Here is a 251,423-nt window from a genome sequence, read left to right as displayed (position 1 = left end):
GAGAAAAGGAGTGAGTGAAAAGTGAGGAAGAGATAAAGATGGATAGAGAGACAGACAAAGAAAACGCAAGGTAAGCTAATCAAGAGCAAGAGTGCTGAGAGGGCACTGCCCCAATACAGTGGGACTCCTGACCTTGACTTGTTGGAGACAGAGACAGAGAAGGAGCCGGGTGGGAGGCTGGCAGCCTGAGGGGATATTAGGAAGAATTGATGAAATTAAAGAGAGGAGGAGAATACTGCAGAGAAGGGCAAATCTAGACATATAAACTGTTATGACAAAATTAGGTCAGCTGGGATCAGATTTTTAAGCACTTTTATTTGTTTTTTATTTGAAGAGTAACAAGTTCTTGCTACACAACTGCTGTGTCATCATAATCAATAATGCTTGCAATTTTAGACTACTTTTATTTTCTAGTTGTTTTTTTAATTTTTTTTTATTGTGATCTGATGACTCCATGGGATTCATTGTCCATTAAACATTGCAGAGGCTTTTTATGAAGATGAATTAGAATAAAAGCCCATACCATTCACCCAAAGCATTAAAAATGCCTACCTCATATTGGGTAGCCACGCCTGCTGCTAACAAAAACATCTCCGATCCATCTTTGGGGGTACACTTATACCTTTAGGTAATATCTGTAATGTGTGGGGGCCTCTGTGAATTAAGTTTTTTATGTAGAGGATCAATATGCCGAGTTTGGAGGCCCAGTCTTGAATTGCATTGTGACAAACATAGTCAGTGTTATTTATTTAACCTCAAGGCTGATCTCTGTATATGCAAATACTGATTAAACCATTGAAAGTTAGAGATTTTGGGGGGGGGGGGGGGGGAATATCTTCATTCAAGACCTCTGAATGAATCAACCACATCAGTGATTCGAAATCAGATCCAGTCTATCATCATCTTGTACTAAAACCAGTGATTAACTTTGCATTCATCCCATGTTGCATAAACCAGACAGCATTGCTCTGGGAGTCACTGTTGATTGGTTAGGTAAATACTAAAGTATCCAAACCAGTTCAAAACAGGTTTATTTATAAATCACATTCACAAAAACAGTCAATCCAAGCCATTAATGTAAGGTAAAGATCCTACAGTATTAGGCATAAAGCACAAACAATAAATTGATCACCCATATGAGCAATCACTTTGGAATGGTGGGAAGGAAAAACTCCCTCTTAACAGGAAGAGTCCTCCGGCAGAATGAGAGTCAGGGAGAGGCAGCCATCAGCCTCAACTGGTTTTAGGAGGTGGTGGGGGGTGAGGAGTTTGAAAGAACAAAGGGAGACAGGATAAAACACAGACTAAGGAAGAAATAAGACAAGAATTTAATGAGATATATGGGGAGTACCAAGAGGTGAGTGGAGAGGAAGTGCTGAGTGTATTGCATGAAGTCCCGCAGCAGTCTGAGCCTAAAGCAGCATAACTAATAGATGGATCCTGGTCACCTGATCAAGCCCCAGCTATAAGCCTTATCAAAGAGTATGTTTTATTCTGATCCTAAACGTAGATAGGGTGTCTGTCTCTTGAGGTGGTTCCACAGGAGCTGAAATCTGCTTTTAGAAATTCTAGAAACCACAAGTAAGTCTGCAGTCAGCGAGCAAAGTGCTCTGTTGGGATAATATAATACTATGCCATCATTAAGATATGATGGGGCTCAATCTGCGGAGTTTGGAGGCCCAGACGAAAATAGTCAGTGTTATTTATTTAATGCGTGGCCAATGGAAGTCTCATTGCACCGTTTTGGATTAACTGGAGATTCTTTTTCAACATCTTTATGATAATGAGTTGCAAAAATCCAGCCAACAGGACTACAGGACAGTGAATGAGTCTCTGTGTCATGATGAGGAGACATAGAAGGTATAGTGTATTTTAACTACAATACACTCAATGCACTTCTTTTTCATTGATTTAGTTTTGTGATGGCATACCATCTCCAGCCTTGTTTTGATAGAAATGGTGCAGAACCATTTAGAAAGGGTCTCTTTTTTTACAGGAATGCCATTGCCATTTATCTGAGCTTGATCTCAACTTGGTCTCACCTGCAGCGCCACATGACTGAAGACAGAAACAGAGCAACATGACAATGACTGAAAGACTGAGGAAGTGTAAGGAGCCAGTGGGCAATAAATTCAGGGTAAAGTTTAAATTGGCAGGGGGAAAAAAAGAGTTTAACCTACAAGGAAGGGAGTTTAAACTACAAGCATGTTTGGATGTAGCAGAGGGAAGCAGGAGGTGGGTTGTGTGGCAAGATGAAGAATGAAAGAGACAGGGGGCAAGTGTTCGGTCACACAGCAAGTGCCTGATTAATTAAATCCACTGTTTGTTTCTGCACAATAAGCGGGCAGCTCAGAGACCGCTTCTGGCACCTTGCCTAATACACTCTCCTATCTGTGAGCCTCTACAACAACTCAACATGATCCTTCTCTTCTTATCTTCTCCCCTGTCATCCACACTGGAGTTCAAGCTTCATAGCTTAAAATGTGTGATGAGTTTTTGCTCTTATATATTTGAAACCTCTGGTGCTCTGAAGCTTGGGATTGGGTTTTTTTTTATATTTAGTGTTTCATCCAGAACTTCAATTTCATTGAGTCAGTTCACCTGCGGTTAAACAAACTGCACACACTGCCATGCCACATGTCACAAACACACATATCAGCTAAAGCATGTTCTTTATCAAATCACATAAATCTGTGATTGCATAAAGTAAGCAGGAGCAAGTTTAAAAGTCAAGGGTATTGCAGCAGTGTATATACAGAAAGTTCCATGTAAGCACACCAGGTGACTGTAACCCCCCGTTCAGCTATTAGTAAAACACAGCAGGTACCAGAGGGAATTGTGGTGTTACTGATGTAGTTGCCGATGCACCTGTCTCCTGACACAAACCCAGAATAGCTGGCAGGGATGCTGCAAGGCAGCACACATGTCTCCTCCTCACTTAAAGAGAGCTGGAAGAAGCCACCTAAGGTCAGAGTTGGATCAGCTCCCGTTAACCACTGCTGCTCAATATGGGGCCATGTCTTTGTATAATAAATGTTCTCTCGTCTGATTCTTATCAAGGCATCTAATGAGCACACAAAACTAATATTGTAACCACTGGTGCTTGCAGAATTGGCTTCTTTTTATAGCTTCTAGTACCATTTATTAGTTATAATATAGTTTTGTATAAAAAATTCTAATAAAATCAGATAGTATTGCTTTTTAAATCCCTTTCAGTTAGACATGCAACATTTTGGGGTGCCCGTATATAAAGAAAAATCCCTCTGACTTGAGTAAATCCTTCTGTAAACCCTCCTAAAGTGATGCACATTACAATCGAATTCCTCTTTTTCTTTCACAGTAGCACAAGTAAGCAGATTTTATTGTCTTATACATGTTTATGGAGTTTTTTGACAGAAGCTGGCCCTTCTTTTACCTCACACCTCATAAACTCATTCACAACTGGGAGCGTCATGTCCGCTCAGATTCCAATAATGTGACACAACAATTCTGAACGGCACCTGCTTCGCACAAAAAGGTGAATTGCATTTCTTTCCGAGGCGGAGTAAATTACTGTTTAAGTGTTTTAGTGAGGGAAAGGTGTGTGCGTGAGCCAGCCGGTAATTTCGCAGGGTGTTGTTTAAACACCGCAAAGCGGCCTCACCCACCGCAAAGCAGCCTCGGCAGCTGCAGCAGCTCTTAATCTCCAGCTTGCCTAGCTGGTCTCCCTGTCTGCACGGGTGGAGGTTAATGGAGCACTTTGCAGTAAAGCTGCTCTCACGCTGTGTGAGAACAAGTTTTGGGGAGTTTTGTAAGTAGAAATGAAACATGAAGGGGTCTAAAGGCTAAAATGGGAGAGTTAATGCACATCTGGAGACCCATAGAGGCCCTCCGTCTGATCATCTCTCCAAAGTGAAGTCTTGAAAAGATATAATGACTTTGTAAATCAAAAAATGTTCAGTGAACACATTTAAGAGTTTGTGCAACAGCTTCGCAAGCTCTCAGCGCTACAAGTGGACAGAGAACACTTGTTATCTGAAATAAACTGGTGCCATGTTGCATGAATTCAGTCAAGATGCCAAAATCCTCATCAAAATCATGTATGCAGGCAATTAATTTGCATTTTCATGTGTTGATTAGCTGTGGTTGTTACTCGGAGTAGGTATGTGTTGAATAACAAGCTGTTCAGAGGCCTCACATAACACTTCAGCTGCTGCTGAAAGTGTCAGATTAGCTCTGAAGTAGGACTGAAGTTATATAAATACACACAAGTTATGTTTCTGCATCCCAGACTAGATTAATTCATTTTGAAATTAAAAAAAACAAAACAACAACAGTCAGTACTCTCAACAGATTATCCTGACACATTGTGGTTGTTCATGTTTTTGGCCCACAGCCTGGAAGTTGCGGAACACTCCAAGGAGTCAGCTGTCTGCCGATCTGGAGCTCCTCGCTCAGTAACCTCATCACGGCTTGATGATGCGGCACACCTTTCATCACTCTGGTGTGATAATCTTGAGTTGAAAGGAGAACATAAAGAGATGATTGGGAATCTCACCTGATGTGTCCCACATGTTGAGCTCGATCCTCTGCTTCTCAATCTCGAAGCTAGCCGTGTAATTCTCAAACACCGTGGGAACGTAATTCTGAAACGAGAGGCGTGTGGTGGCTAAAATTAGATCAAAGCTTGGAGGAGATGATATGCCCACTGTAAAAAAGAAAGACGGTGTGATTTTCATGACAAAACAGTCAGATTCCTAATTAATTCAAATAGCTGCTGTGGGGATGGTAAGTGCAGTTGTGAATGTCAAGAGGCGAAAGATGGTGTGTGTGTGTGTGTGTGTGTGTGTGTGTGTGTGTGTGTGTGTGTGTGTGTGTGTGTGTGTGTGTGTGTGTGTGTGGAAAGTAGATGAGTCCAATGCTTTGCTTTGACCTATTTGCAAGTTCTGAACTTTAGTTCAAAAAGCTTTGGTTTGATTAATCCCAACAGTTCAAGAGTCTGACAGAATGCATTTCCTGCATCACATAAAAATTCTCCTCCTTTGGAACACAAGTTCTTCCTTCTTCACTAAACACATTTCCTGTTGTTAGTGAGTTTAGTCGGCATTCCTCTCTAGTTTTGCTGAAAAAGTATGCTTTGGGGTTTATCCATTCACAATCTGTAAGTTTTTTGTCATAAACTAGTTCTTAAAAAGCTATATATATATATATATATATATATATATATATATATATATTACTTATATATATTTACTTACTTCAGATGTCTTATTGGTGTAATTAAAATTATGTAATCAAGTAAAGAAGACAGAGTACTACTTCTGAGAGACAAAGTATTACTTGTGCGAACTTTTTGCCTCTATTCGGTTTTCGGTCACCACTATAAAACATTACACACTCCCGGGTTTAATATCTCGCGTCTCACAGCACACAATCTAGCTCCCAGGCGGTTATTCTGTTGTTCTGGTCAAACCTGCAAAGTCCCACATCAACAGACGGACACGGTGCGCAAAAGCGCACGTAGGCAAAAAAAATTCAGTGATAACTGGCCACTGAATTCTAATTATGTTATTAATTTACATGATGCTGTTGCATCACTTTAGATGAGGCTTAACACAAACCCCGGTAAAATCCTGACGTGATGAAATAATACACAATGAGAACACCATAATGTTTCTTTAAAAAGAAAAGAAAAAAGAGAACATCCATTTACAGTTTCGAGTTTTAACTTCCATGATATTTTTGGCGGCACAAATACATTATAATAAATGTTTACAGGCCACACATTTAACTAGGTATCAATCAGTTCCCACAATGATCCACAATGTCAAGCCTTCTTGTAGCGATCTCACTCTACGTGAAAACACTGCCGCGTGGTTTCGGGGACTTTACGCACCTGTGCCGTCGCACCATTCAGGGCTGCTGTGCGTATTTCTATTTCTAATAAATGCTGCCTTACCTCTGGGTACGAGTCTTTGGCAAAAACGTGAAGGAGAGCCGTCTTGCCACACTTGCTGTCCCCGACAACCACAATCTTACAGCGAAGTAATCCCTTGCTCTCCATGATTTCCCCTGTTTAAATCACTGAGTGCTTCTGTGTCGCTACCTCCTTGTCATTTAGCTCCAAGCAAATAATAATGTCGAAGAGCAGCTTTAAATGTTTATTTTTTTCCCACAGATGGAATAAAACACTCCGGGTAAAGAAAAAAACAAAAGAAAACAAAAGAAAACTTCAACTCCACAATCTGGTGTAGTTTCGGCTACATGCTCTGCGCGCTGCTGCGCTCCACTGCTTCTTCCAGTCAAGTGAGGCGCACAGCTGACGCTTTCGGTCAAAGTCACGTCCTTAAAATGCAGATTCCTGTTTGGCTTTTCACATTTAAAGCCTACGTGGTGCTGGCCATGTAAACAACATTAACGCTCAGTGTATTCCATCCGCGTCATGCTAGAAAAGCAGCTTAACCCTGCGAGCAGCTGCTGTTATTGCGCTAATACAGCCGGGCTAACAGTCTATTATTTTGAATGAAAACTTGCAACTGTTCACGTCTTTCTATAACAGACTCTGCCCAGCTTGACACCGCGCCACCCCCCGCGTCGTATATCCACCCAGGTGGGTTTATATATCTCTGTTCAAAACAACTGAATATCTGCTGAATGAAAAAAGCCAGATTAATCACGTCTACTTTGTATAGATTTATGAACTGTCACTTTGAGTTACTGATATAAAGTCACAGAGCAGAATCAGGACAAATATACAGAATATACTCCATGGTAGCAAAATCATTATCTTTATGATTACAGATTTACTTTGCAAGTCTTCACAGTTTAGTGACAGTCAGGTTTTTAACACTGCTGCTGATAGAAGGATTCTGGTGTGACACCCCCACATCACTAATCTGCTCTTTTGTATATAAACACAAGATGCCAGCTTCATTCTGAACTTTGTTACCAGGGATAAGATCTGTGTGATCTGCCTCAGCGCATTAGAACTTCTAAAGAACATTTGCAGCCTGTTAGCTCCATCTTCTGGTCAAAAAAGAGAGAAGAGAAAGAGAAAAAATAGCTTGTTTTCCAGTATTTTACTAAATCCCACAGCCATTGTGCGCTTGTCTGCTTTTGCTAAAACATCAGAAAGAAAGTAAACTGTCAAATTGTCCTTGGAAAACTAAAAATGTTGCCTCGTCAAGAGTTTAATGTGACATGTAAAAGGAAACCATATGTTCTGAATTTATTAACAGTATGTTTGATAGTCTCAGCAGATACAAGTTTATTTTGTGCAAAGACAATGTGAAGAGAGTAAAAAGACACTTAAAGCGGGCGTCCTCTGCCAAGGAAACATCCTAATATTTGATTTTGAGGAAAAAGATATGCATCAGCTCTTCTTTTAACTTGTCTGTCTTCACAAAAATGATCAAATGGACATGTAAACATGATCAATAGGTGAACGACAGGGGAAAGAAAGAAAACATTAACTTACCTGGATGATTGAGCATGCATCAAGATGAAAACATTAAGTTGTTATGGGGATCTGACTTGTTTTATGCAGGTACTCATGATGGGTTTTGGATTCACTACAGAACAGTGAACTGTTAACTGAGATGGTTTGGACATGTGCAGAGGAGACATGGTGGATATACTTTACAAAGCATGTTGACCATGGAGATCCCAGGCAGGAGGAAAAGAGAAAGACCTCAGAGAAGATTCATGGATCTAGTGAAAGAGGTCATGCAGAGGATTGGTGTGACAGAGGAGGATGCTCCAGATAGGATGAGATGGATGCAAATAATCTGCTGTGACAAGGGAGCAGCTGGAAGATGGAGAAGAGACTGATTACTTTAGCTTCAGCAAAGCTGAAAAGGCAGTTAAACTATAGTAGTCAATAGCTTTTAAGCAGTGAGGGGGTGTAAAACCGAAGTCTAAGCACAGAACATCTGAGAGTGCTTACTTCCCCTCACATCAAAGTTAGCAACCACAGTTCTTTGTGTTTTCAGTTAACATCGTATTTGCACCAGTCGTGTGGTGTGAGGCTATGTACAAGGCCAGAGTTCTCAGCTAGAAAAGACCCAGTGTGAAAGCTGCAGTGAAGTCATTAAGTACTTTGCTTTTTCACAAAATACACTATAACACACAGCCTGCTGATGCCAGTATTAACCTTGTGCACAGGAGTGTAAATAGTGAGGCGTTGAGATAAAATACTTTCACTGTTTTGTTAAAGAAACTGTACATGTGAGGGTTTTATGCCTAATCTGTAAACTGTAATCCCAGCATCCCCAGTGAGATTAAGGGTTGTAATTTTAATCACTTTCTTCAAGATATCTCATCTGTTTTCATCTATTGCCTTAAGAAGTTGCTCAAAAATACTTTAACAAGAACTTGTCCCTGAACTTGATGCCTTTTATTTGTCTGACCCACTGGAGATCAAACTGGGATGTATGTGGCCCATTGAGTGAAATGAATCTGACTCAGTCGCCCCAGATTTTTTTTTTTACTGGATGTCTATGGTATGAAGGCTGTACCCTACCTTATGTCTATATAGATATATAATGCAAAGTCTCCAAAAGTTGATTCTGTTCATCTGGACGTAGCGTTTTGTGGAAGAAATGATTAAGATTGGGGAAAACTACAGTCAGCTGAGACTGAAGAAGTCACTTGGATGAGTGACGAAACGTTTCTCTCACAAAACGCTACGTCCAGATGAACAGAATCAACTTTTGGAGATTTACTTTCCTGGATGATTGAGAAGGCATCAAGACATATATTGCAAAGTGTTTGGTTTGACTTTTCTGCCCCTTTAAAAGGCAACTCTTATCTTTCTCACCATGTCCCCACTTCCTGTCTGTACCAACCACAGGAGTGTGAGTGTGTGAGTGTGCACAAAGTGTGTGTGGAGGGGAGAGCTGTGGCTTTAAATACATTAGAATGATGTTTATTCTACAGTAAGGCTTTTTGTTTTTCATGTATAACCTCAAATGTTACCAGCTTCCGGGGCATATTGGTTCCTATAGCTTTCAAATTCCGCTAAATAATCATTTTAAAAGTAATTTGTATTGCAAAAACATTTGACTTATATTTGAGAACATAATTTATTCACATTTATTAACTCCTGACTATTATGTGATCTTAATAATCCCACTTCTCTTTCCAGGGCTCCAGTGTCCGGGCTTTGACGCTCTCCACGGCTCTTTGGCTCTTGTCTCTGAGCTTTTTGCCAACGACACATATCGGTCACGTTTTGAGCTCTGTCAAGTAAGCCACCTGGAAGCAGAAGTGAACCGGAAGTTACTTTGATGATGGACTATAAAAATAAACTCCAGAGAGAAGAAAAGAAAAAAACACCCCATGATCATGTCCACAGCGAATATTTAGCACATTTGAAATTTGACACATTGCAGAAACATGATTATAAAGATCGCTTTTATACTTATCTCTGCCAATTTTTGGGTTAGAAATATAAAAATGGTTAAATGTGGAGCTCAGTGGATGCAAAGAGCAGCAGTTTTGTCTATTAACGCCTCTGAGTACCCGAAAAAGTGTTGTGTAGATCCAATGTTGTTATGCTTGTGTGTTTAAAGTCCTCATGCAGGAAAACGCGGATATTATTAGAAATGAATTGTTTATTTTTATGTTACTTAGTCGGAAAATCTTCGTGTTCAGCATTTTCATCCCCTGAAAAATATTGGACATGAATGCATTGCCTGAGGAAGTTGGTTTTTTTTTAGACTTTTTAAAATCAGTTCTCGACAGGTCTTCATGGGTGCCATAATTTTTCTTCTTTTTTTAACCTGCACAACCTGAAACAAACTCATCTAAATCTTGCGGGATTGGTGAATTCAATTTTAGCTGCCACATCAAAAATGAGAAAGAACAGAAAAGAAAAGAAACGTTTTGGTAAATTGGCATCCGTATTTTATTGTGAAAATCACTCTGGGAACTTGTATAAAATACGCCGCTCTTGACTCTGGGCACTTGTTGATCTAGGCGCATACACAGGAAACCGCGCACATCTTACTGAGGACTCGACTCTGCAGGAAACACCCTCTTATTTCACATTTTTATACTAGAAAATTTGCACTAAACGTTCTTGGAGTGTTTGGAAAGAAACGCTCAAACAGGCGCAACTGTCAAACTGAAAAGCTTTAAAAGCGCACTTAGAACGTGGTTATCATGTCTAGCGAAGAGGGTCCAACTCAGCAGCAACAGCCTGAGCAGGAGAAAAAGCCTGATGAGCCTCCCTCAGCTGCTTCGGATGCACCTCAGCAGGAGTCAGGCAGCAGCAGCCCTGCAGCAGAACCACCAGCAGCTGTAGCAGAACCACCACCAGCAGCTGTAGCAGAACCACCAGCTGCAGCACCAGCCGCTGAGGAGAAGCCGCTCTCCTTCCGCGCTCTGGTACTCACGGGACATGGGGGCTACGACAAAGTCAAGCTGCAGGTGAAGACGATGGCCAAGCCGAAGCTGAAGGCAGGAGAGGTCCTGGTGCGCGTCAAGGCATGCGGGCTGAACTTCGCCGAGCTGCTGGCCAGGCAGGGGCTGTACGAGCTGCTGCCTTCCCCGCCCGTCACGATGGGAATGGAGGGCTCCGGGGTCATTGAAGCGGTCGGGGAGGATGTGAATGACAGGAAAGTGAGTAAAGGCCTGCTAAATGCTTTCCCCACACCCACAAAATTCTACTGTGGTCATGAAAGAGCGTCAGATCAGCGGCTCCGTAGCTGCCAAGCAAAGTATCCGAGCCTTTAATTTTTCTGCATTTCTTGCCAGTGCGTGACGCGTGTAATCTTTTCCAAACGCCAACCCAGAGCGCTGCTGTCATCACTTTCCACGTTTCTTTAGTGAAAACCGTGAACTGAAATCTCTTTTAATAGCTGTTAATTTTAGTTCCTCTCAAATCTCAGAAGGCACAATCAGATTTCTAGCTGACGTGAGTTTGGACTGGCTGTTTCCTTTCTGTGTACCACAGACTCGTCTTTGGCACTCAAGCAGCGACATTTCAATAAACAACCTTAATCGTAGTGTGTTCGTTTGAGCAGCTGCTAGAAAGTGTGACACTTAAGAAAACTGACGGTGTTTGAGTGACAGTCTGGCCTTGACGCGTTTTTAACATTTTTTCCCCTGCACAAAAGAAGCTACGTGTATTTTCTTCTCTGATGAAAAGGCGCATTTCTAAACCAAGTGAGTGTGTGCCTCCTTTTAAATTCTTGAAACTAATGGAAACTCGTAGGCTGTAACACCTGATGTTGGCAATTATACTCGATTATATTTAGAGAGCTGCTGATTTTAGCCTCTTTGAACCTTGCATGCGCCTCACAGCTACATTATGGCACAGTTTAAACACATACTCAAGTAACAAAGCTCTTTCAGTGGCCGAAGGTCATTGCTTTTATGCACTGCGTTTGGTTTTACAGTGGTATGTGTAAGATAACGTCTAAGTGACTCATCGCAAGTAACCTTCATGGATTTATATGCTAATGCCTTTTGCAGAAGTTCTGTAACTTTTCACTTGTTGGTTCAGATTTGTTTGCACAGAAATTAAAAGAGGAAGGGTTTTGTTTTTTTGTTTTTTTTGTTTTTTTTCCCCCCCATCTAACAAGAGTTTCTTATGTTCTGTGTGCACTAATGGAAGGTGGAAAACACTCACACATGACCAAGGGCACTATTTAGCCAGCCTACTGGGTTCAGTAGGTGCATTATTTGGTTTGTATGCAAGTCTTGGCAATGGATGACTTCCAGGCAGCAGTTGTGGATGAATGTTGATCTTAACCTTTAAAAAAAAATTTTAATGTTGACATCAGAAACAAAGAAACTGCTTGTTTTAAGATCTGCATGAGTCGAAGGAAAATGAGACCTTTCTGGGAGTTTTGCACAGTAAATCGGTGCCCCAGTTTATGCTTGTTATGTACTGACATCATGTTGGAGTCATAAAGCTTGTGTCATACAGGGAGGTCTCATAGCTCAGATTCTTGTCTAACAAGAATGATCACTGCATTTGCAGGCTCTTTGAACACAAAGTAAGATGGTAGATTAGGTTTCTATGGATTCCAGCACCACTATCCAGTCTGTTTAAAGGTCAGATGCCTTATTGATTCTATCATTAGGGTCCCGATACCTGCTGTGTGACAGAAAAGGCAGCTCTGCACACGTTTTTAATCTTCAGTCTTGCATGTATCTGGCTCAGGTGCAGATTTACTGCTGTGTGTTTGACTTGATTGTTTAGCAGTGCACAAAAAACACGACACTGCCAATGAAAGGTAATCATAAACTTGGATGAAATCTATTCTAGTGGTTTAAACAATTTGGAACTCATCCCTGTAAATTAGCAGCGCAATATTGCAAAGGGACCTTGATTATGTAAAATCCACTTTCATTATTGTTTCTGTATCTGGGGCGCATCTGTATTCTGTATCATCCTCATTTGAATAAGATGTTAAGATAGGAGTGTGTGTGAACTAGAGAAGGCCTAACAGTGAGGTTACTTCTGTTTGTTTGCAAAGGACTTGAATATTCTTCCACCAGATCCAGCTTTTCTTTCTTTATCCATGCAGTTAATTGCATGATGGCTTCATTATGTGTATTTTCTAAGAATCACTGAAAGTCCTCCCAATCCTGAAGTGTCAGCATGGAATTTCCCTCCTCCTCCTCTTTCTCCCCCTTCTTCTTCACCATTTACTGCTCTCCTCCTCTCTTTCCATTCCCTCCATTTTTGTGGATCATATTCATTCCAACACTTCCTTTTTGGAAGGAAGCATCAAAACACAAGACACCACAAAGCACCAGCCGCAGCAGTGCAGGAAGCAGTGAGAAATCCCAACAGGAATTTAAAGGTTAACATGTGAGATAGTTGGTTAAGGTTAGTGTAAGGATGTGGGTGGGACTGCAGTGCAGACAATAACATTTAGGGATGCCAGAGTGTTTTCAGAGACTGATACTGAGAGGCTGGAGCGAGGCTCCAGATGAGAGCGCTTCAGGGTGTGGCTGTTTCATAAGAAGACTGTTTAGATTTGTTATGCAGCTTCTCTTGTCTTTCCAGTTTCCATTTGTTAGTGATGCTAAAATAAAAGCACAATATATACGATTGTAGCCCACACCTTTACTGCTATTTCAGGAAGATGGGAGCAGCAGTTTTTGTTCCAGCGTTCCAGCTGACTGCCTGAGAAAGGATGCAAGATGCCACCTGTTTGACAAATATGGTCTTTAATTGACTTGATGTGCGAAGCGATGATGTGTTTAGGTCAGCACAGCGCATGCTTTCTGGTCTGGTGCATGTGGTGCAAATGTTAAGCTATCGATGCACTTAACTGCATTTTCTTTTCCAAGGCATTTAATCTGTCCTAGGAGTATTTACATGCTATACTATAAACATTTAATTACGTAAATACTGGAGGGAGTTGGGAACCATTTCGCTAAACTTTCTTAGTGTAAGGCACACATTTTCCATTTTCAAGTAGATTTTGCAGATTTTTGGTTTAGAGCATGTGTTAGTCTTGAATGTAAAAACAAAACAATCTGTATGATTGGCTGCTGTAAAATGCACAAACGGTCAGAATGGTATGCAGTCGTTTGAAAAACTAGCTACACCTTTACTGCTTCCATAGAATTACAGGCTCAGCAGCAGCCAGGTGCTGCTAATCACATTCACTTCATTAACTGAGCTCTGCATGTTTAAAAGTATACAAAAACGGTCTTTGGCAATTTGCTGGTCTGAGCATTCAGGTGCATGTTAGCACAATGCCACAATTCTTCTCAAAAGTGGAGGTCCCAGCAAACTCACCAAGGTCACGCTTTACCGTTGCTTGGAGAAACTGGGAGTGGGATGCATCTCAGACTCTACCAGCCTCAGTTAGCATGGTAATTGTTAAACTTGATGACAGTATAATTATGAAAAAGACTGAGCAAGTGTGGCTTGTTCAGCACAGCTGAGATTTGCAAAGACTTCTGGGATAATGCCTTTTGTACAGACAAGACCAAGGTTGGGTGTAATATACAGCGACACATTTGGTGACCAACAATCACAGCATATCACCATAAACACCTCATACAACTGTCAAGCATGGTGGTAGAGGTGATAATTTGGGCTTGTTGCTTGCAGTCATTTAGGTGACCACAAATTTTTCTGTATACCAAAATATTCTAGTCGAATGTGAAGCTACCTGTCTGAGAGTAAAAGCTTGGCCCAAATCGAGTCATGCAACATGACGATCTCAAGACTGGCAGCAAATCTGCAACAAACTGTCTGAAAGAGGAAAAGAGTCGAGGTTTTACAATGACAAAGTCAAAGTTCAGACTGCAACCTGACTGAAATGCTGTGATGACTGAAAGTCATACAGCAAATGACTGTCAAGCTACAGCTGCTAGCTTTGGTTCCAGTGGGGTTGGGTTTGCTTCTCCCCTGTTATGAAAAGTTTAGAATTAAGAGGATGTGCTTTTGTTTTCACACGACTCTGAATTATGGATGAAGATCTGCTCTTTCTCTCGGCTACTGAGATGCTTTAGTGGCAAAGACAGATTTCGATGCACTAAAATGAGCTGCAGAAAACCAGGCGTGGCGCTAGTTTTTGTCACGACTGACTCAAATGAGCAGCAGGTTTTCACTGTCCTATTTGCACTCTGTAGTCTCTGCAGTGACTTCACTTTATGTCAACCTTCCAAGAAATGAACTCAGCCCTTCTTTAAGAAAGGGGAAAAACAGGCTATTATGAATTTTTGAGTTGATCCTGCAAGTTTTTAATGTTTCACAAGTGCAGGGGTTGAGAAATCGAGCGTGTCATCTGAGGTGGAAGTTGAGGCTTTTACAATAACTCGCCAAAAATTGGGGCACACACGCATACCGTGTGTGTGTGTGTGTGTGTGTTTACTGTGTTTGCGAGTGTAAATATTTGTGTGTGTCATCTGTCTATTGTCATGGGCTGTGTGCAGCAGGAAGTGGGTGTGACTCAGCTCTTGAAGCTGTTTTAGCAGGAAACTGCAGCATTCATGATCAGATCAGGCTGCTTTCCTGCACCCCTCACATTTTTGGAACTTTTCGTAACATTGGTCATATGACTCTTTGAATTTGGGAAGGCTGTTAAACATGAACGGCATTTCCCATAAGCCCCCATATCTGATGTCCCCATTACCAGAGAATGAATGTTAAAATGTCGTCTTGTTTAATGGTTTTAGTTTGTTTGAGAGGGTGCTGTGAGTTTCACTGAGGCACAGAAGTTTGTGGACTCAAAGACAATGTAGTGAGAATGTATTTTGGAAAGAATGCATGAAATATAAATCTCTAATAATCACAAGACTGACTTGGGGGTTTTTTTCCCGTTAGAACTGGAGGGGAAAAAACCCAATGTCCAAAGAAAAACATGGAAAGACCTCCAGAAACCCTGGAGAACTATTGCTCGAGACCACAAAATAATAAAGTCCTTGAGAGCAAAAATGTAAAGAAATAAAGGGTGGCTGAAGATTTTTGCACAGCACTGTATGAGAAATGGAGCAAATGCGATTCTTTTCACCGTTTATCTTTTTAGAAACGATGCCTATTCAAGTTACAGGCGCTCAGTTTCCCTACTTTTGGTTCTACAGACTTTGCCTGTTATTGTTCAGCCTTTGAGATATTAGTCTGAGGTTTCTTCCCCCACAGTGGAAATATGCAGTTGTTTTGTACTTTCTACAAAGATCAATAGAACGCCAGGTTTCAAAATGTGGGGCACTGAGCTGCTGAAAGTGGGGCATAGATGACCACAGGAGGAAAACTAATCAGAGTGAAACTAAGCTGAATGACAGGAAAGTTTAAAAAGCACTAATTTAACTTCCCCACTTTTGTTTTTTACTTTCAGATTAGCATCAGGTGTAATTTGTGTTTACTGATTTATAATTTTGTTAAATCAAACTTTTAAGCTTCCCGTATTAAGTTGATATGAAGAAATGCATCATTCCACAGCTGTGAACGTCTGTGTTTTAGTTTGACTTCACAACACCTTCTCCCTGTCCCCCTCTTTCCTTCCCTCAGGTTGGCGATCGTGTCATCGCATTGGCCCGCAGCGGCATGTGGCAGGAAGTAGCTGTCGTGAGCGCTGACCGCACCTTCCTTATGCCCGAGGAGATGAGTTTTGAGGAAGGTGCTGCTTTAACTATTAACTACATGACCGCCTACATGATGCTGTTTGAGATGGCCAATCTTAGGCCGGGCAAAAGCGTTCTTATACACATGGCAGCAGGTAAGACTCGTGGAGACGCCTGAAAATAATTTCCAAATAAAATTAGTGAGGAGTTCTTGTTTTTATTCTTCTTCGTTTCTCACATGTGAGATTGCACAGCAACAGAGGCTCTATAAATGAGTATAAATGCTGAGAATAGTGACGTCCACTCGTGTAGGCGACACCATAGAGTCCACACAGTGCAGAAGTATAAATTGCACATTACGTGGCGAGGAGCTGAAACAGCGGTTGCACCCTGGTGTAAGATGATAAACACTGTTTTGATGTGTATCCTAAAATTATCAAATGACCCAGTTTTTGTTTGTTACATCAAATCATTACTCAGTTAATTGATTATTTTTATAATCGTACGCATAGCCTTAGTGTGAAAATTAGTTTGACGAATAGATAATGAAGGATCTCCTCAGACTAGCTCAGTGGCATCCCCAATGTTGTGTGACAAGACTACTCTCGTTATCAGTTAATTAGAAGGTGTAACAAACCTTCTGTCAGTCTCCTGGGTAACGTGTAAAGAGTCGCACAGCACGCTCCCTCCTGCTAATCAGCTCTTTGAATGCAGCTGCATTTCTGTGCTCAAGGATTATCAGTTAAAAGACTTAAAATCAGCAGTGAAGAGGTGTGTTATGTCAAAACATCTTCATGCAAAACTGGATTATTATCACAAATGGTTGCTTGGGCAACACTTCTCAAATGCAAATTTCTTACACAAAACCATCTGTAATGAGTGTGCATGTCCAGGAGTTATAAACCAAGGCCTTTCTTAGCTGTATGTCACAGTTATAGGGTCAGCTAGTGTGACATTTCACTTCTGCCTTTGATCAAATAGAGATCACCACACTCTTATTAGGAAAACTAAAAGTTTGCAGTGCATGTGCAGTTGACACCTTCAGCTATGAGGCTGTGATGACATTTTTCACATTGTTACTGAAAATATCTTGAACTTGTGAAACAGCTGCACAGCATATAATATAGCTGTGATAGTTATGAGCATGTGGTATAATCCAGTTAGAGCTGAGAGAATTGAGGAAGTGTGTGTGTGTTTAGCTTTGCACTTTATTCAGTTTGAATTCAAAGATTTTACGTTGTGTTGTCACAGCAGCACAAATATCTGCGTGTTTGATCCCCCTACACTGAGTCGAAGAATAGAGGACAGTTACTGTGATGCTCAGTTGCTCTTCTGCTCCTCTGCATCCTCCCTCTCAAAGGCTGCTCATCACTGTTGAGTGGGTGAATGGGTGTCAGCTGACCTGTGTGAATCATGAGGGCAGAAAGGATTACTGGTGAACCTGCAGGCCCAGGCGGTCATCATCTTCAAAAGCCTTTCACTGTTAAGTGGAAATGGGCCACAGAGATCAGAAAGCACTGCTTTCTATGTCGCCTTTTGTTCACCTGTCTTCTGAGGTTTCCACCCTCTAAGGCTACGTACACGGGTATTTTTGAAAACGGAGATTTTCCGTTTTCGTTTTAAAAAATAATCCCATCCACACGTAAAGGCAGAAATGAAGGAAAACGCTGCTATGAACATGCCAAAGCAGCAGGTGGCGATATATTCCTAACCGTGCAGAAATGTTGGCCAATCAGAAGTCTAGAAGCCTCGGTGGGGAAAAAGTAAACAAAGCTGGGGCATAGAAGCAGAACCATGTGTGGAGGGACAGTAACTGTGTGTATATGTAAGCATTTAAACACTGCAGAGTAGAAGTAACAGTATTGTAGAAATTCATTTCACCGAAACGATAACGTGGCGCACAGTGTGACGTCAAAAAATGCGCACACCTTTGACGCTGCGTTTTCTCCGTTTTTTTTCTAGTCCACACCTAAATGCAAAAACGGAGTTTTCAAAAATATCCACCCTGGACGGAGTTTTTAAAAATCTTCGTTTTCAGTGACCAAACACGCCGTTTACGTGTGGACGAAAGGTGCAAACGCATAGAAAAATCTGCGTTTTCAAAAATACCCGGGTACGTGTGGACGTAGCCTAAGTCGCATCTCTAAATTACGCTCTCCGTGGAATTGGGTGTGATGTGGAGAGCGAGAGGACATTAGGGGGAAAAGGTGAGGCGATGACGCAGTAATAATCTGACCAGCTCCGATTTAATACCGGCCCATGCTGGTGTATTTCCTACAAAATCTTAAATAATGTTGCTCCAAAACAATCGCTGGCTAATCAGTGTTGTGATGACTCCACATGATGACTCCACCTTAAAGCATTAATTTATTGCCAATTTAAATCTAATGAGGATCATAATTTAATTAAGAAGTAAATGTGACTTCAGTGGTAATATTTTGATAAGAAACTAACTCGACTAACATTTTTACTTGGATAATTTTCCCATAGACCTTTTTATTCATTTCTCATCACCTTTTTGCTCAAGAGTTGTCCTCAGTATGATGTGATTCAATCACCAGTTACTAGGGGAAAAATGCATTTCCCAACTGGTTGAAAACCAGTCTGAGGGGTCACTGACCAGTCTGTAGGCCTGTGCAACTGGGGTTTAAATAATAATTTTCCCATTAACTTCATCAACGTCTAGCAACCACTTGGGAAATGCTTTTTAACTAAAGCAGTGATTTTACTTTAGAAACGTGACCCAGTAGAGATGCACGCTGCAGCCTGACTGCTTGGTGAAGTTCAGGGTCTGGCTGCTGGGCTGGGGTCAGCATCCAGTCAACCCAACTTCACTCTGGGTTCTTGGCTAGCTTAGCGTTACCATGCTCTCATTGTGCTGAAGTTGTTGTCATAATAGCATAATACAGTCGTTTCACTGTGCAGTAAAAAATTAAAGTTATATCCACGCTGCAGACTGCGTCACTATTTTCCTCCTCTACGAACTGAAATCAACTGATTTTAGCACAAGTGGAAGCAGAACCGATGAGCGTAATTGACAGGCAATAGAGTAGAATACAACGGAATAATTAAAAGGAATTGAGCTATCGGGTCTTGATTCCCATTCCTACTCTTGACCTATTGTTGTGGCTTGGTCTGTAGGCCTTTATTCCTTGATCCTACAATGTCACTATGATTTTTAGGCCCAAAATGGTGCACAAGTTAACATTAAGGTCACATCTCTGGCTGCAAGGAGTGAGACTGTACTGAGATTTTCGAGTACCGCTCCCTCCTGACCATTTAAAAGAATGACTATTTAAAGCACTTGTGCTTTGACTTCAGACTCTGAAGCTCCATTCAACATTTGTTCAAAGCTCTTCTGGTAGAGAGAAGTCTTATGAAGAGGATCAAGGCCTGGAAAAGGTTGTGATGAATGAGAGGGCCTAATGCAAAACAGACACCCAGGAGACTCTGGTGTCCTGTGTGAGACGGTCTGTAATTTTTGAAGTGTAACTTTTTTCTTTCTTGTGTGTGTGTGTGTGTGTGTGTGTGGTTAGTTTTAAGGACAACATAATAATTCGAGTCAAAATGGACAAAACATTAAACAGGTGTTAGAAAGACAAATGTCTCCCATTCGTGACCTTTACCCTTAGATTGCAAAGCCATGACATCATTTATCAGCTGCAGTCATGGTCCTGGAGCAGCATTACTTATGCTGCTGTAGAAACAACACCTACATATTGATGTACGGTCTGGCTCTTAACCACTTAGCATTTTATTTACAGCGCATACAGGACGTTTAAGCCAAAACGTGTAAAAGGTCAAAACGAGTTAAACAACAGATGCAGAACTTTCCACATGTGAAGAATGGAATCTACCGGTCTTCTCATGCTTTATCTTTTTATCAAATGCAAATATTAACTGATTACACAAATTCAGATGGGCAAAGTTGATATCTTGTAAAGTGTTTTGTCTCAATCATTAGTCATTAGATTTGTAAAAGCTCACTACAGTTGCTTGGTAACAACAGTATCGTCATTTAAATTTCCCCTTAAAATGTATTTACTAGGAGCCCGGTTGAGTACTAACTCAACATTCAAAGCAAGCATAGTTTGAATGTTTGAGAAAATTGCTGAGTGGTTCAGAGAGAGATCGCACATAACCTCTTTTGCTGAAAGTGAAACACCTGCTCCTCCTGTTCTCATGCCGGTCTTTGCTGCTGTCTGCACATCTGTAGGTGGTGTGGGTATTGCTGCTACCCAGCTGTGTCAAACTGTGCAGGATGTGACTGTTTTTGGCACGGCATCGGCTTCCAAACATGAGACTATTACCCAAGGCGGGGTAACTCACCCCATCGACTACCGCACCAAAGACTACGTGGAGGAAATCCGCAAAATCAGCCCGAAGGGTAAAAAAAAAAAATACTCTTGTTTTACTACTGCACAAATGGAAATCCTTGCCTCATGTTTTCGTTGTGTTGAACATTGTCATGTTCTGTTATCTAGAAATTTACAAAGCTTTGCCCTTTTATTTCTGTCTCTGCAGGTGTGGACATCGTTCTCGACCCCCTTGGTGGCTCTGACACCCAAAAAGGCTATAGTTTGTTGAAGCCCCTGGGCATGATTATAGTCTTTGGTAAGACGCACAAACAAAAAATGCATTGTGTAGACATCCTTTGGGGGGGGGGGATCTTTGGTGTTTCTACTAAAGCTTTATTTCACTTGGTTTATTTAACCTGTCATGGTGTTTTAAATTTATTTATTTTTAAAATGAGACCTGATTAGATTGGCGAAGTAGCATTTTATTTTAAATGAGTGTATAATTTGTTTTCCTCCTACACACGCTGTCATTGTAATGTCGGCCTCATTTTTTTTTCTTTCCCTTTTTATGCAATGAATACCGAGCTGTTCAAGGCTAAAGCTGTATCCAAGTTCCATAACATGCAGCAGCTTCAAAAGCAGGAAGATGGAAACTGTTGCTCTTCGATACAGTGCTAAAAGGCAATGGATCGTCTCTCTAAAAGAACTTTAAGATGCAGTATGATGGGGCATGATCATACAGGACTCTAAATAAATTTCAGATTTAATAGGGAGCCAGTGAAGCTAATATCTTAAAGGGAGTCTTGCATGTCCTTCCTGAGCCAGGTTATGCTGGAGGTCTTTTCTTTTTTTTTAAAAAAAAAAAAAGAATTCTTCCTCCTCACTGTTGCCAAGTGCCTCCTGATTGGAGATCATCTGATTGTTGGGGTTTTCTCTCTAATATTGCACTTTCCTTAAATTATAAACGGTGCCTCTTGTGAATTAGTGCAGTATAAATAAAATTGAGGTGAACAGCCTTGTTGGTAGTAGTCTAAAATGCAGCCACACCTGTGGCTTCTCTGACATGGATCAACAGGTTTGGAGCCAGCTCTGAGTTGATGCTCGGCAGATGTAAACATTAATTAAGGTAGCAGACACCGTAGGCGTGGGGTGAGTCCAGTTGTGAAAACATGAGGATGTTTTGCACGTGTAATCTGCTCCTCTAACTGCCGGAATAAATGGCTCAATCTTGAAAGGTCGATGTGCCGCTTTTCTCCTTATGAATGGAACATCAGAGGTTCAGGATTTGGGATTACAGTCCTAGGTTAAAATGCTCTCATCTGACCATGTTTTCAAAGCAAGTCTGTGCTGATTCACCACTGTTGTTAAGCAAGTCGGTAGCTTTGCACAGCAGAATTCCCTGTACTTAGCATGCTTCAGTGTTAGTTGACCCATCTGAAAGCATAGAAAATTATAACCTGATAACAGTTTTAAATAATGACTTTAAGATTTGTTTTAATTAAACTGAACTGAAAACCTTGGCTTTGACATATTTTCGAGATATGACCAAACTGGGGACAAAATGAAGCTGGGTTCAAACTCACAAAGACATGGGGCATTAAACTGTTTACCTTCTCTTGTGGGGTAGTTTGGCCCTGATGCATCTTCTCCACTGACATCATGCACGTGATTAATGGCGAGTCTGTCTCATGCAATTTACAAGAAGAATTCAAGAATTCCATTTCTCCTGTACTGGCTTCCCTTCATTGGCTTCCTGTTAAATCCAGAATTAAATTCAAAATCCTGCTCCTCACATACAAGGTCTTAAATAATCAGGCCCCATCTTATCTTAATGACCTGGTACCAGATCACCCAATTAGCGCGCTTCACTCTCGCACTGCAGGCTTGCTTGTTTTTCCTAGAGTATTTAAAAGTAGAATGGGAGCCAGAGCCTTCAGTTTTCAGGCCGCTCATCTGTGGAACCAGCTTCCAGTTTCGATTCGAGAGACAGACACTATCTCTACTTTTAAGATTAGGCTTAAAACTTTCCTTTTTGCTAAAGCATATAGTTAGGGCTGGACCAGGTGACCCTGAATCCTCACTTAGTTATGCTGCAATAGATGTAGGCTGGTGGGGGATTCCCATGATGCATTGAATAGTTCTTCTTCAGTCACCTTTCTCACTCACTATGTGTTAATAGACCTCTCTGCATTGAGTCATACGTGCTATTAATCGCTGTCTCTCTTCCAAAGCATTTTTTTTTTTTGTCCTGTCTTCCTTCTCTCACCTCAACCAGTTGCAGCAGATGGCCCCGCCCCTCCCTGAGCCCGGTTCTGCCGGAGGTTTCTTCCTGTTAAAAGGGAGATTTTCCTTCCCACTGTCGCCAAAGTGCTTGCTCACAGGGGGTCATATGATTGTTGGGTTTTTCTCTGTATGTATTATTGTAGGGTCTACCTTACAATATAAAGCACCTTGAGGTGACTGATGTTGTGATTTGGCCTTGCATAAATAAAACTGAATTGAAATCAGAGTTGATGCTCAAACATTTATTTGCAACGCAGTAAAGTTAAAGGAGGTTGTGATAAGGTAGTGAGACGATTATTGTGAAGTTTGGGGGTTTTTCTGCCTTTTTTCAATGTTCCCTTAATCACTGTTTGACATTGCAGGTGCAGCCAATTGTGTGACGGGCCAGAGGAAGAACCTGCTGGCCATGGCAAAGACCTGGTATAACCAGCTCTCTCTGAACACCATGAAACTGATGCAGTCCAACAAAGCTGTCAGCGGCTTCCACCTGGGATACATCACTGATGAGCAGCTCTTCGGCAGGACTATGTCTACGCTGCTTGAGCTCTACAAGCAGGGAAAGATCAAGCCCCGCATTGACTCCAGCTATCACTTTGAGGAGGTAAGTCTGATCGGGTTTGCAGTGTAAAAAAATAAATAAAACAATTCCTTGTTTTTGAAGATGCTTGTTGGAACTGCTTCTGTATTTACTTTACTGCATATTGAAGTATACATTGACATTTATCTTGCTCTCGAATGGGTAAGAGCCTTCCTCTGGATAATTATCGTAGTCATTGATGCATTTCAGCTGGTAGGAAGTTATTTATTCATCAGTGATGCCATACGCAGCTTCTCATTTCTTAAAGAATCAGGGTCGGGTTTTAGACAAATCCTTGGGTTGTGTAAAAGGCATTGCTCCAGTTTTAGATGGGTAATGGATAATGGCCCAAAACAATATTAATATCTAGAAGAATAGTGAAACTTTATCTTTGAGGAAGAAATGTTGGTGGGGATGGGTGGAGTGCAGGCAAAGAATCTTGAATGGTTGTGATCAGAGATTGCAACCTGAAAGCTTTGTTTGCTAGTCAAGATAAGAGCACCTTCCACATGCACAAGACAACAAGGGATTGGGACTAAGCATGTAGCCTTAAGAAAAGTCAGGTAGGCTAGCTAGGGATAGAAGCTTTAGTTTGCTAGAGAGCATAATGAGGATACTGGAACAACTGAAAGGGTTTGTAGTCTGATTCTGATTCACCCTGTTCCCCAGTGTCAGGGTAAGAAGATGGGTGAATGAAGTGATGCTTAGTGCCTACCATATGAGCCTGCAGGGTCAGTGCTGTGAACTGGTGGTACTTCAGTTAGTCTGGTCTGCATTCAGTGATGTTATTCAAAAAAAATAAAAATTGTCTGAGTGCTTGAATTCACTGAATGGCCAGGTTTTCCCATCAATCCCATCTTTTTCTCCCTTGATGATACAGACGTGTTCCGAGATGACAATGAGAGAGCAGTTTGGGGAACATTACATGTCAATTTCACCACAGTCCAGAATTTCACCCCACTGGGAATCTTTGGGATGTGTTGGCGAAGACTCTGCTCATCAAATCAAGATCTTGGCAAAAAATGAATGCCACCCTGGATAGAAATAAATGTGACTTTGATTAGCCTCATCAAATGATGCTGTCTAAGCATGCGCCATCATCAAGCCTAAAGGCAGGTGAATTAAATATTAGCCTGTGACTTATTTGGCTGGGCAGTGGCTAATTCAGCATGGGGCAGACTTTGTTCACCTTTCAATTAAAGCTGCTCAAATCAAGTGGGGGACTTAGATCTTCCACAGTGATCAGTCTTTTGCTGCTATGTACAGTCAGGTTTTTTTTTTTTTGCTTTTTATTGCCTTTTCACTCATCAGCTGCACTTCCTTCCTGCAGTTCTCTAATATATAGGTTAGGTTTCCAGTACCAAATTTAGCAAGCAGGAAATGAATGTAGGGAAACGGATGGTTGTAAAAGCCGATGGTTTCCTTCTAGAAATAGTGGACACAAAACAGGGCCGAAGCAAAGCACCCTATACATGTTGTGGTGTGTATGTGTGTGGGGCTCCATGTCTGCTTGATGTGTAAATATGCATCCATTAGCTGAAAATAAGACTTTTGTAAGGTAACTGCAAGTCATTGTTGTGCCATATGTGGCCAAGTTGGTATGACTCTCTCTCTCTCTTCCCCCCCCCCCCCCCCCCCCCCCCCAATCCCTTAAACATTCAAACAAGAACTTTGTTATTGCCCAGAGAGGAACTTTACAGCAGATTGTGTTTATCGGGGTTTTAGTGACTCGCAAATAGTTTTTGGCTGCATTTAAATGGCTGATGCGCTCAGTTACTGCCCAATGTGAACATCTGCTCTGCTCCCCTGTCTCTTCTCAGGTGACTGAAGCCATGAAGCGCATGCACGAACGCCAAAATATTGGAAAAGTCATCCTTCTTCCTGAACCCAAGAAGGAGGAAGAGAAGCCAAAGTCCAATGCTGAGGCTGGGGAAAATGTGGAAAAAAATGATGCTGCCATCAGCGAGAAGAAAGAAGAGGAAGTTGAAGCAGAAAAGGATTGAGTAAGAGTGTTTATTTCGAGGGTTTCCTTTTTTGCTCTGCTGTTTAAGGAAAAAAAAAAAGGCGGGGTGAAGGAAAAAAGCAAGATGTCATGAATTCTTTGTCAGTATTTTTTTTGGAAATGTTGATGGATTTTTGTTGTGCAATATGGTTATACTGTGGTGTCTTTGTCTGGAACACTTTGTAACTTTTAAATAAAATGTCACTGCATTCTGATACATCACCTGAAGAAAATGCATTCTGATTACGGACTGTTGTTAAAATTCACAATTGGTAAAAGACGACGGCATTTGTTTGTTTTTTGGTTTCCTATGACAACAGCTTGATCGCAGCTCTAACATAACACTGGTGATAACAACATACCAGGGCTGGTGCTTATAAAACTGAACACTGACTAATCACTTTGAAAAGTAGGACTGACGAGCTTTGCTTAAAAACAGAAAATTGCACTTTTACCAGTGTTTAAATGGGACTGTGCTGCCTTCAGACTACAATCGTGTCTACCACAGCATCTAATCTGCCAACAGCGCCTCTTCAAAATTGGCACACCAATGAACCAACATCACAACGTGCATTATAAAGATTGTCCAGCTGCATATACAGTTAAGATCATTTGGGCAAGATGTTAATAAAAAATTATTATTATTATTTTTTTTTTTTCCTGCACATCACCATGGTGGACTTTAAATCAAACAATCAACACTCGACTGAAGTGCAAACTTGCAGCATAAATTTAAGGGGTTTAACAAAAATTTACATTAACATTTTTGGACCTTTGGGTTGTTTTGTTTTTTTTGTTTTTGTTTTTTGTTTTTTTAAATACACTAGTGGGACAAAGTTGTCTCATGTTTGACATTATTATTATTTATTTATTTTTTGGATCATGAGCCGTTCCTTCCCCATATTTCTCAGTTTTCAGAACCGTGCAGGCTATTAGATGCTTTCTGGCAAAGTCTATGGCTGCCTTGAGTGTAACTAGAGGTTTGCACTTTGTAAGACCCTCTGCATTTCCATTAATGAAGCCATCCCTTGATTGTAGTCCTTGATTGCCTCAAGGGTGTTATTGACTTCAGTAGTTCAAAGTAGGTTTTTTTTTGGGGGGGGGGGGTTAAATCATTGGGGGGGGGAAATCTTCAGCGGGCTTTTGGTGTTCTTTACCTGGTCAGCACGTATTTTTAGAAATTATCAGATTGTTGATCTGACCATTCCTAAGGGTTTTGCTACCTCACTGGTGGGTTTTGTTTTTCTAGCCTAATCTCTCTGAGGTTCATATTTAACATTACAATGAAAAGTTATACAATACAAATTCAACACTTCAGATATTCTGTCCACTTCATTTGTCATTAATGACAAGTGAACAGCTCTCACCTTGGCTATGTTGTCAAATTAATTTTGAGGCTCTGAAAATGTCTAATTTCTAAACAATTCATCCAAAATATTTGTCAAATCCCTTTAATCAAAGCGGAAAGTTTGCACCTCAGTTGTTTGGTTTTTACAATCTCCTGTCTTTACACAGGCAAAAATTACATATCTAACTCCACACAGGCTGGATTATGCATGAAAATGATCTTCAATCATACAGTGTCAGCGTATGTCATTTTGGGTATTATTCAGGGTAAAAACTCAACTTAAATAAGGACAGTGTTTCAATTTAAAGTAAGTGGGGTGCTTGCATGTTCTGAGAATTTTGTGATCACCCTAAAAGAAGAATTTCCATTAAGATTGGCAAGTTTATTTAACAAAAGAATTTTGTATTTGTAATTTATGATTTTGATCATTCACTTTTACACTTTCCTCCAAATTTTCAACATTTGTTATTAATTTTGGGAAAAAAAAGACCATAATTATGTTATCTGGATGCATTTGAGGGTTCAAACAGCTCATGTGTTCTGCAGAAAGACCTTCCACCTAAATATAGTTTTTTTTAAGTATATTAATCCTGATAATTATGTGAATTAATAACAATAATCAATTATTTCCTGTTTAATACGAATAACACTTGTGATTATTGCCCTACTAATGTGTGTAATGATGAGATGCCTTTTTTTCTTCTCCCACTTACTCTGCAGTGACAAATGTTGTTACACAGATCTTTGTTTAAGGAAAGCCTGTGTCGGTGTGTTATTGTGTCGCTTTTGCAGTTTCCTCACTTATTTGTGCCAAATCTGAAACCAGCTTTCACCACTGCTGTCAAGCCAACTGTGAATAACAATTAGAGGGACTTCCGTGCCTTGGCAGTCACTCTTGTGTTTTCTTCCAAAGAATGTCCCACTGAAACGGTTTGGCGAACCGTTTCAAGGCAGGTTTCTTTCCTCAGTTTTCTTCTGTGCTTTAGATGCGTTCTTAAATCCTTCACTGCCATCGTTACAATCAAAGTTTACAGGATTACAGCGCGTGTTACTTAGCAATTCCTTGTCTCCGCATTGATGCATTTTATACTTTTTTTCTGTTGTTGCTGATGTTGTCTTTTGGTCATTGCTTGCATATCTGCTCCTTTGAATGGATGACCTATATAAGTGGCGTTGGGGCTCAGTAGTGCAGATGTTTTGTCCAGATGTGGGTGTAATTCAATGCTCGAAGCGGAGGATCCGGAGCACAAGAGGAAGAGTTTTCCCTCCGTCCACACCATCCCAGCGCCTCACATTCCTCTCTCCACCCTCTCAGTGCTGCTTTGTGTCTTTCTGTCTATAGAGCTTAACTCTCAAACTGCACCTCCCTTTCCAGCAGAGCCGGTTTCTGTAGAGCACTTGTAACAAAGTTTCACAGACAGTGTTTTATGTTATTTACATTTGTGACATTTCTTTAGGCGACTTGGACTAGTATTGTTAAGTTTGGCCAGCATTCCTTCTCCTAGTTTGAAATAAGATGTGATGTGGATTTTTGAGTGGGATCTGGAGTCTTTGTGATTCGTGATGTTTCCAGCGGAAGTTCACGTAGAAGTCTTTCAGGCTTTGTTCACTTGTATCATTTTTGAACCCACAAGCCCATGACGGATGAATGTTAACCACCTAGCGATATAGCAACATTGAATAAACAAATTAGTCAAGTTTAGTGATTTCTTTTAGCCCTCTAATTCCTCTCTGCAAGCAGCTTTGCTAAAATGAATGTGATTGGAGACACAAACGGGTTTGAGCCAGTGTTTAGGCTTTGCTCAATAGTAACTGTCCGCTCATGTTCTCTGTGATTGTTGGTTATGCATAAACTGATGCAGAATTAAAAATGGTAAATGGCCTGTATTTGTATAGCGCCTTACTAGTACCTAAGGACCCCAAAGCGCTTTACACATCCAGTCATCCACCCATTCACACACACTGGTGCATGCAGTGAACGACACCTATAGTGCTCACTGAGAGTTGCAGCTCTCCACTATGTTGCCTATTCAGAAGCTGTACTGTAGCGTTTGTTATCAAATGTTTCATATTAAGAAATAAACAGGAATTCATCCACAAAAATGCTAATTTGCACAGACTGCTCTAATTAAAGTGTATTTGCGTTAGTTTGACAGATGCTTCATACATCAACATCCAAAGAGGTCCTGTCTGTTTAAAATAAATAAATAAATAAAAGCTCTTTGTAAATTCTGGCTTCATTAAAAATCTCAGTTCAACAATTGAAAGTCATTATTATCATTATTATCCTAAACCATGTTTCATATCTATCAGCATCTAATTTGCAGTGTAATTACTTCCATTGCTTGTGTGACAGTGTTGTTCCAAAACTATTTAATGTGTTACTGTTTCTTTTTTCTTTGTATACACAGTTCAAACAAACGTCTTCTATGTTCATATGGCACTAACATGTCTGTATTATTAAAGCATTATCACATCTTGTGACTGAGTTGACTCCATAATGACCTGTAGACTGCTGTTGAATCACTAGGTTTGACGATGAAACCGCCCTGCACGACAGTTGATCACAGCTTCCGTACTGTGCTGCTGTTTTTATTTTATTTCCATCAATTGACCGCAAAGATGAATTTTGATTTTTAAGTATATATGGCAACCAGCAGGGGTCGCTGTATGTACATGTTTAAGAGCAGCGTTTCAGAGGCTGATCGCTGTTTCCAGCTCGCTAATGGTAAGAGATCATAGTGTTGTTTTTACAGATCATTGCTCATTTATGACACATCATACATTAATACAGAGCAGAAAGAAATTTATTTGCAGTAATGTTTTGATCCCTGGTAGGTTTAACATGAAACTGATGGACAGTATATGAAGAAACATATTTGCTTCTCTTCATCCTGCATACTGTTGTAACCTTTGATTTAGCTTCATTTACTCACCACGAAGCCAGTGGATATGCCTATGACCATCCACCATGGATGACACTGACAGATTATTTATTGGCAACTTTATTTTTGTGTTGCTGAAAAAATATATTCAAAGAGCTCCCTTCTTTGGGCATTAGCCTATATGACACTTACAGGAAACTCACGTATTCTTATGGAAATGTGCATAAATTAAAACTTTTTTTTTTTTAAAAACTGAAGTAAGCAGTAATATACAGTCTAATTTGATAAACCTATGAAAATTAATCAAATTATTTCACAGAAAAATTTCTCAGATAAATGGTACTTATATAAACCTCAAATACTAAAATTGCATTAATGATATTCTACAGTAGGACAGAAAATAACATCAACAGGATTGAGAAAGTAAGTAGCAGTCAGCGCTGCTATTAACCGATCACCACCTTGTCTGTAAAAGCAGACGTTTTGACAGTTTGTTGTTCTGCAGCATTCAGCTGTGTTAACGCCACAAAAATGTCACAACCTTCCCAGGAGTGGGGGTTCCAGCAAATTTGTCTCTACAAAACCATATTTGGTAAAAACCACACCTCCAACACCTCATACCAAATGTCAAGCACAGGGAACACCTAATCTATAGTAGGCAAGGCAAGTTTATTTATATAGCACAATTCAAGGTGTTCAGCAAGGTGATTCAAAGTGCTTTACAGAGACATTTAAAAAATAAAAACAAATAAAAAGCATGATTTAAAATGGGGGGGAAAGAAAGGAACAGTAGATAAAATCAGTAGTTAAAATGTAAGTTTTGAAATGTAAGCTTAAAAGTAAAACAGTGCGGATTTGGTGCTTTATTCAAATACAGCTGAGAATAGGTGAGTCTTCAACCTGGATTTAAATAAACTGAGTGTTTCAGCTGATCTGAGGCTTTCTGGGAGTTTGTTCCAGATATATGGAGCATAAAAGCTGAATGCAGCTTCTCCGTGTCTGGTTCTGACTCTGGGAACTGATAAAAAACCGGATCCAGGAGGTGTATTTTGGTCCTAAACCATTCAGAGCTTTATAGGCCAGCATCAGAACTTTAAAGTCTATCCTCTGACGGACAGGCAGCCAGTGTAAAGACCTCAGAGCTGGACTGATGTGGTCCACTTTTTTGGTCTTAGTAAGGACTCGAGCAGCAGAGTTCTGAATGAGCTGTAGTTGTCTGACTGGTTTTTTAGGTAGACCTGTAAAGATGCTGTTACAGTAATCAAGCCTACTAAAGATGAATGCATGGACTAGTTTTTCCAGGTCCTGTTGAGACATCAGATCTTTTATCCTTGAAATATTCTTGAGGTGATAGTAAGCTGATTTTGTTATTGTCTTGATGTGTTTTTATAAGTTTAGGCCTGCATCCATCACTACACCCACATTTCTCGCCTGGTTGGTGGTTTTTAGGTGTGTAGATTGAAGTTCTCTGGTGACCTGTAATCATTTTTCTTTGGCTCCAAAGACTATTACTTCTGTTTTGTTTTTGTTTAGCTGGAGAAAATTGCGACACAACCAGTCATTAATTTCCTCTATGCATTTACCAAGAGCCTGTACAGGGCCTCGGTCTCCTGGTGACATTGTGATATATTTGTGTGTCATCTTCATAGCTGTGATAGTTTATTTTGTTGTTCTTTATAATCTGTGCCAGTGGGAGCATGTAAATGTTAAACAGAAGGGGTCCCAAGATGGAACCTTGGGGGACTACACATGTGATTAGGGATGGGTATTGATAAGATTTTAACGATTCCGATTCCATTTTCGATTCTGTTTAACGATTCGATTCCTTATCGATTCTCTTATCGATTCTCTTATCGATTCTTTTTTTTTTAAAAAGGAGAACACTAAGTTCGATTAGCTTAGAACTTTGTTTTATATCTTCTCTTTGAACAAGATAGAAATTTAGGAGTAACATGGCCTTACAAACCCAACAGTGAGATCTTAAGAGATCCACAGCCTACGGCTCTTCAATGGGGTGTCACAGGGTCCCCAGGAAAAAAAATGTATATGTAAAATAATAAAATTAATATTCTCCTGTAGCAATAACAAAGTTTAACATAAATTATTCTGTAGCAATTACACAAGAATATCCAGTAATGTCCTGCCTACAATTAAACACATTCACTTACCAAAGTGAAATCGGGGGCATCTGCTGTGGCAAATGGGTGCAAGCCTTTGACCACAAACTTAGACACTGCTGGGTGACATTCGTCTATCCTGGCCTGAAAGGAGACGCTACAGTGAGAACTGCAGCGAGAACTGCCAGCATCTGAGCCAGCCAGACTCTGTCTCTCTCATCATGGTTATCTAAATGCAACGCACAGTAATAGCAGGTTTTGTAATAAGGTAAATCGCGCTAACATAATATGCAATGCTAATTGATTAGTTACCTGCAGTATTAACGGGAGAGGACGTGGAAACGCTACCGCTGCTGCTGGGTTGAGCTTCGCTAGTCCGGAGCGGATCAAAAACACGACATTCGTTGAAAGCAATCGCGTGTTTTTTGAGCAAATGCTTTTGCATATTCGTAGTGTTTCCTCCCTTTGATGAAATCTCTACTTTGCAAGTATTGCACGTTGCCCTGTTGTCATCCTTTCTCATAAAGTGTAACCAAACTTTTGAGCGTTTGCGCCGCTCAGGCGCCATGTTTCCTACTGGGTAAAAGACGCTACTCAACGTGATGACGTCATTCGGGGCGACTGGAATCGATAAGGGAATCGTTTTTAAAAGTGGCAAACGATTCCAAGGAATTGAAACAGTGGGAACCGGTTCTCAACAAGAACCGGTTTTCGATACCCATCCCTACATGTGATACTTGTCTGCTCAGATGTGAAGTTACCCATTGATACAAAGTATTTCCTGTTTTCTAAGTATGTTTTGAACCAGTTTAGTACAGTTCCTGAAAGACCTGCCCAGTTCTCCAGTCGTTTGAGTAATATGTTGTGGTCAACTGTATCAAATGCTGCACTGAAATCCAGTAAAACTAAAACAGACATTTTTCCACTGTCTGTATTCAGACATATGTCATTAAACACTTTGGTCAGAGCAGTCTCAGTGCTGTGGTTCTGTCTAAAACCTTACTGGAAGGCATCATAGCAGTTATTCTGTGTTAAGAAGTAATTAAGGTGTTGAGAAACTGCTGAGTAATCTAGTGTCAAATGTGAGGCAACCTCACAGCTAAAGCTTGGCCTAAAATAGGGCATGCATATGTCAATGAGTCCAAGCACAGAAGCAAATTTGCAATGGAATGGCCCATTAAAGTCTAGATCTCAGCCCATCTGAAATCTTGTGAAGGGTCGTTAAAAGACCCTTAACAAGTGTGTGAAAATCTCAATGACCTAAAGCAATGCTGTAAAACGGGGCAAGTCATATAGAAAATGCTTATAACAAGCTACTGCTGCCAAAGACACAAGTTAATCTTTTTTTTCATAAAGTCCTATTAAAACTTTCTTTTTCATATGACTGTATGTACATAGTTTTAAACTACAAGTTATTCTAGTAGCCATACGACAAATTGGATGTAGGCAAAAATTTATCTAGGCTTATAGAAGAAGCATTCACACACATGCAGAGGAATAAAATGACTGTATCTTTTAGGATTTATGAACGTCAAACCTCTTAACCCTTAGCTGTTAGCTGTATATAACAATCTCATACTCGTGACTGCTGCTGATACAAGAATGCCTCTGTATATTTTTAGAGGGATATTTCCACCATCAGGCGAAGGGACAGCTTGAGTTTTTTCCGACCTGCAACACGTCACCTGCAAAGTAAAAGGAAAAAAAGCAGTTTATTTATCAGTTTACTTGTCAGTTATTAGTAGGTCAGCTAATAGTACTGTTGTATAAACTGAAATGTACTTTAAACCCGGTAGGCCAGCTCTGTAAATTACGACACCGAGGTACAGAGTCCAGTTACAGGGTGTGCCAAGGCCAGACCCAGAAACAGCATGGGGACAGCTGCTATACTGTTAAGAATGCCTCAATCATAGGGGATCGTATGATTGAGTTTTTCTCTGTATGTATTATTGTAGGGTCTACCTTACAACATAAAGTGCCTTGAGGCGACTGTTGTTTTGATTTGGCGCTATATAAATAAAACTGAATTGAAAATTGAATTGAATTTTAAAGCAAAAGGACCCCTAAAAGCTTCTTAAGCTCAGATAACTCCATGTGCTGAACTTGTCATTAACCCACTATTGATCATGTGTGTCGCCACATGAGCCAAGGTGTGAAAAATGATCATTAACATCATCACAGCTGAGGGGTGAAACCTCTGAGATATTGCTCTATCCCATCATATGTTTTAAGAGATTTCTTTACATGTGTATTCCTTTTATTTCCTTTCAGCCTCATAGGGAACGTTTATGCTCCAGTGGGTGGTAGGTCTCTGACCTACCCTTTGACCTACAATACCCACTCCAATGGGAATCAAATAGGTATCTATTTTTTGGTGAACTTGATGTTTTCATCCACTCAGCTCATGTGTTCATGAAACCTCTACCTCTTGTGTTTTGATTTTTAACCAAGTGTCATCTTGAATAAACCAGTAGGTGTTTCTTTATTTGAGCTTCTTCTTTAAAGATGTTGACCTTTGAGTGACACAACCCTTATTGTATTTCAAATATGTGATGGTAAGGCAGAGGTCTAACAGGGAGTAAATCGGATTGGGATGAGGCTCTTACAACTACTATGACCTGGATTACTGAGAACCTACACAGACATTTCACAATTTTATATAATGTCCTGTCTGTTTAAAGGTTGCGTTTCATGTTTTAAAGTAAGAATGTATTATGAAGTACTTGGATGAGATAAAATGGGACAATTTTCAGTAGATTCACCACACATGAGATTTAAGCTACTACTACGTTTATAATAACTGTTGTATTTGCAAAAATGTACAATTTTAGTTCATCTTAAACTTTGTAGAGGACAAAAAAGTAATACCTGGGCACATTCGGCATGGTATCACTTTCTGTCGTATTTGTTTACATAACCGTAACAGTGTACCATACATTTAATATAGGTTCACCAAGTACACTTAAGCTACTCGCTGAAGCTTTTACTTTGGAAGGTCATGGCGGAAATCACGTGTTTACGTCGGCTTGCTTGACGCAACGGCTTTAAATGGGAATACCCTCGATCCGCTGTGGAGTCTCCTTTAAAAAATCTTACCGCGTCACTGGGATGCGGATCTGGGAGCCGGACACCTAGCCGACCATCCCCGCTTATATATGCCCTCCACCGGTAGGCCGTTTTCCTCTCTGTGTTATTTTTCTTCTTCTTTTATTTTTAACGTGTGTCACATTTAAATAGTTACATCAGCCTTTTATTCTGCTCCGTTCATGCAATGACCGGCTTATGACTTTCAGAGGTAACCTCTCATACAGAAATAGTTCGCCGCCGGGGTTAAAATTAGATAGCTTAGTGTGTAAATGTGTGCTATTAATAACGCAGTGGCTGCTGGGGAGATCAGGCTTGTGCTCACTTGGCACATGTGTGCACCAAAGCTGTAGGTTGCATGTCATTTTTAGTTCCTGGAGGCAGCCTGCATAACATGTTACGAATGTTATGCAAATATTAACAATCGATCAAGTCAGGTCTTGTTGTTTTACTTTCTGTATGCACCCAATGCCCTCTGTCGCAGTCACAGGTACAGCTAGATTGCAGTACTGGGTTAATAACATGCTTGTAAAATCAGCCTGGCCTTCTAGGGCGTATTCGTTATGCATCACACTCCTGTTATGTTGGTTTCCAGGAACACCAATTATGTTCCTGGGTCAATGTTTACTCATCCAAAAGTGTCAGAAACACTGGCATTGATTATTTTACAATTTTCTTTTATAATTTTGATTTTGTTTTGTTTTGTTTTCTGTAGTGATGCAGATGACATGTGACATCTCTTATCAAATCATTTCTTTTCTCTGATCTGCCACTTTTAATGTTTCCTACCTTGGCGGGAAAATGCTCACGTGAATTTAATAATGGCTCATTTCACACACACACGCCCGACAAGTGGAATGCATCCCACTGTTAACACCTTTGCTTTTCGTTTCTGCTATGAGGTGTCTAAAGATTAATTGCCATATCTGCAAATATGACATATTTATGTCAAGTTTTAAAACTTGGCATGAAAACTAAAAGGTTGTTACAGGGGAAAAAATTGTTAAAGCTTTACATTTTTCAAAATATACACTCCTGTTCATCTTCAATTCAGAGGAATCATAGCTCTTTTCATAAAAACGTCTACATTTCACAGTAACTACTCCAGTAGATTTAACATCCCACCAAACGTCTGTGACATAATCAGCCCTCTCTTCGCTGGAGTTACAACAGGCCTATAAAAGGGGAAGCCTTGTGCTATATATCAGCTATGTAAACAAGAGACTGGCACTGCTGGAAGATGTGGCCTCTAAGTTTAAATAAATGATTTTAAAAAGGACTGAAGGCATGTTTGTGTGGAAAGAGATTTAGATAAAGAGTTTAACAATTTGCCCTTCTTTGGGGTTGTTGTTGTTGTTGTTGTTTTTTTCATTTCTTTCATTAATTGTAATGAACATCCTGTTTATGAGGTACTTTTGTTTCATTTAAACTCCCTTCCTTTACTCTTGTAAACACACATTTCCCCTTCAGCTCATAGCCTCATTAAGAGTCTTAATGCATGTTGTTGTTTTCCTCTGGTGCTTCAGTTTAATTTAACCCTGAACTCTCTGTGATTTAAACTCTGATTGATGGCTTTTTTAGCTTCTCGCCATTAAAGTTTTACACCAGGATGCTATAAAACAGTGTGCTTCAGAGTCTGCTGTTCTTGACGGTGAGAAAAAAAGGGCTCTCTGTTTCATTCCTTCCACCTCTGCTTTTTTCCCCCCCCCAGAAAGAAATCACTCACCAAAGATGACAGCTCCTTTAACGCCTGCCGCACCACAGGATCAACGCTTTTTGGTGTTGTTTGACTTCGACGAGACCATCATTTGCGAAAGCAGCGACGATGCTTTGGTGCGTACTCTGCCAGACAAAGAGCTCCCTGCTTGGCTGAAAAACAGTTACAGGGAGGGGCAGTATAATGAAAATACGCAGAAGATTTTGGCCTACATGGCTGAGCAGGGCGTCTCTAAAGACTCCATCCATTCAGCAGTGGAGAAGATCCCACCAAATCAAGGCCTCATGAATCTCTTCCAGTATCTGCAGAGCCACCAGCAGGACTTTGAGCTTGTGGTGGTCTCCGATGCCAACATGTATTTTATTGAAACCTGGCTTAGGCATGCTGGGGTGCGTGACCTTTTCAGAAAGATTTTCACAAACCCATCCAGTTTTAATGCGGCTGGTCAGCTTGTGCTCCTCTCTTTCCACTCGCACTCATGCCCCCGTTGTCCTGATAACATGTGCAAGCAGGTGATCCTTCGGGAGTATTTGGCGGAGCGGCAGAAGGAGCGTGGCGGCGTTCCCTTTCAAAGGGTCTTCTATATTGGAGATGGGGCCAATGACGCCTGCCCTTGTCTGGCTTTGGGGCCCCGGGACACGGCTTTCCCCAGGAAAGACTTTCCAATGCACAGGCTGCTAAAGGAGTTTCAGCAGTCTGCCAAGTTCAAAACAAACATTGAACCTTGGGTCAGTGGCAAAGACATAGTAGACTGCCTGAAGAAAATAGTGGAGGAGAAATGAGAACTGCATGCCTGTACTTGTGAAAGAAGGTCTGTAAGAGGGGAACAAGTGCAATAAAGGTGCGCCAACACTAGTCCACTTGGCAGGCAGGTTATGCATGATTTTAGCCGAGCAACAACCAGACCATCCTACAGATGTAGGATTTATTTTATTTTTATTCTTCAACTTTGTGAAATCTTAATTGAAAATGATCAAATGTGGTAGTAAGAGGTTCTAAATAGAAGATTCCTTTTTGTACCAGGCCAGGTGTTTCCCCTTGTTTCCACTCTCTATGCTACGATAAGCTAGCCAGTAAATGGTTAACTCATAGTGCTAATGGTTTTTAAATATAATGTTTGACAAGACACTTAAACTGCTGTAATTTTAGCCTCATGCAAAAGGCTATTTCATCCCAATGACTCTGGTATTAAACATGTATGCCGCATTGTAAATCGCGTGGTATTAAAATTCAGTTAGCTAGCAATAGCAAGGATATTTGATCAATAATAGATATGCAGTATTCATTATGCACTTTGTTCTCCTTATCAAGTCTGATAAATGGGAGAGAACATCGTAACCAAATTGTCATGCGTGCTCTGAAGTTGCCGTTTATGAAGCAACCATCCCCTTCAGTACACGTGTAGTTTACATTTTTGAGCAATGCGAACTCTGATGGTTTGCTTCTCCTCTTAACTGTATGAGATTTCATTCATGGGGAGATTTAAACTTTTTCTCTTTTGTCACGCTTCCTTTAAAAAAACTCCATCTACGTCCACATAAGTAGGGCCAGGTGTTATGAAACTTTCTGGGACATATGACCATGTTGGCCAAGGACAAGGTCAGAAAAGATAAGAGATAAGATGACATACGCCAGTACCTGTGCACTCCCCACCTCCCATTACTGATACTTAATCTGGGCTTGATTGCACAACAGTAATTTACACCAGGCATGCCATAGACACACAGCTGCCGGTCGGTCTAACGTTATTCCCTGTCCCTCTGAAACAATGGAAAAAAGCCAAATGCACACTACCAATTTTAGAAGGGTTAATGTAATGGAATCATACCATATTAAAAACTTCTAGTGATTATTTTTACTGATAAGATGTTTTCATTTTGGGTCAGGATAAAGAAGTTCTTCTTTCTATTTGAATGCTTTCCCAGTTGATGATTTTCAGTATATCTGCATAAATCAGCATGTAAATTCATTTCTTCCTCACTAAACTTGCAACAGGGGAAAAATATATACTTAGTATTGTTTGGTATTGATTATGAAGAGTTAATTAATGCATTGAAGGGTATTCTTTTCTTCATTTTTTGTTTGAAGCAATACTTTACATCTGTTAAGTCTTGAATCCCTTGTGAGACTGGTTTCAGCTTTAGAAAAGCTAATATTGAACTATGTTAGGTTAATGCTGTCTGTCTTTACCAAGATGAATTTGATACTCAAGAGTTCTGTTTCCTGGTTGAATAAAGTCCATGTTTGTAAAGGGAAAAGTGGGTGCTAATGAAAAGAAGTAAAACGGTAAAGTAGTGTGTAAAACTGGTGACATTTTTTTAGCCTTAACAAATGACAAATTGTTGTGTAAGTGCTGGAAATTTACTTTAAGGGGTGTTTTTTTAATTTCTCAGGGAAGGGAGACTTAAACGAGCAACATCATATAGCAGCATTTGTTTATTTTGTACTGTTGAATTTCAACCAAACTAATTTTACTTGTGAACTTTTATAGATGTCATGAGTCTGACTCTGAAATTCACTGAGCTCTAAACCTAATTCTTATCCAATGCTGTGTTACAAATATGCTGTGGGTGTTCCTCTGTATCGTACTGTAATTGTAGAGATCATGGTTTAAGACTGTAAAAACATTAGTTTACTTTAAATCTGTGTACCTGTAAAACTAAAATAGATTTGGTGCAATAACTAAATGCTCTATACAGAGAGGTTATACTGGATGAAAAACTTGACTTGTGATATTTTTATGTGTGTTACTCAACCACAGATCACTTCAATATTGCGATTTTTAGACAACCATGCTTATATTACAACAATGGGGGGGAAAGAAAAGGTCTTGTTTTTCGATTTTGCGGTTTGTTGTATATTCATTACATCAAAAGTTCTATTATGCGTGTAATGTATCATATTAACAGGAATATAAAGCCATTACCTGACAATGTGTTTTTGTTGTCTGGTTTATATCTGTGACACAAAATCAACACCCCGTAAAGATGAGTTCTAATTTATAACAGCACATGCAAAAACACCACAGAGCTTGAGCACAGCAAATCTTTTTACAGTATAAAAAATATACTGGAGAAAATAACACAGTTATAATTCATCTTAAGCTGAAATGGCCTTTGAGAAGAAGTATAGTTTCAGTTGGGGTTTCTATACCAGTCAGCAACTGCAATCATGATATCAGTGTTAGTGTTTTTCTTAGTTCAACAAATTGCCTTTTCCTAGTCAGGATGTGATGAAACCATGAACGATCTCCTCAAGGTCATTGATAGAAACCCATGCTTTAAATTTAGGTAGAAGTCTTGACTGACAAGATGAATTTAACGACTGGTTTGATTTTTAAGTTAAGTTCAAGAAAAGAATCAAAACCAAGCTGAAGTTTAAGGCTTTTGAGGAAAGGCTTGTCAAACAAACCGGTTAGGGATTAAAGTGAAATATGGGTATTGAAACCCGGTTCTTGTTGAGAAACAGGGCAACTTGCAATACTTGAAAAGTAGATATTTCATTTAAGGGAGGAAACACTACGAATATGCAAAAGCATTTGCTCACAAAACACGCGATGACCTTAAATGAATGTCATGTTTTTAATTCCGCTCCGGACTCGTGAATCTCAACCCAGCAGCAGCGGTGACGTTTGTACGTCCTCTGCCGTTAATGCGGCAGGTAAATAATCAACTAACAGTGCATATTATGTTAGCGCGATCTGCCTTATTACAAAACCTGCCATTACTGTGCATTTAGGTGACCATGATGAGACAGACAGACAGAGTCTGGCTGGCTCAGATGCTGGCAGTTCTCACTGCAGTCTACCGGTAGCGTCTCCTTTCAGGCCAGGATAGACGAATGTCACCGAGCAGTGACTACGTTTATGGTAAAAGGCTTGCACCTATTTGCCACAGCAGATGCCCCCGATTTTCAGGAAGTGAATGTGTTTAATTGTAGGCAGGGACATTACTGGATATTCTTATGTAATTGCTACAGAATAATTTATGTTATACTTTGTTATTGCTACAGAAGAATATTTATTTTATTATTTTACATTTACAATGTTTTTTCCTGGGGACCCTGTGACGCCCCATTGAAGAGCCGTAGGCTGTGGATCTCTTAAGATCTCACTGTTGGGTTTGTAAGGCCATGTTACTCCTAAATTTCTATCTTGTTCAAAGAGAAGATATAAAACAAAGTTCTAAGCTATTCGACCTTAGTGTTCACCTTTTTTTTAAAAAAGAATAGATAAGAGAATCGATAAAGAATCAAATCGTTAAACAGAATCGAAATTGGAATCGGAATCGTGAAAATCTTATCAATACCCATCCCTAGCCCTAACCAAAAACAGGAGGAGGGAGGTTAAGTACACAAGTGTTTGTACTAAAGATTATTAGACTCCAGTTCCTCTAAAGAACCATTCCTATTTAATACGTAGATGTAAAAATGAAAATGATTTAAACATTATAATCAGCTGACCACTGATATTCAAAATTATTAACTAAAATATTAATAAAATTCTAAACTAAAATCTAAACCTAAAAGTTTATTTTATAGCTGCTAATAGTTGTAGCAGTCTCTGAAGCCTCTTCCAGTTAAAAGGGATTTTTCCTCCCCACTGTCACCAACTGCTTGCTTATAGAGGATGATCAGATTCGTGTTTATCTCTAATTATGTAGGATCTTTATGTTACAGTTTATAAAGGGGAAAATTTGTGACTTGGCACTATACAAATTTAAAGGAACTGAACCGGATAGTGTTTTATGGAGAAAAAAGGAACATCTTGTTGCCACATGTAAGTTAAAATTTCTGATTATATAGAGCATCTTCAAAACCAAAGCTTTTGTGTGTTGTTCCCGGTCTGCAGTGGTGAGAATCTATTAAAAGTTGTCTCACTCAACAGACAGGAAAACCAGAATGCACTACGGGAAGAAGGCAAGATGCTTTGTTGGGAAGCCTTGGATCCTTGCATCCATGTGGATGTTACTTTGACACGCACCACCTACCTAACCTCTGTGTTGCAGACCATGTACACCCTTTCATGGAAATGGTATTCTCTGATGGCTGTGGCCTCTTTCAACAGGATAATGCAAAATAAGCACATGGTCGTAAGGTTGTGCCTGATCAGTTGAACTTGGACTTTATAATTTGGATCCTCGTTGGAAGAGAGCATCAAGCCAAGAAAAATACTTTAACAAAAGACTGTTTTGTCCACAGCTGTTCCCAAATAAGGATACATTTCAAAATTAAATTATGCTGTGAGAAAAACTCAATTTCTTGAAAATAGTGAATTTAGATTAAGTCAAGATTGCATTTACTAAGAGAAGATTTTATTTTCCTTTTCCTTTTTTTTTAGCAACCAAAACAGTAAAGTCTGGTTTTACTTTGGGGTGGTACGAGTCTGTAATTGTTACTTGTTGATGTTGTTGGTTTGAAGTTTATGTTTAGGGAGAGATGACGTCAAAGCTGTGTTGACGAAATTAAAAGATGAGGGAGTGATGTGGGGGAGGAAACGGTGAGCATCTCAGAGGCACAGGAGATCTAATCTTCCTTCTCAAAGGAGATGATATGTTTATTTATCATGACGCGCAAGAGGAGGAAAGAATAATACCACTTTTGTAGCAGAAGCACAAGACACAGAGATGAAATGCTAAAAAATTATTTGATTCGTTGTTGTGTGTGAAAATGAGAAAAAGAAAACAGTTAAACAGCAAAGTTGCTGGGACATCTTTATAATAAAAGCACTATTTGGATAACATGTTTATCCAGTTTAAAGGCTGTTGGGTTAATTAGTGTTTAGAAACTTTCTGAATCAAAAGAAACTCCTGTAAACCCAAGTGTGTGTTTGTGGCACATTCACTCAGCTTTTTACAGACAACATCAAACAATACTGTTGTATTGGATTTAACTCGTAGCGCATTAAATCCTTACTGAGGTTGTTACTGTATGCTACTATACTATGAACTACACATCTTTTACAGTCAATTTGAGAAATACTGTACAGACAATGAAAATCCATGAGTCATTTTTTGCCTGCAAAACTAAAAGAAATGATTAAGAATTTTTGAAATGAAACTTTTAGAAGTTTAAATAGTATAATTTAAATGATGTGTCCCAGCCTAAAGAAATTTTTACTTCTTCAGAAACAAGCAAGGGCTAAATGCTAACACCTCGGCTCTGTGAAAAAGGGGTGATTTGACTTTTTCTTGTCAAGGGCAGGTTCCCAGGATCACATATGAAAAGGCACCTTTTCACCAGAAGATGGCGCCAAGTTATTGTGTCGCTGTTAAATCAGCTCAGGAGTGCCCTCCAGTGTGAATGTGACTTTGGCAAGTCCTTACATTATCCCAATTATTTAAGCCAACACAGATTAATAAGAAAACAAAGTGACATCAATGGAAGCAGGGTTCCTCTGGCACAAACAGCAGTGCTGATGTGAATTCATGAAACATGGCTCACAGGATATGACAGTAAAGGCTCTAGGCTGCAGTGATGGAGATGGCGTATGAGGCGCTCCATGTCACCACGTTAGTTTAAGATGATGCTGAAGTCTGCCAAGTAATTCGTTGATTCAGCTCTCTTGCTTGTATGGCCTGTTTTGTTCATATTTAATCTGCTGTAACCTTGTTGCTGCCTTTTAACCAGTGCTTCTTCTCTTGTCTCTCTACGCTCCATTCTTCTTCTGTGGATTGACTTCTGTCAGATTACATAAAGATGAGTCTGTGTGATCAATCTTTTTACCCACTCTCTTGGACATTGTTCTCCCCACATCTGATTTCTTCTCTCTGATTTATCCTGTCACTCCGTGCCTCGGGTGATTCCGTGTCATTGTTGTTGTCTACCGTCATATTTTCTGTTGTCAGTCCAGGACCCCGATGATAATGACACAACAAAAAGCTGACTGTACAGGACACTTGTAGCCCTCACTATCACTGCCTATATGTTGTTCTGCAGTTCCTTTTTCTGTATGATCTATCCATCACACTTTGAAAAACATGTCTGCCAGCTCTGGGCTTTTCCAACTCTCAGCACAAATGATCCTACCAGAATTGATTCTTCAATAGAGGTCATATTGAGCTGGTATTAAGGAGAGACGACATGTATTGTCTGTATAGTCAAATTAACAAAAGACAGCCTGTAGTCCAAGCCCATTTTGGTTGACCTCCAGAGGTAAATAAATGGATAGAAAACACAATTAGCATCAGTTTGAGGAGAATGATGACAAATCGTATTTGAGGATCTCAAACTGGTCAATGACAACCTCCTGTTGTAGCTCCATACATCAGCTGATACAGCCCTTCCTCCCACCAGTAAGAGATGACACTCAACTGTTGAAGTGCTTTAAACGGCCAGTGCTGCCAGATGATTGCGTTTATGGATAACCTCATTGATTGTTCTCCATTCAATTACTCCCTCAGAGGTGAGAGATAACTCAGTTAAGAGGCTCCGGCCTTGTAAGAGGTCACTCTGAATTAGGATGTGAGCTTTCTATGCCAAAGTGCTATCAGGCAGATTTGACTTGTAAGCATTTTGACTGCTCTGCGTTTGATTCTTCTAGTGATAGTTTAAGAGAACACTGGGAGCCAAAAAGTCATGCTAATAGCGTTAGGCGGTGGCCCTCCCTAAAAAGAAAGTTAGCAACAGAAAGAAAAGGAAAGGAGTGGGAACTGTGGGCCGTCTGAGCTGACGTTTATCTAACGTCCTTGAGATGAGCTGTAGAGATAAAAACAAGAGTCCTTCATTGCAGACCGTCAGCCACAGAGAAAAAACAATGTCTGAATTGTGTCTGCGTGTCCTTGAAGATGCTAAAAATCACAAAAAAAATCTTCTCTGCACTGAGAAGCTTTCAGTTATCTGCTGAATGTGTGCCAGTGTGAGGGAAGCTGACAAGAAGCCAGGCAGTGTTTGCAATATAAGAAAGTGTACTTTCATAGCAGCAATTGAAATATCCTATTTTGTAATCTATAGTTTCCACCCTGGACTCCCTCACCGCAACTTCACAGCACCCCTAATTACAGCTTAACTGTCCCCCATCTTTCAAACCTCCTTTTACTTTGTAATCTGATCGTAGTATCACCTTACCAAAGGTGTAGATGGCATTACACACCTATTTTTCAAGTATGGGTGGTCTTCTCTTCCAGAAGTGCAGCAAACAGACCTTTATGTGTGAAATACATTCAGTGGCTCTTTAAGGAAGCTTTTATCCTGTGTAACCAAAGCCCAGCGGACAAAGTTGAAACAAACAGTGGGTGTCTGTTCAGTCTCAGACTGCACCATATACAGCATGTGTCTGAAAACACTTGCCTTTGCCCTTTTCATGAAGCCCTGGCTCATGACTTCATTTGTGCAGCAAGAAGAGAAGGATGAACCCAGACAGTTTGCGATGAACCTTTTCCACATATCAGTGGAGGTGACAGATCTGTTAGCTGCACATTTTTCACATTCATTCCCGTTCATTGCTGAGCTGAATATTTCGCACCTAATCCATCATGCGCATTAAAACCGAGTAAAGTCCTTCATCGCTGCCGATCTTCCATGAGAAGAAAAAGACAAAGATAAGCGAGAAATACCTATAACCCTATAAAAACATGACAAAACAAAGGACTGAGACTGTGTGATGTTTATAATATCAGCAGAACTTGCAGTTGTTCCTTTAGTATTTTTTAAGATATAAAAGGTAACATAAGTATGGTTGAGCAGGGTCACCAGATTCCTACAAACAAGAAGTAAGAAATCCAAGGTGGGATGGTCTCAGATTTTGACATTTAGTAGTTAAATACGTGCAAACTGTGGGTAAGGGTCTGGCATTGATCATGTCTTGTATTTGCATTTCCAGACTTAAAGCTAAAAGTGTGTTTTTGTAGTCTTATGTTATAGTCTTTGCACACTTGCATATTCCCTTTTCCATCCTGATTACTGTTAAAGCTATTATTTCAACTGCTAATCTGTCTGATCATCATCTGTGGGTTTGCATTTAAAGATCAGCACATCTTCTTTTTTAGCCGCATGTTTCTTACATTTACTTTTATAAACATGGGACAGATGGGACAAGGGATAGAAAATGGTCTGCAGCACATCACCATGGCTTTTGAGGGCTGTGAAGAAGTATTTGCCTCCTTCATGATTTCTTTGATTTTGCCAATAAACAAATTTTAATACTACACAAAGATAACCAGAGTAAATACTAAATACAGTTTTTAAATAATAATTTAAATTGTTAAGATAAAATAAACGATCCCTTGTGTGAAAGAGTAATTGCCCTCCAAACTTAACAACTAGTTGTGGTATCCTTGGCAGTAAGAACTGCCATCAATAACTGGCAGTGAGTCTTTCACATCCCTGTAGAGGAATTTTGGCCTACTCGTCTTTGCAGAAATGTAAATTCAGCCAGACTGGAGGGTTTTCCAGCATACGCAGCCTGTCTAATGTCGTACCAAAGGATCTTAATCAAAGTAAAGACTTTGACTAAATCACTCCAGAACTTTCATTCTGTTTTTTGAATCATTCAGACTTGCTGATGGACTTTCAAGTATGCTTCAGGTCATTGTCCTGTTGCGTATTCTGAGTGATCTTAAGCTTCAGGGCACAAACTAATGGCCGGAGATTATCCTTTCGGATATTCTGGAGGAGATTAGAATTCATGGCTCTATCAATTACATCACGCATTCCAAAAAAATTTAGTTAATTACAGTGAATTTGTGATTTAACAAGGCATTACTTCTTCACTTTACTTCTTCACTTACTCTGTTTTTTTCTCTCCTTCTGCTTTTTTCAGCTGCTCCTAATAAAGGAGTGGCCACAAAGGATCGCTGCCTCCATCTCCCCCTATCCCTAGCATCCTGTCACACCAACCCTCTGCATGTCCTTCCTAACTACATTCATGAATGTCCTCTGTGGGCTTCCTCTTTTCCTCCTGCCTGGCACCGTGGTCTACAATATCCTTTGTCTAATATATATGGTAAATGGTAAATGGCCTGTATTTATATAGCGCTTTACTAGTCCCTAAGGACCCCAAAGCGCTTTACATATCCAGTCATCCACCCATTCACACACACATTCACACACTGGTGATGGCAGCTACATTGTAGCCACAGCCACCCTGGGGCGCACTGACAGAGGCGAGGCTGCCGGACACTGGCACCACCGGGCCCTCTGACCACCACCAGTAGGCAACGGGTGAAGTGTCTTGCCCAAGGACACAACGACCGAGACTGTCCAAGCCGGGGCTCGAACCGGCAACCTTCCGATTACAAGGTGAACTCCTAACTCTTGAGCCACGATCCTTCCTCTGCCCATGTCCTCACACACCTCTGTTCCTCTAATGTATTCATTCCTAATCTTGTCCATCCTGGTCACTCCTAGTGAAAATGTTAACACATTCAGCTGCCTCTTGTCTTTTTGTCAGTGCCACTGTCTCCACACCATACATTGTTGCAGGTCTCTCCACCATTTTGAAAGCTTTTCCTGTCACTAATCAACCCTTGCATTCATCTCCACCCACTCCCTGCACTCACTTCTTCACTTCGCTTGTGCATTATATAGCTGACCCTAGATATTTGACCTCATCCACCTTCACTACATTTACTCCTCACATCTTCATCTTTCCATTTATCTCCCTCTCATTCACACACACGTATTCTGTCTTCCCTCTACTGACTCTCATTCTCCTTCTCTCTCACTTGATTCTCACTTCTGATCTTCCTGTTTGATTTGGCCGAGATCTGACATCAGATCCTGACTGGGGGAAAATAAAAGACTACACTATACAGTACTTAAAATCAGAGCCAGTGATCATCCAGCTAATTTATGTAGACAGAAAAAGGCAATGTGTAAATTAAAATGGTAATGATGCTGTCAGGCTTTAAAGGCAGATAAACCAGAACCCTGGCATTTAACTGTCATCTTTTTGATTTTAACAGAAAAATCAAGAAGGAAAATTGCCTTATAATGCATCACATACTCTCTCTCTCCTACACACACACACATGCCCAGAAACCCCTCCTTCCCGCTTCAGCCAGTTTGCCTTCCTCTGCTCTAACCAAGCTCCCTCCGTCTTTGGTTCAGCCTGCTGGAGCTACTTTTACATTTAAAACAGTAAGAGCTAAACTCACCCTCAGCTTTTATGTGAATGGAGATGATTATTAACCACTGTGGTGTAATTTTGTGGTGAAGACTGTATTTCTCTGCATACAGGGAGTACCACATCTTGCTGGTTGATGATTCAAATGCTGATCCAGCGAAAGTCTGCCAAAAAAGGTGAGGTGGCTACAATAAATGATGAGTAACTGTGAAAATTGTTTTGAGGGAATTATTACTAAAAGATTGGAATGAATCATTAGGGCACTAGAAAGACCACGAGACTTGACTTTCTCCTGTTTTTTCTTACAATTTTGTTGTGTTTTGATTAAGAAGCTATAATGTTAGATTAGCCTGTTTAGCAAGTTACTCAGCTTTGCTAGCAAGTTCGGTTACCTGGTTGCAGATTTAGTTAGCCGACTATTTTGTAGGTTATTACACTACCGTAATTTCACAAATGTTGTTTGTAATAATTCAAATATTTAAAAAGTGTGTACAATATATTTGGTGACTCCCCCTCCCCCCCCAAAAAAGAAAACCCTATCTGAAACTTTGACATCTTATTTTAGCATTAGCATAAAGTTAGCATAAATCCCTTAAACTCCTGTTAGGAAATTTTTATTTTAGTCTGTATGCAGCAAAAATATTTTCTTTTTCCTGAATAAGTTTTTTTTTCTAACATGTGGATCTTCTTCAGCAACTAAGAACCAAATTAGTAGTTGGAAGAGCATGCTGTGTGGGTCCAAATATTACTATTTTAATTTAAATTCTTTTGTTTAATGAAAGACAGTTTAGTTCTCTAGCTAGGCAAGGCACAGTTATAGGAGCTAAAAACATAAACACAGATATGTGAAAATATTTTTTAAAAAGACTAAAAACCTGTCAGATTTTCTTTAACTACATAGTTTTAAAAAATATATATTTCTATTTATTTTACAGGCACATGGGGTTTGAAGTCTCTCTGAGTTCTGGTTGGAATAACAGGAAGGATCGAAAGGAATCAAAGCACAAAGCAAGGGGGTAATAAGATTCATCACAATACTGAGAATGGTTTTTTAAATGAATTTGATCCTGTGCTCTAAGGCTGTTTAAATTACTCAACCAAGTAAAATACTAAAATCCTAGATCATAGTTTGGATGATATGACGGCTGAGTGATATGACATAAAGATCATTCATAAGTCGTCTTTTAAAATTAGAGCAATTTTACTGTTCAAGCTGTTTTTTACTCAGACTCGTAACAAAATGTGCAAAACGGCAGCTGCTGTTGGTTCAGGAATTTCTTAATCATCTGTTCACATGAACTAATGCCACATATGCAGCACTGCAGGTACACAAGCATGAGTTTATGAATGAAATTGATTATGTATGCAATGTTACACAATATTAATATAAGCGATATAATTTTATTCTTTATCTTTTTTGAAAATATACAAACCTACGTTTTCCCCTCACATTTAATTATGTGAATAACCACAAATGCTCAGCATATTTTTAAGACAGAGGGTCTGTGTTACCTTATTACCTTAAGGTATTTTATATATTTCTCCATTAATTTTCTTCAGTTTATCCAATTTGGGGACTTTTCCCACTCGTAAAAAAAACAGTTAAAATATCTTTTTTATCACAGTACTTCTCATTTTCCCTTCGTGGAAGTCCAAACCTCTTTACTTGGCCTCAAAATTTTTAATAACTATGAGAACGCCTGCATAGATAATAGCATGTCGTAAATTTTGAATGTTAAGAGAAATATTGCTACGCCTATTACACAAGGTATTTCCAGCTATATCTCAGGATTATATAACCATAATGTACCTGTCTTGACTTTTTCAAGGTAGGCAAACAAACTCTTTAAGCTAGAGGCTCGTGTCCATATCAAACTGTGCGCTTCATGCTGTGTCATAGTGAGTGTTTTGACATCTTTGAGTGGATGGCTCATAAAGTGACCCTGGAAATACCCCGTGGGCTTTGCCTCTTAAAGGCAAGGTACAGAGATAAGAAATGCTGATGGTTTAATTTAGTTTAACTACACCGCTGTTGTTTTCCTTGGGAAAAATACGTGGTCATTATTTTATTTATGTACGTTAGCTTAGACATGGTTTTTTTCTGCCGGCTGTTGTCACTGTTTTCTTCTTTTTTATTCCATCCTCATTAGCGTTGGTGTAGTGCCCCGACAAACCTGCCTCTTGCTTCTTTGATCTTATGAATTCTTGTTTGTTGTTGACTTATTCGCTCTGGGACACAGCGTGGAAGCAATTCTCGTTCTTCTGTCTAAATGCCAGGGCAAGGGGTTGTTAGTTACATTTAAGATAATGCCTGGTTTGAGTCCAGGCAGGGAGCATGGGATGCATGCTTTCCCTCCTTTAATTCAGCTTTCTACTGTGTATATAACGTGTATCTCATCAAGAAGAAACGCGCTCCAAAAATAAGAGCAGTCTCAGCAATCTACAAACTTTTAACAGTTCCCTTTTAAGTTAATAGCTGTTGACTGTTTCATGCTCAAAGTTAGATTTTGGGTTGAGCATCACTTTTACAGCTTTGAAGGAAACCACTAACCTTCACATCCACAGCTTGAAGCCTTCTCAGATAGGCATGTACAACCCCAGTTCTTTTACTAGCTGTGTAGGAAGCAGGAGGCGGCGGGTCTGGGTCTGGGAGACATCTGGGGAAAGCTTTCAGTGTGGCACTATAAGTAACCGGGGGCGTGGAGCTGTACATTTAGGGACTAGGTGGCTTTACATGAAGACATAACTGTGAGGTTTATTTTCTTGTCCTCCCACCATAGAATTAAGAGATTTTATGGAAGCAAAAAAGTGTTGACAGCAGGCTCTGGTCTGGTGCATATGTGTTTAACAAATGTGGATGGCGTGTTTATCACAAAGTCTGGCCATAATCACAGAAAGGTAATTATCTAAACAGATGTTCATTCACACCTTTCTTTAAGTGTGAAAATACGGCTCTGTTTTTTATTTTGAAATAAATATTTTCGGATTGGAGGATTGCTGATCATCAGACCCAAATATGCTCCTTAAAAATCTTTTGCTGAGGAACCTTTTATCAAGACCCGTGGGAATAAAGCTTAAATATAAAGACCCAGCTTCTCTGTTCAGATTAGGGCTGTGATACAAGTAAGCATAATGAGTCTGTGTTGAAGCGGCACTGAGTCCACATTACTCTGTTTGACAAGAATCTACAGTTTTCCTTGTGATTTTGATCATGTAATATACTGAAATGTCTATTGTGCTTGAGTGTTTGATTTAGTGCAGAAAAACACATGGATTTGATGCAAAATGCAAATAATATTGGGAACCTCTCATCAAAACGGAACTCTCAAGCTTAAAATATTCGGAATATTTTGAGTTATTTTTGCTTCATTCTTTGCTTTGAGTCAAGAAGATCAGTTAAAACTATTGTATATGTATCTTGCTATGCTTAAGTGAGACGTGTGCCTACATTAATTACATTAGGTTGTTGTTTTTATGTTTAAATTTGCTGTACACTGCATGCGTATCCTGGCTGATCATGAGTTAAAAAATGAGCAATGTGAAGGATTGTCCCAGTTTCATGCCGTCGGTAAGGTTCGTGTTTGGGTAGTGGTGATACTGTGCTACTGGGCCTCCAAATGGTACATTACACAACATGGCCAGATGTGCAGGTTTGGAGGGCACGTGACTCTTAATGAGACATTCAGAACTTCTTTTCTTCATGGTGAGACATTAGGAAGGAAGAATATTGAGTCTTATGTTAGCAGCTGGACATTTTTTTAATGTGTCATACTTACTGAATGTGACAGTGTGTCACTGTGTTTATTATTACATAGCGTTAGTGGGAAATTCTTCTGGCATGGAATCAGTATGTGTGTGTGCGTATAGAGCCCTGCATTTGAACTTGTATAATAGGTGGTGTATATTATATCACATTTTATCTTTGGCAGCTTTCTAAAAAGAATATTCTTAATTAATAATCTTTTCTGAGAACTACCTATAACAAATACCATGTCAGAATCCATTTCTAAGATTATATCAACATCAAAACTAAAAGCTGATTAAATTAGAACTATGTAAAGTTGAAATTGACATAGTTCGTCATACTTGGAAGTTTTTACCCCTCAGTTGTAAAAGGCTGATGAGGTATTGTTTATATTCAGTTACACACACTCAAAATACACTGACAATTCAATTCAATTTTATTTATATAGCGCTAAATAGGGCTGTTCGATATAACGATATATATCGGATGACGATATAAAAACGTCTATCGTTTCATTTTATGCTATCGTTTGTTTTGTGGTGTCGCAAAATAAACTGTTTACAGCAATACTTTTTCATCATTTTGATGGTCACTGTAGTGGCTATATTAATTTCTTAAAGTTCTCTCTTTCTCTTATATTTATTATAACCACACTATGGATGGACAAGCGCCTGTTTTTATGCGTTGTGGTTAGCAACAACGACGGTAACACCGTCGCGTGTCCGCTTGTTTATGGTCCACATAAACCTTTCACAATAAAGCTCAATATCCTGTTGAGACTTTTCAAAATAAACTGAATCACGTGAAAGAGCAGATTATTTACGGATGAGAATTAAAAAAGAGTCGCCAGGTGCTAAAAAATAGACCTTAGACTCAAATGTTAGAACAGGCTTTTCCCCGCAGCACGCCGTGTAATAAATACTCACAAAGAAAACAGCGGCCTTTACAACTTATGTCTAAAAATGTATAGTTTCATGCATCGGTTAAAACACTCGACTCCAGCTACATGACACACAGCTGGAAACACTTCCCGCAAGACGAGCTGCCCGAGAATTCACAGAATTTACAGAAAATGTTAAATTTTTGTGATTTATATTGCTATCGGGACGATAGATGTCTTATATCAGGATATGAGAATTTGGTCATATCGCACAGCCCTAGCGCCAAATCACAACAACAGTCGCCTCAATCAATTATTATATTCAAATTATGTATGAAGCATGTAATAGTCACTTGCAGCGTGGTGTCCTGAAGATTACAGATGAACGATATAGTGCCTTAACCCATTTGATTTGTCTTTTGATTGATTGATTTTTTTGTAATTTATTTTCTTGTGACATAAATGAACCAAGTAAAGATAAAGCTTTAAAGAATTGCTTTTTTGATGAATGCTCTATTCAGCGAGGTAAAATAAATTATTCCATATATCAGCAGTTCCAGCACAATCTCAGTCATGTTCCCGTGTCACATCTCTGTCTCCTCTTGTCATGTACAGTTACAAGTAGTAGAGCAGGAGCTAGATTGTTTGAATACAAACTCTTCTTAGGAAGCCTCTAAAGTCAGGCACATCACATGCAAAGTTTGCCCCACAGAAGTCTAGATCTTTAAAACTTTACTTACTTTAGGCGTCTGCAGCCCTAGATTTGAGCAAATGGGTGTCTTCGGCTTAGAGGTTTTTTGGGGTTAGGTAGAGTATTTAGTAGTAGTGCATAAGTGAAAAAAAGTGCTCTTCTCCTTTTCTTCTCTTTACCCACATGTCCTGGAGTTAGATGGCGTCCCTGAGCCTGGTTTAACCAGACATCTCTTCCTGTAACAGGAAGCTCTTCCTCACTGTTGTCACCAGGTGTTTACTCACAGGGGATTGTCTGATCTATTGTGTTTTCTCTCTAATATTGTAGGCTCTTTACTTCACGATAGAAACCACTTTGAGACAAAGTTTGTATTGCTGGCACTATATACACAAAACTGAAATTAATTTAATTGAAAATAAAATTTTAGATTTATATTAAAACCTCTTAAAAAAGCTGCCTTTGGTATTTACAAGTTGCACTGTCAGTTTTGTGACTGAAAGGCGTGGACACAGGTATTTTTATGGCTAGCTTTATTGCAGCCTTCCAGAAATTTTAGGAGGAAAATATTTAAATGACTCACACAAACAGGATTTACTAAGGTTTGCGGCACACAGTTTACTATAATTTGCACCAACTTTAACACAAAAAGGCCTGTCTTAGTTTTTTCGCCTTATGTGGTTGTGATAGCTGCCGGTGGGGGTTTTGAAATTGGAGATGTTATCAGAACTAGTGGGTAATTGCCGATTGTGGATGACTCAAAGCTGTGAGCTCTCTCCTGTAGCTCTTCACGGAGTTTGGAGCCGAGTCCCACATATTTCTGGTCTTCAGTAATACTGGTATATTAATGTAGCAGAACTGACTGAACTGAACTTGACGTGGGGTATTGGAGGGAGGGACAAGAAAAATCTCAATAAAAGATGCGTACGAGGATATAACTTGCATCTTCATAGGCAGCCGGGTTACAAGTGACCAAGTTACCGTGAGCACAGACGTTTGCATTTTTTTCAGGCTGTTAGTCACATTTCTACACAGAGATCAGTACACATGTCTGTGTATTTTATCTCAGAAGTGCGCACACAAAAAATAACTTTGTTGTAGTCTTTTTTCTCCCTTCCTTCCCCCCCCCCTCTTCCCTTTAGAGCTTCTCTTTAGATCTTAGAATTCAGTTGCCTCTCATTGACTGAAATCTCATGAAACGTCATGCTATTTCAAAACTTCTTACATAAATCCCATGCGACAGGTCTGCCTGTTTTTGGCTCATTAATTTGTTCTACTCTCTGCCAATTGCTGATCACCATTGAAATGAACTGTGTTCTTTTTCCGTACCCATCAAAACATTTTTTAATTGCAATATCATGCTGATATGTACTGCTTAGTACATTTGGGTCTCAACAGCTTACATTAATATGATAAAATGGTGCCATTATTGAACATCAATGAATGGCTTTACTTCAGCTAAACTTAAATGTAAATTATCATTGGATTAGGGATAAAAGGTTAATGCACATATACTTGATTTTCAGCACTTACGCCAACATTAATTTCTAGCAATTAGATTTAAGAAAATGATAAGTCAGTGTTTTTATCCATTTCTAACACATATTTAAAAACTACTTTGCTTACTTTGAATGCCTAAGCAGCACTTACTGCTCTGTGATCCACACTCTGCTGTCATGATTTGTCTGGCCGGACTCAAATGCAGGACTCAGGAATGAAAGTGCGGTGAGTTTATTTACAGTGCTGGTGTAGATAGTGCTATATACAAAGTCTTTTTGAAGTGCTCGGTTTAAGAGTCCAATATGTACAAAATCTAATGGAAGGAAGGTTCTGTGAATCAAAATCCCCGAACAGAATCTCCTAACTCCGCCAAGTAACAAACAGTCTCGGAACTCCGCTGGGACGTCCTAAGCACATAAAGAAGCACATTAGAGGTCTTCGGCCAGTTCACAGAGCCTTACAAAGAGACAAGATGAAGAATACCACAGTTAGATAACACTCAGGTGAATTCTGAAGGTCAGGTCCTACCTTAAATAGCAAACAGGTGAATGGCAGTTTTCTGTGTGAGAACAGCATTTTTATATGCATCTTTTTCTGCATTGTGTTATGTATTTCATGCAGCTAGTAATATCAGATAGCCAATATATCAATCAGACTTTAATGCGGAGTGCATTCATTACCATAATAGGCAAATAAATATATTGTATATTGTTGTAAATTAACAAATCAACGTTGAATGGCTTTTCGTTTTTAAGGTGTAATATAAATTACGATGGCAATTACACTTAGGCGTTCCATCTGCTTCATTACTCTTCCTTTTGTGTACTAATATTGAGGATGTGTTTGGACATGAGCTACAAGGCACAGCTATCATTGAAGGATGAAAGTGTTGTTATTGTGAAGAAATACACTATTTGATTACCATGTATAGGAAAGACAAAGTACTTGCCTGTGATTTATTTCGAATCAGGAGGTAGGTGTGCATTCTGCAGAAGAGCTAAGTGCTCATACCCATCTGTGCAAACAAATGGAGCTAAACAAAACACATAGTGAGTACAGTAGAAGAGTGTGTGGCGTCTTTATATGTAAAATAAAAGCTGAGCAATTCATTCTGCGTGTCAGGAAAAGAGAGACAAATTGAGAGATATACAAAAATGGAAAGAGTAAGAAATCATTTTTTTCCTACTCTGTATTATCAGATTCTGGCAAGAAGAGCTCTGTGCTGAACTTAGTTTGTCTTCAAATTGAAAATAATATGTCAAAGGCAGGAAAAAGTGTGTTAGTTATGTACATTTGTAATCCTGGAGGGCATGTCAAGAGCATATGTGTCAAGTCCTGTTCCTCAGAGTATCCTTTTGTCCTTCAGGTGGATGTACAGCAGTGAGTTAAACGAATTTGCTTGCATTATACAAAGTTTTGGAACTTTTTTATTTGCTTTTTTTGTTTCAGGAAGCTCATTTTATCTTTAATGCACATATTGTGGTTGTATTATGTCAGTAGCACCATGGTTGACTATATGTTTTCAAATAGAACAATATGCTAAATTGCAGTAAAGGTTATAAGGAATGTGTAAAAAACCTTTGTGGCCTTATTCAGGCCAAAGTGTAATATATATATGGCATGCACAATGTTTAATTTTCTGAGCAATTCCACCTCCTTTTAGAAGATCCCTGTAATGGCTTTTCATGTGACCTGTAGCACTAATGAAAAATGCCAAGTTAACCAACCGATAAATCTATGTGAGAAGACAGTGTGCCGTCACTCCCTAAACCATGTTTGATAGAAGTAGAAGTAATGATGTTTATTTTTAGTTTAGGACATAGAAAAGACAGGGAGAAGGATTAAAAGGGGAGCAAAAGAGACAAACTGGAGCACAGGCCAGCAGGGGAATGGGGGCAGCCATACTCGGTTATGGTAGAAGCAGCGAATCCTGGAGGGAGTAAACCTTTAGTTTCTTCTTTTGTCTCTGACTTCATTTGTTACCCTTGGCAGCTCGAAAAGAGATGACATAACCACCTTAGTGTTCAATGAATCAATCTAGATATTTGCCTTTTAAGTTTGCATGCATGACCCAAAGCTTTCTGTTCTCTCCACAGGGAGTAAGAGGACGTGTATGTTGCCTCTTGCTGTAGTTTTTCCACCACTACCATGAGCTGGAGTTTTCTGACTCGCCTGCTGGAAGAAATCCACAACCATTCTACATTTGTGGGCAAGATCTGGCTCACCACTCTCATTGTTTTCCGCATTGTGCTAACAGCCGTAGGAGGAGAGTCAATCTACTACGATGAACAAAGCAAGTTCGTCTGCAACTCAGCACAGCCAGGCTGTGAGAACGTATGCTACGACGCCTTCGCTCCACTCTCACACGTCCGCTTCTGGGTCTTTCAAATTATCCTGGTGGCCACCCCTTCAGTTATGTACCTGGGCTACGCTGTCAACAAAATTGCTCGGGCAGAGGAGAAGGCAGAAAGTGGGGGAGTGAATGGATTTACCCAGAAGAAACCCAAGAAGCACTATCTTGCAGGCAGAAAGCAGCACAGGGGCATTGAAGAGGCTGAGGATGACGACGAGGAAGACCCGATGATCTATGAAGTGGCAGAGGTGGAGAACGACGATTGTGAAGCAGAAAAGGGAGGCAGCTGTGATAGAAAAGAAAAAGCCAAAGTACGCCATGATGGGCGTCATCGTATCAAAGAGGATGGATTGATGCGCCTTTACGTCGTCCAACTCCTGTTGCGCTCCTTGCTGGAGGTTGCTTTCCTCTGTGGTCAGTATGCCCTCTATGGCTTTTCCGTTCCTGCCACCTATGTATGCAAAGACCAGCCCTGTCCTCATAAGGTGGACTGCTTTGTGTCGCGACCGACTGAGAAGACAATCTTTCTCCTCATCATGTACACAGTCTCCCTGCTCTGTCTAGCACTCAATATATGGGAGATGCTTCACCTGGGCATTGGTACCATGTATGAGATAATACACTCCCGCAAGACGGAGCTCCCCAATGAGGAGCTCTACGGGCTGGCAAGAGGACAAGGCCGTCTTAACGAGGTGAGATTGAGTGAGGAAGACTACAGCTCTTACCCATTTTCTTGGAATGCACCAGCGCCTCCACCTGGGTACAACATCGCCGTCAAACCTTCTCTAGGGAACCACAACCAACCACTACCCATCACTGATCTCACTAATGCCAAGCTGGCATGTCAGCAGAATCACGTGAACATTCCCCAAGAGGAGCGTCAACAGAACGGCATTAATGATGAAAACCAGTGCAGAGTTGGGAAGGGAGATGCACCCAGGGCTGTTCATAAGGACAGCGGTAGACCTCAGAAAATCCTGGAGGGTGATAATCAGACCTACATCCAGCTGCAGAGCCACACTAACAACCGCAGCAAGCCCCACCGTGAACGTAAACACCGGCAGACCAACAGACACGCCTCCAGCAGGGCAGATACAGACAGAGGCAGCAGCAGCACCAGCAGTAGCAGCAAATATGGAGTCATAAAGGGTTCAGAGTGGATTTGAAACACGACTATGTAAAACAGCTTAGCTATTTAGCTCAGTTCAGTGAAAAAGCTTTGTATAGCAGGAAAATAATATCTTGAATACCTTTTGCGCTAAGATTTTGGTACCCTGTTTTTGTTTACCTTCTTTAAGCAGAGACTTTAATGCTGCAATTGAAAGTGCCTTACTTAAACCATCTAAAAGCAGCTTCATTCAAACTGAGCAACCCTTTATGTTACAGAGTTAATGTTTTTTTCATTGCCATCCACAGTTAAAGATTTGAATAATTTTGTTCATGAATATTCAAAATTGTTCTTCAGTTTCTTTTTGGTGTAGATCGTTTTCCCACAAGCAACAAAAAGGCTGTTTTCACATATGTACTGCAGCCCTAAACCGTATCAATCATTAGATATTGTCTTTAACATGCCAGTTCTCTAGTAAAAAATGCATGATGTTTAATTGTGCAAAATCAAGAATAGAGAAGCGAATATTCTGCTGAGTTCACAGGTAATGAGTGGTCATCCTGTTTCCTGCCTCCTGCACGCTATAGTCAGGCAGTGCCCTCCTCACGACCACAGGGAGTTTTTCCGATAGTCTAAATGCAGCTGACTGGAATGTCCTGCTGTCTGTTTTATGTAAGTTAAAACAACAATGTCCTGGTCTAATTCTGATGATTTGTTTTTAGAAGTTGTGTTTGAAAACAGCTGACAAAAAAATAACAGACAGTATGTTTCAGCTGGTAATTTCACCATATTTTCTTTTGGTATTTTAAAAGCATTCCCTCTATTTTTTTAGAAAGAAAAGAGAAGTTTTCGTTATTGTTTCGAGAGGCAAGTTTAAAAAAAAGTCATATATTATAGTACAGGTATTACCTTTTTTTTTAACATACTTTATTTTTTCAACCATTCATCCAGTAGTATACATTAAAAAGAACGAGTGTATCAAGCTTTTTATATGCTTCATTTGTTTCTTTCTTTTATCAATCTTTTACTTGGATTTCCATATTTTCAGTCTGAAAGGCCATTTGTCATTTGTTGTTACTGTGTTTGGTTTTGTTAAAAAATATTTTTAGGAACAAAAAGTGCATGTTTTGAATAAAGAGTTTGTATTTGTCTCATAATCTTTGTCTTGTTTTCAATGGTTTGATTGTCAGTCTAGAATGAAAACTATATTATTAATTTAATGCTGAATATTTGAGCATGTGGGTAATTTACACTGGTAGTCAGCTTAAGCTTGCATTGCCCTCTGCTGGGCACAAAGAGGGAATAATATAATAGTTCTATGTCTCTTTCAGTGGGATCCCTGTAGATAAAACTTACCAAAATTTTTCTGTGTCTATATTTGAAATCTGTCATATGTTGGAAGTTTTATTGAAAGAAAAACTCATCACTGAGAAATCTAATATATTTTGTGGTGAAATATTTAGTTTATGGCTCCTTAAAACTAACATGGCAAGTAGAATTTAACATACCGTAGTCAAAAATGAATCTTGGGGATTCTCTCTGGAAATGTGTTTAACCAGTGATTGTAGTTTTCTGTAGTCATTGTGTTTGACCCGCTGATATGCTGATAATCAGTTGCAATAAGTGTCAGATCAAGCATCAACTAAACAGCTAAGTTGCTTTTCATTAATTGTTATTGTCTGTTTTCTTGAATTTCATAAGTTATTTGTCTTATTTTCTTTTTCAAGGGCCAAAATTGATAACCAGGGTGCTTTTGTGTTGGGTTCAGGATACTGTACCAGTGACTGTAAGAACCTTACCATTAACTCATAATATATTTCATATATATTAAAAGGTATATTTGAAAATGAAAGCCAGGGCTCACGTTTCAGTCAACAGGTTATGTGGAGGGCAGCGTCAGGAGCAAACAGTCTTTTCTTTTTTGACGTCAGTGCTAAATTAAAATGGGAAGGCGTTTCAACTTTTGATTTCACACTGATTGAAAAGCACCTGAAGGCAGCGTCAGACCGGATGTTACGCCGTCTTCATGTCCGCACGTCCTCCAGTGTTTTTGAAAAAGCGGCGGTTACAGCTTCGCCGGCTTGTTGACGAAGCGATAGCAGTGGGGGTTTTTTTCGCTTCTCTCCAGCACAGGAACAAAACACAAGTAAGCCGTGTTTCTTTTCTCTTTTTTGTCACAAAGAAGCAGAACATGGGTTAAATTAGCCGACATTGAATGGTTTCTGGCTGTTGTTAGAGAGAGCTAACCTCGCTCAAGTCGGCTAAAGCTAACTAGCAGAGTGGCTAGGCTGAAACTTGAACTGCGCAGTTGCGTTTTGGTGGTTATCTTACGTGACCGAAATTTAAACTGCTGCACTTCAAAAAAAAAAAAAAAAATCGTAAACATAGTTGCTAGAAAGCTAATTTATACTCTTGCCGGTTTTGTAACTTAAAAGCTTATTTGGATCTTGACAGATGTTCCTTTAATTTTTGTAGGCTCCTGGTGCTTGTGACAGCCTTTACTGCACCAGGATCATGCAACAGCAGCAGTATTCAAAAGAACGTGGATATGGGCTCCTGGGGAAGCTGTGTCTTGGGCCAAAAAAGCTGGAGGGAAAGACCTTCTACTTGGACAATGTGAAGAAACAGCCAACAGTCCTGCTTTTGGAATCCATCTCTCTTTTTGGAGGGGTAAGCATATGTTAAGATAGCCTGCCAGTGGAACCTTTTTTTACAGGCGCTTAAAAGGCTGTTGTTTAAAGGCTGTCGCATTGTATTTAAAATATATCTTCAAAAGTGTCTGTAAGAAGACAGACACTTTTTGATATAGATGACAAAAGCATCAATCTTGAGTCTTTTAAACCTTTGAATAATGGATTTAGTCTTGAATTCTGCACGCATACAACCCTAATAACGAATATATTGATCGTCCTCACTGATCTGATCTTTTCTTTTGTATGTCATTGCCTGTACTCGTGTCTGTTTTCTTTAGAAAACAAAGTATTATTACTGTTGATAAACACTTGATAAGTCCAAATGGTCAGTGAACACTTACAGTACATCCACTGGACTGAGGTTAGATTTTGCATTCATCAGAAACTCACATGGATATTGTTTTAATTTTTTTTTTTTTCTTTTGAAGAGGGTCGAGAGTTTTCTACACAAGGATGTAAACTTTGTTGTGACTGGAAACAAAGAAGGCCTGGACAAGAAGAGTATTGTTTCCAAGGGTGGGGCAAGTCAATCAGCCCAACAACTGATTAAGCAGCGGGACAACGGCCTCATCAAGCAGCGACCTGGAACTCCCAGGCCAATGGTACTTTATCTCCTTTTATCACTTTCAGTCAGGCTTTTGGTTAGCTATCAAATACCACAAATCTATTTTGGCAGATGATTTACTGCCCTGAAACCTGGAAAGCTACTCTGAAAACATTCTAACACAAGATCACTAAAAAGATCAAACTCATTAGGCATTAGTGTAAGTTAAAATGAACTACACTGTATAACTGCACTGCATTTGTGTCTATAGGCTTGCAGCAGTCGAGGGAAAGCGCTGCTCGAAAAAGCCATTCGCAACAATGTAAGTCAATGAAGACAAAATTCTCTTTATAAGTACTGATGATGTATTTTGATATTTTAATTCTTCACTGTCTCTTTTTTGATGAATCTGCCTTGTAGGAACGACTGCAGGGAAGCAGTGTTTTGTCCAGTGCTCGATCATGGGGAGTCAAGATTTTGCATGTGGATGGTATCCTTTTGACTAAATTTAATGGAATTTCACAACACACCATGATTAACATGCAGTGAGCCTATGCTCACAGCAGATGGCATTGTGTGATTGCTCATGTTTTCTTGTATGCTGCTATTTTAATGCGGCTTTTAATTGGAGTTGTCTGCTGTGTACCAGTTTGTGGCTGTTTATCTTGTCCAAGGAACAATCAGAAACTTGGCAAAGCGCTACATCAAATCCAGACTGTTCCTAAAGTGGCTGGACTTGAACTATTGTGTTATTTTCAGTACTCAAAAGTATCTTTTTAGGAGAGATGTCTACAGTGTCCTTTGTACTTTGTTTTAAACTCAGTGCCCAGATTAAATAAACATTATTTGTGTTTTGCACATTGAAAGTTGTTCCTTAATGTGTTATCAGATGTCCTCTGTTATCTGAAACATTTAACTCGAGAGAGCTTCAGTACTAAACACAAGAGGGCAGAGGTGAGGTGTTTGAGCTGTTTATCTTTTCACATCATTTGACAGATTTCCTGTTGTAGCGGTTTTTAGATTTTAGGGCTGGAAAATGGTAACGATAGCGAGCAAACACATGATGGAGACCAATTAAAACTGAATGAAGTAAAAGATATAGTTGATGTTGGTTTCATATTGATGATTTTTATTTTTACTGCAGAAGACTGGCACTAAACATCAAGGCTCTCCTGCTGTCAAGGGTAAGTCTGTGGTTATGTTTTGATTCAATTTCCTCACATTTGTACTTTGGCTAATTTATTTGTCTTTTCCTTCTCAAATCTGCTGTCAACAGCTTTGGCTTTGAGATCCCCGTATCTTAAAATTGAAGACTTGAGCAGGTGAGTTCCCTCTTTTGAGGAGTTCAGTTTATATTTAAGGAAGAGAAAGTTTATTTCTTTCCTTTAGAAATCAGTCAAAAAAAAAAAAAGAAATCAGTCACGCCTAGTTTTAGAATAGCTTAAAATAACAAGATACTCCGATGTTTTAAGTTAATTTTTTTTCTTCCCCAAATTAAATCCTAGTCAGTAAAGATAGACAAGTTGGGATTTAGCAAGGCAAAGGAAGGTTTTTCTTTCTCCCCCAAGGCCTGCAAAGCCTCATTTAATGGTTCGGTGTCAGATTCGAGCCTTTTTTAGAGGGTTAAGCATACTGACAGTGAAGCAGCAGTGGGGGGCAGTGATCTATCCCATTGTTTCTGCCTGTCTTGCCCCACTGGGTGCTGGTTCTGGAGGTGTGTATTTCAGCCCAGTTGAATTTCTTGTAATGTGACGAGCTCCCCTCCCACTGAGGCAGCTCCCCAGGAGGCCAGAGCTCAACTGGATACGATTTCTATTTGATGAGGCTTTGCAAGCTCCACTGCCCCTTCCTGCAGGGGATCTCTGTGTGCTAACAGAGCCCATCATTTGCGCTCTCATTTCAGTTAATTGATGTGATCTGGCTAATGTGTATGAGCCATTGCTATGACATAGAACCCATGGCATCTGGACTGCTAGATACAGTCTATCTCAAATAAGTTTTTGAAAAGTGGTTAATATAGCTTCAAAATGCTTCAGTTATATAATTACTGTATTACTGAGTCAGTCTTTATATTCTTAGTGTTGTAATGTTGAAACATTGATACAGACATTTTTATTTGGTTTTTCATTTTTTTTCTATTGTTCCTCCCTCTGTTATTCTGCCATGTAAACAGGAAATACAAGCCTTTGCACATGCAGTCTATGACCTTCCCAGATCTGTACTACGCTGGTCGATTCAGTCCCTTTGAATGTCCTCCTCCTCCTCGGTTTGAAAAGAAGACAGAGATGGAGGAAACCAAAACAAGGTTTGTTCACATGTGGTTGGCTAACTGTTTGAATAATACTGATTAATATATATATATATATATATATATATATATATATATATATATATATATATATATATATATATATATATATATATATATATATTACAAACTGTTTGATTATTTTTCATTTTTGAATAAATGGTTGAAATGATGGTGGAAATAAATTGCACTCCATGAAGAAAGTGTTTTATTGTGTAAAAAGTATTTTGAGGGTTCATAATATTTGTATTTTTCTTAATTAGGGTCAAGAAAGTTGAAAGTAGCATTCAAGAAAAATCCCAAAGTAAATCCCCACTTAGTTGTAACCCTTCACCTTGGCGACCACGCAAAAAGGACCCTTCTTACTGTGAATGCTGCCAACAATCATTCACAAATCTGGAAGAGGTAGGAATTTTTTTTTTAATTATTATTTAAAGCAAATAGAAGTTGGTTCCTTTGGGTGATTTTGTTCATTTTCATGGTGTGGGTTTTTGTTTTTGTTTTTTTTGTCCTTGAAGCACTTGCAGTCCAATCAGCACCGCACATTTGTGCTGGATCCTTTGAATTACAGCTTGGTGGATGAGCTTGTGGTTGATATGCTTCCAGAATTTGATCCCAATCCACCCCAGCAAGAAGAACTGAGCAGGTCAGCTTGGATTATGAAATATTTTGATATAGATTTATTTATATATATATTTTTTTCTGTTTTCAACTGATTGTCTGTATCCTTCTCTAGACTTCCAACTCCTTTGCCTATCCATGATGTCTGTGAACTGGAGCCTCTTTCTGATGCCGAGACGGAGCATACTGTTCAGGCCCTGCGGAGACGAGGTTCATCATTAAATACTCACCTTTCCAGCCCTACCAGGGGTCCTCTTTCCTGTCCAGGCCCTGCCAGTCCATCACCAGGAGTTCAGTTTACCGTCCCAAATCCAGGCGCTCAGTCTTTCAATCATGTGACAAACTGCCAGCTGCCTGATATGCATCCTCAGGCTTTGAGTCCAGTCATGCCTGTATTAAAACCTGAAGTAGAAGCCCAGGACTCAGTCAATCAACTGCCTGAAATTCAGCGTCTCTCTCCATGTCCCCTCTCTGACCCTTTCTCCCTGCCTCCAGTCCTCAGCCCCCAAGTCCCCTATTCCTACATTATAAATCCTCAAAGTCCTTACTCAGACCCCCCTGTCCTCAGTCCCCAACCATACATCACAGAGGAGCCTGTGGAAGGATCAACTGAGGATGGTGTGTTTACATTTGCCTCAGCATTCAGAGATTTTCTCTCCACCCCACCAATTACCTCTGGGGCTGTGACCAATGCAGGAAGAGCAAAAACGGACAACGTTGTTGAGTTTGCTGGGCTTGTGTGTTCTAACAGAGATTTGGAGTGCACCACGCGATCTTCTGGTAGATCTCGTTCCCTTCCTCGTCAGTCAGAAATCGCAGTAAACTCCAAAAAGCGCAGTCGATCTGCCAGCCCTGAATGTAGCAACAGTAAAAGGATGAGGACAACAAAGACTGGTAACAGTGATAGCTGGACGGGACAAAATATTAAACCACCAAAACCACAAAGTGACAATACAGCAAAGAGTGAATGCGCTTTACTCTTGGACAAGCTCCGTTATGAAATCTCTCAGTCTTGTCTCAGTTCAACTGTCTCTTCAACATTTACTACTGTGGATATGTTTGGTTTAAAACAGACTTGTAGTACGTTTTGTTTTCCGAGTGCACAGAATTTAGCTCGATCCTCTGTCAAAATTGACCCGGTTGCCACTCAACCAGTCGACTTCCACACTGATAAATGTCACAGTGGGATTTCTAGTCAAGAATCTCAGCGTTCAGTATCTCACTCTACCTCAATCTGTATCGAGCCAGGCCTCATCCCAGACCTGGCAAAGCTCTCTCCATCATCCTCAGAGTCAGACTGGGACTGTGACCTGCTGTCACAGCTGGGCCCGACCTCAGCTACACCTCTGGCTTCCACTGAACAGAACTGTGAGCTCGACAAGGAACTACTCCACAGGCCGTGTCCCTGGATGCACAACACCAGCTACGAGTCACACCTGCATACTGTCCTTAAGCCATCAACCCCATCCGCCTCAATGTGCGGGGAAGAAAGGGACCCTTTTAGCAGGACTGTGGTACAGATTGTAGAGGTTCAGCACTGACAGCTATTTTCTTGACTTTTTTGTGAAAGATGCGAAGCACAAAAGCCCTTTGTACACTGAATAAATATTTAAAATTAGGGCTTAATTTCAGATTTAATTGTCTTCTGCATTACATGCTGATTAATTTATCCTGCATCTTCCCAAGAATTTGAATCCTGTTGATGATCATGTTCCTCTTGAACCCTCATTGTGCATAGTCCCCTTAATAGTATTGTGTGTTGTGCTGACTGCAGTCGCTCAGGCAGCTCTGTTCGGGAACTTGTGGCGATACTGAGAATTTAATGAGGCCTTCCTGAAAGGGGGCATTATTCAATTACTGTAAGTGCTGCGCCTGGATCAGGTCCCACATATGCTGGTGTTGATGGTCAAACAGACGAGGCGTTCACAGGGTGGAGGACTGACGAACTGTGAGCCAAATCACCTGATTAATGTCAAAAAGCTCTTCCTGCATTTTGAGGGTGGGCCAGAGGACTGGCTTTGTCAAGGAGAAGCAAGTCAGGTTTATTAGATATACAGTATGAGGTCATCTACCACTAAATACCATTTTTGGACATCTTTGATATGATGAAATGGTCTATAAAGTCCAGAACTCACTGCTGCTTCTAAACATGAAAAAAAGGTCACAATGTGACAAAGGGAATGCAACATGATTTTTGCATATGGAGGTATGTCAGTTGTCTCTGGGAATGTGAATTGAAACCTTGTACAGTGTTTTTTTTTTTAATAAATGTTTTTATTCATAAATATCCCCCCTCTGTGTGCTTTAAAAAGCTTCTTTTTTTTTCCATGTGTGGTGAAGACTTTATAAATGCTGACTGTATGTCAAACTTAAATAAGTGATGGATGAAGCAAGGGCAGCAGCAAGTCGATGTGTCCCGTTTGGCTCATCAGACCAGCTGATATGAACAGTATTTGATATGTTCTCCTCATCCCAGTTTTCATTAATACTAACTGCCCAGTTTTCACCCAACCGATAAGTGAATCATATTATTGCGTATATATAATTCAAATATATTCATTTACATAATTCTTTCGGGATAATGGCTTTAATTCAATATTAATTATAAGAAAATGTATTTATTATTCTAATCGACAGGGCAAAGAAAATGCACTTAGCTCATCTGCATTATAAATAATAAACCACTGTTTGAAGTGCATTAGATGGATGGCATGCATTTGAAGTCCTTAAAATAATGCCTGAATCTTGACGGTGATATCAGGTGTTTCCCTTCGGGCTCCCGGGCCCGAGTGCTGGATCCATTAGTGTGTGGGTGGTCCCGTCACGCCCCACGTGCCGCTTGTTTCCTCGCGCAGCCTCACTCAGTAACGAGGCCGGCAGACAGGTGTGTGAAGCCAAGCAGCTCAGGGCAACACGGACACACAAACACCATGTTACCCCAGCCTAGAGGAGGAGGAGCCCCTTCAAGGTGTTTGTAAGCGCCGCAGGCGGACAGGGAGTGAGAAATGCGGGCGTACAACGTGAAGGCACCAAGCTGCTGTGTTTGTTTTCACTGTCAACAACAACAACAAGAGTCCTGCTACAGCTCCGCTCACGGCTGGTGTCGGTTCATTTAACGGCGCTGCACGGAAGAAATCACTGGGACTATGTGAGCATCATGCTCGCGGTGAGATGCCTGCTGTTCGCTACAGTGTACGCACGGTACGCCGAGACAGGTAAGAGGTTCCCACGCTTCAAACACAGAGCCAAATACTCGCGATGTAATAAATAAGTAGGGACATCAAGAAGCTCACGGCCAGTTGTTGATTCTGGTAAGTAAAACTTATAAATGACCTTTTCGCCCCACCTGTGTGCGTGTCCTCTGCAGCTCTGAGAGAATGGGGGAGTCCGGAGGGAAGGCTGCCGCCCGCGGAGGAGGTCGTTCAGCCCAAGCGACTCCTGCAGCAGATCCACACTGAGGAAGAGCTCCTGCACAGCCGACTGGACACCCGGGTCAAGAACCACCCAGCCGGTGAGCAGGTGAGCTTTGCCTGCTTTTGTTACCGCCTTTTTTGTTGTTGTTTTTACACCTGTTGTCCAAACCATCAGAACTGAACACGTCATTTATCGTCATTAGATTTCCATAAATATTAGTTTCTACATTTTCCCCACATTGAGATCAGATTAAGACAAGAAAGACATCAAGAGTAGACCTTGTAGACCCCCCCCCCCCCCCCCCCCACCCCCCAACCAAGATGTTTTCTAACACTGCCTTTAGTCAAACATCCAGCAGGAACAGTTTCATAAATGATGCAGAAAATCTTAAAAATGTAGAGTAGAAAGCGTGTCTGTTAACTGCTCTTAGCAGACTGAAATTAAAATTTTCACATTTTTAGTTATAGTTTTGCTGATGTGGGTCATCTTCATGATATGTAACCAGGCTGTATTAATTTCAGATTAGTTTACTGTGCATAAAGCTGGACACTGACAGTGTAAATCAACCTTTGCTATTTGCTACAGAGAAAAGATGGAAACTGTGTAATAAATCTGCTCTCTGTCAAGCTTGTTTTTCCCTCTATGCCTTCTCTCCTGAAGTCATCTGTCTGTCACATTTACACCATTCTTTAACACCCCCACCCCCCACACACACACCAGGGCATTAAAAAGGCAGCTAAAACACATCCCACCCCCTCAACTTCAGCCTTTTGCTCCTTTCGGCCTCATCAGATGATATTTCACACCTCTACCTGTCCTCTTTTGTTGCCTTTGCTGTAAACGCTGTCAGTCAGCGGCTGTCAGGTCAGTGGATATGACATGGGTTTGACCTTGATGTGCCCCTTGTGGTCAGCGTGTTGTCTCGTGATCTCTTTCTGCTGATACCAGAGGTGCCCTTAGACTTGAATTTAGATATGAGATGCAATCAGCAGGCTTACTTTACACTGTGCTAGCTGCCGATCGCTGCACAGTGATTATTTTTTGTGATTATGCATCGTAAGGATTTAAAGTGGGCCTATTATTCCTGTATCCAGCTTCATATTTTCAGTCTTGGGCTCTACCAAAGTAGCTTTGCATGATTCTCAGTTCAAAATAATCTTTATTTAACTTATACCAGGCAGCTGTGCATCCCTTTAGTTCATCAACTGTCTGAATCGTGCAGGTGTAGCTCCACACTTTGAGCTGGTTGCCCTTCTCAAATAGAAGGTTTGAACACCAGGTGGACGGGGCTGCTATGTTTAGACCCGTGTGAAGTCTGACCTTTAGTCTCTTACCTGTACACACATTGACGTGAGTATTTGAAGTATATACACAGCATAAAAAAACCAAAAACAAGGAAAAGCTTTGCAGACTCCCCTTAATGTTGCTGTAAAACTGTCCCCAGCTTTAAATTTGTAATTACGAACTGGAAAAAAGATTTTAGTCTGGGATTTCTCCCAGTTTAGAAAAACGTTAATGCTGGCGTTCAGATCAAGTGGCCAGTTTAAAACTTACAATAGGGCGGTTTTCAATTGTGGGTACAAAATGTAGCTACAATTGCTGTATGTTATTTCCTCTGCTTCCCTGTCTGCTATTGTGCTGCCAATAAAAGCCAAAAATAAGTCTTAAAAGTGCTGATCGCACTTGTGACCTGATGCTCTGAGTTTGACTTTGGACAATGTGGGCCTTCCTAATGAAAAACTCTTATTTGATCTGTGAGTCATAGCTATGAAATCCAGTGCTCATATCCAGTGAAAGTATGAGAATATTTTTAATGAGTAAAGCTCCACTTTAAGTAACAGTACACACAGTCATTCTCAGTTCTAAGGTTTTGCGTATGAGGACATAATAAAACCAGTTTAGAAACACTAAGCCAAAATAGAGAAGCAGTGTGTGGAAAGACCAGGTGCACCCCAGGATTCAGTTGCTGTAGAATCACCTTTAGATGCAATAACTTAACTGACCTAACTTTACAATGGTAGGTCAGTCCATTGAAGTTCAGGCATTCATTTATGCACGGCTTTCCTAAGGTCATGCTTGAGGTCTGGATCTCTGTAACACCTTCAGTGTTGATCTCTTTCACCATTCTATTGTAGATTTGTTGCTGTGCTTGGGGTCATTGTCATTTGATGCAATTTCAGTCAAGTTTTAGCTGCCAGACCGATGGCCTTATATTTGACTCCAGAATATTTTGGTATACGGAGGAGTTCACGGTCGACTCATTGCCTCATGTCCAAGCTCAAATCATCACCCCTCCACCACTGTGCTTGTGGTATGTGGTGTTAGTGTTGATATGCTGTGTTTGGTTTTTGTGCATTACGGCCAAACGTCTCCACTCTAGTCTAATGTTATGTTTTTTGTTTTGTTTTTCTCAGTTCATCTGAGGTTGTAGTTACTGAATTTTTAGACCTGCTAAGTTATTTTAGTTTTGTTTTTTTTTTTTGTTATTCCCTTGTACGTAAAACCTTTTTAGTGTGACTGTATAGTCTGGTGCAAGTACTGAGTTTTAAAAAACTGTGGGTCCATTTGTATCTGTGGACAACAATGTAACGTGTGAAACTAAACTGTAGTGTGGCCTGAATTATGATCAAAATTTAAATAATAAAAATATAATAGTGAGAGTGCTAATGGAGCATTTGTATTGCTGCTCACAAGCCCCGTTGTGGTCTTTTATTGTATGGTATATGGACCCAGTGGAGGTTTAGATTGATACTAAGTGGTTTGCTGAGAGTGCAGGGTATTACTAATGAGACCTGCCTTGCTGCTGGCCAGTGAGCACTGACGGGAGCTACTACAGAACTCTCTTTTAATATGGATTGGGCTCACCTTGGAGCAAGGTTAGACGGAGACAGTGAGCCCTCAGCACAGAATTTTATCCAAACGCCGCTGGGTGGATAAGATGTCTCCTCTGGGAAAACATTCGTAAAAAAGGATATTCGTATTGTAATTTTGCTGCTTATATTTCCTCTGCCACCTATAGCTTCTGCTGCATATCCGCTCTGCTTATAAGGATAATCCTTTTATTGTAAGCAAGTTTTAGTCTCTATCCAGGGTCTATAAGGTATCATCTTTCGTTTGAAATGTAAAACCCTCCGAGGTGAATTTGTGAAACAGCAAAAAGTGTCTGCGTTAGATTTTGACCATATTTTTAAAGTTAAAAAGAAGAAAAATGCCCATACTGCACACTAAATTTGACATCAGCACACGTTACTAAAAGATCAGCAAATGTAGAGGTCAGCTAATTAGTTGGTCGGATCAGATCCAATATTCATCCAATTCTCCTAATTGGGTAGAATAATGTGCACATGTGCTACACTGGCTCAGATGCTGCCACCGCTCTGCGGTGTTGAGAACGTTCCCTCATCCAAAGGAGTACATTTGTGACTCGAGAGGCTCTCCTGAACGAGCAGAATTATGTTTATGAGAGCAATTAGATCTTTAAGATCTTAGCAACATTGCATTTGGGTTTGTTTTGTTGTTGTTTTTTTAAACCCATCATGATTAGCGCAGTATGGCAGCTTCTGTTTTCACTGACACACTGCTAATCAGCTGAGAAGCATTCAAACTGATTTGGGTTCTCATTAAATAAAAAAACAACTCTACAACAGTAATGATGGCTATGACTTCACATGGTGACGTGAAGAATACCTGATGTAATTATACAATAGAGTGGGGTTCTCCCCCCCCCCCCCCCCCCAAAATAATGTGGCAGTGACAGTGTCCACTGATGTAGTGATGAAACCACAGGGAAGATGGCTTCAGCATCTTTTAGCTTGAGCTTTGTGTTTTGGTTCATTTGCCCTGCGTGGTTGGCCTCATTTTCAGTCGACTCTTAAAAGTCAGAGTAATGACTTAATGACTACAGAGACAAGTGTTTTGCTGTGTGCTTCATAAAAGCTGGATTTGCCCAAAGGAAGGGAGCATGAAATCTGTTCTGTTTGTCTGATTTGTCTGTTTGTTAGCAGGCTAACATCCACAGTTTTCAAGATGTCATTTAAAATTTTGTGTGACGGTAAATACAAAACAACTGATTTAATTTGGGTGAAAATTGGGTCTAGGTCACACCAAATGTGAAAAGCAGTAAAAATGTTTCTATTAACTATCCCAAAGAGTTGATTCTGTTCATCTGGATGTAACGTTTTCAGTGGGAGAAAGCCGCTGAAAAAAATTTTCATCACTCATCCAAGTGACTCATTCAGTCGTATCTGACTGCAGGTTTCCCCAGCCTTAGAAAGAGTACATTTGCTTAATGACTGAAACTAGCAACACTCGCGAACAATGGTTTGTGAGGTCAGTTTCTTGTTCATTAATATGCAAATTGTCATGACCATTGATTACAACTACTCCTCAAAGAGCATTGATCAATGGCCATGAGTATTGTGGCCACTGTGTTAGAACGTCACAGTGGAACTACAACACTACAACAGACTGATGCTGTTACATTGTAATAAAACCAGACTGACGTTAGCGTGTTGTTGTAAAATGATCATAAAATATCAGTTTTATTATGTTAGTATTTGTTGGTATAAAATCAAAAGGGGGGGGGGGGGTTACAGGGCAGCACAAATTGTGTACAGAGTATTATGTATGTATGTTGAGAGTGATGAAATTAAGATCAGATGTTTGCAGTGTTCCAGACTGTTTCTCTTTAAGGCACCATAAATGAGAAATGATCTTAAATTCAGTTATTAACTGCAGCCGTCATTTTCTTTACAGTATTTATGTCTTCTTTGGTGTTCACTCCTTCCTCCTTCCCCTTCCCTCACTCTCTTTTAGCCCATCCATTTGGCCCAGAGCAGCTTCTTGGTAAAAGCCTTTGGTACAGCCTTCATACTCGACCTGGAGCTCAACCAGTAAGTCACCGCACACCTGCAAAGCTTACCTCAGGTCCATTAAACATCACTTTAAGTGGTTCACTGCAATTACTGACATAACTATGTTCAGACTCACACATCATATTACACGAAGTGGGTGCTGGCTAAACATTGATAAATAACAGATGGTGTAGCCATATTCAGACCTAGTCAAGCAATACACTGAAGTAAAGTGTCCTAATATTGTAGTGAGGTTTAAGTCACAACAAGTCACATCACACCTCTTTTAATACTTATTAATACTTATTGTGACACTGATTTTATTTATTTCTATGAAAGGACCAGTAAGCAAAAATCGAAACCCTTGTAAAAGAATTACTTCAGTACTAGGTCCTTTTTTTTAAGCATTTCTAAGCACTTTTTGTTGTTTTTGCTCCTAATATTTCTCAATCTGTACACTCCAGCAATCTGCTGTCTACAGACTATGTCGAGCGTCACTTTGAGGAAGATGGCCAGCTGTCACAGAATATGGTAGGTTTACAGAAACAGTTTTAACACCGTGGCAAATGTGTTCATAATTAATAATAATCGTAGTTACACCTGCCCTGAAATTTAAAAAAAAAAAAAAACAGTCCAAGGAGTTGGAGGTTGGGTTTTTTGATGGCTCCAAATTGGTACTAGGTGTGAATGTGAGCATGACTCTTTTCTGTCTTTGTGTCGGCCATGTGACTGACTGCCCAGTGTCAGCTGGGATTGACTTCAACCTCCTGCAACCTAGCAAACTAACATCCTGCTGACAATGGCTTTGACAGTAAACGCTCTCACATCAAACAATTGAGGCTGAAAATGATTTTTGTGGCTGTTTGTAGAAACATTATGGTTCTCCATCCCAGTTTTGAGTATTCCACCTGAATTAAACCAAGCAGAATCAGTAATTGAGTGACACAACGTTATTTTTTTTTTTGTCCAGTCCAGAAATGCCTAAAAAGCATGTGTTTGAACGTCTAGAAATAAGTGTAAATGACTGCAAAATATGTGCTAGCCCAGATGTGTTGTTCCATAACAACTCTTCAGCTTATCAGGTCCACACGTTATCCTGGACCTGTGGAAAGGTGTCCAAAAACACCTTTCTGGCTACAGCTGCATGAGCCCTGATGGTTAGATTGTTGACATGGCCCTCTCTGTCATGAATTATAAATTTGAGCAAAATGGCCTTTAATAAATCCAAGACGGGCAGACAGCTTGACTCTCGACAGCCTCTGCGAGACGGTGTCTCTCTGTCTGTATCCTCTCTGCCAAAGAACCACCTGACCAATTGGTAGACGGTTGCCATGGAAACCAGCAGACAGCAGCAGTACCAGTGTGGGCCTACTTTGTGTCATGAGGGGAATTCAAATCATGTGCATTTCCAGAAAGGATTAAATCAGATTTTACAGCCACCTTCTGCCATGACCTTTGGATAATCCGGGCACAGACATTACATTTGAAGATTATTTCAACGGGTTAAAATCAAAGAAATAAAAAGGCCAAATAATTAAATAGTGCAGGAAGGAGGCATAAAGATTTATCAATGGTCTCAATATGAAACACTATTCACTAATCAAAATGAAGTAAGATCATTAAATTAACCACACAGCCAGACCAATGTCTCTCTTAGTTTGATGTCATTTATCACTTTTTAAATGACTCAGTATTCCATAAATAAATTTATGTCATACTCTAAGTGTTTTGGGTTTTTTTTAAAGATTCAATTTATAATTTTGATTTTGACTTTATTAAAAATAATAATATTAATAATTGAGTTTTGGTAATGTTGCTGACCCCAAAGATACAAAGTCTGACAGACCTTACATGTTTACACTTTTTTTTTTTCCTACCAACTATGTTAAAATTACAATTCTTATAATAATAATCCAATTTGAGCACGGAATGAGAGAAATGGAGTTGAATAATTACTGCACTAATTTGATTAATAGTGGCCCGGTAATAGATCCCTGGGGAACACCGTAAAATAATCACATTAGAATTTAATCTAGAAATACACTTAGATTAAAAACAGGTTTAATGCCATTTATTGTTATTGAAAAGCCCATAAAAGAGTTATGAATATGGTAAAAAATGTATTCGTTTTTTTTTTTTTTTTTTTTTTTCTTATTTTGTCCAGCAGCTCCACCATTTTTTTTTTTGGTACCCTTTATAAATTATAATACATAAGGCGGGATTATTATTATTAGTAGTAGTAGTAGTCGTCTGGTCTGTAGTCAATAAATGTTATGAAATGTTAAAAAAAACATCTAAAATGTTAATTTAATTAGTACTTTTGTCAGATTAATTTAGTCACTAGATTTCTATGTCTTAACTGCTTCATTTTTTTGCCTCCAAGCAGCACTAAGAACGTTCATGCAGGCCCCTCCCCTTTCCATCTGCTCTATACTGATTTATTTAGTTTTACAGGGAAGCCAGTAAATTGCCTGTCTTTGTGTGTCACCTTTTTCTCATTGGCCCCTGTGGATCCTGGTTATTCTGCTGAGCTGGTGACTGTCTCATTCAGATGTAATCTCAGTGACACACAGCTAACAGAGAAATTAAATTATGAATAACGATGGTTGGAATTGACATGAGCTGCATTTTTGAGTTCTAACATTGCCAGCAGATTTTTTTTTTTTTTTTTTTTTTTAAATAAGACTTATTATCAACCATTACTAAAGGGTTTTTTTCCTTGTGCTGGGTTAGTGTGTTCACCTGAAAACAAATGGGTTGTCAATGGGAAATTTCATTTAACTTCACTCTGATATGTGCTGTTTTACTCTAATTGTCGTAATAAAATGGTGATATAATTGCCAGACTGATTAATGCACAACGGGCTACGACAGACTATCAGCTAGCAACACTGCATGTGAAATGAACCCTGAAGACTGATGAATTAGCTTCTCTGAAACACAGGGAGAAATGGGGAGTCTTTTAGATTGATTTGCATTCCTTCTTCTTAAGTCGGTTAATGTTTCTCCTAATACTGTAAAATTGTCTCTTCTTGCCAGCACCAGATGCTTAACGTATCTGGAGGAAATTGTTTTTCCTCATGATTTTAAATACTCTAAAACGTAATGCTTTTGTTCTTTCCAGTCCTCTTTTTCACTTTACATTAGTACCTATTATTTCATACCCCGCCACCCACCCACTGCTCTCAGACTCTGAACAATGCTGAGTCCAGACATCAAGCACTCCAGCTTTTCTAATTCTGTTACAGCTGATTATGTCAAGTTCAGTACGGTTGTTTCTGCAGGACATGACTGTCTCAATTTGTGAGTGCAAGCAGTTTTGTTTTTTTTTTTCTTTTCCTTTTTCATTCATACAATTTCTTGGTTTTAACGTCATAGTTCACTTGTCGCTGTCCTTCCAGCACTAATAAAATTTCAGTGTGGTTTAAATGGAAGAGTGAGTGGACATCACGTGAAGTGCAACTCTGAAAAGCATCCTCAGTCCCTGACAGTCAGTGTGTGCCTGCTGTGTCAGGCAATTTGATTTCCTCCATTTAGTCTCGTAATCCTACCTTTTATTTATTTATTAACTTGCTAAGTGCTGTGAGTTGCTTCACTATTCGGTATGAATGATGAATGTTCTTTTAGTCCTCGACAGACTAGAACTGATGCTGCATGTAAATAAGCTTCATAAAAATACTGGGACTTACTCTAATGTCTGGAAGGAAGCACTGTTTAATTTATTGTTGTTAGCTTTGAGCTGATCTCTGAAATTATATATCAGTGTAAAAGTTTAATGTTGATTTTCACAGCCTTAATTTTGGATATAAATCTATATAGCAAGCTGCTGTTCCTTATTAGCTTATTATTGCCAGTGAAGTCGGCATTTCTCATGTTTCCTTTTAGCACTACCATGATGTTTACATGTGAGTGAAACGCCCAAGTTGCGCTTAGTACATGCCCATGCTACAGCATTATTTGGCCTCTTCGTGCTGTTGGCTGTCGAATGAAAATGATTGACTGACTGATTTTTTTTATGGTGTTGTAAATAGGGGAGGAGTTAGGCCGTAATTTTTCCCAGCAGGCCACATGAGAAACTGTGGCTGTTGTGAAATCCCTCTCTAATAACCTGGATTCACTTTCGCTCAATATTAAAATTAATTATTTGCCTTTTTTTAAGCTTATTGGTGCAGTCCCAGTCTTTCATGGGGCGGTTGTAGTGATCTGCATGAGAAACTGTGACTGTTGTGGAGGGCTGCATCAATAACCTGAACTCAATCTGAATAAGAGTCCCAGCAATGTAGAATCACCAGCTGACCATACCCTATTAAATGCATGTATTTGGACTGTGGGAGGAACATTTCATGCAGTATAATAAAATGGCTAACCTTGTGGACCCACCCTAGACATGTTCTTTCCTTTAAATTTTATTTATATATAGTGTTTCTATGGTTTCGTGAAGACAACGCCGAGATAGTTTAGTTACGTTGATGCAGAACTTTTCTAAGCTAATGTCTTTTCTGAAGCCTTGAATAAATCTGGTCAGAACACTATGAGATTACAACTTTTTACATGGAGACCTCATCTTAGTTTAATCACACGTAACTGTTGGCCTTTAAGAGTTAGCAGTTTCCATTCCTTCTTTGGTTTAATTGAATCAGAATAAAATGCCAGACAGCATTCTGCTCCAAGAGAGCGAGCCTCATATAAAGCTCATGTGTGGCGAGGGATAAAAGAGACACATGTGACTGACTTTGGACTGAATGATGATTTTGTAGCTGACAGACAACCAGACTGATCATTAATTTGTCATCAACAGTAGCCCGACTGTGTGTGCAGATGTACCTGTGAAGATTTAATCCACCTTCGAGAAGATCAGTTGAAATGACCTTGCAGTGAAAGTAATACTCGGTGTCAGTTAAAATACATTACACATGCCCTTTGTCTTTGAAAAGTAACAAGGATGTCATGTGTCTGAGAGATAACTTAGACATGACAGGATCTCTCTGTGAGCTTTCAGCTTTGAGCTGGAGCTCAGATAAAGGTCGGCCAAGCATGAAGAACAGCAGCTCCAAGTTGCCCCTTTTTCTTTTTGATCTGTCGGCCGTGCTGGATGACAACAGGATCGGGTAGCAGACATGACTTATTGGGGTTCATTACAAACACCTGAAACTGACTCTCTCGCAGTCACATGCATGCATACGCGCGCACACACGCACACCTGAGTTCCAGGTATTTGCAAACAAAACACCTAACTTTAATTTCCATTGTCTCTGTTAAAGCATGCATGATTATTATTTGTGAAATTCTTTGTTCCTTCAACTTTTTTGAGCTCGCACATTTAAAACCATGCTCGTGTCACTTGACTGACAGTAGCCAGTCTCCTCTCAGATTGTCGTAATCTGATCGTTCCTGTACTGCGAGACGCAGATTACAAACACTACGTCCAAAACATGATCGTTCAGTTGGATCCTTTTAGGCGATTATGAATAATCAGGTGGAGTTACCTGGCAGTGAGGTGTACAGGTTGCTCCTTCCAGTGGTTCTGCCAACTTGGCTATGGATTGAGACAGTCACTCATTATCAGAGCAAATTTTATCCTTTATTAGAGGGGCATACAAGCAGTTCATCAGCCTTTAGAACCTCTTTTATTTTGTAGCTCTTGTAGATTCTGTCTGTAGTTTTGGGGGGGATTTTTCCAGATGAATCAACAAAATTAAGTGGTGTCAGCTGACTGATAGATGGTGTGTAATGTATAGGTCTATCAGGCAGACTGTCTGGAGAAACACTTTAAAGTTGCATGTTTGAATATGTAGGATCCAGTGACTGAAAATCAGATATCTCTGCTTCTGTTGTGTTAATATAACCTTTTTTTCCATCTCTCTTGCAAGCTCCAAATTTGAAGTCTCTAATTTTATGAACATGCATTAAGAAATTAGAGACATTATTATCTTCAGTTTATTAAATCATTGCATTCTTTACAATGGGGTAAAAAGGTTCTTGTGATTTTTAGGGTCAATTCAAAATAGCTTTTTTTATAATTATTTTTAGCAGAAAAAAAATGTATACACATGATTTAAAATGACAAGTTCATTAATTCTCTTTCCAGAGTTGCATTTCAAAGCAGCTCCATGAAGTGACCGCTTTTCTCCTCATTAAAATACCCTCTGCTGCATACCCTGCTACTGTCCCTTCCTTTAAACTTTCTTCTCATTGTATGCCGCTTGCAAACAGAACGGTTGGTGGGGCTGCTCTGCTCACAACCACAGCACATGTCCAGGACATCTGCAATCACTGACATTTATACGGAGCCAAAAAGGGAAAAAATACTTTTCATAGTTGTCTCAAACAACTAGCATAACGGCTAGCTTAGCACAAAGTCAACTTAAAACTTAAACCATCAGTACTAAAAGCATGTTTTCACGGTGTAACCTTTATTAAGACTTGTGCCTGATGTACTGAACAATATTAACTTCCATATTCATGGCAGCTGTGGCTCAGGTGGTGCAGCGGGTTGTTTGACAATCGGAAGGTCAGCGAATTGATCCCCAGCTCCTCCGGTCTATGTGTTAAACTATCCTTGAGCAGGATACTGAACCCCGAGTTGCCCCTGATGCATCCATCAGAGAGTGTGCATGTGAATTTGAGCTAAACTGCTTAAGCATTTATTTAAACACTGTATGAATATATGTGTGCTTAGTGTGAATAAGACTTGTAGTAGGAAGTGCTTTGAGTCCATTTACCATTAGCAAAGTGCTAAGTCATGATACTCCTGAACGGAAGGAGTTCATCATTTGGTGATCGACAAGATTCATTTGTTCTGGATAGGATCGCTTGTAAGTCTTAAGTCTTCTTGGTGGATTTTAATTCTCATTACGGTAATTTGTACATTACAGCCACAAAATGACAGAAAAGCATATCACTTTCTTTCTGTATTTTACACATTACAGTAACCTGTGAAATGTAATGGATCAAGAGGCATGTGAACTAATACATCATTGACGCTGTGTCTGTCTAATATGCCCATGTCAGGTGTCTGTGTGAGTGATGGGTACAGTTTGAGATCCTGTGTACTTCCCAGCTGATGGACTTGAGCAGTTCCTTATAAAACACCTGTTCATTTTCAACTTAAATGGGTTCAACCTTGACTTTAATGAATTTTGTGCTTCAGATAGCTGTAGTTGACGCTATCTTCCAGTGAATTAGGAAATTCTGATGCATACCCACTCACACTCTGTTATGCACACTTCCTTTCCCTTGCTGAAACTCTACTCAGCTGTAGCAGCTGCAGCAGGTGTAGGTTTCCCCAGACACCAAATCATACAGTAGTCACTGATCTCCTTCAGACAACCCTCCTGGTTGATCATAGGCCTCACGCTGACAGAAAATACCTACCTATGTATATATGGGCCAAAAGATCAGTGGCATCGAGGGCTTCGCAGACGGTGTTGGCTTCATTTTCTGAAATTTGACATGTACATGTTACTGGATGATGACAGTATCAGTGTCTCACTATTACCTCTTGTTTGGTTTCAGGGAGGGGAGCACTGCTTCTACCACGGGCGAATACGAGGAGTGCCGGGGTCCTGGGCTGCTTTGTCAACCTGCCACGGCCTGCAGTGAGTCCAACGCTGTGGGGCTACATTTCAGATTAAGTCACTACAACAAATGAGAACCCAAGCAATGATTTTAATTGTTTAAAATCAAACCCAATTGCACACACACCAGTATACTGTGCAAAAGTCTTGAGCCACATTTCTTTATATTTGCTTCGAATGAGCCAGACTTTCTATGCCAAATTATGCACGAAACGGCCTGAAAATCAGTGGAAACTAATCTTATTGAGTGATAAATGCAAATTAAAAAAGAGTGAAGCCACGTTAATGACAACGTGTACAACCACTGGAGGTGTGAGCAGGAAAAACGGAACAATTGATGGAAAAAGAGTGGACTTTATACCAGTTTTTAAATTGTGTTGATAGGTCACGTAAAACCAGAGTTATGATATAAATATATGCAATGTTTGGTTTTCTTCCTGAATACGATCGTTGTTCATATTTACTGCAGGAAGAAACGGTAAAAACGGCGTTTTATAAGGAAAACGCTCGAAAGCCTGTGAGCAAAGACAAAACCAAAAAACCCCCACCCTTTCCTATTGGTCGAAAAATGTACCATGTCGACCAATCAAAAAATGGTATGGCAACATGGCATTTATTGTTTAGGAAGGGGGAAATTGTAGGAATGACGGCGTGTTTTGAGATGTGAGAGATTTGCGCAAATCTTGTGTAGTTAGTGTGTAGTGTAGTCAATAGTTTTGTGTGTGTCAGAACAATGAGGCGACTGCTGAATTGGAGTTTGAGTTATTTTTACCTTCAGTAGTGTTAACATACTACACAGGTCATGAACAAGATTTTTTTTTTTTTTTTTTACATTTTCATTGTAAGTGGGCTAAAGCAGTTAATTAAAAGTAGTCTAACATAAATGTAAATGCTGTAATTTGATTATTTTAATAAACCATGTAACTTGGATGGATTCGATGCTGGCGTGACCACAGTGCACACGTCTGCTGTTGCTCACAGTGGTCCAAGTGTCTGCTCAGGGAGTTTGTGTGTTTGCTCAGACACATGAAAAATTAGAGGGAACATTGTTCTACAGCCATCTATAAAACACGGTAGAGGCTCTGCTGGGGTTTTGGAGGCTTCATCATTTCTGCTTTCATAATTTTAACTAATTATGAAAGCAGAAAAGTGTGATTGGATTTTTATCCACAATGCAATACCACAAATAAAAACATAGATCTACAGTAGAACATTAGCAGTTATGGATTTGCTTCCCCAGAGCCTGGAGCTCAACATTATTGAACCAAGATTAAAGACTGAAGGGTCATTTATGTTTAAAATAAAATAAATAAGTCTCACCTTCCTCCGATCCACCTTTCTATTTGTTTTCTGATAAATAGAAACACATTTTAGAAAAGAAGTGGTGAAGCAATTATCATACATGATCGTTTTGTTTTATTTAGGGGGATGTTTTCTGACGGGAACTTCTCTTACGGGATCGAACCTCTTGGCACTGGAGCGGTAAGTAACTTCCGGCGACGCCATGAAAAGATGTGAAAAGACAATGCGTTCATATTTTTTCTTTCACTTTTATTTATATATTTATTTAAGCAGGCCACATGTAATTAGACTCTCTTTCAGTAGAGGACTTTGAATCATGTTTGGGAGCTGCTTTGTCAGGTCTCACTTTCTCACAGTATCTCCGCTCTCCATAACTTACCGTCAGTGTTACTCTATCTCTGAGTTTCTGAGTGGAAAGTGTTGAATATACACACAATCCACCACCACGGAAACATTTCCAGTGTCTGAAAAGAAGCAGATTATCTGCTGGAGGCAGGTGAGCGAAGGAAAAGTTGACAAAAAGAAAGTTTGGCCCTTTACAAATATTCAGATTTTGATCTTAAAAGAGTTGCATTTAAAATAAATGGAGATTCAACAGAGTGACTGATGTGAGTGGGATAAAAGTGTTTAGAGAGGAAGAGGCTGAGCCTTTTTTTTTTATTTTTTCCATTAAGGCTCAGTGATCGCAGTACAGCTCAATTACATAGACTGGAGAGATGAATCAATAGCCTCTCAGCTCATCTTCAAACTCCCTCACTCTCTCTCTTCCTCTCTCCTCAGCTCTCTCTCAAATGGGTCATTTTCATAAAGTATTTATCCCCAGCTCAAGTGTACCACTGTGTCCAGTGGAGTTGCTGCCATTATGACAGCCCTGTGATTGATTAAATATGCATCAGCACTTTCTACTTTTTTTTTTTTTTCCACACAGAAGCTTTAAGTTCACAATGAGAAGTCCATTCATGTTTCCTATGATTTAAGCATATGTTTTTCTAAACTATATTTAATACTTCAGCAGCATTAAGATCCATTAACTGAATGCTTTCTGCAGTTTCACGTCTGTCGATCAAATCCCAGTACAGGTTTTCAAGGCTTAGATTTCCACTTATTCCAAATCTCTACCGGCTGCTGGTTCACTTTGAATTTTTTTTTTTTTGTTTTTTTTTTTTAACATTAAAAATTATGACACATAAATCCCAAGATGAGTGACATATACACATAAGCACAGGTCCTCTGAGTACCTGATTGAAGCTCAATTCCTCCCTGGTCATAAAAGAACATGTTTACTTCTGTGCAGCATCCCATAAACATCTGGGAACTGAGGAGAGCAGTTGCTGGAGTTTTGGAAGAGTAATGAGATCAAATATTTGCCTGACATGGGATTCTAGCTGCTCAGCAGTCTGGGCTGCAGTTAGGCCTTCTACTGAAAAGACATGCTGTTTTAATGGATGCAGTATGTGATTTAGTATTGTGTTGCTGAAATATGCAAGACATTCACTGAAACAGACGCCATTTGGATGGGAGCATATGTTGCTCTAAACCCTATATATACCTTTTTAGGTGTACAAGCTGCCAAATCCATAGGCACTAATGCACTCCTATAGCATCAGGGATGCAGGCTTTTGAACTGAGTACTAATAACAACTAAAGAGGTCCCGCTCCTCTTTAGTCCTGAGGACTGTGTTAATATGCATTTGTGCATTTGTGGATGGCACAATGAACTGTGCTCACAATTATTTCTGGAAGAGTTCCTGAGCCCATGCAGTGATTTCTTTAACTGACTCATATCTGTTTTTAATGCAGTGCTGGTTGAGGGTATGAAGATCACAGGCATCCAGGACTAATTGTGGGGTGGGAAACTTCCCCACAGATTTCTCCAGATTTTTAGAATCATTTAATGATTTAGTATCATTTACTTTTGCACCTTTTGTTTCTACGTCTCCTCTTTTTTTGAGACCAGTTGGCTCTGCAAAGAAGATTCAGGCAGTTTTTCAGCCCTCGATAATATTTTTTTTTCTTTTAAAATAAGGATTTTGCTGATTAGTGAAAAAAGTAAACTAGACAAAACAAGAAAAAGACTGGCTGCTTGTGTGTGGTTCTTTGTTCTTTGTTGGCTTCCCTTGCTGCATTTCAGCTACAGAAAAAAATTGACATTCATTAAATTGTTTCCATCTTCCTCTCCCTCTGTGTTCTTCCCTGTCGCCCTCCAGGAGAAAAATGACCACGTTGTGTTTCGAATGCCTAACACTGACCTTTTTCCACCTCCCTGTCCAGGTAAGTCCTCTTGTTTTTTTTCTCGTACAGTAATTTCCAAATGTCAGTATTCATATAAGCTCTCATTGGTTTAATGATAGAGAAATTCACTATGAGGAGCTGTTAGTGGTGGGGAAAAAGATACATTTAAAAATCTGGATCTTATTTTGATGAAACCCTGACGAGACGCAGTTTGTTACTAAACCTCAAAGGCTGGTGCTATTCCTTGTTTGGAGACGACACTTTTGTCCTTGACAGTTATCTAATGCAGTCAAATGTTCTGTAATGCAAGCCCCTGTTTGGTTCTGCTTCTTCACTCCCTTCACGTTCAGAGTCCTCAGGTTGTCCATCTGTCCTCCACGCCCTTCCTAAACGTCTCATTTGGCTGCGTTCCTTCTCCACCTCGCCCATTTGTCCCTTACTCTTCCTCTCTGGAGTCACCTCCCCGCTCATTCCTGTTCCTCTGTGCCTCTTCACCCCTAACTCTCTCCATTTGTGCTCATGCGCTCCCCTTTTTTCTGCTCTCCCTACCACGGGCTCTGATATTGATTTCTCCTGCAGATCACTGGACTAAAATACATGGTTGCATCCATCACTGGAATGATAACAGCCACTTTTCCCTCTCAGTGGTGTCTGCTTATGTGTTGCAGGATGCTCCATGAACAGCACAGAGGCTAAGATGCAGTCACGCAGGCAAAGCGAAGAGGATGGCGAGCTAAGCGATGAAGTCAACTGGTCTACTGAAGAAAAGCCGATACTCACAGAAGGTCTTCGACGCTCAAGAAGACAAGTCAGTTTTCCTTCAAGCTCTGATTCTTCATCTGCACACACACCTCCAAACACACAGTTGGCCCGCTGGGATCATGTTGGCAGCAGCAATGCTGAGAGAGTCACCAACAGAGAATCATCAGTGAGGAGAAATTAATATTTTACAAATAAGTCAGATGATGATATGACTCATTTTTAATTCTGATTAAAAACAGTCCTAGGAAAAAAAAAGAGAGAGAAATTCTGAGGCAACACCTCTGGAATAAATTTGAACTCTGACTTGTAGACTCGTACAAAGAAGTGAAGGTGTGAAGTTGAAGAGATGTCTGTCTGGGCGACAGCCTTTATGGTTCCTCATTAATTTTACCTTCACAGGGTGAATGTTTGGCTTTGCACAGATGTCTGTATGCATCCTTCAGGCTAACTCAGAGCAGACTTAAAAACAACTGTAATAAAATGATTTTTTGCCTGTAACTTTTCATCTTTCAACATTATCCAAAGTACTACAAATTAAAAAATGACCTTCAGTGGCAGCAAACCCCATTTTTACCTGTGATCAATGGGCTCTTTCATGAGTGCAAAGCTGGTTTCAGTTGAGATAAGTCAGTCTCGTGCTCTCTGGACTAATCACACTATAATAAAGTTAGAATCTAAATGTGATGACAGTTGTTTGCTCAACATGCTGTACTTAGGTCTGAGTATTTAAAAAAACAAAAAACAAAGAAAACCCACCTGAGCACATTTATTTTTCAGAGCCATTTTTTTTCTTTCTATCAAACATCTAAAGCAATCATGCTCACGCTGAAGTCGATCTTTTCAGGCACAAGTAACTAAAATCTGCTTATGAATGAATGATCTCCATGTTGTGTTGCCTTTTCAAGGACACACTCTAGAGTTTCATCAGTGTCAGCATGTGTGCACGCATGCAGTGTGAGTAATAGTTCCACCTGCTGGTTTTGTGATGTGTGTGTGTGTGTGTTGTGGTGTTCTGTCTGTTTATCTTGTATCAAGGTTAAAGTGACAGCACGCTCAAACGTCTGGCTCTGTGGATTTTATTTTGCCCTCTTCCAGGTGAGGCGAGGCCAACGCACCGTCCAGACTGAGACCAAGTACATCGAGCTGATGGTGGTCAACGATTATGAACTGGTATCTGTGAACCCGGCAGCTCCCACAAGTTCTCTTTTGCCTTGTTTGAGTAACAGGAGTGATAATAATTGATTGTGAGTCTTGCAGTAACATGGTCTTCTCTTTTTAGTTTGTGCAGTTACGCCGGTCGACCACGCAGACGAAGATTTTTTCTAAATCGGTGGTGAACATGGCAGATTTGGTGAGGAGTTTTTTTTATATTTTTAATAAGAATAGTTTTAAGCCCTGCAGCAGATAAAACCTTTGATGTTCAGTGCTTAAAGGACAGGCGTAGATGGTATAAATGTAACAAAAAATCTGTAAGTTTTTAAATGTTTTTGAGTTCTTGATGTTTTGATTGTTTTCTCTTTAAGCATGGCTTCCCTCATATTGAATCAGGGGCTCTCAAGCTTTCTTTATGGCTGCTGCCACATTTCAGAGGCTTTTCTGGCAGATGAAACATTTCTGAGTTGGACAGCTGCCGTTTTGTATTTGGGGAAAGTCCTACAAGCCATTTTACTGTGACTTTGTTTTTAAGCCATGTCCATTATTATTTCTTTTTCTCAAATGCAATAGGTTTTCTTTGGACATTGGCTGCTTTTTCACTCTTTTTCATGTATCTGACCTTTTTGAGAGGAATGTTTAACACCCATAAATCATTCAAGCATAAAAAATGGCACCTTAATCAAGGGATGTGTCTACACACATGACAGCTTAGCAAAAAACCAAAGAGGTATCTTAAATGGTGTCTTTAGGCATGTTGTTACTAGCAGTCTGTTGCTAAAGCACATAATTTGTTATAATTTCTTTAGTTTAATCTATTAAAAGTGTCAAAAATATCAGTTTGACAGACATAAAATAGTATTTTTGCACCAACAAGGTGATTCTCAAAGAGCTGCCAACTGAAAAATGGGATTGGCATGGAAAAGTGGAGGACAAAAGAAGTAGCCACAGTATGTGGAAGTCATGTCTTTAAGAAATGGGATGAATTCAATCTTGTTAATTTGAACCAAAAATATGATCAGTATGTACGGAGGAGGTGGAGAGAGCTACAACAGTGAGTGTCTACAGCCATTTGTAGCTATTTTTTTTTTTTTTTTTTTTTTACTCTGATTGACAGTGGCCTAAATTCTTAGCATAACAATGATCCCAAACATACTGTCAGTGCAGCAAAAGCATACCTGGATAGAAAAAGCAAACAAAGGAGCACCATCAGTCATGGACTGGCCTCCACAGAGTGGGCCTCAACATTATTTAAGCAATATGGGAATTTTTTTGACAGAATAGAACAAAAAGCAGCCAACATCCAAAGAGGAGCTTTTTTTTTTTTTGTCCTCAATGAGCCTGGTGATATATTTCTGAAGGCTACTTAAAGAAATCACAGGAAAGCTTGACTAGTAGAGTTCAGCCTGTGTTGAAGAGTTAAGATAATCATATTCACTCTCAAACTTTATTTTTACCTTTTATACTATTTTTGCATGTGTATTTGCACATGTTTCAATAAATGGCCCATTTATTTCCCATTTTCCTGTTAAAATATGAAGAAATGAGGGCTGAGCCAAGACTTTTGCAGAGTATTGCACATCAAACAGAAGTGAAAATGTTGCATGTTTAGATTTTAAGTAGGACAAATGGTGCTTATAGTGGAGGATGAATTATTTTGGAGATGTTTATTATGAACGGAGTAAAGCGATGAACCTTTACAGTCAGAAACCTCAGAGCACTCACTGTGAGCCTTTTGTATCATTTATATAAAAACCTTTTTCCTGCTGTGTGTGGAATGGAGCTGATTGCATATGATTATCCTCTAAAACAGCCAATTGAAGAGCAAAAAAAAAATCACTCCATGCTTTTGTCCTCAGCTTGTGAAACCCTTCACTGGCTGGGAACAGTGACGGTTTCTGTGGCAACCAGCTGTTGCCTTCCTTCTTCACCACTGAAGTAGATGGATACAACTGTCTCCATTATATGCAATATTGCACAATTTAAATCATTATTATTCATAAATATGAATTAATATAGCACATTTAAGCGTAACAGATTGTATCCAAAGATTTCAGATGGAATTATCTGGAGGGTTGATCTGGAGTTAACCAGCTCTGACAGGGATTTTTAGGTAGACGGCAAAAGGTTACATTGGAAACGTTGCCAGGATGAGTGAAAGATGGTTTACATGTTACGGTCTAGCTGAAGCATCTTTAACCAGCTGCACTGGGAATATTAGTGATTTGCATATTCCTCCAATATGTATGAATACTGAATGACCTCCTACCTAAACCATGACAAATTTAGCTTTGACAAAAGATTTTATATGGAAATTTAATTTACACAGCTTCATGAAGCTGTCATTAAAAGAATAGACAGAACCATCTAAGACGAGCTATTTTTCTTTGAGACTGAGCTGTTGTACTCTATTATAAAGAAGGAACTAGTCCACAGCCTTATCCCACAGCACCCTCTTCCTTTCAGAGGGGTCTACTGCAACTGTTCACAGAAATTGGGCACTTAAATGATTGATTACATACCAGGTGAGGATGCACAATCACGTGCTGATTATCTCTTTTAGATCTACAAGGAGCAGCTCAACACTCGCATCGTCCTGGTAGCCATGGAAACCTGGTCGTCTGAAAACAGGGTCGCTGTCGGCGATGACCCGTTGCTCACCCTGCGTGACTTCATGAAGTACAGGAAGGAGAGCATCAAGGAGCGCGTTGATGCTGTGCATCTCTTCTCGTGAGTCTTCCTTTTCTTGTCCTCATCCTCCTCCGGCTTGCTCTCCTTCTCTCCTAACAGTCTTGTCTTTGCCACAGTGGGAGGACGTTCATGAGCAGCCGCAGCGAGGCAGCCTACATTGGGGGCATCTGCTCGTTGACTCGGGGTGGAGGGATCAATGAGGTGACATTTGTGCTCTCTACTGTCTACTAAACTTCTAAATATTGATATTTGTGAGGATAATTATTAGCGTGTTTGATTGTGTGTTTCTTCAGTTTGGCAGTGTGGGTCCTATGGCCATCACATTGTCTCAGAGTCTTGGTCAGAACATCGGCATGCTAAGGAACAAAGAGCGAACAGCTGCTGGTAAAACTCAGTGTAGAGCTGAACTAAAGCCTTGCACAAGACTCACATTTGAGATTAGAATACTTTGGCATACAGAGGAGACCATGTTAGACTCAGTGACTGCAAGATAATCAGATCCTGTGGCTTTAAAATGAGCCCAAATCATCATCCCTCCACCACCATAAGAAATCTAACAAACAGCACTCATTTAATTTGCCCACTGAGCTTATTCTTATACATTTATCACTGAGCAAACGCATCATCTCACTGTTTCAGGTATAACAAGCACATCCTCAGTTTCAGCACAGGCTTGTTTTTCTTTTCTCCAGGTGACTGCAGGTGTCCAGATCCGTGGCTGGGCTGTATCATGGAGGATACAGGGTAACAATAAATTAAGCTTTCTGTACATTTAGTAAGAATTCTGAGCAAAAACAGATGTCTTTTGATTTTCAACAGATTTTTCAGTTAATTGATAAATTGCTAAATATTTTCTGTTTCTTGTGTTAATCAGCTACTACCTGCCAAGGAAGTTCTCTCGCTGTAGTATAGATGAGTATCTGCGTTTCCTCCAGCAGGGTGGAGGCAGCTGCCTCTTCAACAAGCCCACAAAGGTGAGAGATAGTCAGTTACTATCAGAGGCTCTTAAGGTCAAGATTAATCTCTTTTGTAGGGATAGAAATATAAGAAAAACTCTCATCTCTTGCTATAGACTGAATGGATTCACATTGTGCCTTTTAGAAATGTGTTTTTACCGTCTGTTTCCCACGTAGCTCCTAGACCCATCAGAGTGTGGCAATGGGTATGTAGAGCTTGGAGAGGAATGCGACTGTGGATCACTGGTGGTGAGCATAAACTAATTAATTCAACGATGGTTTAACTAGTTTTGTCTTTATACTGTGTTAGATTGTAAGTGTAGGTATTAGTTATGAGTTTGGGATGTGAGGACCTAAAAGAAAACACTCTTTCCCTGCAGGAGTGCACCCTGAGTGGAGCCAACTGCTGCAAAAAGTGCACTCTTACCCATAATGCCATGTGCAGCAATGGGCTCTGCTGCAGGGATTGTAAGGTAAGCTGTTTTAATGCATTAAACCATAATTCTTTCCATCCCCAAGATCCCTGTGCTGATACCTTATCTGAGAATATAAGGTTGCATTTCCGTCAGGCTGATTGGAAATGCTACGATGGTGCAAACTGATATAAAATCTTGGTAGAGGTGCAGCCAGTGTTGCTGGTTCATTAACAGAGGACTGTTATTTCCTCCATAACTGAGGCAAAATTAAATATTTAAATGGAGCTCGACTTCTGTGGGGAGGCTGACAGAGCTCGCAGCTGTAGACCATCTTTGGACTTGGAGGAGCTAACTAGATAGCACAGATTGACTGTGTGTCCATCTCATTTTCCGTGCACCATTCCTCCACATGTCTCACATTTGTGTTCTCCTCTGCTGCTGCAGTATGAGCTGAGAGGGGTGACGTGCCGCAGTGCTGTGAATGACTGTGACATTCCTGAGACCTGCACGGGAGACTCGAGCCAGGTGAAAAAGAGCACCCTGCAGAGAAATTCAGAGATCTAACACCCACAGTGACTCTAAAAAGGCAGATGATGTTATTTCTCTTCCAGTGTCCCCATAATGTCCACAAACTGGATGGCTACACGTGTGAAGATGGCCAAGTAAAGTTCAATTACAGTTATATTTAATAGCACATTCTTCCCCCCCTCTCTTATCTGCTCTGCATCTTTAATTCCTCTCTTTTTCCCTGCCAGGGTCGCTGTTATGGAGGTCGCTGCAAGACCAGAGATAGCCAGTGCAAGACTCTGTGGGGCTTCAGTAGGTTTGGATTTGATAATGAGCTTTATTTCTTGATTTATTTTTTTTATTGCCCTTTAATAGCTATTCATGCTAACGCTTTTCTTTGGCCATAACCTCTGTGTTTTTACATCTTCTTAATAAGTTAATTGTAACACTCACTGTAATAAATGCGAGTTTGTTCTCTTTTCCCAGACTCAGCTGACAGATTTTGCTATGAAAAGCTGAACTCTGAGGGCACAGAGAGAGGAAACTGTGGTCCACACTCCAGTGGCCAGGGATGGGTGCCGTGCAATAAACAGTCAGTGAATATAACTTTCTGTGTATAACAACAGAACTGTGACCTATAATTAGATTATATGGAATATTTTTAAGCTTTTATTGTTCCATCTTCTCTCGGTTTCCTGCATCAGGGATGTTCTGTGTGGTTTGCTGCTTTGCACCAATCTGACAGACAGACCGAGATTTGGCGAGCTGCAGGGAAAGGTCACCAGCCTGACCATCCACCATCAGAGCAGATACCTGGACTGCAGGTGAGGCAGCCTGATGAAATTCAAAACCTCGGCATGAAAAAATATCAGCTTCATCTATTTTTTTTTTTTTTAAAATTTTAGTTCTTTGTCCGTAGTGGATGAATGCACTCAGAAAATTAGCCTTTTGGAAAAGATTGCACATGAAGACATTATTATATTAGGTAAGCATGATTTGACATAACTGTCTGACCCACAGGGGTGGTCACGCAGTGCTGGATGATGGCTTGGATCTGGGCTATGTGGAAGATGGGACACCATGTGGGCCGAACATGATGTGTTTGGAGCGTCGCTGCCTCCCCGTTACCACCTTCAACCTCAGCACCTGCCCTGGATCCTCATCCTTGCGTATCTGCTCCCACCACGGGGTGAGTCCACAACCGCCATCTGTCCCACCTCGGAGCTTCCTTTGTTTCAAATTTGGACTTTAGAACGTCATCTCATTTATAAAGCTTTGACTATGTTCGTCCTCTGTGTCCTGCAGACGTGCAGTAACGAGGTGAAGTGTATCTGTGATCCAGACTACACCGGGAAGGACTGCAGTGTGTTTGACCCGATCCCAACCCCCACCTCGCCAGATGGCCCAGAGAAGTACAAAGGTAACCTCACAGAGCAGTTTAGTCCTTTCATCAGACAGACTCCGCACCGCCAGCTCCACTAAAGTAACAGAGCTCATTTGCTTTTTGATCATCTAATCATTTGCAGAAGTCGGTTTCGTATCTGAAGTCCGTATCTTAAGTTCATACCTTTCATGCTGTTTAAAATGATGTGCTTTTTATAATATTTAGTTGTTTAATAATTTATTGAAAAGATGCGACAATTAATTTAAAATTTTTTTTATAAATAATTAGTGCATTTGTTTTCTCTTCAACAACAAACTGCAGCTACAGTGAATCCAGCAGAGCTTAACAACATGTGGTTGCAAAAAAGGAGACAGAACAAAGAAAAAAATTTCAAAATAAAACTTGGAGGAGTAATAATAGACTTATTTAATTTTTTTAAAAATAAACAAACAGAAAAATTAAGCTTTGGTTGGAGTTGTACTAGGATTTTCTAAAGTTTCATTTTTGATCTATGAACATGAACTAAAATGTTTTAAAACAGAAAATCAAATACATACACACCTACACCCTTACCCTTTCTGTAATTTATAACCTCTGTGCACTACCAGATTAATTTAAATTAAATCATCAAGATTTAATTGAAGTGCCGACTGTCAACTTTAGCAAACTATTGGATTTACTGTTTGGAAATTGGAGCCATTTTTATGCAGCACCTCATTTTCAAGAGGAGGAAAAAATGTGTAATTGTCCAAATAGTTAAGGACCTGACTGTATGTGGTGCAGAACATGAAGCCTATTTTATTTTCCATATGTACATAATGCGTATATTAACTACCCAAAAAGTGACTTATTGGTTCTCAGCACGCCTATATGCCTCTTCCTTCGCTCCCACAGGTCCCAGTGGTACCAATATCATCATAGGCTCGGTTGCTGGGGCTATTCTGCTGGCGGCGATAATCCTGGGGGGAACTGGTTGGGGATTTAAGTAAGAGCTCTGGCATGCCTCCGTCTGTGTGTGCCTGCCGTGTTCCTTCTGTCAGCTAACGTAGATGCCTGCCTGCAGCTCGCTGCTGAACGCTTCTCTGCTTGCAGCCTGATCCATACTCACCACAAGAGAGCATGTGGGTTTCTTCTTAAAGCGGGTGGATGTGCAGTAGATGGTTCACCATCTGTGGGTATGTCGAGGGATTTGGCACGAATGAAAGCATTTCAGTAGCTTGCTGTTTTGTTTTGTTTTGCTTTGTTTACATAAAATCTTCCCTGAAACTTGCATCATGGCATGAGATGATGATGATTAGAATTTGACTCCTATTTGAAGAAGAGTAACAAAATTAGGGTTGGGCTTGTTGGCTGAGCTTTTTGAGGACAGGAACTTGTTGAGGGCATGTTTTTCTACTTAATACAGTTAATTCAAGAAAAAACCCCAGTTTATTAATCAACAGTTAGTTGCTATTCTCCCGGGTAAATTTGTCCAAGATAGTGAAACTGCTGTAAGCTCCCATGTCAGACTGACCTCAGCAATTCAATGGGTGTGTTTGGGTATGCTCAGACCTCTGCAGCCCTCTCCTCCTCTCTGCATGGCACCAACAGCTCACTTTAGTGATGTTAGGAGTGCTTTGCTGCATTGGTGAGGCGCTCTTTGAAGTTTTCTCTGGCATACTGGTGCACATATTAGAATCCCTTATTAGAAAGCACGTCTCTCCATAGTTCAGTGTGCACAGCTGGATTTGACTCCCAATTGTCTTTCTTCTGCCTGCTTTATCCGCTTTGTCTTGTCTCATGCTAGCTTTGCCGTGGCACGCCTGCAGTATGCAGAGGAACGGATGCGCTCGTCATAATCTTTTGCCTTCATCTCATAACTATAGCTTGTATCTACCCGGACAGATCCTGCACCGGCAGGCAGTAGAGTTTACTTTGTTGATAGCAAAAGATGAAGATGTGAGATTTGAAGTAAATGCCAGTTTTTCTGCACTGTGTGGTTTGTTTTTTTATCACACTGCTCCTTGAACACCAAAGTTGATAATATTGCTGTCCCTGTTTATCTTTTTCCTGCATCACTTCCAGAAATATCCGGAAAGGAAGGTACGATCCCACCTTTCAGAGCTGATCCCAAAGCTGGGACATCATTAAACCACTGATGATTATATCACTGTATTGCCATCTGTTTTGTAAGAATCATCTGACCTTTTTCTAAGGACTCTCACTTGTATCTGTTACCTGCTTCTTTATTCTTATTTTTCCTCATTTATGATCCTTTTTTTTATTAATGTGTATTTATATAGAAACAATGGCATAAAGCAATGCCACATACTACAGTCTTTATATAGCCTGTGCATATTGCAGTACCCATTCATAAAATATACAAACTCCTATTCACTGTGTTATCCTAGTTTGCTTCATTTTTATTTGTGCTGCGTGCCGCTTCAGAGTTGGTTGCCATTCCTAGCATATAGCTTCTGTGTTGATTTGTATCATTTCATTAATAAAAGGTTCACTTTTTATTAATGAAGTTTTTTTTTTTTTTAATATTTTGATCTTCTGTCTGCTTTAGTGATTAGTAAACAGAAAATTAATTGGCAGCTGTTTTTAAATTAGTCATTAAAGCAGTTTTTCGAGCAAAGATAAACCTTTGCTGATTGCTTCTCCTCAGTTTTTGCCTCTGTGTCATTTACATTGTAGAAAACTGAAAAGCTCGTCTTTGGCTTTTCAGTTTGGGACTCAATCTTTATCTTCTTCTCCCACCTCTTTATCTTCCTTATCCTCTCCTCTTGTTTTTTTTCTCCACCCCATTCCTCTTCTCTTTCCAGATCTAAGGGAGTTTGAGTCATATCTCTCTGCTGTCCTATCTTCCTTACACTGTGTGCAGTCCACTCTGAGGAGACAAAACAAAGATGTCTTCCATTACTGGCCCTCAGATTTTTCCTGTTTCTTATGTTGGTACTCAAGCCACCTGGAAAAATAAATCAGGAGTATGGAAGCTCTGAGGGCACTCCTACAGACCATAAAGTCTGGCTGTAGCTGTCTGAGTCACTTTTGCTGCCGTCACCTCCTCCTGTTTCATTTTGCCACATCTTTGTTTCTTTTTGTCTGGGACACACACAGAAGCTTTTTTTTTTCTTTTTTTTTTTTCGCTTCGACAGGTCACAGCAGGTCTTCTGCTGTACTGACTGTTAAAAAGCTTCACCCCTTTAAATGATTTCACAGAAGGTAGGCCATGCACCTCGCTCAGTCTTGACTTGTTTAATGAAGCCTTGTATTAGAGAACAGTTACATATTTAACCTCGTGGAGAGCACAACCACCTCCTCTCAGAAGTGTGACTTTAGCTGTAATAGAAGTGTAAAAATATCAGGCTGCTGACATCTTGTCTGTCTAGATGAGGGTTTTGTTTTGTAGACCTTTACATTCCAGAGTAATAGCCATAATTTCTCCCCTTATGCTTCCTTTCCTAATCCTAAATCAATGCTTCTACATAATAATTGCTAATGTATGAACGTGTAGTTCCAACCTGCGAGGGATGGTGTTGGATGGCCAGCTGCACATGTATGCACCCAATGTTTCATCCCGCTGTATGATCCTGTAATCCGCATACAAACTATACTGTATGCATACATGTATGCTGAACATGGGTGCTGTTTATATATAATGTACTGACCCTTTAGACAGCAGTGACTCACTGCCGCTCTGACTGGAAGCACAAGCCTGAAGAGAGAACAGTCTTACCGCCTGAAACTGCTTGTTTTGGATGATTTAATCAGTGAGAAGAGATGTAAATCTTTGCATCTTAGGGGAAATCTCAGCTTCTCTGAATGCTCAGAAATGTCACTGGCTCTCACTCAGGCTACGGCCGTGTGTTTTATACATGCCAGTATTAGACTTTCATACTGAAAAATGATAACGAGACAACACAGATGTCTCGCAGGATCTCCCTCAAGTCCAGAAATGTACATGAATTATTAATTTGGCTTCTGAAGGTTAGCTGATTATGCTTTGTCTCTAAATGGTTACGGGTTATATACTTCTGACTGAACAGATCCACATAATGAGCAGTATATAAGTGCATTAAAAAATTGAGTATCAGAGCGTGTCGATCAGGTTAAGAGGCTTATACTCCTGTGATTGTCACACAAAGCTGTATTTTATCATTAATAGACATTAAGAGTCGTTGGCACAGGTGCCAGAAGAAATTATCCGAGTTACACTGCCAGCCAACCTACAGGAGCGTTAAAGGAGTGTTGATACGTTGAGTTGAAGTCCATCACACAAGGGGTTCCTGCCTCCTGAAAATAACTTTAATAAATTGTTTTTGTAGACAAGAAAAAGACTTTTAACAGTATATAACGTCACACGTGCTCAATATTTGTCACCACAGGCTTCATTTAAAGGGTTAACATATCTGTTAAAATTACAGTTGGACTCTTTCACCCATAAACGCTGTAGAAACATGAAAAAATCTCTAGGACATGTCTGTCCTTGAGTGTGCTGGAAGCTCAGGTCACACCATGTTTACTGTAGCTGTGATCGCATACTGTAGTTTGACTTATTAAAAGGACTTTGGCACTACTCACTATTAAAAGCCAACATTGTCTAGTTTTAGGTAACCTGGCTCTCAGTGTAAATACTCATATTACTGTATATTAAAACCCATAATAAAACCTACCTGAACTCGAGTGACTCTGTGATCCACTGCATGAGTGTCTGCTGCTATGAATCCAGATATAATTAAACTTTTGTTGCTGATTGTTTGTGTTACATTAGATGAAAGTTTACAGCTAAACAATTTTAATACAATGTTACCGACTTGCTTAATATACTGTATTAAACTGTACTGAATCTGGCTTAAAAGTATTTGATAATTTGTAAATATTTGGTTGACCATCTGTGCAACGCTGACTAACTTGCTACTTCAGTTTCATGTTCATAATTCATAATGACCCGGTTTGTTGTGACAGCTATAATATTACTAGTTTTAAAGTCTAATTACACTGATCAGCCACTTTATTAGGTACTGCTAGCACAGGGTTGGGTCTCTTTTTACCTTCAGGACTGCTTATGCTTAATTCTTTGTGGCATAGATTCAACAAGGTGCAGGAAACATTTATCACAGAGTTTGGTCTATCAACATATTGTCACACAGTTGCTGCACATCTATGATGGGAATCTCCCATTCCACCACATCCCAAAGGTGATCTGTTTGACTGAGATCTGGTGACTGTGAAGGCCATTTGAGTACAGTGAACTCATCGTCTTGTTCAAGAAACGTTTGAGATGATTTGAGCTTTGTGACATGATGTGTTAACCATAATCCTAACCCAGATCCGTAGCTACAAGGGAGGATGGATCCACGCTTTTATGTTGTTAATGCCAAATTATGACCCCACTGTCTGAATGTCACAGCAGAAACCCGGATTGTGGGAATCATCAGACTACAATAGTTTTCCAGTCTAGCTTCTGTTGTCCAGTTCTGGTGATCCTGTGTGAATTGTAGCCTCAGTTTCTTGTTCTTAATGACAGGAGTGGCACTATGTTGCACATTCACAGACGCTCTTCTGCATACCTTGGTTGTAACAAGTGGTTATTTATAGTCTTATAGTCAGACTATTCTCTGTAAACTCCAGAAAGTCGTCAGATGTCTGACTCGCCAGCATCCCCTTTGCCCTTCAGTTGCTTCCAGTTTGCATAAATTGACTCCTCATAATCTCCAATACCTTCAAACTCAGCATCAGGAGAGTCTGGGGCCGACCGTGCAACCTCCTCTGGTCCTAGAAAGTCCTGGAAGAACCATCCAGATCGCAATTACATTACAAAGTGCTAAAACATGCAGCCACAAAACTTCTCCCTGAATGTTCAATAAACATCAGATTGATTATACTGGATTATATTGGATAATCAATGTTTATAAGGGATTTCATTCAGCATTTCAGGCAATCTAAGCTCTTATGTGGCCAAAGAATGAGCTGTTTTTGTATGAAGCTCACCTCATCAGACAGACCGAAGTATGTTTCTGCAAATGCCAACATCTTTTTTTGCATTATTGTCTGGTTGTAGTGTTTGAAAGCTTCCTGTTAAGACAAAGATTGGTGGCATGATTATTATAGAGCGATATTCAACTTTATTCTGCAACAAACTTTTCCAATTTTCATCTTACCATACTGGGGGTAAAGTGGTTGGACTGAAGCCCCCACTGTTGACTGTAGGCTTTATAATATAGCAGGTTCTGCTTCATGACTGGGTCCTCAGGCTCGAACAGGAAGTAGCTGTGCGCACAGGGCACGGCACTGCGTCCATCGTTCACTGTGCAGAGAATACACAGACCACAAACACTCAGAGATTCAACAGCAGAAAGTGTTGAGAAAGAATATTCAGAATCTGTGATGATGCTGAACTTACACTTATAATAGGCATACTGGAGGTAGTGGTAAACAGTGGGCACAAATTTCACTACAAAATAACCCCCAATATTCGGTGTCAGGTTTTCTTCGCACCTCAGTTTGCACCTTAATGTGTCAATGTAGGCATCTGTTGACAAGCAGAAAGAATTCAGATTACATGAAACTAGAAGTGTGCTGAAAAACAGAAGAAACACTGGATCCAGAATCATTTCTGATTCTAAAATCACAGCTTTTACATTTAGATTTATTTTTAAAGAAGATTTTAGTGTCGTTTAGATGCTCATTAGTGAGTATATTGATAATCTGGACATTTTAAAATATGACACACCAACCTGCTATGACTGCATAGAAGTCTCTGTCTGGTAAAAGTTGAGTGATCCCTTCACATTCGGCCTGACACAGGTCATATTCCTGGAAGTAGAGCCACAGAGCTTCCTCCAACTCTTGAACACCGCTGCTGTAGTCGCCCGAACCCACAAGTTTCACTCCTCTCAGAAATGACGTCTGGAAACAAAATTAGAAACCATTATCTGGCAAATTGTAAATAATCCAAGTAAAGAGTCTGTTCACTCTATTACTTATAAAAGAAAGGCCCAATACAGCACCTTCTACATCTCAAGCAGTTCAGTCTCATTGAAGTATTTCATTGTTTTCTGATTTGTATGTGTTAGCCCCAATAACACATGAATGCACAAGTTTGGGAAGCTTTATACAAATTTTGCACCCACTCGTCCTTGCAGCGTGTCAAGATTTCATGTTTGGGTCAGGAGTCTGTGTGAGCCAACACAAAAGCTTTGGCTTGTATTTCTGGGGTTTTTTCCAAGTGGAGTTTGGATCTGCTTTGGGGCATTGAAACTGAAAACATAATGACTTTTCCATCAGGACAGTTTTTGGACTGACTCAATCAATGTAGTAAATACAGTCAGTGTTTAGTAGAACCCATTCTTTGCTTTATCTAAACAATTTCCAAACTGTTTTTGACTTAAGCAGATGTTGCTTTGCAGACTTCATACTCCTTTTTTTTTTCTTTTTTCTTTTTTTTAAGAGATTGCAAGTGAGGCTTTTCCAGACTTTAAGAACAATGGCTGAGCGCTTCTCACCTCGTAGGGTCGTTCTTCGTGGTCAATGAGGTAGCCGCTCAGGTCATACTTGCTCTTGTATTCCTCCATCAACTGCTGCATTTGCTGGTCCTGAGGGTTCCTCTGGAGGAAGGTGTGGGCGCATGGTACCGCCCTCTGCAGGTCATTCAGCTGTGCACACAAATTAGTTTGGATGTTGTGAAATAGCGCACAGAGGTGTTTTTTGTTTTTGTTTTTTCTATCGCACAAACTAAAAATCACCGCAAAAATCGCTGCAGGAGTTAGAATTATTTATTTTTGTCCGACATTTGAAAGTCAACAGACTGGAATATTTGGAGGTATATTACACATGGCTCCGTTTAAAGTTTTCTGCTCTATTGCGCGTCCAAGTGAAATCAACCTATTATTTTTCTTTAATTTGTCATTAGTCTACACGCAGAATGTATATATTGATCCAAACCAGACGGAAGTATTTAAAAAAAAAACATAGTAGTTTAACATATTGCAAATACCTCTAGATAAATGGGTGTGGTGAATTTATTGGAGGTTGTCTGACCTGTGAGTGAGCAAAGTGCAGGTATCTGTAGGGAGATCTTCTGCTGAAATCCTCCAGGATCTCTCGGCCGGGAGGAGGCAGCTGGAACGCGGGGAAAAGCGCCCTGCACTTCTTCTGACAGGTCGCCTTCATCATAACGTTCCAGTAGACGCGGAGATCCGGGTATCCAGCAAAAGACTCGTCGTCATGCTTGCTCGAGTTACAGTGGCTCGCGCAGTGTCTCACGCTGTCCTTCAGAAGCCGGTGCAAACGTAGGCTTAATTCCAAGTACTGGATCGATTCCGTCCAGTTTCCCGCTGCGTAATAATCCAGCGCCTTCCCGTACGCAGCGGTGAGGGGCATGAGGTCCTCTCCGGAAAAATTTCGAAAATTGTAGTTTTCATATTGTGCCTTTGTCATTAAAACAAAGGTCACACAAAGCAGTGTTACCAGCGAGTCTACTTTTGCGCATAATGTCACCATGGTGAGGTCACATCGCAGTCCTCCGTCTTCTGTCTTAATGCTTTACCGTTTACTGTGTGGTGGTGGTCTGCTGAACCGCTTAGGGGTCTGTTGGAATTCATGGATTGGGCCTTTCAGCCGCGGCTGTCTCAAGTTTCTCAATGTAGGCCCACAGCTGTCCCTATAGTCGCCGCGTGCGTAAAAGGGATTTCCAGTGCGCCCTCGGCGCCTGCCATACCCAAAAGCGTTCTGCCAAAAAAACAATCCCTTCCAGCATTGGTTATGAAATGATTGTCAATACTGAAACTGTTGTGAATGACTTATTGGCCTATAATCTGTCTAACATGTCTTATACCGATATCAATTCGAGATCATTCCGATCTTTGAAACGATCTTTTTCAAGAGAGCTGGCCAAGAGGGCAGAAGAAATTGCAACAAATACAACATCACAGTTCTAGAAAATAATGTTTGCGAGCCGAAAATACTTAATTATAATGTAGGTACGGATGCGTCATAGATCCTGTTGACTACACAGAAACATCTGAAATCACTTCCATCGATTACTGTGTTGTACCAAGGTGACGTTTTCATAAGTCATTCATTTTAGTTCCATTTAATGTTTTCAAATTGAAGTAATATCACGCAATAAGCAGTACATATAATCTATAGAGAGCTCGTTTTCATTTGTACAGATAAATAAAACTTCACTACACGTGACATCTTTTTTGTTTTCAAAACATAAGAGCTATATTGTTGGTGTTTCTTTGAGATTTTTTTGACAACGTAAAGGAAGTGAGCACCAGATGAGTTGGACTGATCCAGAACTTCACGGCATTAATGAAAAGCTGAAACATTTGAGGCTTTCGGGCTACTTTACGGCTCAAAGAGGCGATTCGGTTTTCCCACAGCTGTGTGCAGCGGTGCTGAGGAGTCAAAGCACACTAGAAGAACAGGCGCCGTTAATTTCAAAATAAAAAGCAAACGTTACATTTTTTAGGTATCCAGACGCACTGACAGACTTCAAAGTGGTTATATGCTGAAAAGATGACATTTTGTGCATTAGAGATAATGTTTAAGCAAAGGCCAGAATGAGGAGATTTAGAACAATTTTCAAAGCCTGTGTTTGGTTAAATTATAAACCAATGTGAGGAAAACATTCAGTGGGAAGCGATTGGAGTGATTTGTATTTCAAAAAGCACGTGATGACCGGGGACTTGTGTACTGTTATGTTTATCATTACTGTTTTTTACTTTGTGGTTTCCCCAGTAAAACGCAGTTACCGCTATATCTTATTTTGAAGGAGTTCATGTTTTTTTTCTTTTCTTTTCTTATTGTGGTAAGTTTGACGGAGGGGCTTGCCTCTCCCAGCTCCCACATTCCTTCCACCATGGTAAGAAAAAAAGTTTGTACAGCGAGCTGGAGGTTGTCCACGTTTACAGCATTCAGACACCGCTGCCCAGCTCCACATCTGCAGCCCGGCCCCTCTGCGCTGTGAAGAGCGCACTCCAACGCAGGGCTTAAACTGATTTATGTTTTTAATTTTTTGGCGTTTTTATTTGAAATCCATTTTAAGTTATTCTGCAAACAATGTTTTCCTTTTGCATTGCCCTTTTCCTTCTCATCTCCGGCTCTTTCGTGGAGTGTAACCCCAGTCCTGTGCTTGGAGATGTAGTCGTGGACAGATACTTCATCCCCAAAGACTGCGCCAGAGAAGTGAAAAGCGGAGATTACGTCCGCTATCACTATAACGCAACATTTATCGATGGAAAAACTTTTGATTCGAGGTGAGTCGGTCCACATTACGCTATAATTTACGTTTTTACTTCATTGTCGGCTGCAGAGGCCCTAAAAAAAAATCCCCAAAATGCAAAGGCTGGCTGTAGCAGCAAAATGACATTTAGAAATGTCAAAAATACCGAGATAATGATTTACAAGTTCAAGCAAGTTTGCAGATTCCGTTAATGAGGCTCTACATGCACATTCCGCAGAGGCAGCCCTCTCTTGACCCACTTGTGACGTTCCTTTGTTTCCTTCACAGCCATCAGAAAGGAGCAGCTAAAGTCGGCCTGATCGGGGAGGGTCGGCTCATTGCGGGGATGGACAAAGGTCTGCAGGGCATGTGTGTGAATGAGCGCAGGAAAATCACCGTCCCGCCACAGCTGGCCTATGGAAACACCGGGGCAGGTGAGTGCAGAGGTCATGTGTGAACATTATTAGGCACTAATTTGCAAAGGACGTTTTTATCAATAGATTATTGATACCCATTGTAGACTTGTACAGCGCAAAAATGCCCCAACTCAACTCAACTCAATGCAACCCACAGCAGACGGGGGTAGACACATACAATAATTTGGACTGCAATATGGCTGTGGGATGATTAAAGAGTTTGCAGCTGTGAATCTAGAGAAAACAATGTACTGCATAGATGATAATGATTTGGGCTTGTTTAGTTAGATCTTTTTAAAATGTTTTTATAGCACACAAGAGAGTTTCCACTCTAACCAACAGCTCATATCCAGGATTTCAACTTGGCTCCATAGCAGCTACTTTGTGGCTCTTCTGTTTTAGAGTGTGCATAAATAGCCTATAGTTTTCCTGGCTACCCTAGGTGGGCTGTTTGCATTTCAGATGTCATGCGTATGTGATTCAAATCTACAAACAAACTTGTGTGATCACGTTTTCACAAACTGACAGTTGTCCAGCATAGAAATGCTTTCTGGTTTCTGTAGACAGGCCTGTTGCTTCTTTAGCAGGCTTACTAACTTTCCCCCCTTAAAGACACTATTTGGCAACCCATTGTACCATTATATAGTTTCTGTGTTTATTTGTTTTGTTTTTTAAGGGTGGTTGCATAGGCAGAGACCACTCTCACTAACATTTTGAACTAGGGCCAGGAGAGGGTTATTCCTAGTAGGCTTTCAAGGGGTAAAGAGTTAAGGTGGCTTCACTGTTCTGTGGTGGTTCGGCTACAAAAGGCCCTAAAAAATAATAAAATAAAATAAAAAATGCAAAGGCTTGCTGTAGCAGCAAAATGACATTTAGAAAAGTCAAAAATAACAGCTTGAGGGTCATACAACACTTGATAATAATAATATCATCATTAAGTGTTGAAATGCAAACTTAATGGCACTCAAAATGTATCTAAACAAGAGTTATTCTTCTGTATTTGTAGTCGTTAACGTACCGGAAACTAAATTACCAACATCCCATTTCAACTGTAATGTATCACTTACGGAAATGCATGTAAAATCAATGCTTGTGTGGATTTTGGAGCACAGTGTGAAAGCCTTAGTGACCATAAGTTATTTGTTTGTTTTGCTTCCACCCATATCTGTCGGCAGCTTCCACCTAACTGTCATCCAACCTTATTTTCAGGTGACGTTGTTCCTCCAGACGCCACCCTCGTGTTTGACATCCACCTGCTCGATCTGTGGAACACGGCCGACCTGGTTGTAACCACAACCATCACCACTCCGAAAGACTGCAAGCGCTCCGTGATGCGTACTGACTTTGTGCGTTACCATTTCAACGGCACTCTGCTCGTCGGCACAGTCTTTGACTCCAGGTGAATTCTGACTTTGGTGACCGTTTTCTGAAGAAGATAAGATGTTTATTGACTCTTTCTTCAAACCAGCATGAGTTGAATGGGACCAATATTTTTAGGCAATTTTATCCCTAAGTCTAAGTCATCAAATCTTTAATCCAAATCACAGCTCTAATTTGTCTGTGCTGTGTCATCCAGGTATGTTGTCTGTGTGAAGTTGTGTGTTTGACTTTGCGCTTGTATGAGCCCCACGCAGCTACACCAGGAAACAGACACACAACTCCCTAGTAGGTGAGGGTTGGATGATCAAGGGCATGGATGAGGGCCTGCTGGGCATGTGTGTGGGAGAGATCAGAAAAATCGTCATCCCGCCGTTCAAAGCCTACGGAGAAAAGGGATCAGGTGAGGAACTCCGAATTTCATAAAGAGATTGAAATGTTGATTCAAGAAGGGACCGATTGTGGCTGATCAATGTATTTGTGAAGGGAAATCATTTTTACAAACAGAATAAGTCAAATAATTGAGACGATAACATTAAAGCCGAGGTAGGCAACGTGATTTTGATGCTTAAGGATGCTGCAAAATACTCTGTGAAACCAGAAGTTAAACGTTTTTTGTGGTGTATCACAAACCTTTTTATTCTTTGCAGTTTTGAATAAATCAAAGATGAATAAAAATGAAACTCTTCTTTATATCCAACCACTTGCATGTTGCAACTAGTAGATGTGACATCCAAAATTCTCCACTTTTCTGTCTGCCAGGTAACGAGATTCCCCCTCAGGCGACTCTGGTGTTCGACGTCCTGCTGGTGGACATCCACAACCCGAAGGATAACATCACTGTTGAGAACCAGGTGGTGCCGGAGTCATGCACTCGCAGGTCCGTGGTCGGAGATTACATTCGGTACCACTATAACGGCACCTTCCTGAATGGAGTCACCTTTGATACCAGGTCAGCTCATGCTCTGCTGATTTGGCTGCAGCTTAATTTTCATTTTATATGTGAAATAATACTGCTGTCGCATCACTGCCAATACAGCTTAAGGTTTAAACATAAACTTTCATTTTTGGCCTTTTTATTGTCCCCAGCTACCAGAGGAACAGCACTTACAACACCTACATTGGGATGGGGTACGTAATAATGGGGATGGATCAGGGCCTGCTGGGACTCTGCATTGGGGAGAAGAGGAAGATCACTATTCCTCCACATCTGGCTTATGGAGAGAACGGAGCAGGTGAGTCAGTGTAAAGTTTCCAAGCGTCAGGGAAGTTCTCTCCTCCAGAAAATAAAACCAACTCAAACTGCCAGAAATCTTATTATGTCTTAAGGGTGTCAATGCAGTGCATAATAAAAATGTAAAATGGCAGTGTTAAGCTACTACATAATACCTAATAAATCCTATCCTGGCTTATGTATAGATTATAGTACGACACAAAAACTAGACACCAATAACAAATCACATCATTGGCTCATGGACGGTCATAGTTGATGTGCGTTTTTCATTAAATGAAACCTCTCTATGGTCTCACCAGGTGATGTGATCCCTCCTTCTGCTGTGCTCGTCTTTGACATCCACGTCATCGACTTCCACAACCCCAACGACACTGTGGCTGTCCAGGTCATCCACAGACCCGAAGTGTGTAACGAGACCACAGAAGTGAACGACCTCGTCCGCTACCACTACAACTGCTCCCTCATGGACGGGACGCTGCTCTTTTCCTCGTGGGTCACACAAATACGCACATCCTCATCTCTTTTAACAGCGATTCAAATTTTAGATCAGCATAAGTCATCTTTTTGTTTTGTCTCCTAACTGGCCTTGTACTCAGACACAACTATGGCAGCCTTCAGGACGTCGTCCTGGGCTCAGACAAAGTGATCGACGGGCTGGATCAGGGCCTGCAGGGCATGTGTGTGGGAGAGAGGAGGGTGATAACGGTGCCACCTCACCTTGGCCATGGGGAAAGGGGAGGTGAGATTTCTGCTGTATGACTGATGCTTGTTTATGGCCATAGCACCAGTAAAAGTTGCCATCTTACAGATGTTGACAGTTGTGTTTTTAACTTTCTGCCAGCTGCTGGTGTGCCGAGCAGCGCCGTGTTGGTCTTTGACATAGAGCTGCTGAGCTTTGAGAAGGGCGTGCCGCCTGGTTACCTGTTTGTGTGGCTGGAGGACACTCCTACAGACCTGTTTGAAGCCTTGGACATAAACAAGAATGCAGAGGTGCCACAGGAGGAGGTACGTAGACAACTGTCATTTCACATAGTAGGATTTAAAAAAAGGCAGTGAGGAAAAGCAACATCAGTAGTCCAAGTAACCGTTGGATTTTTTAAAATATGTCTACTGACATCATGTCTGAGTTCCTCCTTTATAATCACATTATTATTTAACATTAGTTTAATTCATGCTTGTCAACTCTGTTCTGTTTTTTTTAGTCTGCAGGCTCACTGAACACGATATGATTTATGAAGTATTTACTGAATTTTCTTTACGCAAACTACAGTGTTGTGAAAAAGTATTCGACCCTCTTATTGATTTCTTAGTCTTTTGCATAGTTCTCACACTAACATATTTGAGATCTATCAAACAAATTTTAGCATTAGACAAAGACGCTGCAAGTAAATAGAAAATGCCGTTTTTAAAAGTTGAACTTATTTCTTAAGGGGGAAAATGTCCACATCTACCTGATCCTAGTGAAAAAGCAATTTCCTAAACCTAATAACTTTTTTCCGCCCCCGACTGCACGGACTGGCACACCTCTGTATATGGCAAGATGCAAGCAAGCCAGTTTAGCCTGCACTTACTAGGCTGTATAAGCCTGCATTTGTTTCCCACACTATACAATTAGTTACTGTTAATGTTTTATGTATCAAAATACTGATTCTTGTACTTTGTAAGATTTTTTTTTTTCTTGTGAAATCGTGATTTTTCTTAACGATAAACGACGACTCACGGAAACGTACCCAACTTACTTTACTGCCATCTGGAGGTGAGACTAAGAACAACGCTGATTTTTTTTAAAAATTGTAATTTTAAATAATTATTATTCATGTTCGATATTGTTTTCACATAGTGAAACAAGGGTTTTTCTTTGGCGTTAGAACAGGCGAGTGAACGGTGATCACTGACTAATTTGTGACTGATGGTTCTCGATCTCTGTAACTTTAGTTTGCGGAGTTCATCAAGCTGCAGGTGGCAGAGGGCAAAGGTCGCATAAAGCCCGGGCTGACCATGGAGCAGGTCGTCACCGACATGTTCCAAAACCAGGACCGAAATAAAGACGGCGTGATCACAGCCAACGAGCTAAAACTTAAAGTGGATGAGGACAAAGAGCGGGAACAGGCAAGGCACGAGGAGTTGTGATAAGGACAAAAGTGTTTGGTTCTCTCTCAGGGATAAACCTCCAACACAGTACAAAAAAAAAACGCAACAACCAACAAACAGGCAACAAGAGACTTTTTTCCCCCACACGGAGTCATGGTTTAGTGGTTTCAAGTTTTGAAATGACAAAGCGCAGAAGATCTTTTTCACTATCATTTTTTGTGTGTGTTACAAATGTCTGTTTGATTGCTGTAAACAAACAAGCACCTTTATTTGTCCCTGAACACCACATTCATTAAAATGTTTGTAGAAAAACCATTTCCTTTTTTCTTACAATCTGTTGTTTCTTTCCTCACTGTGATCTCGCATCTCTGCTTTCTGCACCAGATAATAGATGTAACCTTAATGGGAATCTTTGAAACAGACAAGAAAACAGTAAAAACGTTGTTTGAAAAGCACCAGCATACGTGTTAAGACTAAAATGCACCGATTTAGTTTCAATTTCTTGCAAACTATTGTTAACAATTTAAAAATATATATTAATAAAGGAGTTATTAGACACCTAATAGAAAGAAATGCTACAGCAGGACTGATTCACAACATAAAACTGCATTTGTTGTTATTATTAGACTTACAGGGTCTTATTATTGCTTTATGATAGTTAATAAGCATAGAAAATCAAGAGGAAATCCTTTTTGTCTTTGGATTTAAGAAAAAGAATATACAGTACATTTAAATATAAACGCTTGCTAGTCCATGTACATCTTCTTATCTTTGAGCACGATATGTTTGAGAAAGCTCAACAAAGCTTACTGCATTTAACATACAGCAACAACCCGCTGTGAAGTACTGCCATAGCATAGCAGGATTAATGTGTCTGTGTCCACTGTCACAGACCCAAAACGTTTAAAACACAGAGGTAAAAGGCTGTTCGCTGCACTGTCATAGCGGCATGCTATGAAGAAACTCATGTGCACAGTATGTTTAGACTTGAACTTCAAGTACTCACAGCGTACACAAAGGTAACACGCAGTACACATAAAACACAGCTTCTTCCTAAAAAAACAAATAAATCACAGGGTAATTATTAGGATTGAAAAACAGGCTGCCTGGACTTATTTTGTAACTTTAGATGTAAAATTTAAAAAAAAAAAAAATTCTTATCTTTCAGGAATCATTTGAATTTTCTATATCCCAATTTTCTGTATCCCAACATGACTGAGGAATTGCGGTAATGTGAAGTGCTGTCTGTGTTCAGACCAAATATCCCAGTGTAATCTGTCTTCTCGTCTTTCTGGCACAGTCTGAATTTTGTCTCTAGCACAAATGGTTACAAAGTTAGTCATTTAAAGAACACTTGTAAAATGGGCTGGCAGGCTAATGGTTCAGACTGATTTTTCTTTTTGTTGTTGTTTTTACCCGCAGGGCAGCCTGCAAATAAAAACAGGATGTGCTGATAAAGCGGATCGTTTGGATCCTGTGGGTTATGGAGTTAGCACCTCAGTGGATTGGGATCTTGGGTGTTTGTAGGCTTGGTTCTTGAGTGGAGTGTTTAGTGGAGTGCATAGTCCTGCTCTGAGAATGCGGAGTCCTGTGTTATCAACTTCACCTGTCTGTGGTTTTAATGTTCTGGCAGCTCGGTGAGTTAAGCTGAGGTAACACGTGGCCAGTTAGATGCAACACTAGAAAACAGTTTGAATCGGAGCCCAGCCCGTGCCTGTGAAACCAGAACGGTACGTTTTTAAACATCTGCACCGCGTTACAGTGAACACGGGTCCAGAGAGTGATTTGATGTTCAAATATTCAGTCATGAGGTCAGTGAGGCTGTGAGATTGTCCAGCATGCGACAGGGTGAATGCAGTAAATGAGGTAATCCGTGCATTTTTCAGTCCGGATCCTTTTGTGCGTCTTACTTGTTGTCTCTCGACGAGGTAATGTACCTGAGGATGGCGTTTGGAACGTCCATCGTCTCGTCCTTCACCAGGACGATGTCGAAAGAGTTGATGTAAGACTCCTTCCTCTCCTCCACCTGAAACACCAAACAGACAAGTGAGCTTTTAAAACTGATCCGTGTCGAAGTAACAAATCCCAGGACAGCACTACACCGGTCTGACCTGGTCGTTGAGGAAGCCAACGGTGAGGACGTTCTGGGGCTCAGAGACCCCGTCGGCCATGGTCAGATCTCCCAGTGAGTCTCCTAGCAGCAGCACGTTGGGTCGACCCCGCAGCTCTCTGAGGCCGGCTGCATGTGACAGAGCGCCTTCTCGCTTGTTAAAGGTGTGAATCAGTTGACCTTTAAAGGCTTGCAGCACCCCCTTAATAGCAAGAAATGCTGCGTTACAATAAGGTAAGTAAGCTATCACACATCTATTCAAAAGACCAATACAACAAAGATGCATGACAGCTCATGACAACAGTTACAGAGGAAGGCTGGGAAATGAATAACTTGACCAGCAAGATAGACGACCACCTTGCAAGTGTGAATTTGGACTTTTATAAAGGTATGAAATGTGCTAAAAATGCAAAACAAGAGAATTCAAGACACTTCTTCTTCTTCACTTCCTCCCACCATCGACTCACTTCAGTTTGCTTACCGGACTAATCGTTCCACAGACGATGCCATATCTCACCTGCTCCACACACCCCTGAGTCACCTGGACACTGGCAGAGGGAATTATGTTAGGATGCTGTTCGTGGACTACAGTTCAGCATTCAACACAATAATTCCCTCTAAGCTTTTTACCAAGTTGACGGATCTAGGACTCAGCTCATCACTGTGTCAGTGGATCCTCAACTTCCTCACAGACAGACCCCAATCAGTGAGGGTAGGAAAACAAGTCTCCCCCTCCATCTCACTCAGCACTGGAGTGCCTCAGGGCTGTGTTTTAAGCCCCCTGCTGTACTCACTGTACACTTATGACTGTGTAGCCACATCCGACACCACCTCCATTGTCAAGTTTGCTGACGACACTGCTGTTGTGGGCCTGATCTCCGACAACATCGAGACGGCCTACCTGGAGGAGATTAGGAACCTGGAGACCTGGTGCCAGGAGAATAACCTCCTCCTAAACATCAGCAAGACTAAGGAGCTGATCGTGGACTTCACTACAAAGCAGGCGAGGAATTACAAACCCCTCATCATCAGTGGCACGCCAGTGGAGAGAGTGGACCGTTTCCGATACCTGGGTGTCCACATCGCTCAGGACCTGTCATGGTCCTGTCACATCAACACCCTGGTTAAGAAAGCCCGTCAGCGTCTCTTCTTCCTCAGAAGACTTAGAGACTTCCATCTGCCACTGAAGGTGCTCAAGAACTTCTACTCCTGCACCATCGAGAGCGTCCTGACGTCAAACATCTGCACCTGGTTTGGGAACAGCACCAAGCAGGACAGACGAGATCTGCAAAGAGTGGTGCGCTCGGCAGAACGCATCATTCAATCAGAGCTCCCTGACCTGCTGTCCATCTACACCAAGCGGTGCAAGTCCAAAGCTAGGAAGATTATGATGGACCTCTCCCATCCCAACAATGGACTCTTCTCACTGTTGAGGTCTGGGAAGCGCTTCCGCTCCCTTAAGGCCAAAACAGAGAGAATGAGGAGGAGCTTCTTCCCCCAGGCTATTCGGGCCCTGAACCAGGTGTAGGACTGGACTCTCCCAAACACGTCACTATAAGACTGGACTCTCACACACGTCACCACACGCACCACCACACATTTCCTATAATCCTATAATTCCTATAATTTATAATCCTTATCTTTATAATCTCTTCTGCTATTTGCACATTCTTTACTGTAAATTCCTAAGTTAATTTGTAAATTTTTGTAGTAAATTGTAAATATTGTAAAACTTTTCTTCTGTCATTTAATGGTCGGGCATTGTACAGCTACAAGCATTTCACCCCCATGTCATACTGTGTATGGTTGTGTGTGTGTGACAAATAAAATTTGAATTTGAATTTGAATTATTGTAAATTATTGTACAACTGTAGTTTGCTTAATTGCACAGCACTGGCTGGATCCAACTTCAGCAAGCATTTAGCAAAAAGCAGAGCGAAACTTGAACATGAATGTACTGACTACACGTAACAGTTGAGAAATATGACACGTTTTTCAGTAAAAAGTAAGAAACACAGAAAGGATCCTTTCTAAAAAGCTGTAACAGTTTCTTTCTTTGTAAGGAAAATTTGTACAAAAAACAAAACAAAAACTGAAAATTCCTTTCAAAAAACTACGTGGCAGGTGGTTCAACTAACCAGGTGTGTATTGTCACACCTCTCAAACGTATCCAACTGCAAACTTACTTGCCAGTAATTCCTCGTGCGATGCTGGTTCGTCTAAACTGACTGGTTTGGCTAGAAGCTTAAAGCTTTTAAACCTGGCAAAATGATTCTTTTTTTTAAGCTTGTGATCCAAGCTTTTACATCCATTGTACTGAACCAGTCAATCAAACTACATGCAGTTCAAGGTGTTTCACAGACGACTGACAAACTGATGATGAGACTTTACAAGATGTGACAGAAGTCAGCTAACGTGCAAAAATAAGCAATTATAAGAGCATAGATTTAAGAAAATATTAATAATAAATCTTATATTTCCTGCATGCCTATTAATGCATGATGATTAATGTTTATTAGAGAAGTTAAAAGGAAAACAATGTGCGTGAAAAGCTTTTGTTAAATATAAAGACAAGTTTGTTCTTCTCAGTTAGCCGCGAATCATGTTTTGTGTTTAAAAACAAAACAAAAAAACATGGACTTGTGCACTAATATGTATGTAATATATTAGTAATTATATGACGTAAAATTACAAATGTATACAGTCATGTCCATCACATGACACGTGTGTGAGGCTGAGTGTGGTTAAACTCACAGTGTGGTCAAAGTCCATGTAGTTGGAGATGATGTGGACATTTGGATGGAAGACGTGGTTCTGTCGAATCACCTCCTCCAAGACATCACCGACCCCGGCGGAGAGGATCAGCAGAGGGACCTGGTGCTCAGCCAGATGGTCAAAAAATACTTTGTACCCTTCCCTTAAGACAGAAACACACCAAACATGACTAAATTAGACCATGAAACATGAAGAAACACCACAGAGGTTAAATAGAAATGTTTCATATAATCTTTACAGTGTTAAACATTGCTTTTGAAAGTATCTGAAACCCAAACACAGCTGATGTTACTGGTTCCCACCTCATTTTTAATAAGTATTTTCGCCTCTAAATGAATGTTTTCATTGCAGAGCAGCTGTAATGTATTAGCTTTGTTGTGACAGTGTAATAAATTGATTTGTATAGACATCACCTGCCTCGAAGAATATTTTAAATGACAAAAAGCTTCATAACTGTAAACAGAGCTGTAACTGTAAACACATTCTTCTCTGTATAAATCAGTTCTGTGTAATTTGAGCTGTGCGTACCTGAGCATGGCACTGGATTCCTTCACAGCCCGGGCCAGCATGTCTTTTCTGATCTTCTGCTGAATCAGCAGCTCGTGGACTTTTGTCCACCTTTAGAGAGCAGAATAAATACAAGATATCAACCATTTAACAACATACATCAGTGTGTATATAAATTACAATTCACTGTATATTATTCAGTATGCTCTGAGGAGGCACTGGAATCAAATGAGTTAATATCTGACACATTTATTTCTTACCACTCAACCATGAGAGGAAGTTTCTCCCCAGCACTCCGGCTAGCATCGATCTCTATGGGATAATAAGTGTTTAACAGCTCCCTCATCTACACAGAACAACAACAGAACACTCATTAATATTATATCCAATCCACATGGCAACAAACATAGTTAAAGTTAACACATTAACCCATGTGTTTGTAAAGCTCTTACCTTTTTAGTGCAGTCTTCATTAATCAGCAGCCTGTTATCCAAGATGTCTAAAAAGAAGACACAAACAAAAACCACACAGGTAAAACTTGCATTATCCATCCAGTAATTTGTATATACATACTGGAATACATCATGGGAACACTTTCAGTGTCTTTGTGCTCACTGTGAGTGGTGGGAACTCTCTTGCTGTTGTGAGCGAATCTGGTCAGTGTCATGTCAAAGTCTGAGATTACCTGTGAAAACAGCAGACACATAAATGCACAGTTACAGTAGCTCCATGTGCTTTTAGGGAATCACTGTAATTCTACCTCTGTACACCATCATACAGGATTTTAAAATCAAACAATTAAGATGTGATTGAAGTGCAGACCTTCAGCTTTTAGGTATTACATTAAGTGTTTAGGATTTACAGCCATTCTTAGACATAATTCCCCATTTTCAGTAATTGGACAATTGGCAGGTAAGCAGCTTCATGGTCAGGTGAGACCTGTTCCCTTATTATTAAAGGATCTCAAGTTGATTCCAAGTGTTGAACCAAAATAAACCTATGAGTGGAATCGCAAAAACTTTAGAGGTCTACAATCTGGTACGTTCACTTTTTAAGAAAAACTTCATAACATCTCACTAAGTCAAGAACACCTACAGCATAGTGCAAAAGTCTATGATTTTAGCAGTGAAGGCTTTTCGATCCTGTAAGACTCTTGTAGTGAGTTTGCAATCTTCACATAAGAAATCAAAACTCTTCAAATGAGCATTTACAAACGAGTGTTTGTGTGTATAACCTGCACTCAGCGCACTTACCTGCAGGTTTCCTGCACCTGCTCGCTGCATGCAGTGGATCGTTTCCTCCACTCTGCTGCGTTCCCTCATCAGCACCGAGCACTTGGCCAGCTCCGGGATCTGAACAGAAAAGATTCTGGACTTACAATTTACACTCACTATAAATTAAGCTTCTTTTATTTTGCAATGCGGACCCATTTCTACACTGAGGCATTACTCTTTAGTTCAGTGAAAAGCCAACACCCACACACAGGAGGTTATTTATGATAAAAAACAAACAAAAGAAAGAAAACTATTTATTTTGCTCCGTATAATTTCAGCCATCACATGGTAATTTTCAGAGGAGCTTCCTCACCTCAGTTTTCGTCAGCTGGTGCCAAATTGCCAGAACGGTCCGCACTGGCGTATAGATCCAGGGAACGTGATATATCTGCAAGCAGAGCCATAAGAGGTTACTTTTACCTAAAACACCTAGTGAGTTACTTTGTTTATGGTTTTGGATAAGATAAAGTGTTTAATTTCTGGAGAAGTCAATCAGTTTATAGTGTACCCAGCGTAGTGGTAAGACTATACGTCTTTGGAGTGGGAGTTGCAAGTTTGATTCCTGCCTGGGGATGTCTGCATCCAGTAAGACACCACAGACATGAGTGAGAGAGATAAATATGAAAGATATTGAAGAGGTAAAACACACATGCTATGGCAAGGGGGAGCCAGGATGACAGATATCATCACCCACTGATGAGAGAAAACTCTACAATTTTCAAAAGTTTTTTTTTAGGCCCAACTTCATAGATAGTATATAAGATACAACAACTTCAAGCCAATAGGATCGCTTCACTCCACCAGGATATACAAAGTGTTGTTCGGAGAGGTGTAGTAGTATGATAACGAAGAGTTACAAGTATCTGGGGATCCCACAGACGAAAGCTGCAACCACTAAGTACCTGCAGAGGGTCATCAGGTATGCTGCTAGGATAATAAGCTGGCCAAAGGAGGAGAGTAGAAGCCAGTGAAATCATGACCCAGAAGGTCCTGACCATCCATGCATGGTATCACCCCAAGTTGAGCACAGTGGACGGTGTATATATCTCAGACAATTAAGAGTAATGAAACAGGTCATTTGTTCCATGGGAGTAGCCTTGCAAGGTTAAGTTGTTTTGACCACATGGTACCCCTTTCGATATTTTATACTTGATGTGAATTAAGCATGCCCTCAGATTTAAACAAACAAACAAACAAACAAACAAACAAACAAACAAACAAATATGCTGAAAGTCAGTCCAAGGCAAAGTGTTTGATATGTGAAGCGAAAATTTCACAGCAGTTTAAACTTTGGACCATACTACCTTTAGACAAAACCGAGATGATGGAGGAGGAAATGTGAGGTGGAAACACCCCTTTGTTCTTAGTCATGCTTCCCACCATCATAGCGCTATTTACTAAACATTGTATTGGAAAGTTGTCATTCGGGCTTATTCATAACAAGCGAACAGTGGCTGCAAGCTGATTTAACCGAGCAGCCCTCAGTTTTAGTAGTCGATAAAACTCCTGTTTTCCTTTCAAGCAGCTCATACACCTTATGTACCTATTTTCTTTCAAAATAAAAGCATAAATTGGGCCTAAATATTGGTTTCCAAACTGCACTTCAGACTGTGGTTACAGCTCATAACCAGCCTGCTGACAATGCCGTACAAATATGAGCTGCATCTGAATGAATAGACTTCTTTTATGCTGCCAGCAAAAACAGGTTATCATAACACAACCGGTTAAACTTTAACAGCCGATTCAGCGACTACCGACGCGATTACGTAACCGCTGACAGTTACAACTTACCATCTTCTCACGGAGAGCTCAGGCGTCAGCGACGTTTTATCGACTATTCAGAGGGACCGTTAAGAGCACATTGTGTTAAAAACGTCTGAATATCTATGTGAAAATATTTCAAAATCAAATTATATGCAGTTTATACTCCGCTGCTGCTTTCAATTGTTTACATTTCTGCTTGTCACAGACATAGAGCTCCCCCGCGTCTACGCCACACTAACCATGGTTCCGACATGCATTTGTTCCTACTTGATGGTGAGGATATACTGAGGGAGCTGTCACAGTACTAGAATTTCACTAGACGAATATCGAGGCCAAGTTATTAATGGTAGAGATACTGTGACGATAGAAGAAAAAATCTTTATATTTTGCTAGGAAAATGGGAAACATATTAGCGATTTATTTATTGAACCATCTGCTGTCTTAGTCAAGCTTTTCTGTAATTTCTTTAAGCAGACATCTGTTGTTTGCCAAGTTATCTGCTATGTGCAGACACATAATTTTTCATCCACTGACTTAGGAACGTTTTTCATAGATCACAGATTCATAGATCATAAATACCATTCCTCTGGAAATGGTCAGGTTCGAGAGCTGGACGGAAGAAGAGTAAAAAAATAAATATAAATTAAAAAAATCAGCCAGCGGCCAGAGAAAATTTCTTCTGAAGGACCTGAGAAGCAAAATATAAAGAAATGAGGGGTGCCTCAAGACTTTTGCTTTACATTTTAAAAAGGTGCAAAATTCTACAATCAAAGTACTTTGATCGCAGGGACTGGATATTAAGAGTTCCTGAAGTGTAAATATAGTTCACTTATAAGAAAAAAAGACTTGAAAGTACATGACAAGTATTTGAGCACTCTTCCATATTTAGAACATTTGGAGATCTTCAGAATAAAAGTGTGCTGTTTTTAGACATTTTACACAAGAGTACACGACAGCTAAATGTGTCACATGTCACACAGGGCGATCGTGGCTCAAGAGTTGGCAGTTTGTCTTGTAATCGGAAGGTTGCCGGTTTGAGCCCCAGCTTGGACAGTCTCGGTCGTTGTGTCCTTGGGCAAGACACTTCACCCACCGCCTACTGGTGATGGCCAGAGGGGCCGGTGGTGCGATATAGCAGCCTCGCTTCTGTCAGTCTGCCCCAGGGCAGCTGTGGCTACAACTGTAGCTTGCCTCCACCAGTGTGTGACTGTGAGAGTGAATGAATAATGGAATTGTGCAGCACTTTGAGGTTCTCGAAAAGCGCTATATAAATGCAATCCATTATTATTACATTTGATCTAAAATTGACCAAACTGGTACAAAAATCTAAACACAGCTTCAAAAATACTGAATGAGTTTCTCTTTATTCACTACACCCAGCATGGTATGTTTGAGGGGGTCACTAAACTCAAAGGAACGCTCTTCAGAAGTAAAGCTAACATTCAAGGTCCTTTAATGCAGTAAGAACAATAAATCAATGGTGTCACTAAGGAACAGGTCTTATTTTTATTGGCACAGTGGGGAAATGATAACCATTCACAAAAATAACACATCGTCTTGCTGGTTTAGTGTATTAAGCACATTTAAAAATCTTTCCACAGTGCAATGTTCATATGTGCTTTCATTCACCGAGACAAAAACACTAAACAGATTCTGCCAGAAGCGTAAATGCAGAGCAAACACCAAACAAATCCATTAAAACCCACAAACCAAACATTTTCACAAAGTTACTGCTGTCAGTGGCTGGATCTGTTAGCGGTTGTCCTTGCGATGTGAAATGGGAAAGCGTCGTATTTAAACACAAAATCCGATACTTGGATTATCATTGTGGTATTTAGTCCATCTTTCCAGAAATCGTATATATGAAATAGAGTTTTGTTTTTTTGACCAGCTTAAAATAAATCACACACACACATCCAAAGTCAAGCTGTCGCACAGCGTGTGCTTTTTGTCAACATTCAGTCCTTGCTACGAAATTGTGATTGTCTGTTTAGGCACAGAGTATACGATCATCACTATTCCAATGCATACTGTGCAAAAAAACCCCTCAATGACAACAACGGAAAGGAAAGCAAACAGTTAAAGCAGCTGATACTTCTTTTCTAAGTTAGCTATTGAATTAGTTTTTGTAATTCATGATTTCCTTCTAACATACATCACAATAAATAGACATCGTTTACTTTGCCAAGTATGCTTCCTGACACAAAGTTTTCTCATGACAGTTTTGTTGTTTTTGTTTTGCACACACAGGAAACATTGACATCCTTTATCTAAGATGCTAACAAAGGCCGCGGTTTAAAAAGCTGAGCTGTGATTTGTTTCGCAAACAAAACCAACAGCAGTCTTATTTGCTGGCACGATAGAAAGTAAGGCATGAGGCCAAAAATGATTAGACTCATTGCTTCCTTCACTGCAAACCCGCTTCAAGAAAAAATGGCGCAAACATTTCACCTCAATTAAGGTAAAATAAAAGAAAATAACTGAAACAAAGTCTTGAGATGACAGCAAGGCATTTATCAGCAGATGAAGTGCTAATGACTTAAAGCAGAATATCTGATTCTTAACATTCAATCTGAGACTGCATTTGCCTCCGCAGGCTGAGGGTGCGCCGATGGAGCTGCTGCATCTGTTGCATGCGGTCTCGCTGGCGAGCCAGGTTGTGGGGGACGGGGTAACGCTGGGAGCCATAGAGGTACTGGTACGGGATGCGAACGTGGCAGGCCGCCGCACGGCAGCGTGGCTGGGGCAAGGGCGGCAGCAGCATCCAGCGCTTCCTCTTGGCGCAGTAGCGGTAGGCCTCCTTGCGGTACTGCTTTTCTACGTGGTTGCTGTTCCTCCACCCGCCAATGATGAAGATGTCTTCACCCAGGTAGCAAATGGCTGCGCCCTCCAGGCTGAGGACCTCTGACGGGAGGCTGTCGAGGATGTCCTCTGAGATGTTTCTGCTTATTTTCTGCTGGGCGGCCTCATGTGTTACCGTGTAGTTCTTGGGGCAACAGGAAGCTGTGTGATAGAAGTTGCTGGATGCAACAGCCATTTGAAAACTACAATAGGTATCAATAAGCGGTAACGAGTCCACTTCCTGCCACTTGCGGCTTTCTGTATCGTAGCAGGTGGTCACCGTGCTCAGCCCATCATCGCTGTCTATATCTACGGGGGTCCTGGCCATTACGTACACATAGCGATCCTCCACGCTCACTGTTTTTACATCTCGCAGGATCTTTGGCGCTGGCTCCAGATTGAGCCACATGTCCTGCTCAGGTTCATAAATGGAGACATCCTTGAAACCTGGACTGAAGTTGCCATGGCCGCCGATGATGTAGAGTGTGTCTTTGATGCACGTGAGGCCAAACGAATGCTTGCGTGTGGTCAGGCTGCTGACCGACTCCCAGCAGTTAAGGTTAGGATTGTAGCGCTCCACCATCTTGGCGAAGCTGGGCTCCATTGAGCCCGCCACATAAAGGTGATTCTCGGTGACAGCAATAGCATGTCCATCGAGGTGGTTGTGGATGTGTGGCAAACTGACCCAGCGATCCTCAGCAACAAAGTAGCCCACACATTCGCTCAAATAATCTCCTCCTTCCGAAACACCACCCACTACCATGATCACATCCATGTTCTGACCATATCGAGGCTGGATCGTCGCCTCGTAGGAGTCACCGAGATCTGAATCAGCCTTCTTGGGGCTCTCATAACGAACAGCGTGGACCTCGAGCGCACTGGACACCAGCTCCAGACAAGCCACGCTGTTTGCCACTAAGGGCTCCTTCCTCACGACACGCGTCAGGTAAGTAGGAGCGATCTGTGGCAGCCTTAAAAGTTTGAACAGGTCCTCAAAATGCTTCTCTCGCTCCTCTGGGTTGTGGTGGACCCATTTCACGATTGCCTCAAACAACTCCTGCTCAGACTCCACGGTGATTTCTGCATCACACAGCCAGTCCCGCACCAAGTGAAAGGGCAGTGTGAAGAATTCCTCGTTGTGAATGACTTTGTGAAAGTTTCTCCTGATCGTCTCGGCGGCTCTCTGAGCGAGCTGGTTCAGCGTGTACATGTGTGCAAGGCTGTGCACGGCTACGCAGTTGGACATGCTCAACTTCCTCATCAGGAACTCTCCGCAGAAGGTCTTCAGCTGCCCCAGCAGAAACCTGACAGAGTGAGATATCAAAGTTACAGCATACGAAAAATGTTATATTTCCTTGCCACATTAACTTATTATTAATCTCTGGCTCTCTTCCACAATGTGTCTTTTATCCCGTCTTCCTCCCACCACCTCCCAACCGGTCGTGGCAGATAGCTGCCCGTTCCCGTTCTTCCTGCTATAAAAGGGAATTTTTCTTTCCCACTGTCACCAAGTGCTTACTTAAAGAGGATCCTTTGATTGTTGTGGTTTTCTCTGTATTATTTTAGGCTCTTTACTTTACAATACAAAGTGCCTCGAGGCGATTGTTGTTATGATTTGGTGTATAAATAAAAGTGAATTGAATTTCATTGACGGTGGGAGGAAGCCGGAGTACCCGGAGGGAACCCACGCAGACACGGGGAGAACATGCAAACTCCACACAGAAAGACCCCGGCCTGATGGTGGAATTGAACTCAGGACCTTCTTGCTGTGCGGCAACAGTGCTAACCACCGTGCCACCGTGCTGCATGTCCAAAGACATGCAGTTTGTGGGGATAGGTTAATTGGATAATCCAAATTGCCACTAGGTGTGACTGTGAGTATGAATGGTTGTCTGTCCTTGTGTGTCAGCCCTGCGACAGACTGGCGACCTGTCCATGGTGTACCCCGCCTCTCGCCCTATGACAGCTGGGATTGGCTCCAGCACCCCCCGCGACCCTAAAAAGGATAAGCGGTAGCGAATGGATGGATGAATTTCATTGAATTAATTAAAAAATACTGACTCTCTATGTAAAGCATTTTATGACAGTATAAAAATTTGCACAGGCAATAAAATCTGCGGGTTGAACGAGAATAACTCTTAAGTGTCAGGATGGCTGAGTGGTCTAAGGCGCTACGTTCAGGTCGCAGTCTCCTCTGGAGGCGTGGGTTCAAATCCCACTCCTGACAAGCAAGTGTAACAATCAAAGATAATAGTTTAAGTCCTGACTTGTGATGGAAGCACTTTGAATAGAAAGGTGTGGTCTAATTACTCAGCACTATTGGATCAAACCACACCTGCAACTTTAAACTCAAGCTTCATGCCTGTGGAGTTCTGTGAATGTATCTTAAATTATTTTTTGTTAGATAGCAATATGACAACCTGTTCAAACAGCCTCGCTGAGACAGACTCCCAGGATAAAATCAATACCACGATACACTGTTCTATTCAGCTGTCTGGTAAGCTATAACACAGCGCCAAGGAGCCACCATAAACCACATCAGGACCTTGAAACTGAAGCAGATAACAAAATTAAGCCAATAGTTCTTTTACAATGATGATTTTTGTAATCTGAAGGTTAAAAATTGTTACATTTACATTTTTTGTGGATATAATAGCTCTAATGAAGAGTAAATAATAATAGCAAAGATGTAACCACGCAAGCTGCCACACCCTTACAAGTCCATCGACATAGGAGTTGTCAACCATGCAACTTCTAAACACTTAACCCTGATAATAACAGTAATAATATGTCCACCACACCCGAAGGCCAAAAAACAGTGCAAGAGATGCTTGTGTGGACCACATCTACTATAAAGAGATAAGCTGGTTTCTTGCTTTTCCTCTTAATGAAACAGAATTTAATTTGTCATCTATTACTGAGCAAAATGCCAAAACTCACATCCAGCTTCACGAGAATGATTGTTACTAATTTTCTTGACCCTCTATTATAACAAACTGCTGTATATATCCGCTTATTGGTTGTACAAAACAAATTTAAATATATCAGTTTGATCCTTGTTTTGTTTTTTGTTTTATTTTTTAGGGAAAATTTCAAATCAATCAATCCATCCATCCATTAATCTATTTTCTTCCGCTTTTCTAATTCAGGGTCGCAGTTTGTGGAGCCTATTAGATACTCCTCTGTTGATGAGAACTGGGTCGTTGTTTGCCCCCTCACTGGACGTCAGTTTTTAATATGACCCTGCTAACTAATTCTTGTAATGACAGCATACAAAGTCACGCCACCTGGTGTGACTTACATACTTCCGCATATAAGCAAAGTGAAATCCACAATCTGATTCACCTGCGGAATAATTTAAAAATAAATGAATAAATCACCTGTCTGCAAGTTCCAACACTTCATGCACATTGGCAGTGGTCACCCTGACTTCTCCCGTGTACATGAACTGTACGACACTTTCCACAGTGTCTGTGTCGGGTCTCGTGCCCGAGCTCCACTCCTTTAGCTCCACTCGCCCGGATCGGGACTCTGAAAACTGTCCGGACAGCAGCAGCATGAAGTACTGCGACGCCGCGGATAAAACCGAGCGGTGCGCGGATACCGTCTGGACCCCGGGCACGGCTCCCGAGCTGAACACCAGAGTCACGTCGCAGAACAGCCCGGCTTTCCTCTGCTCGTTCTGCCGCCGGGAGAGCTCCGAGCAGTAGGCCGAACAGGTGAACTCCTCGGCCTCCTCAGGTTCGCCGTCACCTGTTAGCGCTCCTTGCACCGCCCCGCCGCTGGTGCTGTTGCTGCGGCCACGCTCCTCCGTATCCTCCGCTGCTGCTGCCATACCGCACGGGGTGATACTCAGAGGCAAATGACAGCTCCGAACTATCTTCGGGAATAACTCACAGGTGTACCCAACACATGTAAACAAGCATTCGGAGACTGACATGCATGCGCTGCGTTCAGAGGCTTGGTGAGAAAACAGGAGCGCTCACTTCCGTCTTCAGGAATATTCCAAAGGTGCGGTGATTTTTAGCTGGCTGTCAGGGAGAGGTCCTCAGATTCAAGCTAACACATCCACATCTCTGACGCAAACCGTGCAATGTGTGACGTATTTAATTGATGTGGCGTTATAACGTATTGAAGGGTCTTTATTTCTTTTTATTTTTTCAAGATAAGTTTACCTTTGTTTAAGGCTGTTGCGCGCATGCGTGTTGCCCGTTATCCGTCTGCCGGTGATGTGCACTTTGGCATCTTGTGATGAGGTAACATCAGGGTCATAACTGTATAACGCTTTAAACTGGTAATAAGAATTCATGCCTGAGTTAGGCTATACATGGATGATAAAATAATAAAACTGTGTTTCAGCTTGAGTAACAACAAAACCAGGTTTTTATAGTTAACGAGATGGTGGAAAAAACATTTTGGTTAACTAAAACTAGTCTTTGGGGTTGGGGATAACTGAATCGTTTCAGTGAACCTGGAATAAATAAAGTCAAATAAAAATACAGAGGAAATTTCCTCAGTTTAAGTATCTGTTTCTAAATTGTAGCACAACCTGCCTGATGGAAGTGTTTGAGATTTTGCAAAATCTTGCCTCTGACATATGCTCTCCATACACTAATAATTAAAAGGTCTAAAACTAACACTGAAGCAAATAAAACTAAACATTTTCAAACAACGAAAACTAATCTAAAATACGAAAATACACTCTGGAAACTAACTGACGCTAAACTGAAATGAAATCTAAAGAGTCCAAATGAAAAAACAAACAAACAAACCTACAGTCACTGCAGAAAAAACAAGTGTCTGTGCACCCAAAAGTAAAATTGTGTCTTTTTTTCATTTAGTTGACCCAAGTCAGACAAACATATCTAATTAAACAAAGTGAATTCTGTATGTGCCCCTCCCTTAAAAATAAAAGCCCACACAGTCTGCTTACTGAGAAGGTGTTATCGCCTCAAGGAAAAACTAACTGGTGCAAATTATTCCTGGGTCTTAGAAACAAATTATTTAAAAAAGGATGGAAATTCAGGATTATTTCCATCACTTTCCCTCGGAGAGATCATAACATGCAGCAGTGACAGAAGTGAAAAAGAATCCAAGGGTAACAGCAAAAACACACCTTTGCATTGACCATGACAAAAGTGAGAGGAACACAAATCATTAATCAACTGTGAATTTATTTATTTTTAATATATATATATATTTATATATATATATATATATATATATATATATATATATATATATATATATATATTTATATATATATATATATATATATATATATATATTTTTTTTTTTTTTTTAATATATATATATTTTTATATATATATATTTCCCCCCCCCTCTTGCCTTGCGAAAGGTCGTTATCCTGGCGGGTGGATTGTTTGAGAGGCATCTCTGCACCTGGGGTCTCATCTGGTGTGATAAACCCCAGCCTCTATGGATCTTATGCTCAGAGCTTGTTCATCCACTGCCATGATTAGTGCCTCTGTGCTGTCTTTCAGTCCAGCCACTGGTAGGATTTCTTGATGTAAGGTGCAGGGGCCTGTCCTTCCATGATGGTTTCTCTTCCTGGAGCTTTTCTTTCTTGGGTTTCTGTCGCCTGAGGTATTCACTAAGCACACGGTTGCTTGTGGCCATCTTCTTGATGTATTCATGGATGTTCGTTGTCTCATCCTGGACAGTGGTTCTGACACTCAGTAGTCCCTGGCTTCCTTCTTTCCGCTTACTGTACAGTCACAGGGTGCTGGATTTGGGGTGAAACCCTCCATGCATGGTCAGTACATTTCCTGTCTTGATGTCTGTGCCTTCCATTTCCTCCTTTGGCCAGCTTATCCAATCACCAGATAAGCTGGCCAAAGGAGCTGACTCCTCCTCTTTACAGGTATTTGGAGATTCATGATTTCCAGTTGCCTGTGGGATTCCCAGGTACTTGTAGCCATCCTCAATGTCTGTAATGCTGCCCTCTCGTTACCATTCGACTACACTTCTGCAGTCTGAATGACATCCCAATATATCCATCTTTCTCTATATATCTATATGTGAATACACATTTACATCCAATTTACCTTTTTATTGATATACTGTGGTATGACCTGAAGAATGAAGTTTTAAAGTCCAGAAGAGCAAACAATTCCTCATCAGCAGCTCAGGATACAGCCGATGGACAGTGATGCTGGTAAAGGCGGGTGTTTAGTTTTTTGCTTTGTATTTAAATGTAATTACTGCCCATGTTAGAGATAAATGTTCAGAATTAAGTTTAAGGATTTTCCATTCAAGAGGAAAGTAAACTTTCTTCTAAGTAAAAAAATAAATAAAATAAAAATAAATAAATAAATAAAAGATGACAAAATAAAAGAAAAACAATAAGTTCTTTATTTTACTACTTTATGACAGCATATTACAAAACAAAAAAAAGCTTTTTTCACATTTAAATAAAAACAGATTAAGCACAGCAGACATTACAGTGGGCTGTTACAGAGTGTTGTGAGTTTTTACTGGAAGTTGGAGAACATCCGGATTATTTCCAAAGTAAAGCAAACTGCTTTCATGGTCCCTCACCAAAAGAGGCTTTCCAGACTCACAGGGCTCATTCATGAAGCATTTGTTCGCCTCTTCTTGATGCGTCTACAGCTTCCTTTTTTCTACAGTTATTAGAATACTAACAAACTGATTAACTTAACTATAACCCGGGCTGGTTTCATGAAAGGCAAATGGTGGAGAGACTCCCGACTTGTGTCTAATTCCTCTCATTTCCATAATGATGTATCCTTTTCATGACATTTGTACCATCTACCACTGCATCTTGCTTTTTTTTTTTCCCCCTTTCTTTTTTTTAATTAAATAAACAAAACACCCTAAAATAACTTTGGTTTAATTTGGGATGAGATTGACTATTTTTTGTTAGGAGTGAATCATGGTGAAGGAGTTTAAAAAGGGATCTAGTGTTTAAACTAATTTGCAGCACTCGGAAAGCCAGAAAGCACATTTAAGCACCTTTTCTTGTGGTCTAAACCAGGCAGATTAAGTATTTTAAAAAAATGCTTTGCAGCCATTAACAGAGGTTACTATGCGGACTATGCATTGCAGGATTAAGGACTGAAATTTTGCTTGGATCTTGCTCCTATACCCAACTAAGCATAACCATCTCTCAATTTTGACTCTGTGTACCAAGTGATTTTGTGCTCCTGCAGCTAAGATTTGCATTGGTGTGGCTCTTTGTTAAAAACTAAACAAGTTACATCTCAGACCTTTTAAATTAGTTCTCAAAAACTGAGCCTAGAAATATACTTCCCCTTTTTCCTCCATAAAAACTAGATTGAAAACTTCTACCCAGGTTCCTCAGATAAACAGTACTTCCCACTTTCCAAAGTAACCCTGCCCAGTTCCACCCCCCTTGGCAGCTGCTATCATAACTAGAGAGGAGATACAAGTTACATGAGATGTGTAATACCGCCTGACATCTTCGTCTGGAAGCGATTTCCATTCTGTGACAAGGGAATTACATGGACATGTGTTCAGGGAGCACGTAGGAGATGTCATCCCATGGGTGGCGGTACAGACCCTGTTTCAGCCTCTTCTGATCCAGGTAATGGCCTAACAAAACAAACTCAGGTTAGAGACCGTTTTAAAGGTTGTCACAGAGAATATCATGGCTCCATTTTAAAGGGAACTCACCAATGAAGCCCATGCTACGGCCGAGGACAAAGATCCCATTTAGTGCACCGATCTCCACAAACTCGTCAGCCTCGTCTCTGGAGACAGTTCAACATTCATGTGAGAAACAATACTGGACAGTGTCCCCTCGACACACAGCAACAGTGCAGACATTGCATCTCAGCCATCTGAATTCTCCACAAGCCATCGAATAACATGCACTTTTGGTTAAATCTAAATAATGTAGCTGTAAGCATATCAGAGTGTTTATTATGGTTTCTGTTAACAACTACAGGCTTCCTGTAACACCCAGTGATAATATTGACACCGATAATATTTCGTAGTATTCTTCTCTTTTTACTCATTACATTTCGTTTACACTACCTTAGAGTGCCAATCTAAAAGAGCAGGAATACTAACAACACGTGGCCCCTGTAGTGGTGTCTCTATTTATTCATCTATTTATCTGATTTTCTTACTGTTCTATTTCTCCCCACTGCATATTCATTTTGACAAATTTAATAAGTGTAATACTTGAATCATCCCTGGCCATGTGTTTACATGCTCATATAACACTTTTGCGTAATTCCATCTAAGGAAGGGAAAGATGGCCGGAGGGAGGGAAGGAAAGGAGGAGGAGAGGGAGATAAGAAAAGGGAGGGGGGGGGGGGGGAGAAGGGAAATGAAGGGATATTAAAAGTGCAAATCCATGCACATTTTGTCTGCCCCTTTTATTATTGGCTTCCATTTCTTTATACAGTATTTCTCTTTTTTGTAATGCTGTAATTAAAACAAAAAAACCCCAAACAGATATTGGTGATAAGATCCATCCAATCAAAGCACACGCACCAAAGCTTACAGAAGTAACACCTCACGATGCCGTCTCGTATTCTTACCGTGTGAAGCCTCCACAAGTTCTAAGCATGTCCACGAAGGCAACACCAATAAAGCCATCTACATTTAGGATCAGGTTGGGTTTCTGGGAAAAAAAATAAATCAAAATCAAAATGCTTGAATGTTATTTTAACATGAAATTGAGGAAAGGACTTGCAGTCCAAAGCTGCAGAGAGCACACAGCCTCTTCTAGATCTTATCAATCTTTTTATTGGATCTAATAGTGGCTCAGAGGTTATCGCTGTTGCCTCACAAAGAATGTTCAGGACCTTCTGCTATGGTGTTTGTATGTCACAGGTTTTCTCTGGTAGCTGCAGCTTCACCCACTATCAAAAAAAAAAAAAGTTATTTCTCTCCATCTTGGCAGAGTCTAAAAGCTCAACAGTTGAATTTCCTGGTTAAATTGAATTAAAAAAAATATATAACAAGTTTTCATTGGGTGTGGGTTCTGACACACGTCCCTGAATAACAGCACAAATTAGAACAAAAAGTGTTAAATGAGATTAAAAAGCCTGATTAATGTTTAATATTATTTATAGAACTATAAAATCCAGGTCTTCGTTCTGGTTACATTCCACTGTCAATCATGGAATTTGCAGGTGTGGTCACCTGTGCAGAAAACTGAGAATAATTGCTTGCCTGCTGTAAAAATAAATGAAAAATCTTCTGTTCAAAGTGTTTAACCAAATTATTTGACAGCAAAGCCCAATCTCTGAATCCTGAATGTCAAAGCAGTCATCAGGTTCTTTAGATGTAGCAGCTTTCTGTTGCCATTTCATTTCATCATTTCACTGTTTTGCTTGTACACACAAGTTTCCATCGTCTACTTCACTCTGTGTAAAATACCTTAGAGGTGGTGATCTTTTCTACATCGAGGGCGTAGTCAAGCAGCTGGGTGGAAGGAAAATTCTGCTTCACAAAGTCCTTCAGAATCTGCACTCGCATGTCTGGGTTGTTGATCTGAAACAGAATCAAACTCCATTTAAAACAATGGCTGCGTGTCCATCTTAATCAAACTCAGAAGAAGCAATTAACAAATACGAGTCAAAACACTGATAAATAAGAGGCTCATTTACAGATTAGAGCACTGTTTATTGTATAAAGAGTGTTGCTTACTGATTTGACCCTGTGGCCGATACCCATAATCAGCTTGCCATCCTTCTTCATCTTGTTGACAAACTCCATGGGGATCATGCCGCTGTCAAATGCCTTGCTGAACTGCTTTGCAGCCGCATCCAGAGCACCTCCGAAACGGTCCCCCTGATTTTTAGGAATAAATTGCGTTTCAATTCCGTAACATTTTGGGGGGGGGGGGAAAAAACAAAACAAAAAAAAACAAAAAAAAACAAAAAACTACAACAACAAAAGATGACATGATCAATGACTGATCAATATGTGAGCAGTACTGACGATGGTGAGCAGGCCGGATGTGAGGCTTGAGATAAGGTCTTTGCCCGCACGAGCACAGACAATCGTGTTGTGAGCGCCGGAGACTGCAGGCCCATGATCAGCAGTCACCATCAGGCACATTTCAATGAACTGGCAGGCGTAGCGTGGTAACCTAAACAGAGAAAAAAAAAAAAAAGTGTGAAATTGATCCTACATTCTTAACAACTAACAGTGTTCTTGACATCATACTGACCTGCGCTGGAACCAGAGCAATCCTAGCACTCCTCCTATACCAATCTCTTCTCTGAAGACCTCAGTGATGGACATGCCAGCATAGATGAGCTCCTGGCCTCGCTCGTCACAGATGCTTGTCATGAATGAGGCTGGCTTACGAATCAGGCCCAACTCCTGGAAAAAAAACCCCAACAAATTCCACAAATAACCATTATATCCAGTATTTCTTGGCTTCTAAGTTTACAAAGGACTATTATAAAGTTCTTACCCGGGCCCAGGAATAATCCATAGGTACTGTTGGGGGAGGAACCTCCTGGGCAGGAACGATGGTACCATTGGCCACTAATTCATCATACACAGTCCTGTTTCACCACAAACACAATAACAGTGAGGAACCCGGAAACCTGTCAGTTCCAAACTTTAGGAAATTAGCATGAAAAGTATTTCTCACTTGATGACGTCACCCAGCTCATCAAAGCTCTTTGGTACATAAGCTCCAGCATCCCTCAGAGCCTGGTTCTTGGCCACCGCTGTCTCTGAAGCCTGGTTGGCACAAGCTCCTGCATGGCCAAACTGAACCTGAAGATGGCAGTAAAACATATTACTGGAAAAAATTTCTTCCAGGTAAGAGCAGCAATAAAATCCAAAGCCAGGATTTCCAGAGCTAACTGACCTCTGAGGCAAACATGGTGGCGCAGGTTCCAATGCACCAGCAGACCACAGGTTTTGTTATCCTGCCTTCCTTGATGCCCTGGCAGATCTTGTACTCCTCTGTTCCACCAATCTGTGTCAAAGTAAAGGACATATTAAAAACAAGATTCTATTTAGTACAAGTAGCACACACCAAATAATTTAGATATTAAATGCTTCCCACCTCTCCCAGTACAACAATCATCTTAATTCCTGGAGTGTCCTGATAACGTAGGACGTGGTCCATGAAGGTCGAGCCTGGATATCTGGACAGAGAGAAACGTAAGCACTCATTTCTGGAACTAGAATCTTTTTTTGGTCAAGAATTGATTTATGCATTTTTTTTTTTTTTTAAAATGAAAAAATTCTCTCAAGTAAATGATCTGCAATTAAGTTTTTGTACCTGTCTCCTCCGATGGCCACCCCTTCATAGACGCCATCTGTAGTGCGTGAGATGATGTTGTTCAGCTCGTTGGACATTCCCCCAGAGCGCGACACATACGCCACACTTCCGGGACGGTAAAGTTTAGAAGCCAGGATGTTGTCCAGCATACCGCCTGTGTTGCCAATCTTAAAACAGCCTGGCTTGATGCCACCAACCTATTTAACAAGAATAATCTGCATTTAATCCACCATGTTTACCAGAAAGATTTAATAGCCCTTTTAGCTGGGCTATTAAATACCACACTACAGTCTATAAACTTATAGCCGTGTTAATGATGAGTGTAAATGTTTGGGGTTTTTTTTCCTTTTTTTTGCCTGTCCCATTTGGTTCTTTAGCCATCAGAATTGTTGTCTGAAGACCAACAAGGATACCCAATGGATTTACTTTGCCAAATGGATCATCGTGGCATTGCCGTATTGGTCCATCTTTGTTTTTATTATTTATTATATTTTATTTTCAGATGTTACAGACGGGACAGACATGAGTGAGGGATAGGAAAGGGAGAAAGAAAGAGGAAGGAAAGGAAAAACAGAAGGGGAGAGGGACAGTGAGAAAGGGGGGGGAGAAAAATAAAAATAAAAATCTCCTGGATCACCTGTTGAGAGAAGAATAGAAAACAAGCAAAAAAAAAAAAAAAAACAACAAAGCAACATACTAAACACAACACCATCACATTAATCTAGCTAAGTGTAAACAGCAGTAAATACTAAATATTCAATGTTGTTGTGCAGCACGCAGGACTGCAGGAGTGTAAATGTTTTTAACAAAGATGTTCAGGGGGATGAAGCTCTGTACCGTGGCAGGGCCAATGATGGTGACTCCTTTCTCGTCGGCCATCTTTATCACCTTCCTAGTCAGAGCTTCGGGGATGCCCTCGGCTATGATGGCGATGGTGTGAATCTGAAAACACAATTAAATAAACTGGGTCCACTCTGAATAATTTTAGTGGAAGCTCAACACACTGTACAGTCGCTCTTCATACCTGTGGGTACTGCATGGCTTCCACTGTGCTGTCAAAGGCAGAGCGCAGCGAAGCAAAGCTGATCAGGACGTCTACCTCGGGGTGCTTCTTCATGGCATCGGCCATGTTCTTATAGACCGGCAGCAGGATCTCTTTGTGGCCCCAGTAAAACTTCTGCTTGTGATCTCCGCTGAGCAACAAACAGAAACATATCAGCAAAATATGAAGAACTTTTCGAAACACAGCAGTAAAATCAGAAACTTTGTCATTGTCACAGGAACAACAAAATTAAGAATAGTCCCCGATCATTGCATCATCCCTAGCAATATCAAAATATAAATAAAACAATAAAATTCAATAACACTCCCCAACTCCATTCAGTACAACTAATGGATACTTTGCAACTGCAAAATGAATTCTTGTCAGTTCCTTAAACCCTGTCAATTAAAGGTTTATCATTTGTGTTTGGGGCTTCCTATTGAAAACAGAAGTTTAACTCAAATTCAGCTCAATTGATAAGTCTGGTTTTTGGTTGCTGCATCACTGTGAATCACTTACTATATGGACACCTCTATAGGTGAGGAAAGGCGATGCCCATGCAGCACAGATCAGACAATGGCAACGGACAACACTGACAAACTCTGACAGATCAGAAGGAAGAGCTGGGCTTAAAGTGGGTTGCAAAGTGGCTTACAGATACAGAGGAACATTGGGAAGACTTAAGCAGCTTAAGATGTTCTACAAGAATTTGCCACTTGGAAACATGGAAGGTTATAAGCCTTTATTGTATGTGTACACGACTTACAATCTGCCTAAACTGATAATACGCTTTTAGAAAAAGGCTCAGTATTTTACAAATATGACAAAGATAAAAACAGAAACAACTAAACACCAGCAAGAGTAGATTTAGAGATTTCGAGCAGAGAGAGAAAAAAAAAAATCATTTGATTTGTGCAGTTAACTCTATTTAGTATTCTACAGTCACACTCTTCTAATTTAATTCAGAGGGAAATAGCGCAACCTACGTGAAGGGGTAGACCATGGCTGCCACAGAGGGTTCTTCCCGGGAGCATACGTAGTCAAAGTCCAGCATGCCTTGCACGGCGCGTGTCTGCATACCCCAAACAATGGTCTTGGTGTTTTTTCTGAAAAGAGTGGTTGCTTTAGCTGAGAGGAAGAAAAAAAAAGAAGAAAAAAAAAAATTACACAGAGACAAGTCAGAAGTGGAAACTGAACTAAAACCCATTCACAGATGAAGAGGGAATTCTGGCTCAGGGAAACAGCAGGAATGGGGATGGTAAGAATTAGAATAAAGACAGGATTCACTGAGGACAGATGGACCAGGAAGAGAAAAATACCACCCCACACAGGATCTGCACGATTTATTTTGTCCGCTCTCTCCAAGCCACAGCGTTAACAACATTAATTTGCAATGTAACATCATTAAAAACTAGGACATTTGCATGAAAAGAATATGGACACCACATATGCAGCTGCCATTTTTTACCCCGGATAAGAAAACCAGCAACTTCACTTCCTCCATTGCTGGCAGTATACGGCCATCATTTTCAAAGTGAAGTATTCGGCAAAAGACTAGAGTGCTATCTGTGGTATGTTGCCACATGGAAATATAAAATACTGTCTGACAGATCCTTGACTGCCGATAAAGATCAAATTTTTTGTAATGATTACATTACAAAGAAAGGTTCAGAGCATCTGAAAAATTTGAAAAACAAATTCTTGAAAGCAGAGATCACGTTAGTGCATGTGCTTTAAAACTCTTACTGTTTAGTAAAAATACATTCTCAAACTTATTCCAGTCCTTCCAAGTCTCTCTCTCTGCCTTCTGTCGTTACATCTCTGAGATGTGCAGAATATTTTAAATACAGAACTGATTCTTGCGCCTGCGTCTTGAACTGAAGAATTTCTACTAACAGTTATAGCTCAAGGTTTTTGCTTTACGTTTTTTAAAATAATGATTACAAGGCAGTGTCAAACGAGTAAGCCATAAGAGTGTAAAGAAGATAAACGTTAGAGGGGAAAGCAGAGGGACAAAGGACGGAGAGGGCAGGAAAACAGGTTTTTCACACCCTTCCATACCTCCGCTGCAGCCTGAAGAGGCTTGAGCTTCTGTGACACCCACAGGACGGAAACACAAAATACAACAAAAAACAGGCACAAACACAAGAAGAGAACAAAAATTGAGTCTTTGCTGCAAGTTATTCACTCAACACACTTCACCGCATTTTTGCAACCATGTGTCATCACTGAAAACACTGCGTTAGAAGCACAGCAGAGGAAGAGACCATGCAGTGCTCAGCTGCTATGGAGCATGCCTTTACTGTACTGCTGTAAAAGGCAATATGAACAGTTTAGTTAAGTAATCAAAACTTCATGTTTGCATGGCTGCTTTTGACTTCAACACTACTAATCCTAAAGAACACAAAATCCAGTGTGAAGAGGCCTTAGAAAAAAACAAAAAAAACCCAATATGCTTAAACTTAATTTCTAGTTTTTATTACAAACCATACTTATTCATTATAAAAAGTTTAAAAAAAAAGCATATTAAAAAAAGTATGCAGCATTCATAAGAATATGATGCCCTGATGTGATGTGAACATATGTCCTTCATATACACCAAGACTAGAAAGGTGAGCAGCAAACAAGGGGGGAAAAGTTCAAACCAGTGATGAATGTGTAGGAAGCCCAGAGCAGTGAGGCCATGGCACACCTATCACTTACCTTTCCAATCGCCTGTGACCACATTCTTCAGAGGCCACAGTATAGAATGGAGCGAGTCTTAGAGAAACAAGCATGAAAAGGGCGGATGTAAGTTGGTGTGAAATAAGAAAAGGAGGAAAAGAGAAGGAAAATAAATTGCAGAATATTGGTGGTGGTATTTCAGCAGGAAAGGAGAAGCCAGGATGAGAGGGGAAAAAAAGGAAAAAAAAAAAAGCAGAGGTGCATGAGTAAATATGGGCTCTTGCTGATAGGAAGCAGTTCAGCATGAATGACTGTTCGTTACCTGTTGGAAGCCCTGCTTTACACTTCTTGGCCGGGCAGGTATCAGTGGGCGACTTGGGCTCGGAGAATGAAGCAGTCCTTGTTGTAGCTGGAGTCTGGCAAAGAAAAGGGAAAGATTTACAGGACAGGCTGACAGAGGTTACCAAAGAGCATGCATAGCATAGTTAGAAACAGTGGCTTCACCCCCAACGAGGTCATAAGTTCATACAGCTAACACACACACTATAGAGGCGCTAAACGAGCTTAAACTGTGTTTAAACACGTCACTCTCAATTGCATATAAAGTAAATAAATCCAATTTAGGTTACACCCTTTTGCTAGTCATGACCCTGCATTATGGAGACAACTACAGTATAAATACATGTCATTTGGAGCAATAACCCTTTTCTTCTCCTTTCTCAAACACTGAAATGTACTTGTGTGAACCACTTACTGTTTAACTTATAACAAAACCCCATCTAACATCTAATTTGTTTAAGAGAGTGGGCACTGACTGACACACCATCCGATATTGACCCAAGAATTAGTGAATAATTATACCGCTGCACTGTTGCTAGCATTGAGGAGAAAGTTGGCTGTATGGGCGTCCATCGGGGGCTGGTTAGGGATTGGTCGGTGGCCCAGTGCCATCCCAACAATGGCAGTCATATGGGTTTCAGTTCCAAACACATGAATGGGGATCCCTGTGGTCTTCCCTGCATAGAAAAAAAAGAAAAGAAAAAAAGCTCCTTAATCTAGACCCAAGAACTCGACTTGGATGTATACTGGATGGATGTCATGTATTTCACGAGTTAGGCCCAAGTATTAGTCCAGTCTTACTCACCTACTTCCCCCATCACCCTGAGTCCCTCTTGGTAGTTCGGACCGCCACGTCGAACAAAAATGGTGACCTCGTGTTCCTTCAGAGGGCCTTGGTAATCTTTAATGGCCCTGACAATGCCCTGAGGAAGGACAAGCAGATCAGCTTTGTTATGCACAAAAAGTACAAGTATATCAACCAGGAAGAGTGAAATTTTATTGAGACCATTTAATAATTCAAAGCATTAGTATGGCTTTCTACTCTGACCTGCCTTCAGATTTTAAAGTAATCTGAGAAAACATGTTAAGGCAGGTAGGGCTAACACTGCCTTAACATGTTTCTGAACATAAATTAGGAACCAGTCTAGTTTGTGTATTGCATGTATGAGCAGCTATGGGTATAAATGTTTTGATATTACACATAACACAAATCTCTGCTAATTCAGGACTTGCTGAAAATACAGTGACATCATTCTTTCAAAGTTTAAGAAATTAAATATTGTGTATAAGCCATTTTTTCCTCTTTAAACATTACAGTGATTCTTTATAACTGTGCAGATGATTTTCAGATAAATATCATAAATATCAGTGCGTTTCACCTTGAATGTGGCTGCTACGTTGGTGAAGTTTGCAATGCTTCCTCCAATGATCAGCACTTTCCCTGTAGGATAAGGAAAGGTGTTACGAAATGCTCATGACTGAAATTCAACACCCGAGTAACATACATGAAGTCTATTGCTGGCAACTCCCCACATAGTGAACAGTGTGTCACACCGAAGCAGCACAATTAGCTCACACAGCAGAGGAAGGATCCACCAAGTATTTCTACACTTCAAGGACACAGCAAACAAACGCAGACTTTATCTGACAGTTGTAGCCTCCTCCTCCCACCAGCTTTTCATCCCGTTCAGGAAAATAAGCTCTAATGTAATCAAGTCCAGGCTTCACCCACCTAGAGGATGTTTTTCACGTGTCATGAGAGACAAGATGGTTTTTGCGTAGTCGTAGGTCTGCTGTTCACTGGGTGCGCCTGAGTACTCGCCATAATTAGCCAGCTCGTCCACCCCACCCAGATCGCAGATGGTGTCGCTGAAGAAGAGAAATGATGCGATTCTATCAGCTGTAATTAACCTTAAAAAAAATATTAAGCTGGCAACAGAAAAGTCAAGCTGGGGTTTGTTAGAAAGCAAAACTTCAGTCTAACAAGCTTTGAAACTTCAAGCCATAAAGGCAAAGAAGTGGTATAGAGTTCAAATGTATGCTGTATGTGATGGACTACCTGTAGACAACAGAAGCACCTCCTCCGGCCACCATGGTCCAGATCCTGCCTCGGGGATTCAGCAGGGTCAGCTTCAGACTTGCACCACTCTTTGCATCCAGATCAGCTATGTAGGCCTCCTACAAGTAACAAGACAGAGTGGTGAATACCAAACTGTGGTCAGTAAGTGCACAAGGATGGAGAAATGGACTGACCAATCATTGTACATATGAGTAGATCTAAGTTAAAGTCACATTTTAAATCAAATCAGTGAAAATTAAAGGATCCAGAGAACTATAAACAAACAGCCTGTCCAACTACAGCTCTTCAAATCTCACCTCAGGGTACGCCTCTCTGCCAAAGGGTGGAGGAAACTCAAGGTCCCCCCATTTAGCCTTGCAGATATAATCCGCTGTGCCATCAATCTTGGCTGCCATGTCAAGGACATATACTCCGTCTTGATTGACGACTGTGAAAAGGCAGAAATTTTGAGTTAATTTGTATGTTTTCCACCAATGAATTACTAACATAGCATGGTAGCAATCTAGATTTTTATTTTTTATTTTTTTTTAAATCAGCATTTTTGTTTCTGCAATACATAATGAGCAGAGTGTAATATTTCAGAATAAAAGAGCTTTACCAAGAGGGTTGATTTCAAGGTAGGTAAAGTAGAGGTCCTCATACAAGTTGAAGAGGCCGACTATAAAACTGGCCAAAACACTGTGAGAAGGGAAACAAAATTAGACTTAATCAGCACATAAGAGAACTTTTGTGAAGCTTTGTGTCTCACTAGGCAAGAACAAAATGGTAGAGTATTGCTAAGCAGCCACGCTGAATACTTAGAGAGTATCTTTTATGTTTCTTTCTAGTTTGTATTGTTTAAAAGAGATAAGAGTATTTACTTAGCACACTGCTAAGTTTACATAAAAGAAGCTAAACATTAGTCAAGGTCAAAACAGCAAAGGATAAAAGATTTTCTGAATACAGAGAGCCTCTTTGGTTAAGAAAGAAAATAAAAAGCAACAAGAAGGTGCGAAAACTAAATATACTGCGATTTTACAGTTATTCCTGTATTATTTTCTATATTTCATTCAATATCTGGCTAATCACATCTCTGCTCAAATGTCTCTGTGTTTTAACAGAGAGCCTGATCACTAACTACTACTACTGTGAACTACTAAGTGATCCAATTAGGTTCAAAGCACAAAATGACTCAGATTCAAATGTCACCATTTGTTTTATACTTAAAAAGAATATTTAAATAATGAAATTTATATGTCTTTAAATAATAAAGACAATTTTAGAAAAAGGTTTCCGTACTCCTTCTTGTCGTCGGGAACTTGTGTAAGCAGTTGCTCTTTGACTAGGTCCTCAGTGAGCTTGCCATCCACTGGAACCATCAGCTTCTGGGCCTTGGCATCCACGTCACCCACCTCCACTCCTCCCTCGTGGTGGAAAAGCACGTGGTCGCCCTCACGTGTGGCATAGATGCATACATAAAACTCTTCCTCCTGAGTGAGTAAACAGGGAGTTCAGCCACATGCAAGGACACGCAAATACGTCTTTACTGATTTTGTTTGGAAATGCTGCGCAATATTTACATAAGGCCAACAAGTGGTTTCAACATTCAGTTCTCTGCGAGAAATTATTAAGAAAAATCAACAAACTAATCAAATGCACACTGACCTACAGACAGAACACACATAACTTGGAGCTTGTTCTCACTTATAAGGTCCTAGATCGACTGGGTCAACCAGGAGGCACTGATCCTGGTTAAGTCATTCTACTCCTTTTCATTTTTCTGAGAGGATTTGATGAGAATGGCTGAGGCAACGGAGATCCCAGTCTGAGGAACTGATTCTTGTAGTTTGGTTTATTATTTATTACCACAACAACAACAACAACAACTTGACTTTCCACTGCAATTAAGTTTTATCAGACTTGGGGCTTATCAATTATTACTATATATTTAAAGAAGCACAGCACACCAAGGGAAAAAAAATAAATAAATAAATAAATAAATAAAAATCAAGAAATACTCTCTAAAGTAGGTATGAAGGGTTTTCCTACAGACCAATTTTTTTTTTTTTTTTTTTTTAAACGCCACAAGGTAATTTAATTAATCATCTGGGGGGAGGATAATCCGGGTCAGACATGACCCCAGCTGATGACCTGCCAACATCGTCAGCAGATTTGTATAAGAATTTGATTCCCATTTTCCTCTTTCAGTCTGACAGGATGCAGCAGTGTGCTTCATTTAAAATAAAGGAAGCCATTTTTTACAAATTCTTCTCACATCAGAGGTCCTGTGATGCAATACTTTCATTCTGCTCAGAATTCTTTGAGGGCAGCTGCAGGAAATATCACATTGGCTCTTAATACAAAAGGTGCAAAGTACACGTGTGAATTATACCCTATGATAGAAGTTTAAGGCTACCTCTACGAAAGTGTAAAGGGACACTAAAAGTTACCATTACACAATACTTTAAACTAAAAATAACCGTAACTTTTGAGCTTAACTATATATTGCTGTGACAACCTGGTTTGAACAGGGAAATTCAGAATGATACCAAATCTTAATTAAAATAAAACATTTATGTAAATACAGGATCTGTCCTGCTGACAAGACACAAGACATGACAAGAAGGGATTAGCTGTGAAGTTGAGACCACAGAAACCGTAGACCATTCAGCAAATTCAAGTTACAACAGAAGAAATAACCACTGATGACACAAATTGAACTGCTCCACAAAACTTCTCCAAACTGAGGAGCTTAGAGAGTGTTAGACTGAAAGACAAGATACTGGCATACATTACCTGTGTGTGTGGGACAAATGGCTCAATGAGGAAGTTCTTCAGCACACCCTTTGCCTTTCCCACCTATTCAAGAAAAACACCTGGTCACAAACACTACACTGAGAGGAAAACTACATGTATTATATATTAAAGTGAAAGTAAAACTTTAAGAATAACATAAAAAAAAATGTAAATTGACCTGTCATTTACTAGGTCTTGTCATCGTTACAAACTACCTTCAAAGTTCTAGTTCATCCATTTCACATCCAAATAGCTTATTACGAGTAGAGAAGGGCAAATAATATCAAATAAAAACAGGCAGCAGCAGGGCAACTGAGGCAAAATCCTCCATGTGCTTCTCATATCAAAATGAGGATCCTTTGTGGTGTTTCAGAGACCAAATATAGTATTAATACTACAGTTTCTGTGAGGATTACTTTTTTAAATGTTGATTTATTTAAAGACTTGCCAGCTCTGGCTGTTCAAGACAGATAAATAACCAGTTAATCTAGGTTCAGAGTAACTTTACTTTGTGAGGACAATGCAGCAAGTGTATTTAGACACACAGAGCAGGGAAAGAAAAAAAAAAAAAAAAAAAAAAGACACTTGATCATCTCACAAAAATGTTGAACTAACTTGCTCAACAACAGCCCTGTATTAGCAAAGCAAAGTCATCCTCACATATGGTTCTGGTTGATGACGTTTTAAACATGAACAGCACGTCAGTCATGTTCTACTTAGCAACAGTCACTGCATTCGAATCAAATACCTCCTCAGAAAATGATGCAATGTGTTTCTCGTGGTTCCAACTACTGCAGCACGTGGATTTGCTTTATTGCCACAAAGACAGTCATGGCTGGGTTTTATGCTCACTAAGAGAGAGTACAGTTAACTCACAGTTGTCTCCTTCATTAGGTGGTCTTTGAGCCACTCCCGGACGCCCTGCAGGTCCTTGTTGATGCCCACTAGGCCGAGCTTCCCGCGCCGCTTTATCAGTTGATCTGGCTTCACCACCAGCCTCTTTTGGGATGAGCAAAGAAACAGGACACACGTGGGTTTTTTTTTGGTATGATAGTGTGGTATGACTATGGTAGAAACAATAAAGATGGGTAGGGTTTCCCAGCCCTGCTGTGAGAGAGCCAATCAACTGCCGAAACAGGAAGCGCATGAGCCAGACATGTTGTTGCACTGACACATGGGCACAGCAAAGGTTCAGACACATTTCAGATGTGTCCAGTCAGTCACCACTGATACTATAAAAGATTGATGTGACATAACCCACTGGTTGGAGTGAAAGTCCTGTTTTGAAACACTGAGAACGAGGGTTAGGACTTTAAATCTTTTGTAATCTGTGATAGCAAAATGTCTAAAACCTGCATTGTTTTTAATGTGTCCCTGGTGACCATTAAAGGCAGTGCAAAATGGCTTCACCTTTCAGACCTGAAAGCTGTGTGCATCTTTTATACAGTCTATGCAAATCACTCTGATTGTTATAATACAGCACATGTAGGTAAATTAACTTTTGAAGGTTGTAATCAGGCTTCATGAGCTGGACAAAAACAGTCTTACCTCTGTCAGCAGCCATGAATGGTCCTGTGTGAGGCGGGCCCAGTCAGTCTCAGCTGTTACACTAGCATAATGGAAACGGTTCTGCACGGCCGCCGAGGTGCAGATGTTCTTATACAACAGCTCTTTCCCTGTCTGCTCTGAGATGGCCTTCGCCGACATGGCAGCGCTGGATAGAGCAGGACCTTTGGGAAAGGACGAAAACTGATAACTGGGAATAGAGTCCAAACTTAAGTTAAAAATTAAAACAATGCACAGGTGCATTTTGATGGATACCAAAAGTGTTTAGGTAAAACTTGCAAAAGGACATTTAGCCAAATATTGGTAGGGGTGTATGTCAATAAAGAAACAATTCCACTGTGGAGAAGGAGCAGTTCAAATAAACCATTAAAAGCCCATGACACCATGACCTTCATGCCCATGATAAGTGTCAAATTCTGTATGCACACATCTAAAAAGACTTATTTTGCAGATTAAGTGCAGTTAAACACAAAAGTAGAGAACCAAGTTATTAGAAAATCAAAAATGTATATAAACCAAATACTAAACAAGCTCTCAGTCAAACTCGTTTCTCAATCTTACAGTAAACACGTGACGGATTATCACAACAGCCTGCACTGATGACCTTGTCATTCCTGTTTTAACATCCCAGGAAGTTGTTGGGCGTGCTCAACCAACTTTGCCTCACCACAAATATACACAATCATGAATATTTAGGTGACTGTTTTTTTGGGTTCATAGCCTAAAGTTCAGTATAATAAGATGCAGCACACTATGGTGTATAAAAAAAGAAATGCATTAAAAAGCCTAAAAATTGTACATTTACCAAGTCACCCACCAACCAAGCAAAGTTGTAATGAGCAGTAATGAGCCTTGATTACGTGGATCTTATCGCCTCTACCTCCGGGTCACTGATAACATTTTATGGTGGTTTATATTTGAGCTTCTGGTAACCTAAGGAGGGGCAGCGCTTAGAGAAATCAAGAAATCTAACAGCTTCATCACAGCAGGCTATCCTTCCACTTTTAGAGACGGATGTCCAGAATTTAGCCAGATTAATCCACCGGTCCAGTGTATTATATGAAGCTACCTTGCCGTGCAATTAGTTGTGCTGTCCAGGCTTGTGGGATGAAGAAGCTGGACCTGATGGCTGTTAGAGTGGCAACCAAGGGGGGTTGGGTTCTGCTTCAGACACAGCTGCTGTCAGACGAACTCAGGGGTTAGCATCACTTATCCTATGAATGAAGCTCCTGTTGCAGCCACCACACCCACTCCTGAACCAGCCAGCCAGGCAAGCCTGACAACAACTTTAGCTAGCTCACTCTGGGTAAATAGAGAAAGAACTTCCGGGAGAGAAGAAATAAATGCAGTACGAAAACCTTCACGATAAGGAATAAAACAGGAGGATGCTCCCTCTCTGCGGATGATGCAAGGATAAGCTAGCTTGCTTTTATCACTGAAAAAGTAAAGCACATCACTTCAGATATGCTGTTTTCAAGCAAAACAATTGGGCAAAATTTCAATAAAGACCATACTTGTTCTTGCTCTGCCGAGCTAGCACTTTGCTGCAGTTTTGGCAGACAGCCCTCACATCATCTCACATCCGCTACCCTGAAGACTAACACTACGGCTAACTGCTGTAGCCTCGCATTGGTGCGGACACTTGCCAGTTAAAGGCTACAAAGAAGAGCTGGCTAACGCTGGAGTAGAAAGTAGCTGAGTGAAAGCTGTTACCTTGTCAGTGACAATCACACCTTCTTGAAGGATCGTGTCCAGGCCAAAAAATGACACAGCTAAACAGCCAGCTCTTATTATACCGGAGTCAACTGCTGCCAGTCCCTGCCACCTCACTCCGCTCCTGTCGAACCATAATCTGGCGACCGATTACACGTCTCTACGAGTGCCTGATTGGCTTAAAACAGGTCACGTGGTGACGTCAGTCACGACCAAGGCATTGTTAAAAAAAATATTTTTTTAAAAAATTGGCCAACCTAGAAAATGTTATTGACGCCCCTTCCCCGCTTCTCTTTAAACAACTCTTATTTTAGGTCCTGCACTACAAATAGTTATAGTAAAAAAAAAATCAGAATTTGCCAATATTTATAAATATTGATTTTAAAAATTACTTCCTTTGGAGTTACCAGGGAAGTCTGAAATCAATAACAAAGGTGAAAAGCACGTTGGTTAAAGTTTACAAAGAAAAACCCAAAAGGGGGTTTTATTCGAGTCATTCTATAGCTGGTTATTTGATTTAAAATGTGCCGAGGAGCTTTCAACAAGCTTGAAGGTCTCCAATTTTTATAGATCGTTATAAAAAGAAGTCCCTGTGAAACTTATAAAAGAAAGAGGAACTTTCTTAACACCACTCCTTTTTTCAGAGCTTCACTTCAGCACTCAGTGAAACCAGAGTTGTAAACAAAGTCATTTTCGCAGTGAATCATTATTCATATGCAGTGTGATATGAATCTGTAAGTGATCAAAGTGATTACATATACCTGCTGGACAAGATGATATCCTGTCTTTTAAAAGTAATCATCAGGAACAAAGTCAAAGACAAAACTCATTACAGTAAAAGACAAGCCTTTATTTTACCAGTTAAAAAAGAAAAGTCCAAAAAAAAGGAAGAAAAAAAAAAAAGGTCTTGTTAATACCGTAGCAAGTTTTTAAACGTAATGTACACATCAGTGACAGAACAGTTAACAGTGGAAGCTATCAGTGCCCCTTTAAACAGGTGGAACAAGTAGGGGAAGGGTTGTACTGATGAATGGATGAATGACAGCAAAGTGTGACTGATGACACGGGTCCAAGATGAAAAGATTTTCCTCCAGATTATCATAAAACCAAAAAATTGCTATACAAGTGTAACATCTGCCTTTTTTTTTGAACTAGTATGTGGATTTATTTAGGACGCTTCACTGATTCTAGTAAGGCACCACTTGAATTTGAATGGGGCAGTGCAACATGTGGATGACGTTTGTGAAGTTGCTTTGAAAAGAACAAAACAAAAACAAAGTGTGGATGTATTCCTATGTGGGTCCGTTTCAGACAGGTGAAAAATGAGTGAAAAGGATGGGGTCAAAAACATTTACAAACAAAGGAAGACGAACATCACTGGGATTTTGCTGCATACACTTTAGGATATACAGTACAATAAATATAAATAGACTCAGGGAAGACTGAAGGACAATGTGTGGACACATAATGTTTTACATTCGAGTCAAATATACAATGAAGAATGGAGAGGAAATAAAAACCCTGCAACTGGATTCTGTATTTGGCAAGAGAGCCGGTAAAATCTGGACGCACACTCATAAGAGAACAGCGTTGTCATTAACAGGCTGTCCTGAGGTCAGATTTGTCACTGAACTTCCACAGAACATCAGCTCTTCCACTAGAGACGTGCAGTCCAAGGAGAACTTTAAACACGTATGCATCGTTACGCTTCTCAAAATAATCAAGACATGATGGCCAGTATGTCCTCACTGTTCATCCCCTTCATAGAGACTGAGGCAGTTTAACAACATGAAATTTCATAGAACATAAATGTCAATTTTGGCAATAGAGACAAGCTCTGCCCAGCTGATGCAAACTGCATCTAAAAGACTTTTTAAAGACTTCATCAATGTTTGAATCCTTCTCAAAGGCTGAGCATCAATGCAAGGGAGTTAATTTAGGAATGTATGCGGTATTTCAAAAGAAGATTTTTTTTAAGTGAGATTTTAACAGGACACTCATAAGTATGAGCATCATGAGGTGACTGTGGGTCCGACTTGACTTTGTCCAGTGTATGGCTCCACTGCTTTAGCCAAACTGGAAAAAGAAATTTCCAGGTCCAGAGTCTGTAATAAATCACAAAACAAATATTCAGTTAGTGTTCAATAAACCTATGTATATATAAAAACCATGGAGTGAAGAGAAAACGTACCTGGGCTGGAATCGAAAGTGAATCCTCCACTGTGGCCACCAAAGAAAGCCCTGAAGATGTTGTTTGCATCAAAATCTGTAGAAACAGGAAGTAGAGCAAGGTTAACATGGAGGATAAAAGGAAGCCAAAGATGGGAAAAGAATGGAAATACAGGAAGGAAAACAATTTATGTGATATATTGCACATATAATTTAAAGAGAAACAGGAACTACAAGTGTTTTTTTTGGGTTTTTTTAAATTTTTATTTATTTTTTTAGTACAGGTCCAATCTGTAACAGATAACTGGACTTAAATGTACAGCCTCATACTGGCAAACCAGTATTAGAACAGTACAGATATTTGTCGATTTAAAAATCAGATATCAGCCAATATTTTTCCTTTTCAGACACACAATGCAAAAAAATTCCCAAACATTTACTTGTTTAGTTCTACTTTGATCAGCTGGTTGTTGCTCTTTTGAAGTTGCAAAGCGCCCTCTGGTGGACAAACTGCAACATCAACACTCCTAACCTTGTCAAAGGGTTTCTTCCATCTCAGCTGTTATATATGTGATACCAGCTGATCAGCAATTAGCCAGTATCAGCCAGTAATTTCAGCCTGCTGATAAATCGTGTACGTCACAGTATGAATTGGACTTCTGCTTTTTTCACAAGGTATGTTGCTCTTTGTTGTATTCTGTGAGAAATATTCAAAACAATTAATATCTTCTGAAACTTTACAGCCAGCTTTCTGGATCACAGCTTTCTAATCACATACAGTGATGCTCTAAGATGAGACTTAGAAACAGTGGAACCTATTTGAGGTGGAAGATATATATAATAACCGTGTTTGTAAAAGCTGATTCATAGTTTCTATGTGGATTAGCACGTACATGTTGTAATTGTCTGCATTTTGGCTATAAATGCATCTTATTTCCTTTTCTGGAGGAGAAAAGGTTGAAAATTTTTGCGTGAGTTGGACCAATCAGCTTTACTACTTTACTGCTGCTTTGCGGCTGATTTCAGCGACTCAATCACTGCTGATAGCTGCAGCTTCTTATAAACTGGCGATGGAGAGTATGTCATTCACTTCCAATAACAACGGCCAACAAAGCCAAGGGACTTCGCCAGCACTCCACCGTCTCCGCACATCTTCTCACATATTTTACACCATTTCTTTTAATTATTTAAATATTTTGTTCATTTTAGTTGAGAAACAAGGTTTTTATGATAAAAATTAGTAGTAAAACTTTAACAATAAACTTAACGATTTTATTTTGTAGTATATATTATAGTTTCTCTTAGGCACACAGATATTAGTTTTGAGATACAAAGTTTTTGTTTTTTTTAGCCATATCACTCAGTCCCATCACCTAAAGGCGACTGACACTTGATTTTGTAGGGACTGTCATGGGATGCCACATTATAAAAGGCCTTCTTACACAAGCAGACATTTTAACTGACATTGCAGAAAATGGTTAATAATGTATGAAAATTTGCCCGTGTTCTGTTAAAGCGTCCCATTAGGTCTTGACAGTTTGACAGCAAGTCAGGGACACGGGGACTTGCTGCATGGAAACATGGAATGAGTTTCTAGAAACTAAATTATGGAAATTAAATTGTACTTTGTACTTTTTTTCTGTGTTGACATGTCTCAGTGTTTAATTTAAATGAGATCCCAAAAAATCTTGGAACTTTCTCATGTAAAACTGGGCAATAATCATATATGAAGTCTACAGAAAACCCAAAACCCTTAAAAAGGTTTTTGCCCTTTTTCAAATGTAAACACGACCATCGTTCAGACAATCATGATCTCCTGGGTTTCCTACTAGGTCTAAAAGATCTATTGGTCTTATTAATTACCCAAGTACAAACAAATGCCCTATAATAAATGACAAAGCCACTGCTATTTCCCACTATGACAGGTCAAAATATCTTCTGGGTTACTCTTCTCTTTAGATGCACCCGTTTCAAAAGCCGATAGAGCACAAAGGGAATATAAATGTACCTCCGCCATCAAAACAGCCGTCATCCTCCAGGTCGTGCCCGTTGTCATAGCGGACCTTCTTCTTCGGGTCGGAGAGGACAGTGAAGGCCTCACCCACTTCTTTGAATTTCTTTTCCTCCTCCTTTTGCACCTCTGGTGTTGCTGAACTGTGACGGTCTGCAAGACAATTTCAACGGTTGTCTACAATAAATCCTCGAGATAAGTGAGACTCAACTGTTAAGTGATGTTGTAGCTCAGCTGGCTCATGATCCTAACCTAATTCACTGGTTATTGTAATGTGTAAAGCACAGAGAAAAAGTGATGCGTTGTCTTGTCATTGGTAGGCCTTGACCTACTGTGTGCACACTGCACTTAAATCTGACCAATACTCTAGGCAGAGCCCTGATTACTGTGAGCTGTACTAGTGTGAACTGTGTGGAAAGACTAGGACAGCTACCTGGGTGATGCATGAGGGCTCGTTTGCGATACGCTTTCTTGATCTCGTCCTCAGTAGCATTCTTCCCGACCCCGAGCACCTTGTAGTAATCTTTCCTTTTGCTCTTCTTCAGCTCCATCTGTGCCTTCTTCAGCATTTGCTTGTGATCTGGAGGGAAAGAGAAATGCAAGCCATGTGAGAAAAACTGAACATTAAATTCAATCAGAGCTTAGGAAAACAAGGAGAGCAGCTCACCTGAGGTTTTCTCTGTCTGATAAACTTTTTCATAGTCCCGTACGGCCTCTTCATATTGCTCTGTGTCCATGTAGCTACAGGTAACACAAGGTCAGACACAAACTTTACAATGCTGAACAACGAAACACACAAAGCATGGAAAACTGACTCAGAATGCCTGTAACATACCACTGAGCTCTTCTTAAGTATGCCTTGATGTAAGTGTCATCTAGTTTGATTGCACTGGTACAGTCTTCAATGGCTTGATCAACTTTCTTCAGCTGTTGATGAAGAGATAATGACAGTGAGCTGACAGGATACAAAGAACCAGAAGACCCAGAATACTACGATTACTAATATTAAGCAAATTATAGCTAACAACGAGAGGAAACTGTGGTATAATGAAACAAGCTTTTACCTTTGCTCCTGCTGTGGCTCTGTTGCAGTAGAGTTTAGCGTTGGTCTTAATGTTGTTGGGGTCTATTGCGAGTGCCTCGGTGTAAAGCTGATAGGCAGCTTCATAGTTGTTGTTCTTAAACGCCTGGTTTCCTTCCTCCTTCTTAGCTTTTAATGCTTTGGCATTCTGGTGAGCAAAGAAGGCACCGATACTTTTCAGGCCTTTTGTTTTAACATTCTTAAAAATCCTTTAATCTATTTGTATTTTCAATGTTTTTTTCAAAACATATTGTGTGCAAACTTGAAGTCTAAAAACATCTCAGATCATTTTTCATCCTTTGAAAGCTGATTTTTGGATTATATTTTAAATTTAGCACCGACTACTTTACTCTGTACCCTTGTTCTTCTGCCGTGTAAACACACGGCCAAGGTTGCTTATCTTGTCACAAATGACTGCAAAATAATCACCTGAAGTGTCTATAGTGTCAACAACATTTGTGCTTGTACACACATAGAAAGAAATATGGGGACCCATTTAGAAGGACCTTGAAAAAGGTCATATGGTGTTTTACCTTAAAGCAAAGCTCCTTGAATTTAATCAATCATCTTCTTTTGATCATCTGCCTCCATCTCACCCTATGACTAGCATCCTACTCTGTCACATCAACCATCTGGTTGTCCCCCTTCACTACAATCACAAGCTTCCACTGAGGTCTTCCCTTTTTCCTCCTGCCTGGCAACATCCTTTATCTGGTATACCTCCTCTGCACAAGTCCAGACCATCTCAGCTTGCCTCTCTAACTTTGTCTTGCATTCTTAGTTTGCAACTGTGGAACTTCAATACAAAAAGAACTTGCAAACATTGAGTTGTAGGTGGCATTATCAACAATCTTACCCTGCAGGCCAGTCGGGCTTTTTCATGGTCAGGTGCCATTTTCAGAGCCTGGACAAAGAACTGCACCGCTTTATCGATGCAGTCCTCATAATAAAGACACAGGCCTCGAACGTACAGCGCGTCTGCATTTGTAGAATCCATTCGCAGGATGTCACTGTAAAGAAAAGGCTGGCTTTAAAGAATGGCACAAAGAAGTGGAATAAAAAATAATGACTGTCCATCACAGCTGCTCTTACCTTGCTACAGACTGAGCTTCTGGATAGCGTCCAAGCAGAGCGAGACATTCTGCTTTGAGGATTTTGAAGCGGTGGCAGGCAGAAGCCAAAGCTAAGGCCCGGTCCATGCAGTACACCACCTGAATCAGGGCCACAACCAAATACTACACAGTTATACCCCCATATTACATTCAGAAACTGGAAAAACTGAAATATTTGGAGCTTTGTGAAAACTAACAATCCATGCATCCACTGGATAGGTCACCATCCATCACAGCGCGCAGTGGCTGTTGTCTTTGTAATAAGCTAACATTATGGCAAATAAAAAAGAAAACAAAAAAAAAACAGCAATTTCTTTTGCTCAATATTTGATTTAATTACCTGAAGAAACAAGTTATTTAACTTTAAGACTGAGGGATTTTCTTTAACTTTAAAATTTATATGAAAAAAATCTAATAAATGAATAAAAACAAAGCGATGTGGAGGTGGTGGAGGACGCAGGTTCATCCGGTCGGAGTTAGGCTCTGACTCTGAGATTTGGCACTATAGCACATCTCGCAAGTGCAACTGCCGGTCCCTGCTGGCTTGCCACCACCGCGGGATTTCTGCAGTGGAGATGGGAACGTAGAGAGGGGCCCGGCGGCAGCAGACTTGCGTGCCTCAGCGACCAGCAAGGTAGCTAGCCGGAGTCGCCAGCCAATTGTCGCATTCCACCGATATCAGTCTGCATGTGACACTGAGTAATCTAGAGACAGAGGCAACTGTTAATACTTCCACAGGTTCACCTCAGAAACTGTGACAGTTGTTTCTTCTACAAAGATTTTGTTGCCTGAAGGCTTTCTGTTAGAATCATATTGTACTCAACAGCGAGTGAGTTTGAGTGTTTAGGGAGAGCTGAAAAGGAAAGGATTTACACAAACTCGCACGCACGCACAGGCTTTGTGATGAGAGCCCATTTTCTTGTTTTCATAATCATTTAATGTCAAAATTGTACTTTTCATATAAATATGAGTAATAGCAAAGTCCAACATGTAAACGCTAAAATTTTATCTAATCACACAGACATATGACAAAATCCTTTTCCAGCATATTTATGTTTTGGTGACAACCACACACTCATACAGTGGCAAACAAAACTCAATTTATAATTTACAAGAATGCTAAAAAACAAGAGAAAGTGCATAAATTACCTTTCTGAAATCCCGCTTTTCAAAGCCAAAATCTGCCATCCGCTGATATTCCAACAGTGTTGCTGCATTATTTTTCTAAAATTAATAAAAACAACAATAATTACTAACCAATGGATTCACTCAAATATTTAGCTCAGCATGTGATCCTACTCAATGCTTGTTTTTATATAGTAATTAAATAAAATGATTAAAGCTTCCCACCTCCTGCTGGGCCTCTCTATTGCTCGGCTCCAGTTCCAAAACCTTCTGAAAGCAGCGATTGGCTGCCATGGCATTTCCCAAAGACAGGTGGCACTTGCCCTCACGTAGATGCCCCTATGAGATGGAACGGACATTTCTCAGAACATCATTACCGTGCACTGCATGATGTGCGAAGCGGACAATACAAGTGATGTTCGATATGTCACAAGCAGTTCAAACTCACCTTCATGAAACAGTCATCCAGACGCACAGCCTGCTGGGAATCTTCTAGAGCCTCCCGAAAGCGGCAGAGCATCATGAGGGTGGCTGCCCTGTTCCCATAATAACTGGCATTTTTGGGGCATGCATCTTCAGATTTAAAAAAAGAAAAGAAAAAAAAGAATCATTTATGTGACAAAAACAAAATGATACAGGTGCATATCAGAGACCAACATCTGGGCTTGCCATCACTGACAACTGGAGTGTTTCAGCATCATCAGAAAATAAAAATAAGAAGGTAAACTCTGACTTCCCCATTTTTTGTTTTTCTTTTGTCCCAACTTATATGATTACAGGATGGTGTGCAGCTGAATCAGCCACTGCCAAACTAAAATCATGTGCCAACAATCAGTGCATGACTGTACCGCAGGCCTTTATTGGGACTGTTCACTGGCAGCATTTCTCAACAGCAAAGTATGAAGAAATGTCGAGTGGGCGTCGTTGGGTGTTTAGAGTCAACAATGTGACAACTTAAAATCAAGCCACCGAGTATACTCACCAATGGCCTTGGTGTAATAGTTGAAAGCCTGAGAGTAATCCTTCTTGCTGTAGTATGCATTGCCTTGCTCTTTGAAACTTTCAGCCAGACTGGAGAGTGGAGAAAAAGACATAATTAATTAAAACTACTCAATAAACCAGAAAACTAATAAACCACTTAATTTCCCCCTTGAAGGTGGAGATATACAGGAAGCGTTTAAACAAACTACTGTCCCCCCGAACCCCCCTATAAACCTTTTTATTGTAGTTTCCACTGATGGCTGAAATTCCTGACTGTAACTGAATGAATGACCTTGACTATAAAACAGTGATACTTCTTCTAGTACCAGTTTTCACTTTTCAGGGAATTTCCAGCCTGCAAAGTGTCCACAAGGACTCGACTGTCCTTCACCTAGAACTAGGACAGCAGATCTGGGTACATACAGTCCTGACTACTGATAGCTCAAGTACTAAACATAGCCATGAAATTCACCGGCTGCAGTCTTTTCATAAGTGCCAAGTGTTAAAGGAGAACTCAATACTGATTCTCATGTATGACTTAATGTAGCAGTTTTTATGTAGCCCAAAATGTACCCAGGTACAATAAAAGTACTTTTCCGATACAGTAAATGTGGGTGCTGTTGCGACACTTGTTAGCCACACCTAAGAATGCAGACACAAAAACCCCAACATGCAACAAACTCAAGCAAACAATATTAAACCACTTTAACTGAGATGAAACAAGTCCAGGTGACTCACAAGTGGATCAACCACAAATCACACATACCTGAATGAACTAGGTTTCATGAGGAATCAGAAACTAATAATTACTTTCAAACGGCCTGCTATAGTTACTATATTATTTTTAAGTTAGGGGTTAGGGTTTAGTCTTTTTTTTTTTTTAAGTGATAGTGTCTGCAGTTTGTTGTTTCACTTAAAGTGAACAAACACAAATGAGAATTCTTATTTGGTGTAAATTCAAAATAAAATCAATTATCTGTATTCTATTCTTCATTTAGAAAAAGGATAGCATTATATTTTAAAAAAGAAATAATGCAAAGCCATTAAATGTCTTCATGAAATATAAAAAATTCTTTAGAAGTATGTGATGTGTTAAAGCCAGGATCCCACCAAACCAGAGTTATGTTTAAGTTCTACCTGTGGCGTTTCTATCTTCCTGTGAAAACCTGCATGCCTTAACTGTGAACAACAGTCCAACATAGCGATGGATACTAATAAGACCATATAGATGTTTATAGAACCTACTTTTTAAATGGATTTCCTGATTTATTTTTGGACAATGGTCTGTATATAGGGAAAACATAAAAGTTGTATTATCTCTGAGTCTACACAATGTAGAAAAAGCTTGAATTCTTTCCGAGTTTGACGTCACAGTTTTGCAATTGTGAGAAAAAAAAAAAGAAGCTTGGAGGCATACAACAACAATGGAATAATTTGATCCATTTCAATTGAGCTATGGATTTTTGCAGTTTAACAGTGAAAATGGAATCAACTCAAAATTTTAAATTACGTGAATAAACCTGGTGTCTAACTTCAAATCGCTCAACCTAAACTGTCCCTGTGTACTCATTCCTGTACATTCTGATCATTCTCAGTGAAAATCTTGCCAGCTTTAAGTTTGCCTCCTTTCTTTTTGTTTGTGCCACCGCCTCCAAACCACACATCATCACTGTCTCACTACCATTTTGTTGTCACTGCTCCACCCTTCCAGCACTCTTTTTCACTGCTCCAAATATTTTGGTTACTTTGATCCCCGATTTTGAAATTCCAAATAATTAATTTTAGATTTCTGAAAAAGACACGATGGGCAACAGTTAGCTATTTTTTTGTTTAACTTTTTTAGCCACAAGAGTTATAAATGATTTTCCAAGGATTACTTGCCCAATCGGTTTTCTTCCTATCAAACTTTAATATTAGGATAATTCTACTAAAGCAAAATTAGGCTTTGCGGAGTGACTTTGCTCATTAATATGCCCGCAAATCATTAAAGGAATCAGGTGGCTTTACTGTGTTCGATATAAAGTCCACGGAGCTTCCTCTTGCGACCATTTGATAACAATAATGCGTTACAAGTTTTAGTTAAAGAAACCCAACTTAAAAACAGGTCAAAAATATTTCTATTACAATCCTGAAAATAATTTCCTCCCGCACACTGAAGTCACATTTTACATTTACGGTACGATTAATCCAGGTCTCACTCAATCCTACATTTTAATCTTTCAAGTCCATCGTTACGTAAGCCAGACAAGGTATAACACCTAACAGTACTTTTATTATCCCACGCAGGTGCGTTACGGTGTATTTAAGCGGAAATGCAACAAAGGCCGCTTGCACGAAAGGAGACCAAAAAAAAAAACATGTTTGCGTGCAAAGCGCACGTTGATGACTCGTTTCCGATGCGATTCACCCGGGTGAGCTGAGGGTGCGAGGCGCTCATGCTCGATTCCCTTTAGGTGCAGAACCTTCGGCATAGTCTCGTTACTGTTTGAATACAGTAAAATGGCATGAAACCTCTCGGGAAAGTATTGAAAACAAGTAATCACTTCAAATTAAGGTTATGAAGGCTTTTGCTGATCATACCTGACAGTCTCTTATGGAAGTTTCTCGAATATGAAAGCTGGAACTGCTAGTGTGCAATAAATAAGATGCTTTAAGGATGAGACTTAAACACATATTGACATACAGCTCAATGACGCCCAAAGGGGTTAGGCGCACGTGAATTATCGGATACCTCACATTGACCATGGCAAAGCACGCCAGTTCACCTGGTTTTGTTTTGTTCTCTTAACGAACAATCTGGCGAGCTGCCCGGCTGTCTAATTTGAGTTCACAATTTTATTTTTAATGTAAATTCCCCAAACAATAACAAAGCAAATACCCGAAATTTCTAAAAAGCAAGATTTAAGAACGCTATCGCGTTAAGCTAGCACGGTTAGCTTGGCTCCGGGGTGACCGAACTGATGTTTCCGAGCTCTGTCAGCTAACCGGCTAATATCACTCGGGTTATTTTCACTCCACATACGCATCACAGTGAAACCCGACGAGTAGGTATACTTTTACCGTTCAAGGTCCTCCTGGTTGCAGATTTGTGGCTCTGTTTCTACCGGCACGTCGATGTCAACAGCTGCCATTTTTTCTGGAAAATACTGCTGTGAATTGACGTAATTTCCGGAAATGGCTATTTGTGTCAATTAAAAAAAAATAGGTCACCATAAAAAGAAAAGAAAACAGTAAAATGTACAACACGAGGTTTTATTAGTTCTTATAGCGGGATACGTGTCTGTAGCAGTAGTAGTAGTAATGATGTCCATTTATTTCATGAACAAAATGTTATAGATTTATGAGAATTCGGTGCGATTGGTGGTTTGGACTTTTATTTTGAAGGATGTATATAGGCACGTCCTATTCTAGGTTTCATAACTTCATTATTTGCTTCCCTGCTGTTATCAGTGTTAATTCTCTTATTTGTATTTACAATATATACACATCCCTACACACTTTCCAGGAGTGGGCTCGTTAATATTCCTAGGAAGTGCCGAAAAAACATTCATACATATCAATGTGTCTAAATGTAGGTTATTTTCTGGCAATACTAAAAGTAAAATAGTCTTTTTATGTTACCAAAAGTAAAAAAAAGAAAATAAAAATAAAAATAAATTAACCAGTAATATGATGCTGTTAGCTTTAAACCTTCAAATCATCTATATACCTTCACTTGTATTTTACTTATTAATTTATTTCTTTGTGTTCACCCGGGAGCATGCAGACTTTTCCAGATAAAATAACCCACAACTGTACGTGTGGATATGGATTTTCCTATCTTATAAATCTGCTTATGAAAGTGCTCAATATGCAAACAATAGCATTTATTCCAGACTATAAGGTCTAGGTAACAAGAATGACTGTAAATACTTTATTGCACCAGTAATTAGATGTCGTTTCTAAATATTATATGCCATCATTATAAAAATCCCGATAGCCACAGTTCTTTGTAATCTTTTTTAAACCAATCTCTATGTCAAAAAAAGGTACCAACATCTGTGTACTCTTAGGTTACACTATTTTATACTTTTTTGCCCACCACTAGAGGGCACTAAGCTATTAAAATACAGGCACAAGGAACAGATCAGCTGCGACTTAATCTGGTAAAAATATTTCAAATCCTCAGTGGTCAATAATTCACCACATGTGTAATTTCTTCTACAACCCGTAGACTCATGTCATATGACGCATTCATTTTATTTGATTATAAATACAATAATTCTGAACCCCGTTTTGTATCAATCGACTGTGTTATTTTATGACATGTATCCACTATGAAATTATAAAAAGAAGAAAAAGACACTTGTTTGCCTGTAAAGAAAACACAAGAACAACGGTTTAAAAACCAGGGCTATTTATAAGTTCATATAGAATACAGTATCAACATTTTTTTTTACCACATAATAATTTACATTATTGCAATTGATGCACAGTTACACTAGTCATTAATTGTATTGGGTGACACTTAAAAATACATATTGCTTAGGGTGATTCAGCACAGCCATGTAGGATAGAGATTTCTATAATGAGAGGACACTGTTTTTCTTTTAAATACACTCTATAAATAATAATTATAATATAATGTTAAAGACACTTTAAAAACTTGTGGATAAAGCCTTTTGATATGATGAATAACACACATCCATCCATCTGTTCATATTGCACAAACAGCATCAAGCTGCTACAGTTTGTTAATTCACTGGAAATACTTGAAGTCCCCTTCTTTAGCTTTTCTAAGGCAGCATAAAAAAAACATTAGATAAGTTGCTAGATATAAGGAGTGTGTTGTTCAATGGATTGTATTTATCAAGATTTCTAATTTTGATTTTTGATTATTACAAATACACTGCACTATTGTTAAAACAAAACACTCTTATATCTAAATACAACTACATTATAGTGTGTTTTAAACCATTTATGTTTAAATAGTGCTTATACCCGCTACCGTAATTCTGGGGACTTTAAGTGTTAATGTCTATGAAGCCATCTAAAATTCTCCTAAAAAACATGCATCATAGTGGCTCCTGTCATCAGAGTTTTGGATTACCGAGTTCCAATTTAGGGAGCCAATCTATGATTGAGGGTCGCACAGTAAAGACCGACGTGTCAAACACTTGTAACACTTATGTGTATATTCAAAGGATGGTGGTTAACTGGTTTAGAACTTTTAAACTATTGGTATTTGTCAGTGTTATGAAGATTTATTCTTCTAGTATGGCCAGAACAGAGTTTCAATTAAAGAAACATTCCCTTGATCCTTTGCTCTGATGTATAATGGTAAGACATGGACGGTAGTAGTGCACACTTTCCATGTAAAATGCTTTCAAGCACAGCACTCTTACAACCTTCAGTATCAAATAAATTATAAAAAAAAAGGCATTTTGTATTTGTTGATGGCTGTAAAATTGTAACATTTGTCAGGGTTCGTTGTCGTCATTGTCGTCGTCTCAGCCTGACAAGTTACAGATCTGCACTTTTTTTGTCATATGTTGGCATATGGAAATCAACAGTTTTCCTGGGAGTTTCAGATTTAGTTATGAAAACTTAAGCAAAGATAAAGTGTTTTTCTTCTTCTCCCAGAGTACAACTTCCCAAAATTAAAGAATTCTTTTGGCAACAAACACTGTGTAACACTTAAACACCCTAGTGTATTAGTTTCTTATCATTTTATAAATAAAACTAGAGGATGCTTATTCTTATGGCTTCCAGAGGGGTCCAGACCCCGGGGAACATGCACTCAACAGTTTGCTGACAGGAGACAGCTGAGCAATGGTCCTTCCATTTTTAAGTATGAGACGCTGGTCAGTCAGCGCCAAAATCTCAATCCACACCAGGGGATTGTGCCTTTTGCTCTTATGACTTGGCAAACTTGACATAATATGTTGTCCCCACTCTCTCTGTGTAGTGTCCTTGTCACTCAGAGGGGGCTGTGATTTGTTCTCAGAAGACCAGTTTAATCTTTTCTCCCAGTTTTGGCTAGGTTAGGTCAGAAGTGCTGTTGGTCCTTCAGCATCATGCTCCCTGCTAGTAAGGAGAGAAGATAATAGGAGCATGTGTGGCCCTCAGCGGTCCTGGGGCAGGCCTGAAGAGCGTGGGGCTGATCAGGGGACCCTGGATTATGGCTGTAGGGCCCGGTGGCAGCCGTAGTGCCAACGGTCCAGACGCCATGGCGCACAGGGCAGCTGGATTAAGGGGGCTGGTCAGGAAGCCCGGTGGCAGGGCCTTGGATAGCTGCTTCTGTAGGGCCAGTTTAGTCTGAAATCAAAGACAAGAAAAAGTGTTCAGCCTGAACAAGCATCTGTAAAGCTGTACTTACACACAGTGATGCTCAGAGTTAAATGCACATGTCAGCATTGTTGCAAAAAATGCTGACAGGTGCAAGAGACAGCACTTAATTTGCATCTGACAAGTTTGTGTATGTTTTGTTTGTGCTGTAAGTGATCTTGGATGGCCATCTGTGATTTAGACAAAAATAAAAGTGGACAAATGTGTGTGTGTGTCTGTATGTGTCTGTGTGAGAGAGAAATTCTCACCGCTAAGACAGCACTGGGCTGTAGTTTATTATAGGGGGTGAACTTCGCCTTGACAGGCTTCCCAGCCAAACGCTCTTTGTGTCTCCTGCTGTTCATGTGCTAAAAAAAGGACAGAAAGGAAGGAATAAAGTCATTTTGTCAAGACAGCTCACACAAACTCCCAAAGAGTTACCTTGTAGAGTATAAAGAGTAGTCATCCTGCATTTTTAGCATTTGGACATTGACAGGTGGTTTATGCAGCAGTAAAATTAGCAAAGTAAAATAGTAGGATAAGCATTCGTACCTGTTTCAGCTGTGACTCTGAGTTGACAGACACTTGGCACAGTTCACAGTGAAAAGGCTGATTGTTTACACCAACTGGTCTTGCTGGTCTGGCTTTGCTGCCCATTCGCTGCTTAATTCGACAGGCGGGTCTGGATGATGATGTCATCTTGACCCTACGTTGTGGCTGGCTGGTATTCTGACCGTCCAGCATCTGCTTGTGCTTAGAGCCTGATTCAATCAGTACCAATCAGACCGGAAGAACAGAATGTTAAATAATATTATTAATAAAGAATAAAAACATTGAAAGGGCAAAAAACAAAGAGATGAACTACCTACCGCTACAATGAGCCTCCAGCTGGGAGCTAGAATTGACCGTCACTTTGCATGTAGGGCAGTGGAGATGTTTTTTGTTGCTCTTGGACTCTTTAACCTCTTCCACCTTCACTGTTTCCTCCTCACCTCCTGTGGAGCTTCCCTGAGGCTCAGACTGTGGTGCTGAACTGGTGGCTGAGCTGCACCCTTCCACATGTGGAACGTTTGAGGGAAGGTCAGAAGACTGAGAGCCCGGGGAAACATGGGGGGATAGGTGAGGAGAGGCTAGCAACGAACAGTCCGTGGATGAAGTTTGTGAAGAGGGAGTGGCAGCCAGTGAGCTCCCTTTGCTGATTTCCATTTGCTGCTGTGCAGAAGTGGATGACGTGACTGGGCCTGTTAACACATCAAGTCGTGCCAAGGCTTATTTTTATAGCACATTTTAAACAACTTTAATTCACCAAAGTGCTGCACAGGTTATACAAAATGAACATAAACATAAGAAGAAAGCCTTTCATCATGGGTATACTGACCAAACTAGCCTTTTTAAGGAAATACTAGAATCTAATTTGTTTTCCAGTGGAGAGTCATTAATTACGAGGCTACAGCTGCCTAATGTGGCAAAAACAATCCGTTGAGAGCAGTCAAGGTACCACGACAAGGTGACTGAAGGGGAAGTTAAGAACGGCAAAGGGGTGAATATTATTATGTAGATTCACCCCTTCATTATGCATTAATGATACAAATGGAAGTACAGTAGCATTTTGACTAAATACAATTCCCTGACTTATGTCACACTATTTAAATTAATATTTGGGCCAAACTGCCAGGCAACAACTGCTGACCTTGTTATGAGAATACAAATGTGAGTTCTGCAATTATCCAGCAAACTGCTGTAGGACTACAGTGGATTTTGTACACCCCAAAATTCAGAAACATGAAAACCAGAAATACTGGCGCTGATTCTTATATTCAAGTTCCTATCAGTGAAAGCATCACATAATTGTTCCCAAAGGCCTCAAGGTTGCATGCAAATGAAAATAATACTGGTTTAGACCGCAAGCATAATGTATTTTATAGAGGAAAATGTAAGTTCTTCTCTGCAGCACATCTTTTGTTGTTTGGCACTAATACTTTCCTATAGAGTCCATAAAGCTGTAAACTGAGATGCTGAAAGGATAAATGAGGGGTCAATCCCCTTTTTGATGCCAGAAGTCAAAATGTTTCAAAGAGCTGCACTGCTATCACGCAGGGGCAGGTGATTACTCTCTCGTCTCTGTTGGTTTCTCATTATGACCATCAATTTTACATAGAAGTAGCAAAATAATTATAAGATAACACATACTGTAATGTTAAATTAAACTTGATCCAATGTTAATTGAATGTTAATCTGATTTTAAACAGACAGTTAACAGAAAGTCCAGACTTTTTCTGGGGGGTATGAAAAATAGAGTATATTACCACTAATTACAAAGAATGCAAATGCTAAGATATATTTTTATTGTAATATAAGAGACTAAATGCAGCAGATTAAGCTACAGACTGAGACCAGTCTGTAAAGGTATCACTAAAATCCCATTTTCATGAGGGTTTCATGCTTAGACTCACTGTTTTTAAATTTCAAATACATTTTAGATGTTTTTGTAAATTTATTTATGCATTTATGGCCACACCTCGTGTAATTTTTAAACTTACATAATTATTTGATTTACATGAAACATGATTTCTTCACAGTCAAAGTATGAATAATGCATTTTCTTGACTTAAGTTATTTCTTTAGAAAAGAACCAGGCCCTGACCTCCCTGTGCAACTTTTTCTTTGTTCTCATCCTTTCATATAATCCTGCTATTATACTTATATTACACTCATCTCTCTTTAATTTTCATATCTTTTCTGCTTTTCCCCCCTGCCATCTCAATCATTCTTCCTTTGTCCCTGCGTCTCGCTGTCATTCGTTCGCTCTCTCTGCCGAAGCTCCCTCTGTCACCATCAATCAACAACCATGGCAACCACCGAATGTAACAAGCTTATCATTATGTGGTTAGAGGGAAATTGATAGGCGCTGGAAGAAAATGGAAGAGAGAGGATCAGTAATGAAAAGGAAAACCGACAGAGGAGAGAAAAAAAGATGGTGAGTTTTTAGTCAGGAAGAATGAGAAGTTGAGTGACTAATGACTAGAAAGAAGTAAAAAAGCAAATAGCAAAGTCATTAGTCTTTGCTGTTAATGCAACTATACAGCCAATAGCTATAAAGTTAACAGTATGGAAAGGACATGGGTCAGTACTGGTAAGCACTAATGTCCCCATATTTTTTCTGGGGATTTGTGGTCTGTGGATTTCATTGAAGAAATAAGTGAAAAATTAACAGGGGGAAAAAAAGATCAATTGGTAATGATTTCTGCTGGCCTTCTCATTGAAGAACTCCAAGATCTACTGAAGCACAAATAAGTTAATTAATCAGATCAGAACCCATTTTCAGTGCAAAAATATGAAAAACAAAACAAAACAAAAAAAAAAAATTTTTCTAAAAGACACATTTCAATTCTACCATCTATGCAGTAAATCTTAAAAAAAAAAAAAGCAGCTGGAAAGAAATGAAACCCTGCTATGCTATTCTTTGCTACATCCATTAGCCACCACTGCTGGCTACATCCAGACCATTGTTTGATTTTGAAAAGAATACTCGTGGGCAAATATTACCCGTACTTCTGACCGATTTTCCATAATTTTCTACACTGTTTGACATGTCCAAAGTGACAGCACCTCATTAAATAACAGGAATAAGGAACTTGGATGTGGGACTCGTATCACTGTTGAATAAAAAGCTGACAGTAACACTACCACATCTCTCTGTAGATGGAATCTCTGCTGAGGTGCTTTAAGGCTCCTCATCTTGCCGAATGTCTTAGCTTGATGGGAGTAATTACCTGTCTGACGGATCCAATGATAGTAGGACAGGTAATAGCTGGTAATTAACCAGCTGAGTGGCAGCTACCAAGCCTTAGTGCTTACGTCTCCCCAATTACATCTAATTACTCAGAGCGTGGCAAGAGGACTGGCTTTAGAAAAGAAAAATGTATACCTGTTTTGTCTTTCGATTGCGAGTCTGTTGGCCCAGTTACTCCTCCCATCACACCCTTGTCCCTATCTCTGTCTTTGCTTGATATTGATTGACTCTGTCCGTTCTTCTGCCGATTCCTCTGGGTCTCCAAGGCCTTTAGCTTGCGAGCATGCTTGTGACCTTTGTAGTGGGCCTCTGCCTGGGTCTAGCAATCACACATACACACAGAGGCGCACGCAAACACACACACACACACACAGAGGAATGTTCACACAAGGGCAAAACAAGCAAAGGGGAAAGTCAGCGTAGAGTATATGCACAGAATGACTGATTAAATTAGTGAAGGACAGCACGAAATCAGTAAACTGTAATAGTTCCATCTGTTCCACTGCTTTGACTTCACATGCTCTTATAAATTTAGGGGAAAAAATATGCGTTTAAGCATTTGACTCTGAGGGAGAATCACATCACCATTTTGATAATCATCATTGTCATGATGATGCACAAATGAGCATCAGTTGGACTAATGGCATCTCATGAGCATCCTCTGAGCTCACTGGCTCATCTTTCCACTGATTCGTTCTGACACAAAATGGCCCGTGTCCGTTACACTGTGACACAAAATGACCTCTGTGCCTCCCTCTGTAAGAGAAAACACATTTGTGGCAACGAGACAGCAGACACATGCAGATATGTGTGATCCCCATATGACTCTGGATATCTGTAGACAAAGCTCTACGGAAGAAGATCTGCTTCCAGCTTCATGTCAGAGTATACCAACAGTGAAAACAGCCGAAGCAGGATAAAAAAACTTGTACGTCCAAACAACATTAAATTTTAGTATTTAATATACAAGAATTATCTTTAGGAAACAAAATAAAGGGAAAAAAACAATTTTGCTAATTATTTCATTAATAAATACAATAAATCTTATATAGGTGTCCTGCTGAATATTTACATGACATCTTTTATAACCAAGCCATCTCCATGACGACTGATTTGCAAACTTTATTTTTTGAATAGAGACAAAAGAAACTTCGTTCGATTTTATTTATTTATGAATATAACTGTGAGTCATTTACATAGATTGTGAAATATATATATGATGGTAAATTACCAAAGATTAGTTGGCAAAATATTGCTTCAGCAACTTAACCAAACAATCCAAAACATCATGAATACAGAACAAGCAGTACTCAAAGGATAAGTTGGTGACAGCCGATACTTTTCTTGACATGTCAAATTAAAAACATGTAATTTAATTTAGCCCTTTGATAGACTAGGGACCTGTCCAGGGTGTACCTGCCTTTGGTCACATGACAGGTGGGACAGGCTCACCCCTTCATCCCCTCAGCCAACAACCTTGAATTGAATAAGTGGAAGAAAATGAACGGAATAATTATGTGATTTAATTGTTACCTCTTCCCCTGATAAAGATGACATTTGACGACCTCCCCTTTTCCCATGTGTTGACACTTGAGTATATATCAATAAAGACATGGTTTGACCACAGTTAGAATAGTTTCTTGGGTTTTTCCAAGGGTAGCTGCATAGGCAGGGACCACCCTCACTAACTTCTGATGCAAATGGAGTCATTTTGTTCCTTAAGCAGGCCTGAAATATGACCGAAACCTCTCAGTTCAGAGAAGAGCTTCAAGGGTTACTTCTAGTAGGCTTTCAACAGGTTAAATGTCTGCATTTGCCATTTTCCTCATGCAGCATAATAGTTACATGATTCATACTTAATTCTTATAATTATACTGCATAAGAATATACTAAAAGTTGGCATTTAGATGAGTAAATGATAATATGAGACATAAAATCCTTTTTTCTCTCTTTATGTATGCATACCATGTGTTTTAAATACAATATACCTAATACAACAAATAAAAATAGACTCTATAAAATAAAAGCTGTTTAAGTAACCTTTTCTAAAAAGGACAGAATGAAACTGCATGGGTCAGTGCTGAGATATTGGAGTTAAATAACCTTTAATGGTTTTGTTCTTTTCATGGCATTGACTTATATAACAATAAGAAAAATATGATGACATAACCACACTTATCCTTTAAGAGCACATATTTTTTTGCAACCCCAGTGCCTTTCTGTATAAGAAAGACACGAGTGCACTTCCTAAAGAACGGAGAATCAGTGAGACAAGACTTCAAGTATCTGGCTTCACACAAGGCTGTTAGATAATTTGTAATTGCTCAAATTATCCATACCAGTTTCAAGGCACACACTGTACATCCCTTGCTAATGCACATTCAAATTCATAGTGCGCAGACATGATCTTTAGGTGAGCACAGATTGTGCATAGAGTGGTGGGGTAGAGGTCTCCCTGTCAACACTTTGCATAAAGCTTGGACTCCTACACAAACAGAAAGGGTGGCACCATGGGTCAAAGTGTGTGGTTGGGAATGGAGGGCTGAGCAAAGGGTATACAAGCCCTTTGGCTACGTTGAATGTCAGTGCACACCAACCATTCAGCGTGATTTTCCACTGAGTCAGGCGGACGACTCTGCTGTCATCTGCATACTGCCATACTATCTGGCATGCCAGTGTAGTATGAGTTCACCATGTTCCACCATAGCATCGTTGAAAGAAAAACGCATGGAATAAGAATCCCAGGACTGCAAGACCAAGATCTTCAGTTAGAGACACCTGAAGGAGACCGATGACCTTCATTCAAGCTGCTTTATGCATTTGTCACATCAGTGATGCTCTTCACACACAACAAGCAACTGTCTACGGAGCAGAAAAATTAGGTCATATCATATATGATCTGCTGATCTGTCAGACCTTCATGCTTTTTAGTGAGTTCAGCAGCTTTAAAGGAATAATCTGGAATTTTTACACCAATCCCACAAAGGTTTTACTTTCACAGTCATCCTTATTTGACTTCATACTGGACAAACTGCTTGAGCTTCCCATTAGGGATACATTCACATCCTCATTAGTGCTAAAAAGCCGCTCTACTAGCAAGACCTTACCATGAAATGTGTGCAAAAGAAGGACATAGGAACCATAAGACACTGAATTCTCTCCACCAACTCCTGAGAAAGCTCTCTAGCATTTGAATACACCGCCATGTCCACAAGCTAGTTGCAGATCTTGACCTTTAAGCCTCTTTGTTAACTAAAAAAGGTTATTGTATGAAAAAAACAATATGAAACTGTTAAGAGCAATCCAAAATGCTAGAAAACCAAAACAATGGGCTAAAAGATGCTAAGACGTGCACAGGTAATGAAAAGCTACAAAGCTTAGCAGATGTTATCAATTTACTGCAACATCTAATCAGTAAAACAATAGAAATTCAACTGCAAGTAAAAATAACAGTTTAACCAGCATAACTGGGTGTGGCTAAATCCCATTTTCCGATGGCAAGTTGAAGCTGTGTGTCCAGCATGAAAAGTAGGATGTAAAACTGCAAAAAATTATTCAGCTGTAACTTTTTTAAGCACTACACAAACAATGAGCATAAAAAGTGCTACACAGCTATTCTGGACTTTCTCTTTAATTGTGAAGTGCAAATTCCTGCTGGACTGTTCTGCCCCCTGTTGGGATCCGGTACCTGCCTGCAACCTGGCATCCAACTCCTGGGTCAACCAGCACTCTCAGCACAGCTGCAGGTACCACAAAGGGAGGAGAGAGCCTGTTAGCTAGAAAACAGACTCCATCACTGTGCACCCAAAAGTAAAGAGCAGAGACAGAAAAAGGAGATTAGGAAGCAAGAGTAGTAGGATAATCAGCCTGGACCAGTGTCCTGCTTCTTTAAAGTTTCACAAAAAAGCAGAGTCATTGTCATTCTCCCTGTTACCGCTTAACAATATAAATGCAAATATGTATAAATGAACTCCATAGGCATTGGAGTCAAATGAATATGAATAAAATGTGATAAGGAATAAAAGGCAATAGAACTAGCAGACTGGTTTCCTTTAAAGTGGCCTGTGATTTGAAAATAGAGAGGATAGAAATGTAACAAGCAGAGTGATAAGACAGATAGGCAGGAATAAGATCATTTTTGGGATGCAAAAAATATTACATTATTTGAAAATATGTAGATGTTGTGTTGACTGCAAAAAATGGTAAAAAGAAGAACTTCAGAGGAGTGTTTGGAAAAGCTATGGGCATAAATGTATTTTCGTGCCGCAAAAAATTATATGATTTACTATCTTTAATGGCTAAAAAAACCTCCAGCTATGTGGTCAGAGGAGATTTTCTATCTTCTTGTGGTGCACGAGAGATGATTTCAGGTTATTTTAAGGTTGCATTTTAGATGCTAACAAACTTTCCTTTGTGACATCGAGGAAAAGTAGAGTTACAGCACTTACAGTAGAGTTGAAGCGCAGGTGGCAGATGTTACAGGAGATAATGGGTTTTTTCTTGGGTGGAGTCATGCCAAAAGTGTGGTTGATCACTGCCTTCTGCACTGGGTCCATCTATAAGGTGAAACATACACATATACACCAAATTATTGAATTTTATAATCCAGGACCTGAGATTTTGTTTTGTATGTGCAATAATTAAATATAAATAAATATGTTTTTGCATATTTCCTTTAAAAGGTGGCATTCCTAATGATCTTATTTGCAAAATGGAGCATATTTATTTGTTGTTAAAATGTGTTCCTTTAACAAGGATTTAAATCTGCACAGATGTACAAAATAACTACCCACATTTCTACCTCCGTATTTCAGATTAACTATGAATCAGTGCTGATTTTGCTGATTACTTTGATTAAATAAGGTTGTAGATTTTTGCTTAGCGTCCTCCTGTGATTGAAAAAAATACTGTGCCGCGTGTGATAAACGTAGATTTCTGATAGAAAGAGCTGTAAGTCTGTTTTTAACATTCTGTGTAAATTATGTAAAGGCAGCAAACTGTGTATATTTTTCTAAATACGAGCTGAATATAAGCACGTTTTTAATCCCCACAGTAAAGCTGTGATATTTCAGCCATATTTTTAGCTTTAGTTGTCAGAGATGAATATTTATCCAGCCTCCCACCTGCCTGATACATTTAGCACTTTCCTCAGACTTTACTCATTACAGGTTTAAGCTGTGACTATAAAAGCCGCCCCCAAAAAACACGTGTTTTATGTGCCAGACAGAGGTTTTATATTTGGAATTTCTCATGTATGTTTATGATTGCAAGTTAAAAATAAAGTATAACGTGGCTGTGAAGCTCAAGCAAAATTCAGTTAGAATTCTGAGTTATGTTTGATGATTTGACCTGATGATGACATGAGCTTTCACATAACTGTTTAAACTGTTAAAAAATGTTAAGTATTTCACATAGAAAATGATAACATGGTAAATAAAAAATCATCCGAATGTATTTGTTCATCTTAATTTTGGTGCTTTTTTCCTGTATGCTGACATCACAAGTGGCTGTCCTGAGTTTCTAAATTTTTGCAGACTTTTACTTAAAGTATAAAAGTTATATTCAGACCTTGTAGAAAAAATACACTTTTTCACTTTCTTGTGACTAATTACATAAAAGTTCATCCCTTTTATTTGTCTGCAGCAAAGATATTAAATCCACCTAAAGTTAGATCCAAAAAAGAAAAAACATTTTCTGTAGTGCTTCTGTACACATGATTTCAGTGTGGCTGAAGTGCAGACTCTCACCGTTATTTCAAAGGGTTTTTACAAAAATTTAGCATTAACTTTTTATAAATAGTCCAACATTTTCAGAACCTTAAAAATAATCTTACAATTGCCCAGCAAGCAGCTTCATACTCATGTGAGGCCTGTCCCGTTGTTATTTAGTAACAAATAAAACAAACACAATATCTGAAGTTGATTCAAAGTACTGAATTTGTATTTTATAGCTTTAAATAGTCATTTTTAATATAAGGCTCAAATTGATATCAGTGTAAATAAGGGAGGCCATCATCATCATTAGGCTGAAGAACCAAAATCAGAAAGACCACAGAAGACAGCAAAAATGCAAGAATGGACATACAGAGGGTTTACAGCAAGGTGCAGAGCACTGGTCGGATTAGACTTATTCCAAAATTCTCTAAAAGAGCCCGCACAGTTGTAAAAATGATTATTTCGGTTATATAAAATCAAAATTAACTTGCACCTTGTAGAAACTTGCAGTGATGAGAAGAGAAAAGCCTTTGATGATGTCCAGGGGTTCTAGACTTCATGCAGTCATTAACTGCGGGGATTATCATTTAAATATTCAAAATAATCTTTATATTTAAATATTCGTTTGAGTCGATTCCTGAAAATGATTTCAGTTTTTTTTTGTTAACCTCGTTGAGCTAAAGCTTAAAGCTTGCACTTCAATCACATAGTGATTTCAAATCCACTGTGGTGGTGTACAGGCAACTTTTGGCAAGAAGGCAAATAAGCATATGTCCAGCACTGTCTACAACATCATAAAATATAATATGCAAACTGTGACTAATGACTGTTTCTATAACAAATGCATGGTAAATGATAAACCTAAAGATGTAAATGGTCAAGGAGCCAAAGTTGCAGTATGTGATACATGTAAGAGAGAAAAGCAGAATGGGTTCTTACCGTGTTAAAATTGGGGAAGAGGCTAAGCGGCGAGGAGCCGTTGACCCTGAGCGGCAAGAAGTGCTCCAGCTGGGCATGAGTGTGCTGCTGAAGGGATCGACCTGGCATGGGCAGGGAGCCCAAGAGAGGGTGGACTTGGTTCTGGGATAGTGCTCCTAAAGCAGGGATGATTAAATCAGAATAAATTCTGAAAAGACACAAATTTCTATTTCAGCCTTTTTCATTTTAGGCCCCCAAAGCTGCACATCGTTCTACACAAACTAGGATAAAGAGTGATTTTAGCACATATCTGAGACTGAGACGCTTATCCACAGTGAATGATTCACTCGGTAAAGCTTTAATGACTTTAGTAATAGTGAGGGACAAATGATGAAATGCTTTGTGTGGCCTTTTCCTGCTTTACAAGTCTATAGTTTATCCTGACAAATGTCTTTGCCCTTTAGTATCTGTGATTGTCTCGGTTCTTTGTCTGAACAAGCAAACAGCTCAGTCAACATACAGAGAAAAAGAATCGTAATGAGGTTTGATGTACACGTTCACCATCTTATGCATACATTACTTTACATCTCACTGGAATTTCACCAGCACTTTCTGCTTTAAAATCTCCTTCCACGTGACCTCTTGTCTCAACACACTTAACTGTAGTTGGCCTAAATGCTTTAAGACTGCACATTCTTTAAAGAGCAACATGGCAGTGACCTTTGTCTAGCCCCAGAGTAACATTAGTGTGTTCGCATTAAAAGCCACAGTTTCTTACATAAGCATGGTGATTACAGATCGTTTGTCGTGGCTGTGTATGGAAAGTCCGGAGGTTGTTCGGCTAAAAAGGTTGTGTGTAAAATATTAGAATGTAATATAAAACTGGCTTCAGAACTTTGTTACAGAAACTTTACCCTGTGATGAAAATAAACCATGTTATTGACAAAGAGGTTTAAAAAAGGCAAAATTAAAAACACAATATTTTTATATATAGCGTAAGAAAAAAGGAGAGCTTTGCCTGTGTAGGACTGAAAATGATCAACCTGCACGACTGAGGATGGAGGATTAAGAGAAATGACTAATTATGGATTTAGAGAAGATAAAGTAAAATATAATGTACATTAGGCTTATCTCCAGCACATGATGATAACACATATTAAGCATAACTTTTTGAATGACAGAGAATCTGAAGAAAGGAATTAAATAAATGGCAATTATATAAAATGTAATGTGAGTGACTGTTGTGACATAACGCCAAAAGAAACTTCCTTAAAATTTCTTATTCATAAACACCTAAACATTTTCTCTAAATAGATGCAATCATAATGTTGGAGTTTAATGATGTTATATTTCAGTAAAAGCTTAGCAACCAGAAGGCAATTTTCCTCAATTTTCTGCTTCTTTTAAGTCTAAATTTCAGGATTTATCTCTGGGGATGAGGCGGTTTGAGAGTCCTTGAGCATTAGCATGCTTTTACTAATCTGGTCCTATTTTCTAAAGTATTTGAGAAGAGCAGAGGAAACCAAAGGGGAGACTGGAAAGAGAAACAAACTGGAGAATGATATGTGAAAAGAAATGATATGACTAATACTGCAGAAGGAAAGCTTTTAGTAGGCATGTAAAGAGAGTTTAGGGAGTGATTTATTGTCCTGCACAGGTGCCCAAGTGTTTAATGAAGACGGCAGAAAATAAAGAAGCAGTGGACACCACAGCCTGTCTTATTTTATCATTGCCTGCCACTGCAAAAGCCTCGGGGCACCTTCTTCTTACTGTGAAAATGTTAAAGTAAAGAAACCTGCCAGAATTTGTTTGGATATAATTAGATACTTTATAGGAAAGTAATGAAGGCTATAAACACGTGAAAGAGTAAAGTTCATGCTTGCACATACACTGCATGCTGCAGGGAGGTCTCATGAAGAAATCCTTGAGGCCCAAGATGATACTATAATTCTAATAATGCACTGTACTTGTTCTGTGGTACTGTGGAAGCAGTAGTTTCTATGAAGACTGGACAGTAACAGAAGTAGGGCTGCCACGATTAGTCGACTAGTCACGATTACGTCGACTATCAAAATCGTCGACGACTGATTTAATAGTCGACGTGTCGTTTGAAGCTTTGTAAGATCGCAAAAGACGCAGGAATAATAGCAGGATTTAAGAGTGTAATAACGGACTGAAACAGAAGATGGCAGCACTACATGTCCAAGGATGCCAGCTGCCGTTAAACCCCGAAGAAGAAGAAGCAGCTGTGTCCCAGAATTCATAGCGCGGCCCAGCTTAGTTTCCAACAATGGCGGTAGCTAGTTAGTTTTAATATTACTCTTATTATTCTTTCTGGGTCACAAAATAAACGTTTAACATATTTTCAGGCGAGAATGTAGCTGTGTAAACCTCAAATATCGGCTCAGTTTAGCAGGACACCACATATTTTCAAAAGCGCTCCGACGTTTTCGGAGACATCTGTTACCCACTAGCTCGATAGCTAGCCGGGGGCTAGGTCACTAGCGCCGTGAGAACACCGGACTCCCGGCAAATTGTTTTCAAACCCACTGCTGTCTTTCGCGACTCAGGTTAAATATATATGAGTCACTTAGATAAATTAAAAATGTTGTTGTTTGGCTTTTTTTTTTTTTTTTTTTTTTAGTATTTTATTTGTTCCTGAGTAAATCGGTTTGGCTGAGATTAAAGTTATAGTTTTTACACAGCTGAATAAATGTCAAGCAGACAGCTGATTATCAGAAGTGTGAGATGCTGGAGAATATACTCCGGTGTCCTGTTATATTTTAGATAGCAAGGAGTTTATTCAACTTTACCGAAACAATCTGCAAATTTCATTAAAATTGAATAAACTATCATCTTGTCTTTATTTTTAGTTAGCACCTTAAAAGCTTAAAGCTGTAAGCTAATGATAGTTATAGAAGAGCAGATGCTGCTGGTGCAATAAGCTGTAGTTTTACGTCCAGTGGATGATGATCTGATTAGTCGACTAATCGCATAAATAATCGGTGACTAGTCGACTATCAAAATAATCGTTTGTGGCAGCCCTAAACAGAAGCATGATAAAATGGGCCAGCTAGTGCTGCACACAACAGGATCTGCAAATGTAAAAACATATTAAGACATGGAAATCTTTTGTGCGCTGGATAATCGGTGCCTAGTTAGAGACCGCGCAATCTCAACTAAATCGTTCTCAGATCATATCAATTTGGCAATCTCTGTTTCGCTCACCATACAGACTTTTTACCCTTTTCAGCCAAAGCCAGCTCAAACATGACTGTTCACTCAAACTCAGACTTCAAACAGATCACAGAAACCACAAAGTTTCCAGTCCCCAAAACAAACCAAACAAAACTATCAGAACATTTATTTGCAAATTTCGATGGCTGGCGGGTGTTGCAACAATGCAACAATACTCCAATAATGACAATAATTCTTGCTTATGTTGGTGTGTCATGTAGTGCAGGTACCACCTATCAAATTAAAAAGTCAGCTGCTCACAGTGACAATGTAAACACTGTCTTTGTTCATGATCTTAGCAGAGCATGAAATGATGTGCATATTTGTACCCATTTGATAAACTGCGTTCACACAGAAGGCAATCCAGTCATCACATGCTGCTTGGCTGCTAGTGAAGAGTTGTATGGCTCATTAAATAACACTAATGTATTTACTGCCCCATCACATGTCAATCAATATTGTCCTTCATTCTCATTGGTAGTTGCTCCAATTGTTTGCCTTAAAGTTGAGAAAATCTCAACTTTTTTCCCCTCTTGAAGCATCAAACTGAAATTATTATCATAATAACAAATAAAATTAAAAATGGGGCAGCACTGTCGCCTTACAGCATAAATATCCTGAGTTTGAATCCACCATCTGGCCAGTTACTCTAACTTCCACCGTCCAAAGACACACAGTTAGATTAATTGATGATTAATCTGAAAATTGCCCACAGGTGTGAATGTGAATGGTTTCTCTGTGTTAGCCCTGTAACACAATGGCGACCTGTCAAGGTGGACCCCGCCTGGATGAAGTTGAAATGAAAATGATAACCACATTGCTTAAAGATTAAATTCCCACATCTTATCAGCAGCTACTGAGGTACTCAGATGCTTATGCAATATCAAGCTGGACAGAAACACAACTAAACAAACTGAAACTGATAAACATAAAGAGAAGTGAACACAATAAACTCAGTAAAGATGCAGAGAATAGCAAGTCTTGGCTACCAAATGACTCCACGTGTTGAGACAAATATAGAGGTGCAGCACAAATTAGCACTGAATTAGCAATAAATTAAAAAAAATAAAAAATCAACAATAAGCCAACAAACGAACATACAATTTGACAACGACCACCAACCACACCCTCTGTTTATTTGATGCTTTGCAGCCACTCCACTGCGCCAGGTATTTGTTGGAATTAGAATTTGAAATAAGGAGTGATTAGAGCTGATTGTCACTATTTACTTGATCCTGCGATTTTAATGTGCTAATCTCCCTGAATATCATGCATGCATAAAACACACACTTTTGTTTTCTAATTCCAAATTCATTTACATGCTCCACCAGGACTGTTTGTGTCACTGGTGTCAATAAAGTGATTTGAACTGAATTAACACCGTATTGAGAGTGAATGACAAAGTAGCAACAAATGAGAGAGCGAAAGAAGAACAGTAACAGGCAATCACAGGCAGAGGACAGACCCTTTCCCCCCCTCCAGTAGACTGATGTGCTTAATCTCCCTGTCAGTATGACTTTTGGGGACAACGATTCCCTCTCCTACACAAATCTGTAATTGATCTTATTAATCTCCTATGCATATATTCACAAAACACATCAGGGCGAGACGTTTAATTAACTGCGTTTGGTGCTGAACAAGCTAGAAACTGCCATCAGCTGTGAGAATCTGTACAACATCTGCCGACAAGAAGAACGTGCTTTTGACGGGACCTGTCTGTTTCAAAATTACCCATCTCATTTACGTCCAGAGAGCATCTCAAAAGATTCACTCTGGCAGACTGGACAAAACAAACGAATGCCATGTTCACATTGTTTCATCCGGTCATAATGGGAATGTGTTAAACAGTATGGCTCTGTAAGCGTTAAGAAATAAAACACCGTAACTTTAAAATTACAACCCTAAACTCGTGAACTCAATTACTGTGTAATTAGGTTGGGCAGAGAAGAATTTAGTTTATGAAACACTTCTAATAAACACAGTTAAAGCATCATTACCAGTGACTATGTTTACATTGGCACTAATATGCTATTAATATTCATATATCCCTTACTTGATACAAAATAAGTCTTTTGATATCTAAACAGCATTTTTTTTAAAACCCTATCAGCTCTGTGTTTTACAAACCAGGTAGCCAGACTCGAGATCGACCCCAAAGCCTGCATTTCTGGTCTGAAGAACATACAACTTATTAGCAGATTTTAAGATGTGCAGTTATTGCACTGATGACCTTGTTGTTAACTGGTTGTGAGGATGAGGTGGACCAGAACACCAGTGACACCTATTTCCATTCATGGGGTCTGTGTGGAGACAGTAGAGGATTACAAATACCTCAGTGTTCACATGGACAATAAACTGGCCTTCATAAAAAACACAGAAGCCCTGTACAAGCAGGGGCATAGGGGTCTCTTTCTGAGGCTGCCGAGATACTTAATAATCTGCCAGCTCCTGAGGATCCGCAGGAGTCTCTGGTGGCCAGTATTTCTATGCTGTGGTGTGCTGGGGCAGCAGACACCAACAGACTTGACAAACTCAACAAAAGGCCAGTGACATACTGGGGGTGGAGCTCGCAGACAATATTGGAAAACCCTTCACAACATCTCCATGCTGTGCTGTGAGCACATTAAGCAGAAGACTCATGCCACCACGAAGCCACAGGATACCGTGTAGCTGTCAAACTCTAAAAGTCCTCCAGTCATGATTACAGACTGACACCTGAATTATTTTCATTTACATTATCTTGTATGTTTTGCATATAAAATTGCTTAACTTTATACAGTTTTGCAGTTTTTATTTCAAAATATTACAGTTGATATTTTTCTGGGTTTCATATTTATACTACCGTTTTCTAACATATTTTTTTCTATCGGTCATATTTAAATTTGGAGGCTATTATGTAGCAATTTCCCCTTGGGATTAACAAAATATTCAGATTCTGATTTTCAGGAATCTTTCTTTTCACCGTTTCTGTGTTCATACACCACTTTGCTTTAAATCATTTGTTATTATTAAATTCTGGCACCCCCTCTTCACTTTCAACGGGTCATAGCAGATAGCCGCCCCCTCCCTGCACCTGTTTCTGCTGGAGGTCTCTTCCTGTTAAAAGGGAGTTTTTCCTTCTCACCTAGTGGTTGCTCACTGGGGGTCGTCTGATTGTTGAGGTTTTCTCTCTATTACTGTTACAATATACTGTTACTGTTACAATATAAATCTTGAGATGACTGATTTGGTCCTATATAAATAAAACTAAATTAAATTGAATTGTTTGACAGAATGGAAGAGGGTGGTACTGTCTGCCTGGACAAACACCACAGGAAAGCTTTCAAAAGATTTTACATAAACCAAAAAACATGATTAAATTATTTTATCACACCTATGAGTAAGGGGAATATACCCTTAAACTTGATCATGGATATACTGAGTAAAAATTGAATTCATTCAAATGAAAGCTGATCAGCAGCATGTATGCAGACAAGCTTTATGAGCTTCCCCTGTGTATTTTCCTCATGCTTTCGCAATTCTAGGCATAAAGAGGACCATAGAGGATTGGCATCTTATTGGCCAAGAGCATCGGGAACATGCAAGGCAGAAAACAAATGAGCCATCTTTGTGTTTACACATGAATGGAGTGAAATAAAGTGACGATATTGCTCTTCACAGCTTTTCGAGTGTTACTAGAACATTTTGGTCAAATTTGATAACTAACTTGCTTCATTTGCAACACTCAAAAGAACATTTTCCCTCATTTAAACCCTTTTCCTATCATTGTGGTTAGTTAAAATGCTTCTTGGGTGAGTGCATATCATCTAATGACAGCAGCAGTTGTTGCATCAAACAGCCCAGCATTGTTCTTGGGAGTCGGGCAGCATCTTGGTATGCATTTCTCCTTTCCCCAAATTAAATCCTTAAATGAAGGGCCTCACTCCTATAGCCTTGTGCACACATACACTGCAGCATGTGGAGAAATTCAAAGCTCAACACTGACACAAGTATTGTTCACTCCTTTCTTGATACTATAAATGTAAATCCACCTTTCGAAATGAACCAATCCCTGCTCGCTAATCAGCATTCACATTCTTTTTCTATGCAGGAAAGCTAAAAGTGTAGGTCACAGCAGCCAACCAACCCATACTGAGACAGGATAAAAGATTATGAGCTGAAGAAATTACAGCACGGTAAGAAAAAAAACGAGGAAAAGCTTAATCTCTATTATTTCCAAGATTAGTCTCTGGGTGACTCAATATCACAGCAATCACAGAGGGGGGGGGAATGGCATCTTTTCATGAAGAGTGGAGGAAAAGGGGGGAAGGGGTGAGAGACTTCCATAGAGGCAAATCACAGTAAAAGCATCAGAGGAAAGGCTTCTTTGCTCTTTTCATGGCAAACGCATTTCCTGGGATTATCTGTCTGAGCCAGACTCTCTGTGTTCACTCTGAACCAACATGGTGGAGTGCAGGCACGCTCTCATTCCTGACACCAAAAAAAAAAAACATCCCTTCTCTGCGTGCCATTAATGGTTTGTGACATTAACGGCTGAATTAGGGCTGTTTCCTAATTTAGCAACATTTAATTCAAAAAGCACAGATTTCTTTGTTTTACCACTCTCAAACTACATTTAATGGATTATGGAGGCTTTTAGACTGTTTTCATCTGATTTGGTTAGGGAGACCAGAGTCATTGTTGTGAGCTGAATCTAAAGAGGTATGAAAACTGGAATAAACTGCTGAAAATTTAAACTTGAACTGTCCTGACGTCAGCTTGCAGGTATGAGCTTAAAGTCATCTTCACCCCTTAAATTAATGGGGTCATGATGAATCAGATTGGCTTTCTTGGTGATCTTTATTATTTCTAAGTTGGATAAATGTAGTTTACAGTATGCAGCTGTGGTGTTTAAACAATTATCAAGTACTATGCATCTCAAAATGTAAACATTTTAAAAGCTAAACAGAATAGTCATTTGTCTTAGCTCTGAAAATCTCACTCAATCCCTTCATTTATCTGAAAATTCAATTGGAGATATTTTTGAACTGAGCATTGCCGTGGTTTTCAGGAATTTGTTGTTGTTCTCATTCTTATTCTTATTATTGTAAGATCTCCTCCCTCCTATTTTCTTTGTGTTTCCTTTGTCCATTTTCCCCTCGGTGTTTGTGTCTGCTGGATCATTTTGTGTCTTCTTGTGGTAAACACTTTCTTTGTGTAGCTTTATTCTTTGTATGTCCTATCCTAGTAGTGGAATAGTCTTTTTTGTTTGAAGAGTAGGGCCAACTACCTAAGTCTATAGGAAAATTAACCCACTGTTCTTTTAATCTACGTTTGAATTTAAGATCTCAGTTGCTAGATTATACAAATTATAGAGTTATAGATTATTGAATGAAACAATGTTGTTTTTGTTAATTATGACCCCAATTAGAGCCAAAATGGAGGAAAACTGAGATTTAGATTGGGGCTTCCTAGAATTCACTACCATATGAGAGTGCACTCTCACTTAGTTTCTCAGATAGATCCATCTTTTGCTTTGCACTTCCAGTTTCCAAAACACCTACATTTTTGAAAAGAAATTGTTGTTTTTTCACTAGTTATGCATTTAGCTAGGGTCAGTGTCACTACAGGTAGCATGGACTGACCTCTACAGGCTAAACAACAGCACCCTGGCTGCCATTAGGAATTGGTATGAAATTCTTGGGCCCATTGTCAAACCTTTCCCTGGTGCAGTGTGTCCCACGCTCGCCTGACCTAAATCCACCTAAATCCACCTCTGGGACTTTATGTTTCGCTTTGTCCAACACCATCAGGTTGCATCTCAGACTTTTCAGGCATACATACAAACACGTGGGGGCCATACAAACTATTAAGTACCATTGTGAGTAGCCTTGCACATCATTTTTTCACTATGGTTTTTGGGGTGTCTTTGAATTCAGCCCGCTGTGGGATGATAATTTTTATTTCTGTTATCTTTTTGTTCCTAACACATCATCCATATTAACATAGTTGTGTCTGTAAACAGAAAAAAAAAACACAGAGAATTTTTTTTTTTAAAGGTGAGCTTGAAATTTTATCTCATCTTTATTCTCTTAAAAAAAAATAAACAAGAAAAAAATGGCTACACATTTCTGACTCATATTCTGCGTTCAGGTCCACTTTCTGAACTGGTACAAGGAGTGAGTTTCTGCTGCACATCTGTTATTTGTCTGTTTTAAATTGATACATCTGTGTCTTTTGGCCTGATCTCTCCTGCAATTTACACGTTTCCTCATTTTTTTCCAAATACCTGTTCCAGACATCGGTACCTCGCCACATCATAAATCTGAATTACCCGAGTTAAATTTTAACACACTGTTGAGCAGGATGACAGGCGCACTACTTAATGTGCTTCAGTTAATAATTTAAAATAATATAACATTTTATTATTTAGGACATTAAGCATTTTAAAACACTTTGTACGTTGTTATGCAGAGTGTTTGACACCATAACATGAGCATTTGCAAACATATTAAATTTAAATGAATGTACTTAAAACACTTTTATGGTGACCACCATCTCCTGTGTAACACAAAATCTTTGAGCATAATTAACTATGTCACTATGGCCCCTTTTATACATATAATCAAACATTACAGTCACAGCTGTGCTTCATATTCTATATGGTGGGATCTTAAAATCACAGACATTTCCTATACTTAACATTAATCTTTGAGTTAACTCTGTCATTACATTAGTTTAATCAAAAAGGCAGGATTAGGAATGTGTAGCTAAAAAGGCAAAAAAAAAAAAAGTATCCTCTGTTGATAGGTTTGCTGCAAGCCTGCAAAACATATTGTCAAATAATGAAAATTGAATGGTATGTTTTCCAGTCCATAATGGCACGAAGCACACAGCTTTTCTGAGTCATAAAACAGAAGTGGTTAGTGCACTGCGCTTTTGCAGTAATGATGATGCCATTCGTTGCTTACACAACGGGCAGAGAGCTCGGTATTTATGATGAGCTCTGGAGGATGAATTAGCATCCATTAGGACTGCCATTGACAGCTCCGTTAAGCTCTCGCCGCTGGAAACAAAAAGTGGAAAGTGAAGGCCTAATTTCCATGATGGCTTGAAATACTGCCCCCGCCATGCTCTGTGTGGTTTTTAAATAAATCATCTTTATTGTGACAAAGTACATTTAGGCCACAACTGGCAGCCAACAGGCAAGTTCTCCTGCTGGCTGTCAACGTCTATTTAAAGTCATACAGACGCAGCTGGCAGAGCCAGCGGCTTCATGTGAGTTTCTACCTGCAGGGCACCATCCAACCCAGATCAGGCTCCCCGTGGTAATCTGTCCTACTTTCAGCTAAACCACTGTGGGCCCATTTTCACCCCAGGGTCCGTAAACTCTTATTGAATTTGTTCAAGGTGAAATTCGGGACTAGTGTCCTCTGGTCAAAGGAAAATCACAGGATACCGTTGTGGAAGCTTCAACAGCATGTAAAATCCGCATGTGGAAAAGAAAAAAGAAAAAGAATGTCTCCATAACCTTTTTAACCTTTTAATCCACAAAGCAGCAAACCAGCAAGCAAATTTCATCAGACAACTTAACTGAAGCTGATTCACTTCCTGAGATTTTTTGCATCTTATTTGGTATAATGTTAATACTACAGCAACATATAACTAATCAGGGTCTCTGGTGAATTGTGGGTATTATTTTGACTATTACAGGTTTGATTTTTGGTGACAGATTATTTGAATTGCTATCTTTACGTCACAGACTTTGTTTAAATGATGTATTCTACAAAATAACCACGAAAGATAAACAGGCACCAGGAGATAAAGCTAATCTACAGGGAAATTAACATGATTGCACTATCAGGGCTGCTCAGTGTGTTTTGTTTCCTTCACTGACCCTCTGCCCTTTACAATGCATTCTGCACATCATTATCAAATAAACTGCCACCATCTGCTTGAATTGAGATAAGCTTCCGTCCAATCAGACCAGCTGAATAGCAGTTAGCAAATGTGTAGCACATACTTATTGATATTTAAAGCCTGCGCGCAGCTTTATCCGCCTCATGAACTTAGTAATTAGCAGCTTTCTATCTCGATGCTCCTCTCTGAGCTGCAGTAAATGTGGGTGTCTGCCTGATGGAGTGAGTCTGAAGGCTGATGCCTTAGTGGCTTCAGAGAGGACAATCTAACTTCGAGAGATCTTCATCAATGTTGCATTAAAGACGGCAGCTGAATTTATTACAGATCTATTGTAATATTTTTTATGGTTTTGCTGTTTATTTTAATTAAAAGGAAATAGGTTTACAACAATGCTGCAAAGTTAACTGTCACAGAAAATGAGTCCCTGCAACTAAACAGTCATTGTAGAGTCACAACTTGATAACTGCAGCAGACAAGCTTTGGCTTTCTTCAGTTGGCAATGTAAAGGTTGATGTATTTTCTTTAGCCTTCCCAAAACACAAAAACAAGAGAGCAAATCTGCTTACGTGAAAGCTAAAAACAAATGCTCAAAATACACATTTACAGTACTTCTGTAGTATTTTACCACTTTGCAAAAGATCCATATGTAATGCTACACATAAGAACAGCTGAAAAATGAGAGAATGTGAAAACTACCTGCCAAAACTTTTACAAAGCCACCATTTTATGATTTTTACTGAAATTTATCTAGCTCAGGTCCAGTGAATAAATGGACTGGTTCTTAGCACTTTTCTACTCTCTTTGAGCTCTCAAAGCACCCATTCATACAAGCACTTTTTGTATCCAACATTCACATCAGGGGGGAATCTATGATTCAGTATCGTGCCCATTGATACTTTGGCATAGAGACTAGAGGAACCAGGGATTGAATCGGCAACCTTCTGAACAGTAGATGACCTGCTCTACCTCCTGGGCTGCAGCTCAGTAACACTAAATAACACACATGCACAGTGGCTGAGGTAAAAAATATAAACATGGGACGATCGTGGCTCAAGAGCTGGCAGTTCGTCTTGTAATCAGTAAGTTGCCGGTTCGAGCCCCGGCTCCGACAGTCTCAGTTGTTGTGTCCTTGGGCAAGACACTTCACCCGTTGCCTACTGGTGGTGGTCAGAGGGCCCGGTGGCACCAGTGTCTGGCAGCCTCGCCTCTGTCAGTGCGCCCCAGGACAGCTGTGGCTACAATGTAGCTTGCCATCACCAGTGTGTGAATGTGTGGATGACTCTCATTTGGGGTCCACTATTCATACTGCTTTGACTTGCAGACAGCTTTGCTACCAGTCTCTAATCCAGCCCCTCCTTTTATGTTGTACCCGACTTCATTAATAGAATATCTATGAAGGGGAGTTGCGGCCTATCCCTATGAAGGTTGCATGGCTGCTTCTCAGCTCAACTTGATGCTTCAAAACAATGTGATGCTTTTTTTCCCCCACTACATTTCACTGCAGTTGACCTAATCATGCACAAATTGTACCAGTTTATTACATGAATTCAGATAGAGAGTATCTTAATTTGCAGTCAACCTTTTTTTGTGGGCAATGTCATGTCTCCTGGCAGCTGCATATTTTAGCAAGTTTTGCATTTCACTGCTTGATTTCCAAGGCACGTTGTCAGAACTGGAGACACAATATTTTCATTCCTGTCAGCATTTCAGCAAAATACCAAAACGTTAATCCATTTTGCTGACAAAATGCCTGGAGTGTGTGTATGTGTGTTCACTTGCTACTGTGCGCTCATGTGTGCTGTATCTTTAAATGAAGTGTTTAAAAAAAAAACCAATGACAGACAAACAGAAAATGTCTTCAGACAGCAACCAGACATGAGCAGTAGCCAGTGGGTGGTAGAAAAGGTTGTTCTAGTTTCACACCCAAGCAGTAGTTTAAAAATAATTAAAATATATTTCCTTAGAGTTTATGTAGGTCTCAGACAAAGGCATAACCACATAATACCAACTGCTGTGTTGAGGGCACGGAAGGTGTATTAATGCAAATGTCCTCAAGAGTCACGGACAACAGAGAAGAAAACAGAGTGCATTGTTATTTAGCTTCAGAGTGCTGGATAACTCTGAGACCGACTGTCTGCATTTCTTGATTTGGCAGAATACCAGACTTTGCCAGTAAATGAAAACCAAACAGCTGTGATACAGTACCACTAATCAATTGTCCTTGTTGGAGCATGAATATCCACCACAAATTAAATTTAAAAAAGGCCTTAAATTGTAAATATTGCATTCAGAATTTCATTAATATTTTCAAGCTACAACAAATATCAAATTATGCAAATCAGCAACAAAAGTAGACCCATTGTTTGGTGAAGTAAATAACCCAATATTCTGCTGGGGGAAAAAAAAAAAAAAAATCGGGTGCATGTGAACATACCACCCACGTAAACATGAATGTAGACCAATAGCACCAGCACACGGCCTGAGCAAAAACAGGAGTAGGAAACCAAAAGGCTACGGCAGCGGTCCCCAACCTTTTTTGCGCCACAGACCGGTTTAATGTCAAACAATATTTTCACTGACAGGCCTTTAAGGTGTCGTGGATAAATACAAAAAATAAAATGATACAACCAAGACAAAAACAGTGGTATTTTGTAAATATAATAATAAACGCGAATTCACTGTGTAATTGTGTAACTTTATTAGCAGCGTCCTCCTGAAATGCACCAACAACATTAAGAGTAACACCCTCCTCTCTGCCCCTTAATGCTCTCTGGTCGCTATGGTAACGCTTAAATATTTCTTTCAAAATAAGACACACAACTACAACACGGGAAAAGACCCAGGGAAACAGAGTTAACCATAAAAACCCTGAAAACCAAAAATTTCACACCTGAGCCTCAACTCTCGCAGCCCGGTACCAAACGACTCACGGAGCGGCATGGGTCCGTGGACCAGGGGTTGGGGACCGCTATGGTTACGGCAGGGGGGCCTCAGTTTGAGCCCCACTGAGACCATTTCTGGTGTGTCCACCTTGCCCCTGCTCCTGGTGCATGTCTACTCTCTATAACAGATTTGGAGCCAAAGTAGCCCATTGGTTGTTCACAACTGGCCTGTGCGTCAATGGGAAATCACAAATTTCATTCATTTACTGGTCACAGGTAAAGTGGTGCACATAGTTTTTAAAGAGCAGAATGCTGCATTTAAGGATTACAATTTGAATCGCTTTTATGAAACTAAACACGCAGAGTAACACAAGAATTTAACTGATGCAGAGTGGGACATCTGAATCTTTGCTAACAACGGTGCAAAAAAACAAAGACTTTTTCAAGCTTTACACATCCAAGACACAGTAAAACACAGTAAAGACCAGATTTGTTATTTCCCACAAAAATCAGTAAGCATTTCTCTGATCAGGAGTTTATCAAACGGTGCTTGCTGGACTCTGCCCTGAAAGAAAAGAAGCATTTGGGGATATGTCCCTGGATGAAAGCTGTGATGTGCATGACACACCCCAGTTACTAATCTCTTTAAGTGGGATAGCAAAAGAGTTTGAGATTATGGAGGAGTTGGCTGCGATGCGCTGAATGAAAGCGTGTATGACAGTGATTTGTTCAAGCTAAATGCTAAATGCATGCTTGGAAAGGCCGGGCTGAAATTGGACAAAATAGAAATGTCAGTTCTTACCAGTAGCAGTTTATAAATAGATAAAATGAATATTGAGCAGAACTGAGTTCAACTTAGTGTTGCATGCCAATAAACGATCAATAGGGAACCCCTGCTCTATACTATGGTGTCAAATAAAGGGAAACTAAAACTGGCTAAAGGAACAAAACAAACATAATTACTGGATTGCTGTTTTGTTTTGGTTAATTCCTGATAAATTTTGTAATCTTTGGCTCTTGTCGATTGTTGTTAGTTTTACTTGCTTTGGAGGTTTCTCTTGTTAACTGCTTACCGCCTGATCAGTTTCACCTGTGGTGCCTTTCACACCTGTTCCCCTTCACCAATTAGTTATATGTTTATTCACCAACCCATGGGTCCTTGTTTGGAGTAGGCCCAGCTGTTACACTACCAATTATGTCATGTCAGACAGTACCAGAGACCCTCAGATAACCTGTTTCTATTCATAGGGGCAGCATAACCAAAATGTAGAACTCATTAAATTTCACTCATTTTTCACAAAAAAAAATCCATATTTTGTAAATACTTCTATTTAAATATAACCCAATAAATGCAGATAAAAAAATAAAATGGAAAACCCAGGAATCGCTGTCATGTTTTGTCTGTTGACTGTCTGAAGACGGGCAGTAACCAGTAATCTGTAGTTGGTGTAGTTCCAATAGAAATTACGTAGGTAAGCAGTAATCGTTTCCAGTGAATTTTCAATAAAGCTGACAGCAATAAAAAATGTTCCTTAGATTACACAAGAATAGGCTCAAATCAAAAGAACATGATTAATCACTCTCAAGCCTCTCTGATGTATTGGTAGCCGACGGTTAGAAAACAGTTCCTGCGTCACTCATGCTATTTCTGATGACACACACACACACACACACACACACACACACACACACACACACACTATGGGATTTAAATGTCACTTTTAATCTGAAGGTAATTATTTGAAAAAATTAAAAAATATGATTTTACTTGAATCACAGGAGTCACGCAGCAGGTGATGTAATGCAGTAGAAGGCCTTCAGGAGTCCTGTGATGTGTGTCGCACACGTCCCCTTCTCACAGCCTGGTTGCAGAAGCAGATATCCTGAGGGTGCATGACTTTTTGGCAAATCCAGAATATGACAGAAATCCGTGGCATGTGCCTAAGCCATTAAAATGCCTTAATGTAGTTGGTCTTGGCATGCAGCACCATTCCCAGGATACATCTGGAAAAAATTGCCCTCCTGATGATGCAGGATGTGAGTCACCCTAAGCTTCTTCATGTACAGCTAAAAGTCCAATATTATATGAAGGAGGAAATTAATGTGTAATTCATCATCATTTAAATGCTTTTCCCCTATGCATAATAATTGTGCCATTATCAAGATGCTTAATACAGATTTGTACATATAGCTTATCAAATTAACATTAATCAGCCCTCATAGATAATCATTCAAACATAAAGTGTCTCACTCACATTTTACTGATGTGATCAGTTACAAAATTATATATCTAGAGAGAGACCTACAATTTAAAATCAGCCATCATTCAACCTCACAACATGCCTTTTACAACACCCCACCGACTGTACAATAGGTCTGGGAGACTGAATGCTCCAAGAATCAAGAACTATACTTAAAAAAGGTCCTCACAAGACTTAATATAAAGTTTTAATTGCTAATCTTTTGATTTACATTAGATTTGGTGAAGGAAACAGTGCAATGCTTTCACAAGTGAACATGTGAGTGTCTGCACTCCTGCAATCATTACCAGTCTGGCTAATCAAACTCACACTGTCAGCAAACCACAATGACTGATTGGGGCTGTCAGTCACTGTGATGCGTGCCAGTTTTTTTTTTTTTTACTGCACCAGCCTGTGATTTAGCTAACCCAGTATCACGACAAAGCGTGTAATAAACACGCCGATCCACCGTGTCCATTTCATGCTTTGCCCCTCCAAAACATGAAATGTACACGCATGCAGAAGTTGACACAGATTTAGACAACCTGCCACATTTACGTGGCAAGATTCTTTAGTAACAACAGAAAAACAGATCCAGTGTGACCACATGAAAAATAACACGCATGCACTGTTACTAAAGCAGAACACTTTTTTTTTATTCTGTGTAACACACAGATTCCAATTTAACCCTGAAAACATTAGGATGAATACTACACTGTATTCCTCTTGAACCAAATTTAACTGACTCAAACAAGGTCAGGCAAAAGAAAACAAAGAAGAATAGTGACAGGTGCCCTAAAGAAAATATCCTCCACATCATCACAACACCACCACCCTGAACTGTTGATACAAAGCAGGAAGGATCAAATCCTTTCTTGTTAATGCCCAATTGTGACACTACCATCTGAATAACGCAACAGAAGTCAACACTCAGACAAGGCAGTGTTTCTCAAATCTTCTACTTTCCAATTTTGGTGAGCCCATGTGAATTATAGGCTCGGTTTACTGTTCTCAGCTGACAGGAGTGGCACAGATGTGCTCTTCTTCTGTTGCTGTAGCTCATCTGCCTCAACGTTCAACATGTTGTGCATTCAGAGATGCTCTTCTGTACACCTGGGTTGTAACGAGTGGTTCTTCAACTTAAGGCTGCCCTTTTATCAGCTCAAGTAGTCTGGCCATTGTCCTCTGACAAGGCATTTTTACCCAGAGAACCACAGCTCAATGGATATTTTATCTTAGAGCAGCCTCTGTGCCTGAGAGACGTTTGTGTAGGGACATCCCAGTAGATCAACAGATCCTGAGACACTCAAACCAGCCTGTGTGGCACCCACAACCATGCCAAATTATGCCAGTTTGAACTTCAGCACACCATCCTGACCATGTCTAAAACTGCTTTCATGTGCTACATATGATTTGGCAGAGTTTTTTCACACACATAAAAGTAAAATCAAAGAAATCAAAATATAAAAATATAAAAATCAAGCTGTTTATGCTCTAAACAGTGCTTCAAATATTGCTGTGAATCAGCTACAGCAAATTAAAATGCTCTCAATGGCAAAAGGTATCAAGTCAGTACAGTAGACTAATTAAATTTGTTCTCTAAGACAATCTATACTGCAGTTAAAACCTTACTGTTCCATACTCATTACCCTTCGATTATAATAATAGGTCATTATCACTGCTGGATTCTGAATATGTCCCCCAACAGGAAAATTAATGATCCCTTTAAACTGACTCACGAACGCCGAGCTTTGCAAACATACTGAGAAACTTTTTCCTGTAACATAAAGAAACACTGACTAGCTTATTTTGAATCTCGCCACCCACACAGAACACAGATTAATGTCTCGTAGCTAATATGATGCGTCGTAAAATCACGCTTAATTTGCATGAATGGGAATTTCTCTGTTCCAGTGATTAAAAGGAAAGGTGAAGTGAGAAACTTCTTTAGCTGTGCAGACGTAGAGCAGTCCAATTTGCATCATGGTAGCTTGTAGCCAAACTACTCTACACATAAAAAAAACTTTATTAATAAACATATTTAACCATTTTAATTGAGACAATAAAATATCAGAACTAACCGGGCTTAAAGAATTAAAGAATCTCTCCACCCTCTATGACTACAAGGCTATGGCTGAGCATCATTCACCATCTGAATTTATTAGTCCTTTATTTATCCAGGTAAAAAAAATCTCATTGAGATTAAAAATCTCATTTCCAAGAAAGACCTGGCATCATGGCGACAAAAGTCAAAATACACATGCCACATAAGTATATAACAGTTAAAACAAATACAATATCCCATACCAACATGTGTAAAATATACAATAACAGATCAAATTAAGAGTACATTAAAAACAAAAACGTGTGGCAGGCAATACTGCGAGCGTCAAATTTTGCAACTTCTACAATACTTCAAATACCATCTGACTTCTTATAAAGCTCAGACATGAAGGTGGGTGCTATACTTTTAGCCTTGATTCCAAATTTCCTTGAGGGTAGAGCACAGTACGTCCGGCTGCAGAGGTGCCCTTCTGACAGCACAGTGAGCAGCACCGCAGGGGCCTGCTTTAACGCCCTTCCTTTTCACTGTGTGTGTGTCGAGCATCAAGGAATGATCACAGTTGTTATATTTGCAGTAATTCTGTGAAGACACAGCAATTGTTGGCTGTATAAAGTTAAGCTGGGAGGAGACGTACTTGGAGACAGACACTGATTCAAAAAGAAGCAGAATCGACTCCATTTACTGATAAAGGTCCTTCAACAGCATGTGACACAGTGGGGTTGTGAGCGTGGTCTTTTTGAGTTGCATCAGCAGGGTAAAGGCAGCAAACCCCAGACTTAAACTGATTAGGATCCCAAGTTCTGTTCTGGGAGCTGGTGGAGGTGAGTCTAATGGGAAGATGCTCAAGAAACTTTTCAGCACATTCAGCAAAACAGTCATTGCTCTCAGGTGCAGACTAAACACCACAGGGACTCTTTTCTCACTTTGATTATTGTGTTCCAACACTTTATGTAGGGGACAAACCTAATAATACAATAGTTTCACTGTCACAGGACTACTTTCTGGCAGTGCAATAATATAAACTGGTATGTGCAATGTGCACCCCTAATTCTACCAAAGATTTATCAGCCTTTTTATTGCATGACTTGAGTAGCTCATTAGTTGATTGTCTTGTGTTTTCTACTATAAGAAGTATGTGAACAACTGCATTATATGGTATGAAACAAGGACCAGTGCTATTGCACTGGATTGTTGCAGGGTGATACCATAAGTAGACGATATAGGTCATAACTTACCCATTTAATTCAGGTGTTTTCAGCCACATTACCACAGTTGTATAAAATAAAGAAGCTAGCCATGAAATCTGCCTTTGTAAACACTTCTGTAAAGATCTCACTGAAGTTGAGTGCGGTATTGTAATAGATGCCACAGCTGCAACAAGTGAGATCATGACATTTCTTCCCTCTTAGATATTCCACAATCAACTCTATTGTTTAGAAACCACAGGAAACCCACTCTGGTATTTACATTAGCACAAAAATTGTGTGCCTGGACTTCCATGGCTCAACAGTTCCTGCAGTTGTAATCTGTAAGTGGCCCAGTATGTCTGTCCATATAGAGTACCGTATTTCCCGGACTACAAAGCGCACCTAAATATTAGCCGCACAAGCTAAACTCAGGGGAAAATCCTGTTTTGTACATACATTAGCCGCACCTGACCAAAAGCCGCAGGTGTTTCAATGTTGACTTATCATATGTAAGAGAATATGCACAAAGGGAATTGTCAGGAAAGAGATGGCTGTTTGGAGACATCACTTTTATTAATATTTTGAAAAACAAGTTATGGGTACATATTTGCACATGTAGTACATAACAGTAGCCTACAGCACACCAGAAAAATAGATTCGGACTACCTTTTAGGCTCAGGTGCAGTGACACAGCTTTAACAAGAAGAAAAGTCAGTCATTCACCACCATCTTTCTCTTCTTCCTGCGCACTAAAACCACCAAAGTCCTCTTCTCCAGTGTCGGATACAAACAGGCTCAGGATGGCTTCGTCATCCACTCTTCTTCTCTCCTTCGTTGTCACTTTCAAAACCAAAGAAATCCTCGTTGTCAGTGTCAGAGTCCAACACCCTCAGAAGGGCCGTGGCGGTGTCCTCCTCTCCATCATGCAGCAGTCCAGCCCTTCAAAATCCGTTGGTGATCGTGGATGTTTTCACACTTTTCCACGCTGTCAGAATCCACCGGTGGAGTTGGGCATAACTTGCTTTTTGGGCATAACTTGCAAGTTTATCGCCGCTCATCATCCACGCCTCCCGCTGAATGCACTGGTGTCAAGCCAGCCTCCAATTCGAGACTTGCAGTCAAGCCAGCCTCCAGTTGATTTTACGTTCCCTGTGTTTTCAAAGTATTAAGGGAATGGATGTGGAAACCAGATTTCAAAATAAAAGCCAACTTCGAGTGAATTAACAGATATGTTAAGAACATAATAACATATAATTTAGGCTTCTTTTTTTTTTTAGAAACTCTAATGTTACATCTACATGACACAGCCTTGTACCCTAATTGTGCCCTGTCAAGGCCATCTTATTTTGGATTTCAAAGTAAAAGCCCTGTGAATCTTCATTTTTGAACTACTCTTTCAATGAATTCATAATGCTCTTAAAAGCAAAAGTCGTATTTCCAAATACTATTTGAACTTTGTATCAACACTTTCCAACCGCAGTCTTTTTCACAGTAATACCATATCAAATAAATTCTTTCTGATTTTGCTTTTCATAGTAATGGCCCTTTGAAATTGCCGATATTTGACTTAATCTTCTAACGATTCAAAATGCTCTAAAATGGAAAATTCCTGTTTCCACAGGGTAATTCCACCTTAGATCAACAGTATACAACCCCACAGTGATACCATATCAATATCAAGTCATTCTGATTTTGCTTTCAAAAATAAAAGCCTTTTCAAATTGTCCATAATTGACCTAACTTTCAGTGATTTCAAAATGCTCTTAAATAGAATTTTGCTGTTTCCACAGGGTAATTCCACTTTAGATCAACAGTATACAACCTCACGATGTTACCATATCAATATCAAGACATTCTGATTTTGCTTTCAAAAATAAAAGCCCTTTCAAATTGTCCATAATTGACCTAACTTTCAGTGATTTCAAAATGCTCTAAAATGAAAAATTCTTGTTTCCACAGGGTAATTCCACCTTAGATCAACAGTATACAACCCCACAGTGACACCATATCAATATCAAGTCATTCTGATTATGCCTTCCAAAATAAAAGACTTTTCAAATTGTCCATAGTTGACCTACCTTTCAGTGATTTCAAAATGCTCTAAAATGGAAAATTCCTGTTTCCACAGGGTAATTCCACTTTAGATCAACAGTATACAGCCCCACGGTGATACCATATCAATATCAAGTCATTCTGATTTTGCTTTCAAAAATAAAAGCCTTTTCAAATTGTCCATAATTGACCTAACTTTCAGTGATTTCAAAATGCTCTTAAATAGAATTTTGCTGTTTCCACAGGGTAATTCCACTTTAGATCAACAGTATACAACCTCACAGTGATACCATATCAATATCAAGTCATTCTGATTTTGCTTTCAAAAATAAAAGCCTTTTCAAATTGTCCATAATTGACCTAACTTTCTGTGATTTCAAAATGCTCTTAAATAGAATTTTGCTGTTTCCACAGGGTAATTCCACTTTAGATCAACAGTATACAACCTCACAGTGATACCATATCAATATCAAGTCATTCTGATTTTGCTTTCAAAAATAAAAGCCTTTTCAAATTGTCCATAATTGACCTACCTTTCAGTGATTTCAAAATGCTCTAAAATGGAAAATTCCTGTTTCCACAGGGTAATTCCACTTTAGATCAACAGTATACAACCTCACGATGTTACCATATCAATATCAAGTCATTCTGATTATGCCTTCCAAAATAAAAGACTTTTCAAATTGTCCATAGTTGACCTACCTTTCAGTGATTTCAAAATGCTCTAAAATGGAAAATTCCTGTTTCCACAGGGTAATTCCACTTTAGATCAACAGTATACAACCCCACGGTGATACCATATCAATATCAAGTCATTCTGATTTTGCTTTCAAAAATAAAAGCCTTTTCAAATTGTCCATAATTGACCTACCTTTCAGTGATTTCAAAATGCTCTTAAATAGAATTTTGCTGTTTCCACAGGGTAATTCCACTTTAGATCAACAGTATACAACCCCACGGTGATACCATATCAATATCAAGTCATTCTGATTTTGCTTTTCATAGTAATGGCCCTTTGAAATTGCCGATATTTGACTTAATCTTCTAACGATTCAAAATGCTCTAAAATGAAAAATTCTTGTTTCCACAGGGTAATTCCACCTTAGATCAACAGTATACAACCTCACAGTGATACCATATCAATATCAAGTCATTCTGATTTTGCTTTCAAAAATAAAAGCCCTTTCAAATTGTCCACAATTGACCTAACTTTCTGTGATTTCAAAATGCTCTAAAATGAAAAATTCTTGTTTCCACAGGGTAATTCCACTTTAGATCAATAGTATACAACCTCACAGTGATACCATATCAATATCAAGTCATTCTGATTTTGCTTTCAAAAATAAAAGCCCTTTCAAATTGTCCACAATTGACCTAACTTTCAGTGATTTCGGAATGCTCTAAAAAGGAAATTTTCTGTTTCCACAGAATAATTTCACTTTAAATCAACAGTATACAACCCCACAGAGATACGATGTTAAGATCAAGTCACTCTGATTTTGCCTTCCAAAATAAAAGTATTTTCAAATTGCCCATAGACGACCTACTCGTTTAACGATTTCAAAATGCTCTTAAATTGAAAGATGCTGTTTCCACAGGATAATTCCACTTTAGATCAACAGTATCCAACCCGACAGTAAAACCATGTAAATTTTATGTTGGTCTGATTTCGCCTTTCAAATTAATGGCCCGTCGAATTTGTCCATATGTGATATACTCTTTCAATTATTTCAGAATGTTTTAAAAATGAAAATTGCTGTTTCAACACATATTGTGTTTTCATTTTGAAAAGCAAAATCAGACTCAATTGATTATGACAGAATTGAATCATAAAGATGATGTAAAAGGAAGCTGAAATTGCCACTAGGTTGTAATTGATAGTACGTTTATATTTTAAGTCTGTGGAAAGATGTCATGGTTGGTTTGCAAGCTGTTTTGTAATTTCTTTATTTAGAATGACATCTTTCCACAGACTTAAAATATAAACGTACTATCAATTACAACCTAGTGGCAATTTCAGCTTCCTTTTACATCATCTTTATGATTCAATTCTGTCATAATCAATTGAGTCTGATTTTGCTTTTCAAAATGAAAACACAATATGTGTTGAAACAGCAATTTTCATTTTTAAAACATTCTGAAATAATTGAAAGAGTATATCACATATGGACAAATTCGACGGGCCATTAATTTGAAAGGCGAAATCAGACCAACATGAAATTTACATGGTTTTACTGTCGGGTTGGATACTGTTGATCTAAAGTGGAATTATCCTGTGGAAACTGAAATCTTCCTTTTTAGAGCATTCTGAAATCACTGAAAGTTAGGTAAATTATGGGCATTTTCAACAGGCCATTATTTTGGAAGGCATAATCAGAATGACTTGATATTGATATGGTATCACTGTGGGGCTGTATACTGTTGATCTAAGGTGGAATTACCCTGTGAAAACAGGAATTTTCCATTTTAGAGCATTTTGAAATTGTTCCAGGATCAAGTCAGATATGGGCATTTTGAAAATGCTTTTATTTTTGAAAGCAAAATCAGAATGACTTGATATTGATGTGGTAACATCGTGAGGTTGTATACTGTTGACCTAAAGTGAAATTATCCTGTGGAAACAGCAATTTTCACTTTTAGAGCATTTTGAAATCTTTAAAAGAGTAGGTCGTATCTTGGCAATTTGAAAAGTCTTTTATTTTGGAAGGCAAAATCAGAATGACTTGATATTAATATGGTATCACTGTGGGGTTGTATACTGTTGATCTAAAGTGGAATTACCCTGTGGAAACAGGAAATTTCCATTTTAGAGCATTTTGAAATCACTGAAAGTTAGGTCAATTGTGGACAATTTGAAAGGGCTTTTATTTTTGAAAACAAAATCAGAATGACTTGATATTGATATGGTATCACTGTGGGGTTGTATACTGTTGATCTAAAGTGGAATTACCCTGTGGAAACAAGAATTTTTCATTTTAGAGCATTTTGAATCGTTAGGAGATTAAGTCAAATATCGGCAATTTCAAAGGGCCATTACTATGAAAAGCAAAATCAGAATGACTTGATATTGATATGGTATCACTGTGGGGTTGTATACTGTTGATCTAAAGTGGAATTACCCTGTGGAAACAGGAATTTTCCATTTTAGAGCATTTTGAAATCACTGAAAGGTAGGTCAATTATGGACAATTTGAAAAGGCTTTTATTTTTGAAAGCAAAATCAGAATGACTTGATATTGATATGGTATCACTGTGAGGTTGTATACTATTGATCTAAAGTGGAATTACCCTGTGGAAACAAGAATTTTTCATTTTAGAGCATTTTGAAATCACAGAAAGTTAGGTCAATTGTGGACAATTTGAAAGGGCTTTTATTTTTGAAAGCAAAATCAGAATGACTTGATATTTATATGGTGTCACCGTGGGGTTGTATACTGTTGATCTAAAGTGGAATTACCCTGTGGAAACAGCAAAATTCTATTTAAGAGCATTTTGAAATCACTGAAAGTTAGGTCAATTATGGACAATTTGAAAAGGCTTTTAATTTGGAAGGCATAATCAGAATGACTTGATATTGATATGGTATCACTGTGAGGTTGTATACTGTTGATCTAAGGTGGAATTATCCTGTGGAAACAGGAATTTTCCATTTTAGAGCATTTTGAAATCACTGAAAGTTAGGTCAATTGTGGACAATTTGAAAGGGCTTTTATTTTTGAAAGCAAAATCAGAATGACTTGATATTGATATGGTATCACCGTGGGGTTGTATACTGTTGATCTGGAGTGGAATTACCCTGTGGAAACAGGAATTTTCCATTTTACAGCATTTAGAAATCACTGAAAGTTAGGTCAATTATGGACAATTTGAAAAGGCTTTTATTTTGGAAGGCATAATCAGAATGACTTGATATTGATATGGTGTCACTGTGGGGTTGTATACTGTTGATCTAAGGTGGAATTACCCTGTGGAAACAAGAATTTTTCATTTTAGAGCATTTTGAAATCACTGAAAGTTAGGTCAATTATGGACAATTTGAAAAGGCTTTTATTTTTGAAAGCAAAATCAGAATGACTTGATATTGATATGGTATCACTGTGAGGTTGTATACTGTTGATCTAAAGTGGAATTACCCTGTGGAAACAGCAAAATTCTATTTAAGAGCATTTTGAAATCACTGAAAGTTAGGTCAATTATGGACAATTTGAAAAGGCTTTTATTTTTGAAAGCAAAATCAGAATGACTTGATATTGATATGGTATCACTGTGGGGCTGTATACTGTTGATCTAAAGTGGAATTACCCTGTGGAAACAGGAATTTTCCATTTTAGAGCATTTTGAAATCACTGAAAGGTAGGTCAATTATGGACAATTTGAAAAGGCTTTTATTTTTGAAAGCAAAATCAGAATGACTTGATATTGATATGGTATCACTGTGAGGTTGTATACTGTTGATCTAAAGTGGAATTACCCTGTGGAAACAGCAAAATTCTATTTAAGAGCATTTTGAAATCACTGAAAGTTAGGTCAATTATGGACAATTTGAAAAGGCTTTTATTTTTGAAAGCAAAATCAGAATGACTTGATATTGATATGGTGTCACTGTGAGGTTGTATACTGTTGATCTAAAGTGGAATTACCCTGTGGAAACAAGAATTTTTCATTTTAGAGCATTTTGAAATCACTGAAAGTTAGGTCAATTATGGACAATTTGAAAGGGCTTTTATTTTTGAAAGCAAAATCAGAATGACTTGATATTGATATGGTATCACTGTGGGGTTGTATACTGTTGATCTAAGGTGGAATTACCCTGTGGAAACAGGAATTTTCCATTTTAGAGCATTTTGAATCGTTAGAAGATTAAGTCAAATATCGGCAATTTCAAAGGGCCATTACTATGAAAAGCAAAATCAGAAAGAATTTATTTGATATGGTATTACTGTGAAAAAGACTGCGGTTGGAAAGTGTTGATACAAAGTTCAAATAGTATTTGGAAATACGACTTTTGCTTTTAAGAGCATTATGAATTCATTGAAAGAGTAGTTCAAAAATGAAGATTCACAGGGCTTTTACTTTGAAATCCAAAATAAGATGGCCTTGACAGGGCACAATTAGGGTACAAGGCTGTGTCATGTAGATGTAACATTAGAGTTTCTAAAAAAAAAAAAAAAAAAAAGCCTAAATTATATGTTATTATGTTCTTAACATATCTGTTAATTCACTCGAAGTTGGCTTTTATTTTGAAATCCAGTTTCCACATCCATTCCCGTAATACTTTGAATACACAGGGAACGTAAAATCAACTGGAGGCTGGCTTGACTGCAAGTCTCGAATTGGAGGCTGGCTTGACACAAGTCTGAATGCGTAGCGCTACTTTCAAGTTTGTTTTTCGAGCTACTTCGTACGGCACTACGTTGCCTGGCGGATGGACATGTGACTAACATACCACTCTTGAACCCCGATCCTTCCGCCAGGCAACGTAGTGCCGTACAACAGCGGAACACACAAAACAAATCGTCTTACGATATGACAAAAATCACGGACAATCCATAGAAAAGCCGCACCTGACTAAAAGCCGCAGGGTTCAAAGCTTGTGCAAAAAGTAGCGGGTTATAGCCCGACATTTACGGTATGTCAATCCTGCCTAAGGGAAATCAATAAAATCTTAATGTGTGAAAATATTGTTCAGTTTAGCATTTATGATATGATGCGCACTAAATAACCAAATATTGAATTGTACATATTAGCTATTGAGCTCACACTATGTTATTTTTTCCATGAAGGTTTTAAACATGAGATTGTATCAGTCGGATGTTGGATCCTCTAAAATCATAACGATGGTCAGGGTGAAGCTTGCTGGATGTATCAGTAGAATCCTCTTTATTTAAAAGGTAAAAAGTTAAAAAATTTTACTCATTGCATTTGTATATTTATTACACAAGTTCTTATTGCAATGATAAAATGATTATTTTATATTCTATATATATTCTACTACTCTCAGAGAAAAGTAATAATCATAAAATTGAAAGCTGAGAAAAATTCAAAAAATTTATTCTAGGATTTTGTATCAGACTGATGTAATGGTGCACAGAGATCAGATTTACACATACAGGATGTCACTGCAAGCTCAAATCTGAGCTTTTGACAAGTGGTGGAGAGGCAAGAACAGATGCAGTATGGCCACCAGGCAAAACTCTCATAGTTATCGTCTCTTCAGCTGTTTCCCTTTGATCCCCTTAATCTGCTGTTTAAAGGCGAAAGAGCCTAAAGCAACCACATAGACATGCTCTGCATTTTCATCCACGGAGTTGTGTGTATCCATAAGCTGCAGAAATTCCAAAATACGTGGATACACATAATTTTAAACGTAGCCTTCCTGGTAATTCTATTGGCTAAAGAATTATGTCTCATCCTGATAAGAAAGCTATTATAAACACAAAAGGCAGGAAATGAGTTATGTTACTTGTGAGAAAAATAGTGTAAACTACCTCAAACTGCCCAGAAATAACCAAGAGAAAAGTAGTAAGGGGTACAGATGGAAGAGGTGGAGCTGATGGCTCAGAAGGCATTGTCAATTGGGGTGAATGGTGCACCTATTGTGCATGGGTTAATCACTTCCTCTCTCTTTATTTTAGCAGAATGCTGGGGTGTGGGGGGACAGTAACAGGAGTGCACAACACGGCAAAGGGAGAATTCGGCATGGAGAAAGGGGACTGCTAAGAAAGCTTGTGCAGAGCTGGGCTTGTAAAGCGGCAGCTCTGTGAATGTGTTGCAAGTGTGTGCGTTAAAATAAACAGTTTGTGAAGGACTGTGTTGGCATTCTGTGCTGCGGGGAAACCCACAAATGAGTGAGCCTCGTGTCGCAGACAGACTTGCAAATCAATTTGGTTTTAACTGAAATAATAAGCTCTAAGGTAGATTAAAAAAAATAAACACATTTATTAACAGGTCAAGTAAAACGTGAGAAGGTAAGTTCCTCTGCCTACTTAAAAATCAGATGGTAAATCAGATGGACTTTAACATCGCACCAAACAGATCCTGAATTCAAATACTTTAAATGCAATAAATTTGATGCCTTATCTAAACAAAAAACAAAAACCCCAAACACAAATGACTAAAAATCCCCACACTGCCTTTATCTTTAACAGGCTCCAATTATGCAAGCTAATCTGGGCATATTTCCCTGGGGACGCAAAGACATAATTGCCAGCAATCTGCACCGTGATATCAGCAATGTTCTTGTGTGGCTTTAAAATGACTTGACACATCTGGGAACGGCAGGTTTGTATTGGTCTGAACTCCACACTTGGCTCCATCAAAAGGGGTCAATTATGAAAACAAACAGGCCGGGGACTCATTTTGGATGCAGAGGAACTGAATGAGGGCAGATGGTAGGCAGGAGACCGAGCCTGCCCTTGAGCTGTGATGTGAAGTCATTGTTGTAAAACACACATTGACAGCAGAGCGCTCGCATGCATTTAGGCAAATGGAGGCACAAAAGAAAAAAGATAAGTCCTCAGTTACTTTCCCACAAATTAGGAGTATTGGCACGAATCTTAAAAGTAACAGCCTTACCTAACAGCATCTCCACGTGTTTTAAGCTTCCTCTGTTTGCCACTTTCTTCTGCTCTTGATTCAGGCTTCTCCTGCTGGCTGATCTCCCATCACAGAAGTTGTCCAAAAAAACCCCAACAAAGTCGCAGATAATTTTCTCCGTCTCTTTACTGTATCTTTCTTCTCTCCACTTTGATTGTGACGATCCTTTCGCAGTCAGTGACACGTCTTGGCTATGATCCAAAGTGCCGCAGCGAAAGCACGGCACATGTGTGCTTCAATTAAAAGTGTCATGCTCTGCTGATCGCGCTGCCCTTTATGAGACGAAAGGAGAGACAGAAGCGAGGCAGATTGAGGAGCGGAGGAGAAAGAAAGGAGGCTGAGAGTGTCTGAAGAGCAAGTGTGTATTCTTTTACCAGTATGAGTATGTAAGGGAGAGCGAAAGAGGGGAGAGAGAGAGATGGGGGAGCTGGGAGAGGACTGGCTGTTAACAATCACAACAAACCACATCTCCCCCCTTTCCTTGCTTCTTCTTCTTCTTCTCAGCAGCGTTTTCTATTCAAGGTTCACACCTGCATGCTCCCTTAAGGGCACTCAAAGGCAGTTTCCTTCCTGGCATTACTTGACAACAATAGGCGTCATTTATCATTGGTCCTTTTCAGTCTGCTTAAAATGCAGCCCTGCTATGTTGTTCGTAAGTTACCATTGTGGGTAAAATATTTTAAAAATGTGCATCCATATCCAGATGATACAGTGTTTATGTGCAGAGTGCAGTCCGGTTTATCAGAGTAAATTAGTCCTTCACTCTAGCTTTACATTTCCAAGAGGTTGTACGTGGAGAGGATTCAATTAAACACAGAGTTCACGCAGCACAAACTCATTATTTTTTCACCGCTACTAAGGCATGACTGATATGATCACAATCATAATTAAACAGCCGAGCTCAGCTCAAACTAGGGGTGGGTTCTTATAATCGATTCATCGATTAAAATCGATTCTGGCTTGGATAACGTAAAATCGATTCATTAAAATCCTGAATCGATTTTTTAATATAAATTTATTTTGCCCAAAATGCCAGAATCTCAGGTGAAATCTCACAAAATTTCAAGAACCACCAAACAGTTAAGACAGTAAATGAGAGCAGGAACACGGATTCTGCACAAAGACTTAAACACACAGCGGGACCCGCGGATCAGAATCAGTTAGATGTCGCTTTTCTCACAGTCGGGGCTGAAAGCCGACAGCTCGCTGACTCTGATCTGTCGGCGGATCTGCGCTTTGTGTGCACGCCCTTTATGCGCCGATTCTAAAGCTGTTAGTTTGATGTCTCTCCAAACAATATTGACCGAACCAGCAGCAAAAGAAGATCCAAACGCTTCACATAAACATCGTCATGAATTCACTCAGACTTTTACTGTTTTGCTTCCACTGCGATGCACAGCTCTCTCTCTGTACTTCAAGAACAGTTTCCCTTTCTTCATTATTCGCTTGCTTGTTACGCACAAGTCTACTGTTGTTTACAGGCTGTCGGCCGCTGTTTTTTCCCTTTTACATTCTTCCGAAAAGAAAACCTCATTTCTGCTGTTCAATACTGAACAAATTTAAACTTTTTAAAATTATTCAAAATGCAAAACGCTGTGTCTGTAATAAAACCGCTGTAACTTCAGAGGTGATGTTCATATGTTGATTAATGGTTTTCTTTCGTTTTTGATGTACTGCAGAATATTTTTATAAAATCCCAGGCCAGGAAAATCACCTTCATGTTTTTCTGTGTTTTATCCTCAGCTACTTTGACACAAAGGCCTCTGCTGTGATGCTCACACCTGTGATAAAGTCTTGCGTGTGTCAGCTTCCTTTTTATTGATACAAAAATATGTAAATGTACTGATCTGAATTATAATATTTCTGACTGTCAAAATTTCCCAGATTTAAATCGAATCGAATTAAATCGAATCGTGGATCGAATCGATTCGGGGCCTTGTGAATCGGAATTGAATCGATTCTAGGTGTTCTTAATCAGCTTTTACACATGTATCTACTGCATCTGATACTATAACGTTGCGCTAGAGCAGGGTTGTCAAACATAAGGCCTGAGGACCAAAATTGACCCAGCAAAAACACCAATCTGGGCCATTGGACTCCTTTGAAAAATATGAAGGACAGCATATACTTTGGACTTTCAACTGCATTTGAACAAGTTTGCAGCTTTTCCTAATGATACAGACCTCCCCCATAGCCACTCATACTAAACCAATGTAATTAAGTGATGACAGAAAAGTTGCTGTCGTTTTATTTTCACTGTTGAATAGATCGAAATTTATTAGAGTTTACAGTATTTACAAATTTTTACATTAATTTCAGAGCAAAAGAAAAAAGGGAGGTTTCTGTGAATTAACAAAAATGTTCGGTTTTATAATAACCACAAGCCAGAGCTTTTTCTGTAATTTTACACATGTATTTCTTACAACTTGAGCCAAAAGAGTCATGCTGACGGGTTTCTTTAATTTACTACAACAGCATTTTGTTTTTATAATGTACAAAAACTGTGACGTCCTGCTGAAATGACACTTCTTGTCATGGTCCTGGGTCGGTGACCCAGCGCTTTTAGTTTGTTATCATTTTCTAGATGATGATTGTTTAAGTTCTGTGTTATTTTCGATCTGCCTCTGAGTCTGCGTCTGTATCTGTCTGTCTATGGTGTCTCCCCATCTGTTTGTGAATCTGTCTGTTTAGTTCAATGTCTTGTCTGGTTCCATGTATCTGAGTTTCCTGTTTTATTGTGAAGGTCCGTGTCGTATGTGAGTGTGATCAGTTTACGTTTCCCCTGTCCCGTCAGCCCAGATTCCTCCCAGCTGTGTTGCCCTCCTGTCTCTCATCCCCTGATTACTGGTGTGTGTATTTAAGCTTTGTGTGTTCTCCTGCCTGTTGCCGGTTCGTCTGTGTAACGCCGTGTCAGTGTGTTACCCTGTGTTCCACGGTGTCCTGTTCCTCGTCTGCGTCTCTCTGCTATTCATCATCCGTTGTCATATGCTCCCAGGTCTGTTATTTTTAGTTCTCCCAGTTTAGGTGTCTTTAGTTGTTTGTTATGCCCCACTGTTTGTTTGCCACTACACCTCTGTAAATAAAACCACCGGTATCTCATCCACTGCCTGCATCTTGGGTCCTCCTTCTAAATCCACACGGCTCGCCTCGGCAGCCGTGACACTTCTTTTCTTACATTAAAATATCTCATGGAGTAAATGTAAAGTTATTTTTTTTTACACTGACAGAAAGGGGAGTTTTATTGGTTGGTCACACTTAAGATAAAGGTAGGCTGTATGAGTTGACATCCCTGCACTTGTGTGTGTGTGACAGGACGCTGCTTCACAACACTACACAAACAGCTCCGCAGCCAAATCTAAAAATCGAATCTCATCTAAAATCGACACATCAACATTTGCTAACATTAGCCACCACATGCTACTTCGTTTGACTTACCATAACAAATACTATTGCAGCGAACACCCTGGCGAACTGAGCAAAGCCATGTTTAACTGCTTTACAAATAAAGTTATTAATTTGAAAGACAGAAAAAAATTAAGCATGAGTTAATGCAAATTTCTTCAGAAAATTGAGACGGGGTAAATGACGATATGAGGGATAATAAATTGTAGCCATGCAAATGTACTGTATTTCAATATAATTATGCAAAGGTATAATTCATTTGCATATTTTGATCCATTACAAAAAACACCCCAGTTTTCCAAAACGACTTAAAACTCTGCTTGAGAAGTCGAGATGCTCACTTAGCATATTGATGGTGCAGCTCTTTCTCCACTCAGCGCTGATTTAAACTATTTGAGATTCAGTGTTTATTTTAATGAGCAGGTGGGATAGATTATTGCTCAACGAATAGCTGGCTAATTTTCCTGCCTAATCTTCTGATGATTACTCTATTGACACACTGTAGAGCAGAGCTGAATCCAGCGCTGCTCTGTCATGCTCCGCTGCGATTCTTATAGCTTGAATGAAGCACTTTATATGCTTTCTATGCGATATTTACCTCAAATGGTTCTTTTGAGTTGCGCTGTATCAGCCACAGCCCAATCTTGGCGTTACCACTGTCGACACTGGTGAATAGTAGTTTTCGTTCTTCGGTTAAATCTGCCTTTCGTCTAGCTGAGCTTATTTTTATCTCCTATTCTATTTCACACTTCTAAAGTCTGTTTATGTCTGCATAATACGTCCTGTCTCTACTTGAACTTGTCCTCAAGTGCCTTTTCTTTCATTACATCTCTTAATAATATTGCAACTTTTACTACACCAACCTATATAGTACCTCTGCAGCAATAAATGAAATAATACTTGTAACAGCACCTTTGAATATGGCACTGCAAATTCCATCCCACTCTAGGTACCTATAACAGCTTTCAATAGGCTGTAAGAACTATCCATGTTGCTGGGATGTTTTACTGTGATTTTAAATATTAATCCCTCTTTAGAGAGTATGCATTAGCCTTAAGTTTGGCCACTGAGTGATTTAAGTTGGACAGAGGGGCGTCGTTTCAGTGAAAATCTGACTCTACTGAATGTTTGCAGAAGCAACACAATGGCTTGTACACACTGCATTGTTATTCATTCAGCAGTCACCACAATCACTTCAGATAAACACGATTATTCTCACAGTCTCTAGCCTGAAACTGTGGCCTCCAGTGTTACACAAGTGTTAACACACACACACACACTTCCATCACCTCAGTGGCTTGCATTCATGTCCTATAGACTTACTCTAAACCTGACCATAACCACTACCTGTCTACCCAAAACTATATCTAGCCTTGAATCAAATCTTCAGTCTTCGGGTTAATGAAAACATTACGATGTCCTGCTTTTTGTCTCTGGGTCATCACAATGTCAGTGTGTGAACAGATCTATGTCCCCACAACATGAGTATTACAACCACACACACAGAGCTTGTGTCTGCCCCGTGTGCTCCTTGCTGGCTCCTTGTCCACTCAAATAAGTGTGGCGTGGAAGCACAACACTGACAAATCCTGACAGTTTTACACTTGATTTCAGGCTGCAGCATTCAAATGAAAGTGCAGGGAGACGGCCTCGAGCACAATGATCGTATGTCGGCTACGCGCATTATGCTTTCAGCTCGCCATGGACCTACTGAACATTGGCTGTGTATGCCTCTATTTATGGTCTCAGTGTGTGTGACTGACATGCCACGTTACTTATGGAAATCATAGACTTGGAAAGGGTTTGGGGGGAAGCAGGGGAGAGAAACAAAAGGTTTACAAAACAGCAAAGCTCACCACATACACAGGTTGTAATTTCTATAATACCATTTAATTACTAGCTTATACTTATTTATCAATCCAAGCTATCTGAAATAGTGACAGTTGTTCAAATAACACAAATTCAGCATGCCTTATATTGAATTTCATTTATTCAGATATATTCACTGACTATTCAACACATGCAGAAAAATGACTCATGCATTCGCAAACACACCAATCTACTACCATCTAGAATATCAAACAGGAAACTACTCACTTGTTTTATTCGGGTTTGGAACCTCAAAGCTATTGGGAATACTGTAAAACAGGTGTCTCCTCTAACACTATCAGTCCCTGAGGGTTGTGATGCTTCATCTGCCAGACACCGAGTCAAAAACCAAGCCAAAATGCCCCCCTCCCCTGCTGCCTGTCCAGGCTTTCACGGCGTGGCGAATAGTAGCTTACGACAGATCAAGTGACATCTGAAAAAAATGGCTGCATTTGCTCAGCAGCCTCTTTTGTAAGAAATGAGGTCAAACCGTGAAAAACTGCAGGTGATAAAGCTTGTTTCAGCAGACTGTGTGTAGTAAATATAGACGATACTCCCTGTATTTATTGTGATGGTGTCTCTAACATATGTTGGTATACAATAACAGGAATAATTCAACCTTCAGAAAAGCATTAAGCCAAGTCAATCCCCAGTGGAGCCCCGTCTGAGAAAATTAGAGATTTTCCATTAGTGAGGGGAAATTTTGCTCATGGAAGACAAAAAGCTTCATCTTTCCTTTCACTGGCTAAATTGTTATAAACGGTGCAGGAAATGTTGGAGGTCACGTCTCTGAAAAACTCTGAAAATCATTTGTCTTTGCTTTAAACACATATACTTGAAAAGATTTTTAATAAATTAGACTAGAAATCCATGTACAGTTTGAAACAGTAACTTTTTAGCAAAAGGTGCAATTTAGCTTACACACAGAAGTGACATTTATATACAGGTAATATATGAGCCAGTGCACATACATTTTTTATGTGTTTTTCTTTTAGATTTCTGACTTAGGGTGTCTTTTGGGTTTGTTTTCAGGACTAGAGTTAATTTAATCCAGCCCAAATCAGTTGTTGATATTGTAAACTTGTAGCTTCTTCCTGTGGTTTGGTTTCTTTTAACAGAGAAAACTCCAAACAGCAGAACCAAAATGCATCATTGTAAATCATGTCTCGGAGGTGGGACAACAAAAGTAAATACAAGAAGAAGGTGCTGTGCTCCAGTCTAGTGGATAAGATGGAGCGTTTACTCCTAACAGCTGCTAGTGGCTATAGTTTGGTACGCTACAATATTCCAGAAACACCACATAGTTGATTCAGATCAGGGTTAAATCAAGTTGTCATCATAAACAAAGTCAAAGGGTCTCATTGTGGTTGTTTTGGTCTGTACCTGACCATTCCTGCCTCCATCTGCAACTATAAACATGAGGCAGATAAACTGAACATAGTTTGAATTCTTTTATTCTTGTTTTTCTCAACAAAGATAAAATGACAAAAAATGACAGTGGGGAGAAAATGAGAGAAACTTTTTGAACAACCAAAGTGATCAAGCACCAAACTCTGTGAGCTGTGTGTGAAAGCAATAAAGCAGAATAATTCATGTCGAAATTTTAAAGAGCAGTATAAACGCTGTTTTGTACCATTTACCTCTAAACACAGACAAACCTTTGTAGCAGAAATGCTTCCTTCCACATCTTAAATGTACAAATCAATTTTCTATTCAATTTCAGGATGTTCTGTCTATGCTGCATGGTTTTTTTTCTTTAAATATCCAACAGTGCACAATCCCTGTAAAGTCAGGATTCACATGCTGCATTTAAAGTGTTTTGGGGAACCTTTGCTGATTCGTCCCCACAGCTGGCTTGAAAATATGCAAACAGAAACTGAACGCCCTTGGTCCTTTATGGCAACATCGTGGTGGGGGGACAGACAGATCTGATATAACAAGATCAATGCTCTGCAGCACCTTTCCTCAGTTTTGCTGGTGTATTTAACAGATATGATGCATAAGAAGTAATAACTAATAGCACAAGATGCCCACAGTTTTCTCTTCCTTCACATTTAACCTGACCTGGTAAGACTGTCACAACACCTCAAACTGACCATTGTGCATATTTTTGCTTGAGGCCGACATGTAAATTGCTGTCAGATTAACATAATGAGCTTGTCTGAAGGGACTTATATCTCACCAGCACACACGTTATATCGGAAATCCTAAAACGATAACCTTGAATTGAAACGAGTCCACCGTTGTCCTGTAGTTCAGTGTAGCAAGTGGAAAGTGCTTTGCTCTGTTCCCTTTTCAAACGGCCCCCAGTGAGAAACACCCGATTAAAATCTCTTTTCATTTGAGCAAATCGCTTCATGAAGCTAAATAAAGGCAAAGACAGTTCAGCTGCGAGAAGGGAACGGGTATTATTAGGTTGGTTTCATTGCAGTGCAGACCGAATTATAGTAACAGTCACCTTAATTGACTCAGACCGTCCTCTTTTTCTCCTCTTTTCTGCAGGAAAGGCAACAGAGAGAATGGCTTCCTGACACAGGTGTGTGAGAGAGATCATACAAATCCCTTTATGGGGTTGAATTTTTATTGCTTCACTAATTTTTCACTATTCTTTTTTGCTATTATTTTTAAGGTATGTGCATGTGCCACATTTATTTTGTAGTAAAACTCCAATGATCAGTTGTTTCATCCACAGAATATCAACTATTCTTATGATGGATTTTTTGTGTTCGTTATTGTTCATATATTTTGCTTGTAGCATTTTAAATACAAACATTTTTGCTTTTCCTTGTCTTCTGAGGATACATTAAATATAACTTGGTTCACTGGACATTGCAAAGCAGTTGGAGACGATGCCTTTTGAATACAGATTGCATTTTTTAATTGTTTTCAGACATTTTATTGACCATACAATATCAATTATCTGAGGGGAAAATTGGCAATGGAAGACATTAATTGCTATATATTTTAATCTGCAGGATCTTTTAATGGTTTAAGTTCAACTTAAAACATTAAAAGATCCTGCAGATTTGTCCTAAATAAACAGTTTCATAAATAATTTTAGGTGGAGAAACTGTTCGCTGTTTACTGCTCAATTCACAGCAGCTCAAACAAAATGAGGTCAGATGCTGTGGGGTTCATTTAAGTCGTTCAAACATGGCAGGTGTGAAATCAGCCTGTGCCCCTTGTGAAAAATCGAGAGGGCCTCTACCCGGAGGGACTGATGAGTGACTCTCATCTTATCCATCAATTAGTGGATGAGATGGTTGTGACAAAACGACAAACCACATCTAATAGTGCACCACAAACAAGCCTCTTGTTCACGTTTTAAAATAGTTGATTTATCTTTACAGGAAAAGCACAAAACATTTACCAATAATGACTCAGCATTCATCATCTGTCATAGTAAACAATATCAAAGTTAAATGTATCTTTAATCTGCAAATCCCAAAAATTCTACACTGTGCAAAACTATCCACTGGGCCAAATTTGAATCCTTCATAAGTTTTGGCCAGACAGACATCCCTGTTTGATAATCCAACAAAGCAACCACTTCACCAGATACACGTTGTGTAGTTAAACCGTAGCAAGTAAGATGATGTTGAATGAATGAATTGAGTTGCAGTTCTTCAGTGTTAGCAGGACGGTGAACATTAGGCAACATTAGTCAGAAGAAAGAGAGCTCAGAATCAAATCTGAATCCAAAAAAAAAAAAAAATCAACGATAACTGAACGCCCTGCTGACATTAAGTCCATTTCCCCCTGATAGCTGCTTGGCCAGTTGGGCTTTTTTAGGCCTCAGTCACAAATGCATACTATGACTGGCGATATCCTGGCAACCTCTGGTTGTCTGGAAAAAGTGTCACATAAACTGGAATATTTGTCTTCACAGTAAAAGTTGTGCCTTCCCATTGTAACCAACATGCCCAACTTTTTAAAAGTTGCAACTTTTACTTTGAAAGTTGGCAGTCTCTGTTGCTGGTTTGCATCGTACTCTTCACACTTTCACTGCCACCTTGTGAGTTGTTTGCAAGTGTTTCTTTCCATCAGAAAACATAGCAAACAACTGCAAGGTTTTTAGCTTAGCACCTTTTTTGTGACCAATATCACCCAGCAACTTCCAAAAATGATTTGCAGGCCAGTCCTGGAATAAACACTTTTACGGATGATCACTAACCAGTCTCTAGGTCTGTGAGACTGGGGCCTTTAATAAAACTGACTTTGCTAGTAATGAAAATTGCTAGATAAGATGCTTGATACCTAGCTTAGCAGCAAGCTGGCTAACCTTAGTTTATGTTCTTGCTGCAGTTGTCCCTCAAAAAGATATACCTAAAGTCACAACATTTCATTGTTTATTGTCCTTATGTGCAGCCTGTGTGTTCTGAACCAGTCATTTGTTGACAATAATGATTAGTGCACTCAGTTTTTAAGCTAATATTACACAGTGTTGTTCAACTCTGGGAGCAGAAGACAAACACTGAGGAAAGGCACTTGTCCCAAGTCCTTATCATACAAGTCACGTCAGAGGCTGTTAAGCAACCAAGTTGGAGGTTTAACTGATTCCTGAGTGAATCAGGAAATAATAGTTTGTTTCTGGACACTGGAAAGTAAAGAAAAAGAAACTACAGAAAATAGAAGAGGCCAAGAAATGTTTCATAATCACCTTTTGCACTGGATCAGTCACACACTCTTAAGTATGAATGATGACCTGCAGAGGCTATTATCTGATATAGAAAAAGTCAATACCGTTCTGATGGAACAATGGATATAATTTTTTTAAATTTAATATTCTGTATTAGACTGGTACAGTTAAATGTGTGTGACATGCCACCAGCCAGAACGAGTCTCATAAATCAACATATAAAAGCGTCATTTTATTGGCCAGTTGTTCATTAGAGGCTGAGTACTGATTGATCAAGCTGGTCAGCGCAGCAGAGTGACACAGGTGTTGGTGAGTGAAGGTGATTAATGGCCCTTCATCAAAACAGGTGTGGAGAAAATACTTGGAAATGGTGGGGAGCTCCACTGGAATAATAAATATATTTCTCAATGCAAAGCAGCTCATGGTTTGCAGATGTGAACATTAACCACAAAGCACCAAACAGAGCAACTTTTATGGAAAAGATGCTGAACATCAGAGTAGCTCAAAACCTCATAATTAGCAATGAACTGCAAAAGAAAGAAAACTATATCAAACTTATTATGCCAGGAGATGCAACAGTATCGTGTTAGCAGATACTTGTCAAAGAAAAACAATGCATAAGACTCACAAACTAAGCCGTGTCTTCTTTTCTGTTAGCCAGACGCACTACACTGGGAGATCTGATTGAAAGAAAATAATCACTGGAAATACAACAGCCTTGCAGTAAAAATGGATTAAAAAATGATTTTCTTTACTGTTTTTGTTTAACAGTTGGTGATCAAAGTGTAATAAATTTAAAAGAGTTTGTCGTGCAGGTGGAAGATATGAGATTTTCACTCAGTTTTTCATAGTTTTGCAGCGTCTACATGCTAATCCTAAGGGCGCTAAGGGCGAGCGTGGCTCAAGAGTTGGCAGTTCATCCTGCAATCGGAAGGTTGCCGGTTCGAGCCCCAGCTTGGACAGCCTCGGTCGTTGTGTCCTTGGGCAAGAGACTTCACCTACTGGTGTTGGCCAGTGGGGCTGATGGTGCGATATGGCAGCCTTGCTTCTGTCAGTCTGCCCCAGGGCAGCTGTGGCTACAACTGCAGCTTGCCTCCACCAGTGTGTGAATGTGAGAGTGAATGAATAGTGGAATTGTACAGCGCTTTGAGGTTCTCGAAAAGCGCTATATAAATGCAATCCATTATTATCCTCTTTAATCAAAATTTTCAGTCACTTTCTCACAATTGTGAAATTACCCTTTTTAAAAAAAATAAATAAAAAAATAAAGCACATTTCAACCTGTCATTGAAAAACAAAAAAAACAACCTCAAGTGTAACTGAAACTGTTGATGGCTCTGTCCTATTTAGGTGCTCCAGTTCCAGGGCTGTGGATTTCTGCATGATGTCCCACTGGCATGGCTTGCTGGGACCATTAAATGTAATAAAGTCATCATTCATTTCATTAGCCGAACCTGTGGCTTTCCTGCTATGACAAAGTTAGAATCTCTGTTGTGGTCTATTGCTGTGGAGACAACCTGTGTGAGCTGCATGAGCCCATTTTTGAAGCTAAACACTGAAATGCTGATGTATAAAAGTCTGAGCTAACTTTTAAACTGAAAAGGCTGGGCCCTTACAATTTACCATTCAAATACCGAGCTGGGTAGATATTTGCTTTTCAAATGTGAAATTTAGATATTCTGTAATGGCCTCAAAAAGGACATGTCAGTGTTTTCTTCGAGTCTTGAATCTTTCCTACCTGCACTGACAGCTTTTGCCAGTCGGCGGAGTCTTCTCTGATGAGTCTTCCCTCTGTAGTGGATCTGTGCCTGGGCACTGGAGTTCAGCTGTATGTTGCACACCTGACACACAGTGGCACTGCCGCTGCCCTGTCGCCGCTCCCGTTTGGCCTTGAGCCCAGCCCCCATCCTCCTCTCTTCTTCGTCTTCTTCGTCTTCTTCCTCCTCCTGTCCCTCATGGCTCTTCGGAGGAGGGCTGCTCTCCATCCAGTCACTGGTTTTTGGACGCTTCATATCTGGCAATAGAATAAAGATTTGAGGTAATTAATCAAAAGAGGTAATGACTTATATAAATTAGAAACAATTGTCTGAATGTGAAATGCTTAAATATTTTTCTTTTTATGTGTATGTTGTACAAGCCTCCACAGGGGGGCAACAGAGCAGCTTGACTTCATCAGAGGAGATGACTAGTGATCTTTTTCAGTTTTATGCAATTTTATGTGCATTGCTATTGTACTGGTTGATTCTTAAATGCACAAAGGGATTTTTCCAGCTTACAAAGGACACTTTTCACTTGGACTTATCTACATCCTTTGTACAATTTGTCAATATGAACAGATGCATGTGTTAAAAATCTTTGACATCGCATTAAAGGACTCAAAACACTCCGTAGATAAGTATCTTGTTCCAACATCTCTCTATTTATCAGATAATAAAAGCAGATTCCCAGGGGAAACACAAAGCGACATGCTGCTTTGTGAGAGCACGCAGCCCTAATACCTGTAATGGCTTAGCGATTATGACAGACTGACAGCATAAATCAAGCTGCAGCTAAACACAAGCCATGCTATGAATGTGGAAATGTCACCCAAAGCCTGAGTGAATTCTTTGTTTTGCCTCTGTTCATATGTTAATGGCATCAATTAAGCCCTCGTGATGTCAGGCATTTTATCCGCTGCCTTGCCTGAATCTACCCCACCCCCCAAGGCAGCTACCATTTGCAATAAAAATGGTAGCTGCCCCACTAAAAATTCAACTTGACAACATGAAAGTGGAATGGAAATGCGTTGAGTGGAAGTCATCAGTTTCCAACCAGCAACACGGACTTCAAAGCTGCAGCCCATCACCGCAATTATTTGAATAAAAGTGTGACAACGGGCTGGCACATGAGTAACTGGTGAAGACGGTGACTAGAATAAAGTGTCTCAAAACACGATTAAAACATAGAAAGCGTTACACTCAGTGCCATTACAATCGCTAAACGGCACGTACAGACTGATTTTAAAAAAGGGAACATGTAGAACAGGAATGCCGTGTGATTTCTGGCCAGGCTGTTAAAGTGTTTTATTTCTCCCTCCTCACAACAAAATATGCATTTATATGTATATTTTACACAGTTTGTTATGCAAAACTGTTCCAAACACTCTGACCCTCTGAAGTCAGTCTGAAGCTTGATTTAGACTTCTGAGGGAAATTTTCATCCTAACTGACATGGTAATCGGAAACAGCCCTATTCGTCATAGGGTTGATGAAGGACATACATACATATATATATATATATATAAAAAACTATAGAATAAATCTATCTGCTCTTGTCTGCTGGTGTTGTAATGGAGAAATTAATCAGAGAAATGCTTCCTTTCTTCTTAATGTCTGCTTATATGATACAGTATCTACTTACAGTGACTATAACGTAGCCAAACAATTGTTTTGCTTTTGTTTATACAGCAGCAGCACTTTGCATTAGGTTAAGTGTATACCTCCCAACTCTGCAAATCTGGTGAAGGACTTAAGTTATTCCAAAAAAAGAGAGCATAACATATGAATATAAACTAAACAAAGATTATTTTTTAGTAAAAATGATGAACTATTCTGCTCTGAGTGCTGCTGGATAAGTGCTCAGACTCTTGTTTTCACCTTGAAAATCAGCACTGATATGACGACAATAGGAGTAATTAAAATAAGAGTCATCAGAGGATGCACCAGCTAACTCACTGTAAGGGCATTTTATTTACCAATACAGGAATTAAAAGGAAAGTAAAAGCACCAGAAGTCAGTTTACTACTTCTTTGAGCTCAACTAACCACAGCACTTGGATTACTTCCAAAAAAAGAAAAAGAAAAAAAAGATCATAGCATAAACAATACAGAGGTAATATTTTTTAATAATAAAGAACAAAAAAATTCATGCAAAAGAAAACATGATAATGATTATTCTTATTCTTGTTGGTTTCATATTTTAAGTGTTAAACTATGTATTTCAAAATAAGTCCTGGCTTTGCTGAATTGTCCAGTAAATTTCCCACTTTCAGTCCTTTAATTTTAGATCCAGAAATTTAGGTGGGGACTAAAATTGAACTGTGCAAAGTGAGACACTAGAATGACTCTTCCCCCCAAAAAGTGATTTATAAAATGGAAACTCTACATATAGATTTTATTTAATTATTCAGCTTTTTTAAATGTCTATTTGTTTATAACACTAAATGCATCACGTTAAAAATGTCATGATGTAGTACTTGTTTGCTTTCACCTAACCTCAGGTACATAGTTGCTGTTCTCTGCGTGTCTGAGGTACAATATGTCTCTACTGTTCTGAGTGCTGCTGGATAAGCGCTCAGATGTTAGTTTCACCTTGAAAGTCAGTACTGACATGACGACAATTGACGCGGTCAGTCCGGGGGAGGGCTGCACCAGCTAAGTCACTTTAATGGTTTTGTTTTGTCAAATACAGGAATTAAAAGCAAAACGCAAGCGCCAGAAGTCACTTTGCTACTTCTTTAGGCTGCTGAGCTAACCACAGCACATTTACAATGGTACACTTAGTGTCAGTAATGATAAATGAGTTGTCTAAAAACAAACAACATTTAAAGTGAACTCTAACATTTTTCATACTCCTTCCTAATATATACAAAAGGTCATACAAAAGATTCATAAATTACAGTCCCCTAGAGGGTCATTTACCAAAAAGCTGAATGGGAATGCTATTCAAACTGCTGGTTTAAAGTACTGACACATATTTATTCCAAGTCAAGCATGGCTCAGATGCTCATGTTTGCTAATGTCTAATAGTGTACACTGATGCCACTAGTCTGTGTTTTTACCCTCCAGGACCCTGGAACTACATTAGCAGTTCCTCTTACTCAACTTGATGTGGTCAGCTGGACTTAGCACCAACAGCCCCATTAAAACAAACAACTTTGAACAGGTTGCCTGCCGGCCAGCAGCTGCTGGTTCCTGCTGGCACTTGAGTTTGGGCTGCTCTGCCTGTCTGGCACCAGAGATGGCAGCTACAAACAGCCCAGTCTTCTACTGGGGACCAAATGGCTGAAGTGACCAGTGCTCCACAGCACAAGCTGTGGCACCTGCAGCTGAAAGTGGCAACCCAACATAAAAACTTTGAGCTGCTATTTACCATAAAATACTAATTTCTGGCGATGTGGTTAAGCCCCATCAAAGATGTAACTTGGAATGGGACAGTTGGGACAAAATCCCAGAGCATCAGATGACCCCTCATACAGAATGTACGTCTGATGTGTTACATTAAATCCTAGAAGTCCAGCTTTATTTTCCTTATGAACTGAGTGTTAAGTGCAAAAATTGGTGCAAGAAAAGGCACCTCTTGGAAAGTTGTGATTGAAAAAGGCATGTTTCCATACATTACTTGTACTTTCTGACGGTCAACAGTGCAACAGTTTATCAGAGAGTATCGGTAAATGAGCATTTTAAATTAGTTTTTAGCAAACATAGCAAGGAGAGAAAGGACAGTGACTTTGCCAAGTGCACGAAAGATGACGTAGTAGTAGTATGTGCAAGTTTTTGTAAAGTACTGAAACACTGTTACAGCTTCTATACTGTAAATATGACTACTGCCATATATATGTGTATGTGACACATCTAGAAGCTGGTCAGTTGGAAATGAGTGTTAGATGAAGAATTCTGTAAATTGTTCATTCAACAGTGTGGTTGGGTTTTTTGTTTTGTTTTTTATACAGTTTCATCCAGTCAATCTGTGAGCACCTGTGGTTAGCGGGCTCCTTTAACAAGGATTAATCTGTTTTGGGCTTGTGGTAGTTATGCTAGCTAAAAGATGAAAACGAGTGTTTATAGCATAAGGTCAAATAAATATGTCTCTTCCCCCAACCTCTGACTGCAGTTATTGTCTGTAGTTCTGGTCAAAAGCTGGGATGATTATATTGGTATTGATTATTGTTATATGATATTATCTGTTCCACTTGTCTCTGTGTTACAGAGAGACAAAGACAGAATCTTAGATGGTAAACCCGAAATATCTGCCTCGGGTTCTGTCATAGAGTTGTTACACCTGTGGGCCTGATTAGATACATGTGGTAGCTATTATTACAACATCACGTATAAATGATTCATTCTACAATTGAATCACCTTTCACTCACTCTAAGTCCTTTATGATTCATGAAAGAACAAACAATTGGGACAACTGATTTAAAACCTATTTTATAGAAAGTTTACAAACTCAGCAGACTACTTTTACAAATTCTTATCTGATTAGTGAATTAATAAAGACTGTAATAGTTGGTCTTAGCATAGAAAACAGAATAGCGTCCCTTCAACAGGGATACGATTGTTGCATACATTTCTATGACATTACAACATTAATTAATGTCAGAGCACTAAACAACATTGCATCACATCACTTTCCATAATATTTACTCTAAAAATAATAAAAGACATTTATGATGTGCTATGATGTGATTTAGCAAAACTCCACTACTGCTAAAAGATTAAAACTTCTGAGCCAAATAAAACGTGTTGGATTTCCTGCCCTTTCATGATGGAGCTGTAAAAAGGATGCAAAGTTCACTGTCCTGTAGATGTTCATTTGGATCCACTACATAGATTATATGTATTATGTCTATTACTAAGTTATGTTGACATTTACTTAAAAATCCACACTATGGCTGAGACCCTGTGATTTAAGAACAGATTTAAATGAGTGGGAGGTGTGATGATAAAAGTCAACGTAACATTATAAATAGAAATCATAAAGAAATTTCTTTCCCATTCTGGCATAGCAATAAATAGCCATATTTATTAGGCTTCTTAACATATTTTTAAGCACTTGGACACTTGGGGCTGACTTTCCGGTAGTACTCTAGAAGCTACTGATAAGTCCCAGGGAGCCAATAGCATCATCTTAGAGTATCACTGTACCCTGAGAGGAGTTTAAGCACCCGAAACTTAGTCCTTTTATCTATGATCATAGTATCTGTTATCCTTTTAGCAGTGTAAACTATCTCCCCCAACAGCTCTTTACATACCAGCACTCATCAGCTTGCTTGGTTGTTGTTCCAGGATGAGGATTTAATAGAAGCCAAGAATACACACCGATCAGCCACACCATTAAAAACGAAATAATAAAACGGCTATCGGACCTGCCAGGGCGTGGATACAGGACCTCTGGGGGTGTCCTGTGGTGTCTGGCACCAGGATATTGGCAGCAGGTCCAGAGGGTTTCCAGTGGTCTCTGTGAAATGTGGGGTCAGATCTCATGGCTGCTTGGTCAGGTTGGAGTCTGGGAAGTTTGGAGGTCAGGTCAGTGGTTTGTGCACTTTGTTCCCTGAACAACTCCCAAGTACTTTTTGACGCATAGAAGGGAGCACCATCCTCATTGGCGGGAACACTGCATTATAATGAGATGTTCAACATTATCCATCTCACCTGTCAGTGGTTTTAATGTCATGGCTGATCATAAAAGCCATTTTATACTCTTAAGTTGATGCTAAATAGCTGCAAGCTGCAGTTTGAAGTTATTAGGACCTCAAATGTCCCTGAGGTTAAAAAAAAAAAAAAAAAGGGCCTTCATTTTTGTGTTCTAACCAATACTCTGAAAGAGGGAAATAAATGAAGTAACTGTTGGTAACCCAGGCTATTGTATTTTCTCTTAGCCTGTATTCTCCTGATTTTTAGCTCATTTTAGCTTTCTCAATACTGAGAGTTGTTTTTCCATTTATCATTCATCACCTGCTTCACCATCTGCGTCTTCATTTTTTTCAGATCCACAAACGTACATATACAGGCTCACATATATACATCCAAACTAATAATTGGTTACATGTCCCTTCTTGGTAGACACCATCAACTTTCTGGCACAATTATAGCTGAATATTAGACGACTGTTCTTGTCACAAGTTCATTTAAATCGGCTGGTTTTCTGGCAAGGACCAATAGTCCAGAGATTTCAAAAGGGCTGAGGTGAGGGCTTTGGCAAGGTCATTCCAGAAGCTTAATGGGCAATTTCTAAACATCTGTTCAAATAATGTTATGAAAGTACAAGTTATTTGGATGTGGCACCATTTTGCTAAGTTATGAAAGAGGACACAAACTGTCACCCTCAGATGAGAGGAACGTGGTTAGGATGTTCAGAAACAATCTAGGAACCACCAAAGCTCAAGATGGTCATAAACTGGAAACTGCAGGAACACCAGCATTACTGTTCACAGTAAAATGAGTTATACTTTGCCATGGACCAAGAGGACGCTGACCAATAAAAAAAAAAGCCTCTGCTCCAAAATCGACACCTTCAAGCTCAACCGAAATTTGCAGCTGCCCACATGGACAAGCCAAATACCTTTTGGATAAAGGTTTTATGGTCAGACGAGACAAACATTGAGATGCTGTTGCCACAATGGGATGAGGTATGTTTGAATGAGTAATGCTGAGGCTTTCAAACCTGAGAAGAGTGTGCCAGTTGTCAATCATGGTGGTGGTACCATCATGCTCTGAGGCTGTTTTGCTGCCAATGACACTGGTACACTGCACAAATCTGATGGAATAATGAAGGAGGAGGACCACCAATGCATTCTTCACATTTACCTAAAATCAAAAGCTAAATGGTTAAAACTTGAACACAGCTGGGTGTTTCAACAGGACAATGGGTGACACATGGGTGTATATAAACCTCTGACCACAACAACTGCATCCTGAGTAAGCAGTTAAGAATATTAATGGATGAATGTTTTATTCGTTTGACCCTGACTTGATGTGGCCACCCGGAACAACTTTGCTTGGCTAACTTATTTAAATAAAGGATAAAAAACATAATCTCAAATATTAAATACTACATTGCTGTCATGCCTGACTGTTGTTAAAGAATTCCACCTAATGACTTCTGTCACCACTCAATCAATAGACCACATATAAAAAATAGTTCCCCTGCATCCCTTTGTCTAACACTCATGCTTAGTGTCTTTGTTTTATGGCCTGAGACAGCTGCATGGAAATGACCTGTCAGGTTCATAAACTACTCCATCAAGGGACTCACTTGTAGCTGCAATGTAACGTTCTCCACATGGGTGCCTACATAAACGAGGGATCATTTCATTTCAACCTGACATGTAAATGGCTCTTTACAAGTCCCTGCTTGAAGCTCTTATTTGTGACAAATCCAAAAGAGTGCTAAAAGTATACGTAAGACACAATTTTAGTATATTTGACTTATTTTTTATGGAAAATATAGTATAGTATCAGTGCTTCTGAAAGGTTAAAGGGGCTTTGTGGGGTGTTACACAGAGCCTAAAAGCTAACAGCAGCATTTGTACAAACTCCGGCCAGGTGGATCCCGAGCTGACAGACTGTTATAAAACTGGCAACCTGTTAAGCCTGTTTCCCTCAAGCTGCTCTCTCCGTCTGTATGATGTGCCGTTGTTTCACACCAGGGGTGAACATGTTTATTACTGAGCTCTGACAAATGAGGGCTTTTCAGTTAGCTTGCAGAGAACAATTTTTCATTTTGACTAATGTTTAATTTTTTTAAAAGAGTTCATCATCAGCATGTGTGTTATAACAGCGTGTTTTCCCAGTGTGTCACTGTATAGCGTGGCTATTCTCTCTATAAAGCTGCACTTAATTCCCTGCAATTATGCTGTATATCTATTACATTATAAAGGCTATGTGGTGATATGCTTTTATTCCTCGACTGTATCCTCCACATATCTGTCAATATACAGCTAAATCTATAATAATCGCATAGAACTACAAGGTGGCATAGGAATATCTTCCAGGGAACTAAGTCCCCTATTTAGACTGGCCTTTAAACATTAAGACAGAACAAATGCAACACCCCTCCAGGCAGCTAATCCTCCTGAACTTCTGGGCACTCTTTTTAGTCTGCGATCAAGGAAACTTCTTGGAATAAGCAACCTAACCGAGATGTGTTGAGAGGTGGACAAAGGCCTTTAGCTATTTTACGCAAGGCAGCTGTGAATGGGATGTTTTGGTGCATGCATATGCTCTTTAAAAATGGCATTAAACCAGACACTGATGCCAAGATGCCTTCTCTCACTGCAGCACCTGTCACTGTTCCATTACATCAAAAGCAGACGTCAGCAGACGAAGCACTTGGCCTGCAATGGAAAAATTGGACCGTGGCGGAATATGATGTTTCTAATAATCACTACATACAATATATCTGATGAGAGAATCATTTTCAGGGGTGTGTACTGTACCCTGTGAAGCCTCCAGAGCTACACAGCTTTCACATAACTTACTTCTACCATCAGACACATTTTTTCAGTCCTGACACTCAGAATAAATATTAAGTAAATGAATAACAGAGGGACTACAATTACAGTTGTGTCGCTAGGCAACCATGCTCATCCTGTGTGAATATGACTTTGAACCATTTCCACACAAAGTGCAGGTCAATTATGCTGTAATTTGTGCTGAAAAGGCCAAAAAAAAAAAAAAAAAATTGGTAAAAACCCACATTCTGCAGAAAAGCACATGAAAAAGCATGAGCAACACAGTAAATTTTTCCAAGAGCTGGAGGTAGGAATGGGATTTTCATGAATCTGAATCCAGTTTGGAATTGGTATCAGCTGGACTGAATCAAGAGGTAATAATAAAATAAATAAGAATTAAAAACAAATGCAACCACAAACACTAAAGCGTTGGAAAGCAGCAGGATTTTCCTGTTGAATGTATTAAAATAAATTGGTAGAAATGTTCATGCAACATATGCTTAAATAGCATGGATAATGCAACATTGAGAGGCTGTCAATTATTTATTCTTGCAAACCACAGACACATCTATTATCAGAGGTCTGGTTTTTATTTGCTCAAAGAAATATGTAGTGATTTTATTTTGCTATGATAGCTCTAGTGAGCTACACTCACGGATGACTGAGCTACCATATCTTTGCATACCTTCCAGCAAACTGTAGCTTTGAGACTGAGGATGAAAGATTTAGAGAGGACTTTCTGAACGAGGAGTGAGAAACCAAATGTAACCCACACTCAGAATCCAGCTGGAGTCAGAGGGGAGCCGTTGATTGCATGCAATCTATTGATCACTGTGCTGAATCTGGATACATCAGATTACAAAACAACATTACCTCAGCTTTGGTACAATGGGGAAATTTTATGATTGGTCACCACTTTCAGCCAGTTTCCCCTTACATCTTACAACTCTGACACTGAAAGTCCATCTTCTGGTTCCAGTTTGTGCCCCAAAAGATAAAGAGAAAACTGAGATACTGAGTCAAAATAGTGGGATCAGTATTTTAATTCAGTGCTGTTGAAGTCTGTGGAAGGAAGCTGTCAACTGTTTTTTGTAAGCTGAACCTCAAAACCTAAACTCAGGAACCAGTGCAGTCTTTTCAGAATTGCATTTATATAATACTAACTGTTTAATAGAGGAATGAAACTGTTAACTGTATTGTGGTCCTTGTGTGGTAATTGCTTTGTACTATGGGCATTAAAGGTGCATTAAAGGACATGATGCTGAGGACCAGGATTTGCTTACTGTCTAGACAGACTAAAGGGAAGTTATCATGCTGATTTTCAGCTCTGTGTATTTTTTTGTAGGATTCTAATAGAGTACCTTTCAATGACTGATGGTTCAAACTGCTTATTTTACTTACATTGTCCCTTAGTTCACCTGCCTGAAGCGAGTAGTTTTAGCTTGATTACCCCTCCCTCTAAGTCAATATTTGTATTTATTTTTATATATTAAACCAATTCCCCAATCTAATCTTAACCAACTGATTTGAGACCAAGGTAGGGAGAGTAAGTTAAAAAAAAAAAAAGGTATTTTAAATTTTGTTTATGGTAAGTAGATGAAGACGAAGGATGAACTAACTGACCTCAGTATGATGGTAAAGTAAGGGATCTAATAAATTATAACTACTTGTAGTCAGTATATCAGTTTATGTCAAAGCTGAACCAATTACAAGTCAACTAACAAATTAGTTAAGGTTTGCGATTAGAATAAAAGTTAAAAAGGTTAATAAAATGATACATTTATCATAAAATATAACAAACCTTGACAGTGAGGTCTTTATTAAGAAAGGAGTCTAAAGATATACATGACTCACCTGGTAGACTCAAAGTTTAAATGCAGTGAAGTTACACAAACACACCACTGAAAAAACACAGTGGGCATCGCACACAAAGAAACACCAGCAAAGTGTACACACCATTTACCATATGTATGTATGTATGTATGCCATACAGACACAACTGTGTTGGCGTACATAATCCCAGAGCATGAGTGGTATGTGTCAGATCTCTGTGACAAGGTCATTTGCAAATGTTCCACTCATATAATGCAGTGATTCACTCTGTTAGGTAAGTGAGTGGGAGCTGTTAGTAGGATGCATATTTTTAGTCTCTACATTTCCCTTTAGACTCAGCTGGTACTGGGAACTTGGGACACTGATGATGAGCACGTGCATATTGCTGTACGCAACATTAAAACTGTAAAATATAATGTTCTACTGGGGACAACTATGATGTAATAAAACTGGAACGGATCTCTTATCACACTTCAACCAAAATGAAGCCATAAACTTTTTTTGTGTGGATAAAAATATAAATGTAGTATTTTGGTTGTAATATGAATTCGAAATTTAAATTTTTCCAAATTTTGGTTTCAGTTTAACTTACAGAAAAATGGTTACCTCATCATACCGTTTCCCTACTCTTGGCAGGAGATGACACGCAGTAAATTATAAGAACAGATTTAAACAGTATATATCATCTGAATAAAATCTGTTGACTTCAAAAATCATCATCAAACATTTAACTTATTATTTTTACAGGAAGATACTTACTTACTAAGACTCAGGTTAAGTGTAATTGACAGTGTTGTTCCCACCCAAATTTTGATGCAACACAAAATATTTTAGTGTACCGCATGTGAAGTCTGATTATTAACAAAATATACAAATGTTTCAAAGTTTTTTGGTTTCTAATCCTGACTGGGACCTTTCTATGTTTCTGTGTCTTCACATGTGTTGCCTGTGCATGTGGGTTCTCAGCTATGGTTCTCCCACAGTCCAAAGACATGAATTTTAGGTTAATGGGTGATTCTAAATTGGCCATAGATGTGAATGCTAATGCAACAGAACTGCGGTCTGTCCAACATAAGGTTGCACAAAAAAATAAATAAATAAATATTGGATACTTATTTAAAATTGAATTGATACCAACAGTGCTATCTTTGCCTCCACAGCTTCACACGGTACTGCTGCACATAGACAGGTACACTGCCCCTCCCCTCTCTGTTAAGCTGGGCATACACTGTGCGATTTTTGGCCCATTTTGAGGAGATTTTTCAGTTGTGCGACCGTTTTGGGGATCGGCCCAAGTTTCGCCTTAATCTATGTCGTGCATCGTGTAGTATACATGGGGTAACGAGAAGCGATTAACACTTCACGACCAGCTCCCAATCATCAATTGTATGGTCGCAAGAAAATCAAACCTGTTTGAAATCCTGTCGGCCGTCGTGAGGGTGTCAACGCAGCCTCTCACAAAGCGCACACTCAAACAGAAATGGAAGTAGAAAGATGGAGTAGCATGGAAGTGCAGCGTGTGATCTGGACACAAGCGATGGAGGCACAACTTGTAGAACTTTGGCAAGCTCGATGTGGCCTCACAAAATTATCAGTATAATAATTTTGTGAGGCCTGTATAGTGTGAGACCCTGGATCGTGACCTATGAACTTCTCACCCCTGAGATTCAATCGTACAGTTTGAGCAGGAGCTGAATAAGAAAATTGCACAGTGTATGCCCAGCTTTAGCTGAACACAGCCCCTCCCCTCACTGGCAGCTAAACACAGCCGCGCACCCACACTAGCAGCTGAACAGTAGAATAACAAACTTGCCCAAGTGTCTAAAGGACTGACACTCCACTCTTAACCCTCCTGCCATCCTTTAAAAAACTCACACCCATCACCCTAGGGACCATTCTCAGCCACGCCATAAAAAGACCAATATATCCATATCTTATTCCACTTTAATTACCAACCTTGTAAAAACTACTTCTCCCTGAAATATTCATGTAAAGTTTTAATTTTATTTTCGTTGTTTTAAACCCCTTCCCAGATCCCAGTGTTATTACGATGAGGCCCCTGTGTTACTAAGCCCCAAAAACCAAAAAAACGAAACTAATATTTCCACAAAAAACCAGTTGTATATGTAATATGTGATTGTCATTATAAAGTGGTCCTTTAGATGGACCAAAAGATTGGCACCTAACATATCATTTTTGACCCTGCCATTATTTTTTTGCAGTTTTTTTGCAATTTAAAAATTAAAAACTTCAAGGCCCTGAGTTCGTTCATTGACATCAAAGAAAAGAAGAAAAAAATAAAATTCATATGATGATAATTTGGGGTTGAAAAAATAGCATTTATAATGGAAGTCAATGGGCCAGAAAATGGTCCCCAGGGTGATGGGTGTGGGGATTTCTTGCTGCCTCCAGCCCGATTTTAGGCTGATTAAGGAATTCACACTGGAATATTAAACATTGACAGGTAAAACTATCCCTGTGGCAAGTTTTGGTTATATTCCACTGAACACAGTGGGAAATGGCAGCCATTTAACACATAGCAGTGGCACAAAAAGGTCCCAAGAAGGCAGGAAGGTTAAGAGCAATTATGAGCAGTCAGTAAAGCTTCCGTTTCAACATTTTAGTATTAAAAAGGTTATCATAAGCGTTGTAATCTGACTTGCACAAACATTATTATTAGTTATTTATATATTAGCAATTATCTGATAATCACATTAGCCATATGCTATTATTAACCCTTGTATGGTGTTCGGGTCTGTGAGACCCGTGTTCAGTTTTTTTCAAAAGAAAAATTAAACAATTAATTATTTTTTTCACGTGTAAATGTGTGTGTCTTTCCACTCACTCCACTTGGATTATAACTGATTTATTTATACATTTTATATAAAGAAAAACGAGAAGCAATTAATTATAAATGTGATCTAACAAGGTAAAGGGAAAAAATTAACCATGTTTGCTGTTCATATGTCTTGTAATTGGGATGAAGTAAACATCTGTTGAGTAATTTAACATAAAATTGTTTGATAGTGTTAATTTGGAAAGCCAAAACTCTAGCGGGTCCACCAGACCCATGAACACTGGCTGAGTAACAAAAATACGAACACCACACAAGGGTTAAGGTAGTGGGCAGCAGGTAATAATGAAATCATAATGTCAGTGCAGAAGCTAAGCAGCATACACTGCCATCAGTCTTGCTCATCTGTTATGTTAGACAATGTTTAACAGTATGACATTTTTTCCCCTCACAGTCCCAGATTGAAACTGAGAGCAGTCTATCAGCACCATTTTCTGCTGCGATATCAAAATAACATTAACTACTTTTCTGGGTATCAATAGAGTGTGAAATAATAGTAATGGAATAAAGCCTGGACCAGCGTTTACACTGTCTGTTGCCCTGTGACAGCTGGTATAGGTGCTAGCCACTCCATGACCCTGAATTGGATAAGGGGAAGAAAACTGATGGATGGGTAAGTATTTATGAAGCATGAAGTATTAATGAATATAACAGCATCATTAGACGTAGTCAAACTATAAAGTCAGAGAGAATTAAATAGAAACAAATAAAAACACATGCTTCTCTAAGGTGGCTTTGCCAGATTCCCAACAAATGTACGTGTTTGGCATCGATCTTGTTCACACCTCACAGCAAGGACCACACACACATACACATGCGCCCACATGCTACTGTCTGTGGTGCGAGATTAGGTTCAGTGTTAAACAAAGAGGCAGAGCAGGTTTCTGACATGCCAGCTCTTTAATTAGACCACTGGTATCTGAGGATATACTCACTCACTCACACACACACACGCACGCACACACACACACACACACACACACGCACACACACACGCACACAGACACACAAACTTGCACTCAGCCATAATTTTAGAGGACATTACACTGACTTACAGAAGGTTCACCAAAAACCAATCCAAAATGCATCTTTTACCTTATTCTAACCTTTGTTGCAAGTCTGCACAAAAACTTAATGATTGATGACGACTTCCTTCAAGGAAGGTGGGTCCCCACAGTGTAAATATAAATGTATTTATGTCCCCACAAGATAAGAATTATACACACACACACACACACGTTATGTGTTAAATGTAATCAGAGTTGTCTGTCTAGTGTTTCTCACAGTGAAACACTGCCACGAAGAGATATGAGCCAATCAGCTGTCACCTTCACTGATGTATTCAGAGGCTCCAAGTGACTAGACAGCCCGGCATGCCATCTCTTTATCCAAGTATTGCACCGCATTTGAAGACATGGCCAATTCAACTAACTATCTAAATCTTATGAATTTAAGATTTAACACATCTTAAATTCATAAGATGGTCAACAACAAAAATGTATAAACTTTAAAGCATTATCATCCACATACTGTAGTATATTAAATTTCATCTCAGCATAGCACACTGTTACGGGTTTAATAACAAAGCCAACAGATCAGGAGATATTCCTTCATGGAGAATTTAAAACACATGAGCTTTTTCCTTTAAAAAAAACAAAACAAAACAAAACATGATTTTATATAAACAGAAGTAATGCTGGGCAGAAAATGTTGAAAATTGTGCTTCATTTATTTTTATCAACAAAATTTTATCCCAGGCCTTGTTGCAGGGTTTGCTGTGTGTGTGTGTACTTTGTGTTGTGGTTACCTGTCTATACAGGAAATTGTAGGAAATGCAAAAGACCGGCCAGTGTTCTCCAGAGCCATTTAAATCGTACCTTTGCTTCATCTCTTTGTCACAGCATCCCCATTTGTTTTTGTTTTTTAGTTATCATAATTTGTTTCTGACATACCCTTGCCAACTCATCAATGCACCCCTTTACACCACTGATACAGACTTACAAAAATAATGTAATAAATATTTGGTAATGTGTATTGAGTTGGTGGCGTGATTCTGTGATCACTGATCATTGGTCTTTGATCAATGGGGTTTGATCAGTGGTTGTTGATCAATGGTCATGACAATTTGCATATTAACCTCCTAGGACCTGGCATCCAGCTATGTGGACATCACATTTTGGGTTATTTAGATGAGTGACAAAACATTTCTGCCACTGAAAACGCTACGTCCAGATGAACAACCCTTTGTGTGTGACTCTATTGTTTCTTGAAATCTACGAATCGGTCACATCATCCAGTATAGTGCAGTAGCATCTAGAGAACACTAAAAAAATGTATAGATCTGGGGTCAGTACTTAATTTTCCACTGTTGAAATGTTCTCCTTGAGTGGACTCTGACTCATAAAATTTACTAAAATGTTTACGGTTAGTGAAAATAATGAGTCACTGAAACTGGGGCATAAAGGACAGGGGTATAAAAAAAAAAGCTTCAAAGCCTCGAGATTAATATTTTTATCATTTCCATTCTGGCATTTTGAAACTGGACAGGATGAGTTACATATGTATCTGACTGAGGAACACTGCACACCATATGGTATTGGTCGCCCCAAAGCATACCTTATTTTAAGCACTTTTCTTAAAAACAAACAAACATAACAAAACAAAACAAAAATACAAGATTTGAAACTAACAATCAACACCACAAAATCTTCAGGGAAATAGTTATTGGGTCACACATCAACTGAGCTGTGAGGTCATTTTCTATATCGTCACAATAGGAGCTGCCCACTGCTCGTTCTTAGAAAGCATTCAGATTTACAAAGAACATAAATGACTAGGCCTACAAAAGTAGAGTCGTCAGGTTTTCAGTCTCCTCTCCTAATTCAAAGTAACTCACAAGCTGTGGCAAATCCTTGATCTTGCAGCTCTCTTTAAAAAAAATCTGTTTGGATTGAATATCTGCAATAGTCGCAGATATAGCAATGGTATCCACATTCTCTGTAAAAATGCTGCTGATATAAAAACCCTTGGATCTTTTGCACGGAGCTGTTGAAGACAAACCTTACAGGTTCCAGAGCATAACTGTGAAAAAAAGAAGAAAAGAAATAGCTGTAGTTGCTTGGAAATGTCTTTTTTTTTTCCTTAGCTTTTTCTGTGCCGTAAGCCATTAAATTAAGATAATCTGGTATGGTTTTAGTATTGGATTACAAAGTGAAATTGTGGTTGTGGGTATGTGAGAAGTTATGCAATAGGTAATGTAATCAATCTCTACATTTACTGGTTACTTGTTCAGTCAGAAGGATGACACACATCCTCATCTGTAGCCAATTTAGCTTCTCAATCACCTAAATTGTGCATTATTTACCCACCAGAAAAATAAAAACACACTACTGCTGGACACTCAACATGCTCAGCCTAATCATATCACACTTCTGCCTGTTTTAACTTCCATACACGACGGATTTGATTGATGAGGTGTGGGCAACTGTCTATGCAGTGACATAGACACTATGTCAACACTTTACTAAAGAATCGTGCAAGCGAGCAGGTGTCCTTCTGTGACCTGTGAACTTTAGAAAAGTAGCTCACTGGAAAGCAAAGATCCTGTTCTCAGTATGGTAGAACAAGATTTGGAAGTCTGTTATTACTGACTTTTTGGTTATTTGATTTATAACATATCCATCATAAAAATGTAACTGTTTTAAACTTTAATAATTTTTGAATACTGCACTGTTTAAATTTTTAGCATTTTGCCAATTTTCTTAAATACGTTTACTTTGTGGGAGGGAAACAGAAGCAATGTAAATATAATCCACATCTTGGCACAAACTCTTAAAGATTTCCATAATCGGAGGGACCCAGTGCCCATGCCTATTACAACAAATCCCCGTCCTTGCACTTAATCTTCCTTCAGCCTTGACACATTCACACAAAGATCATTTGTGCTCTGTGCAAATACTGCTGAGGTAGGCCACAGCCAGGAATGACAAAATGTAATCTCTGTCGCCCAGGTGGAGTCTCTCAAACTGAAGTGCTTACCAGTACATGGCCAGGCAGTCAGTGTGTGTGTGTGTGTGCGCGTGTGTGTGTTTCCTGTAATACGGAGAAACTGTGACGGGCCAGAGAACCCAATTAGCACAGAAAAATGTATTCTTTTCCATGTGCCCTACTATATTTCACAGTTACAGTGTTTTGTCCTCAAGGTAGTACACAAGTTTATTGTATCTTTCAATACATTTACTATTAACTTAAATGTAGACTCTACATCTTTCTTCCATCACCTACAAGATATCTGCAGATCTGCCCTTTGAACAGATCTACAGGTTATAGAGGGTGTGTCATAAAGATATGACAGTAGCTGTCTTAGGCCCCAGTCGCACGAGCCATGAGGCCAGTTGCCAACCACTTGGCAACCACTGGCCAAATGACCAGTAAAGAAACAACTGTGCCTTTTGCAGCATGTTGGTTTCAGCATTAAGGCATAAATTCTACTTTCAAGGCAAATATTTTACATTTCTGTCCAGCTTTTCAAGTGTCAACACTCAGCCAGTAGTTGTCAAGTGTTTGCAGATAAGTCAGGATCTTTCATGCAAACTCCAGGCAAGTGTGCCAATCTGCTAACAAACAAAGCAATGACAATGAGGGTTTTGGTGTAGTACCATCTTTGCAACTAATTGCACATCTCCAGGCATCAAAACTGGTTGGGTTTGCACATTCCTAGTGACCACAGGTTGCCATGCTGTCCCCAACTTGGGTCTAGGCCTTTGTGACCGAGGCCTAAGCTAAGTTGAGCTTGTAAAGGGAAAACAGATCAAGGTGTTCATTGAAAAAAAGACAGTGGAGAGGAATCGGCTGTGGGTACCACTGAGTTTTTCCTTTATTCCTCTCTCCTTTTAGTCTGTTCATCTTAGATTTTAGACAGAGTTAATGTCAACACCGGTAATACTTCCAGGAAACATAATTGATAGAATGACGATGTGTTCCTGGCCAAATATGGATAAGAGAACAAATGGGATGCTTGTTCCCAACAATAGTAATCCAGCAGATGTACATTTGTTTTATGATTTTACCAGTTAAATTCCTGATAGCGGCAAAGTGTTAAACTATTGTGAGTCATTTTCCTACTTTATTGTTGCCTTTTTGGTGCTTTCAGACCCCAAATGTATTCACTGTTTTGTGTATTATTTTGTTTTATCCATTAACGGCTTTTGGAGCTACATTTGAGTATATGGATCTGACGAAAAACTTACTAGAAATATATATGTAAAGCAAAATGTTACAGCTTAACCATATAATGCAACCCAGTGTATAAAGCATTAGTATTACTTTGTTGCAGAGATTTATCAGGTCATTTATTGCCACATCTGCATGAAAGGTTAAAAATGTTTTTGGTATGTACATAATCATGAGCGACAATAATGGATATAAAAATCTCATTGACATGTTTCGTATGCATTCAGGTATTCTATGAAAAAGCAGCAGAGGACATGGGATTAAGTTAAGGACAAAGAATGGTGCAGTGAGAGGAGAGGAGAGGAGATGTGAAACCCTAAATGGGAGGTCAAACAAACAGAGCTATTTAAATAAAAATAAGGGCAGCAGACAGTAAATGACAGAATATAATGGGAAGTAAATCATGAGTAAAAGCAGGGTAAGCCAAATGGGAAAACTGTGATGTTTGGGAACTTAGGAATAACTTTTTTTTTTTTTTTTTTTTTTAAATCTGGGGGAGGGACCGCTCTTCAACCAAGGGCAACAGCAATTGTGGGCATCTGTCATGGGCCATCTGGGAGAGCCCCAAGGCTACTGTAGGCACCAAAGCAAATGTGACCTGACCACGAAGGCAGAGTACAGAAAATGCAGTCGCACTGCAAACAGGGATTTTTTTTTTTTTAAGTACAAAATTAGAACTTGGTAACAATCCAATGAGTCAAAACATTTGATGCAAAAATATGTTGCAGCATTCAAATCATGATGAAAATGTACCAAGTAAATTAAACAATTCATGAGGTGTTTTTAAAATACTGTTTATGGTTGTTTAGTTTCTGAGAGGAACAGCTTTCATGAAGAGAGCTGGATGTAAGACTTGATAACACACTCTTTACTTTGGACAGGGAACAGAAGAAACATGAAGTCCTTTTTATCTTATAAAGTGTGAGAATTAAAATTCTATATCTCAGTTTTGACTGAAAAAGTTAAACGCAGACCTAATCATAATTACATTTAATGTATAGGGCAATAAGATTACAGGTGAGATGATGTTATTGTTCTTCTTATTCTCAATAGAAACAATACAGAATATTCCTTTAACCCTTTAAAGCCAAATGCGTCATATTTGATGATATTTGTATCCCTTTTTGTGAGTTTTTGAGACTTCTGCACCTGAAAAAGCTAAATGATTTGCATAATACATTTTTAAAGAACACACCAGATGTAGCAAATATAGTGCAAATTAACATTAATTACAGGTTCAATAAACACAGCATTTTGAAACAATAAGTTTCAATATTTTTCTGGCAATTGTTTCATGGTTCCGACTTTAAAGAGTTAAACTATTTTGTTTTTGTTATGTATTTTTTCCAAATATGATGCTACTTGGTACAGTTCCTACACACAAACCACTAAATCCAGATATAATAAATAATAAGCATCTTTTATAAGACTGCATGAACTCAAAAAGAATCTTTAAAATGCTTCAGGTTAAAATCTGATGCTAAATTAAAATAATTTTGACGAGTTGACATTTACTAACTAACATGTCACCATATATTTAACCGCTTATTTTTGGCAGATTGAGAGGCATCCAGTAAAATGTGGAGAGGAACTGCTGATTATAAAGAGATAGATTAGTTTGGACAACTGTGTTAGATGTGGGCTGTTGGAAGGGATTGGCCTGCAGTCAACTGTAAATCCGCCTCTTCCTTCCCTTCACACTCAAAACAAGACTTGACCTAAATTCTCGTTAACAGTTTTAGATATGTTTAACCATGGGCGCCTACTGCACGATGCCAACAAAGTGGGAATTTATAAAGAATTGTTGGAAGATATTAATGGAATGCCGACATCACTGTGTTTTTTTCTGCATAACACTTGGCTAACTTGCTTAGCAGTGCAGCCAAGATGAATGTATCTCCGATATAAAAAAAACCCCAAAAAAAACCTGCACGCTTACTTACTGCAAGTGAATCCAAAAGATTTTATGAGCTCTTATTTTATATGAAATGTGTGAGATCAGTATCATAAGTACTGTACTTGACTAAAGATGCTGTGGATGTTTTATAACAGGACTGACGGGCGACACTTTTCCTCAACGTATCATTTACTTTCGTTATTAAGCTCTGGATACACAGATCCCAGTTGCTGAGTCTTGCAGCAGCCAATGGCAAGCTCCTGCAGTTTTGCCTGATTTAAGGGAGATATTCGGGAGGCTTAGAGAATAAAATGTCTGTGGCCAGTTTCAGCTGGTAGCCTTTTTGTTTTTTCTGACTCCAGCAAATGTTTTTGGAGTCTAAAATTAAAAGCACTTTTCTATAACCCGTGCAGTCTTCATGGAGGAGGAGGAACTGTCTTCAATCATTTAAAGGTTTCAATGTCTGATACACTGTCTTCAAAGATTCAATCTGCCTTCAGGCTTTACAACACTCTGCCCTACAAGTGTATCTAGTCTTTAAGTAACCGTTTCACCTTTAACTTAGATTTCCAACTTAGCTCAACTCCTCCAGGAATCGGTTTGGCATGCCAAATGTGTGTTTTGATCTGTAGGTTGAAGCTGGCTGGATTATTACTTTCACATTTTAAATTCTGAAAATAAACTAGGATAGAGGTGTAGGATTAAAAGTAACAAAAAGCGACTTGGGGAAGAGCAAAATTAAATTAACTTTTCACAAGTTTACATTTGGAAAAGACCCCTGAACAGTTTTCACTTTGTGTTCCAGGAATTTCTCACAACAATGGTAATGCAGGCCGAAGCTGCGACTAAGAACATTAAAAATCATAGACACATGCACCTTATTTCTATCTTTTTATCTTTGGCTCCAAGTTACACACTCAGTGCTTTTAGAACTTGAGCAAACATTAAAAAAAATGTTTATGCTAACTGATCGCCTGCCAAGCAAATAAAATACTTCCATTCGTAGGAGTGACATATGCTTTCCATGTGGAGTGATAGCAGAGGGTGGGAGGAGGGATGTATGGATGACTAATGAGGATGACTAAGATGTTTTCAGGGTGGTTTTCCGTTTCATTTGTCTAGCCCATGTCTGGCCCATAAGTTGATAAATATACACTGAGTGGAGTCGATCGTGAGACCCCTGTGTAACAACTGCTGATTCAAAATATACAGGAGATATTTAAAATGCGCACATTAGCACTTATGGTTGACAAAGAATTATCTCTACAATCATCTCATATTGTAAATTTACAACAACAACAACAACAACAATCTTTATTTATAGAGCACATTTAAAAACCAACGGCATGCCAAAGTGCTTAACATAAAACAAATTAACACAAGTATAATCAAAGTCATAAAAACAAAAAATAAAAGTGTAAAATTATGTTCACAGGAAAAACCCACCAATAGAAAAAAGTATAACTATAGCACATAACTATAGCACAATATAACTATGCCATCAAAACACAATGGCGATATGACATGCACAGCGCAAATAAAAGCATGATAGGAAAATTAATCGAATAAATCACTGCAAACAAGGCCAGCATTTAACCGGTAGAAAAAGCAAGATTAAACAAATACGCTTTGAGCCGTGATTTAAAAGATTGAATAGAGTCAGACGCCCGGATGCCAATCGGAAGGTTGTTCCACAACTCTGCTGCAGCCAGAGCAAACGCTCGATCACCTCTAGACTTCAGCCGAGATCTAGGCTGCACCAACAGTAACTGTGAGGATGATCTTAAAGCCCTAGCAGGAACATATGAGCCTAGGAGTTCCTTAAGATAGCTCGGTGCTATGTTGTTAGTGATTTTAAAAGTAAACAGCAGAATTTTAAATTGGATACGGTATTTCACAGGCAACCAGTGCAAATCAGCTAGGACGGGAGTAATGTGGGCAAACTTCCTAGTTTTGGTTAGAATGCGTGCAGCAGCATTTTGGACTGTCTGTAATCTATGAAGGAGGGCAGAGTGGAGACCAAAATAGAGTGAATTGCAGTAATCCAGTCTCGAAGTTACAAAGGCATGGATGAGCTTTTCCAGGTCTTTATGTGGGATATACTGCCTGGCCTTAGAAATAAGGCGGAGTTGGTAAAAACTGGATCTAACAACAGCAGACACTTGTTTATCAAGTTTAAAAGAGCTGTCAAGTAACACGCCCAGATTCCTAATAGTGTCGGAAAAGGAACTAGTGAGAAAACCAAAAGCATCACGAAGTTTGGCACGGAGAGCGTTACTGCCAAAGACCACAATTTCAGTTTTCTTATCATTGAGGATAAGAGTATTTGCCAGGAGCCATTGCTTGACCTCACACATGCACTCTCGAAAAAAATTCAAGGACAAAGCTAGGTCATCATTTAACTCAAAGTAGATCTGAATGTCATAGGCATTTAATTTAAACTATTATTAAATAGCCTGTATGTTATAACTTACAAAAAATGAACATAAAATAAGATGGATAAAAAAAAATCCAAGTGCTAATCAAATGTGCAGCAGTTGGCACAGAAGTAGCAAATTAGAGTTTATAATGTAAATAATTTGTAATATCAGAGATTCTATAAGACTAATTTCAGCAAAGCAAAGATGGTGGTTGGTGGCTTTTTAAAACTTTCTTTTAGGGTAAAAATTACCAAACTTTTGAAGTTGCTTTTATCACATTTGACTGGCGAATCCATAACCACCATCAAAATAAATGAACAAAATAGCTACCTGCATAAATAACTATCCAGCCAAACTTTAGGTTAAATAACCTTGAGTCATCGGCTAGAATGGATGATGTAAATCTAAACGCAGACTGCAGGAATTGAGCAGTGTTTAATTTCTAGAGCCCACTGTCCAATGTTGACAGATGACTGCAGATAAGATCACTGTTCCCTTTCTGCTCTAATCATCCATCCTCCAAGTTACTATCTGTGTTGACTCATGCTGGAAGCCTGACAGACCAAATTGGATTGACTTTTAATTAGAAGCACTCCCTAGGTAAAATGGGTTTGATTCGCTGAATGATCCTGTTATCCCATTAATGCTGTCTGGTTAGGAAACTCGTCTAGACTTGTTCATTCTGACAAATAAACCAGCTAGCTAAATCTAGTTTTAATCACATTCTCTAAATAGGCTGATACAATATAGCAAACACAATGTCATTCATGGCTTTAATTGATGAATAAGTCAATAATTGTGCTTACCAGAGGATTATGATTACTAGAATAAGCTACATTTACAAATGTGGCAGTTCTGCCCCAGGGCTTAGCCCTGAATGTTCTGATATCATCTGCAGATTTCACCTGCTGACAAAAAGTATTGGGCCACACCTCTTAATATTTGAATTCAGGTGTTTTGATCCGCGCTACTTAGCCATGCAGTCTGTCATTACAAACATTAGTGAAAAAAAATGAGTGGATCTTCAGAGCTCACTGAATACGAGTGTGGTAGTGTAGGGTGTGACTGTTGCAACATGGGAAAAAATATATTTCTGATCAATCATAAATGGTATTATTACAGAATTTAAGTGTTTAAGACACAAAGCAACACAGCTAAGTGCGAGACCACGTAAAGTTACAGACTGCCAAGTTTCTGAGGGGCATCGTGCGTGAATTCAGAACTCTGCTGCTCGAGTCCTCACTAAAACCAAAAAAGTGGACCACATCAGTCCAGCTCTGAGGTCTTTACAGTGGCTGCCTGTCTGTCAAAGGATAGACTTGATAGATAGCTCTGAATGGTTTAGGACCAAAATACATCAGTGACCTCCTGACCCAGTATGAACCTTCCAGATCCCTCAGGTCATCTGGATCCGGTCTTTTATCAGTTCCCAGAGTCAGAACCAGACACGGAGAAGCTGCATTCAGCTTTTATGCTCCTTATATCTGGAACAAACTCCCAGAAAGCCTCAGATCAGCTGAAACACTCAGTTTATTTAAATCCAGGTTGAAGACTCACCTATTCTCAGCTGCATTTGAATAAAACACCAAATCCACACTTTTAAGCTTAAATTTCAAAACTTACATTTTAACTACTGATTTTATCTACTGTTCTGATTTTATCTACTGTTTTTTAATCAATTTTAAATCATGCTTTTTATTTGTTTTTGTTTTTTAATGTCTCTGTAAAGCACTTTGAATCACCTTGTTGTTGAATTGTGCTATATAAATAAACTTGCCTTGCCTTGCCTCTGCTGACTCAGTAATTGCAGCACCTCCTCTGGCATTAACATCAGCATAAAAACTGTGTGCCGAGAACTCCTGTAGTTGTTATCTGTATGCGGCTTAGTATGTTGCTCATATAATGTGATGAGCCCAGTAGGGGAAATCTACTCAAAGTGAGAAAAACCATACAGAAAAACAAAAAGAATACATAGGAGCTAAGAACAAGTCACTGTTTTGGATTCACATGTGATTGTAATGCCATCATTCCAGATGACAGCTATGGGCTTAACCCTTTGCACCATTAGATCTCACTTTTCTCATTTTATAGAACTTTAAAAGTCTCACAGGTTTGGTCTAAAAAATTATGTTTACGAAAAGTCTAAGAGGCGTAAGCCAGTTGAGGTAAAGGTGTTCACCTACCTCTAAAACCCAATGAAATAATGCTGAAGTATTTATGAAACATTGCATTTTTGCTCAGTCCTAACTAGGAGACCACACTGAGTAGGTTTGCTTGATGTTATTTTCATTAATGTAAGAAAGGTCAGTGAGAAAACCCCCAACACAGTTGCATTGTCAGGCATACACTCTTACATCTACTCATTTGGCTAAGTTGTCCATGCGTATATGTGTCACTGAAAAGGCAGGTAATTTTGGTGGTTTAATGTATCCAGTCTGTGCCTGCTCCCATATGCAGTTTGTGTTGTATTTGTTAAGACTGAGCACGCAACACGTTACCTATTAGTTGCTACTTTATTAATTATAGAAGATAATTCAAGCTAAATTACAGATTTCTTTTTCATAAATGACTCTGAACTGATCACTGCAACCAAATAATTTTCAAAAAATTGCCTTGACCATGTAACTGTGACCACTTACGTTATGAAACATGTTCATCAGCTGTTACTCTGAAATATTCATCTGTCACCTGAGCTAAATTCTCCACATGAGATTGAGCAGTAGAGTGCAAAGCATTCTTCCTCTACTATTCACTCCATAAAACCTGTAAACAAGAGTAATTTATCATCATGAAATTGAGTCACATGAGCCTAATGATCATAACTTAGTAGACATAACAGCCCAAGAGCTTCACTATCAACTCTCTATGATTCAGTCATGATTGAAACCAGACAGCCCGAGCAGCAGAGACATGCCATAATGGCTCTTTCAATTAACGGCCATTTAATTTTGGCTGCTTGAGTGGTCTTTTGTGCACAGTAGCAATAGCCATTGGAGAGAATATAACACGGCATTTAATAGAGGAACAAAGAGCAAAATTATTTCAGTATAAGATAGGGCTGCTCAATTAATCGAATTTTAATCACGATTACGATCTGGGCTTTCAACGATCATTAAAAATGACTGAGCCGATTATTAGCCCCTCCCTAATTTATCCGCGACACCTTAAAGGCCGGTCCGTGAAAATATTGTCGGGCATAAACCGGTCCGTGGCGCAAAAAAGGTTGGAGACCGCTGATTAAGAGGACCCGAGGGAAGCTCGGAAAGCTAAGCAGAAGTTATTTGGAGAGTGACTGCCGTTGGTTGAAAAGAGAGTTTAAAAAAAAAAAAACTTCAGTGGTGTTGCACACTATTTTATATTATTTTTTTAAAGTCATTGTTAACCCTTTAAAGCCGGTCAGAGCAGCACGCTCCGTTTTGCGTAACTATTTTTAAATCCCTGTAGAATCTGAACCGTGTAAGCTAGCGCAATAACTTGTTTTGCATATGAAACCGGAGGAGTTGTACTTACATCTGATGCCATCAGCTTGTCCTCGTCACGGTTTCGTTCCACATATAGCTTTGCAAAAATTGCATAAAAAGCGCTTGCAGGAACAAAAACATAATATTCCAGAAACACGCTTTGCCGATCCATCAGCTGTTCGTAACACTTCCCACAGTGAAATGATGCACATGCTGTTTTCTTTGCAAATCTGCATCATAGGATTGTTTTTTGTTTTTCCTGCAGTATATAAAAATTGCTGTATCTCCAAAATAAAACTATGAAGACACTCAAAATAAATTTCCTGTTGTTGTAAACTATTTTTTGCAACTTTATTGTATTTAAAGTTTTGAGGGATAAGCCTCTTAAATTTCTCCAAGTAGAAATATATGTAAACAAAACAAAAGCGATTTTCAATTTTTTTTGTAGTTTATTGCACTTTTTTGCAATTTATGTAATTACTATGGACTTAATGCATACATATTATTAAAATATGGGCTATAACAGTTGTATTGATGTATAGCAACTTGAAATGCTCCCACAAATGGCACTACAGCATGTAAAAAAAAAAAAAAAAGCTCTGGTGGACTTGGTTCTATAGTAGGTCTTAAAGGGTTAAATAAATATCGTCAAATAATCGTGATCTCAATTTCAGTGAAAATAATCGTGATTATCATTTTTGCCATAATCGAGCAGCCCTAGTATAAGAAGCTGCATGACAAGTCAGGCGAGAAGCAAAAGCCCTTTGATCTCAGGAGAAACAGCAAAGACCAAAAATGTTTCAAATGGATGAAGTGCTACCTCCTTGGCAAAAATTTCATCAGCTTTATTTTCCGACTGAATCTACTACAACTACAAGAGTTGTAAGGCCGGGGCATTTTCTCATTAACACGATTATTCAAAGCCTATATTTTGTCAGGCTGTATAGAGCAGAGGCTGTCCTCGTGCATTCCTATAGAAAGGATAAATGTACCAACTAGACTAAAAACACATCTGCAGACTGCGTTGAGGATCTGGACAGGCCAAAGCTAGAACAACGGTGGCAATTTTCCTTATCTGCTTTTTCTCTTTATTGTGTTTTGCTTAGTTTGGTCATTCCATACAAATACATTCAGAGATACAGCATGGTTTGATCCCAACTCGTATAGTCCGCATGTCCAAGTTTCCTTAGGCAAGATAGTGAGTCACAATTTGCCCCTTAGAGGTCCATAACTGTGTCTGTGCTTGATAGAGAAAGCCTTTATAAATGTGTTTGTATGAGTGAAGGTGGTTTGTATTGTAAAAGCACTCTAAGTAGTTAGTAAGATTAGAAAAGCACCATAAAAAACAGTTCAATTTACCATAAAAATTGAGTCTGATTGAGTGCTACAAGGTTGTACAGAGTGTTTACTCTTGCATCTAACCCTACCAATATTGGCCTTGTAATGCCAGGAGGAGTGTTGGATCAAGTCATGTCCCCCTGTGCATGTAAGAGGGGGGGTGCAGCTGTAACATTATCAGCAGGAGGGCTCCAAGTGCTCTGGCCAGGACTAGCTTCACTACTATCAGCAGCTTTAATTGCACTTACAGTAACATAACGATTTGTTGTCAGCTCATCTAACATTGTCTTCGCTCTGTCCATTCACTGCCACACACACACACACACACACATACAGTAAAACAGCACAGAGGGACTGCAGAGAATATATGACAGCAAAAATGTAGTCGATTCTGAGCTGAACTATAGAGAATCTTAGACATGACAATACCTAAAATCAAGCTGTTTGGTCAGATGGTGCCTTTAGTAATTATCCCAGCTTACAGTGTAGTGACAAAAACACACACGTAGACACACACACACACAAAACGTGATGTAAGTAAGAAACACAAAAGGAGAAAATGCATTTCATGTTTATTCTTTAAGTTCAATTTCCCACACTGGTAACTGGGGTTTAGTTCTGAGAACTACAGTATAAGAAGACAAACCAACGACACTGCTCTGCACGTAGGAGTAGTCAGTAACATTTGTATTTCATCAACAAATGTGCTCCCCCACAAGGACACACACCAACACATAAACTCAAGGTTTGTTTCATGTTGTCATTCAATTCAGGCAGGAACTTGGGAACCTTGGGAATTAGCTCTGCAAAATATTTGTGAATGATTTGTGTGCCACAGGCCAACTTAGCCACAGCCAATTCCAGTAAACCTGAAAACTACCCAATCAATACACTGTCTTAAACTTCAAATCTCAGGTCTAACCTGCAACTGCAACATAACACAGCTAGCTGCAGTTAGATTAAATATAAATTTTTGTCATTTACTGTTAATTCAACAGATTATTAACTCTGAATTAAACCATGACACTAAAAACTGGACTATACCAATATCGGTACTGAAAACAAAAAATCTGACTCTTGTTGTGATCTAGCATTATATAAATAAAATGTAACCAAAATCCACACAGTTTTAGTAAAAAGTCAACTGAAGGCCACATCCTGATGAATTTTATGTGACGATCGGCAACATGACCAAGTGTAACCTTTTATGGATTAAATGGTGCAAAATTATTCAAACATGGAGACCAGTCTTTCTTGTGAATGACCTTCAGCCCATTATGAAGAATAATTTCTCTGTCATCACACACATATGGGCGTAAACACCCACATATACACAAAGCACACACACACACACACACACACACAAAGAAAAGCGTTTTCACACAGCTTCTTGCTGTGCTGAATCTGTACCTGCAATGCAGCCACAGGGGAATGGAGAGGTAATGGGCCGTGCGAAAATTCAACTTCCCACACAGCCCTTAATATGTCTGTGCATCCCTCTGTCCAGATGAAGGGGACTCGAGGAGCTACTATCCATCTGAGCTGGTTTAACATTTGGCTCCGTTTGCGTCTAGAAACACATGTTTGTGTTTTTAAATGGAAATAAAAGGTGCATGTGGAGGCAAAATTGCTCAAAGAACATTTTTTAAGCACTGCGGCAGCAGCGTGTTTGCTTTCAAAAACAAGGAGGGGACGCTAAGAAATCACTATTCACACTTTCTGTGTACACCTTGCCATGTGATTACATGACATGATGACAGGAGGCATTTTTGTTAAAAACTAGCCTGCTCCATGTGAAAAAGAGGAAAGTTTGCACCTTGTTTTTCAGTGAATGTTTCTGACAGCGATTCAATTTTTTTTAAACACCAGGGAAGCAGATGATCCAGCCACATGCAAGAAAATGCATACCATAGTATACATGTGGTAATGCTCTATATGAGCTGCAAACAATTTAAGATGTAACCAACCGACCATTTGACTTCATCGTAAGCACAGGGTTTATCTTTTTTCAGCTTTCAGTTTATCACAAGAGTATTGACCACCTTGTTGTCATAATGTGCCTTCTATCGATCATTTGTGGGTGTTTTGACATTTTGTACAAGCTCTGAAGGACTGCATTTTCACCCAGATAGAAATTTGTTATGGGGTTCGCTCGACAATCGGGGAGGTGGCTCTGCCCTGTCTTCACCTCTGAGCAGCCAAATAAAGATCACTGTTATCAGTCCAGAGGCAGGTTTAAGCTGCCAGTCTGTGAAGGAGACTGTCATCTGATTTGTAATGACACAGCCAAAGAGCCATTACGTCTTTGATGGGAGATTTAAGCAGAAATCCATTTCGGAGGGTCTGAGGAAAAGCAGGCTCGGATGGGAGGGGGGTTGGGGGTTGGGAAGAGCAATCTATTGTGAGTCTATTGTGATAAGGTGTAGACTGCACCTGCAATTTGCTAGTGGAAGCTTCGTTTTGACGATAACTGTGGTTAGTCATTTCAGCGACAGTCCATTTCAAATTATTACCGATGCTTCACAGAGGGGTTTTTTTCTATGCGATTAGTCACACCGAATGAAGACAGAAGTGTTTTGTTTAAACATTTGCAGTCTTTTTTCATGCTGCTATTGGACATCTGCAGGGAGAATGTGTGTTAACACCACAAGCAGCCGCTGCAACAATGAAATCCAGGGCAGAAAATGGCTGCCACACAGCTGATAGACTATAGTGTTGTGGCTTTGGCAATGTGGACTGCATACAGCGCTTTTCTCCACATTAGTACTCCCCGTTTAAATTTTCTTAAGCAATTCCAAACAAAAGCAGCAAAAACTATATGATGTTACTACAATACTCACCTTTCAATTTGATGTATACTCCCTTTAATTATAAACATCCTTAAGATGTAGTTCACAGAAAAAAATGCTTTAAAAAAACAGTTGTTTAATTTTGTTATTATTAATAGTTTTTCAAATTTTTTTTATTTTCTAAGCGTTACTGAGAAAATCTGAAAAGATTATTAACAAAACCAATCATTATTTGCACCTCTTCTGAACAAAAGCATAATGTAATGGTGACATTGTATCCTACTTTTTATTAATTACTTATTTAATTAGACTAATAATAAGGTTCTGTTTGTTTATTTAAATATTTTACAAGATTTGGACAATGTACAGAGTAGGCTAAAAAACTTGTTACTGTGATAGCAATTGGTAATAATTGGTAGCAATAAAAAAAATACTATCTCATTAGGTATTGACTTACAGTAGTATTGATACCAACAGTCCTGTCTTCTTGTCCTCCAGTTGACACACAGCTTCACACAACACCTCCCTGCATTGCACCCATGCAGTCAGTTATGACCGCAGCCTGCCAGCTACACTAGTTAGCAATAGCTGAGAACTTGAAATAGTCAACATGCTAACGCTGAGGCTTCAGAATGCTCACTCCACAATCAGTGAATGATGTCATCCATATTTATACTGTCTATGGCTGAAATGTTTTGAAATTAAAATTCGCGCATTGACAATTTAACCTTTGTCTGTTTGTTATTATTTTGGATTTTTTTTTTTTATCTTAATGTTTATTGTCAAAATAAGAAACCATGTTTGTTTCTTAAATAGACCTGACGCCCTAATTATTTAGTTTCATTGGGGAAAAATTGTCAGAAGCACTGAAATAATTTAATTAAAACAAAAAGGTTTTATGAGTCATATTCTTACCGCATTATCCTTACAAGGAGTTTGGTGACATGTTAATAATATCAACACAATACTCCTAACTTTTTTTTTCTCTGAAAAGCTCTTTTATGTACTTTATACTACATACTTTATACTATAAATATTCTGTGATGACTGATGTTTCTCAGTCCAGACTGTGGAATTACACATCACCGTATTCTGACAGTACCTCTGTTGTAGCTACTCACCAGTCATTTTTATATGCTTTAATGCATTTCATTAGAGTGTACGAGGAACTGTTTCATGTTGATGCTAGTGTCTTCTCCTACTTTATTTGCATTTTAACTCTCAGGCTCCAGAGGCTCTTCAAATAAAGGCAGCGAGCTCTGCCTGTCAGTTGGCTGTCAAAGCCATTAGTCATAAAACACATTAGGAAAGCCACACCCCATGGCAGCTGTATAGTATTCAGGAGTACCAATGGGATATCTCATCAATCTCTGTTTACAGCACAGGGAAAAACACTGTTCATTTTACCACCCTGACTCTAAAGGCCCGAGAGTGGCGTCTCCCTGCATTAAAAAAATCTTCTGTCACACCAACGGGAAGAAAAAAGAAAAGCAATATTGCCAACATATCAACAAAGAATGATTTGTGGATGAGTGTTCAATCTTTGTTGGACTTTATCAGCAGGAGCCATGAGTCCATTGACAGCTAAGGGCTGGAGCTCAAGCTGCTCCCATCCCAATCTCGTTCCACATGATTATTCTCAATTTCACAGCTGATGGTTTTTACTGAGACAGATGGCGCCGGCCAAATGCCAAAGTACAGAAGAGAAAGCTCCGAGGTAGGAGAAAAAGTTAAAGAAGGGGGTAGGGAGATAAGCTGGTCACTCAACTTCATCACCAATGTTTGGAATGGTAGCAATCTGTGAATGTGACCTTTCTCCACCGTGCAGGATGGTGAGAGATGTGGTGTCTCGGTAGATGCTCTTGGGTTTGAATATACAGACGGGGTGCTAATCTGAACCTGAAGAAGCGAGGGGGAAACATGCACTAGTGATGAGGTGCCAGTGCAGGTAGAGACCAAAGAAATGAAGATTCTGTGGGAATCTAAAAAATCTTTACCCCATCTATTAAATTCATAGAGCAGCATTTGTCCCTAGTTGCACATGTTGTTTTGTTAAAATTAGCTTATAATGAGTTCAATTATTTATTAATAGCTTTTTATTATTATTTCAATTAAGCAATTAAGATCCAAAACTCCAAATTATTGAGTTTACCATCATATAAGACAAACAAAAGGTGAATTAAAGAGCAGCTCTTCTCTCCAAGCTTACCACATTTATTGTGCAAAACACTTTTCCCCTCTTCCACAAATGGCTTTTGCATTGGGAGGCCTTGCACCATAATATGTTGAATTGTCTTAAAAGCTGCTAACTTACCAAACTTCTCATTACCTTTGCTCCTCATTACTGAAATTACCCTTATGATAATTTCAGACTTTCTTCTTTTCTAAAAGAAATCGAATAACAATTACCCTTTTGCCTTTCTGTACTGTAAGTACTGCTTGTCATTAGAAACTGCTGCCAGTCCATTTCCCACATGTATATTTAACATAATGTGCACTGAGTTTGTCTCTGGATGAACTAACCTACATACAAATTTAGCTAAATGACTGCTTTCATGCTGAGACTGGAGAGAGCGAGTCTGGCCCAGCTGTATACACACCTAAGAACCCAACAGAATCGCACTTGGTGTTAAAAAAAAGTTTAAAAAAAAGAAACTCTACCAGCCTCACACCGGAGGAGTGCTAGTGAAAATTACAGCATCACTCAGGGGAGCGGGCAGTAGAAGGTGTGGGATTTGATGAATCAAGGACCTTTTGTTCACAGCGAAAATGACTGGCTTCCATGCAGTTGGAAAGAGCATCTCCTCGCCAGAGCTTGGCAGGGATGCAGCGTCATTTGGAGCCATTTATGTTTGAAGCTGACGCAGAGGGGGACGGAGGCGCGCAAGGTCACTGAAAGAGGATGCAGAACGTGATGATGTGGCCAGTGCTGGGTGTTTAAGTGTGTCTACTCTGCTTGAATTGAGCAGCAGCTGAGTATGCCAGGGCCGCACTCACGGTAATGATGGAGTGAGACGCTCACATCTATAGGAAGACTGAAGTGAACCTCAAGCAGCACAGCTGAGGTTTCAACACAGTAAATGACACGATGAGCACACACACGTGTCAGTATAGAGCCAGCAAGTTTATCGTTTGATTAGACCCTAAATTTAACAGGGAGTACTCAAAAATAAATAAATAAAAATCATCTGTTTTGGTGTCAGCTGCAGATGAATATTCGCCACTTGTGATAATGCTTTGGATGAAAAACAAAAAACAGCAAATGGCATTTTGAAAACTAGTTTTTTTTGTATTTCACACAAGAAAAAATGAGTCCACTGATTGAGAAAACAGCCAGTAATCAGCGAATTCAATTTTCATCTTGGGAAAACAATACAACACATGTATTTTCCAGAACCTTTCATCCACAGTGATTTGCGTTTTTGGCCCCTCCACATATACTAACAGATGGAGATTTTAGATTTGGGGTTCAGTCTTATTCAAAGATGATTGAGCCAGGACCACCTGCACTACACCTGCTAGTACTAAAAGAAAAAAGTTTGAAAAGAGAAAGCATATTTGGGTTAGCTCCAAATATAGGATAGCCATAGGGCATAGGAAGAAAAGACGCATATGGGGTTGACTCTTTTTTCTTTCATATACATCTTCATTTAATGTTAAAATTATTCCACAGAATAGTGGCCGACATCCTTAAGGGTCTGCACACACACAACTACGGTATGAAACACACACACAGGGATTCAGCGATGTGCACTGAGACACTCGAAATGCCTAAAAAAAATCCCTGAGCTCCAGGGTTTAAATAACTTCATTCACAAACCCAGGTATGCCTCTGACCTCCATCAACACCACCAGGTATGTGTCAGGATATTATTTCTTCTTAAATATGACTAAGGCAACTACTATAACCAACGACAATTAATACATGTGATATTTGTGCCTCCAAAACACTCAGATTTTAAAAGTTAGAACATGATTTTTTTTTGTCAAATACTAGCACTTTTTCATACACACCGACAAACCAAACACAAAACTGGAACCCTTATCCACCAGGAAAAGAAATAAAATATCCATGTTTTTTAAATTGATATAGAATGTTTTAACTACTACTTACTTACTTACTTACTTACTTACTTACTTACTTACTTACTTACTTACTTACTTACTTACTATAATTTTAAATAGAAAAAATAGCAAATGCATTTCTATCAAACGCAAAAGAAAGACACTGTAGAAACATTTAGTCGACATGAAAGCGCAGTCCGCAGGTGTCCAAAGCGACGTTCACACACAAACAGCCTCGGAATACAACATTTAAACAACATTCCTACCTGTGTAAGACGGTTGCACAGCTCCTGCGTCGCTACTGTCCATTTCCAGCTGTCACAGATTACAGCGCGAGCTCAGCAGCAGGCGTTTCAGTCCCGCGACCGAGTCCAGAAAAGATAAAACCACGAGGGTAATGCGCGCGCGCTGTGGCACCGCCGCCTGCGCGACAGAGATACCGAATCACTGCGCGCGAGGATGTGAGGGAAAAGAAAAAAGGGCCAAATGAAATCAGTCGACGTGAAAACAGGGTTGGAGCAGCAGTGGCACGGGACTGTTTGAAATGTAAAATGTTAATAAGAGCAGGCTATCTTATTACTTTATGAAGCAACCCAAAGAATTTCAATGAAAGTGTAGAGCGTTTTTTTCCCCAGACATTTCTACTTATTCTACTCTGTGACTGATTAGCTTAACTGATTGGCTGATAACAGATTTTATTTAATAGGGCCTTATTCAAACAAACTCAGTATAGCCATCTTTTTACACAACCACAACAAAAACTTTCCTCAAGTTGTCCTACAAGATACAAAGTCAAGAATAAATCAAATGTAAACATAAACATCAGCAAATACATGTGCACAACTGTAACGCTTACATCAGACAACCATAAGAGAAGGTACACCATAGTAATACACTATACACTTGATGTTTAATGTGTCTTCATAGGACAATTAGACAACCCTTACATTATAGCAGTATACAGTTACATAACAAAACTTGGGGCCAACAGCTGTATTTGCATTGTTTTATTATTTAACAGAAGTCTGGTAACCTGTCCAGTGGTTGTGATTAATGGTGTACTGAGAGAGAAGAGCTTATAGGGGGCATATCCTGAGCTTTTAGTTGGATTTATGAATCATATCAGAGTAGTAGAAATAGTTGGTTATGTTCATTAATTGTATTTACATGAATAAGCACCTTCTTTATATATAAAATGTAAATACAATAGTCTTATACATGTGGCCTACATCATAGTGTGTAGTCAAAAATGTAACTTTTAAATCGTGACAGAGACTTTGCTCTATAAAAGTGGAAATAACAGCAGACAATAAAACTAATGAAATGTCTCATTAGTGTGGTATTTTCTGCATTGCAAATTGCTTTTACAAGTTAATTTGTTTTATTTTCACAGAGGCCGGTGTGACTGTCATACAGAAGTGCACTCATAAAAGATCTTATATCATCATTGAGGACATTTAAAATAAAGATGGACTTTCAATACACAAAACGATTTACCATATCCGAATATACTGCACTCAAAAGCAGCATGTTAAAACATGACCATATCCTATTGTATTGCATTGAAATTTGTAACATGCAACCAAGCATACTTTGGAGATCATGCTAACCCTCAAGCCTGTGTCATCTATATGTAGAGCAGAAAAGAAGGTCAAAGTTCAAGGCTGCAATGAATGAGTATGTCTTACTCTCCAACCAGTTGTAACAGATGGCTGCACCTCCCTGAGTGTGGTTCTTCTGGGGTTTCTTCCTGTAAAATTGAGTTTTTCCTTCCCACACTTGCTAAGTGCTTGCTTATATGGGGTCTCCTGATTGTTGGGGTTTTCTTACCTTACAGTATAAAGCCAATGCCAGTAGAAACTACCATAAAGACTGCTTTTGTGATTTGGCACAACATACATAAAAGACAAATCAATTCAATGTTGTGCATTTTACCTAAAGGCAGCTTCGGTATGATGAAATTAAAAGAGAAAAGTCATATTTTGCAACACTGAGACACCTGCTGGTGTTTTTACAGCCTTGAAACAACGATAATGTATTTCCATAAACACTTCTATTAAAAAACCTGCTTCCACATAATGGCCACTTATAATAAGATTAAATGTTTGAGAGGTCAAAGGAAAATCTTGTAACCCTCTGACATGTCAAATCATCACTACCTCTGTGTGCAGCAGGGCCTATCATCAGGCATCATCCCCCAATCTTTCCCCCTGTAGACCCTTTCATTAACATAGTTGGGCTTTGTTCAAAAGCAGATCCCTGCAGATGAATTTGAGCATATAGTGACACAGGCACATGCCTTCGTGCGCTGTGGCCGTCCTCGCTGTGTGCGTTCGGATCAGCTGTCAGCTGGAGGGTGATGGATGCATGCTGGAAACATACTTGGAGTTCGAGGTATGTCCTTCTCACTGAAGTCCTTTGACACCCTGCTTGACCCCAGCGCAAGTCAGCCGCTCTAAAAATAAAGAAGCACATGTGCTTGATGCACATAGACGCAGAAACAAGGGTGTAAGATATCATGCTTCTCGTGTCTTCATATCTGCGTGCAAATACAAAGGAAAACAATACACAGCCTGTTGGATTACAAGAAAGTTATATTCAGGTCCTCGATTTCCATGAAGCTCAAGCCCAATCAACATGCTCCCAGCATCAAAGTTAATGCCAGTGCTCAGCTCCATCATTATCTTGAGTGCTTTCATTAAAGGACATTTTTATTCTGCTGCGTCCAGAATCACAGAGAAAAACCGGCCACAAGTCGCAGCCACATGTTTTGGCTGAACCTGGTCACCATGGCAATGCGTTTAAAAAGAAAAACTCGACTTTGACTTTTGACTTTAAAGTCTCATTGAAATATTGGAATTGACAGACGTGAGTAGTTGGTTTAAAAAAGATGGGAGGGAAAATGCGATTGAAAAGAATGGCATCATTGTGAAGGCTCGAGTCACATAAAGGCTGCAGTTCACAGTGTAACCCTCAGCGGTGAGGAGTATTTGAGCGTGACAACAATATCCACCCTCTGACTCAATTTGACACTCAGCAGGTCTAGTTATTAATCCAATGCTGCAGCTGCAGCAAGTAGCGTTTTGATCATTTTTCCAACCATGTAAGTGATTTTTTTTTTTTTTGTCTTTGCATGTGACTTACTGAAAATATGAATTCAAACATGAATTCATGTCAGCTGTTGGCCTGAAGCCAGCTATAAATGTAAACTATGTGACAAATGTGAGACAAATGAAAAAGACATGAGTCTTCTTAAATGACTTTTTATGAGATCGTCACTGCTGATATCTTACAAAAGTATGAAAGGATCCATCACGCTTTCAAATAGATTAATGGCCTATTTGAATGTGTGCTGGGGTGTGTGTGTAAAACTATGACCCACAAAAGGAAGGAGAGTGGGTATTGAGTTTACTTTGAGCTGGAGGGTAGCCAATATTATCCAAACTTAGAATTATTATGTACAATTCCCCCTTGTGGTTTTTGCTCTATTCATTTAAAATCTTATCTTAATCTTTTTATTTATTTATTTATTTATTTTGGAGATTTAGGCTTAAGCTGGTCATTTCAAACTTGGCTTCAGTGTAAAGCTACTTCACATGCAGTATATATTTACTTTAAAAAAAATGTATATCAGAAGAAATTAATTTAGTTCACTTGATTATAAGCATTTCTTTGACTTTGACTTACTGTATTTTCTTCTTTTACTTTGAAAACCTCCTATCTAGGCATTAAAGACATGTATGTCCCAGTGCTAATTTAATAGGCATGGCTTCACTCCTCTCCCACATCATACATAAACATTTTCAGGGAGAGATTGGAGCATTTAAACTGAGAATGAAAGATGGTGAAATCCTTTTAGAAAAGAGTCCAATCAAAAATTAGATCAGGGTGCATTCTGGGTAAGAGGAGCAAATCTTACCCACCCGATGACTGCATGTGGCTGCGACTTGTGACCGTTTTTTCTTGTACACACTGCCTTGAAGTCCACTTGAGTCTTGATGGTGATGATTTACTGAAGGAGTGCAAAAGAGAAGACAAGATATTCACTGCTGGAGTAATACAAAAGTTAGTATGTTGATTTCATGGTTAATGGAAACACCACAGACAATGTTGTGAAGATTTGAAGGTCTCGGTATAGAAATGTGAACCAAGAATATGTGCATCAATATGTTTTTATACCGTCTTCCTTTGTCCTCCTGATCCCTGGAGAATTGTGAGGATGATCTATTAAAAGGAAATAATTACTATTAAGGCTATTTAACCATATATATCCAATTTAGATAAGTGATGTCATCCATTGATTTCAAGATTATTATTATTTTTTTTTTAGTAGCCTATTTAAGACCATATTTGAAGAAAAAGGTAAAATCGATTAGCTGTTAGCTAATGCTATTACGGACTAGCTTGGTTCAAATTCAAATCAAATTCAAATTTTATTTGTCACGTACACAGTCATACACAGTACGATATGCAGTGAAATGCTTGGACAACTGCTCATGACCTAAAGAAAAAAAAAAAGGAAAAGGCTATGAATAAGATAGGAAATAAATATGAAAAATTAAAAAGGGTAAATTTAACTGGGAAAGAATAAGATAAAATATATAAATTAAAGTTGAAAATAAAATAACTGTACAACAAAATACACAATACACAGTATAGAACTATATAAGAATGTATGAAGAAATATAAATAAATAAATATATACACAATAACAGCAGCTGTACAAGTATTAACTGGAAATGAAGAATATAGTAACCAGTGTTGTGCAATCGACATTATGTCTTGTGCAGTGCAAATATGCTTAAAGTGATTTAAGTGATGAAGTGAAAACAATGTCCAGAATGTCCAGTGTGTGTGTAAGAACTATATGTGTGGGTCAGTACTGTGTGGTGGTGTGATTGAGAGACCGTATCACCTGCGGGAAGAAGCTCCTCCTCAGTCTCTCTGTGTTGGTCTTCAGGGAGCGGAATCGCTTTCCTGACCTCAACAGAGAGAACAGTCTGTTGTTGGGATGGCTGAGGTCCTTCACGATCTTCCTGGCCTTGGTCCGGCACCGCCTGCTGTAGATTGAGTGCAGGTCAGGGAGCTCGGAGCTGACCGCACAACCCTCTGTAGAGCTCGTCTGTCCTGCATGGTGCTGTTCCCAAACCAGGTTAAGATGTTTCCCGTCAGGATGCTCTCTATGGTGCACGAATAAAAGTTCCTGAGCACCTTGGAGGGCAGTTGGAAGTCTCTCAAGCGTCTGAGGTGGTAGAGACGCTGACAGGCCTTTTTCACCACGGTGTTGATGTGACAGGACCATGACAGGTCCTGCGTGATGTGAACTCCGAGGTATTTGAAGCTGTCCACTCTCTCCACTGGGCACTCGTTGATGACGGGGTCTGGTAGTTCCTCTCCTGCTTAGTGCTGAAGTCCACTATCAGCTCCTTTGTCTTACTAACGTTTAGAAGGAGGTTGTTCCTCTGGCACCAGTTCTCCAGATTCCTGATCTCCTTCAGGTAGGCCGTCTCGTTGTTATCAGAGATCAGGCCCACCATGACGGTTAGCAAGTCATAATTTACTGTTAACTTAAAAGGAAAGTTAATTCTTGCTTGTCATAGCCAGAACCATTGAACGGAAGAGTCCCCTCATCTCCGTTCACTCCAACTGACTCTTTCCCCCCTTTTTTGTAACCACAATGGCGGCTCAACACGCTAGCCACCAAAGATATACTAGCATTGAAGTTTGAGATGCATTTTCAAAAGCATGTACATTTATTTTTACAGTTTATTTATTTATTTAGGTAGTTAATTGCCCACTCCTGCTTTATGCTGTTTTAGATTATAAAATTTTACCCATGTGCCATGTAAACACCCTGAACTAACCACTATAAATTTAGGTCTCTTAAAGCCCATTTGAATGCTTGAGTAATATAAAAATTCCACACTGTCCAGAATTGTTTTTATTTTATTCTTATTTTTTACATTGTAATGCTGGGCATTTTAACACTGGACTCTATGAGGACTTACTCCAGCAGAGAAGTGGCCATTAGAGGAAGTTTCAGATTTTTCACTCCCACACTGGCTTTATTTTTCAGCCCTGGAGGTCGTCCCTTGGCTGAAGCTACAGCCAGCATGCCATTAGCAAAGCTTAGCATAATGACTACAACCAGGGTGAAACAGCTAACCTGCTTCTATCCAAATGGAACAAAATCAATCTAAACCACCAGCCTGAACTCACAAAATACCACTGTATATCTTGATTGTTTTAGACATACAAAGAAATAAGGCACTTTACATTTACACTTTACTTTTTGGTTGGGAACCATTGGGGAGACACAGCTCCTAGCTGATAAGGAATCAAATGCCCAACTGAAATTGTTGTATTTATACTTTGAAAGCAGTAATCTAAAAATACATGGGTGTTACTGAGAAAATGTGAATGTTCAGCATGTTAAATAATGCAACACAAAGATCATTTAAAAATCACCCTATTATAGGGCATTTTCTGTGCTTTCCTAAGTCATCTCCTCACTAGCATCCTTTCCAGTGGCAACACAGCTAGATGCTCCATTTTAGATAAGACACAATTATTGTAGCACATCACACGCACTATCGCTATCACCTAAAATCTCAAACCTCACCACAGAATGCAGTCCAGATACCACATCCCCGTGCCCTTGGTATTTAATGACATTTCTCTCTGTCCACGGAGATAGAGGGGATCCATCAGAGTGAATGTTTTCTGTATTTTTTAAGCTGGGCTCTGCTATAGATTTGGGGCACTGTTTTTTTTTTATTATTTAAAAAAAAAAGGGGTGGGGGGGAAACCTACCAAAAAATGTTGTTATGACAACCACACCTTTTTGGACACATTACCTGTTTTCATTTGTTGTGCAAACATAACAGATACGAGGGGGGGGAATTTATTTTCAGGGCACATTTACTTTATTCTGTGAATCTCCTCCTATAAACACAGTCAATTTCAGCCCGGCTCTCAGGCCATTATGATTCACAGAGGCCGAGCATGAAATTAGTTTCTTTTTTGACAGACACATCTTGACTGACAGCTCAACAAATGAGAAATCATTTACTGTGAACAGAGCAGACGCCTGCTTTTGGCAGAAATGCTGAGGCGAGTGCACGACTGCATGTGTGTGTGTGTGTGTGTGTGTGCACACGAGCTTGAAAGTACATTTTATGTAAGGTTCTCACTGGCATCAAAACCACAATAGCAGGTCAGGGAACAAAAAAGACACTTTACAATACAATTCTTTACATAGCTGTAGTTTAACGTTGTGTGAGAGGACAACAAAGATGCCATCGTCACAATTTCTGTGCTGACAGAAGGATATTTAGAAGATAATTAGAAAAACTGAAAAGGTGACAGCAGAAAAAATGCAGGAATTATTAAAATATATTTTAATAATAGATAATTAGCTACAAACCAACAAAGTCACCTGCTAGCCAGTGCCCTCAAAATATTTACCTGATAAAGGATGCATTTTATTATAATTATACACCTATTCTGGCTTCACTTGTTGTTTTTAAATCCTGAAATGATCTTACCCCACCTTACCTCTGAGCTGCTTTACCCCTGCAATACTGTCTGAGTTACCTTTGCATGCTAGACAGTCCCCTACATTGTCCATTTAAAAAAGTCATTTTAAAACTCAATTATACTGATTTGGCCTTTGACCCAGCATGAGATATTGTTCTGACTTGCGTTTATTGCATTGTAGTTGTTTTTATTGGTGCTTTTACTTACCATTGTTTTCAGTGTATTTGTTGATTTTTGTGTACAGCACTTTTTGTTAATCTCCTGTAACTGTTTTTAAAGTGCTTCATGAAGAAAGTTGGTATGGTACAGCTGAATTGGTAGACTGCTATTGTTCACTTGATTGAGCAGGTAACCCAAATGCTGAATGGGCTGGTTCAAATGTGTCCTGGACCATTTCCTGTGTGTCATTCCTCCTCACTCTACCCCGATTTTCCTTTCTACTGTCCTATCAAAATAAAAGCTTCGAATTCAAGAATCAAAACTCTACAGCTAAAAAAAACAAAAACAAAAAATCTGTGTTGTGCTCAGCTGACAGCAACTGAACACAACATTTCAGTCAATGCTTTAGTACATATTGGCTCTAGACTATGACAGTACTTTTTTGGGATAAAATAAAAATAACAAAAAAATTTATTTTATCAGATATTATAGTGTCATATGTTCTGACCTGCTTGTTCCATTTACTGCATCTATATTTTGCTAATAGTTTTAAAACCTCAAAGAGCACTAGGCACCCCCTGTTAAAGGGCAGAAATCATAACAACAAAGTGAACTGCAGCATTAACCCAAAGCTTTGAAGTAGCTGTGGAGTAAAGAGGTGAACACAGCTAAAGCAGACCAATACTGTGCCCTTCCTCTGCAGGACAGACTTTTCCTCACTTTGTCATTAATGGCTTTTTGCATGGCCGATATATATACTGTATAATATGCAGACAAATGCAGACAATGGCAAATTTCTTCACCTTGTGAACAGCAGGTGAGAGTTCATCCTTTCCTTCATGTAAACTTAGTAGCTCTGCAAGAAATATTACGTTAATATTGAATCGATTTTAACAATAGTTCTTTAATTCTGATTGTTTAAAGATAGTTTAGCTTTTTTTTAAGTGCAATGCTGCCATCTAGTGTTCAGAAATCTTTACTATGCCATGTCTGTGGTGAAGTTTTTACAGGTGTATTTTTTAGACTTCTAATCATTTTTAAAACTCTCTTTGCATTGCAAAATGTGGCCCATGAGGAGGTTTTTATATTTGTTTTGAAAAAGTATACTGCATATGCTTTTTTAAAACCTTATTCCAAAGTGGATTAAATAAATGTTTCACCTCGAAATTCTACATACAATACCCCATAATTACAAAACAGAAAAAGTTTGCTTGAGATTCTTGTAAATTTGTTAAAAATAAAAAACAATCCAGTTTCTTCTGCCTATCCAGGGCCAGGTCACAGGGGCAGCAGACTAAGCAAACAAGCCCAGATCAAACAAGCCCAGATCTCCCTCTCCGTGTCCACCTGCATTCCCAGGCCAGTCGAGAAATATAATCCTTCCACTGTGTTCTGGCTCTGCCCTGGGGCGTCCTCCTGGTGGGACATGGCTAGGACACCTCACCCAGGAGGCATCCTTGTCAGATGCCCAAAACCCTCTCAACTACTTGGGATGTGGAGGAGCAGCAGCTCCACTCTGAGCCCCTACCGGTTGTCCAAACCCCTCAACCTATTTCTAAGGGAGAGGCCAGCCAGCCTTCTGAGAAAGCGCCTTTCTGTTGCTTGTATCTACGATCTCGTTCTTTTGGTCACTACCCAAAGCTCGTGACCATTGGTGAGGGTAGGGATGTAGATTGACCGGTAAATTGAGAGCTTCACTTTTACGCTCAGCTCTCTCTTCACCACGATGGACAAGTACAGCATCTGCAGTGACTGCAGATGCTGTACCAATCTGTCTGTCAATCTCCTCCTCCCTTCTCCCCTCACTCATGAACAAGACCTAGATACTTAAACTCTTCCACTTGGGTCAGTAACTGGTCTCTGACCCAGAGTGGGCACTCCACTCCACTCAAGGACATTGACAGAGTGGTTGCGAAGCCACTCCTTTGTTATCTTGGCTGCTTGCTTAGGGTCAGTGTCATGTAGGAAGTTGAACAATCACCCTAGTTCAAGGTCCGGTCTGTGTGGCAGGTTATCATCAAGGATGTCTTTGTGCATTGCTGCATTTATCTTTCCCTCAACTCTGACTCATCTACCGCTTCCTGCTGGCGAAGAACATCCCACAAGATGATGCTTCCACCACCCCGCTTCACTGTAGGGAAAGTATTGGCCAATGGATGAGCTGTGCCTGGTTTCTTCCAGACATGACGCTTGGGATTCAGGTCAAAGAGTTCAATCTTT

General features: G+C 39.5%; 13 protein-coding genes and 1 non-coding gene across 29 annotated transcripts in view; 7 read left to right on the top strand and 7 right to left on the bottom strand.

The window, feature by feature from the left end:
• Positions 1 to 6,311, bottom strand: part of LOC113028436 (rho-related GTP-binding protein RhoN-like) — a 33,987-nt gene extending 27,676 nt beyond the window's left edge. Inside the window, exons 1-2 of the mRNA XM_026178695.1 lie at positions 5,939 to 6,311; positions 4,538 to 4,625 (exon numbers count right to left, since the gene is read on the bottom strand). Of these exons, the coding sequence (XP_026034480.1) occupies positions 4,538 to 4,625; positions 5,939 to 6,043 (193 nt within the window). The 5' untranslated portion in view covers positions 6,044 to 6,311. The remainder of the gene's footprint in view (positions 1 to 4,537; positions 4,626 to 5,938) is intronic.
• Positions 6,312 to 9,935: 3,624 nt separating this feature from the next.
• LOC113028435 (synaptic vesicle membrane protein VAT-1 homolog) lies at positions 9,936 to 25,460 on the top strand. Its single transcript, XM_026178693.1, has 6 exons — positions 9,936 to 10,602; positions 15,965 to 16,172; positions 20,234 to 20,404; positions 20,542 to 20,631; positions 22,961 to 23,199; positions 24,996 to 25,460. The coding sequence occupies exons 1-6, from the start codon at positions 10,144 to 10,146 to the stop codon at positions 25,176 to 25,178; spliced, it is 1,350 nt and encodes a 449-aa protein (XP_026034478.1). The 5' UTR covers positions 9,936 to 10,143; the 3' UTR covers positions 25,179 to 25,460.
• Positions 25,461 to 34,556: 9,096 nt separating this feature from the next.
• On the top strand, positions 34,557 to 39,265 carry LOC113028434 (probable phosphatase phospho1). Of its 2 annotated transcripts, none has more exons than XM_026178691.1 (2): positions 34,557 to 34,695; positions 36,323 to 39,265. In XM_026178691.1, exons 1-2 carry the CDS (start codon positions 34,683 to 34,685, stop codon positions 37,108 to 37,110), a joined length of 801 nt encoding a protein of 266 aa, XP_026034476.1. In that variant the 5' UTR covers positions 34,557 to 34,682; the 3' UTR covers positions 37,111 to 39,265. The 2 variants fall into 2 exon arrangements, with proteins under 2 accessions (XP_026034476.1, XP_026034477.1); XM_026178692.1 differs by lacking the exon at positions 34,557 to 34,695 and adding an exon at positions 34,717 to 34,822.
• An 8,038-nt stretch (positions 39,266 to 47,303) lies between these two features.
• Positions 47,304 to 58,532, top strand: LOC113028432 (gap junction gamma-1 protein-like). Of its 2 annotated transcripts, XM_026178689.1 has the most exons (4): positions 47,304 to 47,404; positions 47,504 to 47,566; positions 48,326 to 48,406; positions 56,300 to 58,532. In XM_026178689.1, the coding sequence occupies exon 4, from the start codon at positions 56,352 to 56,354 to the stop codon at positions 57,720 to 57,722; it is 1,371 nt and encodes a 456-aa protein (XP_026034474.1). In that variant the 5' UTR covers positions 47,304 to 47,404; positions 47,504 to 47,566; positions 48,326 to 48,406; positions 56,300 to 56,351; the 3' UTR covers positions 57,723 to 58,532. The 2 variants fall into 2 exon arrangements, with proteins under 2 accessions (XP_026034474.1, XP_026034475.1); XM_026178690.1 differs by lacking the exon at positions 48,326 to 48,406.
• Positions 58,533 to 59,628: 1,096 nt separating this feature from the next.
• dbf4b (DBF4B-CDC7 kinase regulatory subunit) lies at positions 59,629 to 65,492 on the top strand. Of its 2 annotated transcripts, none has more exons than XM_026178688.1 (12): positions 59,629 to 59,810; positions 60,140 to 60,334; positions 60,786 to 60,959; positions 61,173 to 61,223; positions 61,322 to 61,391; positions 61,791 to 61,855; positions 62,046 to 62,085; positions 62,178 to 62,223; positions 63,075 to 63,206; positions 63,473 to 63,614; positions 63,816 to 63,855; positions 63,946 to 64,012. In XM_026178688.1, exons 1-11 carry the CDS (start codon positions 59,691 to 59,693, stop codon positions 63,849 to 63,851), a joined length of 1,071 nt encoding a protein of 356 aa, XP_026034473.1. In that variant the 5' UTR covers positions 59,629 to 59,690; the 3' UTR covers positions 63,852 to 63,855; positions 63,946 to 64,012. The 2 variants fall into 2 exon arrangements, with proteins under 2 accessions (XP_026034473.1, XP_026034472.1); XM_026178687.1 differs by having other exon boundaries at positions 59,637 to 59,810; positions 63,728 to 63,855; positions 63,946 to 65,492.
• A 1,113-nt stretch (positions 65,493 to 66,605) lies between these two features.
• Positions 66,606 to 101,255, top strand: adam11 (ADAM metallopeptidase domain 11). Of its 5 annotated transcripts, XM_026178680.1 has the most exons (27): positions 66,606 to 67,045; positions 67,198 to 67,349; positions 72,060 to 72,136; positions 72,562 to 72,628; positions 79,612 to 79,694; positions 81,098 to 81,155; positions 83,183 to 83,246; positions 83,876 to 84,015; positions 85,065 to 85,139; positions 85,249 to 85,320; positions 87,685 to 87,851; positions 87,929 to 88,013; positions 88,106 to 88,196; positions 88,505 to 88,556; positions 88,687 to 88,786; positions 88,946 to 89,017; positions 89,149 to 89,241; positions 89,629 to 89,709; positions 89,796 to 89,846; positions 89,940 to 90,003; positions 90,178 to 90,283; positions 90,396 to 90,515; positions 90,712 to 90,880; positions 90,997 to 91,111; positions 91,970 to 92,060; positions 93,140 to 93,157; positions 93,883 to 93,960. In XM_026178680.1, the coding sequence occupies exons 1-27, from the start codon at positions 66,988 to 66,990 to the stop codon at positions 93,896 to 93,898; spliced, it is 2,337 nt and encodes a 778-aa protein (XP_026034465.1). In that variant the 5' UTR covers positions 66,606 to 66,987; the 3' UTR covers positions 93,899 to 93,960. The 5 variants fall into 5 exon arrangements, with proteins under 5 accessions (XP_026034465.1, XP_026034463.1, XP_026034464.1 ...); XM_026178678.1 differs by lacking the exon at positions 91,970 to 92,060 and having other exon boundaries at positions 93,883 to 94,176; XM_026178679.1 differs by lacking the exon at positions 93,883 to 93,960 and having other exon boundaries at positions 93,140 to 93,593.
• On the bottom strand, positions 96,334 to 100,883 carry LOC113028429 (cartilage-associated protein-like). The gene is made up of 7 exons (XM_026178685.1): positions 99,101 to 100,883; positions 98,566 to 98,715; positions 97,798 to 97,969; positions 97,464 to 97,592; positions 97,222 to 97,367; positions 97,052 to 97,135; positions 96,334 to 96,845 (listed from the first exon to the last, which is right to left on the bottom strand). Exons 1-7 carry the CDS (start codon positions 99,560 to 99,562, stop codon positions 96,699 to 96,701), a joined length of 1,290 nt encoding a protein of 429 aa, XP_026034470.1. The 5' UTR covers positions 99,563 to 100,883; the 3' UTR covers positions 96,334 to 96,698.
• Positions 100,990 to 106,724, top strand: fkbp10b (FKBP prolyl isomerase 10b). The gene is made up of 10 exons (XM_026178684.1): positions 100,990 to 101,325; positions 101,580 to 101,725; positions 102,917 to 103,106; positions 103,342 to 103,487; positions 103,847 to 104,036; positions 104,174 to 104,319; positions 104,618 to 104,807; positions 104,915 to 105,057; positions 105,160 to 105,323; positions 106,254 to 106,724. Exons 1-10 carry the CDS (start codon positions 101,129 to 101,131, stop codon positions 106,446 to 106,448), a joined length of 1,707 nt encoding a protein of 568 aa, XP_026034469.1. The 5' UTR covers positions 100,990 to 101,128; the 3' UTR covers positions 106,449 to 106,724.
• Positions 106,541 to 115,069, bottom strand: LOC113028430 (7-methylguanosine phosphate-specific 5'-nucleotidase-like). 2 transcript variants are annotated; one of them, XR_003273234.1, is made up of 11 exons: positions 114,867 to 115,069; positions 113,389 to 113,463; positions 113,055 to 113,153; positions 112,417 to 112,486; positions 112,254 to 112,300; positions 112,062 to 112,147; positions 111,823 to 111,912; positions 111,274 to 111,436; positions 108,521 to 108,721; positions 107,416 to 108,435; positions 106,541 to 106,819 (listed from the first exon to the last, which is right to left on the bottom strand). XR_003273234.1 is itself a non-coding variant. In XM_026178686.1 (10 exons), exons 1-10 carry the CDS (start codon positions 114,867 to 114,869, stop codon positions 108,316 to 108,318), a joined length of 954 nt encoding a protein of 317 aa, XP_026034471.1. In that variant the 5' UTR covers positions 114,870 to 115,069; the 3' UTR covers positions 106,541 to 108,315. The 2 variants fall into 2 exon arrangements, 1 of the variants encoding a protein (XP_026034471.1); XM_026178686.1 differs by having other exon boundaries at positions 106,541 to 108,435.
• A 1,148-nt stretch (positions 115,070 to 116,217) lies between these two features.
• Positions 116,218 to 121,861, bottom strand: klhl11 (kelch-like family member 11). Its single transcript, XM_026178677.1, has 2 exons — positions 121,061 to 121,861; positions 116,218 to 118,984 (listed from the first exon to the last, which is right to left on the bottom strand). The coding sequence occupies exons 1-2, from the start codon at positions 121,618 to 121,620 to the stop codon at positions 117,400 to 117,402; spliced, it is 2,145 nt and encodes a 714-aa protein (XP_026034462.1). The 5' UTR covers positions 121,621 to 121,861; the 3' UTR covers positions 116,218 to 117,399.
• Positions 119,825 to 119,907, top strand: trnal-cag (transfer RNA leucine (anticodon CAG)). The gene has a single exon. It is a non-coding gene; the product is annotated as a tRNA-Leu (tRNA).
• Positions 121,862 to 124,032: 2,171 nt separating the features above from the next.
• On the bottom strand, positions 124,033 to 141,288 carry aclyb (ATP citrate lyase b). Of its 7 annotated transcripts, none has more exons than XM_026178669.1 (31): positions 141,126 to 141,288; positions 140,482 to 140,591; positions 139,395 to 139,576; positions 138,723 to 138,845; positions 137,847 to 137,909; positions 136,350 to 136,540; positions 135,670 to 135,749; positions 135,368 to 135,498; positions 135,051 to 135,169; positions 134,724 to 134,860; positions 134,371 to 134,432; positions 133,797 to 133,914; positions 133,514 to 133,668; positions 132,975 to 133,068; positions 132,692 to 132,748; positions 132,050 to 132,079; positions 130,975 to 131,116; positions 129,971 to 130,139; positions 129,784 to 129,888; positions 128,947 to 129,143; positions 128,728 to 128,809; positions 128,527 to 128,637; positions 128,305 to 128,432; positions 128,122 to 128,215; positions 127,873 to 128,027; positions 127,641 to 127,791; positions 127,347 to 127,490; positions 127,077 to 127,190; positions 126,233 to 126,315; positions 125,358 to 125,434; positions 124,033 to 125,276 (listed from the first exon to the last, which is right to left on the bottom strand). In XM_026178669.1, exons 3-31 carry the CDS (start codon positions 139,551 to 139,553, stop codon positions 125,182 to 125,184), a joined length of 3,366 nt encoding a protein of 1,121 aa, XP_026034454.1. In that variant the 5' UTR covers positions 139,554 to 139,576; positions 140,482 to 140,591; positions 141,126 to 141,288; the 3' UTR covers positions 124,033 to 125,181. The 7 variants fall into 7 exon arrangements, with proteins under 7 accessions (XP_026034454.1, XP_026034455.1, XP_026034452.1 ...); XM_026178670.1 differs by having other exon boundaries at positions 140,482 to 140,588; XM_026178667.1 differs by lacking the exon at positions 140,482 to 140,591.
• A 1,292-nt stretch (positions 141,289 to 142,580) lies between these two features.
• Positions 142,581 to 152,770, bottom strand: LOC113028420 (dnaJ homolog subfamily C member 7-like). The gene is made up of 14 exons (XM_026178666.1): positions 152,665 to 152,770; positions 149,606 to 149,694; positions 149,072 to 149,196; positions 148,849 to 148,962; positions 148,648 to 148,722; positions 147,479 to 147,597; positions 147,243 to 147,396; positions 146,370 to 146,534; positions 146,141 to 146,232; positions 145,973 to 146,046; positions 145,739 to 145,885; positions 145,303 to 145,458; positions 143,317 to 143,391; positions 142,581 to 143,230 (listed from the first exon to the last, which is right to left on the bottom strand). The coding sequence occupies exons 1-14, from the start codon at positions 152,733 to 152,735 to the stop codon at positions 143,193 to 143,195; spliced, it is 1,494 nt and encodes a 497-aa protein (XP_026034451.1). The 5' UTR covers positions 152,736 to 152,770; the 3' UTR covers positions 142,581 to 143,192.
• Positions 152,771 to 153,983: 1,213 nt separating this feature from the next.
• LOC113028419 (zinc finger protein 385B-like) lies at positions 153,984 to 241,894 on the bottom strand. 2 transcript variants are annotated; one of them, XM_026178664.1, is made up of 9 exons: positions 241,772 to 241,894; positions 207,142 to 207,417; positions 166,357 to 166,511; positions 164,152 to 164,259; positions 159,839 to 160,022; positions 156,780 to 157,151; positions 156,463 to 156,671; positions 156,180 to 156,278; positions 153,984 to 155,901 (listed from the first exon to the last, which is right to left on the bottom strand). In XM_026178664.1, the coding sequence occupies exons 1-9, from the start codon at positions 241,812 to 241,814 to the stop codon at positions 155,671 to 155,673; spliced, it is 1,677 nt and encodes a 558-aa protein (XP_026034449.1). In that variant the 5' UTR covers positions 241,815 to 241,894; the 3' UTR covers positions 153,984 to 155,670. The 2 variants fall into 2 exon arrangements, with proteins under 2 accessions (XP_026034449.1, XP_026034450.1); XM_026178665.1 differs by lacking the exons at positions 207,142 to 207,417; positions 241,772 to 241,894 and adding an exon at positions 195,473 to 196,457.
• Positions 241,895 to 251,423: the final 9,529 nt, after the last annotated feature.

The sequence above is a fragment of the Astatotilapia calliptera genome, chromosome 8, assembly GCF_900246225.1.
Source record: "Astatotilapia calliptera chromosome 8, fAstCal1.2, whole genome shotgun sequence".
Lineage (NCBI taxonomy): Eukaryota > Metazoa > Chordata > Actinopteri > Cichliformes > Cichlidae > Astatotilapia > Astatotilapia calliptera.
This window is presented reverse-complemented; position numbering and strand designations above follow the sequence as displayed.

Bases quoted from the DNA above. Each gene is read 5' to 3' on its own strand.
- LOC113028420 (XM_026178666.1), bottom strand. From the start codon at position 152,735: ATGGCAGCTGTTGACATCGACGTGCCGGTAGAAACAGAGCCACAAATC. The intron at 146,047-146,140 runs GTATGTTACAGG...TGTTACCTGTAG, and splicing joins TACTTAAGAAGAGCTCAGTG to CTACATGGACACAGAGCAAT. The intron at 145,459-145,738 runs GTAGCTGTCCTA...ATTGTCTTGCAG, and splicing joins AGCCCTCATGCATCACCCAG to ACCGTCACAGTTCAGCAACA.
- LOC113028429 (XM_026178685.1), bottom strand. From the start codon at position 99,562: ATGGTGACATTATGCGCAAAAGTAGACTCGCTGGTAACACTGCTTTGT. The intron at 98,716-99,100 runs GTCAGACAACCT...TTGTGTGCACAG, and splicing joins TGCACTTTGCTCACTCACAG to CTGAATGACCTGCAGAGGGC. The intron at 97,368-97,463 runs GTAAGTTCAGCA...TTCTCTGCACAG, and splicing joins CCAGTATGCCTATTATAAGT to TGAACGATGGACGCAGTGCC.
- fkbp10b (XM_026178684.1), top strand. From the start codon at position 101,129: ATGTTTTCCTTTTGCATTGCCCTTTTCCTTCTCATCTCCGGCTCTTTC. The intron at 103,107-103,341 runs GTGAATTCTGAC...AGCCCCACGCAG, and splicing joins GGCACAGTCTTTGACTCCAG to CTACACCAGGAAACAGACAC. The intron at 104,320-104,617 runs GTGAGTCAGTGT...TGGTCTCACCAG, and splicing joins TTATGGAGAGAACGGAGCAG to GTGATGTGATCCCTCCTTCT.
- LOC113028435 (XM_026178693.1), top strand. From the start codon at position 10,144: ATGTCTAGCGAAGAGGGTCCAACTCAGCAGCAACAGCCTGAGCAGGAG. The intron at 16,173-20,233 runs GTAAGACTCGTG...GCACATCTGTAG, and splicing joins TCTTATACACATGGCAGCAG to GTGGTGTGGGTATTGCTGCT. The intron at 20,632-22,960 runs GTAAGACGCACA...TTGACATTGCAG, and splicing joins GGGCATGATTATAGTCTTTG to GTGCAGCCAATTGTGTGACG.
- adam11 (XM_026178678.1), top strand. From the start codon at position 66,988: ATGCTCGCGGTGAGATGCCTGCTGTTCGCTACAGTGTACGCACGGTAC. The intron at 67,350-72,059 runs GTGAGCTTTGCC...ACTCTCTTTTAG, and splicing joins ACCACCCAGCCGGTGAGCAG to CCCATCCATTTGGCCCAGAG. The intron at 90,284-90,395 runs GTCAGTGAATAT...TTCCTGCATCAG, and splicing joins TGGGTGCCGTGCAATAAACA to GGATGTTCTGTGTGGTTTGC.
- LOC113028419 (XM_026178664.1), bottom strand. From the start codon at position 241,814: ATGGACAGTAGCGACGCAGGAGCTGTGCAACCGTCTTACACAG. The intron at 164,260-166,356 runs GTAAGAACCCAT...TTCACCTTATAG, and splicing joins TCTTCCCCAATTTTAACACG to ATGGACCCAGTGCAGAAGGC. The intron at 160,023-164,151 runs GTAAGTGCTGTA...TGTGATTGCTAG, and splicing joins ACCTGCGCTTCAACTCTACT to ACCCAGGCAGAGGCCCACTA.
- LOC113028430 (XM_026178686.1), bottom strand. The intron at 112,487-113,054 runs GTAAGTGCGCTG...CTGTTTTCACAG, and splicing joins CAGGTGCAGGAAACCTGCAG to GTAATCTCAGACTTTGACAT. The intron at 111,437-111,822 runs GTACGCACAGCT...TTCTGTCTTAAG, and splicing joins GAATCCAGTGCCATGCTCAG to GGAAGGGTACAAAGTATTTT.
- LOC113028432 (XM_026178690.1), top strand. From the start codon at position 56,352: ATGAGCTGGAGTTTTCTGACTCGCCTGCTGGAAGAAATCCACAACCAT.
- klhl11 (XM_026178677.1), bottom strand. From the start codon at position 121,620: ATGTCAGTCTCCGAATGCTTGTTTACATGTGTTGGGTACACCTGTGAG. The intron at 118,985-121,060 runs GTGATTTATTCA...TCACTCTGTCAG, and splicing joins GTGTTGGAACTTGCAGACAG to GTTTCTGCTGGGGCAGCTGA.
- aclyb (XM_026178669.1), bottom strand. From the start codon at position 139,553: ATGTCGGCGAAGGCCATCTCAGAGCAGACAGGGAAAGAGCTGTTGTAT. The intron at 130,140-130,974 runs GTAGGTTGCGCT...TTTGTTGCTCAG, and splicing joins GCCATGGTCTACCCCTTCAC to CGGAGATCACAAGCAGAAGT. The intron at 128,216-128,304 runs GTGAGAAATACT...GTGGTGAAACAG, and splicing joins GAGCTGGGTGACGTCATCAA to GACTGTGTATGATGAATTAG.
- dbf4b (XM_026178687.1), top strand. From the start codon at position 59,691: ATGTCCGCACGTCCTCCAGTGTTTTTGAAAAAGCGGCGGTTACAGCTT. The intron at 62,224-63,074 runs GTGAGTTCCCTC...CCATGTAAACAG, and splicing joins AAAATTGAAGACTTGAGCAG to GAAATACAAGCCTTTGCACA. The intron at 63,207-63,472 runs GTTTGTTCACAT...TTTCTTAATTAG, and splicing joins ATGGAGGAAACCAAAACAAG to GGTCAAGAAAGTTGAAAGTA.